The sequence below is a fragment of the Perca fluviatilis genome, chromosome 5 (assembly GCF_010015445.1).
Source record: "Perca fluviatilis chromosome 5, GENO_Pfluv_1.0, whole genome shotgun sequence".
In the NCBI taxonomy this organism is placed as follows: Eukaryota; Metazoa; Chordata; class Actinopteri; order Perciformes; family Percidae; genus Perca; species Perca fluviatilis.
This window is the reverse complement of record NC_053116.1, coordinates 35,666,673-35,915,132: the sequence shown is the minus strand read 5'-3', so window position 1 is coordinate 35,915,132 and position 248,460 is coordinate 35,666,673. Positions and strand designations below refer to the sequence as shown.

At 40.6% G+C, this 248,460-nt stretch overlaps 5 protein-coding genes, 1 long non-coding RNA gene and 2 pseudogenes across 13 annotated transcripts; 1 reads left to right on the top strand and 7 right to left on the bottom strand.

Moving 5' to 3' along the window:
* Positions 1 to 16,396: 16,396 nt before the first annotated feature.
* On the top strand, positions 16,397 to 40,511 carry si:ch73-70k4.1 (Fanconi anemia core complex-associated protein 20). Of its 5 annotated transcripts, none has more exons than XR_005639221.1 (5): positions 16,397 to 16,655; positions 24,564 to 24,687; positions 25,874 to 26,334; positions 27,050 to 27,495; positions 27,647 to 28,032. XR_005639221.1 is itself a non-coding variant. In XM_039800693.1 (5 exons), the coding sequence occupies exons 1-4, from the start codon at positions 16,531 to 16,533 to the stop codon at positions 27,120 to 27,122; spliced, it is 783 nt and encodes a 260-aa protein (XP_039656627.1). In that variant the 5' UTR covers positions 16,397 to 16,530; the 3' UTR covers positions 27,123 to 27,154; positions 40,344 to 40,511. The 5 variants fall into 5 exon arrangements, 4 of the variants coding, with proteins under 4 accessions (XP_039656627.1, XP_039656628.1, XP_039656629.1 ...); XM_039800693.1 differs by lacking the exon at positions 27,647 to 28,032 and adding an exon at positions 40,344 to 40,511 and having other exon boundaries at positions 27,050 to 27,154; XM_039800694.1 differs by lacking the exon at positions 27,647 to 28,032 and adding an exon at positions 28,041 to 28,893 and having other exon boundaries at positions 27,050 to 27,154.
* prkcz (protein kinase C, zeta) lies at positions 36,384 to 173,077 on the bottom strand. 4 transcript variants are annotated; one of them, XR_005639218.1, is made up of 18 exons: positions 172,759 to 173,077; positions 162,631 to 162,752; positions 161,623 to 161,712; positions 160,269 to 160,319; positions 111,094 to 111,179; positions 98,013 to 98,144; positions 92,298 to 92,388; positions 90,407 to 90,462; positions 88,156 to 88,350; positions 82,134 to 82,231; positions 81,409 to 81,495; positions 79,060 to 79,195; positions 78,773 to 78,860; positions 76,594 to 76,713; positions 68,095 to 68,174; positions 63,715 to 63,815; positions 46,138 to 46,253; positions 36,384 to 37,023 (listed from the first exon to the last, which is right to left on the bottom strand). XR_005639218.1 is itself a non-coding variant. In XM_039800650.1 (18 exons), exons 1-18 carry the CDS (start codon positions 172,842 to 172,844, stop codon positions 36,936 to 36,938), a joined length of 1,812 nt encoding a protein of 603 aa, XP_039656584.1. In that variant the 5' UTR covers positions 172,845 to 173,075; the 3' UTR covers positions 36,384 to 36,935. The 4 variants fall into 4 exon arrangements, 3 of the variants coding, with proteins under 3 accessions (XP_039656584.1, XP_039656586.1, XP_039656585.1); XM_039800650.1 differs by having other exon boundaries at positions 63,726 to 63,815; positions 172,759 to 173,075; XM_039800652.1 differs by lacking the exons at positions 160,269 to 160,319; positions 161,623 to 161,712; positions 162,631 to 162,752; positions 172,759 to 173,077 and adding an exon at positions 125,480 to 125,682 and having other exon boundaries at positions 63,726 to 63,815.
* Positions 173,078 to 176,252: 3,175 nt separating this feature from the next.
* LOC120559172 (tumor necrosis factor receptor superfamily member 14-like) lies at positions 176,253 to 182,644 on the bottom strand. The gene is made up of 6 exons (XM_039800708.1): positions 182,382 to 182,644; positions 180,842 to 180,935; positions 180,396 to 180,521; positions 179,423 to 179,578; positions 177,773 to 177,863; positions 176,253 to 177,475 (listed from the first exon to the last, which is right to left on the bottom strand). The coding sequence occupies exons 1-6, from the start codon at positions 182,418 to 182,420 to the stop codon at positions 177,382 to 177,384; spliced, it is 600 nt and encodes a 199-aa protein (XP_039656642.1). The 5' UTR covers positions 182,421 to 182,644; the 3' UTR covers positions 176,253 to 177,381.
* A 7,642-nt stretch (positions 182,645 to 190,286) lies between these two features.
* LOC120559040 lies at positions 190,287 to 199,071 on the bottom strand (annotated as a pseudogene).
* A 6,597-nt stretch (positions 199,072 to 205,668) lies between these two features.
* On the bottom strand, positions 205,669 to 208,737 carry LOC120559179. The gene is made up of 3 exons (XR_005639225.1): positions 208,660 to 208,737; positions 208,516 to 208,547; positions 205,669 to 208,394 (listed from the first exon to the last, which is right to left on the bottom strand). It is a non-coding gene; the product is annotated as an uncharacterized LOC120559179 (long non-coding RNA).
* Positions 208,738 to 208,747: 10 nt separating this feature from the next.
* LOC120559039 (tumor necrosis factor receptor superfamily member 14-like) lies at positions 208,748 to 213,663 on the bottom strand (the record flags this gene model as incomplete). The annotated part of the gene is made up of 7 exons (XM_039800463.1): positions 213,552 to 213,663; positions 212,960 to 213,090; positions 210,279 to 210,372; positions 210,005 to 210,130; positions 209,400 to 209,555; positions 208,947 to 209,037; positions 208,748 to 208,844 (listed from the first exon to the last, which is right to left on the bottom strand). Coding segments are annotated over exons 2-7 (603 nt in total), but the record flags the coding sequence as incomplete, so codon positions are not given.
* Positions 213,664 to 220,069: 6,406 nt separating this feature from the next.
* LOC120559038 lies at positions 220,070 to 229,815 on the bottom strand (annotated as a pseudogene).
* LOC120559177 (deoxyribonuclease-1-like 1) lies at positions 227,154 to 240,364 on the bottom strand. Its single transcript, XM_039800714.1, has 5 exons — positions 240,322 to 240,364; positions 240,145 to 240,239; positions 238,369 to 238,526; positions 237,197 to 237,328; positions 227,154 to 227,171 (listed from the first exon to the last, which is right to left on the bottom strand). Exons 1-4 carry the CDS (start codon positions 240,347 to 240,349, stop codon positions 237,259 to 237,261), a joined length of 351 nt encoding a protein of 116 aa, XP_039656648.1. The 5' UTR covers positions 240,350 to 240,364; the 3' UTR covers positions 227,154 to 227,171; positions 237,197 to 237,258.
* Between the last annotated feature and the right edge of the window lie 8,096 nt (positions 240,365 to 248,460).

Below are 248,460 nucleotides of genomic sequence, written 5' to 3'. Positions count from 1 at the left end.
TATATCATGTTACATTTAACCCTATGTGTATATCATAATGTTACATTTAACCCTATGTGTGTATCATGTTACATTTAACCCCATGTGTATATCATAATGTTACATTTAACCCTATGTGTATATCATAATGTTACATTTAACCCTATGTGTATATCATGTTACATTTAACCCCATGTGTATATCATAATGTTACATTTAACCCTATGTGTGTATATCATAATGTTAAATTTAACCCCATGTGTATATCATAATGTTAAATTTTACCCCGGGGCATGGTACAATTATATATAACCTGTACTATGGGGTAAAAATTGTAACATTTCACTCCTTGTGTTTGAGTTTAAACCATGCATTTTCTGTTTGGGTTGTATAGATTACAGCTACACCATTCAATAGCAGACACGTTTAACTAGTTTGTATCACATTTGGAACCCGCTTGCTTAAAAGAGCTCCAAGACATACAGACAGAAATGTCAAAAATGTTACAACTATCCCCGGTCTCTCCTAGTCTTTTCAAACTGGCCTTATACTCTGTACCTCCACTATATTTATGTTTCCATCCACCTGTCCATGGAATGATCTGAAGTTGGCTAAAAACATTCATGCGAATAAAGCCGGGGAAAGTGTGTTTCCATCCAACGGCTTTAAAGTGAATAACAACCTGTGCCTAATGACGTCACATGGGTAACGTGTCATGGCGGGTTGCAACCATAAAATGACCTAAAACATAATCACAATTCATTATTTATTTGGCAAAAAAAACGCATGAGCTGTTTACCGATTAAAGGTACATTGTGTAGTGTTTTAAGTATTTTATTAACTATCAATGTCTTCATTCAGAAATATGTCCTCATTGGTGTAAAATTACCTCTGCCAATGATCTGACTTATCCTCGTAAGCGAAGAATTTCTTATCTGTATTAGGCTTCCATGTCATTCCGCCATTTTGAATTTCTATAATCGCTAGGAGGGACATAAAGCGCTAGCCGACCTGTCTAGCTAATCCACAACGCGTTTTTGTTCAGAGCCAGCGTCACGTGACTGAAACCAGCTGAAACGGAGAAGGAGATCAGTGAGAGGCGCTTGTCACTGCCCCCGGCAATGCTCATAATGCTCATAATGGAGGATCAGACTTATGCCGAGCCACAGGAGAAGGAATCCTCGTCGCCGAAAAAGCGACATGTTGTCATAGCTTCTTGGTACATAACGGCTACCGTAGTTGCAATTGAAAAAGCGAGGCGCTAGAAAGCACTATTCGTTTGAATGCAAAATACAATTTTACCGCTAGATGGGAGAAATTCCTACACAGTGGACCTTTAAGAGAAAATCCGATGAGATCGAAATGTACAAACTTTGTGTTGATATTCATGAAATTCAGTCGAATTTGACTGTTTCCATAAAAACGTGTGGGTGGAAACATGCCTTATGATAGTTGGCAAGCTATTTCCTCATCATTCATTCGTCATTAGGCCTGTAACATAATTACATAATTGTCTAATTGCAAAATTATTTTGCATAGTCACAGTTTTATTTGTTTAACTGCAATTAATTGCTAACATTGGCTAAAGGTGCTAAGGCGTGTGACTGGTAATTGTTGATTTTGTTTAGATATACCAAATTGTAATTATATAAGTGATTATTGGTCGGACTATATATTTATATTATTATTTCAATTGTTAGTTGTTGGCACTTGACCCTAGGCACGTTCATATTAACAAAAATGACGAGGGGGGGGATACAGTTAGAAATAACTTTTATGATAATAAAGAGGCGTTGTTTACTTCATAGCCTGTGTATTTGAGTTAGTACATTATCTGGGTGACATGACAGTGATATATAACCAAAAGATGCATCCTGGGATTCATTCAACACTTTAATTTGTTTAAAAAAGTAAATTTGACTGAAAGAGACAATGACGTTTGTGACTGCTGGTGTGTGGACCTCGATGTCACAAGTGAGCTCAAACCTGAGGGAAGCGGGATTTTCAAGCAAGAAGCTCACATTTACTATCTTTTTCCGTGGGTCCTGAATGCAGCAGAGGAATAGAGAGCGGTTATGTGAATCATTTGGTTCAAGGCTGTACAGAGAGAGAGAGAGAGAGAGAGAGAGAGAGAGAGAGAGAGAGAGAGGATGGGTGGTGGTGGTGGTGTTTTGGTGGTGCGAGACAGGACAAATTTAGCCTTGGAAGGGGAAACGCAAATTTCACGACTTCTGCTTGAATGTGTTAAAAACTGTTTGGCAAGTAGCGGCAAATAAACACGTTTCATGTGTTGGCGACCTTGACAGACAATCTTGCGAATGAAAAAGACGAGTGAAGATTAATTTTTATCTTTCCACAGATCAGCTATTGAAATGTGTTTAGAGGCTGTCAAATCACTAGCACAGTCAACAAAAATAAATATGCACTTTTAATTCTTCATATACTTTCCATTGCATGTATTTTGACCTTTCCCCCTTAGTAATTATATATCTGCAAATCAGAACATCTTTTACATTCGCTCACATGAAGTGGTGGAATGTATGTTTACTCAAGTACTGTACTCAAAGGCCTAATTTACAGGGAGGAGCGGGGTGTTACAACCCCCCCAATAATCAAAACTGGCCAGTGCAAAAAAAAAAGAAGAAAAAAAACTATTATAATTTCCTTTAAATAAATAAAGACATTTGAACTATAAATTGATGCAGAAAAATTCCGCAGAAAGTGAAGAAAGTGTTTGACGTTCAAAATTTCAATTTTGCTCAAAAGTGGAGATCTCAACCCCCCCCCCACCATGTTGAACCCAAAGTTATGCCCTTGACTGTACCTAAGTACAAATGTTGAGGTACAGTACTTGTACTTTACTTGAGTCTTTTCTTTTCATGCCACTTTCTACTTCTACTCCGCTACATTTCAGAGAGAAATATTCTACTTTTTACTCCACTAACGTTCATCTGACAGCTTTAGTTACTAGTTACTTTACACATTAAGATTTTTGCACACAAAATACATGTAGTTTAAAAAATACAATGTTTTTAATGTAAATTATACTACCCAACAATATACAGGCCTATAAGTCCAGCTGAAATGATTAGACCATTAAACACACAACTGTTTGGATCGTTTCCAGTTTCTAAAATGTGAGGCTTTCATTAAAGGTCCAGTGTGTAACGTGTTTAGTTGTTCATTATCAAAATCTGTGTTGCCCGTTCACAGACTTTTCCTTTTTCATGAATATTTACCACCACCACCATCAATTCCAAGTATTCCTTTTGGCTTGAAATTTTACATTTGCATTCGCATGAACTGGGTTAGATGCTCCATATTCGTGCTCCATCTTGAAATACGTTAGCCGGTAAGGGACATACAGGACATACTGCTCCGCCTTTCGCTGTCACATGATAAACTCACAGGTGCTGCTAACGCTGCTAACGGGTATCGTAGCTTCCCGGCCCCGGCAAGTTTGAAGAAGGAAACATGGAGGACCACACGTATTCAAAATCCAAATTTCAGGAACAGGAGTCGTCTTCTTCATCGCCCAGAAAAAGAGCAAGAGACCGGCTTTTTGAAGCGTGAAGGCTACCGTAGCTGTAAAGGTGTGGACACACTAGGCCGAAAATCGGCCTAGATGGACAGTCTGGCGAGGTCAGTGACTCGAATCTGTTCGGTGTGTCTCGTGCCATCGTCCGTCCGAGGGGCCGTCGGCGTTCATTTTGGCCGACCTGACGTGTTCAGTCGGCGGCAGGGCAGTCGGGACTCACCCGGAAACGGGGAGCGGAACGAGGTGACTAGAGTCTCTCAAAATCTGACGAAAATCTTCTAAACTGACCTTTGTTGATCTGAAATGAAGACAGATTCAGCAACTGCCCGGCCTATTTCTCTCTTAAAATGTTTTCAGAAACACGTCTCAATACAATATGAGATCGTATTCTGAACGAGCCGCCATGACAGTCTGGCTTTGAATTTCCGGAGAAAACAAACCCATGTGACTTGTTCGTCCAATCAGCTGCCGGTTTTCATATCTTGGGCAACAACACAGAGTAGCGCCGCCTGCTGCTATGGAAACGTATTACGTTTCTCAAGTCGGTGTCGCCTCAGTGTGTTCCGAGGCAGTTTTTTGGACCTCGGGGGCGCGACTGATCGTTTCTACTGGATTTTCTGCCGAGAGTCGGCCGTCTGGTTGGTGTGTAAGCACCTTAATACGTACTTTGAACTGCGTGGCGCGAGAGAGTTGATATATGATCTCAACGCTAGATGGGAGAAATTCACACACATTGGACCTTTAAGTAAGTTTACTTTTAATACTTTAAGTACATTTTCCTGATAATACTTTCATACTTTTACTTAAGTAATATTTTATAGTATACTTGAAAAGCAATACTTGAGTAAAAGTAAAGTATCTTACAAAAAAATGACTTTGGTAGAAGTTAAAGTCACCTTTTAGAATATTACTTGAGTAAAAAGTCTTAAAGTATCTGATGTTTACTGTACTTAAGTATCAAAAGTAATTTTGTGATATTAAATGTACTTATTATTATAAGTAAAAGTATTATGCATTTTATTGTGGTTTCTTCTTTCTAAGTACAGTGACAAAGTATTTGTACTTCGTTACATTACACACTGGAACTACAGTGCCTTGCGAAAGTATTCGGCCCCCTTGAACTTTTCGACCTTTTGCCACATTTCAGGCTTCAAACATAAAGATATAAAACTGTAATTTTTTGTGACGAATCAACAACAAGTGGGACACAATAATGAAGTGGAACGAAATTTATTGGATATTTCAAACTTTTTTAAGAAATAAAAAACTGAAAAATTGGGCGTGCAAAATTATTCAGCCCCTTTACTTTCAGTGCAGCAAACTCTCCAGAAGTTCAGTGAGGATCTCTGAATGATCCAATGTTGACCTAAATGACTAATGATGATAAATAGAATCCAGCTGTGTGTAATCAAGTCTCCGTATAAATGCACCTGCTCTGTGATAGTCTCAGAGGTCCGTGTAAAGCGCAGAGAGCATCATGAAGAACAAGGAACACACCAGGCAGGTCCGAGATACTGTTGTGGAGAAGTTTAAAGCCGGATTTGGATACAAAAAGATTTCCCAAGCTTTAAACATCCCAAGGAGCACTGTGCAGCGATAATATTGAAATGGAAGGAGTGTCAGACCATTTGCAAATCTCGCAGACCCGCCCGTCCCCTCTAAACTTTCAGCTCATACAATGAGAAGACTGATCAGAGATGCAGCCAAGAGGCCCACGATCACTCTGGATGAACTGCAGAGATCTACAGCTGAGGTGGGAGACTCTGTCCATAGGACAACAATCAGTCATATACTGCACAAATCTGGCCTTTATGGAAGAGTGGCGGCAAGAAAGCCATTTCTTAAAGATATCCATAAAAGTGTCGTTTAAAAATTTGCCACAAGCCACCTGGGAGACACACCAAACGTGGAAGAAGGTGCTGTGGTCAGATGAAACCAAAATCGAACTTTTTGGCAACAATGCAAAACGTTATGTTTGCGTAAAAGCAACACAGCTCATCACCCTGAACACACCATCCCCACTGTAAACATGGTGGTGGCAGCATCATGGTTTGGGCCTGCTTTTCTTCAGCAGGGACAGGGAAGATGGTTAAAATTGATGGGAAGATGGATGGAGCCAAATACAGGACCATTCTGGAAGAAAACCTGATGGAGTCTGCAAAAGACCTGAGACTGGGACGGAGATTTGTCTTCCAACAAGACAATGATCCAAAACATAAAGCAAAATCTACAATGGAATGGTTCACAAATAAACATATCCAGGTGTTAGAATGGCCAAGTCAAAGTCCAGACCTGAATCCAATCGAGAATCTGTGGAAAGAACTGAAAACTGCTGTTCACAAACGCTCTCCATCCAACCTCACTGAGCTCGAGCTGTTTTGCAAGGAGGAATGGGCAAAAATGTCAGCTCTCGATGTGCAAAACTGATAGAGACATACCCCAAGCGACTTACAGCGTAAAGCGCATCGCGCAAAAGGTGGCGCCACAAAGTATTAACTGAAGGGGGCTGAATAATTTTGCACACCCAATTTTTCAGTTTTTTGATTTGTTAAAAAGGTTTGAAATATCCAATAAATTTCGTTCCACTTCATGATTGTGTCCCACTTGTTGTTGATTCTTCACAAAAAATTACAGTTTTATATCTTTATGTTTGAAGCCTGAAATGTGGCAAAAGGTCGAAAAGTTCAAGGGGGCCGAATACTTTCGCAAGGCACTGTATCCAGAGGACTTGTAGAGTTCTCCCTAAGGTTGACTTACGGTATGTGCAGTAAAACCTTGATAATCTTTGACACAATATCTCTCTAAATCTTATTATAGGGATTAAATGAGTTACAGTAAAGGACTAGTAATATGATCAGAACCTAGTGACTCAGCCTCAGGGGGGGGGTCATGTGTCAACTCCAGTTGTTGAACTGCAGCAGTGGTTCGGCAGTTTGCTGTTCCTGTGGCATCCCCTAGCCAAACACTGCTGAAACTGCAACATGATCTGACTGGGAGGATCCTCCCCTGCAGGCCAGGCCAGCACACAAATCGCAGATTTAAAATTTGTGAATGTGCATATGAAAATTCAGTGCAATTCTATGTAAAAGAAATTCCATGAGAACAGGGTGGTTAATAAGGCTTCTCAAGTGGAGTCAGTAATGATACTAAAAGAAAGGAGAAGAATGCAAAGAAAGTAGGAACTATGGCTGGGTATCCATAGGTGTAATTTACAGGGGGGGGGGGTTACAACCCCCCCAATAATCAGAAATAACCAGTGCACAAACCCAACAAACCCCTAAAAAATAGTTTTATTTAAAAAAAAAAAAAAAAAAAAAAAAGAAACTTTTGAAAAGCAGAAATTGTTGCAGAAGAAATAGAATAGAATGCCTTTTATTGTCATTATACACATGTACAATGAGATTAAAAGCAACTCCTTTCCAGTGTCAACATTAAATAAGTAGTGCAAAAGAAAAAAAGGGGGGGTAAAGTGCACAGAGAGCTATATACATATATAAAAAATATAAACATATGAAGATAGAAATGGTTTCATGTACAGTATGAAATGCAGTGTGAAGTAATGATATTGCAAAAGTAATGAAATTGCACAGAATTGTCAATATTATTATATTAAGTATTAAATATGAAATATTGCAAAGTAGTTGGGTAGAAGAGAGCCCGGGGGTGGGGGGTAAGACTGTGAAGTCAGTGCATGAGTGAGTGGTTATGGCTTTTGGGAAGAAACTGTTCTTGAATCTGTTAGTCCTTGTTCTGATGCACCTGTAGCGCCTCCCTGACAGGGCAGCAGGCCAAGCAGGAAATGAAGTGTCTGATGTGTGGAGATCTCACCCGATACCAGTTTTTAAAAACAAAAATAGATTACACGTTACGGCACAAACCGTTTCATTTATTATTCAGCTCCTACAACGTGTGCCGTAACGGAGAGTTTTTTCTGGGTGCCTCTACGGCGTGTAATGTTAGACAGCCAATCAGCAGCATTATTAAATCTTGGTAGCAGTGATGGAGTCGCTAATCTCTGGACTCGTGACTCGACTTGGACTCCCGCGCTGTTGACTTGGACCCGGACTCGAGGATTTATTAAATCAGACTCAAGCATTCATGAAACGGGACTCGGAATTTGGATGATATTTCTGACTACTTTAATGTGTAATAGAATAGAATAGTCTTTATTTGTCTCTGTACATGTTCAACGAAATTGAATGCAGTCCTCTCAGTGCAAAACATCAGTAAAAAGTGCAAAGCAGGAAAATTAATATCTATATGTATACATAAAAAAAGTCTCTAAAGTCACTATAAAAATGGTTTAAAAAGAAAAAGGAAAGTTAAAAACACAGGCATACCACACAAACATATGAATAGGCAGTGGTGATGGAGTACTCGAGTCGCTAAGCTCCAGACTCGTGACTTGACTCGGACTCTCCTTTGGTACCTCGGACTTGAACTTGGACTCGAACACTGGGGACTCGAGACTTGACTCTGACTCGACAGTTGGTGACTCGACTACAACACTGCTGACTAGATATGTTTTTAAATATGCCCAGTTTATTACTTTACCCCTATGGTGCAGGGATCTTCAACAGGGGGTCCTCAGAGTCAATGCAGTGGGGCCTCCAAATTATTGTTCATTTTTTAAAGTACTTTGAAATGAAAAAAAGTCTTAACATGAATCCAACATATTATCAATAATATAAATCCCCACTGCTTACTGGCCTATAGGTAAGGTTAGTCTCACTTTGCCAGACCCTCCTCCAAAGCGCGCTGAAGGAGGAGGGGCTACTGTCTGGCTACTCCGCATGGCATTCGGGGATGGGAGGAAAACGTGCTCTGGTTAAATGGCATTTCTTTTAACCAATCAGAATCGTCAAGGGCGGCGCTAAACACCGCACAGAGCCGCTGCAAAATAGTCGTGCGAGAGAAAACTCAGATTGGACAGATAGTCTAGTTAGCTGTCTGGATTTACCCTGCAGAGATCTGAGGAGCAGTTAACCCTAGTCCTCACAAATCCAGCGCAGCTTAAAATTTCAACACAAAGAAACAGAAAATACATGCATCCGGCGAAATTTCCTGCAGCACCGGAGCAATCCCGGAAGTGGAACGCGAAGGATATAGACTAAGGTAAGACCATCCACTGATTAATCCTAAGGATTCACTGTGCCACATGTATGTTTAACATTAAAACATGATTTATACAACCATGCCAACAATTATTAGGCTATTTTAATAGCTTAGTATTCTACGCAAAAAAGGTATGGATGAAGACTATAGGCCGCCCACACTTTATTGCAGGCCCAGTTTATCATGCAACTTCATTTTATACAATATATGGAGTAGGGGGTCCCTGCTCCATCTCTCTTTCAGTTAAGGGGTCTTTGGCCCTGCTATGGTGCTCCCAGCACTGACACACAAAACAGTATCTTGCAGTGGTCAGTGTTTCAGGTTTCAGAGAAATGGTGGACCCAAAATTGCAGAGACGACAGGGCAGTGTTGAGTTTGAAGATTTAATAAATAAAAAAGGGTTACAACAAAAAGAGCCCTGAAGTAAGCAGGCAAAAATAGTTCCAAAAAAACGTTGAGGAAGCCAAACGGCCAGGAATCACAATAAACTGGAACACCGAGACAAATGGGGGTAGAAATGCACACGCAGACAATACAGTGATCTAACAACAGACAAAGACAACAGAAGAGACTAAATACACGAGGTAACGTGGGTGAAACAAGGGACAGGTGACACGAGGGCTCAGGAACAGGTGAAACACATCCGGGTGGGGCAGGCAATCACAAAGGCGCAAAAACACAAGGCAGGATGTAAGACAAGACATGACATGGGAGAAAACGGACTACAAAAAAAGACATACACAACCATGACACGGCGATGGTTGCGGTGTTGGAGCCAGGGGACTGGGTTCTCTCCCGTTCAGCTGGCAGACACTGTAAGTGGTCTTTTCTGAGGGGGACCAGAGCCTCTGCTGGGCTTATCAGTGCATGGCAGGAAGCCATTCTTTCAGCCCAGCACTGAGCTCTGGCAGCTGCAGGCTGGATGTGGGCCTACAGTCCTACACTGGCATACTGCATCGCTGTCTGTGTGTGTTTACATTACACGGTAATAGATACAGAGCTTGTGCTTCCATCGGGCTTCTCATCCTATCAAGGCAAAGGCTGCTAGACAGTACGGAGTGTATGCCAAGACTCGTTTTCAATGATTCATAATGATGCCTGCATACAGTGCTTGTCCTCTTGCTCTCCGTTTCCCCCCCCCATGAGTTTGTCTGTTCTCATTATTTACTTGCATACTCTTTTTTTTTTTATATGCGTTGCCCTTCTCTCTCCCTTCATATTTTGTCTGCTGTGCGTGCTGCTTACTTTAAAAATTGCATGGCAATGCAAACTGTGAAAACTCCTCCCCCTGTTGCTGTGTTCAAGGGGAACTCTGACATCCAGGATTCACAGTCAAAGTTGGGACACAAAATCAAGGCACGCTGCCTGCTTTCATACCTCGCCACGCCCAGCTAATCGCTGCAGGAAGTGGGCATGGTTGTCAAATCGTCTGATTTGAAAAAGTAACAAAAATTCTAGGATTCTCTTACGCTAAGCTAAGCTAACCACATCTGGACTCCAGTTTCGTACGCAACACACAGACATGAGATTGGAGTCAATCTTCTCATCTCACTCTTGGAAAAAAATAATCCCCAAAATGTTGATTCATTCCTTTAATTCCCCAATTCAAATGTCTTTCCTTTAACCAATCACATTTTAAAGTGCCCATATTATGAAAAAAAACACTTTTTCTGGGATTTGGGGTGTTCTTTTGTGTCTCTGGTGCTTCCACACACATACAAACTTTGAAAATAATCCATCCATGCTGTTTTGAGTGAGATACGGTTTCTGAATGTGTCCTGCCTTCAGTCTCCTAGTGAGCTGTTCAAATTCAAAATGTGACGTCACAGTCCGAAATGAGCTGGCTAACCACAACCGTTTGCTCGTAGCGTTAGCGTTAGCCGGCTACAACACACACAAGTTCACCATAATCTCCAAAAGAACTACTTACATGTGCTCCCTGGTTTAGAAGAAGTCTCCCAGCTAATCCTGCCTTGTAACTGACCAAAGTTGGAGAAACAGGCTTTCTTTTACTGTCTCTAGAGTTAGCTAGCTGACATGATCTACATCTGAGCTACTGCGCATGTGCGAGTGCAATCAAAGATAGTACAGAAGAAGAAGAAGAAAAGAGGTCTCACTCTGTAGCTAAAACAGAAACCAGGTGAAAAGAGGATCTGCAGCAGTGAGAGAGAGCTGTGCAGTACAACAACAATATGGTGTTTTTTGAAAATTAAACCATGTAAACCTATTCTGGTACAACCTTAAAATACAGTTATGAACCTGAAAATGAGCATAATATGGGCGCTTTAAATTATGCAAATTCCTCTTGCCCAATGTCAGCTGTGATTGGCTATATTAGTTTAGGTTCACAATACATCTAATCTAGTTCTGTGCCAAACCCAAAAAGACAGGAAACTGTTTTTCAAACTGCAATTACGCAAATTTACACAAAATTAATTTGCCGACTTTGAGACTCAGAAATTCCCACACAAGCAGAGATTTTTCATATTCGGGCTGTGAAATAGGTTGCTGTGAGTCGGGTGTGTGGATGCCTGCGTTTAAAAATGTAATCTTTGATTTGCTTGATTTGCTAAACTCTATGACGGATAAGGAACTTTTTAATGAACGCGAGCAGACCCACAGGACTGCGCCCTGCAGGCTCATGGGACTGTGCTCCCGAGTTCCTGTAGCTGTAATAATCGATATACGGCTGTGATTCATCACTATGTACTATCTTATAATACATCTGAGGGCTGTATGCTGTAAAGCCTGTAACATGGATGTAATGTTATTAACGTCTCTGTTCCCAAACTGCCGCCGGCTATCGGCTAGTAGCTAGCGGTAGATACAGCACTACATAACAATTACATCGCCTTGGTTCTCTTAATACAACCTGGTTTGCGCATGTGGGTCACTTTCAGGCCGTGCCCAGGACTTGAGTCTGATGTGGGCCACATTTAAAAAATATATAACGTGAACAATCAGTCAAACAAATCGGATCTAGAAAAAAATGGGAATTGAGCATTAAGGCCTGAAGTCTGAACGTAGCCAGGGGGTTAACACTTTTGCAAGGCCCTGTATCCGTGTCGCATTCTCATTAGGGGCTGAGCCCCCCTAAGGGTCTGATCCTAGAATCGCCCCTGGTCTGGACGGTCAGATCGGAATTCATGCGACTCTGACGTCACTCTTCTAGAGCGACCATCGCCACAATTCTGCAAAAACTGAAGGTTCATAGTTAAGAGGGTGTGCCGCGTGACTTGCCTAGTTCATGCTTGAGTCTGATGCGTGTCACGTTTAATTCAATTCCATTTTATTTATAGTGTCAAATCCCAACAGGAGTTATCTCAGGACACTTTACAGATAGAGTGGGTCTAGACCACACTCTATAATTTACAAAGACCCGACAATTTCCCCCACCCAAGAGCAAGCATTTGTCGCTACAGTGGCGAGGAAAAAAAAAAATCCTTCTTACAGGCAGAAACCTTGGACAGAACCTGGCTCTTCTTGGTGGGCGGCCATCTGCCGCTGCCGGTTGGGACAAACAGAAACCGATACAGGTTTACAGATATGGAGAAATATGCTTCATAATTCCAAAAAAAAATATTGTGAACTAGAGCTGTAATTCGGCCCGAGCCCGACAAGTACATTTTGATTGACAGCTTTTTAAAAGCCCAAACCCGTTTACAGCCCGACATTATTCAAATGTGCGTACGCACACACACACACACAGCTCTTTTACCTTTTGTCAAGAACGAGTCATTTATAATTTTTTAACATCATTTATTCATGACTAACGGAGGCTATAGGCCACTTGGAAGTTGAAACAAAGAAATAAAATAAGTCCTCCAGAGGCCAGCCTCCGTTTCACCTCCTCAGCATCCATTTTCACGCTAATCGGAACGCATCACCTGACCGCTCATTTACCGCGCAACCTGGAGCGCTAGCCCGAGCCCGTGTAAAACGATAGAAATTAAGACTGTCGGGTCCCGTCGGGTTCGGGCAAAGATCTTCAGCTCTACTGTGAACAGTCAGTCAAAAAAGGCCTGCAGTCTAAATGTAGCCTTAGACACAAATGTCTGGGAAAATATAGAGTCCAGGTTGGAAAATACCGAAATTACCCTTTAAGGCTGCTGCTGCTGCCTCACTGTTATTCTCCTCATCATCTTCGCCGTCACCACGGCAGCAGAGCACAACACAGCATCACGTGAGACGGATGACATAACGTTTTCTTTCCAGGCGCCGGATTGCTTTTTCCCAGAGTAGCACTGTGTACCACAGGCCTGGCCCACGGCTCGGCTTTTGTGTTTCCTCCCCTCTGTGGTCGAGGTAGAAAAAAACCTGATTGGCCAATGTCAGCAATTCGGCAGCGGCCCTTCTGCAATACTCATCTTATGTGGCACTGGTCCCCCCCCCCCCCAAAAAAAAATCCTCTCACCTTATTTCAAAGTGGCAGGTTTTCCCATAGTGCTGTTTTCCATTCTGTTAAATAATGCTCTCCCCTCTTTCCTTTCTTTTCTTTCCTTCCGTTCAGTCCAGCTTTCCCTTGTCTTTTTCCATTGCATAATTGTAGCCGCTCTCCGTTGGTCCCTCTCTTCTGGCCAAAAGCTTAAAAGGCTCAGAAAATCCCACCATTATTATGACTTTAACTTTCCACTTTATGTGCGTCCTTGCAGAAGGGAACAAAGTATCATCGTTGCAGTTTGCATTCTTGCATGATGTAACCTTCTTCAGTGTTCCCTGAGTAGAAATCCTTGTGCGCCAGTGACATCATTTATTGTGTATTAACAACGAGAGTTGACGATCAAACTAACGAAACATCAAAAGGCTCTTCCTCGTGTCGTTTCGTCCTTAAAGTCTTGACCAAATCCTATTTTGACAAAGTCATGCACTCCGATGAACTCCACACATCCATCCATTTCCCGCCCTCTCATTTGGAACTGTGCTGCACGTCAGGCTAAGCAAGGTAGTCCAGATGGCCGACAGCAACTTAGAAGAACTTCCTGTTGATATTACTCCCAGGGCCGGCTGTGCGGACATTGCTTAGTTCGTTCCCTATTCTTTTCTTTTCGGGGATTTTCGTCGATGACTCGACTTGTTCTGCACATTGTGTGTTGTTTGTTTTACATGCTAACTAGCCGTTTGCTTCCCTAAACACTGCATTCTGGTTTGTTCACCACATTTTATCACATTCCGTACAGCCTACCGCTATTGTTGTTTTTCAGTATCATTTTTAAATAAACAGTAATTTACCCCTGCTATGTTTTAAGAATGAATTGATTTGTGGGCCAAATTCTGCTGCTTCGGGCCACAAAACAACTTGGTCCAGCCCTGGAAAAATTGCCCAACAGTCATTTTCCAATTGTAAAGAATTGTCATAGAAAAAGTTCTAAATGCACAATAGCTGAACTTACTATGAGAGTATTTTGCAGCTTTCAAATATTGCGTTTTCGAGAGAGTGTAAACTGTGCAAAATCTCAGGGGGCAGGGGCATGCCCCAGCTCCAGCAGCTATACGCAGTATTTTGTTTTCACAAAACCATTTGATAAAAGGAAGCCTAAACATCTGTGCATCATTTGGGAAAAACATGATCGTTTCTGAGGAAAAAAGTCATCCTTTAAGAGCCTCCTATTTCATATCGTATTGTTCTCCAACTGTCTTCATCATTCTGGAACCAGAACACAACAAATGTAGCCTGACAAGCCAGACCCACATCCAGATGTTGGGTCTGGGAACTCACCATTGGCAGGGCTCAATACAAGGGGCGGGATAAACAGTTGTCTGTCAAATTCCCTCTGCACGTAATAGGATAGCGCTGCAACCAGGCAGAGCGACGAAGAAGGAGCTAGTTGATAGATTCAACTTTTGCCGTATCCGGTCGGCAAAACTCCGAACACATCTTCCTTTTTTAAGAATGACTTCAGTGCTGTTCTTTGTTCTTTTCCCAACGAAAAGCTGAACTCCAAGTCTTCCAGAAGACCGCTGTTCCCAGCAGCAGCAGCCATAAGCCCCGCCCACCGACTCTATACACGATGTGATTGGCCTGACCAGAGTTTGGTTTTTCCAGCTCGCAAGCCAACGGAGAGTGAGTGCCTAGACCCCCCGGCTACAAAATAAATTTGCCGCCACTAGGGTGGCCTACATTTCTAGGCTACAACAAATGTTGAGGATCACTCATTTTCACTCCTGCCACCTAAAAAGGGGCAACATTTATAATAATCTACAGTAGGCAGGGTAGGAATTTGGCATAAACAGCATCACTGATCTTGAAACCCATTTTTAGTAGAGTTCACAGAATGAATGATGATATTGCCCCCCAGTATCAGAACTTTTGCTCCAAAACCCTCAAAGATTTGGGGCTTTTGAGTAAACATTCTGGGCTGGAGCCCCAGAACGTGCCGGAAAATCACCTTTGGTCTCCCGCGATGAAAACATCACACTTCTGTGTGACAATAATAATTATTTATACTTTATTAATCCCGCAAGGGAAATTACAATGTTTCACTCTGTTGTTATTATACACATTACACACTGGCCTGAAACACACACACACACACACACACACACATGCTCAGTACCTATACACCAACCTGATCTATAGCAGCCTGGTCTCACAGAATTCCGTGAAATGAACACTGCTCCTTAACTCCAAATCTGTGACAGTTTCACGGAATCACGGGACACGATCCCCTTCCCCCCCTTGTGAAAGTCCTGTGTTTGACCCATGCACCTCCCCGACTAAGCTCCCTACGCGGATTTGACTAGTCGCTCTTAATGCTACGTCATTGACTTTAATTAATAATTCATTTAATAATTTATACTGTTTATTAAATTACAATTTACACTCTGTTAGAAATCACTACACACAGGCCGGATATACACACAGACATGCTCAGGACCTATTCAGGCACAAATGGAGAGATGTCGGAGTGAGCGCCCAGGAGGTGAACTGGCATCTCTCCAGCTACCAATCCACACTCTGTACTTTGGTCCGTAATGGGACTTGATCCAGCGACCGACAGACTGAGCTACTGCCACCCCATACATTGGAACGGTTTACAACGGTGGCCACATTGAATTTTCACACATTCACATTCACGGAATTCTGTGAGACCAGGCTGCTATATACATGCACCAATGGAGATGATGTCTCCGAATTCTCCTATCCTGGAACGTATGTGTGGGGTAGCCAGACCTTACTCCGCAGCGCTGTGGAGATAGAGCTGGCAATGGCGAGACTATAGGGCCACACAGGTTTAATGGCTGTGTGTGTGCAGGGGGAAAGGAACAGTGAAAGTGTGGAAACTGTGGAGTTAAAGCAAATGTTGGACACATTTTACTGCACTGTAACATAGGCTATATGAAGAAGAAGATGATGATGTATTACTATTATTATTATATTATTATTTTAGGCCTTTATTTTACAGGACAGCTGAAGACATTTAAGGGGAGAGAAGGGGGAATGACATGCAGCAAAGGGCCAAGGTCGGAGTCGAACCCGCGGCCCGCTGCGTCGAGGAGTAAACCTCTATGTATGGGCGCCCACTCTACAAACTGAGCTATCTGGGCACCCAGTATTTCATTTTTTTTTTGCATATTCTGCACTCAACCCATTTAGCCTCTTTTTTCTTTTTATGATAAACAGCTATTTTGTAAATATTTGTTTCTGTATATATTTTGTATTCCTTGTTAATGTTTAATATGTCTGTTTGTTTATGTATGCACCAGCCACCAATGCAAATTCCTTGTAAGTACTTATGAATACACCTTCTTCTGGTTCTGATGGACCCACCTGACCCCAGGACGGTAGGTGGCGGTGGCGGTGGCGGTGCGGCAGCGACCCGCCAGCTGAACCGAGACAGAGAAGAAGAAGGAAGTTCCCGTTCGTCACACTAGCGCGAAATGTCGAAGATGCTGAAATCATGGCTGAAACATATTCAAAGTCTAAACTTAAACGAAATAAGCCGTCTGTCAAAGATGTCCAGCCGGGGACGGGTTCGCGGGGAACCCTGAAGAGGAGTCCCACAGAGACAGCAGAGGCTGGGAGGTGGGTGTTCCTCTGGTTAACTTCACCGTGGCAGTGTTCACGGAGCCGTCATAGAGACAGAGCGCATTCAAGTACCGCCCCCACCGTAGGGAAAAAGAACTCTCCGCTCTCCATTGATGTGTGTTGCGTGAAGGTTTTCTGCTCGTCTATAATTTCCGTCTGCTAGTAAACAACAAAAAAAGATCCCTAAAACCTGCTGTGTGGTGATATGAAGTACCAACAATGTAAATAACCCATAACTTAAGTTTTTATAAGCTGCCGACCAGAAAAACTGAGTTTTTTTATGAAGACAAAAGTGGATACAGACTCAGCAGAGAGGATCCTGACGATAGCCTATGTCCAGTATGGCTGCTCGATTATGGAAAAATATATATACATATATTTCGGTCAATATTGAAATCACGATAATTTAACACGATTAGTTGACTTCTGGAAAGATGTTGCAATTATTGAACTTAAATAACAGTGGAAAAAGTTAAATAAATCAACAGTAAAAAAAAAAAAAACACACAGGCCTACAACTGTGAAATTTGTCTCAATACTTTTCCTATTTAAACTTTATTTTTTTATTCAGAACACAAGAGAAAATAAGAGTTTACTCGCAAAACGTAATGAGCTAAATAATTGTATTTCTCGATTTATTCTGTTTTTGTGATCATTGGGAGCTGAAATCATAATCACGATTACATTTCGATTAATTGCACAGCCCTTATGTCCAGTATGTCAGATCAGACTCTAAATAATGGTCGAGCTCGTTTTTAAATGCAACAAAGGAAGGTTTTAAAATGTCTAAAGCTGCATTCATGGATATGAAATTCACGAGGGATTTAATACAACCTGGTTAGGCTGCACCACGGAGCCACAGCATCCAAATCAGGCAACATAACGTACAGATTGAGTTAATAATAGGGGGTGTACAGTCTATGGGTGTCAATCATAAGTTGTATCACTATACGATACATCGATTGCTTGGACAACGATATGATATTTTCTGATATCACAAAGTCTGCCACGATACGATTTTGATTTGCTTCAATTCAAGGGCCTGCAATTCGTATTAAGATGATATCAGTATTGTTCATTTAACACACACGTGTGAAACTCAAGGCCCGCGGGCCAAATCCGGCCCCTCGCAATTTTTGATCCGGCCCTCATATTAATTTATGTTCACAATAAATGCTGGCACGCCTAGTTGTACATTCATACAAAAATTCACACAAAAGTGGCACAACCGGAGAGTTTTCATATTCAGGGCGTGAAACAGGTTGTTCGGCTGTGTGTGGTAGCCTAAAATTTAAAATTTAATCAAAATTTTTTTTTTTTAACTTCATTTGCTGAATTATATGATGGCTAGAGCTTTATGTTGACCTAAACTTTAAATAAAATAAATAAAAGCATGTCAATTAACTTGACATGTCTGGCCCTTAACATGGTTCAACTTTTCCAGTGTGGCCCTTAGTGAAAATGAGTTTGACACCCCTGATTTAACACAATCACTTATATGTTATATACATATACTGTATAGTACGTATATATATTGTGGGGATTATGGGAATTACAATAAATGTGCAACTTTTTTTTTAAAGATTATTTTTTGGGCATTTTAGGACCTTTTATTTGTATAAGACAGCTTAGACTTGAAAGGGGAGAGGGGGGGGATGACATGCAGCAAAGGGCCACAGGTCGGAGTTGAACCCGCGGCCGCTGCGTCGAGGAGTAAACCTCTACATATGGGCGCCTACTCTACCAAGGCGAGCTACTCAGGCGCCCATAAAAGCGCAAGTTAAAGATGATACACAGATATGTATCGATAGTTTCACTTTGCATCGTCGATCATTAAATCGATATCTCAATCCAGATCTCTGTATCGTTACACCCCCTAAGCTGATAATAGCCTCGCTGACACATTGCCAACAAAAATGTAACATAAATAAGTAAAAACAAAAGGTAGGATTTATTGCAGGGCTGTTATATTAGATTGCACAGGCTCACATAATAAAGTTGTAACTTAGTGTAAGGCTAAATCCAAAAAGGCTTGATAGCTTTTAGGAGAATTTCCTCCCAAATGGAAACTAAATGGGAACACGCTGATAAATGTCAAATAAACAGTCCTTCCAGAAAAATGCGGAGTTTTTTTGTGATTGTTGCGGGCAAAAAAATCTTGATTATGCGGCACGTTTTCTTAAAAAATGCGATGGAATATGTGGGATATTTATGCAATTTTCTGCGATGACATTGCGGGAACTTGCAAAAATTGCGGTTTGATGAAAAAGAGAAAACAAAGTGATCCCCCCCCCCCAAACACCCTGCTTCTTGATGATGTTCACGTCGCATAATTACGTCACTTCATAACGTTCCCATGGCAACAGGGGAAAATGGCTGCTCTTGTGTGAAGTAAACGCAACATTTTTCAACTTTCTGCTGAGATATATGTGACTTTTTTGCAACGAAAATGTGGGGATTATGAAATCATGCAAGCACCGCATATTTTGCGCGGAAATCGATAATGTATGCGGTGAAAGTGCGGCGTATTTGAAAAAATGTGGCCCCCGCATAAATATGCAGACTGTGGCTGATTATGCGATCGCATAATCGCGTTTTTCTGGAGGGACTGGATGAAGTGAAAACAGCGGAGAGTAGTTAGATGTGGAGCAGCCATACCATAAATTAATTACACAACATTTGACACAACCTGCATTAGAGGAGAATACACATAAAGTGGACATTGTGTAGCACATAACTTCGTGCAGTTTTGGCCTTGAACTATCTGATAAAACACAGTGTGGATCGACGTTTTCGGTCTCTCCCACTTGTTAGTTACACAAGCAGACACTGTGCACCAGATCAAAGAGCAGTTTCATAAATAATTTCATTGACGGATTTAAAATGCATACAAAATCATTTTGAAAAAGTGGGGGGGGGGGACCCATCATCAAATCCTGCTCTCCCCTATTGGGTATTGGAAAATTAAATCAATTTTTTCTGGAAACTCTTGATAGAAAAAAACCTCTGCAGCCATTCAGCACACGTCTTGGGATAGAGCTACAGGCTGGCTGAGGGGTTGGGTTTTATTTAGAGAAGAGAAAACAGGTGCAGCAGTAGTTGTGTGAAACAGACAGAAAAAAAAAAGATTATATTCGGGTTAAGGCAATAGCCTGATTTCTCAAACGGCGTGTAAAAACATTACCCTTGGGAAAATCAGAGTTGTCATAACCCGGTTAACAGAGCTAGAGAGATCCTTCAGTAACCGGGGCTTTCCTGCATGTATACACCTTAATGGTGCGTTCTTTTTGTCCACCAAAGTCGTTTTACGAGTTGTTTTCCGGAGTTACGACCCGGAAGTTGCAAAAAGAACGCCCCCCGAGGTCGTATTTACGACTCGTCAAGTCGTCTGAACTCAGAGAACCCCGAGCTCACTTTCAAAGATGGCTACGTCGTGCATCACACGTAGTAAACATTGTGGTTTTCTACAATTTTAAGCACTTTTGTCTTTGTTGTAACCAAATGAAGAAGTCGTACACATAGCACTGTATACTGCTACCTATAGGCATGTCTCTACAGTCTTATTAGGAGTTAAACATAGCGCTGTATACTGCTACCTATAGGCATGTCTCTACAGTCTTATTAGGAGTTAAACATAGCGCTGTATACTGCTACCTATAGGCATGTCTCGTGTCTTATTAGGAGTTAAACATAGCGCTGTATACTGCTACCTATAGGCATGTCACTACAGTCTTATTAGGAGTTAAACATAGCCTGTATACTGCTACCTATAGGCATGTCTCTACAGTCTTATTAGGAGTTAAACATAGCGCTGTATACTGCTACCTATAGGCATGTCTCTACAGTCTTATTAGGAGTTAAACATAGGCTGTATACTGCTACCTATAGGCATGTCTCTACAGTCTTATTAGGAGTTAAACATAGCCTGTATACTGCTACCTATAGGCATGTCACTACAGTCTTATTAGGAGTTAAACATAGCGCTGTATACTGCTACCTATAGGCATGTCACTACAGTCTTATTAGGAGTTAAACATAGCGCTGTATACTGCTACCTATAGGCATGTCCCTACAGTCTTATTAGGAGTTAAACATAGCGCTGTATACTGCTACCTATAGGCATGTCCCTACAGTCTTATTAGGAGTTAAACATAGCGCTGTATACTGCTACCTATAGGCATGTCTCTACAGTCTTATTAGGAGTTAAACATAGCGCTGTATACTGCTACCTATAGACATGTCACTACAGTCTTATTAGGAGTTAAACATAGCGCTGTATACTGCTACCTATAGACATGTCACTACAGTCTTATTAGGAGTTAAACATAGCGCTGTATACTGCTACCTATAGGCATGTCACTACAGTCTTATTAGGAGTTAAACATAGCGCTGTATACTGCTACCTATAGGCATGTCTCTACAGTCTTATTAGGAGTTAAACATAGCGCTGTATACTGCTACCTATAGACATGTCACTACAGTCTTATTAGGAGTTAAACATAGCGCTGTATACTGCTACCTATAGGCATGTCACTACAGTCTTATTAGGAGTTAAACATAGCGCTGTATACTGCTACCTATAGGCATGTCTCTACAGTCTTATTAGGAGTTAAACATAGCGCTGTATACTGCTACCTATAGGCATGTCTCTACAGTCTTATTAGGAGTTAAACATAGCGCTGTATACTGCTACCTATAGGCATGTCTCTACAGTCTTATTATGAGTTAAATACCGCCTCATTAGTTATTTTGTAGCTTGTGCAGCTGAAATTGGCTAGAGACACTCGGTTGCTATATGACAACAATGGCTTTAAGCCGAGTCTTGAGCAGAAAGCAGAGCAGTAGCCTAACGTTAACGTTAATCAAAACGTAATTTTCATGTATCAAACTCTGAAATATATGTGTGTAATATGTCAATAACTGGGTGAATAGAATCCTAAATGTTACTAAAAATGTTACAAAAATCCATCTTTTCTCCGACTCGTAGTATTGTGTGACAAAAAGAACGAAACAACCCGCGGTTATTCGTTTTTCGACACGGATGTGACGCTGGAGCTACTAGTCGCGATTACAAGACAAAAAGAACGCACCATAACCCTAGAACGGCCATGACGGTCATTTTGACCATTTGGAAATGTATATGCGTAATACCTACACCATATTTTTCAGGATATGAACGTGTGAAATAATTACGGTTTACTATGCCATGATGTGAATTATTGAAAGCCGTATTACTACTCAGATATATAATTAAACTTAGTACATTTCGCTGTTATTACGTTTTTCTAAAGTTATCCTATCACAATACGTAATACAATATCGCAATAGGTATTTATCATGAGAGATTATAGAGTTTGGAATCTGGCGGTCAAAATGGCTGCTCACGGCAGTTCTGGTAGTAATGGAATTCCGGCACTTCCAGTGTTAACCAGAGTAAAGGCTGAGTTATGGTTCTGCGGAGGCTCCACGCAGAGCTTTCGCCGTAGCCTAGATATGTGGCCTGAAGTTTATACTGGTCGTTGGCGTGTGCGTCGAACTCTTTAAGAGAATAGCAGGGCCGGTGTGTGTGTGTGTGGGGAGTGTGTGGTAGAGCGAGTGAGAAAGTGACGGTGATTGGCTTCGGAGCGAGTACCGACTCTAGAGTCCTAGTGAGAGAAACAAAGTGTCTCCCCTGTTCTTTCTGACCACCGTAGGAAATCTGGAGCAGGAAGAGTTAACCCTCTCCTTGATTTCATGTTGTTTATGGAGAAGGAGAACCAGGAAATGAGTCGTGGGGGCAGAATAAGGACGTTTGGACAGTGGCTGTCAGCGTCGTCTGATGGCAGTTGGGAAAAGGCTTTTGGCGTGTTTGTGTAACGCACCGGGGAGAGCCGCAGTAATATAGGATTTAGCGAGTAGTATGTAACGGAGAATTACTGAGTAGACAGGACTTTCACCCAGGACACCCGGGTTCGCGTCCCGCTTGTCACGCTCGCTGGAGTCGCTTTTTAGAGTCGCTTTTTTCTTTCCTCCCGCGTGTCACGGAACCGTACGCCCACCCACGACCCTTTCCTAAACCCAACCGTCCCGTTCTCCCCGCGTGTCACGGAACCGTACAACCTTTTCATAGTCCCGACCAAGGGCGCCAAAAGGGACGGCAATAGTGCCGACCAAGCGCGTTCACCTGTAGCGCTAAAGGAGACTTTTAGCGTCAATAAGAACGAGAAAGGCTCCTGACCAAAGACGCAGAAGCATAAATCAGCTAGCCTAGAAATCTAGACGCCCCCTAGCGCCAGCAAATGTAATTTGCAGCCAGGGTCGTCCAGCAACTCTCCGTTGGCTTGCGAGCAGGAAAAACCAAACTCTGGTCAGGCCAATCACATCGTGTATAGAGTCGGTGGGCGCAGCTTAACTTAATGACGGCAGAGTTGCGACGGTTCCTCGTGAATTCCCTGCTACTTGAAAACAAAGAAAATGGCTGCTGCTGCTGGCGAACAGCGGTCTTTTGAATCGGCTTTGGCCGCGACTCTGGAAGACTTGGAGTTCAGCTTTTCTTTGAGAAAAGAAGAAAGAACAGCACTGAAGTCATTCTTAAAAAAGGAAGATGTGTTCGGAGTTTTGCCGACAGGATACGGCAAAAGTTGACTCTATCAACTAGCTCCCCTACCTTCTTCGTTGCTCTGATTGGTTGTAGCGCTCTCCTATTACGTGCAGAGGGAATTTGAAAGACAACCGTTTATCCCGCCCCTCGTATTGAGCCCAGCCAATGGTGAGTTCCCAGACCCATCATCTGGATGCACCGTGCTTTCCTACGCTGTGACAAGAGTGTGTGATAAAAAACATTAAGTTGTTAAACCGGCCGGTGTAATTTTGACATAGGTTAGTCTATATCAGGGGTGTCAAACTCATTTTCACTAAGGGCCCCACTGGAAAAGTTGAACCATGTTAAGGGCCAGACATGTCAAGTTTATTGACACGCTTTTATTTATTTTATTTTATTTAAAGTTTAGGTCCACATAAAGCTCTAGCCATCATATAATTCAGCAAATCAAGTAAAAAAAATTTTAAGCTACCACACACAGCCGAACAACCTGTTTCACGCCCTGAATATGAAAACTCTCCGGTTGTGCCACTTGTGTGTGAATTTCTCTGTCTAAAAGTCAGTAAATCTGCCAAATTCTGCTTTAAGCATGGTGTCATTGCGGTTTGAAAACTGTTTCCAGTCGTTTTTGTTTTGACGCACAACTAGGCGTGCCATTGTGAACCTAAATTAATATGGGGGCCGGATCAAAATTTGCGAGGGGCCGGATTTGGCCCGGGTGTGGTTTATATCAACAACGTTTCATTTCCAGGATTGCTCCGGTGCCAACCGGAAATTCCACCGGATGTCTGTCATTTCGGCCGGATTTCCGTCTCTTTCCTCTTCCTTTTGTGTCGGCGTTCTAACCTCCGGTGGATTTGTGAGGACTATGGTTAACTGCTCCTCAGATCTCTGCAGGGTAAATCCAGACAGCTAGCTAGACTATCTGTCCAATCGGAGTTTTCTGTTGCACGACTAAAACAACGTCCACCATGTTCCACCAAAACAAGTTCCTTCCCGAGACTGTTTTGCAGCGGCATGGTGGCTCTGTCCGGCGCTTAGCGCTCCCCAAGACGATTGTGATTGGTTTAAAGAAATGCCAATAAACCAGAGCACGTTTTACTCCCATGCCGGAATGCTGTGTGGACTAGCCAGACCCTCCTCCGCAGCGCTGTGGAGGAAGGTCTGGCAATGCGAGACATAGGTCAACTGGGAAAAAAAAAAAGCCAGTTGTGCGTTGGCAGAGCGCCAACTACTGTGCCGGAGGTAGAGTTACTCCCGTCATTCTTCCCCTGGCATAAGACCGTACCCCGTACCCTGCTGAGTGCGTCCTGTCTGGTTTACAGGGCAGCGTGGTGGACCAGCGAGCCGCTGCCGGCTGTGGAGAGTCTGTGGGCGTTGTGTGCTCTGCCGTGTCTGGAGAATCGGCACCGGGACCTGGTTCCTGATCTTCCACATCCATCTACAGCGGTATGTTACTGCTGAGTGCGCCTCATCATACACATTTCCTCTAGTGAATGTGATGAAACTCCCGACAGGACTCCCATTAGGAGAGACTCCCATCTAGGGCTGCAGCTATCGATTCTTTTTGTAATCGATTAATCTAGCACTTTATCGATCGATTAATCGATTAATCGGATAACATTTCTTTGCTGGTCTGGGAGGTGTAGACTACGGCTACATTTATTTTTCCATCATCACTTAATCTCTCACAGGGAGAAATCTGTGTAGACAAAGTCTTGGAGCAGTGAGCGCTTTACGTTGATGCGTACGTTGCATCTTGTAGATGAGCGGTTCCAAACCTTTTTTTTTTTTTAAAGACATACAGGGTTTATTTAACACTACTCACAATAATTTTTATCACACATTTTACAAAATTGCTACAGTATTTCTTTCATACAATTGAACTGTCAATGTTAGTTTGGTCAAGTTTGCATTTGTTGGACATATAGCCATTACTTTTAGCTATTAGCCAACTTTTAAGTATTTCAGTTGCATATTCCTTACTTTTAGCTACGTTTGTATATATGTTATTATACTGTATGTATTAGGGGTGTGGAAAAATATCGTTATTCGATACACAGACGCCAAGAATGGATCTATTATTATATTGTAATAAATTGCAATATATCTCAAAATATTGCAATATGTTTAAAATCGCAATAATATCATATCATGACAGAAGTATTGTGGTGACTATATATATATAGTCACCACAATATATATATATATATATATATATACCTTCAATCTTTTTTATCCGGCCTTTATTTTTTGGTGCGGGCCACACTCCCTCTAAAGTTGTCTTAACATGACCAGAACATTATTTGTTTTTTTAGGTCAAAATTACATTTTTGGTGCGTGATGCTGCAGTTGTTGGTGACACACACCAAACTTGTCAATGAAAAAAAAAATAAAATAAGAAAGTGGCATTATCGTTCTCACAACATTAACGTCCGGTTATGGATTTGACTTTGTGACTACAGAGCTCATGAATGTAGTGCTTACAACCAGCCCTCTCCAAAACACGACACCACAGTGCAACTCTAGCCATCTGTCCTAAGATGTAAACCCTTTTCCTTTCAATTCCGATGCTGCTGGCGTTGAGTCTTGCATCTGTCCCTCCCCCCCTCCCCTCCCCCCCGCGTCGCTGCAGAGACCCACAGCGCTGAGGTCCGGTGAACAGCGGTGGTGTGACCTCAGCGAAGACGTCGCTCCCTTCCCCGAACCCTCTCCACCCTCTCCGAGGACTCGCTCCAGTCCCAGCCCCTCCCCGCGGGAGCTCTCGGTGCAGACGCAGCCCGTCCCGGACCCGGCGGACAGACAGCTGTCGTCTCGCGGCAGCCAAAGGCCGCGGCCGTCCCTCCACGGCTGGGAGGGGCCGCCGTCGTCAGCCGGACCCTCGAGGGCGGGGGGGGGCGAGGGGAGGAGAGGACGGGAGACCGGACCGCTTCTCACGGGCCAGGCGAAAGTGTCTGACGGCCGAGTTCCTCTGCAGAGGAAGGGGGAGGATAGAGAGGAAGAGGAGGGGCAGAGTCGTGTCGGAGGAGATGGAGGAGCAGCAGGAGGGGCGGGGCTTCAAAGCTGCCCCATGTGCCTGCTGGACTTCCCTGTTGGGTAAGAGATTGGGTTTCTTTTTTTCTATCAAGTTAAATTAGTTAAAACCTAGGCGTAATATATATCATTAGAAACAGGGCTGCACCGTATGACGACAATAACAAATTGAACGTTGAATTGCCACTGAATAAAGAATGATACTTACATTTTGGGGCAGTTCTCTACTGATATTTTTTTGCGATATGTCGCAGCCTTTCGCGATGTTGTTATTGCGCCAGTTGACATTGCGATGACAAAGATGAAGAAAGATTTTTTTCTTTAGTGTGTAGGATAGGATTGGTAGGCTGGGACGTCTCTGCAGCACCTCAGTACTGCATTCAGAACGGTTAGACACATATTTTGCCATTAACAAATATTGCGCTCGCAATTTGGATATTGCACTAGTCCATATTGTGATTTTGATACAATTGAGATTAATTGTGCAGCCCTAGCAAACACCAAACTATACAAATGTCAATATTACATCGACGTTTTTTTCCAATAAGTGCCACTCTACTGTAGTCGGATTTGAAATCAATATCGTGACGCTCCTAGTCCACACGAAAGGATCTGAATTGAGACACGCTTCAGGGCTGAACTCACATGATCAGTTTGGGTATTTGCACCGAAATACTGAATTTGTTTTTACTCTGTGTGAAAGTGTGTGTGTGTGTGTGTGTGTGTGTGTGTTCTCTGTCCGTACCGACAGTATATCTCCTTGCTCCCGTCTCTCCAGGTTCACCCAGATGGACTGTGACGGCCACCTGGCCCAGTGTCTGTCCGAGGTGAACGTGGACATGACCTGGTGAGGCCGACGGGACGCTGGCTGGCTGCTGTCCAGGTGAAGCAGCCACGCGCACACACACACGCACACACACACACACACACACACACACACACACACACACACTCCAGGATTGTATCGTATGAAGGAAACTCCCAGAGAGCAGCTCGCACACAGAACGCTCAGCTTTCACTGGCAGCTTACCCGGGCTGTGCACCGACAGAGAGGCTGCTGGACACGCTGGGCGTAGTCTCGCATTGCCAGACCTTCCTCCACAGCGCTGCGGAGGAAGGTCCATCCACACAACATTCCTGGATAGGAGAAAAAAAAACTGGCTCCTGGTTTATCTTTTAAACCAATGACAATTGCACGGGCAGCGCCGAGCGCACCGGACGCAGGTACGGCGCCTCGGGAAGGAACTTGTTTTGGAGAAACGTGTGCACGTTCAAGAGTTGTTTTAGGCTACGTTTACATTTGCTAACAAAATCTTTTTCTACGTTTACACCTCTGACCCCGTTTTGGTTTGGTGTCCGCGGGGCCGTGTTGCAGTCTCAACGGCCGCAAACGGAGACCTTTGGAAACACCGTCGCTGACGCCAACGTTTCGCCGCCTGATTGAGTCTCATCTGTCACGACTGTCTCGTTCTGGGAGACTGAACTACTGACGTTACCGTGGCAACTACCAGCAACGGGCTGCGTATACACGCTGCCTCCTGTTTACCCCGGCATGCGCATGCCCACTATACGAGAATGTTGATGAGATATTTTGGTTTGGGCGTGTTAGTTTAAACGGAGATAAGTTCTAAGTAAAAAACACTTACACGGAGTTTGCTTTTGGCTCAAAACTCTCACGCAAAAACCAAAATGTAACAATGTAAATGTAGCCTTAGTCATGCAACAGAAAACTCTGAATGGACAGATAGCTGTCTGGATTTACCCTGCAGAGATCTGAGGAGCAGTTAACCATAGTCCTCACAAATCCACCGGAGGTTAGAACGCCAACACAGAGGAAGAGGAAGGTGACGGACATCCGGCCGAAAATGAGAGGACATCCGGCAGAACAATCCCAGAAATTAAACATCATTGATATAGACTACTCTGGGTCATACCTCAAGGGGAGAGAACCAGAACCAGGATGATAACCTCTTTGGAGAAAAAAAAACAACCTTTTTCTGCGTTATGAAAGAGGGTTAGTTTTTTAGCAGGTGCACTTTGGAAGCTCTGGTCACAATGACTGTGATGACTCCCTGCTGTCATGATGTCAGGTTATCCTCTTTAGACACTCGATCCATAATTTGGCTCCACTTGAGCGTGTGCACTTGGCCTCCGATGCCTTTGTTTCCAGCTGGTCAAGACGACCCGCTAAACTGAAATGACAATCCAGCCTGGCCTCATCAGAGACATCGAGAGAGAGACCCAAATGGAACCGGGCCACATCCTCCTTTTCACAAAGCTGCTTTTTCACAGAAATATATCCGACCGTTTACATTTCTGTAGAGCTGGGCGATATGGACAAAAAAAAAAAAAAAATCTAATATCACAATATTTTTGACCAAATACATCGATGTCGATATTGTCGGGTTGACTAAATATTAAAACAATGAGAGTTTGGACAAATAATCGCCAATAATGTGGATACACTGACTAAGTGGGTAAAGGCAATGACGATATCTAGCCTCACGTATCGATGTGTATATAATATCCATATGTTGCTCAGCCCTACATTTCTGTTGAAATGAATGATCGATTTAAAGCTAAAATGATGTCATGATGATCATGTTGTATTTGGAGTGTGATCTGTGGGTTTAGGGTGGGGGGGGGGGGGTGTTTGTGCTGGAACTATTTCTCTGCGAAGAGCAGCTGGGTGCAGCGACTGTGGGCAGCTTCCCGAAGTGTGTCTCACCAGGCCACATCTGGCTGCACTATAGCCAGAGACCCTGCACAGCTGCAGTACTGGGTGGATGGATTACACTGTTGTTCTTCAAGTCATAGTTCCAGAGAGTAACTCCCCCTAAAACCAGTTTTTAGTTTTTTTTAAACATGTGTTAAGATGATTAATAAAACAAGATACATCGTGTTAAAGCTATAGTGCGTAGTTTCTGTCGTATTTAAAATGATACATTTCTGTCTAATTGACTTCCTCCAAATGCTGCGAGATCCGTACAGCGGAGTTATCTCGCACAAGGGACCGCTGATGGACCTGCACTCTCCTCTCTTCATTCACTGAGTAAACACTCCACTGCACACGGTTTAAATATTCATTTCTAGTGAACAGTTCAAGTTTGTTATCCCGGAGTCCGTTTTCAAATCAACACAGGAAATGGTGTTAAAATATGAATATTGGTTAATGCACTTACTAGTCTCCAAGTATGAGTGTACGAAGTGATCAGGGGATGTGGGGATGTGTGAGGCTAACTAAAAACACACACACACACACACACACACACACACACACACACACACACACACACACACACACACACACACACACACACACACACACACACACACACATGCAAAACTGTAGCATCTGCAAAGATTTTTCTGCCGTCATCTGCAAAAAAAAAAGGAAGCACCCAGTTCACGGAAAACCAGTATCATTTTTAATAATTACACATATTTACAAAGATGCGGTGAAGCAAAAATGAAGCATATCCAACCAGCAGTTATTTTCGAACCAAAAATCATGGACCGAGTTCATTTATGTTCAGTTAAAGATTCTCTTTCTTTTTGTTCGCTGTTCGGGTAAAGTGGTTTCATGGACTCTTCAGTTCATCCGTTGGTCCCTCGAGAAAAAACAACAATGGCCCCTCGTGTATCACCTGGTGGGCAAATAGATCAACGGAACACAGCGTTAATAAAAACTTAAAAAAATAACATGGAGTTCGGGGGGGGGGTTGGAGGAGGAAGCTTCCTCCAATGTTGAAGGGATTTCTAGCTTCTTGAAGTGTGTGTGTGTGTGTGTGTGTGTGTGTGTGTGTCGTGGCGGACTAATCAGCGACTGTGGAACGGTTTCACTATCTCTCCTCTCTCTATCGATTTCTCCCCTGCCTGGAAAAAGGCCCCTGTAGCTCATTGAGACCATCTGACTCAGGATCAGCTAATTAATCCTATTATGTGCTTATCAAATTAGCACGGCTCAGATTTCATTAGCTAAACCTCAGCCAATCGAGAGCTCTTCTTTCTCCTCGGAAGCGCACCGACGTAGAGATGAACGCCACGCTTCTACTTCAGAGGCGAGGTCTTACCATAGATCTAAAACTTAAATGGTTTTATATCTATGGCTTTGTCTGTCTGCAACTTTAATCCAGGGCTGGGCAATATATTGATATTATATCGATATATGAGGCTGGATATCGTCCTCAATTTTGGATACTGTAATATCATAAAGTCTTAATAGGATGTGTTGTCTTTTCCTGGTTTTAAAGGCTGCGTTATACTTTTGTTTCGTGAAAGCACCAATAGTCAACCCGACAATATCGCCGCAATATCGATGTTATTTGGTCAAAAATATTAAAAAATTTGACTTTCTCCATATCGCCCAGCCCTACTTTAATCTGTGCTTTGTAGTTGATATTCAGATGTGTAGTGCATGTGTTTGATTAGATCCCAGCCTTTTAACACAACATGGCTCCTGAATTTGGTTACCAATAGGTTAGCCTGCTGTGTATAAAGGTGGCATTACATGACTGAACTTAAAACAGCCTAAAACCTCACTGTATACAAAAAAACTAAAACTTCCTGGCTTGTGCAAACTCTGCACCAGCAGCTGGGGCGGGGGATGAGAAATAGGATTTGATGGATGATGTGATGTTAGAGAGCTGACCGACATGTGTCGGCTTGGCTTTACACCGGGCAACTGTGGTGTGGTCAGCTGCAGGTTACAAAGCCATCCACAGCACCTCTTGATCGGGACAAGTATTAACTGAAATAGTCATAAGTTAATGCAAACACGAAAACTCAAGATTCAGTGCAAATACCAAAACAGTACTTCTTGTCAATACTTTAGTTTGGGGAGGGGGAGGAGAAGTAAAAACAATGCTTCAACTCTTGTTTTCATTTTACAAAAGTGCTCAATGCATCAGTGTTAAATTATAAAAAAACTTTGTAAAAAAAAAAAAAGTCTGAATAAAACAGTCTGGAGTTAGAAACGTTTCCTGATTTAGATCAAGACGTGTGTGACGAAATCATTCAAACAAACGAGACTAAGAACCGGATTGAGCATTTGATGCCAACTTTTGATATTTGACACTTTTCAATAGTCAAAGTTAGGGATATATTTCAGTCGGTACTCAGAAAGCTCGGAGCTTTGTTAACCAGCCCTGTAGCTGACCCTAACAGCTGGAACACACCGCACGTGTTAGTGCCGCGTAGCGCAGCTATTTTCTTTTTTATTTCCGCGCACGTTATCCAATCTGACCAGCTACACCGGGCGGCGAAATTACAAATCCCACTATGGCCACGCCAAGACCCGCCCTACGAAGCAGCTTGATTGGTTGGGGTTAGGCATTTGACCTCGAGCGGCAAAGGTTAGGATAGCTGATTGGTCAGGGGATAGGACCTGTACAAATGGGCTTACGTTACCTTGCGTAAGCATGGACGCCTGGCCAATAAATCAGTCCCTCCAGAAAAATGCGATCGCATAATTCAATGCATAATCGGCCAAAGTCCGCATATTTATGCGAGGGCCACATTTCTTCAAATAGCCGCACTTTTGCCGCATAAATTGCCGATTTCCGCGCAAAATATGCGGGTCTTGCATGATTTCATAATCCCCGCATTTTCGTTGCAAAAAAGTCACATATGCCTTAGCAGAAAGTTGAAAAATGTTGCATTTACTTCAGACAAGAGCAGCCATTTTCCCCTGTTGCCATGGGAACGTTATGAAGTGACGTAATTACGCAACGTGAACATCATCAAAAAGCAGGGTGTTGGGGGAATCACTTTTTTTCTCTTTTTCATCAAACCGCAGTTTTTTCAAGTTCCCACAACTTCATCGCATAAAATTGCATAAATATCCCGCATATTCCATCGCATTTTTTAAGAAAACGTGCCGCAAAATCAAGGATTTTTGCCCGCAACAATCACAAAAAAAACCTCACGCAAAAAACGCATTTTTCTGGAAGGACTGATAAATGCCATGGAAGGGTGGGTCTCGGTGTGGCCATAGTGTGATTTGTAATGTCGCGTCTGCGTAGGCCCGTGCGCTGCAGTGATAGTTCAGCCGTCTCCTCTATTTATTGCGCGATACGCGAGCATATGCCCAGGCAGGTAACCACATACAGGAAGACCACAGTGCAGCCGGATACTTTACCAAAATAAACACATTTCAAAATAACTTCATGCGATCAGGCACACAGAGAGAAAGACCGACAGACGGACAGAGAGAGACACACACACACACACACACACACACACACACACACACACACACACAACACACACACACACAGGGGCTACAATTACTACAGTTTTCTCATCCTGTCTCTTTCTATCGGAGATATAGAGATCAGGCTCGTATCTACGCTACGCTACGTGTGGTGTGTTCCAGCTGTAAGGAGGCAGAGCGGTCCAAATGACGCTCAGCAGATCCACACGTGGTTCTGGTTCTACTACGCTGCTGTCTTTCTTGGCACGTACAGTCCACATGGTCCTACATTTTGGACTGTAGGGATGTTACTGATTAACCCGTGTAACCGTTGACAGATTAATACTATCAGTATCACTAAAAGGGGTTTATGTTGAAATCTTAAACTTACTGTTAGTACCCTACTTGTACCCTTTATGTACATATTTAGTTTGGTGTCAGCACTAGGAAAGTGTTTATTTAAAATGGGTCTGAATAACCCTATAAAGGATGGGCCGTGTAAGCCGCCAGACACGAAAATAAACAATTCATGAATTCATTCATTCACCAGTTAAACACGATATTAAAACAAAAATAAACACGTTAGCCTATTAAAAACGTTTTTTTTTTTTGCATTGTAAAAGAAAAATAGGCTATACAATCTATTTCACATAACTTGTGTTTTAAGCTCTTTTTTTTTTCTGCTAAGTCCGTGGCTCTCTGCTGGATGGCTATATATCGACGAGGACAGGCCGGTTAAATCGGCCGTCCCACACACGGAGTATACCGGGCAGACACACAGCGGACAACCTCGCAGGTGGATGCGGACATGTGCCCCGCGGACAGCTGCAGACTTGTTTTCGGTCGCCCAAGCGGTTCCAGGAAAGTGGCTGCATGTGGCTGCGCGACCCGCACAAGTCTGGGACTGTTCACGAAACGCGGCCGAGCATCCCGGCTGGGTGAACTGGGACTCTGTTGACTGCTTGTCGGTTAACATTTCTTTAAACCGATCACAATGCGTCTTGGGCGGCGGGCGTAAACGCGGACGAATACCGGAGCCGCTGCAAAATAACCTCGGGAAGGAACTTGTTTTGGTGGAACGTGTGTACGTTCAAAAGTTGTTTTAGTCGTGCAACAGAAAACTCAGATTGGACAGATAGTCTAGCTAGCTGTCTGGATTTACCCTGCAGAGATCCGAGGAGCAGCTAACCATAGTCCTCAGAAATCCACCGGAGTTTAGAACGCCAACACAAAGAAAGAGGAAGGTGACAGACATCCGGCCCGAAAAAAGTGACATCCAACAGAATTTCCGGCGGCAATGGAGTGGAACGTCGTGGATATAGACTCATGATCGGTTAACGTGAGTCGGCTATCGATCAGAAAAATAAAAAAAAAATCTAAATTGGCATCCCTAGACTGTACAATAGGTCCGGACGTGGACCGGTATGAAATTAAGTCGTGCAGCCAGGCAGATGTGGAGAGTATAAATTGGCAGGGAGTGTTATTACAGTTTTTCCTGGCGCTTTTTCCATTCGCCTGGTTTGTTCAGTACATGTGGCGCAGCGTGACAGCTGTTTTTAAAAGCCAGGCCCGGTCCGGAGAGGCAGACACGAGTCAACAGTTAAACTCTCGGTTGGGGTTTGGATTGGCCTCCAGCGTGGTAACCTGTCACAACTATGGTGAAAGCTGTCCACTTGACTCAAGTTAGAGGAAGTATTTAGTCGAATGGGTCACACATTTATGGTTCAGGATGAAACATGTCTGGGAGGTGACAGAACTAGGGTTGTTATTTCCAATTATCATAATCGATACATAACATGTCTGTCGGATTACTCAGTTATATCGTTTGAGGACTATGTGGAACGCCTTTTTAGAGAAGCGTTGTATTCCTCTCCGTGTGACGAGAGAATATAATGAAAGGAAACGTACGACTGAAATGGCTTAGCTGCATCACGACCTGTGCTTTAGAGAGAAAATAACGAGTTTTATATTTTCTACCTTTTGGTTTCTTGACACTATTTTTATTCTTCAACACCACTGCTAACAAAATGCAGTCTGTCTGTACCCTACAGCCACCAGTGCAAATTAGTTTACGTTGTCTCTCTGTACTCCTTTCGGTCACCGGCCCGGAGCATTTCTGATGGATCTCTGAACACCTGCTTTTATTCCTTTTAGAAATAACAATATTATATTCAGTATTATATTGGGCTGTCATTCGATTACATATTTTAATCGGGATTAATCGCATGATTGTCCATAGTTTACTCACGATTAATGGCACATTTTTCATCTGTTCTAAATGAACTTTAAAAGAGATATTTTTTCCAGTTTTGAATGCTTAAGTAATATTTGAGACTGGACGTACTCCGGTGGTAACTCAGTTCACATCAACAGTACATGCAAATAACTTCAGTCTTGTGGAGAGAACCATCTGGAAGGGCTTTGAAACTCAATTTGCCATTTAAAAGACTCTTATTTATCCATTTCTGCTCAAGGAGGTTTGTTTCTGCTAGCCATCCAGTCCTGTTTACGGATCTCGTCTCTGATGGTGATGAATTACAACATACATAAGTCGCTAAGAGGGTCTGAAAAGTTGCTAAATCTAGTGAAAAAATTCGCCAAGATGGCACACTGTCCCCAACGTTACTGCTGCAGCTTCCTGATTTCCCAAACGACGGAGCGGAAACACAGAACGTGTGTACGTTAATCGCAAGAAAAAAAAATGAGTGGCGTTACAAGGAATTTGCGTTAACTCTTGATTAACGTGTTAGTTTTGACAGCCCTAAATATTACCAATACATTTGAATATCATTTTAACATGATTTTTGACTGAATACAAGCAAAGAAACAATGGAAGAATTGAAGTTGCACTGAGCTGTAGTTGCACCGTGTAAAGCCAGCCGTAGTGCGGAGATGGAAACACACGATGGGCCCAAAAATGGAAATGGAGACACATTTCCACACAAAAGCACACGCAACCGGTCACATGATATTTTCGCCCGGCTGCAGATGGTCACGCAGTGGCAGCTGGTGTAGAAGAATCTGAGCTCGGCCAGCAAGCCTGTACACACGGCGGAGGCTGAAGCCAATGCACAGCTTTGTGTTTCAGCTCGAGTCCTGATATAATGTGTTTCTACAGCTGCCAGACTGGAATTGGCAGCGAGTATACCGTGGCCTGTATACACCTTTTATACACATATGTAGGACTAGGACTAGCCTCAACTCCACCCCTCAAAGAATTGGAATCGATAAGAACCGGAATCGAAAGGAAGAATCGGACTTGGAATAAGAATTGTTAAAATCTAAACGATGCCCAACCCTACCCAGGACTGTATGGATGCTGCCTGCTGCACGACACCCATCGGTGACATTTCTAAATGATCACTGGGGTCATTTAGTCTCTACCTGCCACCAGTTGTAGTCATATCGGATGTTGGCTTGGAAGCTTCTCCTGTGAATCTACAGACCAGTCATAAATTATCTGTTGTACACTGATTATTTGAATTGATTCATTCAAAATAAAAAAGATTCAGTCAAGTGTCAGGACCGAGGCAGGCTACCGTGCTCCAAAAATATTGGTTCCACAAAAAATATGAATGGTCTGGACCAACGCTGTTAAGAGTCTAGCCGTGGATTCAGTTGGTCTTTACGACTGAAGCCAGGGATGGGTGAAGAAATGTTTCGATAAAAGATAAGTGCAATCAGAGACATGGTAATTAATACGATCTTTGAGGCACTTCTTAAATAAAAACTCGTCTCCCAGTAAGCCCCCCCCCCCCGTTGTTCGCGAAAATCCTAAAAGATAACAAAAAAACGTTTGTTACGATGAAAATGTGCCACTTGCATCAATAAAAAGGCATCTTCAATTCTGGATTCACTACCTACACTATAATACACAATAATAACTTATGTTTTCTTTCTCATTGTACATTCTTGTTTTGTGTGAGGCTTGCCCCCCCCCGCCACAATATAGAAAAAAAAATTAACAAAAAAAGTGCATCTAAAATTTCAAGTTCTTCAGCAGAACTGTCATATTTATCCAGGGATGTGAGACGGGTTGAAATGTGTTTGTGATGGCAGGCACAGAATGAAACCGCTCTCCGTTCAAATCACAAAGCCGACCGTGCTTTGACACGAGGATGGACATTCAGAGAGGAGAACAGAATGAAGCCGAAGGAGGGGGGAAAAGAAAAGAAAAGGGAAGGCAACATAACGTCAGGGAATGTTCTTGAAGTCCAGTGTCTTTGTTTTCCTTGATGCCAAGAAAAGAAGAGTTTGGTATTCCAACAAAACTATCTGAATGGTCCAGGTAGGAAACGTTCCCGTTCTCCAGTTTGCTTTGCTGTGTTGAAAAAGGTCCAGAGGGTGAGTGGGTCCTCCCTTTACTCTTCCCCCTCTTCGCCTTTCAGAGTTGGCCTGCGAGTGTTTTTTTGGCTGAGACGGCAGCTTGGACAGACAGTAGGTGGGCGAAAGGAGGAAGCTGGTCTCCCCTTCATACAGACTCCTCAGTGGATAGCAGCAGGGGGTTGATGTATTCAAATCCCTCGAACTCTGACTGGTCTATTCTCTTGATGACGTCCCTAAGGAGAGGGGGACAGAAATAAGGATGAGAGGAGTTGATTTATCACAAAATCGGAGCAGAAGATCCTCCACGGCAAACCTCACAGCACTGACAGAAAGAGTCTCCTTAGTCCTATTCTCCATGTTTTTGAACTGGTTAGTAGGGGTGTAACCATAAATTGATCTGGATCGATATATCAATTCAATCCTCAACGAATGATGAAATTGTCAAATCATATTTTAGTTGCCTTTTGTAAATATATGTAAATGTAACTGTGTTAAATGGGTTTTACGGTATCGTCTCGTGTCAGTCGCAGACCCCTGGATTCAATCGAAGCGACATTGCATCGTGGCAGACTTTGTGATATCAGTAAACTGTATCGTTATCCAAAGAATCAATATAATAACGTACCGTAATAAAACAGGATTTACACCCCTACTGGTTAGCGATGCGCTCATCTCGATACCTCGACCCTGACCCATGAATTGTTGCGCCTGTAATCAGTGCACCGATTAATGAAGGGTGCACCAGATACAATTTGGAATGAACTTGCAGATGCAGCGTTTCTAACATATTTGCATCAGTAAAACCACATTTATGTATATAAAATTATTAGTAGAGAACCTAGTCCCTTACCAATGACCAATAATTTGATGTTTAGATTGGTTCTCGCAGTTTTGAAGCCTTGAGTTTGGCAACACGGGCGTTGCCATCTTGGTATTTTGCAATCGGAAATGACGAGCTGGGGAGGATGACGCGGCTGAACGAGACATTTTTAGGCAACCAAACTGTTCCAATTAACTTTGATGAAGTAAAAACACAGAGTGAGAGGTTCAAAGTTTAAGACTAAAACACGCCCAACACCCAAAAACTAGTTTGGGTCTACTTTAATGTCCACAGTGTTAACATCGCTAAAGGCCGTTTTACAGTAGCCATCCAAGCTTGCGCGCGCCAATGTGACGTCAAAATGCCGTAGATCTTGCTGGCACGCCAGGATTTTGAGTGCACGAGCAGAGGGCGCGCACCACTCTATTTGTTTTCAGCGCGCGACAAAGCGGAAACAGGAGGCCAGAACGAGTTCGCCGACAACTGGATGCCAAGACTCTCAGAGTGACTGCAAGTCTCTCTTGTAAACTTAAGATAAGGTTAAGATACAGTACAGGCCAAAAGTTTGGACACACCTTATCATTCAATGCGTTTCCTTTATTTTTATTATTTTTTTTTTTTAAATTTTTATAAAAAAAAACATAGAGTGAGTGAATAACTGAAAACATGTCTTATATTTTAGATTCCTCAAAGTAGCCACCCTTTGCTTTTTGATAACTCTGCAAACCCTTGGTGTTCTCTCAATGAGCTTCATGAGGTAGTCACCTGAAATGGTTTTACCTTCACAGGTGTGCTTTGTCAGGGTTAATTAGTGGAATTTTTTCCCTTATTAATAAAAAAAGCAAAGGGTGGCTACTTTGAGGAATCTAAAATATAAGACATGTTTTCAGTTATTTCACACTTTTTTGTTAAGTACATAATTCCATATGTGTTCATTCATAGTTTTGATGACTTCAGTGAGAATCTACAATGTAAATAGTCATGAAAATAAATAAAAAAACACATTGAATGAGAAGTTGTGTCCAAACTTTTGGCCTGTACTGTAAGTTCTTTTATGGTGAATGAAAGGCTTGATCCGACCAAGTAGGTCATAGAATCAAATTGAAGCATTGACGTCAATGCTGCTGCCAGATCTGCCGTTGTTTACCTTTTTCTTCTTCTAGTCTGCAGAAATAGCAAAGTCGCTCATTAGCGCCACCGCTGTTCAGGAGAAGACTGCAACTAGTGTTGCGACCACCACGCGCGAATATAAACAGTTACGGCGATCCCATGACGTCACATTTGCGCGTGTCAGGTTGGGAACGGCCAGTGTACTGAACGTTTGAGCCTCTGTCCTGATTGACAGGTCCTAAAGCATCCCCTGTTTTATCGTCTATTTTAAAATAACCATGGGACCATAATTTACTAAATGAACATCATGCTGTATTGAAGAAGACTTGAGACTAGCGATTGAGACGATAAACTCATTATGAAAATGTTTACTGAGGTAATAAATCAAGTGAGAAGTAGGGCCATTTTCTCATAGACTTCTATAGAAACAGACTTCTTTTGCAACCAGTGGAGTCGCCCCCCTGCTGGAAGTTAGATGGACTGCAGGTTTAAGGCCCTTCAGCGTTGGCTTCACCTGTCAGGGCCGGAAGCTACGTCCATTATTTTTTAACAGTGTATGTCAGAAATCGGTAAGTTACATGGTTTTTACACAGGAAGTGTTCAGGTTAAATAGGTCAAGACTATCAATTCACTCAACTAACCATCATCAAATCTTTTCAAAGAGTAGTTCAAAATGATTGGGACACATTGCTTTTGAAACATGCATTTAACATACATATACATTTAATAACAAAAACACACTGTTTTCTTTGACTTCCACTGTTCTGCAAAATGTCTACAACCTGGAAACCACCTGATGGGTAATGTTTCTTTGTTAGTTCTGCCAGGACAAATCCTTAAAACCCTGTAAAATGGCATCCCCTAAGTACATGATGTCAAGTGGGACAGAAAGAACTCAAACTGCTTCTTTGTTTCCTGAGTATGCTGCTTCCATTAGCAAAGGCATAATCACAGGTAAATGGAGCGGAACCCCATAACTAACTCAAATGGCTGGGTAAAAAATACATGTACTCCCTTAGCAACACCGCTGGCTGCTTCTCCTGCTGGCTGTTTACTCATCTGTGTGTGTGTGTGTGTGTGCGTGGTTGTGTTTTGATTGCGAGGAACTGAAGCCCAAAAAAGGGGCCTCTAGCTGGGAAAGGCTGAGAGGCTTTCTCCCTTCAGACACTGGGCAGGAGGCTTTGAAGTTTAAACAAAAGGTGTGTTCACTGGCCTTCCCCCTGGTGTACCAGGTGGGTGGGGGTCTCACTTTAGGGGCCACTTGCCGGTGTCGAACAGGTTGCGGATCCCACCCACATAGAGCGCAAGGACAAGTGAATGAAATGCTACAGTGTCTCTCTTTCAGTTTGCAGACTAGAATACTGATGAAGCCAATAGTTTTTCCACCATCTGATCTCATGTGAAGTACTCTCGCTGTAGGAGTAGGTCAACCACCAATACAAAAATTAGATTCAGAAAACGGTGTTTTTCTGTTTTGGAGTTTCTCTGAGAGAACAGAGAGGCAGAAAGGGGAAAAAAAAAAACACAAAGACGGACACACAAAAGAGAGAGGAGAGGGTTTGGGAGTTGACCAAAACAAACAGTGTGTTCAACCGACGTAAATGTTGTCTTTTTTTTCTCCAGGCTTGAATGACTTGAAAGCATTACCAGATGCAGAATGAAGAGGAGAGAACGAGGAAGGGACAGAGGAGAGGAGGGAGTGAAGTGGGAGAGACAGAACAAGAGTGAGGCAAAGAAAGCAGCAGGAAATCTAGACAGCATTTGAACTGCTTTTTAAAAACAAATACTTGTATTTTGTACCAATATCAAACCAAGAAATGAACTCTTAAGAGACTTGAACAGCTATTCGCAATTTAAGAAATAATTGTATACCCGTCTAAAACATCAGTGGTACAGTACTTCTAGTGTGACTAAGCTCTTGTAATTATTGGAAATGAAAGAAATTAAGGGAAGAAAGAATAATTAATGACTTAGTTTCCCAAAATACAGCACCTTCAGTGCTACAGTAGGATAAGCAACAGGTTCATTAGACAGGCTAGAGCAGTATTGTGGTCCTAGCCACCACATTCAAGTCCCTAAAAGCAACCACCAAGGACCAAGGCTACAGAAAAAGAAAGTACGTGTTACTGGCTAAGACTGCCATTTTCTAAGACAGGGAGCTGGCATAGAAAAAAAATACTAAAGCCTCTCTCCCCCTCCCATTACCATGCTGGCAAGGGCCCCCAGAAAATCTGGCTTTTAATGTCGCAATGTAAATCTCTAACATGGAGGGTTTACCCTTCTCTCTCCCTACACGGCTCTCACTTCTCTTTCTTCTTGTGCCAAGCCCATCACGAGTGGGAGAGAGGGGAGACTGGAGAGCTTTTTGCATCACCCCCTCTCCCAGAGCAGGAGTGGGCGACATCAGCCCCTCTCCTTGGTAACAGAGGGAAGAGAAAGAGGTGGGGAGATAAAGTGCGAGACGCAGGGAGGGAGGCATGCGTCTCCGTTTGATGTGCCATGGTGTTTGATGCCAGGTTGATATCTCCACTACTGAACTGGCAGTGTGCTCCCCACCCCGTTCTCCCACTCATCTCCCTCGACTCCCTCCCCCCCCCCTGCACTGTACCACCACCAACCGCTTCCACACTTGGCTCCCTAAAAGTCTGTCACGGACCCCCGTTGTCAAACACTATCACAAATGAGCTGGGATTGACTTCAGAGCCGTCTTGTTGCAGCCCTTTAATGAGCTACGAGGCTCCCCCGCTCCGAGACTGGTTTAAAGTCAAGTGTCTAGTGAACAGCAGAGGTGTACACTACAGCACCTTCAAACTGAGGGAGAGCCATGCTAGCTACCCAAAGACATCTGTCATGGGTACAGAGCATGATGGGCATTTAATAAGGCTCCAATTAACACTGGGAGCTCTTGTTGCTCCGTGCCCTGCCATTTCACAATGATGTTGTAATTGCTGTACATGCTCAAAAGTCCCAAGTTGCACAAGCAGGAAATAAGCCACGATACAACCTTGCTGAATTATTTTGAAGATACAATCCCAATTTTGCTTTATTTCACAGTGTAAAGTCAAGAATGATAATGACGTCAATGAAGAATGGTTGTGCACCAGCATGATCTACTGTTCTTGTATGGAGAGAGCAAATATGTTGAACCTTGCAGCAGCACTACCTCATATGCTATGTGCGCCCCCCAGTGCAGTGAATGGTTAATATGCTTTCACGTCCGTTTTGGTGAGCCCAGAGGGAAAATATGCCATTTTAAAAGTAGCCTACATTTACGGTAGCTAGCTAACTGTAGACTACAGAGATATTTTTACGTCCGTTTCGGAGCGTGTACAAAAAGCGGTCTATCAGCAGTGATTGTAGAGCGCATGTCGGAGAATAGCGCGGACACGCGCTTCACACCGCGAGCGGGCACGTGCGTCACTCGGCAGAAAAGGGAGAAAGAAAAAAAAAAAAGAGTCTGCCGCTGTCCGGAGCGACAGAGGGAAAATATTTCAGTCGGAACCGAGGTTTCAGTACCCAACCCTACTGTCCATGGAGAGAGATCATGGAGGTAGTAGGGCTGTGCAATTAATTGAATTTTGATTTCAATTTCGATTTTGGCTCCCAACAATCACCAAAATAGTAGTTGAGAAAAAACGATTATTTTGCCATGTTCTGTTTTGGCGGTCCCTCTGCCTTTGCCCCTCCCCCCCGCTGTAATAGACGTTGTATTCCCCCGAAACGCTGTATTCACTTACTGTTTAAAACTTTTTCCAGCTTAGTGGGAGTGCATAGGCATACTGCTCAAAACCAACATGAAAAAACATAGTAATGTTCCCTCAGCATTTAGTTTGGTTGTTGAACTGTATGTAAATGAGCAGGGACGTTATATCACCTGTTTCACGTAACGTTACTCTAAGGTACCGTCTATGTGCTGGATTTTTCCTAAGGTTAGCTAGCAAATAAGCCCACTGACGGTGACATTACTGTTGATATTTTGGCACAATGTTTAGTAATGACGGTAGTAGTGGTCATAGTGAGTGAACATGTGATGTGAGATGCACATTGTGTTATGTCTGTGGAACTGTTCATTAGCTGTGTAACGTTATGTGTGATATCTGTAACAGTAGTAAAACTGATTTTATTCTGATCCAAAGACTCTTTCTGTGAGATAGGAGGACACTAACAGATTATACCCTGGACACTATCCATTATATCCAAATGTTAATGAGTAATCGTGTTAAATAATCGTGATTTCAATATTGACCAAAATAATCGTGATTATTATTTTTTCCATAATTGAGCAGCCCTAGGAGGTAGTGTTTTTGAAGCCCAAGATGACATCCTGAAATGTCTTGTATTGTCCATAATTCAAAGATATTTAGTTTACTGTCACAGAAGAGTGAAGAAACTAGAACACATTCACATTTAAGAAGCGGGAATCAGAGAATTTAGACTTTTTGTCACTGATGAAAATGCTAATAAGGATCACATTTTGGGCGAGGTGCATGGTGTATTTAATTTTCAGTTCAGCTTCTGCTTTTGATCAGTGCGGTTGTTGAGAAATGGTTGGCTAAAGTCAGTCCAATAAATAATAATAATAAAAATATATATTTTGGAGCCTGAAAAATCTATCCAGCATGATTTCAAATGAAAACGTTGTCTAACATAAGCCCGGTAATATCTATGGGCAGCGCCTGCCAAAGCCTTATGGAATCCATTTTGTGATGGCACAGAGGAAAACTGGCCATGCTGGTGTTTTTGTCTGAAGCAGCACCGTGTGTGTTGTTGTGCCAGATCTCTTCAGCCATTTCTCTCCAAAGTTAAATCTTAAACCAGTGCTCCTGTCGGATCCTGGAGGCTACATGATGGCATTAATCAAAACAATGTCCCTGATGGATAAAGACGGCAATGTTGGGAAGTCAGAGGGGGGGATGTTTTTCTTTATTGGATGCAGAAGTCTTCTGGGAAGATGGCACAACACCCACCCACTGGAAAAAAATACACGTTTTGTAAACCTCTCATTTGACCATGATCGGTTCAACTAATCACTTTTATCTGCACATCTTTACAGCTGGACATCGTCACACCTGCCAGGTACAATTACAGTTTGGTCCTGGTGGCCACTGACCAACAAATTGGCTGCAATATGAGGCTCTATTTAATTAATTCATTGTGATACAATTCAAAAGCAAAAGACACAATTTAATTTTGGTAGAATATAGAAACAATATAGAACAGTGTTTCTCAAATGGGGGTACGTGTACCCCCAGGGGTACTTTGGAGGACTGCAGGGGGTACGTGAGATATTTAACAAGAATGTTTAATAGTTATAAGGCTGTTGTCAAGAACATTATTCCTCTTTATGTAGACTTTTTCTTTTTTTCCTACCAAAACTGACATTTGTGTCACCTTCTTTGGACCTATTCTTGCCATCCTTCTACTGTCCTTCTACCTCACTGTCCTGTCACTGTTTTTGAAGTTTTTCATACTATTTGACCTATTCCTGCCTTACTTCCTTTCTTCTTTCTACCGTCTTTTTCCAAGGTTTTGTCTTTTTTTTATTTTTTTTACAGTTTTTGTCTCCTTTTCTCATTAGCATTTAGATGTTTTTTCAGGTACAAGGCTGTTGTTTAGTAAATCTATCGCTGACAGCGCTGTACTGTTCCTCTTTATATAGACTTTTGTTCTACCAAAAATGATTAGCGCTGGTCAGGGGGTACTTGGCTTAAAGAAACAATTCAATTATTGAAAAAAGTTTGAGAACCACTGATATAGAAGACAGCGTTGAAGCAAGCAAGCAAAGATATATTATGAACACAAGTCCAACTGAAATTGAAATGCAATTTTTTACTAAGAAATCATTATATATCTTCTTGTTATTATGTCCCTGCAGTGGTAGTGCCTTTTATATAGTTTTACTTTGGTCAATTGTAATATGATAGGCGCCATAGCTGTGGCACAAGACCACTTTGATGTCAACAGCCCAGGCAGTTTTAATCCCGCTACTATTGTTTTGATTTAGCTGGGGGCCGACATCGCTGCCAAGTGCTTTGCCTCGTTTATGACCTCAGCACTTCACTTCATGACTCACTGAATCACAGGGTAACGTGTTGAGGTTACCATGTTGAGACTACCCCTTGCTGTGAGTTTTGACTGTCTGTCACCACATCTGGCTGGACCCATGACTCAGAGACGGCTAACACTATCTAGCCCCCTTCCTTCTATACCCTGGAACCAACAACAGCACTGAGTGTGCAGGAGCTGCTGATGACTCAGCAGGTGTTGAAATAACATAAATGAAAAGCAAGATAGGAAAACTAGCTGCAACTTTCTAAATGGAATACATACGTGGTCTTCAAACATGTTTGAATGTTTAAAAAGGCACAGACATCAGCCCAACGCAGAAGTGAACAGTCTCCTAGCAACGCCGGTTTTCAATTCACACTCTATTGATGTCATGGGAAACGCTCAGTCAGAGGCTCAAAGCTTAGACACAGTTTCAACAAAAAAAATTAATAAAAAAAATGCATCCAAAAAACTGAATTATGCACATTAGCTGTAGTCTTATTATGGTTTCACTTCCTTACACAAAAAGTGAGACTAATTCAAATTTGTTTTTAAAGGGCTGTAAAGGTGTATGTCTGATGTTTTTCACATTTCGAAAGTAGTTAGTTTTTCACATTTCACTACGCTATCAACAGCGCAGACCTAAAACCTGCTCGAGGTAATAATTTATTGCTGTCAAAGTTATGTAGTGACTTGAAAAAACTGACATGATGGCAGTCATGACCTGAGGCAAATTCCAAGTCCCTGCAAACCGATCTTCCTACAGAAGTGCAGTTTCACTACACATGTGAAAGAGTGCTCACAATGATTCACATGAGGCTAACTCTAATGGTTTAACTTAAGTTGACTTGAACTTTAACCCTCGTGTTCAAAGTTTCTACATCGGACATTTAGGTTTCTTTCAACCAAATTGCCACAAAATAACATGGATGGTTCCATAAAACGATCTTCACAAGTGAAATTAAGGATCAGATCTCTACTATCAATTGAATTTTGGGTCTTTTATTCAATTTAATAGCATTAGCCTGACTAAACATTGACATATCTGTGATTATCCATTACCTTCATTCCAATGATCTTAACTATTAGTCAAAATCATTCATAACTTTTGCTTTTTTCTACCACAAAAAATGTAGATAATTTCTATTTTTTTAATTTTTATTAACCATGAATTCTAAAAAATAAGTGTAAAACTATTGTTAATAAGTTTTATGCTAGTGGTGAATATACTGGTGGTAATGGAAAAAAGTGCCAAAATCATTGAAAAAAAAAAAAAATAGCAAAAGCAAGAATACAAAAAGTGTTAATTTTGACGTGGGAGGACAACACAAGATTTAACAGTGCTGTGAGTTGAAGAGGCAGTACTTACTCATCATCTGGTGTTAGCTGCACTGGTTCATTAGTAAACTGCGTGTCAAAGTTTTCGAGGCCGTAGTCATCAGTGATTTGAGGTTTGAAGGGCGGCGTCATCTCTTTCTTGTCCAGCTGAGGAAAAACAAAAGATACAAATGTGTTGTGTACAGTAGAACAAAGCTGTCCACCCTTTCCTCCAAGGACACCTCATTTGAAAGGTCATTGAATTACTTTTTTTTTTAAATCCAACAGAATTTGAATAGTCAAACTACAGTGGACTTACTTGATACTTTTCTTGTGCTACAATTTTGTGGCCTGTGCTACAAAACTTCCCACCTCTGTAGCACCAGTGCTATGTGCAAAAAATCTTTATTTAGAACATAATGCTAGTTGTCCTGTTATTTTTAAGAAAACAAAGTGTATTCTCTCGTGTCTGCTCGACAAAACACGTAAATGGGATACAACGGGAACCATTCTTCTGGGATTGGGACAAGACAGGAGTTTTTTTTGTGGGAGTGGGATGGGACAGGAGGGGAAATCCAATCCTGCCTCACCCTCTAGTCCCCCGGCCGCAGTCCCTGCCGCTAGAAGACTATTTGGCCGGGAGGAGATGAACCTTCAGTTAGTGACAGTATGAACTTAAAATTCAGCCAGTGCAAACCCCAGCGCCGGGGCTGGTGGCCAATAGCAGTACTGGGTCAGGAAGTTTGCTGATGCGGAGGGGAGTCAAGGCGGTCCGAGAGCAGAGCCACGGCGCTTGGTCTGGTTGATTATGAGTTACTAGTCGCTAACTGAAGGTCTGTCTACAGGCTGTCGCTGCAAAATCTATATAAAAGCAACACAGCATGGGCAGACTCTGAAAACCGCCTGGTGCTGAAAAAAACTCCTAGAGGAAACACTGACATGTAAAATATATTGTGATAATGTGGTTTTATCATTAATGTCCACTAAAGTTAGCTTGCTTGCTCACATGACGAATAGCTAGCTAGCTAGCTAACATAGCAAAATACTGTGTTGAGTGTATAACATCTAAATCCTCCAGACTCCCAGGGCTGATCCGGCTAATTACTTTATCAGCTAACGTTACGAAGAAACCAACGTAGGATCCATGGAGCGTAGCTAAGTTACAGCTAGCTGGCTCACCTTAGCTTGATTGCTCGCTAACGTTATCGATAGCAAAATACAATCTGACTAAATATCTTAGTTGGCTAGCTTACCAAATTACTTGACCAGCTAATGTGATCCATGATACTCACTTGTGTATTATAAAGGTGTTGATTTTAAGCAACAATAAATGGTTTAACTGAATAAAGAAAAAAATGTATAACTTACGATTGCTTTCTACTAGACAAGAGTGATGCGAGGCAGGGGGGGGGCAGCTGTAACCTAAGCTAAGGTTAGACAGTTGCTGTAACTTAGCTATCTGGATCTGCCATTGGTTGCTTCGCAACGTTCGCTGATTAAGTAATTTGCAAATGGCAAGCTAGTTATTATTATGGAGCCAATGGTCCAAATAAAATATAGGAACATTACAGATGGTAACTTTAATCTAAACATGACTGTAATTTATTTTCCAGGATTCTATTAACATGATGCCAGTCAATCACGTTCAGTCTTATGTCAGTCCCGTCACTGTTTTGGCTGAAGCCCAGGATGCTCGCTCCCCCCTATGGAGTGTGATCACGCGCACAGGCAACAGGACGCTGACAGCAGTTCACTTTATGGCCACCGGTTTCATTAATAACAAGGATTTTGTGAAAAGTTACATATAGAATCTTTTACAGTAGGCTATAGGATGTTTTCATTGATGTTTGACTAATATTGTAATTGACTTGTCAATGCATTTGTTTGTGACATAAGTGTGTCTCAAAAATATAAGGAAAGGATAGAAACCTGCACATTTGAGATGAATGAATGAACAGTTACTGAGCCCATAAAAAATAGTGTGATTTACTGTACATCAGGCATTTTAAACACTGTGGCTCTTTTCCATATGGTCAGATCTGCTACAGTAAAAGATGGGCATCTTGTTGCTACATTTCTCAGTGGAAATGAAGACTGAAAAAGGGAGCGAAAAACAACAGAATGCAGGAGGTTGAAGCAACAGAGTAATTGTGCCAGAGTGATTCAGCCAGTAGAGATTTTGTCTGGTTTGTTTCCATGGTTTCACACCGGTCCCTCATCCTGTTGAAATGTGCACTGAGGACATTTTCTGAGAACACAATAAAGTCAGACCACAGGTACACAGCTTTGCTCCCCACGTTGTTTTTGGATGTTTAATCAATCTAAGAATATACGCATTTAAAAAAAAAAAAACTGCCTACAAGTAGGCTTATAGAAGCTTAAAATAGAGATGAATCCATTTAGTTTTTGAAGGCTGATCCAGGTGATGTCCTACAGTTGATATTCACCTTTCAGTTGCATCATTTTAATGTAAAAAATTATGTGTATAGTCTTTGAGTGTTACCTCCTGAATTTGGAAAAAAAGACAATAGATAAATTTGTAATTATAATAATACAATCAAAGTACAAGAATGAAGATCTGTGCATTCTGAAATTCCATCGAAATTATCCATTACAGTGAAATCCTTTTAAGGCTGCCACTCGTAGTACTTAAAAGGTGAGTGAGAGGAGAGTTATTTTTCCTGTGAGTGTGTATGTGTGTATGTGTGTGTGAGTGTTCAGAGCAATTGGAAATCTGGAGGGGATTTCTCTTAAATACGTTTACCTCATTATTTAAAGTTTTGGCCATGTTTGACATAAAAAACGGCATAACATTAAAGATATGACAGAAAACAAGTAACAGCATAATAGGTCGGGTTGAAGATTGGGGTGTGTTATGTTCAAAGGGGTAAGCCTCTCTCTACAACCCGTACCTCCTATGGCGTCATTTTGATGCTACCTAGCCATCACCCGCCGTTAGCATCCCATTGACTGCCATTCATGTTGGCGTCACTTTGACAGCGAGTAACTTTACATCTGAAGCATTTGAAGACTCTATTTGTCCGTTGTTTATTTCTAAAGCAGAGCTGCCAACTTTTCCCAAAACCTTGGAGTGAGATTTGGTGGGGCGAACCCAAATTTTTAATACGTACAAAGCAGATTTCTTTGGCTCATTCAGCATCATTACTGTCAGGGTTTAAATTGTGATATGTTATGTGGTGGGGTTCTCCCTAGGGGGGTCCGGGGGTATGCCCGCCTGGCATTTTTTTGAAAATAAACCATTAAATGGCACTTTCTGGAGAGTTTTGTGCAAAGAAATAGACTAGAAGTCTTACATGATATGTGCAAAATTTGCATTGTTGTAGTCTCAACAGGTATTAGGGCATTTAGCATTTACATTACTGTTAATCAGTCATCACTTGATTACACATTGTATTACCTTGTTATGATATAAGAAGTGACCCATACAATGTGCCAAACATAATGTGTCACATGAAGAGACAGTGCAGCATATGACAGTAGCAACAGCTGAGAAGATTTGGGTCTATGGTGACAAGTTCCACCTCACACAAACTTCCTTCTCCCATTCTCTCTCTTTACTACAAAACACACACACACACACACACACACACACACACACACACACACACACACACACACACACACACACACACACACACACACACACACACACACACACACACACACACACACACTAGTGGTTCTCAGTGTAGGGACCAGGGTTAAATTAACATTGGTCTACCAAAGGGATCTACTAGGACCACTGCAATTCTAAAGAATGAGAACCACTGATTTACATACATTCTAATCCTTTAAAACTAAATAAATAGAAATAACCATTTTTTGGGCACCTGGGGAACTGGTGGCCAAAGACCAAACCTCATTAGATTAGGCAGTGAGGGAAATTCATTCTTCAAACAAGGCCTCTCCCCACCACAAGGTCCAGCAGAAAATAGACTGAAAAATATCCAGTCACCAAGAGCAAGACAAAAGACACAGCATGGCTCATTTTATTTTACAACTTTGTGCAAATTCAAAATATAACCCATCTGTGTCCTCCGAAATTTGGAGAGTTGTAATATAGTCTGCTGTGCATGTTATTGCTCTGCTGATATGGTAGTGTCTCATTCAGACCGTCTGACAGACACAGAGGCCCATTTGGGTCTCTGGTCTCTGACAAAGTTTACAGGTGGCTGTACGCTGCTCTTCATCGGAGGTAGAGCACGCGTCACTGCCCACAGCAGAGCGAGTCCACTAAAATGAACTGAAGTTGCTACACTTACCAGCCGCGCTGCTCACCTCTATTTTTACAGAGAGAGTGGACACAAAGCGACGGACGGGTCTGTAATACTCAAAGCATAGCCTACCTGAAGCCGGGGATATGCGCCTGGGATGGCTCGTGAAGAAATGTTCTCACATTTGCGACATTTAAAAAATTCAAGACAGGGAGCGCTACTGAACCCCCTCACCGTCTCTGAAAGCATAACTAGTCGATCACGAGCGGCTCGACAGGTAGATCTATAGATAAACATAAACTCATCTTTCAGGCATTTTACCGACCGGGTTGCGATATTTTCTTCCCACTATGGCCACGCCAAGACCCGCCCTTCAGTAGCATTTACACACTACTATTGGCCAGGCGTCCATGCTTACATGTAGGTCCTAGCCCCTGACCAATCCCATAACCCTAACCTCGAGGTCAAATGCCTAACCCCAACCAATCGAGCTTCTTCGTAGGGCGGGTCTTGGCGTGGCCATTGTGGGATTCGTATTTTTCGGACCGGTTTGACACACTTTTTTTTTTTTTTTTGACCGGGTTGACATTTCAGCGTGAGAAATCGGGGGTGTGGCGTGTGTGCGTGTGAAACCAATCAAATGCGTGTGTCTCACGGCCAATGCGTGAGAGTTGGCAGCTCTGCTAAAGGGACACAACAATGTATAAAAGGCTCCATTACCTTGTATCTCATGTCATGGCTCCGTAGCAGACGTTTTTATAAAAATAGGCTAACGATTGTGTCATAACCATGCAACTTCCTGTCGCATAGTAGAGGAATTACCGTATAGTACAGGAGAAGCTCGCAGGCAGTTTGGACTTACGTTAGTTGTTTAAGTTTAATCACTAATGTTAACTAGCATGCTAGTTAGCAATAATTAGCCTGTGCCCATGTTATCTCCTTACATATACCTACGCTCTCCGTCTCTGCAAGATTGGGAATGATTGAGATTTCTCTCTGCACAGCTACCAGAAGACTTCACACTTTCAGACAGGTTGCTCACATCACATCTACGTCGTCAAGCTCAGTTGAAGGCTGCTCAGTAACGCTCAGCCCTCACCGGAAAACTCCTAACTCTACACCTCCAGACTTTTTAAATTTAAAACTTGTAGTCTTCAGAATCAACTGACGCTGACTCAAGTGACATCACTTGAGGACATTTGTCAGACTTCACACGGCTCCCTTCATGGATCCTTTCATCGGCAACAATGTCTGCACTTTGTCAATGCTACGGCGGCGTGGTGTATGGCGTAGTGGAGGTGTGTTAGTTGTGGTCGCTATTGACGATAGACGATCGATGGTTCACGCTGACCAATCAGTGGTCTGCAGTGTTTTTACTCCACCTTCTAGTAGCGGCTCAGCCCACTTTATCGACCGAGGTGGTAACAAAACCAGTACCAGGTACAAGATACTATCCACAACTTTTGCTATTGGAAAAAACTAAAGAAAAAAGAGCGAGTTGAGTAGAGTCGTGCCGTACCATGCAGTGCAAATGCAGCATTAGTTTTAGTTTATTAGACTTGTTGTATAAGTAAGGGTTAATGCTCGACGTGGTGTCCATTGTCAGGTATTAATGGACGACGGTGAGGCGTGAACTGTCCGACGCGCAGCCACCGAAGTCCATTAAAGGAACACGCCGACTTATTGGGAATTTAGCTTATTCACCGTAACCCCCAGAGTTAGACAAGTCCATACATACCCTTCTCATCTCCGTGCGTGCTGTAAGGCTGTCTGACGGCTCCAGCATTAGCTTAGCCCAGCACAGATCCTGCAGGTAACTGGTTCCAACTAGCCTACTGCTCCGAATTGTGACAAAAGTGACAAAATAACGCCAACATGTTCCTATTAACATGTTGTGATTTGTAGAGTCACAGCGTGTACAAAAAACAATGTAACATGAGACACAGCCATCTTTTATCTGTAAACAAACTGGGAACTATATTCTCAGACAGGCTTGCTGCGAGCATATCACTCCGCCCAAGTTCTATATTCTTCCGCCTGAGAATATAGTTCCCGGTTTGTTTATGGTTAGAAGATGGCTGTGTCTCATGTTACGTTGTTATTTGTACACGCTGTGACTCTACAAATCACAACATGTAAATAGGAACATGTTGGCGTTATTTTGTCACTTATTCGGAGCAGTAGGATTACTGGAACCATTCACCTGCATGTTCTGTTATGGGCTGATGCCGCTGGAGCCGTCAGACAGCTTTACAGCACGCAAGGAGATGAGAAGGGTATGTATTCCCATCCTATAAGGTTCTTATGCAATGCAAACGTTCACTCCTCCAGGAAATAGGAAAGACCTTAGATACGACTTGCCACCTTTAGCAACGGGAGATATTTATAGTCCGCTCCACTCGTAGAACCCTTCAGCAAGATCCAAAGTCAATCACATTGTGTACAGTTGGCAATCAGTAAATATATTTGACAGTATTTTGAACAACAAGACAAGCTAGCTATCCAGCCAAACAATATAACGACTTCTATGAACAATGTTATCCGCGATGTGTAACGTTACTGTCGGCAGCAGCCTGAAGTAGCGACATGAACAGCGAACGGGATGTGAGAGAACGTTATTCGCTGTGAAACAAAGTCAGTCCAGAGGGACAGTATAACTTACTTCTTGCAGCTTGTGTGTTAGCGCCATCCTGTGGCGTTCAGAGGCAGCGTTGGAAATAACAGATCCACATTTCCTTTTTGTTTTAATGTAGCGCATTCATTTAGAACAGTAAACAGTCCGCTTCACCAGAACTCGTTTAGTAGGTGTCCTACATCACTTTTTTATGGACACCCTGCAGCCAATCAGAAGCGAGTATTCACCCAGACCACGGTATAATGTGTTTTAACCAGGGACAAGGTCTGTAAATTAACTTTGACTAGAGGTCCTACATACATACATACATACATACATACCGGTTGCACTTATTTAAATGTGACAATGCCTACATGTATTGTCCCTGTCAAGTACATTTATAAAGATAAAAAAAAGTTGTCTTAACTTGAACCAAACCTTAACCATAGAGGTGGCAGATCAGAAAATCATTTTGGAAGGCACTGACAAATAACCTATTTTGTTGTTTAGGTATGAATACGGTTGAGGAATTTATCAAACACTCACAACTTGCTCTCCAGTTCCACTTCTTGTTTGTCAGTTGTTTCCTGAGTGTGTGTGTTTAGTTCCTACAACATTGCGGGATCTCCTGCTGTTTTTTGCAGCGGTTTCTCTGCTTCATTAGTGTTATTGCTTCAAAGTGCTTTGTGGGAAAAGCTTCAAACGCACAAACAACTCACTTTCTCTCTTTTACACCTCTTCCTATCGCTCCCTCTCCATGAAATTGGCCCACCTTCCCCCAATCTCTCGCTCTGTTGCTAATTTTTTATTATTTTGTTTTTGTTTGTTCAGCGCCTACCTACACTTCTCTGTCAGTTTCACCCCCTCACATCCTGTCTCCATCTTTCTCCTCTCAGTTTGTCTATGTCTTACTCATTGTCAATTCTTTCATCTTTTTTCACATCACTCTCCTCCTACTTTCCCTAGTCTCTCTGATGTGTTGTTGGGCAGGCTGAAGCTCTGTGTGGTGGTAATGAACCACACTGAAGGCCAGGAACGAGTCCGGCACCTTCACACACACACACAAACACACACACACGCACGCACGCACGCACGCACGCACGCACACACTCGGGAAGTTCCCCTGAGGCCAGAGGGGTGTATAATAAAGGTAACTGAGTGCCAGGGCTATACAAGCAATCCATGGGTTCTCAGATCACAGCACCTGTCAGAGTGTGTGTGTGTGTACCCGATGGCATTGATGCTTTCAGGACAGGATTGGACGATGTGACAATCCGCCTGATCTGAGGCAGCCGTTAATGTGACTGCAGACTTACCACAGTCAACAGATGCCATGCATCACACACTTACACACGCTCACACTGTTTTACTTAATCACACACTCTGAGTGGAGCTTTCTCTTCGAACCCCTGCCACAGCGGTGTAGAAGCACATCTCCATAAGAACAAGGAGATTACCATCAGAGAGTGCCTTCACTTCACTGTTGGTTTGAGTTTTGGAAATGAAATATTTTTCAAAATATCTTCTTGTACAGATTGGCTGTCAGACAGTGAACATCCCACAAATAAACTGCTGGCTTCAATAGAGAAAGGGACTTTTCTGAAAGAAAGAAAACATGGTGCTGAATAGGATCGCTCTTTTTTATCTTCTTTTGTTTAGATAAGGTTACCACGAGCATTCAGACAGGTTGTAAACAAGCCAACAGGTCAGCCAGGTTACCAGTTCTTTAAAGGATTAGTTTAGGTTTAAGGGTCAGTTTTTTCAACCTGGACCCTATTTTCCTATGTTATTGTGTGTAATGACCGATGTGAACAGTCTTTGAAATTGGTCTAGTATTAAGTGAGAATGCAGCGATCAGCTGCCGCGAACTGCGCTGCAATGTATTATAACCCTATAGGGCAAATGTGCATCGTCAATTTTGCCCACTAAAAGTGCTGTTTCTGCCACTGACAGGCTCAGATTAATATTCTAAGTGTCTGACAACATTATAGAAAGGATTTCTAAAGAGGTCGGCCTGTCTTTTTAAGAGTAAGATCCTTTTTTAACACATAGAAACATTTGCAAAATTGCAACCGCTAAACACTTTTAGTGTATATACAGCCAACATAATATCACATGTAAATCGCTAAACCATGTGTTTATTTCAACCAAACCAGAGTGGTGATGTTGTAAAAGTGCAAAGACGAACCAAAACGGCTTTTCGTAGTTTTACTTTGTCTGTCAACTTTGAATGAAGTATATTTTGATGATAAAATTACTGTTTATTTACATGGAGTCTGGTGGGTTTAGTGAACGCAGTTTCGCAGATGTTTTTATGTTTAAAAATAGGATCTTACTCTTTAACAGAAAAGTCGACCTCCTTAGAAATCCTTTCCATAATGTTGACACTTAGAATAATAATCTGAGCCTGTCAGTAGCAAAACAAGCACTTTTGTGGATATAAATTCAAGATCCACAACTGCCCAATAACATTGTAGCTTGTTTTCGCTGACTGCCGAATGCAGCGATCTTGCTTAATACTGGACCAATGTCAAAGAGTTTTGTTCCCGTTAGTCACTTTGACACAAAAACATGATTGTTGAAAAAAGTTACCCTTTAAGAACAAAACACTGAAAATCAACCTACATATGTAGGCCGAAGATAACTGCTTGATTGGGCTAACTCAACTGCTGCCTCAGATGAGCTTCGGATGGACTTTTTGCACAGAAAAAGGACTGTAAATTGTGAATTATCATCCATGTCTTAACCTTGTTAGCAAGTTAAAATAAACTATGTATGGGTTCAAAGGTGAGACAAAAACATATCCACAGCATGCAGCGCAGGGGATTGATATCTAGTTTCCTGCCTAAATGTGATCTCAGTGTCAATGAAAAGGAACTCAACAACAGTTTCCAAATTATACATTTCTTCACAACGCTCATCAACTTTGACAGTGTTCTGGTAGTAAAGAATGTGTGGATTTGGCGAGGGCATAAAAGAGGACGGCAGGTAAATGATATTCAAATGTGTCATCTCTTCAGAGAGAGAGAGAACTCTGCGCTCCCTCAGGAACTGTCTGATGAATATTAATATGTGTAACAACAGTAGCGGCGTGCCAGGCCTGTCAGGTCTGGAGACAGGTTCCCAGTTTGAGGGCAGAGAGCGTCGCTTCTCCTCCTCTCACAGCTTTGTCAACTTGTTTTCCCTCTGTGCTACACGGGAGCGTTGTCGCTGGGCTCAGGGTTTCTCGCCGCTTTGAAATCTTTCCCCAGTTTGCCTTTGGTGTGTACATCACAGGCACCGTGGCGGCACTCATTAACTCACTCTTGACAATTGTTTTCGTCCTCTTTCATGCCACTATACTACCTGCCACCCCACCTAATTGTCCCATGAGGGACACGGCAACAATGAGGATAGAGAAATGGCCTTAATTCATCTTTAATTAGCATTTGCTCTAATGTCTAATAGAGTAGCATATTAAAGCTGCTTTTATAGTCTCTGTAAAAAAGTGCTCTTGCAACATGTAGAATTCAGAACATAAGGGCTCAAAATACACCTAGCATCACAGCTCTAAATTATGACATTTTTAATATTGATATTTGTCTATACAATGATAAAGACTAATGAGCTACCTGAAGTCAACATAATCTGTGTTTTGATACATTTTATATTGATTCATGGAAATTAGCTAATATAAATGCTATATAAATAGCATTTAATGTTACAATTGCATGAATCATAAGCGTATGATAGTGCTTTCATGACATAAAGTTGAATTTGGCCTCATGCAAGAGCGTTTTATACTAAATCTCGCTTACTTTTTTCCCCTGAGGTTTGCTCATACTGTACTCTGTTCATGAATAAATAATAATAATGCATTGTTTTTTATATAGCGCTTTTTTGCAACACTCAAAGACACTTTACAGTTTTTAAAAAGGAAATACACAAAAAATAATTTCCACACTAGAATACACAGGTGCATGTTTGTGATCTTTTTAATCTTCAGCATTATCAATGCTCCCAAATTGCTACGTATATGAGGCTACCGGTTTCACTCATAGAAATGTTACTTCGGAGTAAAAAAAAAAGAAAAAGGAAGTGTCACATCACACCGACTCAAGTCCTGCTGTCAGAAACCAGCAGATGAAAAGCAAGCGTAGCAGTGGTGTCAGGGGACACAAAAAAAAACTTTACTACAGCTGTCAAATCTGTGACATTTAGCAGCTGTACCGACATAAATAAAGATGCAGTTCAGTTCAGAACAGTTCGACATGAAGTTTGATGCTAAAACCCATGGTAACAAAGATCTCACTTTGATGGGAGACTCGCACAAAGACCCGGAGGCAGCTGTGAGAATTTTCCAAGCAACTACTAAGTTGTATAAGCTGTCATGACAAAATATGGCAAAAACCATTCAGTAAATTGATGAGCCTTGATGCACATCACACAGATACTGTGTTGTTGTTGTTTTAAATATATTTAAACTCCCAAATCATTCAGATTAAGGTATTATGAGTCTTTGCTCAAACAAGTATTTCCCCTCTGTGGATGAAGGTCTGATCATTCATGAATTTAGTTTGTGAAGAGAAAATTCTCTCTCTCTTTATCTGTGTGCCATTAATCCATTAATCCATCTTACTAAGGGACCGTTCGGTATTTATGGAATGGACCACCGGAGGAAAATAGGGGAGGCTAATGTATTTTTATTCTTTGTTGAGGGGAGGGTCACCCAACGTTTTGTATTCATGAAAACAGCAAAGTGGCTTGTTTGGTGCATACTTTTCCATGTAGAGCTCAGTCGCCCCATCGTTGGCTCTGGACAGGAGGTATCCAGGCTGCAGCCATACACTCTTGTGCGCCCTGTGAGCATCCATGGAGGAAAACATAAATCGGCGCCTATGATAGAGGAAGACTGACAGATCTACATGTTATAATTTATTTACAAGACTGTCAAAGGGAGACGGGTATCTTTCTGCCCTGTCAGACGCTGCTCTCCCTCTCCTCTGCCTGCTCCTTGGCCGGTCAACGAGCTAGTTACGCCCGCAATCTCTTGTGGAGCATTATAACTTCGAAAAATCACAGGTTCCAGTAAATCTTACAATGGATATGTGTGTTGAGTTATTTAAACAAACGAACGGGGAAATAAACGCCTCTTGTCCGCGAGTCTCCTGAGAGAGCTCCAGCCAGTTCACAGCGGGGTCTGTGAAGGTGGACAGGTGGCCGGGCGGCAAGCCAGCGACCCCGGTAGGCACCCGCCGGCTGTCACATCAGACTGTGGAGCTTCTGAACTCTGACACAGTCTGACCAAATTTGCAATAGCCATCAATTTTCGTAAAACAGCCCATATTTGAGCTCTACAAAGTTGATTTCTCGCATAAAAAAAGTCTCCGAAGTGAATTTAGTAATGAAATAGCAGACGAGTTTCCAGTTGTAGTTCCAATGAGACAACCTGTAGGGGGACAGAAGCGGGAAAAGTTCTCTAGTGTTGCTTTAACTTTGAATTTCTAATTGGGTGGGCTGTCAATATGGGTTATTACCCAGTGTGCTCTGTTGAATGGTCTCAATGTTTTATTGTTTTATTTCATGTGAATACTTGTTTATTAGATGAGTAACTTAGTATTTGAAGTAATGCAGGAAGTGTGCATTTAGTTTCCATGCTTATTGTGTTTCCACAACAATGTTAGTGAGTAAATTTACTGAAATGGCCACCATAATAGTGGATTGTGATGTGTAAGATGACAAAGCAGAGGTTAAGTCGTGTACAGTATGTCATGGTTGTAAAAAAACAATGGTTATCTGTACATCTTTGCCAAGCGCTAACCAGTACAGAAGGCATCAATAAATTGATGGGGAGGGTCATGCCTTTTATCCCAATCATTTCAGAGGGTCATAGAAAAATGTATTGCTGTTAAAGGGAGGGTCAAGTCTCCAAGATCCCAAAACTCCTCCGGTAGCCCCTTTAATAAAAAACGAACAGTCCCTAACTTAGCTTCTAAGCTTAGCTTTGGCTAGGCCTGCACGATTTGGGGAAAAATATGAATCACAATTTTTTAGCTTAGAATTGATATCACGATTCTCTGCCACAATTCTTTTCTCACGAAGTGTAATGTTTATTGCACACATGAACCATGACAAAACAAATTGGCAGTACCAAACATAGATTTTTTTTGCCACCTATAGCAAATTGCGCATCCCCACAAGTCTGTAAACATGGAGTCTTCAATGAATAAAGAAAATACAGTACAGTAGGCTACCAAAAATAGTGACCTATAACACACTGAACTAAATATGGCCCTGATACAGGCTCTATCTGAACTCCTTGAACATGTCTTTACACAATTAAAACATGTCAATGTGAAATGCTTTCAATAAATTAATTGAAGGAGAAAAAAAGAAAGAATTCAAAGTCATTTAAAAATTAAATCACGAACAGGGGTGACTCGAGATTGCGATTTTATAACGATTTATCGTGCAGGCCTAGCTTCTACCCGGTCGAGACCTAAGGCCGCCCACCAGGAGCCAGGGTCTTCCTGAGGTTTCTGCCTGTTAAAAGGAAATTACTCCTCGCCGCTGTCGCACCAAATGCTTACTTTTGGGGGGAATTGTTGGTCTAGACCTACTCTATCTGTAAAGTGTCCTGAGATAACTTCTGTTAGGATTTGACACTATAAATACAATTAAATTGAAATTAAGTTAAATTAAAAAGGACAAAATAAGTGAATGACCACTTTTCTTAAAACAGTCACATGTTCCATTAAAGAACAAATCTATCTGTATGAGTAAAGCATAGATATACACTCACCTAAAGGATTATTAGGAACACCATACTAATACCGTGTTTGAATCTATCCTTTCAATATGGGCCAACATTTCTAAAGAAAGCTTCCAGCACCTTGTTGAATCAATGACACAAAGAATTATGGCAGTTCTGAAGGTGAAAGGGATCCCCCACACCATTACACCACCACCAGCCTGCCCAATGGTAACAAGGCATGACGGATCCATGTTCTCATTCTTTTTACGCCAAATTCTGACTCTACCATCTGAATGTCTCAACAGAAATCGAGACTCATCAGAACAGGCAACATTTTTCCAGTCTTCAACTGTCCAATTTTGGTGCGCTCGTGCAAATTGTAGCTTCATTTTCCTATTTTTAGTGGAGATGATTGGTACCCGGTGGGGTCTTCTGCTGGTGTAGCCCATCCGCCTCAAGGCCGTGTGTGTTGTGGCTTCAGAAATGCTTTGCTGCATACCTCAGTTGTAACAAGTGGTTATTTGAGTCAACGTTGATCTTATATCAGCTTGAATCAGTTGGCCCATTCTCCTCTGACCTCTAGCATCAACAAGGCATTTTCGCCCCGCAGGACTGCAGCATACTGGATGTTTTTCCTTTGTCTCACCATTCTTTGTAAACCCTAGAAATGGTTGTGCGTTAAAATCCCAGTAATTTAGCAGAATGTGAAATACTCAGACCAGCCCGTCTGGCACCAACAATCATGCCTCGCTCAAAGTTGCTTAGATCACCTTTCTTTCCCATTCTGACATTCAGTTTGGAGTTCAGGAGATTGTCTAGACCTTGACCACACCCCTAAATGCATTTAAGCAGCTGCCATGTGATTGGTTGATTAGATCATTTCATTAAAGTGAAATTTAACAGGTGTTCCTAATAATCCTTTAGGTGAGTGTATATATACATAGATACCACATTCGCTGCTGCTGTTCATTGGAACGATACGTCGATGCGGTCACCATTTTAGGACGGACGTGCTACGCTTCCTAATGCATGCGTGTCTATTGAGGCAGAGGTCTATCCGCAATTGATATCATCATTTCTCACTGTATTTCCAACCGATTTTCAAGCGGTTTGCTTCGCTACAGATGCCAGACGTGTATTTATGATACAGGATACTTGTTTAAATTAAAAATGAGGGTTTTCATATCAAAATACCCCCATACAGTTGTCATGAAGGACGAAATTTTGACCAAAAACTTTTTTTTTTGTACCAGGCTGTAAACATGTTAAATTCTGCTGTGAAGTTTGGATTTTTTAACATGGGGGTCTATGCGGAATGACTCGCCTCAAGCGGCCACTCGAGAAGCTGCAGGTCAGCCACGGAGCTGCCGCTTCAATAACACACACACACACACACACACGACAAACATCATTTTCAGCAACTAACTGATGTATTACTAATTACTTAAATAAAAAATACTTTATAGCATTAGCTTAATTCAGTATCAGGACAGTCACTTAACTTTATGTTAGCTTAAAAGAAGGATTAACGTAGGGCTTCACAATTATGGCCAAAATGATAATCACGATTATTTTGATCAATATTGAGATCACGATTAATTATCACGATTATTTGTTGATTTTAGCCAAAAGTAATTTTATTGTCACATAATTATAACTGCTTTTACATCCATATTGTGCTACATTCCTACTAATACATCCATATTATGCTACATTCCTCCTTTACTGAAGGATACTGTGAAGGAGTATGCCATTTCAGCTGTTGTGCGACCGCTTTCCACGCATGCACGTTTGCCGTGAAAGATACAGGCAATGCAATATTCTTTTCACGTTAACGGCGCATGTGGTGTCTGGTATCTACCAGCTGAAATTGCTACGCGGATTTCTGTGGCTCATTACACTGCCACTTGCATGTCTGCGTTCCGCTCTAATGCTCGAAACCCACGTTAGAGGCAACATAAACATTGCTGAATGTCACACTAGTAAACACTTATAACACGTTACGCAACAGGCAACGTTAGCCTACCGTTAGCCACAGTAGTAACTGGATTAAACACGGCTAAAATGCTGACTGCTAAACAGTGTAGTGTGTCTGTATTTCACTGTAGGATTCCAACAGCGGGACGTTCAACAGTCTGCTGCTAAAGCTATGAGCTAAAAGACACAAACTAGCACTGGTCACTGCTGAAAAACAACACAGACGGGACAAAATGTTGCGTTTACTGGTAAACATTGTGACCGGCTTATGATGACCGACTGCTACCTGTTGTGGAATTTTCCTCACGTTACTCTGTCCTCTGTGACTGTCTACATCTAGAAACTAAGCTGCGCGGTGCAGGCAGGGAACAGCTCTGATTGGCTGATGGAGACATGTGATCAGACAGTGGTTTATGGAGCGCTAGATTGGCTTTGCAAAAACTGTTCTATGAAGGGAATGACTAATTTTAAATATCGCTCGATCGCGCAAATTTTATCGTGGGAAGCCAAAATCGTGATCGTGATTAAAATTTGATTAATTGTGCAGCCCTAGATTAACATGACCTCTTTAATTTTAAATTAAACACGTTTGTAACATCAAAATATGGTAAGACACCCTCTTCATCTGTAAAATGTTATTCCATGTTGCTTAGTTTTGGCATTTCTTTCACACAAAAGTCTCTTTCTCTGAGTCTTTATGATGAAACGGGTCAGTTGTCCATCCCTAAAATGCTGGAGGCACAGACGCATCTCACAAGCCGAAGGCAGTATCTACGTATCTATGTGAGTGAAGGCCCATTGATACAATCCAGTTGCACACAATGTTACTTTGCTCAGCCCTACTGGTGAAAATGGACTTTATGCAGATGTAAAGACCCTGAATATTGTATGGCTTTTATCCTTCTCTCATGTCCGTTTCAAATAGTTGTGTGCGTCAGAGCTAAGCCAATAATCACGCAACTGCAACTGCAATTGCAACTGCAACCTCAACACACACATCCTAATGTTTCAGTTGGTGCAAATATGTGTGTGTGCATACGCGTGTGATTAAGAATTCACTTTTATTTGCCCTGTTACTCCACAGAGGATGAAGGCAGAGCAGCAGTCTACACACACACACACACACACACACAGTTCCATCTCACTGTTCTCTGTGGTATTTAGGCCCTAGATATATACAGTAGACCCATATTATCAAGTCTAAAAAAATGCAAATGTGAAATGCCAGCGGTGCCCTGTTCTCAGAGCTGATTGGCATTACATGTGGGCGTTCAGTGTTTGTTCTCTGTTTGTTGTTACATTAGTTGTGACACACATCAAATCAGCTGTCAGCAGCTGTCTGTCAGGAAGCAACAAGCACCCTGATCCCACCTACCGAATTATATTCTAGGTAGAATATGTATCACACTTCCACCTCATAGTTTATCTGTTTGAAATGAGGGATACTATTCTGGAAGTTGGAACCCCGTTCTTTTCCTCTTTTTTCTTTTAGGGCATTTTCAAGCCTATACTTTGTTTGCTCTGATCCGAATCAGTACATGAGTTGGTAAACTTAATGCGTTTTTAACCTGGTTTGGTTTCTTTTCACACGGGAAAAACTTAAAGTGAATGAAAATGCATCACTAAAAACCGCATGGGAACATTCACTGCTCTCATTGAATAGGAGTTTGTATTTAAACAATTATTAGTTCATTTGTCCCAGTATTATTTTTTCTTTATTGACTAAAAATGGATAACATTTGGTCATGTTTTTGTTTTTCGAAAGTTACTTTTGATTTAGTTTTCATCTCGTTTTTGTCGCGGAACAGGTTTTTTTGCTGTGCAGGCTCTTATTTTGTAGCAAAAGGTTGTTATCATAGCACACCATGTACTATGACCATGTCATCTATATGTTTTGAGAAAGGCGTGGGCAGTATAAGAATGCATTCCCCCCCCCGCTCCTTTTGTGGGCATGGAATGTGTCAATATTTTGTTGGAAGTTTTGTGTTGGAAGTATACACTGAAATAAACTGCAATAAACAATGCTTTAACAAATCATGGCAGGGTATTTTTTTCTCTCTCCTCACTCACTCTGCTCTTACCTGGTCCCAGTCTATATTGCGGAAAAATGTGTGTGCCTTGATATCTGTGAAGCCCGTCTGGACCTGGCAACCCAGCCGCTCCTTGGGATCCTGTTGGGACCAAGACAGCTGGTCAGGAACGTAAACAGGAGCAACTGTATTTCATGCAATGTGAGATTATTATTCATAATTCAGCATCTAGATGTCGACAATGCAGGCGTACAGTCAGGCTCACTCTACTGTATGTGGACACAAATAAGGTCCAGGGGGACTGTATATAGGATAGCATGTCACATTATTTTTCAGATGTTCTACAGTCTTGAGAGAATGGAGCAATGTGGACGGTTAGTAATAATGCTGGCCACATGTTTTCATCATTCCCTGCATGTGTATGTGTACATATCCCCCTCTAACTGCTTAATAATTCACCATTGCCAAGCCTTCACCACTGCAGCCCCCTCCCTCTGGAACTCCCTACCCATACGCATCCGTGACTGTACTGACCTACACTAATCAAAACACACCTCTTCAGATTAGCTTTCCACATCCAATAGTCTTACATTTCTCACCTGATAGTTACTGTTTTTTTTTTTCTTTTTAATTGCTTTTAATATGCTTGTTTTATGTGTTGGTTTTATTGCTTATCTGTTTTTAATGTGCTATCTGTGCTGTAAAGTGTCTTTGAGTACCATGTAAAGCGCTATATAAATAAAAATGTATTATATTATTAATAATTAATTAACAATATAACTTGGACTGTGCTCTTTTTATCACAACAATTATGGTGATAACTTACAGAGGTAATGTGCGTGTGAAAGGCTGTGTGAACGAGCAGAAGCAGCTGCATGCATCGAGCTACACTAAAGCCCAGTTCAGACCAAAGATTTGCGACGAGATGAGTTGAAACTTGCAACTTCTTGCAATGGTGTATCATCTCCATAACAACGCCTCTTTGTACTTCCGTTCTAACTACCGACTTTTACCCTACAGTCACATTAGCTACAAGAGACCGCGACAAAGCGACAGGCTGCCATTCATTTTCAATGGGAGTGGCCGTTTGCCGCGAGCAAGGAAGGGCTGAAATAGACAAGAAGTCTATTTTATGCAAATGCTGAGCGATGCGACAAAGCGACTGCCAATCGGAGTGAGGCAGCGCGAGGGCAGCGTGACGTACGTATGTTGGTTGCTCGAGTCCAAGGGGGTAAGCTTCGCTTCAGAATTCGAACCTCCGATGGCGCCATTTTGTTGCTACAAAGGTATCACTTTTTTTTTTATTAGGTTTAATTACTAATTTTAACTAGCATGTTAGTTAGCAATAATTAGCCTGTGCTTATGTTATCTCCTTACATATACCTACGCTCTCCGTCTCTGTAAGATTGGGAATGATTGAGATTTCTCTCGGCACAGCTACCAGAATACTTACAACTTTCAGACAGGTTGCTCACGTCACATTTACGCTGTCTCTCTCAGTTGGAGGCTGCGCAGTAAAGCAAGAGATCACCGGAAAAGTGCTTCTAATATCCTTCACTGGTCTCTGTCCAGAGCAACGGGGTCTGTTGGTCCATTATATATATGTCAATGCTCGAGTCGAAGAAAATCATTCAAGATGGCGGAAACGCTTCAGGACATCGTATTTCTGTATATATCTGAAATGTTTGGCATTTTATCTCATATTTTGTTACTTCTATCGAGAAATAAATACTTTTAAATCCAAAACATCGTTCTTGTGACCAGGAGCGCCCACAAGCGAGTGTGTGTCGCTCTCTTTTGTAGCTAAATGAGTGACTGTGACTGAAGTGCTTTTTTTGTAGCTGGATATATAATTTGTTCTGTTACCGTGCTTTCGGGCGATTGTTGAGGCTCCGTCTAAAACTCTGCCATTTCGACCAGCTGTTTGTAACATGAAAATAAAATGGATTATGGATAATTTTCTTTCTATAGTTTGTAGCAGACTTCACCAGCTTATTTCTCTATTGGCTGTTGAAACAGGTGACGTCTCTTACGTTGTAAAACCAGCCTCTGGAGACCCGACCAGCTGAGTTGCAGTGGCGCCGGAAGCTGGTTTGAGTCGAGCTGAGACGGGCCGGTTCAGACCGCTGAAACTTTTCCCTGCAAATCTTTGGTCTGAACTGGGCTTTAGACACACGAAACCTTGTTACAAAAAACATAAGACCAAGGGCTGATATGCATAAACCACACCAGTATTATACCAAAATGTGTGTTTTCGCAATTTCGCTTCAGGAAATGGGTTTCCATTTGTTTTTTCTAAACATAGTGAGTGAAATGATGACTGGTGTTATTCTAGATATTTCTTTTTCACTAAATTCCATGTAAGCACCAAAACAACGTGTCCATACATAACGTCCACACTTTCTGACTTCCCTGCCTGTGTGGCGCTCCAACACTACTGGTTCCTAATAAAGACGTAAATCTTAATCTAAAAACAGCTCACAAATAGACACGGAACGCCACATTTTGCGTCATTCGGCGGATATCATCAGACCTCTGTGCAAGGAGGCCACGGACGGAAGCCAATCACCGTTCATCTAAACACACTGCCCACACAAAGATGACACAGAGCTGGATTTAAATCAGCAAAATATCTCTTTAACAAACAGAATGTTGATACTTGATACTGATCATCTTATCTTACTCTTAGATAAAAAGTGAATACGCATATTTCCTAAAAGGTTAAACTCTTCCTTTTCAACGATTCTTCTGGTCTCAACAATTAAAGTTTGGATATTGTCATGTCAGTTTGAGTACAGCATGCTGATGAAACTGGTCTTGTATATAAAGTGTTTAAACATTTCAAACCTAATTTAAATGTATTCATTACAACTATATTTTCATGATCCTGGGTTTAGTTTAGTTCTTGTTTTATCTTGTAGAGTCACTTTCAATGTGTCATGTCTTGTTTGACTTCCTGCCTTGTCTGTTTTCCCGCCTTTGTGATTGTCTGCCCCGCCCTGATGTGTGTTACCTGTTCATCAGCTCTCATGTCACCTGTCTCTTGTTACAGCCCTCATTGACTACGTTTACAAGCTGTCAATTTTCGGGTTATGGTCGGGTTAAGGTCACTATTCGGGTTTCTGAAACATTCGGAATAACCCGTTTACATGCGTGAGCAGAGAGAGTTACTCCTACATGGAATTTGTAATCAATTGGCGATATCCCGACGTAAACGGCGACGCACGGTTAGCGTCTGGACGTAGCCTACGGACAACCTTAAGACGCAATAACGTTTCGGTCACCTTCTTATAAATCTCACTATCTCGGTACTTTCTGCCGTCAACAAAAGACATTATATTCATGGTTTTCACCACACTAATAAAGAAACTGGTTTCCTCCTCGCTCCAAGTGTGGTGCTGTGCTGCATCTCGCCATGTTTACCTCTACTTCTTGTTTACTTCCGGTATACTGCACGCAGGTTTTCTGCATTGACATACATATATATATATATATATATATATATATATATAATATATATATATATATATATATATATATATATAACTATATTATTATAGTATATAATTATTATTATAACTATGTTTTCTGGCGCATACAAGAAGTTCCTCTACTCAAAAGACCAAGATTCCTTGCAAATAGAACATGCGCAGAACACAAATCAATGTTCCTTTTGATGGGGATATGCCGATACGCGTTTACATGACCAAAATTTCGGGTTAGAAAAGGGGTAACCCAGGTAGCATATTCGGGTTTTGAAAAACCCGAATATGAGCATTTTCGGATTTTTGCCGGTGTTTACATGGCCGTGCGCAACCGGGTTATTGCTAATATTCCGGTTTTGAACGGCTTATTGGCTGCATGTAAACGTAGTCATAGTTCTGTGTATTTAGTCTGTGGGCTCACTTTGTCTGGTTTCAGTTCGTCGTACTTTGTGTCAAGCAGTTCTGATCTATTGCCTGCTTGACTTGGACTTTAGTTTATTTTCGTCATTAAACCGTTGAAACTCTCCCTGCTACCTCTTCGTCTCTTCTGCTGTGTTTGGGTCCAAACCTGCAACTCCTGAAAACCGTGACATATACCAAACAAATAGCAATTTAACTTCTTGTTCCTTGACCCGATCTGCATATTTTATGACCACAGTAGGTGAGAAGAAGACACTATGTGCACCATAGACCGTGTGGCTGAAACATGCAATCAATTAATTTACAGTATATTCAATATTTTGCTCACACCCTAACAGAAATGAAGGTATCATTAAAGTTTCACCTTATTGTAACGCAGAAACAAATGAAGAGGCTGTCCCTGGCTGTCCAAAACACAGCCCAAGTTCTTGGCCATGGGGATTTGACTGAGCAGCAACATTGTACACAGACACACAGAGATGGAGAGGGCTGATTGGGGAGTGGACTGCTCTCACCTTGTTTAGAAAGCCTTTGAGCACGCTGGCAGCTTTCACTGACAGAGACCTTGGGATGCGAATGGGCTTCTCAAGAATAACTGTTGGCCAAAAGAAAGAAAGAAAGAAAGAGAGAGAGAGAGAGAGAGAAAGAAAGAGAACGACAATCGTGAGTAGGGAGGAGGATGATTCACAGTCCAACCTGCCTGTGGGTGAACATCTCTGCTGAGTGGGAGTCAAAAGAAAGGAGGAGATGCAGAGGACACGGTTCTGTTCTTTCTCTCACTTTTGATGGTCTGCACACAGCCTTGAGACTCCCACAGCTCAACAATGTCATACTATCGAGAACAAAAAAAACAAAACTCTGAAAAATAGTGTATTCCCTCAAAATCTAAATAGAAGGATGTAGCACTGCCTCACACATAGTGCTCCACGCTGAGGTGGCCAGAGTCTTTATTTTTCTCCAATCACAGCTCAAGGTTGTGTGATCATTGTGTGTTCTCATTGGGATTGGGCATGGAAAACCAGTTCCAACTTGAACTTAAAAATTACGATTCCAATGGAATCGTTTCTTTTTCTTTTATTATTGGAATTGTTTGAAAAATTTGGTTTCAAATCCGATCATCGGTTCCAAATTTAACATGCGCCAGTTTTTTGTTTCCGTAGTGGCCGCCGTACTTCCAGGCGCAGCCACGGAGCACAGTAAGCAGCGCTCTAAAGTGTGGCTTTATTTTACGTTGAAAAAGCCCGGTAAAACTGTAAATCAACATTGAATCAAAATAAAATCTTATCAGTGAAATAAGCATGTGACCCGTTTCAACTCCACCACTGAAAGAATCGGAATCGAGAATCAATAAGAACGCGATCAATCTATTGGACTACCCCCTCTAGACCGTTTAGAATTGGTCTGAAATACACAGGACGGCCAATTACTTCATGTCCTATGGTCCTGTGATAAGGTCCAGGAATTTTGGACCGGGATACAGGATAACCTTCGTCGGATTGCAGGGACCCAGGTTCCATTCAGCCCAAGATTATTTGTTCTGGGAGATGGGTCAATCCTAAATGGGATGAATGAGCACAAAAGAAGCTGGGTCCAGACTAGTTTGATGATAGCCAGACAGATTATTTTAAGAGGATGGAGGAATGAAGGGGTCCCGTCAATCCAGAAGTGGGTTCGTGAGATGGCTAGAGTGGCGGTGTTTGAAAAAAATGTCACATAAACAGTTTGCCAGATTGGATGTCTAGACTATTAAATGGGGAAATCAGTACCTGAGCTTTCTGGAGGCTCGTACGAAGCTTTGTGCTGGGGAGAGACGTGTATGATGGGCTTATGGTGTTGTCAGTTATACATATGTTTATCTGGTTTATGTTGCAAATTGTATGTTTTGTATGTAGTTAAAAAAGAAATTTAAAAACATTGTTAATCACAAAAAAAAGAACCGGAATCGAAAGGAAGAATCGGAATTATAAACAGAATTGTTAACATCAAAACAATGCCCAACCCTAGTTCTCATACAGATGTGATAACTCCCCATCAAAGTCTAATGTTTCAGAATACGATAAGTGGATGAAAGGCATCATAATAGACGTGTAGTTGTAAAAATGTAGATGAGGTATGCTCTCTTTAAAGTTCAATATGTGATTCACTGCTGAATTGACTAAGAAAATAGGATTTGCCAGTTCAGCTGGTAAAGAACTATTCTTATGATTCATATTTTTCACAGTTCAAGGTTTTTTTCCACTGTTGATTTGTTTAATGGTTTCACAGTTTTTTTTAGGTTCAATAAATGCAACATCTTTCCAAAAGTCAATGAGTAATCGTGCTGAAAAATCGTGATTTCAATATTGACCAAAATAATTGTGATTAAGATTTTGTTTCCATAATCAAGCAGCCTTAGTTTGAAAGCTCTGGAGAAAGCGGACTTAAATTATCCTAGTTATACCATTAAGATGTTTGTTTTTCAGTCATATTCCTTTTTTCTAGAATTACCTTTCATTTTTTATATATTTCAGTGATTAAAATTGTATGTTTTTACGTGAATACCACCTTGACGCTGGTTCCCCCACTGAATCAAATGTTGGCCAGCTGTCTGTCTGTCTGTCTGTCTAAAGCTCTGGGGTTGGCATGTGGAGCACTGATACCCAAAGCAGGGCCTGGCACAGGGTCTAGCTAGGTGGCATATGGCCGGGTGGCTCCTATAGTGAAAGGGTTGGTTTCCGTTGGCAGGAATTCATCTAGGAACCTGCTGCTCTACCAGTAAGACCGCCAGGAGGATGGTACTGGTGGCAGATGCTAGCCGCGGTGCCACGCTATGCTCCTGACGGTCACAGCAGAGACATAACGCGTCACACGAGGCGTATGTAGTATGGAGGAATTTCTGTTATAGAGGACTGTGTGGGAGGCTGTGTGAGAGAGGGAGGGAGGTGGAGGTAAAGGGGTGTGCTATGTAAAGGTACCATATGGCTCGAGGAACACAAATGCAAATAGGACAGATATTATAGAGGCTCCTCGGCTCTACCCTGAGGGTGTGATCACACCCACAGTTTGTTTCCTTTTGGTCCAAAACATAAAGTTGACTTTATTGCAATTTTGAATTTATGTTTAGTAGCTTGGCACGGCTACATTACTTACTTATAAGAAAGCACCTTCTGGTTTTTTAACTAGCCACCCCACTAAGTTGAAGATTTTAAATTGGTGACTGTACTTAGCTAATTACCATAACGTTGGAGCCATTGCATGAAAGCCTTGAAGGTAATGCGTGACAGTCCATTGCAAAGCCGTCTGCATGTGAGGTTGAAATTATGGTTTTCCAAAGATACACATAAATGTCTCAGGAGGCAGCTTTGAAACACACACAAAAGGAAGAATAAAAAGATTATACTCAAAATCTGTACAAGTATAAAAGAAACATCCCTCTAATGCCACCAAATGACCTTTGTTCATGTTTGCTTGCACCCAGCCTGGAGAGGTACAGGATGTTCCAACAGGCATGTGTGCTTGCACTAATTTGATTGGCCAGCCCAGTGCATTGCTGGATGATGACACAGTCTAGTTTTATCAACCAGAGCCTTTTGCTTTTTTTCACACAGTGTTCATGTCTGGACATGGCCCGATTAGGAAAATCAATACAAAGTTTATTTCCAGAAATTTGAAATCAGTATTTAATTTCACATATCCTGTGTGTGTTGGGGATATAGTTAAAAAGATGTTTACATTAAGAAGTTATTAAAGCATAGATATTAAAGCATACGCTGAAATTAGCTTTTTTTGATTGAAGATTTAATATTGAAGCTTCAACACAATCCTCTTTAGAAACATATAGGTGATGTCAGGCATGCTACATAATTCTATATAACAGTCTATGCTTCACAAAAAGGGTAGCAGCACATTACTGAAACTCAAATGTAAGCTTTAGTCCGGACTGTCCTTTTCCCTCGACTCATTTTGTTATGGGATGCTTTCCAAATACATGTACAAGTAAATGCTGGCAATCGGATTTCTACATCTGTCTCTTTAAAATCATAATTATGAAACAATGTTCCAACCAGGGGTTAAAGTGGGACGGAACTGTCTGAGCTAGACGGAGAATATTTGGTTTGCAGTATCTTTTTTACCACACAACTGTTCCTTGGATAAAACCAAGACAGAGACAGAGGTGAGAAGGGATCTGAATCCGCTAATCAGGATTCACTTTGGCTTTCATTGAAAAGAGATTACCAGTTTCATATTTTTGCCCGACTCAAGTCACATGCTGTAATAATGTTTTTCTTGAATACAATACACATATTACATATTTATTAATTAATAATAAGTAATAATTTGGAAAGCATTGCTACTTGATAATTCTTCTACCACCAAAACATAACAAAGTAAAAACATTCAAACTAAAATGCTAACCCACATGTTTATACTTTGTCATTCATGCCAAAGAGATTCAGAGTTTCCATATTTTTGCTCTTATAGTTTGTAAAATAAGTTCCTTTCTTTTGAATGCAGTCACAAGCTGTAATAATGTATTTTTTTAATACAATACACATATTACATATTTGGCACAGGAAACAAATATTTTTTCTTCAAGGTCCCGTGACATGAAAATGTATGAGTTTTTCTCCCCCCAGTTCCCCCAGCCTGCCTATGGTCCCCCAGTGGCTAGAAATGGCGATAGGTGTAAACCGAGCCCTGGGTATCCTGCTCTGCCTTTGAGAAAATGAAAGCTCAGATGGGCCGATCTGGAATCTTCTCCTTATGAGGTCATAAGGAGCAAGGTTACCTCCCCTTTTTCTGCTTTGCCCACCCAGAGAATTTGGTCCACCCATGAGAGAGAGAGAGACATCATGGCTTTCAAACGAGAAAAGTGGCAGTTGGTCAAGGCCACACCCCCACCCTCCACCTTGCCCCCCCCCTCTCTCCTCCTCCGTAGCTACAGATGCAGAAATGGCACATCCTAAGGAAAGCTCATTGTGGGACTGGCTCTAGTGGCTGTAATTCTGCACCAAGGCTGAATTTCGGGAAAGAGACTTCAGATACAGTATTAGGGGACCACTAAGGCCTATATAAAAGAGACTTCAGATACAGTATTAGGGGACCACTAAGGCCTATATAAAAGAGACTTCAGATACAGTATTAGGGGACTACTAAGGTCTATATAAAAGAGACTTCAGATACAGTATTAGGGGACTACTAAGGCCTATATAAAAGAGACTTCAGATACAGTATTAGGGGACCACTAAGGCCTATATAAAAGAGACTTCAGATACAGTATTAGGGGACTACTAAGGCCTATATAAAAGAGACTTCAGATACAGTATTAGGGGACCACTAAGGTCTATATAAAAGAGACTTCAGATACAGTATTAGGGGACCACTAAGGCCTATATAAAAGAGACTTCAGATACAGTATTAGGGGACCACTAAGGCCTATATAAAAGAGACTTCAGATACAGTATTACGGGACCACTAAGGCCTATATAAAAGAGACTTCAGATACAGTATTAGGGGACCACTAAGGTCTATATAAAAGAGACTTCAGATACAGTATTAGGGGACTACTAAGGTCTATATAAAAGAGACTTCAGATACAGTATTAGGGGACTACTAAGGCCTATAAAAAAAGACTTCAGATACAGTATTAGGGGACCACTAAGGCCTATATAAAAGAGACTTCAGATACAGTATTAGGGGACCACTAAGGCCTATATAAAATAGACTTCAGATACAGTATTAGGGGACCACTAAGGTCTATATAAAAGAGACTTCAGATACAGTATTAGGGGACCACTAAGGCCTATATAAAAGAGACTTCAGATACAGTATTAGGGGACTACTAAGGTCTATATAAAAGAGACTTCAGATACAGTATTAGGGGACCACTAAGGCCTATATAAAAGAGACTTCAGATACAGTATTAGGGGACCACTAAGGCCTATATAAAAGAGACTTCAGATACAGTATTAGGGGACCACTAAGGTCTATGTAAAACAGACTTCAGATACAGTATTAGGGGACCACTAAAGCCTATATAAAAGAGACTTCAGATACAGTATTAGGGGACCACCAAAGGCCTATATAAAAGAGACTTCAGATACAGTATTAGGGGACCACTAAGGTCTATATAAAAGAGACTTCAGATACAGTATTAGGGGACCACTAAGGCCTATATAAAAGAGACTTCAGATACAGTATTAGGGGACCACTAAGGCCTATATAAAAGAGACTTCAGATACAGTATTAGGGGACTACTAAGGTCTATATAAAAGCATCCAAAGAGCACCATGTCATGGGACCTTTAAAAAAAAAATAGCCTTTTAAATGCTACATTTGTCAGCATCCGGTGACATGGTAACTTAGGAGGCAATTAGGCCTTGTGTGCTCTGATTAATTTTCACATGCAGTTAACATACCAGTCATAATTTTGTTTAAATAAAAATTACTCCTGGTGTTCTTCACCACTGTTTTGGAAGAGGACAGGAGAACCCCCCCTCCCCCTGGTTCCAACAACAGAAAACATGCTTATATAACTGTATGTGTTCTAACTTCCTGACTGACAGCTAACTAAGGCTATATTTACATTGCTACGTTTTGGTTTTTAAGTGGAGTTTTGAGCCAAAAGTGCTCTCCGGCATCGGTGTTGGTGCTGCCAAAGGTCTCCGTTTGCGGCCGTTGAGACTGCAACCCAAACCCAGAGATTCCAAACCAAAACGGGGGCAGAAGTGTTTTCAAATTTCTCAGGTTTAGGGGCTCTGAAGCGCCAGAGCAGTGTGAATGTGAGGTTTAGATGTAGCAAAAGATATTTGTTTTCAACCCAAAACGTAGCAATGCAAATGTAGCCTGACTAACGCTGAACTGTTCCACACATGCACCCTAAATCTCATCTGTAATAGAGGCCAGGATGTACTGCCAGATTCTCCACAGTTCATGAGGGGTGGGGGAGCATGCATCACCGCATGTGCATGCAGCAGTACATCGTTACATAAATTCTCAAATATTAACCCATTTCTTACTCACACACGCATACTCTAACAGCATTTTTGGGTTGTACGATCCACGTACAGTAGATAAAAAGTGAATTGTTACAGTCTTGTTATCATTTAAGACATTAATAAAACCAGCTTATTTTTTAGGCGCGATTACCATGGCGGGGGGGGGGGGTCATATCGTATTGGGTGGTCTGGGTGTCCTCCCCCAGGGAACTTTTGAGTATCAACAACTTCATTTCCTGTATTTGGATACACTTTTATGCACCAATTGACAGTGGAAATACCTTTATTTAGCCTATGTGAAGAAGAAAAACACAAATGGCAATTCAAAATATATCAAAATTGTAATGGAAAGTATGTTGTTACGTGTCATTTTTAAATGGGTATATGGAAATCCTGGATCTTTCTTAGTAGGTATACTGCGTATACCTGCGTAGACTACACCACTGGAGCCAATGGGGTTTAAAGAGTTTAGTCAGCCTGAGGGTGGATTTTACTCAACATATAAAGGACCATGTAACCTGTCAACTGAATTTGAAACACAAATCACTGAAATAATTTGATTTCCAAGGTGGAAATAGACACAGAGGAAGGACATTTTTATAACAAAACAGCAGTATGAATGTATGTTCTGGAACTTTTATTTCCCTTGGCCTCATCAGGCTACGTGAATAAAACAATAAGTTTACTCAAATGCCAAGAGATGTCACAGACTAAAACAAAATCAACAAATTCACATTTGAGAGAAATAAAGTTAGCCCTGTTTCTGAGATCCCTCCATTTTAATGAAGCAAACCAGAAGCATCTAAGCCTGGATTTACACAGACATAAATCCATTTCAGCCCAGAGCTGATTGTTATTCCATTACATGGAATCTGTTTTTCCTCTCACAATATCAGTTATGCGTCACAAAGGGTTAAATTAACATGTCTTTGTTTAAATGGCATCAAACAGCCTGCCATGTGCTCTCAATGTTCATATTTGATTTCCCACAATTCCTCTATCCTAATCCCTTAAACCATAGAGGATGTAGTTAGAAGCTGGGACAAATATAGTTCACTATGCATGGAGGATAAAAAGTACTTGTGAAAATATCCTTTTGTAAAATATGTATTTAGTTATCATACCTAACCTGTTATTATACCTTATTTACTCAGGCCTCCTATCTGTCGAACAGCTCAACTTCAATTTGGTTTAAAATTACAGAGGTTCAGTGATATGGAAAGCTTTGCCATTGGATTTTTGCCAAAGCTAACACTTGGACAATTTAAGAAAGCTGTTACAGGTTTGTTTCTGTCTGTGCAATGTTATCCCTATGGACTGTGTAAACATCACCATGTTAACATTTCCATTGTTAGCATGTGAGCTCTATATTGTTAGCATTTAGCCCAGTACAGCCTCACAGAGCCACTAGCATGGCTGGCAAGGATAGAAAAGCCCGCCAGTCCATTTGTCTGTCCTGTCCAAGACTGGTTCAGAGCAAGGTTGCCATGGATACCCTCTAATATTCCCTCCAGCACCAGTTCACCTTCAGGCCAACATTTTCTTTGACTGACACTTTTGTATTTTGTGAACTAACGGCCAGATTTCCATGCACTCTCGGGGTAATTAAAACTTTTCATTTCCACTAAGCAGATGCCACCAAAATGTTAAATGCATATTTATGCTACCCCACAGATGAACCCTTTCAATATGGGCACTTGTTTCAGACCCAGCCATTGTTTGAGAATATAAGATAGCTTTTTGAAAAGTATATTTGTTGGTATTGTTGCTTTTACAAGGCAGAATAAAGCTTCATAACTTAAAAACAAAAATAAAAAAACTATTAGTACAAACTCGTGTTGGTAAACCACATCTGCAAATGTTCACTAAAAAGAAAAACTAAAAAGTGTTCTAGGCTAGCAAAGGGTTTTAAAATGACAACTGCTCTATCCCAGTTCAAAGCCCTTCTCCCGGTACAGTGGTGCCATGAAAACTCCTCTTGCAGAGTGAGCTCTTACAGGTATAAACCCTATGTGATGTTAAATTCCTCTGCCTCACCTTGAAAAAGGTACTCCTCTGTGTTCATGTCAGGATTGTCGGTGATAATGTCAAACGGTGACCGCCCAGCCATCATCTCAAACATCAGCACGCCCAGAGCCCACCAGTCCACACTAAAGCCTGTGAGGGCACACAACGATAAGACATATGATATAAGACAGATATATGTGTGGCATGAAAAGACTCAAAGACTCACATTCCTCCCATTGCATCAGAACATTAGCCTAGAAATCTAGATGCACCCTAGCGGCAGCAAACGTAATTTGCAGCCAGGGTCATCCAGCAACTCTCCGTTGGCTTGCTAGCAGGAAAAACCAAACTCTAGTCAGGCCAATCACATCGTGTATAGAGTCGGTGGGCGGAGCTTAACATAATGACGGCAGAGTTGCGACGGTTCCTCGTGAATTCCCTGCTACTTGAAAACAAAGAAAACCGCTGCTGCTGCTGGCGAACAGCGGTCTTTTGAATCGGCATTGGGCGCGACTCTGGAAGACTTGGAGTTCAGCTTTTCGTTGAGAAAAGAAGAAAGAACGGCACTGAAGTCATTCTTAAAAAAGGAAGATGTGTTCGGAGTTTTGCCGACCAGATACGGCAAAAGTTGACTCTATCAACTAGCTCCCCTACCTTCTTCGTTGCTCTGCCTGGTTGTAGCACTATCCTATTACGTGCAGAGGGAATTTGAAAGACAACCGTTTATCCCGCCCCTCGGATTGGGCCCTGCCAATGGTGAGTTCCCAGACCCAATATCTAGATGTGGGTCTGGCTTGTCAGGCTATCAGAACATCCGTATGAATCACAAACTAAGGCTGGTTTGGTCACTAGTGAAAAATGTTCTCTGTGTACATAATGTGCCACTTAAGCCCAGTTTAGACCAAAGATTTGCGACGAGACGAGTTAAAACTTGCAAACTACTTGCAAAGCCTGCCAGTTTACACCAATGCAATTTGACGAGGCAGTGTATCATCTCCATAGCAACGACTCTCTGTACCTTCGTTCTGGCTTTTCAGGCTTCATTGTAGCTGGATATCATTTGTAGAGTCTTAAAAATATGAAGTGATAGTGAGATACCTGCTACAATAGGATTTCTAGCAGTGATGAAACAGCAACACATTTTGTATTTCTCTGATGTCACTGCTTTGTACTAATGCCACTCCCTCACTTCAGTCACTCTCTAGCTCGCTCGACCATATTTTGTGCTCGCGGGTGCTCTTTGAGCCTCCATCCAAAACTCTGCCATATCGACCAGTTGAGTTCTAACTCACTACAAGCAGGCTTCTCTATTAGAGCTGAAGATCTTTGCCCAGGTTCGATCTTAATTTCTATAATTTTTCATGGGCTCGGGCTTGGTAAATGAGCGGTCAGGTGATGCGTTTCAATTAGCGTGAAAATGGATGCTGAGGAGGTGAAACGGAGGCTGGCCTCTGGAGGACTTATTTTATTTCTTTGTTCCAACTTCCAAGTGGCCTTTATAAATGACTCGTTCTTGACAAAAGGTAAAAGAGCTGTGTGTGCGTGCGCACATTTGAATAACGTCGGGCTGTAAACAGGTTGGTAAACCATCAGCCGGCTTGAGTCGAGCTGAGACGGGCCGGTTCAGACCGCGGCAATTTGTCCTTGCAACGTCCTGAAACGATTTTGTCTCATCGAAGGTTTTTCCTACCATTATAAGGCTTGGGTGCAGCACCCAAGTCGTTTTAGGGACCAACTAAGCCGAATTAATGTAAAATCAAAGCATCAAAACTAACTTGATGACTTTTCTCAGCTCTAATGATTGAAGTGGGCCCCCTAGTTTTATTACTTATTTATTTATTTATTTATTATCTGCTCTAGCTTTTCCATTGTTTTAGACACAGATATGGTAATTATAAATTATGTGAAATTGCTTTTTCTTTTTTATATTGAAAAACATGACATTTTCTTGAGGGAGGACTCCTAACCCCCCCCCACTAAATAAGTGCACCTAAGTCTTCCGCAAGTCTTTGGTCTGAACTGGGCTTTAGGCTACACAGGTTGCCTGGTGCAGATATGGTTGTGTGGGGGATGATTTTAGTCCATCCTCCATTGCCTTTCCATTTAAGTGTAAAGATTCACCATCAGCAGCTTAGAAACCAAAATGTTATTTGTTGGGACGAGCGTTTGGACATGAACTGATCCAACCCAGTCTGACTCCGGTACTCACCGTAGTCCTCTCCTCGGAGGATCTCAGGTGCAATGTAGTTGGGCGTTCCACAGAAGGTACTCGTGGTGTCACCTGGTCTGATCCCCTCCTGTGGGAGGTGGAGGAAGAAGAAGTGGTTGCGGTGATAAAAGATAAGGGATATGATACGCAAGAACATATATGATGGACGAATAAACAAAGGCAGGGGCCCCGTTAGTCCTTCCAGTCAATACAGATCTGCTGCATTATTGATAACCCTACGCCAGCCGTCCACAAAATCGACTGGAATAAATCAATGTGTGTCTTGCCTTGCACATGCCGTAGTCTGTGAGCTTGATGTGTCCCTCGTGATCCAGGAGAACGTTGTCCAACTTCAGATCTCGGTAGATGATGCCCTTTTCATGCAGGAAGTTCAGAGCGATACAGATTTCAGCAGCATAAAATCTGTGGAGGAGAAGAGAGAAATGCAGAGAATGATGTGTCTGACCTGTCCTCTAGTGCCACCGTCAGGCCAAAAATGTCCCTCTTGTACACAAGAAAACACCAACATGTATAGACCTTTGTAGTTGTACATTGTTGTGTTGGTCTCTTATGACCATCACACTCACAATGGTCATTAATTAAGCCACAGAGATAAACACTGAACTGTAAAATCTGTTTTAAAATCCACAAGTTAATATTTTTATTTTCCAATTTACTGCTATTCTCCAGTAGTGCTCTGACTGTGATTAGAAGAAAAAAAGGGGCTTTGCAATCTCTTACAGCTTTCATGTTTGAATAAAGCCAATGCACAGCATTTATTTAATGGAGACCTGTCTGAATGCAAAAAAAAACATTACTTTAACAGATGAAAAGGCCAGCAATTTTACAGATTCCATGTCTGGAAAGGGCTTATTAAGAAGATTTCATATCCCCAGAGGATGACCGCTTTCCATTCTGAACCCTAGAGCTTTCCTCTATTGCCACCCTCAAGACGAAATTAGATATCGTATGATCAGACAGACGGATCACCAAGTAATCTGCTGAGCACATACTGTACATGCTACTAAAGTAATGAAACCACTTGACTTTATTAACGCCGACAAACCTATCAGCCCCACTGCTGGCTACAGCTGCTAGGGCGCTTATGTGGCTTAGGCTTCTTTAAATGATGGGAAATGTTTAGTACTCTGCTACACGAAAACATATATAATACAGGTGCAGCACATTTGGTTAGTTGAGTTTTAATGTATAAAGGGCTTTCATAAGCAGATTTATGTTACTAAAAGGATTCTCCTAAACACCTTTAAAACCCTTTAGTTTTGACCATGATTGGATGTACTTGGTGTGCGTCTTTGGTGAGTCAGTAGCGTTTCCTCTCCATGTGTAGGTAGTGTGTATTCTGTCTCTAGGAGATAAGCCTTCATTAACAGTGACGAGCCTCTCTCTGTCTGCCTGCTGTAAATCCAAGATTGTCAAACACTGAGGGAAAGACTGGAGTGGGGAGATGTTTGACAGAGAAATCACAAATCCCACATCGCTCACCCACATTTTTTTTTCTTTTTTTTTTTACTGTGACAGCCTCCATTGTGCACTGTTGTTTCATTGTGACATCAGACTGATAGAAGCTGCGTCCTATCGGCAGCACCATCCATCGCCCACCGGCCCGCCTCCCCCACTGCGCGGGGGAATGCGGCAGGGCTCTCTCTTAGAGCTCTCTTAGAGCACTGCTCATGAATATGTACAATCATTATGAGTGATTAACATGCTGCTTTGCATATGTACAGCCACTGTCTCCAGAATACAGATTGCAGGGGCCGATAGGGGCCCAACGGTGCCTCTCTAAATTACCCAGCCTTTGATCCAGCATTTATCAGAGCCGCAGTTGGAATGCCCCGCAAGTCGACAGGCACAATGAATTATGGGTGCTCATTATATTTTGCAGAGGTGGAAAAATAAGTGTTAAGTTAGATTTTGGTAGCGTTCCATGAAGAGCTTCAAAAGCATCCCATTAAGCATGCGTTTGTAAGGAGTTCTTAGAAGAAGAATGCTGTTGAGGAACATTTTAGACGTGCGTATGAAAGCATCTTCAATCAAACACAGACTCTCCAGCTGCCCTTCACCTCAAAACGCAAGACGCTACATAACATTATGTGAAATACAAAAGAGGTTCAGTCAGTGCAACACAAAATATTTGCCATTTACACAGATGTATTTCCTGTGTAGCTAACCAAAATCCAATTATAAATCCACCCACTTCTATATTACCCTATGATCCCGCAGCATATTCCTGGAGGCCTCACTGCAATAACTCCACTTGGTCCTGATAATTTATACATTACAGCATTTGAGAAAAGGCCAAAAGATAAAGCCACTTCACTTCATATGTGTTTAAAAATGTTTGCTTCCTGGACTTGTAACATCTCTGATATGAGATATGATCAGGGCCACACGCAATCTGCGGCCGCAGAAATCCGCAGAATTTTCTGCAGAATTTTAAACTAAACCTGTCCGCTAAATCCTGCAGATTTTCATTCAGGATCACCGCTGAAAACTGTAAAAAAAAAAATGCTGTTTTGGATCTGGTCATGATCGTAACAAACATATAATTTGCCATGTAAAACTAACACACTAAGGTAGACAAGCTGGTAGTATCTATAGACAGGATTGCACTTTACCTTGCATGTTCTTCAGGGAGCTTCCTTTGTCGTTGCATATGAAACATCAAGTCCCCGCCGTTAACATATTCAATCACCAGAAATAACCTGGAAACCAGAACAACATGGGAAATCCATCAGTACACCACTGATGTTGTTTTAACAGAGGCTCTTTGAGAAATGTTAAGACTGGATCGCAAACCAATCAAGTGGTAGTGTTTCCTCTGTGCCACAGAGCTCCAATGACATCGAGACAGTTATTTAAATTGTATGTATTAACACATACAAATGTATCCTGTGCATTTAGGTGGCACGTACCTTTTGTTTCATTTAGATGAAAAAAATGGCTTCACTGAGCATGGTCAGGTTTAGTGTTTATATCGTTCTCCTAGTTTGACAAGCTGAGAGGAATAACCTACAATTGCTATGTCCACTGTATGCCTATTGTTCATTGTATGGTATGACTCGTTTATAAATTTGAATAGTTTCTAGACATACTTTTGAGAAGATCACCATATAGGAGGGGATCTCCACAGATGTCTTGTGTCTGTGGAGCTTTCTAAGTATTTGGACAGAGGGAACCACAATTGTGAACTTGCATGAAATGATTAATGAAGAACAGACCCATCATCAGAAAGTAATAATTCATATTATTGAAAAGTGCTGTCAGGTACTATGAGCTGCCTGCAACTGAAATGTATTGGCTTTGAATACAGTCTAAGTGTCAGCCTTATTATGCTTCTTACCGACTTTCTGTCTGGAAACAGGAGTGGAGGCCTACTAAGAATGGATTGGTGGACGCCTGCTCAAACACATGCTTCTCTGTCTGCACCCAGTCGATATCCTGGAGAGAGGAGGGGAGACAGACGGAGACAGAGATGCCAAGAAGGAAAGAGAATGTATTAACAAGGAATTGGTCTGATCAATAGACTTGCTCTGTGGTTAAACAGACAGAGGGAGATACACCATGCCATAGATAAAAATGTAGTCAGTCTTAAGAACAATCCTCACACTCAGGATTTTTCTCAGACTGTTAAGTTCCTGTTAAAAGGACAGACCTTGCAAGGTATGCCAAATGATAACTGGTCCAGCAGTTAGTCATTGACACGAATAAAGGCTCAACATAACCTTTTAAAAATGACACCCAGACATAACTATATATATATACACATATACATATACATACATACATACACACACACACACACACACACACACACACACACACACACACACACACACACACACACACACACACACACACACACACACACACACACACACACACACACACACACACACACACACACACACACACACACACACAACCGGTCAAAAGTTTTAGAACACCCCAATTTCTTTAGTTTTTTATTGAAATTTTAGCAGTTCAAGTCCAATGAATAGCTTGAAATGGTACAAAGGTAAGTGGTGAACTGCCAATTTCAATTTAAAATTGAAATTGTGACACCCCTAATATAAGCCAAACCCACATTGTTCAATCCAAATTTGTCAAGGCATTTGACAATCCAAATGTTCGGACAAATAACATTGGGACAGTTAAATAGATTTGTTACCTAATTCAGTATTAGAAGCAACATTTTAATAAACAATAAAAGACATTGAGTAGAGGCACTGATACTGAAAGGAAACTTTGACATAGACGGATCTGAAAGGCTATAGTAACACCAAGAATCTTTCAAGAATGGATCAGTAAAAAGAAAGAGCCATATACAGTACAGGCCAAAAGTTTGGACACACCTTCTCATTCAATGCGTTTCCTTTTTATTTTCATGACTATTGACATTGTAGATTCTCACTGAAGGCATCAAAACTATGAATGAACACATATGGAATTATGTACTTAACAAAAAAGTGTGAAATAACTGAAAACATGTCTTATATTTTAGATTCCTCAAAGTAGCCACCCTTTGTTTTTTATTAATAAGGGAACAAATTCCACTAATTAACCCTGACAAAGCACACCTGTGAAGTGAAAACCATTCCAGGTGACTACCTCATGAAGCTCATTGAGAGAACACCAAGGGTTTGCAGAGTTATCAAAAAGCAAAGGGTGGCTACTTTGAGGAATCTAAAATATAAGACATGTTTTCAGTTATTTCACATTTTTTTGTTAAGTACATAATTCCATATGTGTTCATTCATAGTTTTGATGCCTTCAGTGAGAATCTACAATGTAAATTGTCATGAAAATAAAGAAACACATTGAATGAGAAGGTGTGTCCAAACTTTTGGCCTGTACTGTATACATTACAAACTGTCTCAAGTGCCTCAGCATTCTGTATTAATAGTCTGTGGAAATTAGTCTGGATCAATGGAAATATGGTTCTCAAAATCCCTTTGCTTCGGGAAACGACGACAAACTTTGAGCTAGCAAGCCACACATTGAAAATGGCAAGCTCTGAAGAAAGTTGTAGTTGTGTAAATATGCAAATATAATTAGTGATCTATTCATTTATATTAATGATGCCGATTTTGTACTTAATGTCCCAAAAGTGTGTACTTTAATCTTTATTTTATTGTATATATTACTGCAATCATTTGGTGGACTGAGTCAGCTGTGGTTTTAATTTGCTAATACTTCTGTTATAGAGAGCGGTGAGTGTTTATCCTGAGGCGGGAATGTTTCATGCTGATTTAAAGTGTCATTAAGTTGATGATGGTTAATGTTTTATGTGATCTACAACAGAATGTGTCTTAATCTTGAGTTCCCAACGGTGTGCTCCAACACCTTATGGTTAATTTATGACATCACAATAGAGACCCTATTCTGTGCACTTGATTTCAAATTGCTTGTAGTCAACTCATTATGAGTTGAGGAATTTATAATTATGCAGAAAGCACATCTCATATTGGTCATTTCAGCTCCTTTAGTTTTCTGTAGGAGCTCTCACAAGCTTCCTTTGATGTCAGGCAATTAAAAAAGTACTAAGAGATGAATTATTAAACTAATGTGCATTATTAGAGCCATGAATAAATTCATGTCCAATCACAACATTAGGAAGACTCTGTAGTTTCCTTAAATCCTTGTTACTAGGGCAAAATTGCATCCGTCTTAGAGTCAAATTTGTTTTGTTTTTCAGCTGACCAAAAGGGATTTGAACATTGGATTTGAATATAGTGTTATACAGTGTAATATGTGGAAAAGAAAATCATATTATAAGTTGATGAAGGAAGTGACATGATTTCTGTTGTTCTGGATTAGTTGTGCAGATGTTGGATGATGCAGTAGCTCTGGACAGTGATCCAGTGGTTTGGGCTTTTTCAGGAGTTATATGTTGAGCAATACCGCCATCTAGTGAGTTTAAACAACACAAACGCTGCAAAGTCAACAGGACACAGCACTTCTCTCTCTCTCTCAATGTTGTCTTTGATTCTTTTGTTTTTAAATCCTTTTAACCCTTGTGTTGTCCTCGGGTCAAATTTGATCCGTTTTCAATTTTTTTTTATATCAGAAATATGGGTTTCTTTCAACCAAGTTGCCCAAAGTTAACTTGGATGTATGGATGAACATTGTATGGAAACCATACAACATTCTCAGACATAAACTGTGATTTCCTCAACACCCTCTGATCTTAACTAGTTTAATTTTTAAACTAAATATAGTTATTAGTCTAAATAATAAACAAAACAAATGTGGTAAAATGTAATTTAAATTAGGTTTATTGACCAGGAATTTAAAAAAGCATTGAAAAAAATGACAAAAACGTTTAAAAAAAAGCATCAAAAGCATAGAAAAAAGCGTCAAAATCTTCAGAAAAAGCGGCAAAAGAATTTCACTTACATGGTCGACAACACTAGGGTTAAAGATACAGTCTATGCAAAACACATAGCCTAGTAACTGAACTTGCTTAGTCTTTATATTCCAATAGTGAACTCGGCAGAGGTGCAGCGGCCTGCAGGATCATTTTGTAAAGACTGTATGCTTTACAAGAGACACCAGCCATGTCGGAGATCACACTCCAGTTTTGCTTTTTTATTTAACAACTATTTTGTTGTTGCTCTTCTTCAGCTATGCTAACCACCAACTGAATCCCGCGCTGTACTTCACACACAGACATGAGACTGATATCCATATTTTCAAATGACAAAAAACACAAAACACTGAATTCTGCACTCAAGCAGGCATACAAAGCACTTTATCAAACAACAAATAAAAAAGTATTCATACAGTATACACTTGCGTTAAAGGTCCCATTGCATGAAAATTTCACTTTATGAGGTTTTTTAACATTAATATGCGTTCCCCCAGCCTGCCTATGGTCCCCCAGTGGCTAGAAATGGTGATAGGTGTAAACCGAGCCCTGGGTATCCTGCTCTGCCTTTGAGAAAATGAAAGCTCAGATGGGCCAATCTGGAATCTTCTCCTTATGAGGTCATAAGGAGCAAGGTTACCTTCCCTTTCTCTGCTTTGCCCGCCCAGAGAATTTGGCCCACCCATGAGAGAGAGAGAGACATCATGGCTTTCAAACGAGCAAAGTGGCAGTTGGTCAAGGCCACACCCCCACCCTCCACCTTGCCCCCCCTCTCTCCTCCTCAATAGCTACAGACACAGAAATGGCACATCCTAAGGAAAGCTCATTGTGGGACTGGCTCTAGTGGCTGTAATTCTGTACCAAGGCTGAATTTCGGGAAAGAGACTTCAGATACAGTATTAGGGGACCACTAAGGTCTATATAAAAGAGACTTCAGATACAGTATTAGGGGACCACTAAGGTCTATGTAAAAGCATCCAAAGAGCACCATGTCATGGGACCTTTAATAGGTTTCAAAGATTTTGTGATGAGATGTTGGGTAGCTACAGCGTAATTTAACATTTAGCATGCACATGAATAAAGAGCGCATCTGACGTTAAGCTGCTGATGATATGAAACAAAGCACACAAAGTGGAAATTGAGTGAAGTGGCTTCCACTTTCCCTTGTTGTAGTTTAGCGGATGACTTATGATTACACACAGTGGCCACGTGCATTCAGTGCATTCTGTATTGAAACCACATCAAATGAAGGCTTATTTAAATAAAGACGAAACCAACTGCTATTCTGAGACAACAGCAGAGAAGTAATGCCCCTTTGTTCACTTTGCTATCTACTGTACACTGTTGTTTGGTTTAATAACAAGTGTACCAAACTGTGGACATTCAGACTGTCTTGTACAGTATCAACCAACTCTAAGAAAGTACCTTGGACGTGTTTATGTACCTGTCCTCCCTGCTCCTGTCTCACATCCTTGACATTCCAGTAGGGCTGGATCCGAAAATTTGACTTTTTTATTTCCGGATATTTCTTTGTTGGGTAGGTATTCCATTTTCAATGTTGGGATTTGAATATTCATTATTTGTTTTGTTTTTCCTTTTTAATACTGTAATAAAGTTGAGACAGAACCAACTTTTGGAGAAACGCAACCCGACGTCACGCTGCGCTGGCCAATCGTGTCACCGGCGATCAGACTTGTCTGTCTGTTTTGTGGCGGTGTGAGAGTCCCGTACAAGGAAACAGGAAACATCACTGCCTCTACCGCTGCCACGAGAAGCACAAAAAAAACGGCATTCGGGACAGCCCTACATCACAGTTGTACTAAGTGTCTCATAGGGTTGGGGGAAGAAAAATAAATAAATCGGAAATCGTATGTATCGTGATTTTTTTAACGATTTTTATAACCGATTCTTTTCCCTAGAATATATATTTTTCATTTATTTTTATTTACCAATGATTCACCTTCAAATGTTCTGTTTATACGGTACTGCTGACAGCGACTACATTATATCGGTTTCCAGCAAAACAGACAGAAAGCAGAAAATGCAGAAAATACATGTTACGTTCTTCTTTACAGATTAAGTAAACGTCAGACTGACGTCACTGATGTGATGTGCATTCTTCTTAGAAAACAATTAGTTTTTAGAAATGTCTCATGATATATTGTCTCTAGAAGTGTATTATTCAACTTTTTTTCCAAAACTAGTTTTGGTTAAAGAAGGAAAAGAAAATCGCAATACTCATTACCAGGGACGGACTGGGACCAAAAATCGGCCCTGGCATTTTGGCCTAGACCGGCCTACCACGTAAGGTCACAAATACCACCCGTCCTTGCGCTCCCCTGAATATGTATACCAACTCCTACTCCTTAAAACTACTAACGCCATGTAAGGAGTAAGCAAGAATCAGTGAGAGTTGACACATTCAATATTTCAAAAAAGTGCCATTTATTAATACAATAAAACGGTATACTCCTCCATATATTGTTATAATTTCACAACTGCAGAGGCCCTGTGCTTTAATTTGAAGAGATACCAGTGCACTTATCCAAACTAATGCAATCATACAGTAGCACGCCTACTTCTTTTATTATTGTAGTGTTATCATCAACAGTTTGTTCACCACTTGTTTTTGGCTCACTTTTATCAAGGGGCAAAGTAGGGGGTGTTTGTGTAGGGACAGAAAACCGAGCCTATGTGATATTTCTGACTAAAGTGTTTTGGGCCAGCCCATTGTCAATTGAAAAAACAATGGCCCGCCGATCTAGGCCTACCACTTTTTGTTTAAAAAACAAAGTGGTCCGCCCAAAAAGCACGTCGGCCCACCGGGAAAGTGCCCAGTATGCCAGATGGCCAGTCCGCACTTGCTCATTACTGCCGAGCCGCAATACTCCTAGAATCCCAACAAATGAAAATCGCAATACAAATCAAATCGGCACCTATGTATCGTGAAAGAATCGAAATCGGGACAAAAGCATATTGTCCCAGCCCGTCTCACCTCATCGTCGTGGACCAGCTCCTTCTTCACCACCTTCATGGCGTACACCTGCTTGTTCTTCTTTAGCCGAACCAGCAGCACCTTGGCGTAGCTGCCGCGCCCGATCACTCGGATCAGGTCAAAGTCCCCCAGGCCCAGAGCCAGGTCCTGGGACAGCTTAATGCCGTCGATGCCATCCACCACTGCTTTAATGTCCTGGAGGGGGCCAGAGGGCTGTCAGTGGATCGATACATTCACAACACATATGTAGGCTAGAGTTTAATGATCAAGTAGCAATGCTTACCAAATTATTATTTACTATAATTAAGAAGATTTGTTTTCCTTTTCCCAAATATGTAATATGTGTATTGTATTAAAAAATACATTATTACAGCTTGTGACTGCAGTCAAAAGAAACCTACTTGACAAACTATAGGAGCAAAAGAAATGAAACTCTGAATCTCTTTTACATGAATGACAAAGTAAAAATATGTAGGTTAGCGTTTTTGTATGAATGTCTTTATGTTTATGTTTTAGGTAGAAGAACTATCAAGTAGCAATGCTTTCCAAATTATGACTTATTATTAATTAAAGGTCCTATGACATGCTGCTTTTTGGATGCTTTTATATAGGCCTTAGTGGTCCCCTAATCCTGTATCTGAAGTCTCTTTTATATAGGCCTTAGTGGTCCCCTAATACTGTATCTGAAGTCTCTTTTATGTAGACCTTAGTGGTCCCCTAATACTGTATCTGAAGTCTCTTTTATATAGACCTTAGTGGTCCCCTAATACTGTATCTGAAGTCTCTTTTATATAGACCTTAGTGGTCACCTAATACTGTATCTGAAGTCTCTTTTATGTAGACCTTAGTGGTCCCCTAATACTGTATCTGAAGTCTCTTTTATATAGGCCTTAGTGGTCCCCTAATACTGTATCTGAAGTCTCTTTTATATAGACCTTAGTGGTCCCCTAATACTGTATCTGAAGTCTCTTTTATATAGGCCTTTAGTGGTCCCCTAATACTGTATCTGAAGTCTCTTTTATGTAGACCTTAGTGGTCCCCTAATACTGTATCTGAAGTCTCTTTTATGTAGACCTTAGTGGTCCCCTAATACTGTATCTGAAGTCTCTTTTATATAGACCTTAGTGGTCCCCTAATACTGTATCTGAAGTCTCTTTTATATAGGCCTTAGTGGTCCCCTAATACTGTATCTGAAGTCTCTTATGTAGACCTTAGTGGTCCCCTAATACTGTATCTGGAGTCTCTTATGTAGACCTTAGTGGTCCCCTAATACTGTATCTGAAGTCTCTTTTATATAGACCTTAGTGGTCCCCTAATACTGTATCTGAAGTCTCTTTTATATAGACCTTAGTGGTCACCTAATACTGTATCTGAAGTCTCTTTTATATAGACCTTAGTGGTCCCCTAATACTGTATCTGAAGTCTCTTTCCCGAAATTCAGCCTTGGTGCAGAATTACAGCCACTAGAGCCAGTCCCACATTGAGCTTTCCTTAGGATGTACCACTTCTGTGTCTGTAGCCTTAAATGCAATTGAGGAGGAGAGAGGGGGTGGGGGCTTCGCTCTTTCCAAGCCATGATGTCTCTCTCTCTCATGGGTGGGCCAAATTCTCTGGGCGGGCAAAACAGAGAAAGGGGAGGTAACCTTTCCCCTTATGACCTCATAAGGAGAAGATTCTAGATCGGCCCATCTGAGCTTTCATTTTCTCAAAGGCAGAGCAGGATACCCAGGGCTCGGTTTACACCTATCACCATTTCTAGCCACTGGGGGACCATAGGCAGGCTGGGGGAACTGGGGAAAAAAACCTCATACATTTTCATGTCACGGGACCTTGAAGAAAAAAATATTTGTTTCCTTTGCCAAATATGTAATATGTGTATTGTATTAAAAAAAATACATTATTACAGATTGTGACTGCATTCAAAAGAAAGGAACTTATTTTACAAACTATAAGAGCAAAAAATATGAAACTCTGAATCTCTTTTGCATGAATGACAAAGTATAAATATGTGGGTTAGCATTTTAGTTTGAATGTTTTTACGTTTGTTATGTTTTTGGTAGAAGAATTATCAAGTAGCAATGCTTTCCAAATTATTACTTATTATTAATTAATAAATATGTAATATGTGTATTGTATTCAAGAAAAACATTATTACAGCATGTGACTTGAGTCGGGCAAAAAATATGAAACTGGTAATCTCTTTTCAATGAAAGCCAAAGTGAATCCTGTAGCGAATCAGATCCCTTCTCACCTCTGTCTCTGCGTCTTCGGTTTTATCCAAGGAACAGTTGTGTGGTAAAAAAGATACTGCAAACGACAGACACAGAGAAAGCCACTGAATTAGGACCGTTTGGAGACATTCGTAATGTGACAGAATCGAATCAGCACTGAAAGGTTTAACGTGTTGCTCCTTTCTTTGGCCAGTAGAGGGAGGCAGAGGACACCGAATTGAGTCCAGCCATCAACGGGGAATAGCAAACTAGGTCAAACCCACAGAGCATGTCATATCAGGGATCCCCACACCGACCCCCACATCAGCCCAGGCTCCTTTTAATAGGATTTAGGACTGTTGTTTAATGGGATCCCATCAGAGAGGCGTAATGTGGTTAGATAACAGCTGAGAGTTACACAAGTGAAGATAGTGAATGTGAGGTGAAGCTACCAAAGTCTAAAGTATCCATTCATTACATCATGTGTATCGGCTGTACTTTACATGTAATATACAGTACAAATAGTGTCCACTGGAAACACTGAGGACACATTTTAATGTCATACCCCTTTTGTAGATAAATGTACAGCTCTTTATCGTTGCTAATTTAAACTCACGGGAGCTGTGTTGCATTACATTACATTACATTACATGCTTTTATCCAAAGCGACTCCCAATGAAGTGCTTTCAACCCTGAAATTACAAACTCCAGACAACAAGTAGTAAGTGCAAGTAAATTAGCTTCAAATAAGCCAAATGTTAAGTCATCTATGTTGTTTGCATGTATTTTTGAAGCTGTTGCTGTCATTTGGGTTCCGCTGCCACACTGCTTGAAATGTGAGGAGCAGGTTTGGGATTTGACAAAGTTTACATGACAGAAAGCTAATAAAAATTGCATGCCAAATCAGGGCTCAGTTCCATAAAGAGATCTTAGAGTGGTCTGTAAAAAATAGAGACCTACCGGACTGACCTAAACGTTTAGCCACCCCACCCATGGTAACAATCAGTGAGAAAAAAAAAGAAATAACAAAAATACATGACTCAATTAGTGGTTGTAACAACCCGCATGGTTACCTGTTACGGTATGTATATATATATATATATATATATAAATAATATAATATATATATATATATATATATATATATATATATATATATATATATCACATACAGTAACAAGCCAAAAGTTTGGACACACCTTCTCATTCAATGTGTTTCTTTATTTTCATGACTATTTACTTTGTAGATTCTCACTGAAGGCATCAAAACTATGAATGAACACATATGGAATTATGTACTTAACAAAAAGTGTGAAATAACTGAAAACATGTCTTATATTTTAGATTCTTCCAAAGTAGCCACCCTTTGCTTTTTTGATAACTCTGCAAACCCTTGGTGTTCTCTCAATGAGCTTCATGAGGTAGTCACCTGAAATGGTTTTACCTTCACATGTGTGCTTTGTCAGGGTTAATTAGTGGAATTTTTTCCCTTATTAATAAAAAAGCAAAGGGTGGCTACTTTAAAAAAATATAACACAGTTTTCATTCATACTTTTGATACATAATACAATATGATGTTCATGAATAATCAACTTTTAACCTAGACTACTAATGTAAATATAAAAAAATAAAAATATAAATATATATATATATATATATATATATATATATATATATATATATATATATATATATATATATACACACACACAGACATATATTACAGCGAAAAACTATCCTGAGCCATACTAAGTGCTAGTGACAGCTGAGTGACAACTAATTGATTAGTCAATTATGTTTTCAAGCTCTAGTCTGAAGATGTAAGGCAAATATTGAGCGTGTATAGTACGTACCTTCGACATAACAAAACACTGGAGCCAATAACACGGCAGCATTCTACTTGTTTAAAAAAAAAGAAGAAGACAGTCTTACTTCCGTCGGTGTCCTCTGTGTCATCTGGTGGAAGGTCCACTTCTTCACTCTTGGCATCTGAAGGGGGCTCCTGTGATGGCATGACTGGATCCTGAACAAAGAGATTAAAAACTTCAACAAATTCTTTCGCGAGACACCCCCCCAAAAATCCACTCAAATATCCACTCATGGTTTTAGGCTCCTGGTCGAGTGTATGATGAATCATGTTTGCAAGGAAAGCTCTGTTTGGAGAGACGCTCTCAGCTAATGTCCAGACATGCTGCTGCTCCCAGACTCTAATGACAATGTGGAGGTTTCACAGGGGGTGGCGGGGGGTGGGGTCATCTTATCAAGTCACTCATCTGATACTGAAGATGTCGGGTTGACGCTTTGATCAGTGGTGGAATGCAACTAAGTACATTTACTTGTACTGTCCTTAAGTACAAACTTGAGGTACTTTCCTTGATTCTTTTCTTTTCATGCCACTTTCTACTTCTCCACTACATTTCAGAGAGAAATATTCTACTTTTATCTCCACTACATTCATCTGAGAGCTTTAATTACTAGTTCATTCAGAAATTAAGATGTTTGCACCCAAAACACATGTAGTTTATAAAATATGAGGTTTTATTATAAATTAAACTACTCAGCAATATACAGGCCTACAAGTCCAGCTGACATGATTAGCAAATGTATCACTTAGTTGATTGACAGAACTGTTTCCAGTTTCTAAAATGGGGGGATTTTTCTGCATTGAGTACTTTTCCTTTTAAGACTTTAAGTACCTTTTCCTGATGATACTTACATACTTTGACTTAAGTAACATTTTCAATACAGGACTTTGACTTGTAACAGAGTATTTTTGTGGTATTAGTACTTTACTTAAGTAAAGGCTCTGACTACTTCTTCCACCGCTGGCTGTGATCAAAGTAAGCTAAGTACCAGAGCTACATTGATCTGAGTCTGGATTTGGGATCTTTGTGCCTGGTCAGATGCTTTGTGGTTGAATGGATTGATTACATGGAGCACACCGGTTTGCTGTCACTAAACTTAGTGCATCATTTCAAAAGAATGTGAGGAGGAGCTGCAGAAAGACCAACAGGAAGTGTACCAATAGCTTTATCTGTGTTGTGCTCGAATGCATTGATTGCTCATCAATATGTCTGTGCTACCATGGCCGCACCATACATTTCTTACACATTCATTCAAACTAATGAATGCTGACTGTGACTGGGAGATGGGGATCACAGGGCTACTGAGGAAAATTATTTAAGTGCTAACTATTTTTCTGTCCAAAATAAAAACAGAAAAACTTTGCGCGAGCGTGGCGTTTCTGTTGCGTCTCAGCTGCGTGGCGGTTGCGTGGATTTTTCTGTGTCCTACACACCAGAAGCGTGTCTGACGCGGCGCTGCTCCTGCTGCCAGGTACAGGGAGGGCTGACCTCGGGACGTAGCGCCGACAGATTCAAACTCTGAAAAATGGGTAAATGAGCTGTCTGTTTACAACAACTTTGTGTAGCTGTAAAGAGCCTATATAGCCTATCTGATGTTGGACCGTCACTCAGAACACACACTACGTTGTTACTGTAGCCTATCCTACCCTTTATATATAGCCTACTGATTTGATTAAAGCAAGACAACGTCAGCAGTATTGACTGCAAAATATGTTACAGAATATTTTGTTCTGTATGACAGGTGCAATATTTGAAAATCTTTTCTCTGAGATTTTTTATTACATTTATATCGACATTGATGTCCAAACCTCGAGACTTTCAAACATCAAGATGTCATTTATTAATATGCATTTGTGTCTAAATGAAATATAAACATATTTTCCTATTCTATTTTCCATTTCTCAGCCGCGCCTGAGACATGGGAGCCGAAATAGAAACGGACATGCCACACGGCTGACACGCTCATGCGACACGTCCAGTGTGTAACCGGCCTTAGTGTTCCTTGCACAGAAGATGATTTCAAAAGGTCAGCCTGGCATTTAAAGAGTAAGATCAGAGCTGTGATTCTATTTCTACTGATGAAAAGAAGCTTTCCACTGTTATTTCCACATTATTTAACCATGGCGAAAAAAACTGCAACAACCCTAGACTTGACGGTAGTTTATCACAACATAAGAATAAAAAATAATAAAATATACATCAATCTACAGTATTATCTGTAACCGCTTATCCTATTCAGGGGGCAGCTGACATTGCGGGATGGCGGGGTACACCCTGGACAGATCACCAGACTATCACAGGGCTGACGCACATGGAGCCAGACAACCATTCACACTACGGGGCAATTTAGAGTCAACGGATAACCTAATAACACCTGCATGTCTTTGGAACTGTGGGAGGAAGCGGGAGAACACGAAATAAAAACCCACGCTAACGCCGTGAGAACATGCGACTCCACACAGAAGGGCCCAAACCTCTTGCTGTGAGGCGACAGTGTTAACCAGGGCGTGATTTTCCGGGGAGGGTGCGTGGGATTTCCCCCTTTCTGGTCTACATGTCCCTGCCTATGCTGAATCATTTTTATCCCCAGTGGGGACAAAATGTACCCTTTTTTTTTTAGCAAAAGTGGATATGGACACGCCCTACACGCACCTGCGCCAGGTGCTTCACGGCGTGCGCTTAGATCGTTAAAATAGGGCCCATAGTGCCACAGAACGATAAAATCGTAGTGGCAGTTGTTTAGGTGACTGTGAGCCGGCTACAGGCACCGCCAGATGACGGTCCTTTCAGTTAAGTTTAGGCACCAAAACGACTAGTTAAATTTAGGAAAAATATCGTGGTTACAACACTCCGGAGGAACGAATGAGTGTTTCCTCGGTAAAAGTAATTCTTTTTTTTCACCGCAAAGTGAACTCTGTTTTATGTTGACACCACGTTGTGCTATTTTATTTTGAGATTATTTTCCATTCAATATTGAAGTGCATATTGAAGTGTTTGGCATGCCTGGCCGAAGTGGCACTATATCCGTGGTATTGGAAGGGGGATTTAATTCTTGCATTTTGTCTTGTTGTGCATGATCAAAAAACATCCCCTCCTCTGCTTTTTTCCTAAATCGCACCCTGGTGTTAAAGTGATGGTTCGGAGTAATTCACCCTAGGGTCCTTTGCACCATGACCTCGAGCCAAACACCCCCCCCAGAAGCTTTTTTCACCTGGGTCTAACATTGGGAGAGTTAGCTAGAGTAGCGTTATCAGCTGAATAGCTTAGCGCAGGGGCTAATGGACCCACGTTTGTATCTTGTAAGTTACCCCACTAATAATGCCCGAAATGATATCAAACGTCTACAAGTAGTACAAATAGGTTATGCTCTCATAAAACGATGGATTGGAAAGTTTGTAAGTACACCAGAAGTTTATGTAAATAACACTTGCCTGCTGGCTTCTGCTCTCTGCTGTTGTTGTTGCTGCTGTGAGACGAGTGCTTAGGGCCGTCTACAAATTAAAACACCGAAAAGAGATGCAACAAAAATATTTTTTAATTTAACTTTTTTTTAAAGTAAGTGCTGTAGTATAACTAGCAGAAGACAAGTAATAATTGAGGTAAGTTTGGAGACATTACCTTATTTAATCATTAAATTAATAAATATTTTTGTTCTCTCTCTTTTCGGTGTTGTAATTTGTAGACGTCCCTAAGCACTCGTCTAACTGCAGGTAGCAGCAGCAGCAGCAGCAGCAGCAACAGAGAGCAGAAGAGAGCAGGCAAGTGTTCATAAACTTCTGGTGTACTTACAAACTTTCCAATCCATCGTTTTATGAGTACATAACCTATTTGTACTACTTGTAGACGTTTGGTATCATTTCGGGCATTATTAGTGGGGTAACTTACGAGATACAAACGTGGGTCCATTAGCCCCTGCGCTAAGCTATTCAGCTGATAACGCTACTCTAGCTAACTCTCCCAATGTTTGACCCAGGTGAAAAAAGCTTCTGGGGGGGGTGTTTGGCTCGAGGTCATGGTGCAAAGGACCTTGGGTGAATTACTCCGAACCATCACTTTAACCACCGCACACCTCTGGGCCGCCCTTATAATAAATATACAGTATAAAAAAGAAAACCGATGAGGCAAGGAACACGAGCAGTCAGGTGTTCAGACAAGCTGAGAACAGACCCCCAGGTTAGACTAACATATTTGGAAAAGAAAAAAAGGCTGAAGAGTAAAATGATCACCTAAACTGTGATAAGCAGACCCACTTCCTACTTTAACCTTGATCTACTTTATGGTAGTTTTCCTGTGCAATGAGGGATTATTACCAACCGGTTCACACTTTGTATTTTATTATTTTAGGTGGTATTGAATCTGGCTAAACTGTTAGCTTCTTTACAGGAGAGTACGTTGGTGATAGTAATGAAAGCTATGAAAATGAGACCCACGTTGTAATAAACCAGAATTATGTTTTAAAACATAAAAAAAGACTTGTCTACAGTTTAGCATAAAGCAGCCTTTGCAGGTCATGAACGTGTACAGTATAAGCAGCGGTGGAAGAAGTATTCAGGTCCTTTACTTAAGAAAAAGTACTAATACCACACCGTAAAATACTCCGTTACAAGTTAAAGGTCCAGTGTGTAACGTGTTTAGTTGTTCATTCTCAAAATCTGTGTTGCCTGTTCACAGACTTGTCCTTTTTCATGAATATTTACCACCACCACCATCAATTCCAAGTATTCCTTTTGGCTTGAAATTTTACATTTGCATTCGCATGAACTGGGTTAGACGCTCCATATTCGTGCTCCATCTTGAAATACGTTAGCCGGTAAGGGACATACAGGACATACTGCTCCGCCTTTCGCTGTCACATGATAAACTCACAGGTGCTGCTAATGGGTCATCAAAAAAAAGCGTGAAGGCTACCGTAGCTGTAATACGCTCTTTGAACTGCGTGGTGTGAGAGAGTTGATTGCGATATATGATCTCAACGCTAGATGGGAGAAATTCCCACACATTGGACCTTTAATGTCCTGCACTGAAAATGTTACTTAAGTAAAAGTGTGTAAGTATCATCAGGAAAATGTACTTAAAGTATAAAAAGTAAAAGTACTCAATGCAGAAAAATCCTCACATTTTAGAAACTGGAAAAGACCCAAACAGTTCTGTCAATCAAGTAAGTGTTTAATGGTCTAATCATTTCAGCTGGACTTGTAGGCCTGTATATTGTTGGGTAGTATAATTTATAATAAAACATAGTATTTTATAAACTACGTGTGTTTTGTGTGCAAAAATCTTTATTTGTAAAGTAACTAGTAACTAAAGCTGTCAGATTAATTTCAGCGGAGTAATAAGTACAATATTTCTCTCTGAAATGTAGAAGTACAAAGTGTCATGAAAAGAAAAGACTCAAGTACAAGTACCTCAACATTTGTACTTAAGTACAGTACCTGAGTAAAAATACTTTGTTACATTCCACCACTGACAATACGTACTGTATACAATATGTGTAGAACTTGTGCTATTGTCACATAATACTGTTACAAGCAGGGACTGTAATATGCATCATTCATGTCGACACGTAAGCGTGATTCCCAATTGTGCTGAGAGACTGTGTTGCTGTCGGATATGACAGGCTGGTAGGTAGATGGAAACTTTGTACTATTTTCCGTCACAAAGTAAAAAAAAAAAAAAATCTCCCTTTGACACACAGCTCTACAACAAACACATACTGTAAATAAAAAAAATAAAAAAAACCTGTACAGATTGCTGACCGGGTGGGACATGATGAAATACTCACCATAAGCCTTTGGCAGGTCTGAGGGATGAGTCTGTGACAGCGCTTATGGACCAGCAGTTTGCAGTTGATACACTTGTAGCCCTGCCTGCCCAGCCCCCATATCCTTTCACTACAGTGGCCACAGTAGGCTTTCTGTAAGACACACACAGCACAGGACAGGACACACTCACAGGTTAGTCTTTAACTCACACACTTACTGATACAATCACTAAAAAAATCACAGGCTTAATGCAATAACGGACTCGGACTCTGTGCAATAATTGTGTGTATATATACTTTTAAGTATTTATTGGGCATGAGTGAGGTGTGTGGGTGTGAGTGTGCATATATTTTATCTTGTATTTTCTAGTGCAAACTTGATTGCTCCAAAAAGAGTTTTGTTGTGTAAATCTATGCAATGACAATAAAGGATTATGAAAATTTTTGTAACTGAGTTTTCATCAAGGATTTATGAACACACTAACCGCTCACAAATATACGAATGTGATAGGCGTACATGGCAGGCGACAGGGGAACCCTTTTCCAGATGAGGTCAAACATCAGATTTATTGCACATTTGTACTTGCATTATTGTATTGTTTAATGCAGGGCTATTTTTGTTCTGAACGCCACTGAGTCAAATATACACACTCCTTTCAGCTTTGTTTTTGGTCTCTACCAACTCCAGAGGGAAATATCTGTCTCTTTAGCTGCTACATGATCCATTGTGTTCACCAGCTAGTTGCTGCCTGTGTCTGTCTGCTGTTTGCTGCTGAGCAGGTAGTGCAAGTGGCTTTATCAGAGCTTTTTCCAACCTCAATTTTCACACAATACCCAGTACCTTTGACACATATTATATATGCATTGTATTTACAGTATGTTTTTCATAATGTTTCTTTCTTTTTAGATTTTAGATTAATAGGGTACCTGCAGAACCAGGGTGTCTGTGAATGCATCAATGAATTCACACGTTTTTGAGTAATACGTGATACAGATTAGTAGTACCACATATAAATTAAATTCCAAAAACCCATACTGGTAATGCTTTATGTGTGTGCATTATGTGTATAATAATTTCTTGAAGGTGTCCATGAAACAAGTATGTGATCTGGTACAATTATTTTGTGAAAATAGAGACAAAGTGGTGGATTTCTTTCATTCTCTGATAAAAAAAAAAAACTGCTCCCCTTAAACCCAAGCAAAACTGAGTTCCTCATCCATTTGTCATTGGAAACTATTAATTATTGAAAATGATTTTGTCCATATGTTAAAGGAACACGCCGACTTATTGGGACTTTAGCTTATTCACCATATCCTCCAGAGTTAGGTAAGTCCATACACACCCTTCTCATCTCCGTGTGTGTCGTAACTCTGTCTGACGCACTCACACCAGTTTATCATTTAATTTGAGTCATCCATTGGAAGTGTACCTATTGCCTATACTTATTTCAAAGTGAAATGGTTCTTTTGAGAGTAAACATAGCAATTCAAATCCTCTCTAAATGTGTTTAAGAGCAATTTACCAAACAGCCTGAATAACTAATGAACTTGAATATGAGAGCTAATCTCAGTTTTATCTCAAGAGTCAGGCTGTAACTGAAACTGCCGCCTCTGCCTTTGCTCTGTCGAAGCCTGCCTTTGACTTGCAGCTTCTGTGACGTCTGTCTCCGTTGTTCTGATTGGTTGTAGATCTGAGCATAACGGATGTCAGGCTATTGAGCCAGCAAAAGACACTATGCTCTATAAACTATTATTCTGTATACAGTATATTATTATGTCTGGTCACATACTGTATGTCTACTGTAAAGCTGTAAAGAGACTTAGGTTCACTCTCTGTTACATAACAAAGACTCTAGAGTGTTTGTTCTTTGACTGGTTCTTTCTTTTAGCTCGTCTCTTAACGTTGCTATATTAGTACCAAAGGGTGGACAGAGTCCCTCGGACATCAATACATCTGTCACCCAAATGTCTCACTGGAGACTAAACACATGCAGTGTTCACTGTGTGTGTGTGTGTGTGTGTGTGTGTGTGCTGACAGTGTAAAGAACAAAGAGTCCCAGTCAGTGCTCTGTTGCCATGGAAATGCTTCAGCAAGACTTTAAAGGCTTCCTTCAGTCTCTCTAGTCTAACTTTACATAGAGGTTAAGGCGTACATTTATAAATTAATCACACGCTTTCGTCCTGTTACTTTTCCACACACCACCTGAGAGTAATCAGTCACTGCGTCAGGCTTTGGACAGGCTAGAAAACACCAGCACTGGGTTGTACCAGTTCTGCGTTAAGTTCAAACATAGACTATTTTGAACGTAAGTTCTAACTTACTGTAGGTCAAACACTTTGAGGGTTGCACCAGCTGAAATAGTTTTAACGTAGACATAAGTTACAACCTAAATTGTACACCTTGGCCTTAGTAGGTGCAAAGTCCTCCATAAAATCGGTTGACATGGCGCACCCATTTGAAAGGTGGGAAAACTTGGAGGATGAGGAGGACCGACTGCCCGTTTTGCATCGGCAATGCGTTCTTCGGCATAGATTACACCCAATGTATGATGATGTTGATTTGTATTCACGGTTACGTTTTCATCGAGAGGAGATACAGAGGATTTCTGACGTCACATGAGTCATCCTCTCGGGACCTTTAATATCTGTTCAATATTTCATGCTAATCCCTCCAACAAACTCTGGACCAAAGTGGTAGACTAACCAACCAATCAACCAACCAACCAACCAACCAACCAACCCAACCATAAGACATTACCATCCCAGAGCCACGACATAAGCATGTCTAAAAGTCTAGGAACCACATTTGGAGCCACAGGGGTCTTCTGTAGAATTGGCTTGAATATAATAGATGAAACATAACTAAAATTGGATCTATCTATATTTACTTATATTTATCTATATTTACAACAGAATGATAATGTAAATTTGATGAGATGTAGATTGAAAACAGTTGACTTAGTTAACCAACACATTTTTGTTTCTTTAGTTAACTACTCAACCAGCTATCATGTTAATGATAACTGGTTAAAGGTCCAATATGTAATATTTGTACTGTAATAAATCCAAAAATGACACTAATGCCTCATCAGATATTAAGGAAACATGTTAAGCTGAAATACTATCTTTTCTGACAACAATGCTAATGTCAGTATTTTTTCTTTTTGAAATTTACATTCCGTGACGGAATTTCTGTTTATGTTTTGATCTGTGTGTTGTTATCAACGGCCCAGTTTGACAGCCAGGCCGGGTTGCCAGATATACCTGTAAAAACATAAACCCAGCACGCTACAGCTGTAACGGTAGTACAGCCATGAAAGCAGCACACAAACGAACAGGATAAATGGAGATAGATTCTACCCGACCTAAAAAAAACAGTTGCGTGACCAGAGACGTAACAACCCCCTGGTAAATATTGGAGATGTATTTGAAAGATGGAGACAGCTTAGATCCCGAAAGGACGCAGAATTGGCTTATTTCCTCCTGAAAAGGTAAGCATAGCTTCAGGCTAATTTATCACAGCCACTAGGGACGGGCATTTTATGTCATTTAACATTTGTGTACTCACATTGAATTATATAGCTAGAGTACCCGAGTTGGTTACTCGCAAAAACAATTGAGACATAGCCAGTAAAGTGATCCCGACTGGTCCTGGCTAACGCCGCCATGCTAACCCTGCTAACGTTACCGGGAGGACCAGGCAAGCGGGCCATGGCTGTTTACAACGTGTAGTTCCAACCCGGTCTCACGGCAGTTCGTGTAAATATCAACGTTATTCTTAATCTATTGATACGTGTTCATGGAGACGTTTTTCGTTTTTTACGATAATTATAAATCTCCGCGTTATTTTTCTTCGGGGAAAGGACGCGAATGTAACGTTATTTTCGTCGGGAAAGGACGCGGGAGGCGCGAAAGGAAGCTCGATAAGCCGGAGGACCACGGCCCGGCCGCGGGGATGTGCTGGATGAGGCGGCCGGGAGGCGGCCGATTCGTGTTGTCCGCCACGTAAAAACCGACAAAAACGTCTCCGTGAACACGTATCAATGGATTAAAATAACGTCACATTTACACGAACTGCCATGAGACCGGGCTGTTCAGTCGGCATGGTGGTGGTATTTTTAGCGGTTCCTATTGTAATTCTAAGCCGAGGAAGTGTGCCTGACTGGCGTGTGGAGAGGACGGTGAGGCTGTTGTGTTTTTAGCGGTTCATACTGTAATTTTAAGCCGAAAAGTGTGTCTGTCAGTTGCTTACAGAGCTCCGCGTGAGCACGGGCTTTATGACTGTCAATATAGCCAGCATCTAACGTTAGCTACTCCGCTGTGCTGTGGAGTAATGTCAGGCTATGTGAGACTAGCATCTAACGTTAGCTACTCCGCTGTGCTGTGGAGTAATGTCTGGCTATGTGAGACTAGCATCTAACGTTAGCTACTCTGCTGTGCTGTGGAGTAATGTCTGGCTATGTGAGAAAAGCGTCTAGCAACATTGTTGTGAATGCTGCGGTCTCAGCCTGGCAACCCCCGTGAACTTCGAGTCTGGGCAGGAGGGGGCGGGGGAAACGACTCTCCAGTATTTAGAATTGGTAGTGCAGTAACTATTTTAACCGCTAGCTGCCAGTATTACATACAATATTACATATTGCACCTTTAATACTAGACACTGATATCTTCTACTAGATACTATCTGTTGGTTGCTGTTACACAGCTAGATACAATTATACATGTACTGCTTCTTTCAGAAAATAACCAATTTTAATGAGCTCTTTGAGGACAGCCAAGTTGTACATTTGTTCCATCGCCACAAAGATTTTTTTTTTTATATACTTGAAAGGCTAAACTGTGTGTTGAAACTGCTCTTATTAATAACGCAGATTTAAAGTTCAGCTAGCGAAATCACACTGTTTTCTAGCTTATTTAAAGCCTATTATTCCGTAGGAGGAGACCAGGAAGCACCAGGGGTTCTAAGTTACTGGGAGACTGTTTACTTAATATGCATCCAAACTCTTGGGGAAATCTTGCTTGCTTACAATGAAAGAATGCAGAGCTTGAACAGCTTGAGTGAATAAAACACTCAAGTTGCAGTTTACATCTGTCTGTCCAGACTCCAATAATACATGTTGTGAAAAATTCAAGAAATGTAATAAAAGTGATTAAGTGTTTATTGTCATAGTAGCATATTAATTCTTGAGGTATTACCAAAAAAAACGTGTTCTTCTAATCAGTTAATCCGTGAGTCGAAGTGGACGTTTGTGCCAAATTTGCCCTCAAGGCGATTCCTGAGATATCCCGCCACAGCTGTCGCCTGGGTGGAGGCGTAAAAATGATGATAGGCCATCAGGAATTGTTGTACTATCTGAAGTCTATTCTAATGAATATTGAAACTGCAGTTGGGGAAGGTAACTCCCGTTTCCACAGAAAAAAAAGAAAGAAAAAACCTTCAACTGTACAAGAAACATGAACAGTGGAAGTACAATTCAATTGATGCACTGGCTGGCCTTGCATCAGAGTGAGTTACGCCAGTGACGTCTTTGGCCTAGCTGGACATCTGCCCGCTGCTCAGTGCTGCAAGAGATGCAAATGTAATCCCAGAGTCTGCTCCACTCTGGGATTACATTAACTCCAGGATTTATATTCGTACTACATATTCTTATTCATAGATCTACATATTCATATCAAGAGTTGTCTACAATACATGACATGTAATGCAGCAATAGTCCAGTCTGACCAGTGCCAGATTTTGCCACAAAAAAATGTCACCACATCTTTTAAGGACATAAAACAATATGAACAGCTTAAAAAGGATAAACAGAAATAACATAATCAAGTCATTATATTTTGGGGCAAAGTGTCAAACGTTACTACACAGCAGCCACCAGACTGAAACTAGCACAGATAAGGAGTGCATCCTGCTTCTACGTGTGTCTGTCATCGGAAAGCGCTGATTGTGGACGTCCAGAGTCCTGCAGCTGCCTGCAGCTTGGAAATAAAAGGGATGAGTAGATGAGAAAAGCTTTTATCGATTGACAGTCCTCCCTTCAGCCCAGCAGACAGCAATACACATCATATGGGTGCCTGGAAACTGAGTGGCCTAATATGCTGGGAAATGATTTGCTGTCTGATTTACCTCTGACAAGGAAAACTCATCAGAACAAACTGACCAACTGCAATCAATGTGTGCAGTGAAATCAGGCCATTACAGCAGCAGAGGAGAACTGGATAACAGAACTGAAATATCAACCATATTTATTTCCATCACAACCCAATGCAGCTTCCATACAATCAGAGACCAGATAGGCAGCCGGGTGTAAAGGTTAGAGGGCTCCAGGGCTCTGATTTTAAGGTAATGTGACTTGTTTTTAAGGCATTACATGGATTGGCCCCTTTATATTTTGCTGATCTCCTTACCCTACATCACTCCTCCAGGAACCTAAGATGGTCTAATCAGCTCCTTTTAGCTGTTCCACAGTCTCGGATGAAAACAAAGGGTGATCGTGCCTTCTCCGTTGTGGCCCCGAGACTCTGGAACAAACTTCCCATTCATATTAGGTCCTCCTCTACTGCCGAGATCTTTAAGTCTTGTCTTAAAACACATTTTTATTCTTTGGCGTATGATTTAGTTTAGGGAAATTTGTGTGGGGAAAGTGTGTTGTTTGTATAATGTTCATTGTGTCTACATTTTTATTATTCTTCCTTTGTTTTTATAAAATAATATAACTTTGTACAGCACTTTGTTCATCTTAAGTTGGTTTTACATGTGCTCTATAAATAAATTGACTTTTAATCATTTTGGTGGTGGGCCAGATTTGGCCCTCACCAGGGGAGAAATCAGTGTAAGGGCTTAGATCACCAACATGCAGCCAAGTTTCCATAACAAATAAAAAGTCTAGATCACGTGATAGAAAGAAGTCATTTAAAATGTTTTGTTCGAAAGTGATTGCACATTCAACAATGGCAATTTAATAGGGATTGTATCCACAGCCCGCGCTGATCCTATTCAATCATTTGAACAGCCAAGGCGACAGAGATTACCATAGTTGACTCCTCGTCTTCTGCGGCCAGGGGAGTGATGATGTCCTCGGATGTCTGTAACTCTTGTGGGAATGATAATGGAGGTGGGGGTATAAAAATGTATTGCCCTGTTGGACTGAGGTCCAGTTCCCTGACTTGTGTAGGGTTTGTTCTTAAGTGAGTCATGCTCTAACATTAGAAAAGCTCTGTGATGATGGGTGTTTATAGAAGGCGACAAGGGAGAGTAGGTAGTAACTGACAAGGGGGGCTTGCAGGGGGAGCTCTCAAGGGTAACGTATGCTTCTACTGCTGTAGAGGAAGAGGGGTGTGACTGGGGCATGTGCTTGTGCACGTATGCGCAAGATGTAAACAGTCAGTCACGTGTCTGAGTCTGGAGCCCGTGCTGAAGATTACCGCAGGGCATCTGGCTGCCCCGTTTATTGGGGTGAATTCCATCTCTGCTAAAAAGAGAATGGCGTTCCCAAAACAAATTAAAATTGTCAATAAAACCTATGTTGTGGAGACTGCAGGCAGACTGAAGCCAAGTGCTAAGGCTGAGGAGTCGGCTAAAACGTCCCGCTCTGCGACCAACAGACGAAAGCGGACCAGAAATAAAAACACACTTTCCAGTGCTCTTCAACGCATCAATAAGAAGGTTCAAATCATGTTTTGGAAGTTCACTTTCATGAAAGCGGGTATAACTCTGCAATGGACCACAAAAGGCTAGACTAGAAAGCACCAAGACAACATACCTCGGCCAAGGGTGCACAATGCTCCTAATTTGTTATTTTAATGGTTCTTTAACTTTTTTAAACCTAATTTGGATCCAGATTAGCAACTTCTGTGATATTCTACTGTCTAACAAACAGAAAAAAGACCAATGGGACTGAAAATATATTATCTAAGGGTAAATATGTGGCCTAAACTAGGGATAGTGTGATTATTGGCCCTTTCCGATTATCAGGCTGTTTTTTTTTTGCCAGTTTGCAGATGATCTGTATCGGCGTTTTATTTGCCTGATAACCGATAAAGTTAATGAATTAAAAAGTTTTCTACTTTGGCTCGGCTACAGCTCTGCGTCTGTCCCTCTGCTTCGGTTTCTCTCCCCACTGAGTCTGACTTAATGTCCCCCCCCCACAACACTGTCTGACTATCTCTTACTGGGTATTATGTTGAAAGTTTCTAATTCTTTAAATAATTTCTTAAAGCATTTAAACAAAGTTTTGTGTTGGAGTTTGTAACATTACAACATCTGAATTTTGACTTAAAGATTTTAATTTTCACTGTAAATACATATCGGTTCCAAATATCGGTTATCGGTTTCATTAACTGCTAATAATTGGTATCGGCATCGGCCTTGAAAAAACAGTATGGGTCGATCCCTAGCCTGAGCATCACTGGGTATTGTTTTTGTGCGTCAGCTCATTTCATTTATCATTCTGATAATCTCTTGTCAGTTGTAGAATTTAACACATTTCCCCTCAGCAGCCTGCTTGGACCAGCATGACTTTTTTGTTTTTTCTATCTTGAAGCATGAGAGGGCTGTGGAGGCAAACGGCCAGCATTGATGACAGAATTCTGCTTCGTCCCGTGGGAAACAGGAGCTAAAGAGACCCCATTATGTCTAATGAGAGAGAGCCATTTCTCCACTGCAACATCAGGGGGAGACGGAGAGGAGGGAGGAGAGAGATGGAGACAGACGTGTAGAGACGGAGAGGAAGGACAGGGATGGGAGGAGAAACCTGACCTACTTCTCTTTTGGCTTATTTATATGCTGAGGACAACATTGTGAACCAACCAGAAGCCTGGAAGCTGTCATAGCAACAACAGTCAGATAAATCCCAGTCTGAAAACCCAACTGCTTACACTTACTAAGTTAAGAATCTACAATAAAACAATATCCATAGATATCATAGATAACATTACCACTCAGTCTTCTTAAATGTACACATGCATTAGCAAATCTGTTTTGTAATGTTGGTACATTCATATGGAACAAATCTGCAAAATGTTCACTGTCAACCCATTTCTTTTAATTCCCTATAATCTCTGAGAGCTGCTAAAGCATGATTAGTGTTTTTGTGGTTCTGTTTCAGAAACTCAAAGCACTCAGTTAAAGCTATAGTGCGTAGTTTCTGTCTCCTCCATGAGGAATTCTAAGTAAGGACAACAACACTGTCCACGTCCACATGATACGAGCCTTCCGTGATCGTGCACGTGCCCCCACCCCTCCTCCACACAGTTGCTAGTAGCCAAGGAGGTCTTAATTAGCTTTGTAGCAACTCATTTGGCAATGGCTTGAATGTAACAGACATTCATTAATATCAAAAAGTTATGCATTAAAGCTTTAAAGTCAGGGAAAAACAGTCGTATTCATTTAATATTGAAAAAGTCAATTCTGACTTTTTCAATATTAAATTAAAAAAGGAAGCATTGACTTTATCAATTCTTTTTTTTTTAAGATTTTTTTTGTGCTTTTACGCCTTTAATTTTTGACAGGACAGCTAGGTGAGAAAGGGGAGAGAGAGTGGGGAAGACATGCAGGAAATTGTCACAGGTCGGATTCGAACGCTGGACCTCTGCATCGGGGCATAAACCTCTCAGTATACGTATGTGCACCTGCTCTACCCACGGACTCAACCCAGCCACCTTTAATCAATTCTTAAAGCCTTTGCAATCTAGTTTCAAAATAAAGCTTAGCTTAGCTTAAACATGCCCCCAAATTCAATTCTTTGTCAATATTTAACCAAACCACCGTATTTCCTTTAAATAAACACACGTTCATCATTTGGGTGAGATGAGAAGATAGATGTCATTCTCATGTCATGTCTCACACGTCCTGAATTGGAAGAAGAAATAAAATACATTGCCAGAGAATGTCATCAAGGCTGGAACTAAGTTTCCTCCATAATAGTTGCTCTTTGGAAAAGCAAATTGGTTGTTTAAGATGTATTTTGGGTTGAAAATGATGAGTTAAACTGGAGTTAGGACTTCTAAACAGCATAAAGTAACAGAGCAGCAGTCCAGTCATTAGGATTGTCAGTTTAGCTGAAAGTACTAATGTACAATGTACCTACAGTATGTCTTTTATTGAGTAAGCCATGCATCCACAGTGCATCAATAGTAATGACCCCATGAAGGTGTAGATGTTGGCTGTGTGTGTGTGTGTGTGTGTGTGTGTGTGTGTGTGTGTGTGTGTGTGTGTGTGTGTGTGTGTGTGTGTGTGTGTGTGTGTGTGTGTGTGTGCTGAGTCAGCAAGATGCCGAGCACTGAGCTCATCCACTTTCTGGTCTAGACATTAGGGCAGATGTTTCAGCCTAAGAGCTGTTTCACTAACCGGGGAAATGGTAACAGTGAAGATGAAAGCCATTACATTTATCTTTGAACTGTCTTTAAACCTTGTATCTTACATTTGTGCTGTCTTATTAAAAAGTATTATGGCACTAACTGACAGGAATTATTATTGTAATTGTTGAGCTAGAGTGAACTAAATGCTGAGCTACACACCTTCTAGAAGACAAACAACAAAAACATATCCTTTTCACAATATGATATGATCTGGCTAAAGCCAATATAATTTATGAAAAGAGAGGCCACAACACAAAGGTAGAGCAGTAGAACCTGATCTTTTTTCCTCCCTTTCAGAGAAAATACATTAGGTACTTAAGGCCTGATTGAAATAGCATTCATCTTCAGCATCAGCATCTTCTGCCTTCCAGAGTGGCCACCGTGCATTACACAATAAGAACACTTTAAACTTTAAAGTCCTGTTTCAGGCAAGCAGGGTGAGCAGCTGGAGCTCTTCATCTTCATCATGGAAATTATGAAAACCCACATGTGTATTCAGATGTGTGTGTGTGTGTGTGTGTGTGTGTGTGTGTGTGTGTGTGTGTGTGTGTGTGTGTGTGCGCGTGCGTGCGTGTGTAGCATGGACCTGAGAGATGAGATGAGACACCTGCTAAACAAGGCAGAACTAGGACACCATGAATTATGCACCAATACATTATGCACCTATCAAAGGCAGCATGTTTATGACATACTGTACTTTATAATCCACAGAAGCACACAGATTTAAAACCACACTCATAATTAGTAAGGGGAAAATTATGATTATGAGTAGTTTATCTAATCAAAGTAGTGTTTCCTGAACCGGAAATAATCACCATCAACAGATGCTACTTAAACACAGTGCAGAAGGACCTGGCGAACAAGATCTACAATAGAAGTCTTATTTTCTTTTCTTAAATTACATATCACATGTCCAACCCATCAACAGAAAAGTAACAACGATATTGGACTATTCTGCAAAACCAGGGGTTATGCGCACATGGAAACAACTAGTATGGGTTATGTTAAGGAAAAGATCCTGGTTTTGGCAAATAAGTTATGGTTTAGGTGTCTTCAGGGTAAGCCAACTTACATACTTGGTTAAGGTTATGGTCAATAAAAAGGGGGAGCATTAAGTGTATGGGTTTTGATTGTGTTCTGCATGGCACTGAAAATTGGCATTGGACACTAAACTGTGAGGTGCAGAAAAGTCCAATATGTAATTCCTAGGACCATTGTAAATACAAAATAAACCACATTTTTATCGTTTTTGAAAGATCTTTACTGAAGGGCCAATTACTATCTTCATGTTTCCTGTTTTTTAGCAGTGGGGTCCGAAAACCCCCCCCCTTTTTTTTCTGCAGAGTGACCGCGCTATTCTCCGACATGCACTCTAACAATGTAGCCCTATTTCTGATACCATGGGGGGCAGAATTGTTACCGTGGGGGGCCGCCACGGTGAAATCAACATAGAGGAAACACTGATCTTTTTACATCCCCGTCTCATGACCTTAATCAGTGGTAGACGTTTATGATGAAGACCATAAGATTAAAAAATACTGGATCCTCAGTTAAGTTTTTTTTAAATCTTTTCCAAAGTCACAAACAAACTTTCATGCTCTGACCCTATTTTCTTTCAGATGCTTTAACAAACACACAGAAGCCTGGTTTCAGACTATGAATAGCTGCCAAAATCTGATTTTTATCCAAATGATTCAACTAGGTCTGGTGTTGTGCTTATTGATGGTTTATAAGCCCACCAGAGCTTGGTAGACTGGATTAAGAATGGGGATATCTTCCTTTGTCAAAGCTAGAATCAATTCCAAACATAGGCGTGTATGGATGAGATCAATGCCGGTTGATTTAATTCTTACAGATGTAACAACCCTTGAATCAACTGCTCCTAGCAAATGCTACCTTATTCTGTGCTGACTGCAGAAGACGCTGATGGCACCGATACGTCACTAAAAACACAAGAGAAACTTCCTATTGCTTTGCTCATTCATTCTACATCGTTTAGCAATTTAGTCGGGAGAAAGACAAATTGTTCATATCCATTCTAAAACGCATTGAATTCCAGTAAGCATTTAAACACCTCGAAACAAGTCTTTAGAATTCTGAACATACACCAAAGCCAGGATGGATGAACCCCTTTTCAGCAATGGCTTAGAGAGTTAGGCAATGTACTACACATGGAAAGATTCCGCTATAAGATGTCTAACAAAGAAAGAATTTTCCAAAAGAATATGGCATCCTCTGCTGGTCAAATGGACAGAAGCGTGTGAGACAAATAACGGCCAGGGTGACACCCCTAGCACTTGAGTGTGCGGCTTTTCTCTTTCTTTTTACCTGAACTTGTCTTGTGCGCTATGTTGTCATTATTTAATTTTTTCTCTCTTGCTGGCTTTTCATTTTTATTTTATTTATTTTTCCTTTGAGGGGTGGGGTGGCATAGGCTTTGCAGGCTTTTGTTCTTTTGTTGCTGAAATTTTCAGAAAGCCCAGAGGGAAAACTCTTGTATTGTTATCCTGTATAACCCCTGTATAAACGATTCCTTCAATAAATATATAAAAAAAAATAAAAAAAAAACTTTTTTAAACCCATTTTAAAACATCCTGTGTCTTCCAGCGAATAATTGTATATTCGACAATTGTATCGTCATAATCCTTGTATTTTCAATTAGCCGAACTGACGGAAGCATTGTCCAGGCATTAGTGCATGAACTCCCCAGTTGGGAGCGTGTGTATCAGCGAGAGTTAAAGACACTCACCCTGTTAAAGCGCTTGGCCTGGAAGAGGTGTCCGTTGACTCGGTAGAGTTTCCTCCATCTTCTGGCCCCGCGGCGATAGATCGATTCTAGGAGAGAGAGGAACCAGTTATAGAGTAACAGCATGGCGACGGAATAATGGGGATGGATGTGTGCTAAACTAGAGGAGGAAAGGATGGAGAGGAGGGGATGAGATGGAGTGGCAGCTCAGGGAACGGTCCTGCAGCCTCTTCCTTCGCCAGAAGTCTGAGTTCAAGTGAGGGGAAGGCACACATCAGGTTTCTCTACGATGTATGCGCATGCTCACACACAAATACACACACAAACACAAAGCGCCGGCCTCCCTCTCTCCCTCACTCACCAGTCTACTCTCTTCTTTCACCCTCTCCCTTTGTCTTATCTCCTTCTTTCCCTGCTTCTTCCTTCCCTCAAGTCCTCCATCCCTCCTTTTCTTGAATGGAAGCATTAACTTATTAGTGCTCCATAATGCCTTTTATTCAGATGAGACCGTGAAGGTGTTGCTATTTATAATAGCAGCATGTAGCCAGCTATTAATAAACTGCAGGGCATTTGCCAAGCAGTGAGCTGAAACTTCTCTCGTCATATCAAACGATGATTTAAAAAAGATTCTACACTCTTACAAAAGGTGTGCTGGGATTCATCAATATTATGACCTGCTGAAACAAACCTATCAGACACATTATTATTCTACATCAGGGATGGGATTGTGCTCATTCGTTATGGTATTGGTTTCATTTTATCATTCTTCTGATCTAAAATATTGATTAAGAAAAAATAGGAAGAATTGTTGCCTGCCTTTTTATAATTTAAACCTAATTATCATCAGTGATAAGAAAAATAGCTATGTTCTGTATGTAAAGTATTAGGGCTGATATAACATCATTAGTGGTTGGGGGAGTGGGGGAGTTTGTGACCCTCTGCCCACGGGGACGGGCCCAGAACTCCGCTGAATTCCAGAGCCGCACCGAACGTGCTGAAGGCCGGCATCCAGCAAACTCGGAGAAAAAGAAGTCTGAATTCGACCGACTGAAAACGCTGTCAGCACGTTTCCATTTCCCCAGCCAAGTGGGGATGAACAAAGACGTCATCGCCCTGCTGCCTGCTAAAAGGCACGCCCTGTGGGACCGATCGCAACCTTGAAAACCTGAGAATGCCCGAGAGTTCCAGGAAGTTCATAAATTTACCCCGTCTGTGTTTGCGAGTAGGGACAACAACACTGCTCAAATTTGAAATTAACAAATGTGAATCACTAAAGTAGCTAGATATATGAAACGAAAGCAAATTTAAACTAGACTCTTTCAGTGATTTGGTAAGCCTGCCCCCGAAGCTATGCCGCCGCTTCGGATGACACTGCAACAGACGTTAACGTTAGCCTACAGAAACTACAGAAAATGAGCCAGATGAGGCTGATGCTATAAGTAACATTACCAAAAACCTATGGGGTTGTCACTCTGGGACGGGCGAGTCTAATGCTGGGAGGATATTCACTACAAAAAACTACAGTAGACTACACCACTGTGGCCATCTAAACCACCAGGTGAAACCTGACTTCTTCCTGTGATAGGGGGTTGATGCTACAGATTATTGCTGCCAAAATTTGCCACAGTCACCAAATTACAAATTATTTTATGTCATTTCTAAGATCATTTGAATGCATTATTTAGCATTATTACTGTTGGCATAGTTCACTTTAGTGATTTGGCCTCTTTTAGGTTCTGTCTCATGTTCAAAAACATAGTACTACTAACAAAGTACTGATGTATGAACAGGTAACAGTAGTTTTGGCTATTATCAAAAGTAGGGCCGGACAAAATTACCATGACACAAAAGTATGACTGGCTTACGGTCCCAAATGTACTCTGAACACAACTTCAATACATAGTGTCTGAATGCCATATAACTCAAATAAGTATAGCTAAAAACAACCATAACCAAAAAACGGTTCAGCCAAACATGGCAGCCCATAGTATAATCCGCCCATGTCAAAGGGCATGATTATAAGTTGTATAACCATCATGCATCACGTCCGTTATGTTGTTCATATTACTTAGTCATCGTGGTCCATTCCTCTTACAGTGTGCAGGTGATCACTCAACAAGGAAATCATTATAGGCAACCATTATATTTCTATTAGCAGCAGGACATTCTGATTTCAGGGTGTTAAATTAGATGCGGCTTAAAAAAGAAAATAATTTAATTTGACGCACTATCACACAGCAAGCAGCAGTGGACATCAAGAGGAGTTGAGTAACTCGCTATGACTAACAAGGTTACCCGCATAAAAGGATTTGTCGATGTGTGACCAATTTGTTAACATATGATAATTGTCCACTGACATGATGCATGGAAGAAATTCACTATAGAACTGCTGAACACTACTAAATTTCTATGGGAAGATCTTAAACTAAACTGACTCACATGAGACATTTGTCCACAGACACTAGCTTTATTTTAATTTACTGTTATTAGAGTGTGTCGCAAAGAAAAGTTAGCTATCAATTTCAGGCTAATATGGGAAACATTCATCCCTACAGCTCAAATCACAAAAGATCCACATCTGCCTCTAAAACTAGCATAAAGCGGTACACCATATTTGTTATTACTGGATGTCAATCCCAGCTGAAGTGAGTTTTGCTAGACATGAATCCTAAAGCAATGATGAAATAAGCTAACCTGCTTTGCTGAAAAGCTGATTGGTCGGTCGTTTGGCGAACGGCTCCAAATTTTCTCTATCTCAAGATGCCAGACCTATCTGCGAGTGGAAAACTGGAGCTCGCGAGATCAGGACGGTCTCACGAGGCAAGAAATAAGCTACCATAAAGAATACATCCGGTGATTTTCTTGCAGCGTTGGCCACAGGTATTCGACGAAGAAGGACCTGCTCGTTGTTTTTAATGACATCGTATCTTGAAAAATATTTTGGCCGGTCAGTTTTGTTTCAGTTTACCAGCCATTGGCAGATGGACCAAAAAGTTAATTTTGGACCCTGTACACCATGAAACTCGATAGCATCTTTAATTAAAACCTTCCCTGTCTGCTAAACGCCCACTTGTTTAAAACTTCACACCCCCAGCTTGTACCACAGACTGTCTTTCTTTTTTCAGTGACAAGTAAACTTCAAGTGTAAACTCGAGGGCATAGGAGAAGTGTAGTCCATATGCATAAGCAGCAAACCATTACGCAGCTCCCAGTGCTGACTGATAAAACGGCTGCCATACAAATCAATAAATAATCAGTTTTCATGTGTTGCCTTTTGCTGTTGGCCACAAAAACCCACCACAGCATGAAGTGAACTGGTTGGCTGAACCACATCAGGCGGTGCCCTCCTGACTCCCACTAACTATTCACTAGCTGCTCGCCCAGTGCCTCCCCCTGTACTGTCTGTACTGGTTTTCCAGTCTAGTTGGTTGCTGCAGGGATGGGTGCGGCTGTGATATCCTCCTCCACTCACTCATTTTTTTGCCTCTGTTGCTATGGTTGCCACAGCCCATCATACACAAGCTATTGTTAGTTTGCACAGAGGATGTTAAGATGACATTGTCTGCAAGTAAAAGTGCATCTTAACAACAAATTGTGCAGAACATACTGTGTAACACATTCGCTGTCTATCTCTTGGGCAATGGGTGCAGAGCTGTGTTTAGATTGTCAGGCCATGGGGTGAACCCTTGTTCCGGATGGTTTTAACAGGGGGACTCACGTCGCTCTTCAATGTTTAACCTAATAATCTGTTCTTCTTTCTCTATCACCAACCACCCTCGGCTATTATCTGCAATGTACTACACACTGCAGACAGACTCCAGACAGAAAATGTACAAGTCGCCTTATTTTGGCAAGCAATATTGGCGAGCACATCTCGCCAGGTCTTGTCCCAGCCAAAATTTAAGTTGCGCTCATCTCTGTATGCAAATAGGCCGTCACAGAGAGGGATTTAAACACAGTATCAGACACTTGGTACGTGAGGTGTTGACTGAGGATTAACGGGAAAAACTGTAGCAAAACTGCTGTTAGAATTGTAGCGTATGGCCACAGAGGGTCTAACAGCAGAAGTGGCATTGCTATAGAGACCTCTGTTGTCTTGAATGTACACTTTACAGCTACATTCTGTTCTTTTTTGCATCATGAGGAATGTTTCTGTGATCCTAGTATCTTTCCATATGTCTCTGAGTCAGGGCAATGGAGATCAGAGTGAAAGCGAGCAGAGGAGAGACACAAAGGGGCTGTGCTCTTTGGGGTCTCCTCTGTGAATTCCCTCTAATCCTGTTAACTCAAGGCCTCTAAAGGAAAGTGCCGCCTGCCTTGGAGACTCACTGTGGTGTGTTTCCATAGTTACCCAGCATTTCTTCCCCTGTGCCTGCATTAGTGGGTAACGACACAATGTGCCACTGAGGCATTGTGTGCGAGGAAGGTAAGCCTACACTTCACACTTCCTCAATGCCCAAATCAGATGCTAAATACAGCTGATGTGATTCAATAATTAATTGAAACAGATGTTGTGACTACATAAGTGGTAACTTGCAGCACGTAGCTTTGTGTCTTTAATCAGTGTTGATGAATATATAAGTGTTTACACAGACAACGTTTAAACACATGAGTGAATGTTTCCATCCTAAATGTGTATTTGGCTGCCATACAGACCGCATTCATCAATCTCTGGGTTTAAATGGTGAATATTACATGAATTATCTTGGCTAGGGATGGGAATCACAGGAGATACTCGAGATACTATACACGATACATGGCTCACAATACTGATAATATCACGATACAGCAATTCTGCGATGAGCAATAAATTGCTAGACAATCCTATGATGATACATCACGATATCGGTCTGAATATGAATACAAAATGTCCGTGAGTAGTAGAGTTTTTCTCGCTTTATTCACTGCAGAGTCCAAACAGTTGGAAAACAGCACAATTCTGCAGCACAACTTTTTTTTCAGTCTGTAAATTAAAATGACACAACTATAGAGCAACTATGGGTCCAGACTTTGACTTAAACGTGGAAGAGGCATCCCGTTAAAAACCTCTTCCTCTTTGCCTCGTTAACTTGTGTTCAAGTTTCCCTCATTCATGTGTTGAGCGCCACCTCGAGGAGCCATGATGTAGCAAACACAAAGAGTGACTAAACTCTATATCCACTTTTTGGAATGACATAATTACATCTATCGTCACTTTACTACACATTTTCTCTCGGTCCCTGTCTTTTGTTTTCATTCCAATAGAAATTATTTGTCCACAGAAAATCCAGTGTTCTCTTACCTAGACACCTCATATCTATAAAAAAAAATATATATATAAAAAAAAAGGTTATGACTGTTCCTAGGGCAGGTGTCAGGATTTGAATGGGTTTTTGAATTTGTGAAGGGGGGTATGTTTAAGCTAAGCTAAGCTTTATTTTGAAACTAGATTGCAAAGGCTTTAAGAATTAATTAAAAGGTGGCCGAGTTGGCTCAGTGGGTAGAGCAGGCTCACATATACTGAGAGGCTTATGCCTCGACGCAGAGGTCCAGGGTTCGAGTCCGACCTGTGACGATTTCCTGCATGTCTTCCCCTCTCGCTCCCCTTTCTCACCTAGCTGTCCTGTCAATTAAAAGGTGGAAAAGCCCAAAAAACAATAAAAAAGAAAAAAATCTTTGTCTGGCCGGGTCCAAGTTATATTGAGTCTAATCGGGCTTTGTGTTGTCCTGCTTTACTGCTACAGCTCTTGTGTCCCGCGTGTCAATGCTGGATGTAAAATACCCATGTGAAGGGCAGGAAACGTGACATGTATCGCTACTCTTTTGGACTGCGGCGATTTATTAATTGGTGGATCATCAGCTCCTGCTACTAGTGCTGCTGTGTAAAGTAGACCGGATTGACCCTGGGTCGATTCGATGAGCTACGGCTACTTTGATCCCATTTAGATCTAGTCTCTATGGAGAAAAGAAATTCTCTATTGGATCTCTATTAGTAAGGGTAGTGAAAAACAGGATACATTTTACATAGGGAGGATTATTAAAAATCAAACATCTTTTACTGGTCACATGCTGTGAAATTCTGTGTTTTGATGAATAAAAATGTTAATGCAGAAGCTGGGGTCTTCCATTGAAAGTAAAGTATACTGAATAATTCAATATTCAGATTTAGACTGATGTCAATGAATTTCTGCAGGCCAATGTGCATTCTTTGAAGCTTGAGCTAAAGAAGGCTTCACATTTACGGTAAAAAAAAAGTGTAACTTCAAAGAACAAACCGAGTTTGAAAATACAAAAACAGCCCGACTGCACTCACAGCCTCGGGTGTACCGGGAGCACATCTTTAGATGAGTTTGGTGAATTCACACACAAGTGAGGAAGAGTGCTGCTGTAGTGAAGTAACAGCAAAGGGCATGCAGGAGAGTGCAGTAGTGTTAAATTAGAACAGTTAGAAATACGAGCACAAATGAACCAAGAGTGATTTCATGATTACCGGTAATTTCTCTTCAAAGTCACTTCCTGCTTTCCCGCTGTGACTCATCATCAGGGTGTTCCCCGCCACTATAAGGTTTAGGTGCAGCACCTGAGCCGTTTTGGGCACCACCGACTGTAAGCCAAATGAATGTGACTAAAGGCCCAGACACACCGACCAGACGGCCGACCCTCGGCAGAAAAGGCAGTTGGACTGATCGGTCTCCCCCAGTTGGTCAAAAAAGTGCCACAGAACACACCGGAGAGACGAGACGGTCTGGTTTCTCCGGAAATTCGAAGACAGACTGTCATGCCGGCTCGTTCAGAATACAATCTCATATTGTACTAAAATAGTTCACCGAAATGTGTTTCTGAAAACATTTTAAGCAAGAAATAGGCCGTGCAGTTGCTGAATCTGTCTTCATTTCAGATCGTCAGTTTACAAGATTTTTGTCAGATTTTGAGAGACTCTAGTCACGCTCATTCCGCTCCCCGTTTCTGGGTTAGCGCTCCACCAATCAGATGGGTCATTTGAGTCTGACTGCCGGCAGTGACCGCCCCGCCGATTATACATGTCAAATCGGCACGGGACACACCGAACAGACTCGAGTCGCTGACCTCGCCAGACTGTCCGATGGCCGATTATCGGCTTGGTGTGTCTCGGGCTTAAAAGACTTTTCTCAGATCTAATGATTGTAGTTGGACTTCTTTAGCAAGTTTTGTCTTTTAGCGTTTTGAGTGTTATTCATTTATTGTCTGCCCTATCTTTTCCAATGTTTTAGACACAGATATGGTGATAATAACAGTCCAAAATGATGTGAAAAAGAGATGCAAAACTACCACAAAGGGACACAAACCGACTCCAGAGAGACGCCAAATGACCACAGAGAGACAAAACAACCCCAAAGGACAACAAACTGTCCAAAAACTACGACTACAAAAACCCACAAAGACACAAAAGGAGGAAATTGCATTTATTTTTATTTTATTTTTTAAACGTAACATTGTCTTGAGGATGTATTGCATAACCCCCCGACAGGTCGGGAACGGCGACTGTAAGGAGGCCTTAAGTCTTCCACAAACCGAGGGAAAACACTACAGACTAGAGGTGTGACGAGATCTCGTCCCCACGAGATCTTGCGAGATTTCTCGTCAAGGTAAAAAGTGTCTCGCGATATCAGTACACGAGTGCAGAGCAGCAGCCTTGAAATTAGCATAAAAGATCCCCCGCCCGTTCCCCAAAGTTGACTCAGAGTTTACTTTTGCAGAGCGATAGCGGAAGAAAAAAGCTTCCTGTAAAACCCAGCGTTAGAACTCCCTCTCCCTCTCTCTCTCCCTCTTTCTCTCTGTGTCTCTCTCCCTCTCTCTCTCTCCTCTCTCTCTCTCCCTCTCTCTCTCGTGGCCGAGACACATGCGTCCGCAGCGTGCAGTTCACTGTGGCGCTGTCTCGCGTACACAACTCTCTTTCTCTGTTAAAATGGGTGGGGAAGCGGACAGCAAAACCCAACTTTACTTTTAATGATAATAAACAAACAGAAATGTTCTCCGTTCATCCTATAATGGGCATTAATTGATACTAGAGTAGCCTACTTCCTTGTTTATTGCTGCAATTAATAAAATGCAGAGGAGGAGAAAACCGCATCTGTCTTCACAAAAATCATCTGTTGAGTAATGTATTTGTGCTTTAGAACGTAATCAATGTGAAACAGTAGTAAAATAAGCTTTATTTCTCTCTGTCTACTGTACAATGACAAATGTAAGTACAAAACATTTGGTCTTGAACTACTGCCAGAAAACGCTATTTATGTTGTATAACGCTGTTATGTTGTAACCTTGGTTCTCTGAGACTATCTCTCCACCATACACATGGAATAAGTAACAGTGTAACTGTTAGTTATACAGGAGACAAGCCAGTTATCGGAGTTTGTGGCAAAACCTTTCAGTGCTCGGTTTTCATTTTTTTCTTTTCATGTCTTATTTCTTCATTGTAATTTTCTGTAAAATAGTGTTAAAGGTCCCATGACATGGTGCTCTTTGGATGCTTTATATAGGCCTTAGTGGTCCCCTAATACTGTATCTGAAGTCTCTTTTATATAGGCCTTAGTAGTACCCTAATACTGTATCTGAAGTCTCTTTTATATAGGCCTTAGTGGTCCCCTAATACTGTATCTGAAGTCTCTTTTATATAGACCTTAGTGGTCCCCTAATACTGTATCTGAAGTCTCTTTTATATAGGCCTTAGTGGTCCCCTAATACTGTATCTGAAGTTCTCTTTTATATAGACCTTAGTGGTCCCCTAATACTGTATCTGAAGTCTCTTTTATATAGACCTTAGTGGTCCCCTAATACTGTATCTGAAGTCTCTTTTATATAGGCCTTAGTAGTACCCTAATACTGTATCTGAAGTCTCTTTTATATAGACCTTAGTGGTCCCCGTAATACTGTATCTGAAGTCTCTTTTATATAAACCTTAGTGGTCCCCTAATACTGTATCTGAAGTCTCTTTTATATAGACCTTAGTGGTCCCCTAATACTGTATCTGAAGTCTCTTTTATATAGACCTTAGTGGTCCCTAATACTGTATCTGAAGTCTCTTTTATATAGACCTTAGTGGTCCCCTAATACTGTATCTGAAGTCTCTTTATATAGACCTTAGTGGTCCTCTAATACTGTATCTGAAGTCTCTTTTATATAGACCTTAGTGGTCCCCTAATACTGTATCTGAAGTCTCTTTTATATAGGCCTTAGTGGTCCCCTAATACTGTATCTGAAGTCTCTTTATATAGACTTAGTGGTCCCCTAATACTGTACTGAAGTCCTTTATATAGGCCTTAGTGGTCCCTAATACTGTATCTGAAGTCTCTTTATATAGGCCTTAGTGGTCCCCTAATACTGGATCTGAAGTTCTTTAAAGGCCTTGTGCCTAATACTGTACTGAAGTCTCTTTATATAGGCCTGTGGTCCCTAATACTGTATCTGAAGTCTCTTTTATGACCTTAGTGGTCCCCTAATACTGTATCTGAAGTCTCTTTTATATAGACCTTAGTGGTCCCCTGATAATGTATCTGAAGTCTCTTTCCCGAAATTCAGCCTTGGTGCAGAATTACAGCCACTAGAGCCAGTCCCACAATGAGCTTTCCTTAGGATGTCCCATTTCTGTGTCTGTAGCTATTGAGGAGGAGAGAGGGGGGGCGTGGGGAGGGTGGGGTGTGGCCTTGACCAACTGCCACTTTGCTCGTTTGAAAGCCATGATGTCTCTCTCTCTCTCATGGGTGGGCCAAATTCTCTGGGCGGGCAAAGCAGAGAAAGGGGAGGTAACCTGGCTCCTTATGACCTCATAAGGAGAAGATTCCAGAACAGCTCATCTGAGCTTTCATTTTCTCAAGGCAGAGCAGGATACCCAGGGCTCGGTTTACACCTATCACCATTTCTAGCCACTGGGGGACCATAGGCAGGCTGGGGGAACACATATTAATGTTAAAAAACCTCATAAAGTAAAATGTTCATGCCATGGGACCTTTAAAATCTTGTCTCGTGAGCTGGGTGTCTCGTCACACCCCTACTGCAGACCCAATCACAATGTTTGCTTACAATAACTTCCGGGTAGGAAACTTCTGCGTCCCGTACATACAATTTAGCGGCGCTGAGCACACTGGGACGAGGAACAGCTGGATATACTCTCATCTCATTCATCCAAAAATCATGTTTGGTGCGTTCATATGTCAACACTTTCACTAATGTTAGGTTGGAGACCTAATGTACCTGTTGAGCCACAGACTGCAGAAAGTGACACCACCCAAACTAGCAGTCAGTCCAACCGGCTGTGACATGTTGCTGTTTGTAACACTAGATATTTTTTTTTTTCAAAGACGCTAGCAAAGCAACACAGGACAGAAAATAAGCACAGCAGAAAGGTCAGATGGGTCAAACCACTGTGTTCAACCTTTATGTCTTTAAACAGAAAATGACAACAGAAATAAACAAGTTTGGTGATTTTCACATGCCTCCGCGATTCAAATTAACTGTGACTTGTCTAACCCCAAGTGTTTGTTGTTGTTGTTGTTTAAATATTGTCACAATACTGACCCAAAAAAACCAGTCAATGTCAACCACGGCTAGAGATAAATATACCAGTGAGATTTTCCAGCCTCATCTATTGTTTCATGTTTTGCCCGGAACAATCAGATTATCCATCCCAATACAGATAAGCACACCCTCTTGGATCCCCCTCTGGTTATAGCAGTTATTGCTTACTGCATAAAATAAAAACAAACAATTTCTGCATCCGGGGTTCAGATCAGTTTGTGTTTACAACTTGCTAGGATCGTCCTCCCGGCCTGAAAGCGATGCGAACCAGAAACATCGCTGCCTCGGACAAGTGTTTGCAACACCACCACTTGCCCTTGACTAGCAGGCCTTCAAAGAGCTGACCTATTACAACAACTCCCTCTGGAGAACGATGAGTGTTGCAATGCCCCATTTTTCTGCCAAGGTACCGGAATGAGAGTAAGAGAGAGACGCAGAGTGACAGAGCCACGGCAGACATGCCGTACGGTTTCTCAAGAGGATGAATCAAAACACAATACTGTACCTCCGGATGCAAAGGCCAACGCACACAGTCCTGCCATATTGTCCGTGGAAGGTATAAAGAGGAGTAGACGGCCTGCTGGTGTTGTACTGTGGCTTATGTGGGCAGTCGTATCGAAGCAGGACAGGGTGGTACTACCAAATCTTTCTAGGGCAGGACATTTACGAGGGCTTGACTCATTTCCAGACATTGTTCCTCTCACTCGCAGGAAAGTAGCAGCATACAAGTTGCTACCAACAACACCCGCCCCCTCCTTGAAATACCCTTCAAAAAAAGAAAAAAGAAGGCACAGGGCTTCAAGGCTGGGAATAACATGTTTTTGTTTCAGTGAGTTCCTTAAGAATCAATGCAAATCATGACTGAAATTATTGGTCAATAGAGGGGTCTACCCATGTTCCTATCAAGAGTTTATGGAACTTGTCGACTTTTGCAAAGTGCCAGGTTATTTTCAGGAGACTTTCAAAGAAGCTGAGAGGGATCAATGAAACAGCCCTGCGGCATTTTTAGACACAATCCGACCTCTGTGATAGGGGATGCTCAATAATGGCATGACTAACTTTCTTAATTTGACTTCTAATTAAAGCGCTTATTCAATTGTCCTTTTAATCAGCGTGTTCCAGATAAAGAGGGAGAGAACGGACATTGGGAAGTGCAAGAAATTATAAAAGACATCCAATTTCAAAGTTGGGATCACTATAATTTGAGCCGGATTCGGGAGTTATGTAAAGCCTTAAAAAGGGCCGTAGGGGTTCATACAATGAGAGTGTGTGGGATCCCTGGGACTGTACACAAGTCAGTGTCACATGATGAGTCAGCCGCTCTAGGTGACACCATGGCAACAGATATATCAACGTGTTGCCCCCGCATCCATGTCAGACCACTGAAAGCCGAGGTGTGGATGAGAACACAAACTGTACAGTAACGAGCTTGGCCGCGTATGGAATAATTTCTTTCTCTAAAGTCAGCATCAAGGCCAATTTCAACTGATACAGACGGGTAAAATGCTAACTTGTTTTCATTGTAGCGTTTGGATACTGGACCCCGTCACATTCCTTCTGACCAGCACACCACAATGTCTCTACTATGATGTATTTTATATTTCTGTTTACCGATAAAAGTGGATGCTGAACCCTTTTATCTGTGAACTAACAAAGAGTAGAGGACAACATTTGAAGTTAAGATAGAAAATCACTCATGGAGAGACAATAAACCACTGACTGAAGACTAATCACTTCATTATGAGTACTGGGATGATTAATACTCCATGGTTTTTGCTTCATTTGGGGGCATGTTGTATTCATGTTCGTGGGAATTTTGTTTTAATGAGAAATGGTCACTCTCTATCACCATCACCGTTAGAGTAGTCCATATCGACGACGTTTCATTTCCGAGATTGTTCAAATACCGCCAGATTTCCCTAATTTTCGATATCATCGTCCATCGTGATGGCTGGCCGACATCCCGATGGAGAGCCACCATCGTGATGCCACGCCCCCCACCCTGTCAGACACACACTAATATCCTAGTCACGGGCGCTGGACGAGAAATAGCAAAGACACTTGCGTCGGGCTTTGCACTGCGCAGGGTGCAAGATAGGGCCCCTTAAGTGGAAGCTACTTTTTTCCCCCTTACGTGCAACCGATTTGTGAAAAAGACCATCGTTTGAGCAGACTGGAATGACTGTAGTGATACATTTGCTCTCTCTCTCCCTGTCAGTTGTAGCTCGCTCTACCTTATAGTATCGATGGACACAGCGCTCTCGAGCGAGAGAGAAAAAAACGTTAACGTGGAACGCTATCACACTTTCCTTTCTCCCCATTGGACTAAGTTTGTGGACACTACTCTGTGCGTGCATCAATACGTAAGTCTGATGTCCTGTAGGTACGGGACGATGTTATGCAGGATTTATGAATGTACATTAGCAACAGTAGGCTAATTTAAGAGGGTGCTATTTTATGTGTGAGCTAATATTGCGCATCTGTTGTTCCGTGCAAACATAACTAAGAATGTAGTTTAATATCAGTAATGATGGTATATTAGGTTATTACGGTCGCTCTGTTGAAGGCAAAAGTCCCACTGTACTGTCGTTACGCAGATCACGGACATCTGATTGACGTTACTGCGCACCGTAGTTAAGTGAAAGTAGGTCAAGTTGTAAAAAACTGCCCCTACCAGCAGGGCAGCATTTACAGAGGGCATTTAAATGTATGTCTAATCATTTCTATGTTAACTGTTAGCCTATAGTAGTAGAAAAAAATTATTTATGTAAAGAGTTATGAGATATAGTCAGTCCCCCGACGATGATATCATCATCGTCTATTGCCATGTTTACTGTAAACATCGTCAAATGCCAATTTAGGGGACATCGCCCAACCCTAGACTATGGTTAACTGCTCCTCAGATCTCTGCAGGGTAAGTCCAGACAGCTAGCTAGACTATCTGTCCAATCCTTCCCGAGGCTATTTTGCAGCGGCATCGTTGCTCCGCCGCCCAAAACGATTGTGATTGGGTTTAAAGTAATGCCAATAAACCAGAGGATGTTTTTTCTCCCATCCCAGAATGTTGTGTGGACTAGCCAGACCCTCCTCCGCAGCGCTGTGGAGGAAGGTCTGGCAACGCGAGACAACATGGACACAGCTCAGCAGCTCCTGTGGTACTGAGAAGAACCAAGTGGCACAAGTTGCCAGGGCTGACAGTATGCAGCTGACAGAGGAGAGCCTCACATGCCCCCAGCGAGAAAATCAGGAGATATTCAATTTGGATGCAGCTGCTGCTGTGAGGATGAAAGACACTTTGTTTAAGTCTAACTGACCTTGCTAAAAATGGAACTAGCTCATGCTCTGACGGCATTTTATCCATGGGATGCACACATTTTATCGTTAGCGCAATATCAACTGGTGCAATAAACACATCGCTAAAGGCTGCAACATATCAAAGACACTCATTACATTTTTTGTGTTAGTTGAACGAACATATCAGTAGAAAACTGCACTTTAAAATGTAACTCATTCTTTTTTTAGTGGTGCCTTTTACAATGTTCAGATTGTTCAATAAAAGAATGTTGGAAATTATTTCCTTTCATTTGTTTTAAATTCAACAAGCTATTTGTTGTATTTTAGCAGAACACTAGTAATATCGTTATCGCGATATTCAGCAACGTTATCGCATATCGCATATCGTTTCCTCATATCATGCATCAGCCTTTGGCTTTAACCAGTTCACCTCAACTCAACTCTGTTCCCGGGGCAACCTTTCTAGTGAGCCCGCCATGCTCTCTGGCTGTCTGCGCAGACCTCAGGTGACCTAACGTTCAAATCCCAGAGACAGACCCTGACCCCAGATCAGATGCCCTACCTTTGACGCGAAGGTAGAAAAGCAACGTGAGCAGCATCCCTCCTGCTGAATGGTAACGCTGGCTCGCCTTCACACCCTGGATCTCATGGTGGACTCCTGCACCTCCATCGCTACTCCTCTCCTCATCCTGCCTTCCTCCCCCTCCTCCTGCTCTCAACAAACAGCTTAGCTCGCGTCTCTGTGTCGCTCTCTCTTCCCCTCCCCTGCCTTCTTATTTGCTTTCATCCCTCTTAAGGCTGCCGCTTTTCATCTTCTTGTCACACCACACCACACACACACACACACACACACACACACACACACACACATCAAGTAGTACACTTCAGAGGAGGTAAATATGCAAACATGCACACATTCTTTGCGCGCTTGTGCATCAAATGTCCCTCACTTCCTCAACAGGGATCGTACCACACGATAGGAACCTGCTGTCTGCTCCACGTTGCAATTGCAACGTTTCACCCACAAGATGGCAGACGTAGGCCTGAAACCAACAGCAGCATCCTCTGCACACAGCACATTTTAACCTACATTTAAACATTGTGGACTATTTTTAGTGGCTGTGCTGTGCCTATTGGAGCCCATCCTGGGCAACAGCAACACTTTCCTAGAGACCTGTCTCTGGGTGCATTTATAGCACTTCTTTTTCATAGGACTACTGAGAGCTCTGTGTGCTACTGTACATCACCTTCACACAGTCTCTATGTATAATGTTATGCTGTCCTATAAAAGCCGGAGGGATTGTACTGTATATGTTGAATTTATTTGGGTTCCAATTTATAGTGTATGAGCACGAGCAGAGTGTCTACAGTACTACAGGTCTAGAGGAAACAGTGCCAAAAACCTCCACCTTAACAAAGTCATTCTGTCCAATTTGAATTCCAAAACCTTCTGAAAAAGTCAGTGGTGGGTTATACATCCAGTTGTTTCCAGAGTAGTTTCCTTTCTTTCTGATACTGTGGATCTGAATCTTGATGCAGGACATATTATTGCAAATTACTGGATTAGAACCAGGGGTTAAATTGGGATTTGCTTTGTGTGTGTGGGTGTGTGTGTGTGTGTGTGTGGAGGGGGATTTGTGGTTTCAGGGTTGCCATGGGTGCACGTGTGTGCATATAGACTACTAAATGTGATTGATATTTTGTAAGAGCGAAACATTGTTTAAGCAGAATGTCAGATTAATTTAATTTCTGTTTTTACACCTGTCAGTTTCTGACCTATTTTTCTTACCATCCACCCATCCCTCTCCGCCATCTGTGCTGTCTGACTGACTGTTATCGGATATTTTCTTTGAAACTCTCAAATATCCACATCAATTCAATTTAATTGAATTTTGTCAAATCATAACAGAAGTTATCAGCATTGGCGTCAAAGATCCAGTGTCGGCCGGGCTACATTTATACAAAAAAAAGCACATAACTGATACCAGAAGATTGTCCAAAAGAAATGTTCGTGTCTTAGATGATGGGATGATTAAACCCCATAAATTTCACCATAAAAACTTTGATTATTTTAGGACAGGCACGCCCAGAGCTCGCCTTCTCCCAGCAAAACACAGACTTTAAATCATGAATGTCTATCTTTGCCTGCCAATGTTGCAACATGGAGGAGGTTGTGCAAACATTTTCTGCATTCCTTCACGGGAAGGGAGGAAGGCTATTCTCTAGGCTGGCCCTTTAGCTTTATCAAAGCAACCTTCAAGACATTTTTACTTATCAGCAGTGCCAGGAGCAGGCCGAGTACTATAGCCATTCACTCTGAATCAACACTGTGTAGTGCATTAGAAAACACAAGTATACTGATTATAAAGAGGTTCTCCACTGGGAGGAACTGAATGATTGGAAAAAGAAAGAGATTGCAGCATGTATTTAAATGTGTGATTCTATTTTCATGTTTTGCGTAGGTTTTAAATAATAGGCTTTTCATATTTTTCATATTGATAATTTGTAGGTTTATACTGTATGTAACCCTCACTTTGTAGTATCGCTACTCTTAGTCGATTAGTCAACTAATCTGTCGCTTTGGTCTTAGTCGACTAAGGTTTCTTTAGTTGATTAGTCATTTTTTAATCCTTTTTCATGCCGACTGACTTATTTCCAAGAAACCTATTAGCACATATGTGTAGTAAAAACAAGATTTAAAGTGGCTTTTGCATGATTGTTTGTGGAAAAACATTTTTTACAGATCTGTCGTTTGAATCAACTAATGGATTAGTTGACAAAATCATATTGAGTATTAACGCCGACTTATTTTTAAGCTTATTCACCGTAAGAACACCCATAACTCTTCTCATCTCCGTGCGCGGCTGTATGGCTGTCTGACGGCTCGCGGCATCAGGCCAGAACAGAACAAAAATGCATGTGAATGGTTCCAGTAATCCTACTGCTCGACTGAAGTGACAAGATTGGCGCAACATGTTCCTATTTACATGTTGTGATTTGTAGAGTCACAGTGTGTACAAATAACAACGTAACATGAGACACAGCCATCTTCTAACCGTAAACAAACCGGGAACTATATTCTCAGGCGGAAGAATATAGTACTTGGGCAGAGTGATATGCTCACAGCAAGCCTGTCTGAGAATATAGTTCCCGGTTTGTTTACGGATAGAAGACGGCTGTGTCTCATGTTACGTTGTTTATTGTACACGCTGTGACTCTACAAATCACAACATGTAAATAGGAACATGTTGGCGTTATTTTGTCACTTTTGTCACAATTGGGAGCAGTAGGATTACTGGAACCATTCACTTGCAGGATCTGTGCTGGGCTAAGCTAATGCTGGAGCCGTCAGACAGCTTTACAGCGCGCACGGAGATGAGAAGGGTATGTATGGACTTGTCTAACTCTGGGGGTTACGGTGAATAAGCTAAATTCCCAATAAGTCGGCGTGTTCCTTTAAGTCGACTAAGAATTTCTTTAGTCGAGTACAGCCCTGATCCCTACCCCCATCAAATACTTTTTAATCTTCAATAGGTGTGTTTCAAAGCATCTAGGGACAGCCAATAATGTGTTTTGCTTTTTTCCCCGCAGGATTCCATGCCATTTTGTCATAGTTGGTGAACTATTAGCTGGCGAGCTAAATGCTACCCACTAGCCAGTGGTGATCATACCAGCACTAGTCAGTCACAATAGCTCTTTGACTTAGCGGGCTGCTAGCTCTGTCACTAACCCCATAGTCTGGCTTTGCCAGACCTTCCTCCACCCTGTGGAGGAAGGTCTGGCTAGTCCACGCAGCATTCCGGGATGGAAGAAAAACGTGCTCTGGTTTATTGCCATTTCTTTAAACCAATCACAATGGTCATGGGCGGCGCTAAGCTCCAGACAGAGCCATGGTGCCTCTGCAAAATAGCCTTGGGAAGGAACTTGTTTTGGTGGAACGTGTACGTTCAAAAATTGTTTTAGTCGTGCAAAGAAAAACTCAGATTGACCTGAGTTTAAAATTCCAACACAAAGAGAGTGGAAGGTAACGGCCAAAAAGAAGGACATCAGGCAGAATTTCCAGCGGCACCGTAACAATCATGGAAGTGGAACATCGTGGATAGACTACTTACCCCATTATAAGTTAACCCAGTTTTACTAAAAGACATTTGTACCATGGACTCCTGGCTCATGACTGTCTGCAGACCAAGCCTCTTTTTGTGCAGCTTATACTTCAGTACAGCAGGGTCATTCACCACACAGCTTCTTCCATTTTTGATTTTCCAGGACTGCCACGAATTATACTAGTGATATCGATCAACTGCACACATTTGCATTTCAAAGTTCATTAAAGTTCCATGTCTCGCCATTTTCTCACTTGGCCACAAATTATGGAGCCCATCAATCAACCAACATCACTTTGACAGGAATGGCCTCTCAGCACAACCTTTTATGTATAACAACTAATCTTGAAGTGCTGTGTGAAATCTAGTAGGAATCGCCATAAGAAGATGCTGCCCTTTAAATATCAAATGTTCAAAATAAACTGATGTCAAAAACATGGGTGTCAACAAAGGTCTTGTTATGATCATCCTAGGGATGGGCAATAAATCGATGTTATATTGATATTGTGATATGAGACTAGAGATCGTCTTAGATTTTGGATATCATAATATCGTGATATGACATATGTGTTGTCTTTTTCTGGTTTTAAAGGCTGCATTACAGTAAAGTGAGGGGATTTTCTGAACTTACCAGACTGTTCTAGCTGATCTATTATTTGCCTTTACCCACTAAATCGTTATATCCAAATGACTGTATTTGGTCAAAAATATCAATAATAATATTGATTGTCTTCAAAACGCCTGGCCCTATATCATCCACAACTTGAACATTAGCTGCACGCAGTGCACATTTTCCCCAAAATATGCCCTCTTGAATGGGAGCTATGATTGCTTATGTGGGAAGCAAACCAACTGTACATATACACAATCTACTATATGAATACCTTAAATCGCTGAAACTTTAACCTATACACATACCTTCACTGGATCTCAACTGTTCACTGGAACTGAACTGAAATGTAACAATGGTGTAAACTTCACGCTCAGCCAGAACAAGGCCGCGCACACACAACCCACAGTACTGCACAGAATATATTAATGTTTGGCTAAATCCTAATGACCTGACCTAATCTCAGCTTTCCTGCTCATTATAAATAGCGTTTCAGCCCCTTTTGTTTATGATGGTCTTAACCTTGACAGGCCATTGTACTTCCAGTCTATCGGCCGCTGTGTTATGTAATATAGCAGGGCTTTCTGCAACATGCTTTCACTTCAGAATATCAAAAAACAACAAAGAATAACAAGGTGACCTGTCAGAGACTAATAGTAATGAGTGGGCGAAAGGAAAGGGTGATTGAAAAGAAAGAAGGAGACTGACAGATGGGGTGGGGGGAGGTGGGGGGGGGGTTAAAATAAGAAAGAGGAGAGAATAAGATAAAGGGAAAAAGCCATCGGGAAGCTTCTGAAATGAGGCCAACAGCTCTATCTGCCACAGACAGTTAGAAGCCCTCGAATACAAGTAGTCGGCTCGATTTAGCAACTTAGCAGAGCTCTCTCTCTGCTCGGCACATAGCCTCACTGAGGCTAGCTTCAGCGACACCATTGTTGTAGGGCTTGTTTGTGCCAGCTGAAGTGGTTGCCCAGTGGGAGCATTATGCGAGGGACGAGCCTTTTGTGGATTAGCCTTCTGAACAGATGTGCTCCAGGCTAACGCTATTCATTGCAGAGGTTCAACAGTAGGACATGACATCCACTCCCAATCCAGCCACACAACAGAATGACATCAGCAGGGGAGCTAAAAAAGAAAGAAAAGTGGCTTCAAGGTTGTGCTGAATACAACACTTTAAGCCGTTTTATGGAAATAATAACCACTCAATTATTTCTTGTTACAATTATGCTTGAAGTGAGGATGTGCGGGCTTCTGATTAGTAGTATTTATATCTGTCAGCAACTAATGCTGAATATCACCCACAAACATAAAAACACAAAGTACTTTTGTGTTGCTTGCTTATTCTTTGTGTATTTACTGTATAGACCCCCAAGGGACAACAATTACCCAACAATTTTATTACAGATTTTTCAGAGGTTAACTTTACAATTAACTTCACTTAACTCCTTTTCCACACTGATGAAAGAAATATATTGATATAGCGGTTTTTATTTCTGTAAATCAACTTACATAACCTGTACAGCTGTGCCAATCTGGTTTCTGGTTCTGGTATAGGGAAATGACATCGTCATTCATAGTGCCTAACCCTACAAAACTCAGAGCTCAGATTAGTTAATTGTTGCTTGGGGGGGGGGGGGGGGGGGTTGGGTGGGATGGGGATGAACACAACACCAGACCTATTAAAAAGTTTTTATTTTTGCTTCATTTATCTTGCTTCTATTGCCCTATAAAGCACATTGTAACATTTGTTTTTAAAAGTGCTATATAAATAAGATGTATTAAAATTAAAATTGGAGATGGTGATTCCCTAGCTGGTTAACCGGAGGATAATAATTTGTTTGCTAATGCCAATGCTGTAACAGCGAGTGGAAATTGGCTTGTGATTGTAAATGTAAATGGACTGTATTTATATAGCACTTTTCTAGTCTTAACGACTACTCAAAGCGCTTTTACGTAGTAGAGGAACCATTCACCATTCACACACATTCATACACTGTGGCCGAGGCTGCCGTACAAGGTGCCACCTGCTCATCAGATTAACACTCACACCCATTTACAACTCGGGGTTCAGTGTCTTGCCCAAGAAGACTTCCGACATGGGACTGCAGGGATCGAACCACCAACCTTCCGATTGGCAGGCGCTACCTGAGCCACAGCCGCCACTTGTTGTCATTTTTTTGTTTTGCTTGGGATTGAATTATGCAATTCTCACTTCTTTGGCGCTTTGCCCCGATCATGTCCCTCTGGTGCGGAAACATGACTGTCTTCCTCACAGCCACGCAGCGAGCCACTCAGACCTATTTAAGTAGGTAACATGTTTCCATTCTATCTCTGAGTCACTCTATTCATTGCAAGGAGAAAAACATTCCTCTTTTCAATTTTGCATGAAACATTCAACACACTATAATCTCATAAGCTCTTCCCTGAGAGACTGCCGCAGCACGGGCAACCCCATAAGAGCCTATATAAATGTAAATATAGATATAAATTAACTGCAATCCATAAAGCCGACCACAATTGAGGGCTGCAGTAGAGGGGATTTCCTATATAGAAAATGTACCAGTCCTTAAAGCTTTAATCATTTCATTCCTGCTGATTTGGGAGAAAGGGATTGGTCAAAGAGGCACAGGTTAAAGAGAGTTTCAATCGTCTGTTCTCTGGTAAAACATTTCTTCATCTGGAGGGCGATATGACCCAAATTCAAGTCGGATGAGACAACTGCCATGTTACTTAAAGGTTTAGTTCCAACCCAGTTAGTAAAAATAGGCAGAGAGGAAAAAGCATTGCTCCCAAAAGACTGTTGACTTTGTTAAGGCTGGGCTCGCCAGAAACCAAGTCACTCTCACAAAAGAAGAAAAGAAATAGCTCAGGTCAGATTGTAATGTGATGTGAAGTCATCTCAAGTGTCGAGGAATTAAAAAAATCAAACAAGCACCTTGTCATCACCTTGTGTTCCAGTGGTGAGTAGTGCGCGTTGGGCGGTTCATGCCTCGCTGTCCAATAATACCCGACAATGGACACCTCGTCGGGCATTAAGCCTTACTTCTACTATTAAAGAACAGCCACAGAATGATTAGAAAGGCCCAGGAGTGTTATTTGTGCAGGAACCTGCCAGAACGCAGTCTGGCATCTCTTAGTTTAGAGTCCAACACGTCCTGTGGGCACTTAGTAATGTTTTCACTGGCCACAACACAAAACTGCTACAGTATTTAGTTGTTAAGCTGATATGGTTTCAGATGATAATGAATATCCATCACCCGGCAATTATTTAGATAGATTCTGACAATATCAACTTTGTGGCCTCTACTTCTGTTTGGAGCAAACTCTCCAGCCACTAGAATCAACACAATTTTCCCGACATACTTGGCCCATTCTTTTCTATTTAGAAATGATGACCGAGCTGTAGAGCCACTTTTATCTCATTGTGTCGGTTTGAGTCTAATACCCTCTCATCAACCCACAGAAGAAAAATAAGGCACTGATAAACCCACTGTATGCTACCTGCCCAGCACCAAATAACTACATACCTATTGGCTGACAGACATAGTTGAGCATCTGGGGCACCTGGATAGCTCACCTGGTTGAGCGTGCACCCCATGTACGAAGGCTCAGTCCTTACCACAGCGGCTGCGGGTTCAGTTCTGACCCGTGGCCCTTTGCTGCATGTCATTCCCCCTCTCTTGTTTCACGTCTCAAGCTGTCCTGTCTAATAAAGGCCTGAAATGTCAAAAAAATAATCTTAAAAAAAAGACATACCTGAGCATCTGTCAGTTAAAGACCAAGACATATTTCTCAAGAGTTGTTAGGGACAGATCCAGAGCTAAAATGAGAGTGAATATCTATCTAGTTGGTAGAGCAGGCGCACATATATAGAGGTTTACTCTTCGACGCAGTGGCCGCGGGTTCAACTCCGACCTGTGGCCCTTTGCTGCATGTCATTCCCCCCTCTCTGTCCCCTTTCATGTCTTCATCTGTCCTGTGAAAATAAAGGCCTAAAAATGCCCCAAAAAATTATCTTAAAAAAAATGAGAGTGAATATTGGCCTTAGATTTGTCAGGTGGACACAAACACCACTCTAAAAGAATGCTAACACAGCTTTGCGTCTGCTGGATGTTTAAGTAGTTAGTTGTTTGCTGACATGACAGGAATACCAAATTTATAAGTTAGGGATATAATGCTGATTATGGATCTGTCAGCTTGTTTTAATTGTTTTGCCCCCTAGTGGCCAAAATCTGTCTTTGCATACACTGTAGTCATACACTGACTTTTGTAGAACTATTCACTGGATAAGTTTTAGATATGAGTCTTATTATTGTTGTATTAGGGTTAGGATTTTGACTGCTTAAATGTAGCTACTTATGGCCGTTATGCTGTATAGCTCACACAAGACTAACTGATCAAAATCAGCGCTGCTTGGGGAAGCAGCATCACAGCGTTCCTTCCCTTTTAGGTGTTTATTGTGACTCAGTTCTGCTCTGTGCTTACTGCACTGTGAAGCAGCAGTACTCATTGCTGATATGAGTTGGCTGACACTAAAGCCCCTTTCACACATGCACTGCAAACCTGAAATTCTCTAGACATTTCCCGTAGGAGCTATATGTGAGAATGCAAATGTCAGAATCAGTTGGATCGGACATCAAACGGATTTTATCCTGCCAGCCCCCTAGTACAAAGTTTGCGTAATCTTGGATTGAACACGTGTGTGTAGAGCTGCACATTGTGCGGAGAATTTACAGCAAGCGTGGGCATGTTGATGACAAAACCGGAAGAAAACAAACAACCGAGGGGGAGGAGGAAGGGTAATTTACACAAAAGGCAGCAACGGAAATGTCTAAATGGAGAGGCAACAAGATTTGGGAACTTCTGTTGGTAAGGGCTGATGCTGAAATCATCAAACACAATTCAAGGAACAGTTGTTTATGACCAAATTATGAACCGGCAACATGACTGTGTAATCCATGCCTTGTCCAGCCAGTTGCACGCTCTACCCAGGCTCCACCCCTCATGTAAACCCAACGGAGTATTTCCAGTAGTGCTGTCAAACGATTAAAATATTTAAATCGCAATTAATCACATTAATGTCATAATTAACTCGCAATTAATCACATATTTTTATCTATTCTAAATGTTTTTCTAATTTTTTATGCTCTTATCAACATGGAAAAGTGGATCGGCTTGCTTTGTGCTTTTGTCGCCTGGCTTTTGTCGAGGGGGCCATTCAGAATCTGCCATTCAGAATCTTATTGGCATCCATTTTGGGCGCCTCGCGCTCGCCATCCACTCAAACATAACGTTAGCCTACTACTCTTTGGCCGGCTCACAAGCCCAAACAAGTGTGTGTGACGTGCCTGTTGTTTTGTTTCCGGTCTAGCTAGATCCGGTGTGGTGTTGTAGTTTTTCTGACGTTACTAGTTGTTGCAACAGCATGTGAAAAAAACTACAAAGTTTGCTAGGCGAAAAAGAAAGTTAATCTTGGGATAAAAAAACTGGACGCCGTTAAAATGGGTTTGCGTTAACGCCGTTAATAACGCGTTTAACTGACAGCACTAATTTCGAGTAAGTGAGAAAGTGTCTGACACGGACAATCTCCTGTTGTGAATGGGAAACTCTGGATTCTACTGACATTGTCCATATGTGAAAACGACTTAAGACATTCATTTGTCTCCATCATATGGAACATTTGTAATGAGTGAGTTTATCAAAGCACAATACTACTTCCAATGCCTTTTGGGTGATAACTCATCTATGATATTGGTCAACTTCCTGGCTTTACAAAACAGAACGTCATAATCCCTTGAAGGTCAACATCTTCAAAATGGTCCAAATTAGCTTTCAGGGACATTCTCTAAGCAAGAACACAGTAGCGGACTTGAGGATTTATTGACCCTTTTTTTTCAGCTTGTCAGACTTTACGTCAGAGGAGGAAGCTCACAGGGAGAGACAGAGAGAACTAGAATGAGACTTGATGAAGTAGACTCAGAGTCATAGGCCTGTCAGCGGAGGGAAACCCAGCAGATGAAAAGTTGGAGAGCTCAGAGGATGAGGTGGCACCGCAAGCTGTCCCTGTTCCGCATTCATTATTGGCAATGAGGGGCATGTTTTCTTTTAATTTGGCAGCCAGCCATTTGTGCTGATGATGTGATGTGAGAGGCACAGCCATTCCTCCCACTCTAACTGTCCATAAAAGTATCATTTTATGTTGATTAATCCTTACTAAAAATCCTGATAAAAGCTGCAATGACCATACCAATGCACAATATGAATATATGGGACAGAATCAACAATGTTCACATTGTTTTAGTAACTAATAGGCTTAGAGAAGTTTTTTTCAACAGGGTGGCACTAGAGGAAAGGTCATGGTTAATCAACAAAGGTTTATCTCCCGGGAGCCTGAATGTGCAAAGCATATTTCGGGTGATATGGCTTTAAAATAATAACTTGATTTTTGCAAGGTATTTCTGTGATAACGATATTTATAGCAATGTTAATATATCCATCAAAACACAGAAACCAACCTGCTGTACTGACATTAGTCAGATTCTAACTACTAATATTCAAATTTAAGGAAGCCTTAACTCAATGAAACCCATCAAGTGGGTACACTGTGTCCTACTAATGATTATCAAACCTATTTCAGCCGCCTGGGAGTAGGAAGCAGTGAATATGTGGGTGGGACAAACTTTTTAACAGAGCATGCCCATGCCTTTTGGTGATAACTCATCTTGATATGGGTCAACTTCCAGGCTTTCCATGTTGAGAGGGCTGTATGAGTCAGAGTGACAGTGAGTCAGAATAACCAGAATATGAGGCCTATGTCTAGAAGCTAGATTATGGTGTGGCGGCGCCGTGGCCAGGGTCGGCTCTGTACATATGGGGGCCCTAAGCAGGATCATTTTGGGGCCCTGCCTTGCAGTGAATACAGCCTACCTATTTTAACAAGATTTGCTGCAATTCTTACACTCTTATACTTCTTATTAAGTACACTGACTGAAACATTCAAAGTAAAGCATACAGACTTGCCACATTTCTACTTCTACTTCATTACTGTCTGAATGCTTTGTACGTTTTAAAACGGCACTGTTTTTGTACACTAAAGGTGGCTGGAAACCTTTAGTTTTAAAACATCTTCAATAAAGTTGATGCATATAAACATCATACGTGGTATGGACTTTCTGTAAGCAAGCCAAATGGATTTGATGATCACAGACAGCACTTTGAAAAGAACGCCGAGTGGATGGCCGATGCACTGATTTTCGACATGTTTCAAACATGGTACAAGTGGGGGAGTCTAAATTAATAATTAAAAAAAAGTATATATAAAAGCATAATATACAGTATGTCTATGCTCTGATAAACACCATATTCTCCTCGCCAGACAACATCTTAACTGTAGCAATGACAAGGCGATGAAAACAAGTTACATGATTGTCTGATGCTCGTATACAGCGTCAGACATTCACACTGTGATCCTGTTTATATATCAGGATGCTAACATTCTTTCCTGAGCCTGCTCAACAACAACACCCTATTCTGTTTACGCTAATCCAGATAAAGTAAAGTCTCACTCTAGTTATGAGAAACCCAAATCATCTCAGGTATGCTAATATTAGCTGGGATACTGAGGAATGCAGTGTTTGCCCAAGGTTAGTCCCCAATGGTGAGCAGTGGTAAAAAGTACAGTAAGTCAAATTATTTAAAGCTACACTGCGTAGTTTCTGTCTCCCCCATGAGAAATTCTAAGTAATGACAACAACACTGTCGGCGCGTCAACATGATACAAGCCTTCTGTGATCGCACACGCGCCCCCACCCCTCCTCCACACAGTTGCTAGTAGCCAAAGACGACACGGAGGATTAAAGAAACATGATGGACTCTTCAGAAAAGGTAATTAGTTTCACAGAAACTTCTGTGCGGGAAAGTCGCCGGACAACACAATCTTCTGAACGTAGCCATACTGAGAAATACAGAGAGAGTTGTGTGGAGCTGATAGTCTTAATTAACTTTGTAACAACTCATTTGGCAAGGGCTTGAATATAACGGATGTTCAATAATGTTAAAAAGTTACAGCAGTATTCTGCAGTAACTGCAGTATTCTTATATCAAAAATGGATCAAAAGGCTATGTCTGATGTGTAATGTCAAAGGTTTAACTCGTAGTGACAAACCCATAGATAATTATTACTAATAACTAATCTCTGCAGTTTTGTAGCCTCTTTGAGCTCATTGTTTAGCTCTTATCAGCCTTGTTTCCAGCAGCAGCAGGCAGCTGTTTTAAGTGAAAATGCTCTGATAATGCCTACCTGCTCAGCACCAAACAGCAGATAGACACAGTTAGAGACTAGCTTGTGAACACATTAACAGCTAACGAGCCAGATATTTTTCTCAGGAGTTGGTGGAGACCAAACCAGAGCTAAAAAGAGTGAATATTTAACTTACATTTATCACCTTACCTATACAATGTCAGGGTCAATGTTTATATAAAGAAGCAGGTGCACTGATCCTACTGTTTCTCCTCCGATACAGACTGAAGCAACTTTCCCACATGTACTGCAAACCTTAAATTATCTAGACATTACCCAGAGGAGCTCTATGTGAGAACGCAAATGTCTGAATCACTTGTATCGGACCCTGCCAGCTCCTGAGTACACAATCTGCGTAATGTCTGATTGAGCCCATGTGTGAATAGTGCAACTCATTGTCATTGATGAGGGTTAGCTAAGCCTCATCTAAATCAAACGGTGCATTCACAGTAGGTGAGAACCGGTCCGACCCGGGCAATCTCCTGTTGTGAGCTACGTGTGGGAATCATATGAGAAACCGGCTTGATACTCAGACTCAGGGTATCAGCTGATATCAATTCCTGTTCCAATACCAGCGTTTTCTTTTTCCCAAATCTGTACCAGTACCATGCAGTCCTACGTATAAAGAAAGTAGGAAAGTGTTGAACTATTCCTTTGCATTGCCCATGCTTGTACAAGCAGTGTTGTTCAGCTGTACACTAAAGTAAAATAATCATTATCATCTAATCAATAAGCACTAATAGTAAGAGAATATTAGAAAAAAATTAAAGTGAGACATTATACTATATATTTATATATTTTATCTCTGCCAGTGTTAGCATTCCTACACATGCAAACCAACCTAATACAATCCCATTAGATTTGACAGAATTTCGAGAGAAATTATGAATGGGAGAATAAACAGGATTGGATTTCTAGAGACTGAAAGCTCAAGGTAGTATTTCAGCCCAGAGAGCAGGTGTCAGGGGGTGCCTCATGATCAAAGGTAGATTATCTCACTGGGAGTACACGCCGCATCTGCCATCAGCCATCATGCTCTGCTGTGGTTTCATCCGATTTATAACTGAGGCACGTCAGCACTTTAAACATCAGACACCGCTGTTTTATACAATACTCCTCTCTCTCTCTCTCCCTCTCTCTCTCTACACACATGAACACACTGTAGTCACCAAAGTATCCTACTCATCTACATTGCAATTGGATAATCCAAGCCATTACAGTCTAAGAGGAAAGCCAATTGAGTGGCATGGCATCAGAGAAGTGATAAACAGTGTGTAAGAGACTGGGAGTCGGTGTTGGGCTGGGCTGATGGGGTGGCGGGCAAAAGCTCCGTGCGTGTCAATGGCTAAAACTGTGACAACTGACAAGAAATGGGTTGCATTTCGACGCCAGCGCCTGCAATGCCAGATGTACAAAATGTAAACAATGTGTGGTCTTTATGGCATGCAGTAATGGAATGTAATTAAATGGCCAATCAGCATAAGCTTTCTACAACAGGAAGCAGCAAATTTTTAAATAAAATGTAAAAAATAAATAATTTAAATGTCAAATTCACATTTTCCCGTTCTACAATGTCGATGTTAGCTTCGTGTTTTTCTATGACTGTTTAACAAGAAGTTAAGGTAAGGAATGCACAATTCTGGCATACAATGCAGCCAATGTGCATTTACACAGATTGAAAAAAAATATCTTGTCAGTAGTTTTACAGTGGATCCCCAATGGCATATGTACCCCCCCATATAATAATATATACTGTGCATCATATATTAGTTGCATTTTTGTACTTTGTGATACTTTATAACGATACTTTACAATACTATAGCCGTGCTAGCCACTTAGCTCCAAAACCCATCATACTTTGACACTGAAAAAGCGTAAATCTTTACTCAAGATTTACTTGCTAGCTTTTTACGGAAAATCTTGGCGTGAATATTTTGGTTGTTGTGTTTCAGTGAAATGGCCCATTAAAAGACAGCTTTTAGTCAGACATATAGTCTTCACACAAACCTAGTGCTGTCTCAGGAGAGTGGTTCTGTCATCCACAATGCATCATTCGGGTCAGTATAGAAACCACAGTGTGTTAAAGCTCGAACAATGGCGCTCTGTTGTGCCACGGTCAACAATCCACCGACAAGAGTCCCATTTAGAGCTTCAGAGCTACGTTAGCTCTGTGTTGGAAGCCATGCCGCTGCAGAAATAGACCTACCCAAGTCCAGATGATTTCACAAGAATGAACCATAGGGGTAGAGGAAAGGGTGTGACCAGCTTTTTAAGGCTGCTACTGATATTCTTTCAGATGCTAAACCTGTAATGCCAAGGTTTCCATATCTTCTTAATGTGTTATTTTGCAAGCAACAAATGTTGTGAGCCAGATCAGTCTATGATGCTAATTTAGAATTTTTTTTTTTTTAGACTGTAGCCTATTTTTCTTTTACCATGCATCAAACCTTTTTTAATAAATTCTTTAATGTACTAATATTGTTTAAACTGTTTAACTGAGTATCAATCAGTCAAAATTCTTATTGTCGGTTAAACGGTTGTTACCATCCCTAGATCGGTCCTATTCAAGATTTGTACATGTTTCGTGCCCTATACACGCCACACGAGTTCCAGATGGCTAATGCAGCTAACAATTGATGGCAGATTACATCAGTTGTCTGCAAATCAAATACATCCTAGCAGAGTCTGCTAACTTCCGTATTCAGATCAATGCCAGAAAGCTTCCCAGCTGCTCGGTTAACAGCAGCAGTGAGAGCATGTGGGTGTGCTGCAGTGCAGCAGGGAGGCCTGACACATTACAAAACCACTGTTGCTATTTCTGGTGCTAGAGATGCTTATAAGTCAAGAGGTGTGTTGAGTATTATGGCCGTGAAGCCTGGATGCATGTCTGGCCGCTCTCATTAGTGGTAACCAAAAAGGACATTTGACATATGACATTCTCATTCCCACTAAATGAGCAGCCGACTTGCTGGAGGCAATTAGGCAAGGTGAGGGAAATAACGTGTGACATATCTGCTAAGCTCTGAAAGGTATCTGCTGCTGCTGACACAGTATGTCGCCGTGGGCAGAACATGGAAGACTATTGTTTACAGTTGACCAGAATCTTTTTTGCTGAATCCGATGATTTTAAATTGAAGCAAAACAATTAATTTCTGTGAACTGAATCTCACAGCTATGCTTTCTAATATTCCCCGAGGGCTACTTATGTCAATATAATGATTTAATCGTAACATTATCTGGAGAAAACAGAGGCAGAACAAGGTAATTTATATACACATCACATACAAGCCGCAAGTCTTGGCTATAGGGCTGTGTTTCATTTAAACAATCATGGTAGGAGTGCCAATATCAGCACCCTTAAAATAATAGCAAATAGAATACTTTGTGTTACCTTTTATTCTACTTCATTCGATATCCATCATGTGAATGGAAGCTTTCAGTTGAGTAAAATGCCACTACCGCTCCTCCACTAGCTGCTGCGGTAGTGAGCCAATCACACGTTGCATTAAATCGCTGAACGCTGGCAGTAATTGGTTGCAAGCAAAACCATCCAAATAGTCATTTTCTTTTTTTAAATCTGGGTACAAAAAGAATCAAATGCAGGTATTGTTTGACTGGAGAAGTTTTGATACTACTTGGTACTGGGTTATTTCGATGGATACCTTAAAAAGGTATATACCCCAGCCCTTGTGATTTCTGAGTTAAATGTTTTGCATGTCATTTTTTGTTGTTGTTGTTGACGACAGGAGAGTGTTTACAGTGCATGTGATCATCTGTTACATGTCTGCTGGTCTGTACCGACAAACGCAGCTTTACCTCCTGCTTGCACATTGTGATCAGCATCTGTCAAACTGATTCTGAAGTATCAGCTGTCAAAAAAGTTGATTGATTGATTGATTGATTGATTCACTACTTTTTATATTTGGTCTTGTAGAAAATATCGAGTTGTTCCTTCAAGAGCTTTTAGATTTTGTCCAATCTAAAGTCACCAGTCGAGGTCACACCGCCCAGTGATACAGTATTTTCTGGTGTTAATGACTAATACATGTCTTTATTTTGGGATAATGAGCTTCCAAACCTCATGGTCTCTCCAAGTCAGTGTCACCATGGACTCCATCAGCCTCTGAGCTGCTGCTCATATTGCAGATATTTTTGGCACAAAAGCTACGTAGTGGAGTGAAAACAACATGGCAATTCAGTCTGACGAGCAGTCTATCTCCGCCTTGAGAGAGGAAGTGGATAAAGAAACTAAGCCCACACATAATCACAAGATAATGATGTAATACCTTGCAAGGAAAATAGTTAGATAATGAAATCATTATTGCAACATAAGAAATAAAGCATACATCGTTATATAATAAAAATGACATAATTTAGTCATTAACTCAGGATAAATGATGGCCGCTCTCTTCTCCTGTAGGTAAGCCTCTACAGTATTAAAGGGGTAATAGAATGCAAAACCGATTTTACCTTGTCATAGTTGAATAACGACAGTTTAGTGGGTAACTAGGACATACATAGAACCTCAAAATCCCATTGATACCTCTTTCCTCTGTAAATCTCACAATTTGAAACTGCCTCTGAAAACGGGCGAATCTCAACAAAGCTGGAAGTTGACGTTAACCTCCCAAATCCTCCTCATTTGGCTCAACCTTCTATCTTTGTAACACCCCAAAATTTACATAATAGGCCACTAACTGATCTGAGGTCAGTTAGTCTTCTAAATCTAGGTTGTGCACATCTCTGCTATTCCATTACAAAATTCACTTCTGAGACTTTTTTATGCGAGAAATCAACTATGTAAAACTCCAATATTGGCCGTTTTATGAAAATTTATGGCTAATTGCAAATTTGGTAAGTCAGTGTCGGACTTCACAAGCTCCACAATCTGCCGAGACAGGCGGCGGCCGGGTTTGCTGCCTTCCCTGTCGGCCTCTCCCCCTCCACAGACACCCTGATCTGGAGCTGTGTCAGGATCTCACACACGAGCTGCACAGTGTACTTTAGAAAAGAAGAAAGTTTGGAGGTTTTGCAAGGATACTGAAAAAGAACCACGGTCGTAAATGCAGTGTTCCAGACTGTACAACGGAAGAGCCTACAGGCCCAGAGAAAAGGTTTTAGAACGAGTATATCGGACAATGGAGCAGGAGTTGTGGATCTAACGCAGCGCTGCAGAGGCACTGGCAGAGGACAGGCTTGCGGGGGTTCACTCTCCTCTCCCCGCCTTACTAGCTACGAGGTGAGTTCTTTGGTGGAGGTTTTTTTTATGTTGCAAGAGTAACGGTAGAACAACACTATAGTTATAATGAAAGTGTCAAAACTTTTTTATTTTGTCTCGGCTGTTTTAGCCGCTGCGGCTCACGCCTGGGCATGTAACAGACAGTGAGTCTGTGTTTGTGTGTGTGCGCTGTGCAGCGGTGTGTGTGTGTGTGTGTGTCTGTGTTTGTGTGTGTGCGCTGTGCGCAGGGCAGCAGTGTGTGTGTGTGTTTTGAAATACGAGACCTGCTGTAACGTCTCCAATGCATTGTATTGTATTGTATTGTATTGTCGTGTATGTGGTTCCTCATCAGCCAGCGCGCAGCTCATCTAAATATTCATGAGCATACCATATCTGGAAGAAAAGCTGTCGTTCCAAATAGAGCCAAAACACAGGGATGCATAAGGGCCAAAAAAAATATCAACCAGGCCATTTTCAGCCCAACCAATGTTAAATACAAAATACAAAACTTTCACAGACGCCTCTGTCTTTGTAAAAAGAAAAGCTGTGTTTTAAGGAAACTGACCTGACACGAACCACCGCCAGAGCATGAGTTACACTTACTGTGTTGGCGTGACATACAGATGATACAAACCTAATTTCATCAGGAGTAACTTATTCTATTCCAGTTGTTTGAGGCTATTATAAAACGCCAGAGCTTAACAGCTGTACTGTTTAAACTAATGTAGTGACACATAACATGCACTGCATTTATACCTAAGAGACAACATGCACATGGGTCTTGGGCTGGGCAATATATCGATAAATTCGATATTATATAGACATTGATATTTAAGATGTCATCCTAAATTTGGGATATCTTAATATCGTGATATGACACAAGTGTTGTCTTTTCCTGGTTTTAAAGGCTTCATCACAGTAAAGTGATGTAATTCTCTGAACTTACCAGACTTACTAGATGTTTTATTTACCTTTACCCACTTAGTCATTGTATCCACATTATTGGGGATTATTTATCAAAACATTGTGTTAATATTTTGTGAATTTTGTATAGTCAATATATCGCCGCAACATCAATGTATTCGGTCAAAACTATCGCAATGTTTGATTTTCTCCATATCGCCCAGCTCTACGTGGGTCAAACTTATTCCAACCAACATAGAAGCCTAAATAAAGATACATTCTGCAAGCTAAAAAATACAACTGGTCCTTTTCACGTCTTTTATTGAAACTACAAAACTTACCAGCATTATTTGTGAACCTCTGCACTGGATCTGCCCCTATGTCTTGACATACCACATCTTAAGAGCATTTCTAAGTATGTGAAAAACCTGAATTAGACACTGAGGGCTAGATTTATCAAGCCGTTTGCGCCTGTTTCCAGGCGCTAATTGGTCGCAAAGACGGATGTAACCTTGCGGGCTATTTACAAACAGGGCGCACTTGGGTAAAATCGCAGATTGTCTGCCACATGAGCGAGAAGAGACAAGTTGCGCTTTCAATATGCGTTCGTGGGAGGGTCGTCGGGAAAGTGGGAGTTCCACCCGAAAAGGTGGGAGGATAAGCGCAAAGTGCACCTAATTATATATTCCGTGGTATTTACAAAGACTGTCAGTAAGAGCGCGCCTCTATTCTGCGGGGGAAATTCTCCGCCTCTTAAAAGCAGGTCTAAACCAGCCGCAGTCGAGTTTCCTCGTAGACCTTTATATGCCGCTGGTGAAATGGCAACAGTAATTTGAGCAAGACGAAGACATAAGCTGAAAATATTTTTTACACAAGAATCACACTTTGTCAGTGAACACAACATCATTTAGCGTTACAGATCAAGCAGCCATGCAATATTAGAGTTACTGGAAGAAATCAAAGATGAAATTGAATCTCCCACTCAGCGTTCACATCCCATTCCAGCAGTTGTTAAACTCCTCGCTACATTACAAATACTGGCATCAGGATCATTTCAAACAGTCATAGCATCAGCAGTGGGAATATCGCAGTCTGCACTCAGCCATATCATAGCACAAGTACCGCTTTGCTACAGCGCAATTTACGGTATAGTGGGCGGAGAAAGACGCTGATTGCCTGATGGGTGTCAGGGTTGATAAATACTACGCAAAATGTGGAAGCATAGCGTGCGCTATTACCGAACTCGCATAAACAGACGCAGCGCAAACTGCGCTAGTGTTAGTAAATTAGGCCCTGAATATCACCATCACTGAGGGTCATTTCAGAATAGCTGGTTCAAATAGTGGTATTTCATCACATCACAAAGTTGATGAAACATTAGTCTAGCATTGCCAGACCTATCTCGACAGAGCTGTGTCAGTGCTGGAGTATGGTCTGGCTACACCGCCTAATTATTCTGGGATAGGGAAAAAAAAAACGTTCTGCCTTGATTGTATTTCTTTCAACCAATCACAACCGCCCTGGGCAACGCTAAGCCCTGATATCTGAGATAGCGAGAGGGGAGGGGCATCCGGTTACACAGTAATGTACATCCGTTGAGTCAGACTAATGAAACATAGACAAGTACCAGCTTCATCCTCCAACAGCACTTTTGGAGAAATCTCATTGGACAAAGGATAAATAGCTAACTGGTTTGATCCAGTCTATTTACATTCTCCCTCTTTGTCTCTTCAGTCGTGTCCAACGGGTCCCAGACTACAGTAACTCATCATTGGCTTCCACTCTTTGACAGTTGAATCTTGTGATGCATGAAGGACCTGCATGCTGAATCTTTTCTCTCTCATTCTCACTCACTCATTCACTCACTCACTCACTCACACACCACGGTACGCAGACTAGTTTCTTCCATTCTCCCTAAAGGGCTTAACAGTGCACCATGCCGTCATCAACACCAATCTAATTACCTAGCTATGCAAAATACACACATACACACACTGCAAATACTTTACGGCTACTAGGAATATTTCCTAAATACCTCAGGATGCATTCTGTCACATACATTCTCTCTGTGAAAATGTACAGTTAAAGTATCTAATTTGCATATAATATCAAATGCATGACAACTGTTGCCAGGTAAAGACTGTGAGCATGTAAAGGTGGGAGCAGTGAGCGAGGAGAAGTACAGATAGTAGAAGAGAGAAACAGCACCCCAGAACCGGGGGACCAGGTGTTCTGTAGCCCATGTTCTCACCTTGTTAACAAGCATGCATCTGTTTACACCAAAGAATGATGTAAGTACTGTATAAGCTGCAATGTAACCAACTTCTCATCAGCCTCATGTGTGTCTTCCCTGCGCGTACTGTATATGGAGGCTAAACTATAGACCATCTTGCTATGGGATTACACCAACATGTTCTGATTTTTGGGTACTTTTATGAACATAAAAATAAGTTATTGTCTACCTGCGGTCCCCTGGGGACCTCTGCGCCGCCAACACCGTACAGGGCTTCAGAGAGCCGTGCATGAGAGCATGTGGGCGGGTGTCAGATCTGTACAGAGCACCGGAACAAAAACACAGACACATCACCGACAGTATGATAATACCATCCAAAACACACCATTCACTCTCAGTAGTTTCTGTGACATGAGAAATACTTTTAAAATACAAATGTTTTAAAATACAAAGATGGCCAAAATTCACAGCTACCTAAATCTCAGTCATGGACAATGCCAGTGAACATAGTTCCGCTTACAGCTGAACAGTAGTGTTGGAAAGACAGACAGACCGACCGCCAGACAGACAGTGGGACATCAACTCAGTCTCAAATTAAATGGGCCCAAAGGTGCAAGGTACACAAGCAATAGCTCTTAAGTGTTTTAGGATAGATTTCTTTCAGTTGTCACACTTGTTGCTTCGGTGTCTTGATGTTGACAGCTGTGATCAATATCCTACCATATACAACAAATAACAGACTTTAACCTCACAGAGATAATGATTGGTCTCTGGCTCAGCCCTGCCTGTGGCACCGCATATCATACTATAGCTGTAGCTGCTGAATAATGGACCGAGAACCATTAAAAAGACCAGAGGTGTTAAGCTAGGAAGCTGTGTAACATCATTCCCCTAAACATGGCAGCTGTTCTTGCCTGGAAGCTGCTATACTTTGCACTGTGTTGTCGTTTGGAAGCCTGTTGTATTTTCATCCTCAGGCGGTTGGCCACAGTTTCAGTGCAGTGATTAATTCCTGATACATGAGTGCATTACATAACACTTTTGTTACAGTTGCAGCTGATGTACCGGTCCCACTTTATGTGCTGCATGCAACAGTAAATTAATGTTGCACTGCTGCCGTGATGTGATGCAGCTTGTTGGATGTTTTCTGTAAGACACCATTAACCTCAATCGATTTTGTTGCATTTTAGTGTCCCGTTGTTTAAAGACGGTTTCAGCGCCAACAATTCTGAGACTGTAATCGAAAATGATGAAATCTTTAATTAAATAATCAGAAAAAAACAGCAATCGGTGAAATCCAAAAATCATGATCTGTATCCTGTTGGCGCCATTTCATTGGCAACCAGTGTTTTTTTAAATGTGGACTAATTGCTACAGCTGTGTTGCCACAGCGAGGTCACAGTTTTTTGTCCGTGGTTACGTGGTATGGTGGTAACCTGGTAACGTGGTAAGATGGAAAGGAGAACGGTTATTTTGTTTGATTAGTTATTTTTTTATTGAATAGGTTGTTTTGAAGCATCTCATCTACACCGGACCCACACGTACATTACCGACCAAAGAACAAATGTGCGTCAACATATCCTGTATCCATATTATTACAGGTTTTTAGGATTCTTGGGCACAGCACATAACCACCACCTTGGCTCCCTGTCTGCAGGTTACCCAGTATGCAGTGAATTTGTTTAACTTGGTTACAAACTGTAGAAAAAGACACATATAGTGACATTTCAAAACCTGGAGCTTGGGTTTCATTTTGACCCAAGGTTGGGAATTGTCGTGAAGCCTGAGATATGTTAAGGTGGGACGAGCACGCAGCAAGTTGAGTGTCTTGTTGTATTGGACTATGGAACATTTGCTGGCTGGTTCAATTATTTAGATTACAAAGAGATTACAAGGAGAAGGTTACATTTTTTGGTAATTGTCTGGTATAAACCCCTAATTTAAAAGAGGCAACCTACCCCCAGCTAGTGCGTCCCCAATTGCAGGAGGCAGCTAAATAAGCACAGCTACTTGTTGGCCGTCTCTCTTGATTTCTAAGAAACTAGTGTACGCTGTTGGCTCTCGCACCATAGATCCCATACTGGATCTGTGTGGGTGTCAGACAACCAAGACAAGAAAAGGCAAAGTCAAAATGAACCGCATGAGTGTGTAACTGCCAACTAAGACCGCATCAAAAAGCCACCTGTCTGCTTGAACAAAGAGAGAGAGTAGATAAGTGCAGGGACTATGAAAGGAGGAAGATTTATTCATTATCACGGGGGTCAGGGGTGTTTTTATGTTACTCCTTTGAGCCTCCTCTGAATCCTCTGCGTTTACTGCTTTTCTTATACGATTGAAAAAAGGAGCATTGTCTGACTTTAGATTCCACTGACAGAATTATTTGATTATCTTTCTTCTGAAGCCATGTACTCACCTGAAGGCTATTTCAATACGGTCATCTGCTATGCCAAATAAAAAGAAAATCGTAGTTGTCACCATCATTTCTATAGGTTATGATAACACTGAAATTACCAAAGTCATTGCTGAGATCTGGGAACAGGAGGACATCTCTACAACAAAGTGTAATGGGGCAATTAGAAAATCAGACCGGTTGTAAACAAACAGTTTATCCTAATTATCTAGACCACTTTCTTTGGAAGTCAAACTGAAAGTAAGTGCTCCTGAAATGTTGCTTATAATTCCAACAACTACAGTACATCAAAGTTGATGCAGGAAATGGGTCTGTCATGGATGGTTTGGGCAGTTATTCTACTCTTCGTCTTGGTTCTCATCCACGTTTAGTTTATTTTTAAAGCCTGCATGATCATCTGACTGCTCGTGGATGGTACAATGTAATGATTACCAATTGAAAAGATGGCTAAAACTACAAAAATAAGACCCGAGATGTATAAAACTGAAATTTCCTTTTAACAGGGTACTCAACAATTTAGTATTGCACTTCTGCTAGGTGAGAAGACTAGCGAGATACACATTAAAAAAAGAATGTTCAAAATTGATGCAGCAAAGGCTTAGACTTTCAAACTCCACAGCCCCAGTTTGTAACGCAGGCTTTTCTTTAAAAATGTGTATTTCCCAAGCTGAGATAACAATAACCCAGATGACAACATCAGGTTTGTTTTTTGAGACATGAAAAAGCTCCTCAAGAGCCACAGAATTCATAAAACAACAGTTTACAGGCTAAAGTAAAGTGATCTTAAAAAATGAGTGAGGTGCCCATTCAACATTGCCGTGATGTGTGTTTTGAAGATACCGCTACATAAAAGTGTTTATTAAAGTGCTCATTTTATGCTCATTTTCAGGTTCATAACTGTATTTAGAGGTTATATCAGAATGAGTTTACATGGTTTAATTTTCAAAACACAAAATTTTTGTTGTACTGCACATTGCTGCAGCTCCTCTTTTCACCCTGTGTGTTGAGCTCTGTTTTAGCTACAGAGTGAGTCATCTCACTTCTGTTCCATCTTTGTTGGGAGTCGCAGATGTGCAGTAGCTAGGTAAGGACTACTAGCCAGTCAGAAGCAGAGTATGAGGGCGTGCCACGCTAGCAGCTAGGCGAGCATTATAACGTGTGTTACAAAGTGACCCACGTTTGTCTCTGAAGTAAAGACTGGACTACAATAGAGCTGTTTGGAGCAGTTGGTGAACAGTGTTTTCTGTTGGAGATGGTAAGTCCCTTTGGGGTGGACTTTGGGCTTTTTCACTTCGTAAACCTTTGTAAAACTTTGTAACATGCACAAAAAAGATATATAACAAAATAAAGGAAAGGGAAAAAGCCAAAAAGCCAAAAAGCATAATATGAGCACTTTATTTATTTTTCTTATTAAACAAAGGAGATGTGATTTAGGGTACTTATCTTGTTTTATATTTAATGACCCCGTGGACATGTGGAGAAACCTGCCATTGCACAAAAATACCTTAATAATAATGTTATTAACTGTCAGACTTATTAATTCTATTCAGTGACTGACAAGGGGCATACTGAAGTAAAAAATACTTTGACTAGAAAAATAAATTAATGATTGAACATTATGTCTCTTGTAACTAAAAGTTCAACTGTTAAAAATATGTAAAAGAATGTGTGTGTGATATCTGGCAAGACCTTGGTGAAATTCAAATAATAATGGTAAAGAAATATTTTGAACATATCAATTGTCTGTCAAAGCTTAAGTGAGTCAACTGTTTTGTCAATTTGTGAGTGAAAATCCTGGTTAGAGAAAGCCACTCCCAGTGAACTTTAAAGCACTGCAGTGACTACACAAGTATATTACTAATCACTAGTAGGACAAAAATATCCTATTACATGAAAATTAGGACTGATAATTTGAAATAAGAAGACTGGGACAGAAATACACCCTAGAAAGTGAAAAAAAAAGTCATTTCAGTGCACATTCTATGTTGTGGCATTGTGGAGGTAAATGAATCCACAACTGACAGAAGCAATCAGATTATATCTCGGAGTTGAGGCATAGCAGAGGATCACTTCAGCAGCTACAACGTGAAGGAAGTAATGAGCACGCTGACATTAGATTTTGAATGTAGCTTCCCTATCTCTGGTTTCAAGCCAATCATTGCATATTTGTGCCTTGGTTTCTAAAACTTACAGCACAGAAGCAGTCAAACAAGCAACCACCCTCATCACACATCGCACTGTCGTTTGATGTGATCAGGGATTCTAGGATGGAAAACCCTCTCTCTTGCTTGTCTCTCTAGCTGATGTGAATGCTTTGTCTTTCAGGCCACTCTGAACAACCAAGGTTGAGTATTAAGTAGCAAAAGCCAACCATGATAAATACAGAGCCACGATGGCCCTTGCGATATCCTTTACACCCATGTGTACATGCTGTGATGATGGGAGTTGATGTATGTGGTGTCTAATGGTATTGGGCAGGTACTAAGAGCAGCGTGGCGTTACAATAATCAAATGTGAGGAAAACAGATGCAGCTCCATCCTTAGTTTAGTGACTCATGCCGGCACACATATCATGAGAGGCTTCCTGTGCCAAAGGCTACATCTACACTAGTACACTTTGGTTTTTAAGCAGCATTTTGAGAAAAAAACGATCTCTGTCTACACAAGAGTTTTAGCTCCAGTAGCAGAACTAATCTCCGTCCTTACTAACACAACATTTTTAACAAAAAACATTTTACATGACCATTCACGTATACTGGGCATGCATGTGTCTGTTTAAACAGGAAGCAGCATGGATACTCTGCCCGGTTGGTGGCAGTTGCTTAGTTGCAGAAAAGACTACGGAGGAAGAGCAGCAATGACAAATTTGGCCAGAATCACCTGTATTTCGTTATCAATGTTGAAATAACCACCGATAGTCACCGATAGGCAGTCTAGGATAGGGACGGGCATTTGATTAAATTTTCTTCGTCGATCGTCGGGAGAATTAACGATCGACTATCGATTAATCATTAATATTTTTATATTCAAATTCATGATTTATTTAACTTTTTATAAATTAAAAATGCAATGAAAATACAAAAATACAGCGTGTTTTTCCTCGATGAGATCTTAATTACAAGAAGAACAACTTGTGGCAGTTAAACTGGAGGTTATAGATATATATTATAGATTATAGATATAGATTATAGATGTGCTGCGGTGCGAAGCAGCAGAACCTGCAGCTGCGAGCCGGCGTTCTTAAACAGAATGTAACTCAAAGCTATCCAAGGCACGGGACAAAGCCTAATAAAAAATAACCAGTAGGCTAACTCACATACAACTTCTGCACCAGTCTACTGATCTTTGTTGAGAAAGATAAGCATGTTGACATGATCTGGGGTCAGACGCGACCGCTACCTGGTGACCGTCAGTCCAGCCCCCGAAAACACCCGCGTTGTGGGATGCACAGGTCGCCTACCTCCGCGCTAACTTGGCCAGCCCGAGGAACCTTATTTTCGTTCTTCGTAGTGAGTTTCTACCAGCCTGGTGATGGTACGTCGTGACGAAATGTGATATGCTGGTTCCAATATCCATGTCAAGGAACTTGCAGGTCCCTTGGGTAATTTTCTCTGCTCATTGTGCATCGCAGCTCCTCCGTGCTAATGCCAAGTTTATGCTAGGTTGAGACTGAGAGCAGGATGCACCGTGGCCGGTTGCACTTTGTTTAGTGGTATGCTACATCATGTGAGTCGTGGCCGTGTTGTACTTATACATGGCATCTCAGTGTTTGCAGTGAACTAAGTTGTTTAAAAAAAAATAATAATCTAAATGGTCACACGCCACACTTTGCCGTGTCCTCTTCAGGATTACTTTTGAAATCAAAACGGAAACTCGCAGCCAGGTAACTGAGTATGGAGTCAAATATTGCCCCCGAGTGGTAAAATGTTGAATTGCTGCCACACTGTGAAATTAATTTAAACAGTATTAGTTTAATCGATAACAAATTAACATCATCAATGAAATTCTTAATAATGAATTATCGATCGTCAAGTAATCATGCCCATCCCTAGTCTAGGATGTTGTTTGTTTTATACCCGGGAAAGGGTCACGTGATAAGTGCATGACGAATCAGGGAAGGACACGTCATGACTGTAAGAAGACCCAATCAGGAGGCGAAAGCTGGCGTCAGCGTCATCATTTCCAAAAGTCTCCGCTTGTGCCTGTCCAGACAAAGCAACCCCACGAGATTTTTTAAACCAAAACGGGGCTAGGCAATCCCGGCGTAGCAAAAAATATTCTTTTTTAAACCAAAACGTAGTAGTGTAGACAGTGTAGTCAGCCAGACATTGCAGGCAGCAGTCCAATGAGTCTAATGGTCTCCAACTACCCAGTTACACAGGCTGACTGAGCATAATGCAGTCTCAACGGGCCCTCTAACCCCTACAATAGATAACCTAGAAGAGAGCTTCAGCTGCTGATATGCAGTGATACACATCCACTAACAAGAGGAAATGGGAGCAGATATATCATTGTGTAGCATTACATATCAAGGACTGCATTGCAGACTGAGCTGTTCAACCGAGCGTTATCCATAAAGTGCTATTAATAGGTCAGTGTCTAGTCAGCAAAACGGACACACGCGAAAGTATCTTCGAACCAATCACACACACAGCCACAGTCCTACACAGGCTCATAAATAGTTGGAAACATTGTAGGGATCAATACACAGGATGACTCAGATTGCACAGAGCGTGGCCACTACAGCTCAAAACAGCCCCTAATGCCCCCAAACCACATATAGATTCTGAGATGTAATACTCCAGCTCTGTATTCACCTACCAGCGCTGCAAAGAGCAAGCCAAGGACAGAGGCTGAATGTTAAAATGCCTAGTCATTTTAGGAAACAAAAAAAAACATTCAAGCAAAAGGGGCTGAGCCATTAACCCCAGCCCAGAATCAGAGGCATGCACTGTAGCAATTAGCGGTGTCGATTCACTTTGACTTTCGATTTTAAGTTCCCGATGTAATTTAATTAAAGGTCCCATGACATGAACATTTTACTTATGAGGTTTTTAACATTAATATGAGTTCCCCCAGCCTGCCTATGGTCCCCCTGTGGCTAGAAATGGCGATAGGTGTAAACTGAGCCCTGGGTATCCTGCTCTGCCTTTGAGAAAATCAGATCAAAAGATCAGATGGGCCGATCTGGAATCTTCCCTTTATGAGGTCATAAGGGGAAAGGTTACCTCCCATTTCTCTGCTTTGCCCGCCCAGAGAATTTGGCCCGCCCATGAGAGAGAGAGAGACATCATGGCTTTCAAACGAGTGAAACATGGCAGTTGGTCAAGGCCACACCCCCACCCTCCACCTTGCCCCGCCTCTCTCTTCCTCAATAGCATTTAAAGCTACAGACACAGAAATGGCACATACTTAGGAAAGCTCATTGTGGGACTGGCTCATAGTGGCTGTAATTCTGCACCAAGGCTGAATTTCGGGAAAAAGATACTACAGATACAGTATCAGGGGACCACTAAGGTCTATATAAAAGCATCCAAAAAGCAGCATGTCATAGGACCTTTAAAAACAAATAAAAAAACAGGGATGGCAATGCCACAATAAGAGCCATGGCAGAAGGGTACTTTGCAACAACAGTTTTAGTTTCTCTGAGTTTTTTTTTAGTGGGGCAATTGAATTCACCATTAGTTTAAGGGCGTGTAACTGAAGGCACCGTGGAGTCTCGTCGGAGCCCACACGCTTTACATTCGTTGTTTGTTTACATAAGTCACGGAGAAGGCAAAATGTTGCCACATCGGTGACTTCAGGAAAGCAGATGGATTTTCCAGTTCAGTTGTTTCTCCGTCATCTCCGACTCCGACAGTGGCCATTGTGTCTGAAATAGTCAAGCTGCATGCTACTGGTAAGCTAACGTTACCCTGTGTCTTTAGCTGCATGCTACCAGCCTGTAAGCTTCGGATGTGCGCAAGCAGGCGGGTATGGAGAGAGAAAAAAAAATACTGGGGGAATCGCCGATCCTGCTCCTCATTTTAAAAGTCGAAATCCACCCCACACACACACTAATGTAAAAATCTGAGAATGAAGAAAGAAAGTTTGAACATTTCGTCCATTCATTTGAATGCAGAATATTTCCTGGAAAACATGGAATATTTCAGAAAGTATGAAAGGTACAACATGAAATTGAGCTGAATGTTTTGATGTTTGAATGAAGTTTCCATTTGGAACTAGGAAAGTGCTTCTAGCATTCACACCCAATAACCCCGCCCTCCACACAGAAATCAGCTAACATATTCCAATGTAAGACTACGTAAATGAAATGAAACGCAATGACAATTCAGACCGATTATCAGGCTACAATGCAACTTCATAGTGTCTTGATAAACCCTTCCTGCCCGGTAAACACCCAGGTCTTTCAAACGTCCTGCCCGGAGTTCGTAACACAAGCTCTCTGTTAAAAATGTGTTGTTGCCAAGCCCAAGATGAAATTATCCTGACAAAGCTCCTCCAGAACAGAAGACAGTTTGTTAACACTAAGTGGTACTAACCATGAAAAGTAAATGTTGGTTTTGGTTTGTCTGCCGTGTGTGCAATTTAGGGTTCATCAAGAGGTTTTTGAAGGTCAATATTTACATTGTCATTTTTGGATTTAAACTGCCATCGCCAATTTTTTTAACTTTAAACCAGCCTCATAGTACAAACAAGTTATTTGACAGAATGCATTCTTGTCATGAAGGATAAGCTTCTGAAACAGCAACAGACCATTAGAGTCAATTCAGGTTAAAGGATTCCAATACAACCAGTGTACAGCGTGCCAATGTGCAATCAACCTGCATCATAGCCATTATATCAGAGGATGTCACTCAATGCAACACGTCTAAATTTACGACCAGTGCTAGCCTGATATAATGGTTAAATCATACACTGCCATAACAATGCAACCTTTACACGCGGATATGCACACAAACACCATGTCTCACTCGTTAGCAGGTGCAGCCCGAGTGGATTGCCAAACAGACAGCCTTCCAGGGTTACATACAGTACAGTGAAGGAAGCCAGCCAACAGGCACCAGCCAGGCTAACACAGCTAGCAGGATGCATGCACACAATACCTGCCTGCAATGCGTGACACGACAAGAATCAATCACACATTCTAATCATGAAAGCAGACAGATCTCCCACACACACACACACACACACACTCAAATAAATATTCAGGCAAGGACACACTCGTCCAAATCCATTGTCTCGGAGTTTGCCGTGGAAACACAGAGAGATTGATGAAAGGATGGGTGGATGTATAGATGGATAAATGGATAGACGGATGGATGGATATAGATAGATGGATGGATGGATGGATGGATGGATGGATGCAGAGGTAGATAGCTCACCGGTTTGCCTTCTTCCTTTCTCTCCACCTCTTTCAGCACATTATCCAGGCTAAGTGTGAGTGTGTGTGTGTGTGTACATGTCTGTGTGTGTATGTGTGTATGTGTGATGAGCCGGCAAGGATACACACTGCTACATCCCCTCCTCTTCCTCTCTCTGACGATCCCTCCCTCTTTCTCTCTCCTCCCTGGGATTTATTTAATTATTTCCTCGCTCACTCTCTCGCCCTTAATTGTTCTCTCTCTCTCTCTCTCTCTCTCTTCTCTCTCCTCACAGCTGATAGAGACGCCTTGCTTTTGTCGAGGCTGTTTAATTCTTTCTGTGTGCTTCTCCCTTCTCCTAGGACGTGTTATCCTCGATGAAGTCGTATCACAGATTTTTTGGTGAGGCAGGCAGAGCCAAAAACAGCAGAGTAAAGAAAAAATGGAGTGCCTGCCTTGTATATTAAGAGCTGATATCTGGACCGTATAATGCTCCCCCCCTTCTCTCTCTTTCTCTCTCTCTCTCTCTCCCCCCCCTGTCTTTCACTACCACAGTGTCCCTTGCCCGCCTCTGTGTCTCGTGTGATGCAGCAGCACTGTAGGCTCCTCCCTGGAGAGACAGCGGTGCCACACAGCTGAGAGAAAGAGAGGGGGATGCTGGGAAAAGAGTGGTGGCAGTGGGAGGGGGAAGAGGAGGGTGGGGTTGTGGGTGGATGGGCGGTGCTTGGCGGTGGTGGGGGGCTGGGTGTTCAGCCGGAGAATCCGGTGCAAGGCAGGGCAGCCAGCACTGAGCGCATCATCCAGGATTTTAAACACACACACACACACACACACACACACACACACACACACACACACACACACACACACACACACACACACACACACACACACACACACACACACACACACACACACACAAAATGCAGAAACAAGCTGCTGCCAGAGGTAGCCTTGTCTATTGTTGACAGCTCTACCTTTTGATCAGGCCTTTACGGACCACTGTCTCAGTTTAAACCATACACTTTACAGCAATTAAAATGTTATCTATTTTATTTTGGTAACATAAATTCACCATAAACATATGGAACAATCAGCAAGGCCAGAATAGGGCCCTGGCCCTGTAGGTGTAAGGAACCTATTGTATTTGTTAGGGGTGTCCCCAACTAAGAATTGATTTAGTCATATCTACCTCGGGTCAAATTATTTTTGCGTGTGAGGACGACATGTGGGAGACATGCCCCGCAAACATGCGCAAAAGCGGCAAGCATGCGTGAAAGTGTCACACTCAGCAGGCCTGTTGTATGGATGCATGCGCATGCTTAAAAGACGTCACATGCAGCACACTGTTGTAAGGATATAAACAGTCCTAAAGAAAGGAATCTAATAAAGTAAACAGGCCAAGTTAGCCCTCTGAGCTAATGCGTGCTAACTACTTTAGTAAAACAAAAACACGGAGGCTCTGTAATCTCAACCAGCGTGAACCAACGGCCCACACACTTAAACTCCCATAGTAAAAACCTCTTAAGATACATCTATGGTGACAGCAGCACATAACACTAGCTTCACTTTTTCTACCCTTCACAATAAAAGCCCAACCAAAAGAACAGCCACTGAAGTCAGTAGCAAGCTGTTGCAACTCATACAGTACTAATAACATTACCTCCGCTAATTATATCCATGCCTTTAAGCAATCATGTAACAATTTTACCTTAAAATAACTTTATAACCAGCGGTGGTCAAAGCAAGCGACTAATGCAGCTGTTTAGTCACTGCTGTAGCAAGACTCGCTGCCACCATGAGTCCTCTCTGCACAAACACAGACAGGACAGCGCACTCACGTCTGCTCACACACCCATTTTCAACATAAATGCGCAACTTCACCGTGCGCCTCTGGTCGCCCCGGCTTTTCTGGCACGTCATGCTGCTCCAAAACTCCCGGCACACTTTGCCAAACATTTCAATAGTAAACAGAATCCAGCAGCCAGCGTGTCTGTCTGTCTCTGGTGTGTGCCAGACATCGAGGTTCCAGCACACTACTGCATAGTATAACTGTCAATGAGCACCAGCTGTGTGAATCAACTCACCTTGCACTACTCACGAGACATGGCCTCACCTCTCTCCCCTGCCGCTGAATGCAAACCACGAACATCCAACAATAAGTAAATTAATCTAAATCATACATCAGTGTTTCAATCGCACACCGCCGTTGGTCCATGATCAAGGCAAATGTCTGTGCGTAGTTCACGTCTGTAATAACAGCGGGACAGTCGAGTGTCTTTTACTACACTGCTAAAGTCAGTCAGTTGAACAGGTGAAGTGCCTGTGGTTTTTATCAGATAATGATGAGATATCAGATAGAATCAGATTTAAAATCAGTTTGACTAAAATGACAAAATTATTGGTTTTGGCGGGACTAAATTAATTGAAATCCTAAATAAAATCGAATAGAATATTTGACACAGGAATCAATCTAAATTAAAATTCAGGGAGAAACCTTTTTTGTAACTGTTAATAGTAGGCTAAAACTACTGTGAACGCACAGTACAAGTCCTGCATTCAAAGTCTCAATGGAGGACAATTCAAGACCACACCAACATAAGGCAAAATATCTGCACAGCAAGATCCCACAAATAGAAATCAGAAATTATGTTAATATGTTTTGTTTTTTTGGTGATTTGGGGGAAGTGGCCCATTAATGTTTCAATAGCTTCACAAAGCATTAGCGACTGCATATTTCATCAGGAGATACCAGTACAGAGTTAGCCTTGACAAAACAGACACACAATGTGTCCCTCCCTCCTCCACTCATTCTCATTCTTTCTTCTCTTCTCCTCCTCTCTAAAAACAGCTCTATCTTTCCTCCAAAAAGGATTCAATTGGAGAAAAGCCACAGCAGGAAGCCACCGTTGTTACGGTTACATATACAATATTGTACAGTATATCACCCACAGAGCACAACTAGCAAAGCTTTACACAACACAACACATAGATGCTAACTTGGTGTGTGTGTGTGTTTGTGTGTGTGTGTGTGTGTGTGTGTGTGTTATGCGTGCGCGTGTGTGAGAGAAATACTGTACATGTGTGTATCCTTCATTACCTACCTACAAAATAACACGCTGCGCTTCACACAGTAAACCAGTAGTCTGCCTCAGCACAAAACAGCAGGGCTCTCGTCCCACCAAACACACACACACACACACACACACACACACACACACACACACACACACACACACACACACACACACACACACACACACACACACACACACACACACACACACACACACACACACAGGAGTGCAGTCCACAAGCTCCTGAAACATGCTGTCACAGCAAATAGATAGCGAGGGAGTGCGGCAAACAACATGGGAGTACATGAGAGACACAGGGCAGAGCAGCAGTGACTAATCACTTTTACACAACAATAACTGAACTGATATCCAAGTTAAAGAACAATCTTCAGGCTTGTTTACATAGAGCTCACCATGTACAAACGGCAAAAAGTTTCTGTGGTAGGAACGGCCTTTATATGCATTAGCCCGGTGATGGACTGGTGGCCTGTTCAGCGTGTTGCAAGCCTCCTGTCCAGTGTGCTGGGATGGATGGATGAATAGTTTTACAAGCTAAAGGGGGTGAGGCTAACTGACTATCATGCAAAAGCATTTGTTAAAATTTGTGTTTTAGCTTTAGCCCCCCTGGCCTGGGGGGTTAAAACATAAAAAAGTAGTCAATGTTTTAATGGCAAAAAAGAAATTGTGTGTCTAGGTTTGAACAAGCAGATTGGAAGACAGTCTGCAATGGTGCTGACTGTCATCAAAGCTCTCGGTTACCAGTTGGAAAAGTGTAAACTCTCAATTTTACAGACTTTGCTTGGCTGGAATACACCTGTGGCTGCAAAACTACATGACGTAACTGTGTTTCGGTGACCGGTGTTAACTCTGAATCTTGGCTGACTCTGGTTTGGTGCTGAGACAACATTTACAATTGAGTTCTCTAGAGCTGCACAGGGTTTAACACCGATCCGATGGGTCCAAGGAGATCCAAAGAGCTCTCACCCATCTCCACTTTGTACTTACATCAAAGCTAGGCACCAGGTACAGAGATGCTTAACCTAGTTTAACAGTGCTGGTTACACAGCATGGGCTCTCACTGTCAATGGGAGTCTTAGAGGGGGATGGAGAATGAAATGGAACTGATTTACTCACTGTCCTCTCCAGGGCAGGGCATGCCAGGCCGCTCTGGGATACTGGGGAAGACTGCAAAAGACAGAAAATAAAGGAAACTGACCATTTCAATCTGCTGTTTTTCTGTTTAAAATGTGACAGAAATATGCAAAGGTCATGGAAATTAAAACCCCAACCCTCCAGTTGATGGACACCCTGAAGTGATTTTATTAATTGAAAATGTGTACAAGAAAAATCATGAATAAATGGTTGCATTAAGTTTGCGTGACTTGTCATTCCATAAAAGTGTAACTCTCGCCAAAACACAACCTAGGGTCTTTTTGTGAATCTACCCGAGTCAAACTTTCATTTAAAAGCATAATTAGGACGGAAACGCCACTTTTAAGATTTACCATAATTTGGTTTTTCGGTCAAATGGCTTTTTGAATAGGAGAGCTAGGGGCACTACTATGATCACATCAAAATCACAATTTTTAAAACACAAGGCTCAACACAACATGAGTCTTTGCTTGAAGTATCACCAGGGGGTCTACACATGAACTCCAGCATTGAGAACATTGTTTATGGACACAGAGTTTACTAAAAAGAAAGGTTTTGAACAACTCACTTTAGCTGTTTGTTTTTCCGCTCGCAGCCATCTTTGCTAGTCAAAAAGAGTCGATCTCCGAATGCAACGTTAACAGGGAGGAGAGTAAAGATGGAAAGCTCCTAAAGCTTAGTTCCATATAAATGCACGGATAATTTGTTGTTTTGTCGTTAGTGAAAAACAATATTGACCTTGTAGTTGAAAAAGGGGCCTCATATAAGAATGACATTTCCTCCTATGGAGTCCGTTAATTCGCATTCGGAGATCGACTCTTTTGGACTGGCAAAGATAGCAGCGAGCGGAAACAACAGCAGCTAAAGTGAGTTGTTCATAACCTTTCTTTTCAGTAAACTCTATGTCCACAAACAATGTTGTCAATGCTGAGTTCATGTGTAGAGCCCCTGGTGACACCTGGAGCAAAGTCTCATGTTATGTCGAGACTTCTTAGTGGTTTAAAAATAGTGATTTTGATGTGATCATAGTAGTGACCCCTAGCTCTCCCATTCAAAAGGCCATTTGACCGAAAAACCAAATTACGGTCACTCTTAAAAATGGCGTTTCCATCCTAATTATGCTTTTATACGAAAGTTTGACTCGGGTACATTCACAAAAAGACCTAGGTTGCATTTTGGCGAGAGTTACGCTTTAAATGTTGCAATGCTTGCTAAGGTAAATACCTTTCTGTGGTGTTTTAGCTCTCCTAAAGTTGTCCGTTGTGGCAACTAGTTAAATAATTAGGATCGTATAATAATAACCAAGAAATTAAATTAAAATTATGAGCTGACTCACCATGCAGCAGTAGTCCAGACCTCTTGGTTCGATTGTAAATACGAAAAGCCTCCTCCAGCTCCATCTGGGACGAGATGGTACAAGGGTCCCCTAAACACACACAAACACACACTCTCAATACATTTAATCATACATGTCAGAAAGCAGGTAACCTACACTCAATACTGTGCATGGCCGTATCCTGTGTAAAGTGTTTTCCCGTGGTTTGTGGAAAACTTAAATAAATAAAAAATGCATTTTCCTTATACACTTTGTGTCTCTGTGTGGGATTTTGTCTCTTTGTGGGGTTATGCATCTCTTTGTAGTCGTGTTGTGTCTCTTATTGGTCATTATTGTTTTCTTTGGGGAGGTTTTGGGTCTCTGTGGTCATTCGGCATCGGTTTGCGTCCCTTTGTGGTAGTTTTGCGTCTCTTTTTCACATCATTTTGGACCGTTATTACCATATCTGTGTCTAAAACGTTGGAAAAGCTAGAGCAGATAACAAATAAAAAACACTCAAAACGCTTATAAACAAAACTTGCTAAAGAAGTCCAACAACAATTATTAGATCTGAGAAAAGTCTTTTCATTCGGCTTAGGGGCTGCCCCAACGGCCCGGGTGCTGCATCTAAACCTTATAATGGCGGGGAAGTGGTGTAGACACACACAGAGGACTACAGCTGCTGCTGCTGCTGCTAACGTGCTTCTCTCCCTAACCTCCTGAGTAGACACAGTGTTCGAGATTATAACTTTTAAGGTCTTTCTTTAAGCTGTGTGGCAGTCACTTAAACTTCCAGCGCATTAGACATTGTTGGTCATGGAAGCACATTTGTAGAGTGTGGACAGCTAGATGTGAGCATTTTAAGGTATCCCGCTGTGTGATGTGGCAGTGATGACTTTTGGACTGCATTGATTGCTGCATTTTTAAGCCAGAGTTTAGCATAAAAATAAAAAGAACACAGCAGGTGCATTCAGGACAAGACAGAGCGCGCAGACTGATGTAGAGTATTTGACCGTGAGGCACACCCACCTTCATCATCGATCCATTTGAGCGTGATGGGCTGCTGCTTGGCAACGCTGCACATCTTTCTCACCTCCTCACGCAACTCCACAAAGTTTACCGTGGCTGCCAAGTCTGCGATTAACATGTCCCTGAAAAAACACACACATGCACGCACACGCACACACACACACACACACACACACACACACACACACACACACACACACACACACACACACACACACACACACACACACACACACACACACACACACACACACACACACACACACACACACACAGAGAAAATGTCAAGATTGAGTTACTTTGTCTGAGTGGGCCAGAGATCAAGATCCCTCAGGGCCTTCCAAGCAGTCAACAACAGAATGAGGAATTCATTCACTATTCCTGAATTTAAAGTAAACTTTCCCTATGGTCTAATGCAGGGGTGTCCAAACGTTTTTTTTAAAGAGTGCCAGATTTGATAATGTGAAGATGGCCGGGGCCAATGGTCCCTTCTGACATTTTTTTTTTAACAATACAAGTTACATACAAATGGGCTGATCTATAACAATTTTTATTTCCATTGTCACAATTATTATTATTATTTTTTTTTTAAATGGCAATGTAAACAAATTAACGCCACTTAGACGTGAACAAATCAAAAAAAAGAATTTGAAGTTGATAAATATCTTAACCTCATTGTCATTTTATTTTTAACATGACTTATTATGAGTAATGCAAAGTTTGTTAACATTTAAGCTTACAACATATGACTCTTGCTCTCATCCTTCACAAACCGAGGCTGCGGGCCATATGAAATCTGGCTGTGGTCCGTGATGGGCCACCGGGCCAGACTTTGGACATGTCTGGTCGAATGGTATTTAAACCGGGTAATGCGATAGTATTTGAGGTATCCATAAGCAGGAATTCATGGACTCTGTGGAGGCAACTCCACTGGGCGTCGGACGGTTCTGGCCTCCCCGTCATCTATTAATTCTCTGGTTATCAAAGGAATCACTAATCATAGGCAAACACTGGAAACACGAATTTCAAAACAAGTCAGGCGGCGTTGCTAGTAAATACCACTAATTTGAATACTGAAGCTGTAAACCAGACAGTTGGGACATGCACTGGTTTAAACCATAGACAGTATATAATGGACCAGCAGACCCCGTTGCTCTGGACGGAGACCAGTGAAGGATATTAGAAGCACTTTTCCGGTGATCCCTAGCTTTACTGCGCAGCCTCCAACTGAGAGAGACAACGTAAATGTGACGTGAGCAACCTGTCTGAAAGTTGTGAAGTCTTCTGGTAGCTGTGCCAAGAGAAATCTCAATCATTCCCAATCTTACAGAGACGGAGAGCGTAGGTATATGTAAGGAGATAACATGGGCCCAGGCTAATTATTGATAACTAAAATGCTAGTTAATATTAGTAATTAAACCTAAACAGCTAATGTAAGTCGAAACTGCCTACAAGCTTATCCTGTACTATACGGTAATTCTAATTTTTACAAAAACGTCTGCTACGGAGCCATAACGTGAGGTACAAGGTAATGGAGCCTTTTATACATTGTTGTGTTTCTTTAGAACTAAACAATGGACAGATAGAGTCTTTAAATGCTTCAGATGTAAAGTTATTCACTGTCAAGTGACGTCAAAATGAATGCTAGTCAGTGGAATGCTAACGGGAGGTGATGGCCAGGTAGCATCAAAATGGCGCCATAGGAGGTTCGAGTTCTGAAGCGAAGCTTACCCCCTTGGTTTAAACCAACGGCCATATATGAATTGTTTACTATAGATTTTTGAATGCTGAAATGAAACAGAAAGCACAAAGTCACTGGCCTTCAGGTACCCTTATCAGTGGTTTTAAAGGTCCCAAGGCATGAAAATGTCACTCTATGAGGTTTTTTAACATTAATATGAGTTCCCCCAGCCTGCTTATGGTCCCCCAGTGGCTAGAAATGGTGATAGGTATAAACTGAGCCCTGGGTATCCTGCTCTGCCTTTGAGAAAATGAAAGCTCAGATGGGCCGATCTGGAATCTTCCCTTTATGACGTCATAAGGGGAAAGGTTACCCCCCCTTTCTCTGCTTTGCCCGCCCAGATAATTTCGCCCGCTCATGAGAAAGAGACAACATGGCTTTCAAACGAGCAAAGTGGCAGTTGGTCAAGGCCACACCCCCACCCTCCACCTTGCCCCCCCCTCTCTCCTCCTCAATAGCTACAGACACAGAAATGGCACATCCTAAGGAAAGCTCATTGTGGGACTGGCTCTAGTGGCTGTAATTCTGCACCAAGGCTGAATTTCGGGAAAGAGACTTCAGATACAGTATTAGGGGACCACTAAGGCCTATATAAAAGAGACTTCAGATACAGTATTAGGGGACCACTAAGGTCTATATAAAAGAGACTTCAGATACAGTATTAGGGGACCACTAAGGTCTATATAAAAGAGACTTCAGATACAGTATTAGGGGACCACTAAGGCTATATATAAAAGAGACTTCAGATACAGTATTAGGGGACCACTAAGGCCTATATAAAAGAGACTTCAGATACAGTATTAGGGGACCACTAAGGTCTATATAAAAGAGACTTCAGATACAGTATTAGGGGACCACTAAGGTCTATATAAAAGAGACTTCAGATACAGTATTAGGGGACCACTAAGGTCTATATAAAAGAGACTTCAGATACAGTATTAGGGGACCACTAAGGTCTATATAAAAGATACTTCAGATACAGTATTAGGGGACCACTAAGGCCTATATAAAAGAGACTTCAGATACAGTATTAGGGGCCACTAAGGCCTATATAAAAGAGACTTCAGATACAGTATTAGGGGACCACTAAGGTCTATATAAAAGAGACTTCAGATACAGTATTAGGGGACCACTAAGGTCTATATAAAAGAGACTTCAGATACAGTATTAGGGGACCACTAAGGTCTATATAAAAGAGACTTCGGATACAGTATTAGAGGGACCACTAAGGCCTATATAAAAGAGACTTCAGATACAGTATAAGGGGACCACTAAGGCCTATATAAAAGAGACTTCAGATACAGTATATTATAGGGACCACTAAGGTCTATATAAAAGAGACTTCAGATACAGTATCAGGGGACCACTAAGGTCTATATAAAAGAGACTTCAGATACAGTATTAGAGGACCACTAAGGCCTATATAAAAGAGACTTCAGATACAGTATTAGGGGACCACTAAGGCCTATATAAAAGAGACTTCAGATACAGTATTAGGGGACCACTAAGAGCCTCACTGCTCTGCCGCTGGCTGAATATGATACTGTGGTATATATTCACGCAGCAGTGCAGCTGCTGAGAATCAAGGTTTGAAAGGAGACCGGGCCACACATGCTGCCAGGTACGTGTGTGTTTTACACTGTTAACATACATCACCACCTGATACATGCTTCTGGAAGAATAAGTGCAGGAGCTAGTGACTGGGCCCGTGTGAGTGAGTCTGAGTGTTTATGGCGAGTGTTTGTTGGACTCTGACAAGGTGGAGCAGAGACAGCTTGCTTCCCAGCAGGCATTGCTCCACACGGCCAACACCCACACAAGTCATTGTGGAATGATGTCACACGCACACACACGCACGCGCACACACACACACACACACACACACACACACACACACACACACACACACACACACACACACACACACACACACACACACACACACACACACACACACACACGCACACACACACACACACACACACACACACACGGCACTATCTTTGTGGGGACCCATCATTTACATAATGAGCCCCTTACCCTAACCTTAACCAAGACAACTAAATGCCTAACCTTAACCCTTACCCTCACCCTAACCATAACCTAATTCTATCCGTAATCCTAAAACCAAGTCTTAACCCTCAAACAGCCCTTTAAACTTATGTGGTCCAGCATTTTGGCCCCACAAAGCTGTCAGGACGCCACAAGTATACTGAACTCCCGGTTTTTCGACCCCACGAATGTAGTTAAACAAGCCCACACACACACACACACACACACACACACACACACAAAAAAAAAAAAAAAAAAAAAAAAAAAAAAAAAAAAAAAAAAAAAAAAAAAAAAAAAAAAAAAAAAAAAAAAAAAAAAAAAAAAACTTTGGCTGACCCTTGCACTATTTGCTGAGTGCATGAACTCCAGATTGCTCGGCACACTAAGGGATTGGTCATGTACTACAAGCGCATAAAGCTAACTATCAACATGTCGATCTTTGAACCCTCTAATCAAAACATTTATGTCACCTCTAGCTCAAGTACTGTACAATGGTTAGTAAGCCTGACATTGATGTCCGTCCCCTCTCGCTATCTCTCCGCCATCGGGGCTTAGCGCCGCCCAGGACAGTTGATTGGTTTAAGAAAATAAATATCGATTCAGCCAAATTTTATGACGTACTCCTTGCGGATACCTGTAAGCATACTGATGCAGATGCTACTGTATCGATACAGACGGCAATTTTAAAAACACTAGATAAATAGATAGATAGCTAAATAGATACTTTATTCATCCCGAGGGAAATTTTAGGCATCCAGTAGCTTAACCATAACACAACAAATACACACATATATCTCACATACATAAAAATCACTCAGAAATCTAAAGAGTTAACTACTACCTATTACAACAAATTCCAGTTTCCATTTTTAGCCTTATTCTGAAAGAAAAAAAAAAAAAAAGAAGAAAATCCCTTAAACTGAATGGTGGTAATTACCGGTAACCAGCAGAAGTTTGCCTAAGACATCTATGTGCATGAAATAAACCCAGGCATTTGTCTGCTCCCACCAGTCTGTGGGTAAACAGCTCTCTTAAAGGCTCTAACAGCTTATCAGGGTGTCTGAGATTTGATGAGGGATGATTGTGGGGCAGCCTCTCCTGATATTGATCCACTAACCTATTGATCTGGGACGGTGGGGAATGATTACACTGCCCTCAGAAGACATAGACTTAAGGAGTATTTTTTCGATTGTTTACGTAAGCACGAACGGTAAGCTCTGTGTTTAACATGCTGGACTCGATAGACAACATACTATACAGACTCCTACACTTCATGTATCAACAGATCATTTGTAAATAGTATGTAGTTACACTAGATGCCAGGTTTCATACTGGCTCTTGAGTGTATCTGATGTGGAGAAAACCATGGTACCCTTTAGGGATTGATAGTAAGCTCTGCGTTCAATGGTGCATAACGACTAGGCACAATACCTTTACAATAACGGTTTCATTGGCAATATCTTGTTTGGATTTTTCCTAAAAGCTATTCTTTGTTTAGAAGGAAAGAAAAAAGGAAAAGCAAACAAACAAATCAAACTAAAATTATACCAAAATGAAGATGAATACAAATTGATAAATGAATACATTTGCAAGGGCCCAGAAAGACTTTTTCCCATAGAGCTACATGAAGAAAAGAGCCATCTGTAAATCAGTGGATCATACATTTTTGAGCATCACAACCCCCCGCAAAAATACCATTTTTCACTATCAGAATTTGATCCAGTCGGTCCGATAACATTAAATAAAAAAAATCTCTATTCAAGCGCTAGAGCGGAAGTAGCCGTCTCTAGTGCGCCTGCTATCTGGGCCGCACAGTACGGAAGCAGCGCTGATCATCATCAGCGGCTATTTTTACACAATGCACAGTTTTTGGCTTCATGCGTCACTGATAGAGCTGGGCGATATGGAGAAAATCATATTTTTGACCAAATATGTCAATGTCGATATTGTAGGGTTGACTATTGGTGCTTACACAAAACAGTAACATGATGAGAGTTTTGATAAATAATCACCAATAATGTGGATACAATGACTAAGTGGGTAAATGCAAATAATAAAACAGCTAGAACAGTCTGGTAAGTTCAGGACAATACATCACTTTATTGTAATGCTGGCTTTAAAACCAGAAACAGACAACTCTTGATATTACGATATCTAAAATTGAAGACGATATCTAGCCTCATAAATCGATATAATATCGATATATTGCCCAGCCCTAGTCACTGAGCAACTCTCATAGGAATAAATGGTCTTATTAGACATCGATGGCCCCATGCACTAAGGCTCAGTCCTTACTGCAGTGGCCAGGTTCGATTATGACCTGCGGCCATTCTGACCCCCCCTCTCTCCCCCTCCTTTCCTGTCACAAACACAAATGACAAAAAAGGCCCAAAAAATACTCTCGATCTAAAAAAAACGGGTGAAAAGATTTTAAAAGTACCTTGTGGTGTGGAAACACTGAAGTCTTAGGTAGTCTGTTTATTGTTCTTTTATCTTTACTCTGGCCAGTGATCGGAAGCGCTTTCAATTTCTCTCCATAGTTCTGTTCACTCTAGATTAGTGGAAGCATGTTGAGCTGTGTTTGTAACAGGAGGAACTTTTTCACTCTAGCACAGCAACTCATTTTTTGAAAGAGTAAATCAGTTTAAACCAATCTGCTAGATTGGTGAACAAAAAAAAAAAAAAAGAAATGATACTTTTTGTTGGCAGGCTGCTTCCAACTTGAGTATAAAGTGGGTCCGACGCTGCAATAAAACACTACATACGGTATAACAGTACAAACTCTTAAGAAGATAGTGATGGCAACTTCTAACCTCCTCAGCCATAAACTCCTCTTCTCTCATTAAGGCTCGGTGTTAAATCTCTATACTTTTTTGGCAGCCGCTGAAATGTGTCAGTGTCGACAAACGCCAGATGTCAGATTCACAATCTTGTTCACTTTGATCAGATACTTTCTGATTTAAATCACGATACAAAGTTATTGTACGGCTCTTTGTGTTTGGACAACATTTGACGTTTGAGAATTTTGTCTCCTTTTGTTTCGTCTGCTCAGAATGTGGAACTACAGTCCCAAAAAGAGCAACATGTGATGAATAGTAAAAAAGGGTAGAATGCATTCAAGTTACCATGTCATTCAGAATCAGGAGGGTTGTGTTTTAAGATTATATAAATCCTAACTGGATTAGCCTGAGTTTAATGGGGTCATGTTACCCCCCAACCCACCCCCCCCTGCATACACACACTCCCCTCTAAAAATACATTTGAGTATATTACCGAGCTGAGAGTCGAAAAGCATTTCTGACCCAATTCAGAGTTTGGAGCAAGTCACCAAAAAAGGACAGATAACAGTTAACAACAGTTAATGTTGTGTGTCTATCAGTAACCATTGTGTCTTGACCATTAGCCCCTAACTATTAGGGGTAGGGGGGTGGGGGGGAAATCGATACAGGATAGTACCGCAATATTTTCCGTGGCAATACTGTATCGATACACAGACGTCAAGTATCAATCTATTATTATCTATGCGTTGGTCAGTTTGTCTGCTTGACAATCCCATTTTGCATAGGGCTGGGCGATAGGGAGAAAATCAGATATCGCGATATTCTTGACCAAATACCTCGATATCGATATTGCAGCGATATTCTAGGGTTGACAATTGGTGCTCTAACAAAATATCTTCACACTTAGATTTTAGATAAATAATCATCAGTAATGTGGACATAATGTCTAAGTGGGTTAAAGCAAATAATAGAACAGTTACAACAGTCTGGTAAGTTCAGAAAAGTACATCACTTTACTGTAATGCAGCCTTTAAAACCAGGAAAAGAATTGAAACTGGGAAAAATTTGAAGTTGGAAAAAAAAGGTAATAAATTGCAATATATCGCAGAATATTGAAATCGCAATAATATCGTATCGTGACATAAGTATCGTGATGATATCGTATCGTGAGGCCTGTGGTGATTCCCACCCCTACTAACTACATGCTCATTGTTAATCAACCTGAATAAACTACATTCCCATTGAAACTATTTCTCTCTGCCATTTAAAACCTCCCCCCCCCCCTCAAGTATAAAAGAGCACAACACAACTCAACACAATGTTACTTGGAGCTATGAGTTCCTTCAAGCACGCTAACTGGATTAATAAACAATCAAACAAGGCGGCTTTTCATTCTCGGGATTCAATATTTTAGTCTGTTTAACCTTTTCTGATCTCTTAATCATTAGATGCCAGAGTATTCCAGGCTCAGTATACTGTGGACTGAAAAGTGTTCCACAACATCAATCATTCATTCATTCAATCATGCACTTAGTGGCATGGCAATCTCAGCTATTTGTTTCTTTGTAGGACACTTTAACAGACCAGAAATTTATTTTGGTTACAGAAGAGAAAGAAACGCTTATACTGATAATCGTGAGAGAACCCCGATCTGAATTTTAACTAAAAACATTGTGATTGTCATTTATCAGGAATGGTGCAGCCCTATCATTTTCCACTGCAGTTTTAGTATACTGTATAATTGACAGATTATTGATACTATAGTACAGGGGTTTTCAAGCTTTTTTCAACAATGTACCCCCTTTGAACAGTTTTTTAAGCCATGTACCTAACCAGCGCAAATCATTTTTGGTAGAAAAAGAAATATAAAAAAAAGGAAAAATACAGCGATGTCAGCGATAGATTTACTAAACAACAGCTTTGTTCCCCGGAAAACAAAGCTAATGCTGATAATAAGGCGACAAAACTTGGAAAAAGACAGTAAGAAAGGTAAGAATATAGGTCGAAAATAGTAACAAAAACTTTGAAAAAAAGAGACACAAACTTCCGAAAAGCAATAAAAACACAGTAGAAAGAAGGAAGGCAACTCTAGGGCGACAAAAGGGACCAAAAATTCCAAAAAGCAACAAACTTCGAAAAAAAAAAGTGACAAAAAAAGACAGTAGAAGTAACTACAGCCTTGTAACATTTGATAGAAATATCCAAAATGACATGGTGATGGGTGACGCCTGCAGAGCCAGTTAACCTTTATGTTCAGGATACACTGAGGCTGAGGAAGAAACCATGGAAGGAGTAATTCAAAATATAAAATAGTGCCATTATGAAGGACCTTCAATAACGTCACGTGACTACTTTTCATAACCTTTTGTGGCATTTTTGTCAGTGTTTAGAGCAATGGCATTAGGTAGCCTCGATCACAACAAGAAAAGGTACTTTTCATCAATAAAAGTGAACATTTACATAACAAACACTTGGCATTGAGCGTTAAAGATTATGTAAATATAGGGGTTGGCACTCCTTCAAAGACAACAGTAAAAGTAACATTTCTAAAAAAAGAAAGAAAAGAGAAACACGTACTGAATGATTCTTTAAGTACGTATAGGTATTGTATACGAGCTCTAATACATACAATACCTTACATAGAATTTAATATTTGATAAAGCAGTGACATGATTGTCATATTTAACCCACCGCGAGACATTAACAACAATAAATTGCCACTGATCCTGCTGTAATCTCAGTTAGATCCCTTTTTGTCAAATTCTAAAATTATACTGGCCTGAGATGTGCCTTCTGTGATTCACATACTGAAACTATCGCCCATCTGTGATGGAAATGTACACATAAGTTACCTACAAACTGTGACAAGATATTTACAGGCTACAAAAAAAAGCCATTAGAAATGTAATATTGTGCTCCCCATTTCATGTTTTTAAATCATTTTTTTAATTATTCTTTGCTGACCCCTGGCATGTTTTATGTTATATTTGAAAATAAGTGACGCATTACCTTTTTTCACATATTTGTAATGCATACTGGATTTAAATAAAAAAAGAAAGAAAGAAAAGACAAATATAGGCCTAGAGTACTAAAATCACATTATACAGCTAAATAAAAAGTCCTCACTGGTATGCAATTTAGTGTCCCAAATTATTTTCCAAAAACGGAGTGTCCCAAATGATGAGGGTCTTATTTGAGACAGGTTAGGGTTAGGGTTAGTATTAGGGTAGCACAGGTGGTTTAGCAGGTTCATAGTTAATTAAGGACATTGTAAGGGGAATGTGGGACACTAAACTGCACGTATACCGTACTAACTGTATTTATTATGGTGGGAAGCTTCTCGAAACATTCAACAGGCATTATTTTGATTATGCCCAGGTGAGTTGACCGAGTGCAGCGTCACTCTCACTGACCTAGCTTGATTTCAGGAACGACCCTAACGTAACTTCCATAAACCACCAGATATGTGGAAGTCTCCACGCCACAGGTGTTTCCCCTTGTCACCGTATCCCCAGCCAGCTACTGTCTCCCTATTCCCCACGACAAGCTACTTACCCACGGTAGTGTGCTTTTATTTTCACCAACTCCGAGTCCAAGTCCATTATTGATCCGTTTGACGCTAGCATACCGGCGGTATGCATTGTACAGTTTGGTGTAACGTTAACGTTAACGATGTTACCTCCCAACTAGCCCAACGTTAACTGGACAGGCCCAAACTAGCTGTGTCACCCGGTCACGTCGGAAGATAAAAAAAAAAAATTAAAACTACCGTTACATAACACAAAAAGTAGCGTTTTGTCCAATACTCTCGGAAGAAAACTTGTCGTGCTACTATGAAGTTTTCTTTCGTTAAGTCAACGGTAGAGGCTTCTCTGGCGGAGGAGTTGTCAAAGTATCTCGTATAACATTACCACTTCCGGCTTGACGTCTCAAAATAAAACACATGCTAACATAGGTATGCTTTAGTGCTTTTATTTTGAAAGTAAAACCTTTGTTACCTTTTATCACGTAAGATCAAACTGTGGCTAATTTGACACATGTGGTTTATGGCTCACTATGGTAACCGGAATCCAAATTCACCTGTCCCATAACGGGGCATGTCAACAAAAACGTCAAACGTTATAATATTGATGTAGTCCAGAGTTAATTTATAACGAAATTATTGACAGTTACATAATTATTTTCCTCTCATCATACAGGCGGTCTGTCTACTCACGATTAATAGGCTACTTAATGAAACCTTCTTCATGGCATATTTTATCTTTACTATTGTAATGACATTGTCATATTCCAGCATAAGAGGGCGTTTCTTTTCATTCCCTGACATAATTCATTGATAATGTCAATCAGTTTTTGTGAATGTTTTTGAACGATGTGTGTTTGTTTTTTAATTAAAGCCATAATGGAGAAAAGTTTTTCATGTGTGCTGCAAGAAATGTCTTACAAGAAGACCCACCAAGGACAACTCAGCTACACAATTAACATATTTCATGGATACGCTGTGGCTGAGCTGAGGCCCACCACTACAATAATGCAGTGTCAGGCGCCACCTGCTGGTTGATTAATGAACCACTTTAGGAAGACATTAAAGGTCCCATGTGGTGCTCTTTGGATGCTTTTATATATACCTTAGTGGTCCCCTAATACTGTATCTGAAGTCTCTTTTATATAGACCTTAGTGGTCCCCTAATACTGTATCTGAAGTCTCTTTTATATAGACCTTAGTGGTCCCCTAATACTGTATCTGAAGTCACTTTTATATAGGCCTTAGTGGTCCCCTAATACTGTATCTGAAGTCTCTTTTATATAGACCTTAGTGGCCCCCTAATACTGTATCTGAAGTCCCTTTTATATAGACCTTAGTGGTCCCCTAATACTGTATCTGAAGTCTCTTTTATATAGACCTTAGTGGTCCCCTAATACTGTATCTGAAGTCTCTTTTATATAGGCCTTAGTGGTCCCCTAATACTGTATCTGAAGTATCTTTTATATAGACCTTAGTGGTCCCCTAATACTGTATCTGAAGTCTCTTTTATATAGACCTTAGTGGTCCCCTAATACTGTATCTGAAGTCTCTTTTATATAGACCTTAGTGGTCCCCTAATACTGTATCTGAAGTCTCTTTTATATAGACCTTAGTGGTCCCCTAATACTGTATCTGAAGTATCTTTTATATAGGCCTTAGTGGTCCCCTAATACTGTATCTGAAGTCTCTTTTATATAGACCTTAGTGGTCCCCTAATACTGTATCTGAAGTCTCTTTCCCAAAATTCAGCCTTGGTGCAGAATTACAGCCACTAGAGCCAGTCCCACAATGAGCTTTCCTTAGGATGTGCCATTTCTGTGTCTGCAGCTATTGAGGAGGAGAGAGGGGGGGCAAAGTGGAGGGTGGGGGTGTGGCCTTGACCAACTGCCACTTTGCTCGTTTGAAAGCCATGATGTCTCTCTCTCTCTCTCATGGGTGGGCCAAATTCTCTGGGCGGGCAAAGCAGAGAAAGGGGAGGTAACATTTCCCCTTCGGATCATAAGGAGAAGATTCCAGATCGGCCCATCTGAGCTTTCATTTTCTCAAAGGCAGAGCAGGATACCCAGGGCTCGGTTTACACCTATCACCATTTCTAGCCACTGGGGGACCATAGGCAGGCTGGGGGAACTCATATTAATGTTAAAAACCTCATAAAGTTAAATTTTCATGCTATGGGACCTTTAATTGTGAGTGAATATAATTTACCATTCAAACAGGCTTTATCCTTGGTACTTTTACCTTGGAAATAGCTGTAGTTTATTGCATGAAGTGTGGATATTTCATTTCGAATGAAATGTATCTTACCCAAATCCAAGGCATCATCATTATTTATTGGCTGCAAACAGGAGACATTTGAAGGTGTGGTGGAGAGGAGGTCATCTATCATGGATAACCCCGACCACCCTCTTCTCCCCCCCCACCACACTGGTCCAACAGAGGAGCACCTTCTCTACCTTAAGAGGCTCCGACAGCTTCAATGTCACACGGACCGCTACAGGAAATCATTCCGACCACAGGCTATTCAACTTTTTAACACCTCATCACTGGGTGCTAGATAAGACTCTTAGACAGCACATCTGCACAAGTGCAACTTGCACAATAGGTTTATCTACATCTTTATCATTACTAGTTAAGCAGTTGTACATTTAGTATTCCCAACTTGTATATATTTTGAATATTTGTTCTTGTATTCTATCCTATTATTATTTAATGTATATTGTATGAAAGTATATTGTATCCTGGTATTTCATGTATATTCTGTGCTGTGTGACTGATATTTTGCTGCTGTAACACTTTAATTTCCCATTTTTGGGATCAACAAATATCTATCTATCTATCTATCTATGTATTATTCATCTTGATTGTAAAACAAATGTAAATAAAATGTTGCTTCATTTTTCACACGCGGTGAGAATATATTCATAAAACAGCTGGCTCGCTGAAAAATACGTAGGAAGAAAAAAATGTCTCATGTGAACCAAATTCCTTGTAAGTACTTGTTAACAAACCTTTTCCCCAAATCTAATTCTGACAATTCATTTTGGAATGAAATGTATCTTAAACAACTCCAAAAGAATCATTATTATTCATTGGTATGAAAAAAAAATAATGCAAATCAGATGTTGCTAATATTGCACTACAATACACTGTAATTTAAAATTCAGATTAATAAGCCAAAGAGCAATCGTGTGCACATGTAGTTAAAAAATATTTTTTATTAAACATGTAAGGCTGGCTCAACGAACTCTCGCACTGAAAAATATGTAGGAAGAAAAAGAAAATCTCATGTGAACCTTGTGTTTGTATGACGCAACTCAGAAAGAAGGTAAAGTCTGCACAACAGCTCAATGCTCCGAAAATCTTATCTTTCCATGCACCTTGCCGCAGTACAATCTTGAATATTTGTGGCTGCATGCATAAAATAACTTATCAAAGTTAACCAAAGACAAATTATCAGTGGTGGTCCATGGGGGGGGGGGGCGTTCTGGCATTTGCCCAAATTCCAAATGGCCAGTCCGTCACTGGTCAGAGGTCATGTGATATGTGAAAAAATTAACATACATAGAGATACTATTCAGTCAAAGATGTACATACTAATACTGTCCAGATTGGGCAATTAAGATGACAAAATGATGACCTCAGTGATTTACTTTACAGATGAAGCATGTAGTCTGAAACAGACTCAAGTGGGTGTGACTCTCAAATGTAGACTCTCTTTCTACATTTACTGTTTTATCCTGCAACAGCAACTACATGGATGTGCACTATTGTCTCTTTCTGAACAGCATGAAGAAACTCAGACACAGATGGGCCTGGCTCCACCCGAGGACACTTTCCTTAAGACGCCACTCCGTTCAACCAGGGATAAAATGCCGTTCTGCTTCAGTAACACAGCAGATTGTGGATGATATTATGTGTTATATGTGTTATATAGATCATATATATTCAGTCAATGACCAAAGCATGTCATGCACAAGCACAAATTACATACATTAAGTACAACAGCAGTATCCTGACTGAAGAAAAGCAAGGGATAACCAATCCTATATCAACCAGAACACTTGATACATGTCTCAACGTAAACTCCTTCGACCAAAACACTGGCAACAACTCTCACTCAGAAAGCTGCACTGTCAGTCTGCAGAAAGCATGCAACATTGTCACTCATAACCAGACTCACACAGAATCTTCTTTTCTTTCTTTTTTCTTCTTTTTATTAAAGTTTTCAGCAGTGATCTAGAATGACATTTTGTTTGAAATCTGCAAAAAATCAAATTGACTTAATTTTATTGTAAATATTCTAAGATTGTCTATGTATTTCAATATGGCTACCGCAGAATGTTCCATCATTCTGTTTTGAATGTGTCTTTAACAGTTTTGAAAACAGTGTTAAAACATGTGCTGCAAGATATATATACTGTATATCTGCAGCACATGTTTATATATGTAATAAAACATTAACAATGAAAAACATCTTAATCAACCGCTTAATGATTTGACATACAATATTATGTAATAAGAACATTATTATTTATTTTATATTCATACTATAATTATTTTGTCTAAATGTCCATCATACCTGTGTTTTTACATCCTCTCTTTTTGCTGAGATTTACGCACAACAAGAGATATTCCGGGAACCACTAAACATATCACAAGCCCCCCAACGATGAACTACGTTCTCCACATTCAGCATCCGTTGAAGCATTTCCTGGTTTTATCAGCTGAAGATCCAATGATTCACATCTGGAATGATAGAGGGACATTTTTTTTTAAAGATAATTCTTTGGACATTTTAGATCTTTTAGCTTAGAAAGGGGAGCGAGAGGAGGGAATGACATGCAGCAAAGGGCCGCAGGTCGGAGTCCAACCCGCAGCCGCTGTGTCGAGTAAAAAAAAACTCTATATATGGGCGCCCGCTCTACCAGGAGAGCTACCCAGGCGCCCAGATAGAGGGACATTTTGACAGGACCATGTGTAGGGAACCATGCTGCTGTTGGAAGAGTTCAGGTGTGTCCATGTCTGATCTGAAGCTTCACTTACTGTGTGTGTGGCTGACACGATGTCAATAATGTCCCATCAGAAAATGTTCCATCGCTGCAGTCAGAGCACTCAGTGTCCCTTAATGCTGTTCCTGCAAATACAAATCCATATCAATATACAGTATGACATCATTTCATTAGACCTGTCTGATTTTCTTTCATTGGATTTAAATTAGTATTATTATTTGTTTTTTATTCTGAAGCAGACAGTTTAAAATACATCCACAACCACTTCTCTGTTTCAAGTCCCAAAAAATAATCTTCCCCAAGCTTTTATGTTTCAGGAAAAATGACTCATGGCATTCTTTGAGGTATTAGGTATTAGGTATTATTTATGTTTGTAAAGCGTCTTTGAGTTCCATGTAAAGCGCTATATAAAACTTATGTATTATTATTATTATTAGGAGATGTTCTACTACAGCGCAAGATGGGATTTGTAATAACTGTAAAGGAGAAATCATACCAGATTTCTAAACAAACTATTGTTTAATATGTAATATTTCCCTGAATTATGTATATATATATATAGCATACTATATTAAAAGCATATAGCATACTATGAAAGTATAATATGCAACTTTTTCCAGCTTCGGTCCCCTACAGGTTGACTCATTGAACTGACCGAAGCTGGAAAAGTTGCATAGTATGCCTTTTAATATATATATATATATATATATATATATTCGGTCCCCCTACAGGTTGACTCATTGGAACTGACTGAAGCCGGAAAAGTTGCATAGTATGCCTTTAATATATATATTATATATATATATATATATATATATATATATATATATATATATATATATATATATATATTCGGTCCCCCTACAGGTTGACTCATTGGAACTGACTGAAGCTGGAAAAGTTGCATAGTATGCCTTTAAATGGCATGGCTTTCCAGAAATGATTACATACAGTATATAAAATGTAGAGTCTGGATATATGGAATATAAGACTGAATCTTCATTAAAACTTCAAATATATGTAGATAATATATGTATATGTCCATCTCCCTGCCCTTGGTCTGTGCGCTCGTGGTTTTCGGCCAAGTTTCGGCTTTTAGTTGTTGGGCTGGTTATTATTACTGGGAGCTCTGAAATCTAAAGAGAAACACGCCACACAATTTCTTTGCTGCTGTAAGAGAGGATGTTCTCGTATGTTAACCCTCTTGTTGTCCTCGGTTCAAATTTGACCCATTTTCAAAAACTTTGTATTTCAGATATTTGGGTTTCTTTCAACCAAATTTAAAAAAAAAGTAAGGTGGATGGTTCCCTACAACGCTCTTCGCAAGTAAAATAAATGATCAGTTCAATACTTTTATTGAATTTGGGTGTTTTATTCAATTTTATAGCACTTTGAAAAAAGAATTGATAAAAGAACGTTGAAAAAAAATGACAAAAATATTGGAAAAAAGCTTCTTAAACGTGGGGGGAAAAAACTCAAAAACATAAAAAAAATAAAATAAAACTTGATAAATAAACTTGGATAACAAAAAGGTGCACAGTTGACGGGAAGACAACACAAGGGTTAAAATAACAGTTTATTTGTTTTTAATTTGTAGCTTCCAACGTGAAAGTTTGGAATTTGGTGTTCTCATTTCAAATGTAAACTATACCTATAATCTCAAAGTCAACACTAATAAACTAACCATTTTGGAGGATATATTGTCCTGGTTGACAGCTGCTGTGGTTCTGTGCTTTCACACAGTTGTCCTCTATAGCGTTAGTACAGTAGAATCCCTCCAGTGCTTCACAAACTGTATCTGAGGTAGTCGTACATGGCCTCTTCAGCTTTAAACCAGAACCTGTCAACAGATATAGAGGGAACATAGATACATAACTTTATTTTGTCTAATCTACTAGAGATCTACATGCTTAAAAAAGTCCCACTGATAAAACAGAGGAAAATACAGAGCACACCAAAATCTGATGTTATTAACAGCTAATAACTGTCTTCACTGGTCTCACAGTATTTCATAACACATGAGGTCTTTGTTTCTGCATGCAGTCTGTAATTCTGCAGTGCAGTAAACAGGACTCAAGCCCCCCTAAATTTCATCTCACCCCCCCCTAAAAATTGTAATAATCTTTTTTATATTATATTATATATATATATATATATATAAAAAAATCAATTTAAGTTCTTCAAGTTAGAGTTTGCGAATGTGTCTGTTAGTGACAGAAGACAAACAATTACAGGTTCAAAGGGCTTGAAACAGGTTTAATATCCTGTGTGTCGTTGTCCCTGATGCTATGGACCTGTAACCCAGTCAAAGAAAAGGTTAACAGAAACGTAGTGTTGGCCAATCAGAGGAGGTTATGGTGCCAGACTCCCGCCTTTGGCTGAGTCTCTATCTGATCTGTCAGAGGGAGAGCAGGAGACGGTTGGGAAGTTTAACGTTGGTAGTCCCCAGAGAAGAAGTTGGTTATTTCATGGCGCAGATTAGAACCCAAATTTTATCCATGTCACATTCTCATTAGGGGCTGAGCCCCCCAAAGGTCTGATCCTAGAATCGCCCCTGTTACATAGCATTAACAGGACTTAAGCCTACTTACTGCCTTTAAATCTAGGCTTAGTCATACATTTTAAGTAATAATTAGGAAATATTAACAGAAGTCTACCTGAATCACAGGGTGCACAGGGAAAACATTCTGTACGCCCTGTAGGACGATCCATGAATGTTCCCTCGTCGCAATTCAAACAGGTAGTACTTCGGAACTCTGTGCAATGTTTCCTAACTCGACTTCCTGTTGAAAAGAAAACCAATTTAATTTCATGCAATATGTTCCTTTTACTCGTGTCATTCTTATTACTTGTTATTGTTAACGAAATTATTACAAATATACGGTATATACATTCATGCTTGCTCTTTTACTGTTGGAATAAAATTTCAGTCAGATGCTAGTCCGTCACTGATACATTTAGCCTAAGTGAACGCAAACAGCACCAACCATGGGAGTAAAATGGACTCCACTGGTCTGCACACAAGTTGTGGATTCTGGTCACCTGGCAGTAAAACAAAAGACTCCACATAGAAATATTTCTTTAACATTTAATCAGATCTTACCTACAGAACACTTAGGACAGCATTGATCCCCGATCAGATACTCTGTTGGATGACATGTGAGGGTATGTCCTCTGAAGACACTCAGAACAAGTATCTGTGGGGAGTAATATGTTTGTCTCAGTGAAGCCTCGTTAAAACATATAGAACATTCTGCAAATAAAATAAGATATAAGATATAGTTTCTTGTTACCAAAGGAAATTTTGTTTTGGACTCTGTCTGTTCTGCAGCTTTACACAAAACACAGAAAATAAGCATCTCTCAACACATACTCTCATGCAACACAGAACATGCTCTCATATACATTAGACAGGAACATTTATACATAGTAAGCACATTAACTCCTCCTTTCAGAGGCAGTTTTTAATTGAACAACCCTGTCGGATGCATTCTCTGCAATTAGTGTATCACAGCCCTTGCACAATGAGGTATTGCACAACTAACATATAGCCTCATATAGCCCCAATTGCCTACGTATTGCACAAATGCATGGATAGAAGCTGTTGAAATGAACGCTGACAGAAATCTGACAGCACTTTGTGTAGTCTTAGAAAATGATGATTACTTTTCTCTTTTCTGTTAATATTACACTGTTTGCATGGGACAAGCCAAAATACTGCTTGCTCTCACGACATAATCATGGGAGCCACTGACTGACCTTGTGAAAAGCACAGAATGCTCCTGAGGGCATGCTGCCTGACCGGAGATAAGAGGACAGACAGGACATCGCCTTTTAATTATGACTTCATTTTCTTCATAAAAAAGCTGCTGTTGGGAGGCTATAGTCGGTCGTTTTCTGTACTTATTCTGTGAGGGCTGTACAACTGACTCTACTTGCAAGTAAACAAACTTTGAGACAATTTCAGTGATTCTGTCACTAAATAATTATCGTAACATCTAGGCATCATTAAATGTACAAAAGTATACAAAATTTAATAAAAAAACGTTGTCCACTTAGGGCTGCAACTAACGATTATTTTCATAGTCGATTAATCGGTTGATTATTTTCTCGATTAATCGATTAGTTGTTTGATCTATAAAATGTCAAAACATGGTGAAAAATGTGGATCTGTGTTTCCCAAAGCCCAATATGACGTCCTCAAACGCCTTGTTTTGTCAACAACTCAAAGATATTCAGTTTACTGTCACAGAGGAGAGAAGAAACTAGAAAATATTTACATTTAACAAGCTGGAATCAGAGGAATCTTACTTTTTTTTTATATAAAAAATTACTCAAACTGATCGAATTATCAAAATAGTTGGCGATTAATTTAATAGTTGACAACTAATCAATTCATCTTTGCACCTCTATATCCACTACAACTGAAATTGAAGGTCTGCCGGTCAATTGTACTTTAAAAGTTTCCATCATTTAACCTTAAAAGAAAAGGAAATGGAAAGGAACTTTCCACTTATTTTACACTTTTATATTACTGAATAGGCTACAGCTCCATCTTTCCTTTGCCACAGCTAGACAAAGATTGACGAAGATAATCATAAAGTAAAAGGGGTTACAAAGAAATAAATATAAGATTATTTTACCAGCAATGGTGCAACTGTCAAAGGTTTTCTAGACGCCATTGTGTACGGCAGGATCAGAGTTTCCACGGGCTGTCAGATTTGGGAGGAAGCGAGATGTAAAAATCCAAAACAAGGATACCTTCTGGGACCAAAAAGATACCATCCATGCAGAGATCAGATGAGAAACCTGTTAACACAGCTAGATTTGTGTTGCAGAGACCTGCTTTAATGCAGCTTGAGCTGTTGATTTTTTGTTTTTTTTAGCAAGCAACAACACTGGACTTTGATACCATAGACCCAGTGGCAGATCTCGAAAATTTGACATAGGGTGGCAAAGGGGCGGCGAAAAGGTCTTGGCAGGGTGGCACGAGTTACGCAATCTGTGAGCGTGCGCCATTTCGTGCTGTCACGTTTATATTTGCACTGCCGGGAAAAAGCATCTGTAACAGATAACTGTCTGGAAGACCCCTCTCCACCTCCAGCTGTGGTTATTGTTCCCAGGTTAAAAAACTGGGTGGGGTGGTTATGTTTTAAGTGAGGTTTTAGGTCAGTTGTGTTGTCAGTTGCCTCTTTTCGCCGCCGCTGTTTTTAAACAAAGTCGACATACCGGCTCGTCCGCGTTAATTGGCTCTCCTCTCATTCGGCTTAATATCACTGACAAATGTTAGCCGAGTGTCTGTGGCCCTGTTCAGACCTGGTATTAACATAACATTATTACAGTAACATGTGTCATGGGTGATCCGATCACAAGTGAACAGCTCTGAGTGCGTCAGTTAACAGCTTTCATTAGAATGCTTCTCCACGTGCGTCTTGAGTGGCCACGTGTGATCGGATCTCGCTTCCACACTCTAAATGCAAATAAACACGGACGTCATTTCCGTTTGCATATACAGAAATAGATATTTTAATTAAAAGTAGTTTTTGTTGTTTGTATACATTTCAGTTGTTACTCTCACATAAATCCTACATTATTTAGCCTACTACGGAAATGTGCGATGACTAATGAACCGTGCCAGGGATAACAGCAGGTGGCCGGGTGTCTGAACTGTGCAGAGCACTTGAACAAAAACACAGACATATCACCAACAATAGCATCCATAACACAAGATTCACTCTCAGTGGTTTCTGTGACATGAGAAATACTAACAGACTAATACTAACGTGGCCCAAACTCCCTTCAAATGTGGTCTGAGTGATCGAATCTCAATGCGTCTTCGGCCTGGCTTTGTTTTGCGCTTGGGTGTTTCGCAATATTTGTCATTTTAACCACTTTTGCAGTAAAATATTTTTATACAAGAATCCATTTCAAATGTGGGAGACCTAAGAGAATATGAAAAATGTTGTGCTTTGTTCTACCTCCAGTACGGGTATCTGAAACTAAAGCACTTTTAGGGGTCTTCCTAGCGCCTATGAGGTCTTATTGTCTGCCTGAATATCATTTCAAAAAGTGACTCTAAATCCGAGACCTTTCTCTAACAGTTAGAGGGTTGCATAGAAATTGAATCTCAGAGGCCACTGTTATGGAAACTTTCTGCCCTCTCCAGTGATGTACTTTAGGACTCAATATACAACAAACACCAAAGCACAGACAACACAGAGATGGTTAAAGTGATATATTGCAAGAGTTTTATGAAATTAATTACAGGGAAGTTACAGAGAAAAAGTATCAAGTTCTCACCAGTTCAGTTTTAATTGGCAACTTCCAAAGGACACAGGGATACATAGTGAGAATATATATGTGACAAAAAGAAGAAGGCTATGCTTATTGGAAAGCAGCCAAATTAATATTTTTACAAACCAATGAAATGGTTTTTCAACATTTGCCAGTAGCTAATGACAAGCTCTTAAATGTATTTAGCTTTTCCTCTTTAATGGTCACACAGACCTACTGTCTCCTCCAAAGACAGGCTGTCATCACTTTAAAAGGTGCTTACAGAGCATGAAGCAACAGTTAAAGCTCGACCCCCTGAGACTAGTGCAACTCGTGAAAAAAGACCAAATATTTGGCTGCTGCTGTTTGTTAGCTTTTTCTGTCACAGTGTTTGCTTTTAGGCAACTGAGTCCTGTTGTAGATTCATGAACCAATAGGCACACTGTATGCAGCTTTGCTGTTGAAATCTCTGTGCTAGGTTGCTGAAAACAAAATTCAAGATAAAGGTTTCTACTTTGTGTAGCCCTGGTCAGATGAAGAAGAAAAAAATAGAAATGGAAAGGAACTTTCCCTCTATTTTTCACTTTTCTTAATATTCAATACAGCTCCATCTTTTCTTTACCCCATACATGGAGGAAGATCAAATTAAAGTAAAAACAATTACATAAAGAAATGTTGGAGAGGAGCAATATGATGAATTATAATAAAAGCTTGCTGTAATAAGATTATTTTACCAGCAATGGTGCAACTGTCAAATGTTTTCTTAACATCATTGTATACGGCAGGATCTAAGTATCTATGGGCTGAAGACATCTCTCTCAGATTTGGGAGGAAGAGAGACGTCAAATCCAAAACAGGAACACCATCTGGAAACAAAAAGAAGACAACCATGTAGAGATTACACTACACACTAAGCAACAATTAATTCTCTTAAAAGTCATGTAGATGAGAAACCTGTTAACACAGCTAGAGTTGTGTTACAGAGGCTTGATTTTTAGCCAGCTTCAAACTGTCCATGAGGTTTGTGACCTCTTACAAACAGAAGCGGCTGGTTGGGGCTCTTCTTCAGCCACCAGAGGTCAGTAGTGCACCGTTTTATAAATGGTCTGATGATGATCATTGAAAAATCTCACATTGTGGTACTTTAATAATAGAACAGTTTTTAAGTCATGGTATTGCAATATGAAGAATATCTGGATGGAACACTGGCAAAGGGTTAGAGAGGGGGGAGACTGTCCTGGTCCCAGTCTCTGTGTCTCTTCAGCCTCATGCCCTGTTCCCTACAGACTTTCTCCCTCCATCCCCCAGATGTCCTCAGACTTTCCCTCCATCACCTGACTGCCTGCCCCCAACCCCCGTTCTCCTGCATTACCATCTTTACATTAACAATGGCTCAACCCAGGTGAACTGGTTATAACACAACATACAATAAATACATTACATTTCTTTGCAGCTTCACTGTGGGTTATTATTGCATATTAACATCCAATGTCCACAATACTCTGCTGCGGTGCATTCTGGATGTGTTCCGGCTCGATCCAACATGTCCATGATAGGTTCAGTGCCCACAGGAAACATTTCAGAAGGGGAGTTTGTTCTTCAGCCTGATTTACACAGGTTATATACACTCACCTTAAAGAGTATTAGGAACACCTATAAGATTTCTCGTTAATGCAATTATCTAATCAACCAATCACATGGCAGCTGTTTCAATGCATTTAGGGGTGTCGTCCAGGTCTAGACAATCTCCTGAACTCCAAACTGAATGTCAGAATGGGAAAGAAAGGTGATCTAAGCATCTGAGCGTGGCATGGTTGTTGGTGCCAGACGGGCTGGTTTGAGTATTTCCCAATCTGCTCAGTTACTGGGATTTTTACACACAACCATTTCTAGAGTTTACAAAGAATGGTCTGAAAAAAGAAAAACATCCAGGATGCTGCATTCCTGGGGGGCGAAAATGCCTTGTTGATGCTGGAGGTCAGAGGAGAATGGGCCGAGTGATTCCAGATGATAGGAGATCAACTTTGACTCAAATAACCACTCGTTACAACCGAGGTATGCAGCAAAGCATTTGTGAAGCCACAACACGCACAACCTTGAGGCGGATGGGCTACACCAGCCGAAGACCCCACCGGTTACCACTCATCTCCACTAAAAATAGGAAAATGAGGCTACAATTTGCACGAGCTCACCAAAATTGGACAGTTGAAGACTGTAAAAATGTTGCCTGGTCTGATGAGTCTCGATTTCTGTTGAGACATTCAGATGGTAGAGTCAGAATTTGGCGTAAACAGAATGAGAACATGGATCCGTCATGCCTTGTTACCACTGGGCAGGCTGGTGGTGGTGGTGTAATGGTGTGGGGGATGTTTTCTTGGCACACTTTAGGCCCCTTAGTACCAATTGGACATCGTTTAAATGCCACAGCCTACCTGAGCCTTGTTTTTGACCATGTCCATCCTTTTATGACCTCCATGTACCCATCCTCTGATGGCTACTTCCAGCAGGATAATGCACCATGTCACAAAGCTTGAATCATTTCAAATTGGTTTCTTGAACATGACAATGAGTTCACTGTACTAAAATGGCCCCCACTGTCACCAGATCTCAACCCAATAGAACATATTTGGGATGTGGTGGAACGAGAGCTTCGTACCCTGAATGTGCATCCCTCAAATCTCCATCAACTGCAAGATGCTATCCTCTCAATATGGACCAACATTTCAAAAGAATGCTTTCAGCACCTTGTTGAATCAATGCCACGAAGAATTAGGGCAGTTCTGAAGGTGAAAGGGGGTCAAACACGGTATTACTGGGGTGTTCCTAATAATCCTTTAGGTGAGTGTATTTCTAAAACCTGCTTTGTGCCGACTTGTGACGATAACAGTTTGGACACAAGAGCTAGCTAAGATATGAGCCTGTAATTCACTGGAAGGGTGAGGTCTAACAAAGGCTGGACTATAGCATGTTTAACATGACTGGGGACAGAGCCAGTTAGAAGAGAGAGATTGATCATGGATATATAGTGGAAGCAATGGGATTCAAAACATTTAAAAACCACTATGAAGGAAGAATGTCAAAGGATCCAGATGGTTTGTTTGTTTGTTTATGGGTGTGCACACATTCATAAAAAAAACTAATACAACATATATCACAACATACTGTATGTTTTTTACATAGAAAGAGAGAGTGTGCTGGAGAGGTCAGAAACCTGTAGGGGGGGTTTCTGACCTCTCCAGGTCACTAGAACATAATTTACAATAAAGAATAAAAATAAAAAATAGGACATGAAATTAACTCAATATGGCAAAAATAGAATAACAAAAATAATTTCATAATCACAGGCTTAAACTCAATAGAGTAATAAAGGAATGAAATAGCAAGACTTTTTACATTTTACAGACAAAGGCAGGAGATTTAGGTAATAAAAGCTGAAGAAGAGTTCAAAATGCTGGTAAATCATTTCACACATCTTAAATTCACCGTTTTAGGGTATTTGCATAAAACGGCTCCCAATGTGTTTAACATCAAAATGTTCTTTCAGCACAGTAAGACCCAAATCTGTCCCAGAGCGATGTGTAAAGAGATTATTTGGCGCTGAAGCTGAAACGTTGATGTTGGCTTTTTGAAAGTCCTCAAATCTCTTTAGAAAACCAACCTTAACTTATGATTTGTTGTACGAATTGTTTGGGTGCTTGAAATGAGTTTACAAAAGTCTTAGGTTCACAAAGTAGTGTTTATATAGGACAAAAATAGTGAATAAATGTCTGAAATGAAATTTTGTAATATTGCTTTTTGAGTAGGAGTTTTGTCAAATATCGTTTGGACGCGTCAGTGCATCTTTCATCCTCTGATGGTTAAACTATAATATCATGTTAATAAACAGGATCTATTAAGTAGTGGACTAATTTTCCTAATGATTCCTACAGACTTTGAGATATATATATTGTTTTATAAATAATCTATTTGTTCTCTCCAACCGCATTTTCATTAACAATTACATTTGGAGATGTCCTATAATCAAACAGGAGAAAGCAGTCCAAATTGTAAATTGAATCATTTATCTAATCACTACAGTTTGACAACTCAGGGACAAATAAGGCAGTGGAATTTTCAACTGTACTCTGATTAAAGATGCGCCTGCAAAAAAATATGTTTATGGGGCATTAGATCTATAAAACAAGACAAATTATAAAGAACACACTTATGATCAGACATCATGAATAGTAAGAAAATGTGGAAAAACTAAGTTCAGAGTATCCCCGCACACTGAAACCTAGTTTTTAAGCTGGGAAGACAAAAAAATATGTTTATGGGACATTAGATCTATAAAACAAGAAAAATTATAAAGAACACACTTATGATCGCTGACAAGAACATCATCTATACAGACAGAGCATGTCCCGCACACTGAAACCACTTGAATATAAAAACAAGCCATACAAATTGTAGATTGTTTACAATTTAAAAAATAAAAAGTACCAGATTTTAAGCTGGGAAGACCTAATGAAATATCTAAACGTGTGCTTGGTATATAAAGTCACTTACAACCTAGCTCCATCACCACTTGTTCAATTCAATTTTATTTATAGTATCAAATCATAACAAGCGTTATCTCAAGACACTTTACAGATAGAGTAGGTCTAGACCACACTCTATTATTTACAAAGACCCAACAATTCCAGTAATTCCCCCAATAGCAAGAATTTAGTGTGACAGTGGCGAGGAACTAGACCCAGACTCTTGGTAGGTGGTGTCTGACGGTGCCGGTTGGGGGTGTGAGGAACAGTGGCAATAACAATCACAATAAAGATAATGGAACTATGACTAGAAATAGTTCGGGGAATAAGCTCCCCGGAGCTAGGTTAGTAACGACTATTTCTGGGACAAGGATGCACACAGATGGAAAGAGAGAGGAGAGAGGAGCTCAGTTTGTCAAAGGAAGTTCCCCGGCAGTCTAAAACTATAACAGCATAATTAAGAGCTGGTGCAAGGCAAACCTGAGCCAGCTCTGTAAGGGTTGGTAGACGAATCTGACGACTACGAAGAGATGCAGAGAAGACATAAACAGAAGAAAAGATACTGATCATGTCACAAGGAGAGAGAGAGGGAAGGTTGTGTTATTTCATTGCAGAAAAGTTCTTTCAGTCAGTCAGCTTGGTCCATCAGAGGGTCAAGAGAGTGGAACTCAATCCCACACCATATTAGACAATTAAACATATTAATCTTTTACTAAGCAGATAAAACAATGGATGGTCAATACATATACATGTCAGGACTAAAACTATTAGTGCCAAGTTCTGCTCTGCTTGTGTTGTCCTTTTGTTTTTTCTTATTTTAAAAAGCTTTTTTAACATCGAGGCCAGGGAACTACAGAAGATAAATAGCCTTTTAGCCAATTCTGGCATTTTTAACCCATGTACTGTATTATCATGCCTTTTATTTATTGACTTCTTATATAAAATGAATTAAATGTGAGGGTCCAGAAACATGTTGTATAAAGTTAAAAAGCTCAGTAATATCAAGAAATTCAGATGTAACCTTAGAAGCATCATCAACATGAAAATCATTAATAATAAAAACTATGCCCAACTTTATAACTCAAGATAAAAACATAGTAAAACCAGACAGGAAAGGGTCAGATGGGCAGTGAGGTTGGTCAATTAAAATAGCCTAAAAAGGGCTTTGACTTACCAATTTTAGTCACATTGAGATTATTTGAAAACCAAATTTGCACATCCAACAATTGTTCTGTGCAGGTGCCCTTGAAAATACCACAGACTAGGAAAAAAGGAAAATCCCGCACTCTGCTCTTGCTACAGCATCACCATTTATTAAAGAAAACGTTTTGGTCCCTCTGGACCTTCGTCAAGATCTTGACGAAGGTCCAGAGGGCCAAACGCTATAACAGCAAGGCAGAATGCGGGATTTTCCTTTTTTCTGAGTCATATTGGGTTCAAATGAGGGGACAGTCTCAGTGCCAACCAACAGATAGTTAAAGCTATTTCTAAAAATCACTGCCAGACCACCATCACGCCCTGACAGCCTCTGTGTCCTGATGAAGCTACAGTCTGCAGGACAAAGTTCAATGATGGACCAACACTCTGGTTTCAGTAAGGATCCAAAAATCTAAATTTTCCCTAAAAAATCCATCTTTGAGAAGAAATGTCTTGTTGGTAAGGGAGCGAGCGTTGAGCAGAGCCGTCCTGACAGAAGCTTGGTCAGGAGGGGCTTCAGTAGAGGCAAGAGGCCGCGGGGGCAGGGGGGCCAGGTGTTAGCTCTCTGATGATACCTGCCTTCAGACACATGATGTCTGGGTGATCTGTGGCTTGGAATGACAGGGATGGGAACATGTTGGTCTTTAAGGTGTTCCACACAAGGAGAGCTCACTGTACAAGCAGCAAAATGTCCAGGTGAGAGAGATGGAGCAGAAGTTCTGAGTGAAGAGCCTGGAGCCGTTACATACTTAGTCCGGGACTTGCTCCAAGCTGTTATTCCAGACTGACTAGTCTCTGTCCAGTAACATCTCTGGAAGATAGTGATGCAGGCTGCAGACCAGCAGCTGTTCACTTTGGAGCACAGTGCCCAAAATTCACCTTGGACTGATTCCTTTCTGTACAACTTACAATGTGTCAGCATCCAACTGGGTTTCATTGAACAGTGTCCGATGAACTGTCTCTGTGTTTAATTTTCAGCCACTCACTGAGGAGAGAAATAAATTGAGTTTAAAGAGAAACATATTATACATTAGTAAAGACATGAACATTTAAATGAAGAATTCACTACTGTCTTACCTGCAGCTGTTCTTCTTCTCCATTCATATTTCCATTCTTTGTGAAGTAATGATAAACCAGAGACATCATTTAATAAAATAATTCCTTCTTTCTACTGTACATACAGTAACATGTGCTGAGTAATAACAGTAAAGAATACTTACCGGTTGGGGATTGTCTGCATATCCTCTTTTTCCTGTAATAAAACATTACCATTGAAAAACATCTTAATCAGCAAATTAATGATTTGACAGACATAATCATGTATTCAAAACAAATGTTTTTATTGTCTAAATACCAATCATACATGGGTTTTTTCATCCTCCCTTCTTTCTGAGAATCCACATGACAGGCAAAGATATTCCGGCCACCACTAAAAGTATCCCAAGCCCCCCCACAACGGCGCCTATCACAGCTCCTGAACCTTGTTCTCCACATTCAGCATCCGTTGAAGCAGTTCCTGGTTTTATCAGCTGAAGATCCAATGATTGACATCTGGAATGATAGAGGGACATTTTGACAGGACCATGTGTAGGGAACCATGCTGCTGTTGGAAGAGTTCAGGTGTGTCCATGTCTGATCTGAAGCTTCACTTACTGTGTGTGTGGCTGACACGATGTCAATAATGTCCCATCAGAAAATGTTCCATCTCTGCAGTCAGAGCACTCAGTGTCCCTTAATGCTGTTCCTGTACAAATGATCCAGTTCAGTTTACATATTGTGAAGAGAACAACGTGTTCTATGACATCTTTACATTTCATCAGATCTGTCTGATCTCCTTTCAGTGGATTTAAAAAAACTATTTGATTGTTGACATTTTTGAAGCAGACTGTTAAAATACATTATTATTATATACAATACAACATTTCTTTGTTTCAAGTCCCAAAATATAAGCTTTCACAAGTTTTTCATATTTCAGGAAAAATGACTCATTCCAATCTCTTCTCAGACTCTTCTTAAGTTCATTAAGGTTATTTCCCCTCAACTTTGGTGTTCTCATTTCAAATTAAAGCTATACCTATAATCTCAAAGTCAACACAACAAACTAACCTTTTTGGCTGATATATTGTCCTGGTTGACAGCTGCTGTGTTTCTGTGCTTTCATACAGCTGTTTTCTGAAGATAACAGACAGTAGAATCCCTCCAGTGGTTCACAAACTGTATCTGAGGTAGTTGTACATGGCGTCTTTATCTTTAAACCAGAACCTGTCAACACATAAAGATGTTACATATATGTATTGTGTCTCTTCTACTATAGAGCTACATGCTAAAATAGTCCCATTTATAAAAACAGAAAATAAAAGTCTAAGCTGATACCAACAGCTAATATCTTAACAGCAAAAAGACTTTTGATCATGTCGACCGCTATTTATTACTTGTGGAAAAAGGATTTTATGACACAAAATAGTCTTCACTGGTCTCACAGTATTTCATAACACATGAGGTCTTTGTTTCTCGGTGCAGTCTGTAATTCTGCAGTCCAGTAAACTCTTCTAAATGACTCTCTGCATCTTCACAATGACACTGTTAAACCAGTCTTTAGTTTTCTCAGTTCTTACACAGCATTAACAGTGGGACGAGGCAGTGATAAGCCTACTAAATCTAGGCTTAGTCATACATTTTAACTAATAATTAGAAAATATATACAGAAGTCTACCTGAATCACAGTCGCAACAGGGAAAACATTCTGTAAACCCTCTAGGACGCTCCATGAATGTTCCCTCATCGCCAATCCAGACAGGAAGTTGTTCTGAACTCTGTGCAATGTTTTCTAACTCGACTTCCTGTTGAAAAGAAAACCAACAACTTCATGCAATGTTTCTAATAAAAAGGATATTTTGCCAAAATAAATGCAGCTCTGTGTCATGGCAGTGTGGGGGCAGGTGTTTGGCTTCCCTCCATGGTGCTAGTGCACATTCAATCAGATCTTACCTACAGAACACGTAGGACAGCATTGATCCCCGTTCAGATACTCTGTTGGATTACATGTGAGGGTATGTCCTCTGAAGACACTCAGCACAAGTATCTGTAGGAGAAGCCTGGTTAGAACATACAACACATACAGTACAGGCCAAAAGTTTGCACACACCTTCTCATTCAATGCGTTTCCTTTTATTTTCATGACAATTTACATTGTAGATTCTCACTGAAGGCATCACAACTACGAATGAACACATATGGAATTATGTACTTAACAAAAAGTGTGAAATAACTGAAAACATGTATTTATATTTTAGATTCTTCAAAGTAGCCACCCTTTGCTTTTTTATTAATAAGGGAAAAACTTCCACTAATTAACCGTAACAAAGCACACCTGAGAAGTGAAAACCATTTCAGGTGACTACCTCATGAAGCTCATTGAGAGAATGTTGTGGAAGTTTCCTTTGCAGCAGGGGTAAATTTTTCAAAGTTTAGTAAATTGAAACAAATAAGTCTGAGACTAAAACCAAGTTGGGTTTTTGTATTTTATTAAACATATATATTTGCAAATAGGAGCAACATGATTTCATAAAAGGCTGCAGCCCAGTGTGGAGTCAGTTTCTCAAATGAGTGAACAAGAACACCAGGCTTATATGCATCTTCAGAGTGACAGCACACACACACTTGGCTTAGTATGACGCTAGAGCCATCTTGGAGCCATCTCACCTCCTCCTCCCTGTATGACTGTCATCCCCCCAGTTACAGCTAAACTGGCATGAGAAAACTAGAGATAGTTTTAGGGTGACCTTGTAGCTTTATCGGTTCAGGCAAACAGTGCTCACATAATGTTCCAGACTGGGTGTCTCACAAAGTTAGAATCAAAATCTGCATGTGGGAAATGAGATAAACTCTTTCAGCATTTGTGAGAGAAGTACAAATAAAACATAAAAATATAAGGAATTATGCTTAAATGCAATTTCGCCATTACAAGAACACCAAGGGTTTGCATTGCTATCAAAAAAGCAAAGGGTGGCTACTTTGAGGAATCTAAAATATAAGACATGTTTTCAGTTATTTCACACGATTTTGTTAAGTACATAATTCCATATGTGTTCATTCATAGTTTTGATGCCTTCAGTGAGAATCTACAATGTAAATAGTCATGAAAATAAAGAAACACATTGAATGAGAAGGTGTGTCCAAACCTTTGGTCTGTACTGTACTGCAAATTAAATTCATTGATAGAAGCCGTTGAAATGAACTCTGATAGAAATCTGTCTAAATTTCCGACAGCACGTGAAGGCAGCACGGAAAGCAGCGGAGAAAAAGAAAAGAGATGAAGCAAGAGTTGAAGGGACTTTCCTTTGTTGTTGCAGGACACAGTCGCCTATTGTTACACAAACTCATGGGCAGTTAAGTGCTTGGGTTTAGTTTTTTACGGGCTGCAATGTAATGCTCTCCTCAGCAGGACTCCTAGCAAGAGCCTTCAAAAATTACAACACATCTAAAACAGTGCAGCTAGGATCCTAATGAAGATGAGAAAGTACGACCATATCACACCCATCCTTCACTTACTCCACTGGCTTCCTGTCTCATACAGAACTGAGTTCAAAATCTCCCTACTCCCCCATCAGTGCATCCATGGTAATGCCCCTCCCTACTTAAAGAGCTACTCACACCACAAACCTCCTCACGTAACCTCAACAAAGTCCTTCTTCACCCCCACAGGACCAAACTTCGGCACCATGGGGATCAGGCTTTCTGCTCAGCCACTCCTTGCCCGAGTTCCCTCCCAGACCACCTGAGAGCTCCACAAACCACGGACTCTTTCAACAAGGGCCTAAAAATCTTTCTTTTAGCAAGCTTTCTCGTAAATCTCTATTTGTGTTATTGTTTGTCTTTATTTCTTTGCTTTGCTTTTTACTTTGGGTTAGTTAGTTAGCACTTTGGGATTGATATGTCAATGAAAAGTGTTCTACAAATAAAATGTATCAATATTATTATTTTTATTACCTTCAGAGCAGTGGTGATTTCTTTAAGACATTGTAGGGGAAGCTCGGCTTCCCCTACAATGTCAATAAATTATTGGTCAAATTATTTGGACTAAAAATGTGTTAGAACACTCCAAGACAAGTTTGTTTGAATCAACTACATATAGCAGGTCTACTGACTCGATTTCCTTCTCATACATTTTTATAAAGAGAATTATAAAGAACAAAGAGTGTAGGAGCCACATGTTGTATGTTGTTTATGGTCTCATTTATATTATTTATTGATTATTATATTGTGCACTTATATTGTAGGTGGTGGGCGTTTTCATCACGGTTTGAGCGGAAGTGATAACATATTTGTTTGCTTCACCTGTTCACCTGTTGGTTTTTGGGGCTTTGACAGAGAGGGGGTGAGACACTTTCTGTTGACTGTAACTTTACATTTGGTAACTGCAGTACTAGTTGTATTTTAGTGTGGAAGAAGAGGAATAAATCATGTCACAGTGTGTTTAATAATACATCTCTCAATGTTTAGTCCCTCGCGGCAGCACTTTGTTGGACTGCTTACTGCCGCAACAAAAGGGTTAAAAAGAAAGAAAGAAAGAAAATGTTGGAGAGGAGAAATATGATCTATGAATTATAATAAAAGCTTGCTGTAATAAGATTATTTTACCAGCAATGGTGCAACTGTCAAATGTTTTCTTAACATCATTGTATACGGCAGGATCTCAGTTTCTATGGACTGAAGACATCTCCCTCAGATTTGGGAGGAAGAGAGACGTCAAATCCCAAAACAGGAACACCATCTGGAAACAAAAAGAAGACAACCATGTAGAGATTACACTACACACAGCAGAGACCTGCTCTAATGCAGCTGGAGATGTTGGTGGACTTTGGTCACTGCAAATTAAACCAGGGGTTTAAACTGTTTGGTTTGTGATGAAAAAGATGAGACGAGCATCTAGCAACATTGTTGTGGAAGCTGTGTTCTCAACCTGGCAACCTCCGTGAACTTCCGAGTCTGGGGAGGAGGGGCTGGGGAGACGACTCTCTCCAGTATTTAATACAGTAATCCAGAGAGAGTTGTGTGGAGCTGATAGTCTTAATTAGCTTTGTAGCAACTCATTTGGCAATGGCTTGAATGTAACGGACGTTCATTAATATCAAAAAGTTATGCACTAAAGCTTTAAATGCATGTAAATGTAGTTACTGAAAAACTTATAGCTCACCCAGAGTGATGGGTCTGATGGGGGCCAAGCCTTAAGGAGTGTGAGTTTACCTGTCATAGGTGCAGGAGGTGGACAATCATCGCGCAGTGGTGTCAGAATCTTCCGGAATGAGCCAAGTGAGGTTCTTCTCCGTAAAATCAGACGCACATTCTTCTTGTTCTTCTTAGCAAGGTAGCCGCGATCGGCGTTGAAGTCCCCCCCGGAAGCATCACATTCTGCTCATATACACACACACAGTACACAACAACACTGATGGTAAGGCTACACACTCTTACACTTCAAAGCTTTAAACAGTCATTTTACAATTATCCGGCTTTTAACTGATCATAGTATTATTATTATTATTGGAAATGTATTATTTCTGTAATATGTTTTAATATTTTTTTCCATTTTTCTTTAAAATAGGCTATATAAGTGATTGCCCCCAGTAACACTAGGGGGGCGCTTGACCAGCAGTGGTACTTGCACACTGGTTATTTAATATTTAATAATATAATATATATATATATATATATATATATATATATATATATATATATATGTATTATTAGTGTGTGTGTAGTTTGTACATTTTATTCTACACTTGTATATACATAAGGTTTTTTTTCAGCTGTTCTGGCATTTTTTATCTTTGCTATCTTATTTTATTGTATCTGATTTATTATTTCTAGTATAGTTCTTGTTTTTTCTGTATGTGTGTGAGTGAGTATGTGTGTATGTCCTTGTACCTCGCTGCTTGTAACAGAGTCATTTCCTAATTTGGGATTCATAAAATCCATCTACAGTACCAATCTATCTACTTGTGCCACAGTTTGAGAACCTGTGGGCTACAGCACAGCTACAATGGTTATCAAAAGTAAATGTTTTCTCATTGGATTCTGATCTCAAAACGCTCCAAAAGGCTTAATATGTCTATTAAAATAATCAATTTATTCTGGGGATGCCATGTCCATGGAACGCCTTAATTAATTGAGTTATCTGGCACGTGGTTAATTCCCTCTGTGGGCTCAACTCCCCCCCCGTAACAAGTTGACCACAATTAATCCCACTGACCTAGGATCCAGCACTGCGGTGATCCAGCCATATAGACTGATATTAAACAATACTTTGCCTTCATTACAGTATGGCGGGTTTCTCTTTAGATGTGCGCGCTCCGTACGAGGGCGACGCGTCACCAGCCTTATTTGTGTAACCTACCATACGGACTACATTTTTACCTAATGTTTATTAATTCAAGATTTCTGCAGTTGAAGCGAATTCATTCTGCTGGTTTTAGTTCCAGGTGTATCTTTCCATTTAATATAAAGAGACTAGAGCCGCTCCTAAAGGACTTCTACTTTTACTTTTACTTTTGGTAGTCTGGCCGATAAATCAGAACATATCTAGCATTAACCATAACAACAACTAGTATCAGAAGTGATCTAACGCGTTATAATCTTTATAGAAAATATCGTGACTCACCTGTGTTTCATTAGTGGTTCAATATGTTCTCGTTTATTGTTTGTTCGTTGTTGTTTTTCAAATACGCCGTCCTCCTTAAGCTTCACTTGCCTCAATCTTATTCTTCCCCCTCACCTCCCTCTCGTTTAACCGGTCTAACCCGTCTCTAAAAAGGAGCACACGCTCCAACAACATTCTCTGGCAGTTGTTGGTGTTTGTCACTGCTTGAGGTGTTGCTGTTGAGTCAATGATTTCTGTTCATTAAACATACCAATATTCAATTGCATATAGTGTGTTTTCACATCATTTCACATTTGCTATTGTAATTACACATTTTGCTGTGATTTAAAGCAGTAGGCTACCGCCTACTTAGACCCAGCCTATATGAGATAATGGTAATATTTTAAAAAGGCATACCTTGAGATACTTTTCACAGAGAACTTGATGAATAGCAACACAGGTTTCAGGAATAATAGCACGGATTGTTGAAGAAAGGCTCTGGAAGGTTTCACCAGTAAAACAACACAGGTTAAGCAATAATTTTTATTCTAATTCTTAATCTAAAATGTATTACAAATTAATAGAGAAGACATTGACGATAGTAGCACCTCACCTGTTGCCAAGAATCTTAATGTCACCATGAGGCGTCCTGCCAGGAGAAATGCTGTCTCTAAAATTAGTGTTTTTCTGGCAATTAGTGGAGTAACCATAGTGACTCAAAAGCTTGAGGAACAAAACAGGCAAAATTCGCAAAAGCTGGAGCATCTTCAGAGCCGAAGTTCTTGACACAAGTTAGGATAGACAGCCTGTTTTGCATGTTGCAATATCCAAGGTTTACACCACAGTCTCCTCCTGGCTCGTCTTGATTGCCGGCTCTCCTGTAGGCTACACGGCTAGCAGCTTTACAGGCCAGGTAGACCAGAACTACTTTGGCCACATTCAACAAGGTCTCCACAGTGGAAAGAGGATTTTATGACACAAAATAGTCTTCACTGGTCTCACAGTATTTCATAACATATGAGGTCTTTGTTTCTGGGTGCAGTCTGTAATTCTGCAGTGCAGTAAACTCTTCTAAATGACACTGTCAAATCTTTTTTCAGTTCTTACACAGCATTAACAGGACTTGCAGTAATAAGCCTACTGCTTTTAAATCTGGGCTTAGTCATACATTTTAACTAATAATTAGGAAATAATAACAGAAGTCTACCTGAATCACAGGGTGCACAGGGAAAACACTCAATTAAAAGGAGTTCCTCTTTCACAACCCAGACAGGAAGTACTTCTCAGCTCTGTACAATCGTTGTCAACTCGACTTCCTGTTGAAAAGAAAACCAATAATTCAATGTCATGCAATAAAATATTTCTATTAAATGAAAATGCATAATCTTGAGGGTAGAGTACATGTTGTTAGGCAAAGTGACATGCACTGCTGTCTACATTATTATTATTATTATTATTATTATTAACAATAATAATTCCTGCTTCTTGCTTACTGTTGGAATAAAAAATCTCCACACTTTTACTTGTGAACATAAACAGCACCAACCATGGCAGTAAAACTGACTCCACTGGTCTGCACTCAAGTGGTTTATTCTGGTCAGTATTGTTGCCATCTGGCAGAATAACAAAATACTCCACATAGAAATATGTCTTTAACATTTAATCAGATCTTACCAGCAGGACACTTAGGACAGCATTGATCCCCATTAGATATTCTGTTCGACATGTGAGTGTATGTCCTCTGAAGACACTCATCACAAGTATCTGTGAAGAGTAATAAGTTTGTCTCAGTGAAGCCTGGTTGAAATTTGAAAGTAATGCAAATGAAATACATGGACAAGAATGTGATTGCACTTTGTGTAGACGTAGTTATATGTACAAAAACAGACATTTAAAGCTGCAAGCAGCGACGGACCGCCATTGCACCTCCCCACAGGTCTGTGTTAGCGCGGCTGTGCATTTGCACAACCGTCAACACTGCGTACACAAATTAGACGTCATTTCCTGTGTGCAGTGTCTGGCATTGGCAATTATGTATTGCAAATGTTGTGCCACTTCTATTTTCCACAAATGTCTCCGCAAGTTCTGTTCAGGTGTTATGAAATTTGCGGCGTCTCGATTGCAACAATTCACGCCAATTCAACCAATCTCAGTGAATTCAGTGTGACTCGCATTTTTGTCCAATCACCGCAACTTTACAGAAAGTTGACCAATAACCAGAGTTTCCCACGACTTCAACCAATCACAGCAGTCCCCGTGCCAGACTTTTGTGTCAGTATGTGACGCTAAGAACACATGTACGCCTCCTCGAATTCATTTCCTTGTTTCTGGTATGAAGAATGAAAATAAGTTGAATGTGACTCAAACATCTCACATTTACCAACAAACCTGTACACATTTTAACATCAATGTAACGCTGTAACGATTTTTCATTCCAAAGTCGCTAAAAGCGGCTGCTGTTACAATCGGTTGGCTCTCTGCAGCGGGCGACAGACACACACAAAGTTATTCACACACATGCATATGGATGCAGGAGAAACCAGAGATGAGACATAACACATGATGACCTAAATTGAGGAGCGCTTTGCTGGTTATTTAAAGTGCAGTAACAGGTTAAAGGCCAATAGTAGTAAAAAAGCTGCCGCTAAAACATACATTTTGGCGCGAACAATCTACTAGTCTACGCGCAAAGGTAAAGGAGGAGACTTCAAATTTGAATATTTGTAAGGGGCTATTGAGCAATTTTGTCACACACAAACAAGAAACCCATTCTCTATATTTGTATTTGTGTCCCAGCCGGCAGCGGCAGATGGCTGCCCACCAACAGCCTGGGTCTGTCTGAGGTTTCTGCCCAAAGGAAGTTTTTCCTCGCCACTGTTGCACCAAATGCTTACTCTTGGGGGAATTGTTGGGTCTTTGTAAATGATAGAGTGTGGTCTAGACCTACTCTATCTGTAAAGTGTCTTGAGAAGAGTGAACTGTTGTTACGATTTGATAAATAAAATTGAATTTAGCTGAAGTTGAATTAAATGGCTTGATCATATTTATTGATACAGACAAATAGAACAGAATGTGTCTTATTTTATCAGTAATTATGATCAAACAAAAGGTCAAACAAATGCTATGATAGAAAAACTGTAAAACATCATTAGATAATCTATGTATATATGTAAGTCTTTATATATCTAACCCTATAACATATACAACAGAATGGAAATAGCCATAAACTGTACTGCAATTTATATGGAAGGAGAATATAAACATACCATATGGTCCAGGAGTAACTGCAGGCCTCTTCCTCCCTGTCATCTTCATCTGCCTCCTCCTGATCACTCTCTGCCTCTGTCCCTCTCTCTGAATCTGCAGCCTCCTCTTCATCACTCACAGTCAATTCTTCCTTTTCATCTTCTCTTTCACTTATTTCTGCATCTCCTTCTGTGGTCTTCTCCTGCTCTGACCCATCTGGTCTCTCCAGTTTACTGCCTTCTCCTTCTTCATTTCCCTCATTCTCTTCATCTTGTGCACTACTCTGAATTTTCTTGGCTAGCAATATCTCCACTTTTAGGCTCCAGCTAATATCTCCAGCTACTCTGGCCTGCAAAAGTCAAGATGTGAAAAGCTCTGGTTATCCTTGTATTACATTACACTGTAGGGCCCTGTAGCTAATAAGTCGCCTAAAGGTCTTTTTACAGTCGCCGCAGCTGACCTGTTGTGCGCCAATGTGACGTCAAAATGACATAGATCTCGCTGGCGTGCCAGGATTTTGAGTGTGTGACCAGAGGTCGTGCACCACTCTATTTTATTCAGCGGCGCGCAACAAAGCTGAAACAGGAAGCGTGAATGAGCTGGAGGGCAAGTCTCTCAGAGTGACTGCAAGTCTCTCTTGTAAACTTACCAGGTTAAGATGAGCTCTTTTATGGTGAATGAAAGGCTTGATCCGACGAAGTAGGTCATCAAATTAAATCGAAACATTGACGTCAATGCTGCTGCCAGTTCTGCCGTTGTTTACCTTTTTCTTCTTCTTATAGTCCGTAGAAATAGCAAAGTCGGCAGCCTTTCCTCATTAGCGCCACCTCTGTTCAGGAGAAGACTGCAACTAGTGACCAACACGCGCGAGTATAAACAGTTACGGCGCTCGCATGACGTCACATTTGCGCACGCCAGGGTCGGCTGTGGCGAGTATACCGGACGCCTCACAAACATAACATCAAGGCTTGAGCCCCCCTAAAAAGGGTCTAAAATTCTAATTCTAAAATTGCAAGGCCCTACAGTGGTGGGTCAGCTGACCCCCTGTAGATGGCGCAACATCAGTCTGAAAAGACTAGAACTGGACTAGTTGGACCGGCGTGTAGCTTTCTGTCCATCGGTCCAACTGGAGCCAGTAGCAACAGTGTTAAAACTGTGATATTAAAGTTTTTTATTGTTTCTTTTTTTGTTCTTTTTTTTAGATGTAAATGGTCTTTTCTGTAAAAAAAAAAAATAAAGGTTTAAAATTAAATGTGTTTCACACCTTTTTTCTTCTTACTTTAAAAAATTAATAAAAAATAATCCTCTCCTGCATGAATACATATTTATGTGTAGACAAGTTATGTAAGCCTTTCAGCTATTTGGTACTTTCACTTTCTTTAAAAAAAACATTGCCTACTTATCTTTGAAGGAGTATTTTTTATAAATAGTAATGGAAACATTCACTGCCCAACTCTACAATTCAAACTTTTATTTCCGTTTTACGTTTTGCTTAAAAAAGAAAGCAAAAAAACAGAAACACAATGATTTTCTCAATATAAAAATGTATACAATACTTGTGTATTTTAAGAAAAAAAAACAGGAGAAACTGAGAGCAGTATTTCAGTTTCACCTGTTTTATTTACCTTAAATATAATGTTCAAAATGCAAATATTACATCCTTGGTAACCTATCCAAAGTATTCATAAAAATGCATTCAGCATTAGTTTTTTTTTACGATTGCAAAAAGAATGTCAATACTAAAGCCACTTTTTTTAAAAACTCTTCATACAGTCGGCATTACCAAAAATGTGTCGGGACAGACAATGAATCGCTCCTCCAAAACTCTGCAGAAAAATCTAATTAATGACTTCATTTTATTGTAAATATTCTACACTGTAAAACTTTTCACTGTAAATTGACAGTAATTTACTGGCTGCAGCTTCACCAGTAAAGTACTGTTTATTTGCACCAAGCATACTGTTTTTAAATTTTAAGGTATTTGACTGTAAATATATAGTTTCTTACTGTATTATTTGAACTTACAGTAATATAATGGCTGCAGTGTCATTCCCAAGGGGGTAAGGGAACATCCGAAAAGTGTACCTCCTATGGGGAGATTCTTAGGCTAACAAGCCTAAGAATTAGAGAATTTGGTCATTGTAAACATTTTAGGTGAAAGCAGTGGTCTACACAGACTTCTGTTTCACTGACTGAATGAAGTTTAAACTTTCCTCTGCAGTGTCCGATGAACTTTAACTGTCTGCATTGATCACAGCCACACCCTGAGGAGAGAAATCAATTGAGTTTAAGCAGAAAAATATTATACATAGGGTTGGGTACAGTTTGGATTTTTACGATTCCGATGCCGAACCGGTACTTTTAAAACGATTCTGATTCCTAAACAGATTCTTGAAAAACTGAAAAATGACATAAAAGAAAATTATTTAAATTTAACAATATATTAACGTTTTAAAGTACTTAAATATATAATAAGTAAACCTAAGTCACCTAACACACAACTACAATAATTTAACAAATAACAGTTACACTATTAACAAGTAACAACAAAATAAATGTTGTTGAGTTGGTATGCCAACCAGCTTCAAACTTTAGCAGTTCTTTTGCAGAAAAATGACCATATTTGCCTTCTCTGGCAAGATACTACACCTCTCCTGACTTATGGCATGTAGGCCTACTGCACAGGAGAAAACTCTCTCAGACGGTGTCCAAGAGGTCTGTACACACACAGGTAGGAGTTTGAAAGGGCAGACAATTTGGGGAGGCTGTCTTGCCTCCCCCACCACCAGGCTACAGGGTTTTGTTCTGAACGATAGACTAGCAGAGCAAGTGTAATATGTTTACTAGCGATCACGTGCTGTCAGTGAATGGTTAATATGCTTTCACGTCCGTTTTGGTGAGCCCAGAGGGAAAATATTCCATTTTATAAGTAGCCTACATATACGGTAGCTAGCTAACTGGAGACTACAGAGAAAGTGTGATACTTTTACGTCCGTTTCAGAGCGTGTACTAAAAGCCGTCTGTCAGCAGTGATTGCAGAGTGCATGTCGGGGGAATAGCGCGGACACGCGCTTCACACCGCGAGCGGGCACGTGCGTCACGGTGCAGATCCACTTGTCCGTGCGACGCTTCTGTCGCGTCGCGCCCATTGACATATATATTAATGGACCAACAGAGCCCGTTGCTCTGGACGGAGACCAGTGAAGGATATTAGAAGCACTTTTCTGGTGATGGCCAGCTTTACTGCGCAGCCTCCAACTGACAGAGACAGCGTAAATGTGACGTGAGCAACCTGTCTGAAAGTTGTAAGTCTTCTGGTAGCTGTGCCAAGAGAAATCTCAATCATTCCCAATCTTACAGAGACGGAGAGTGTAGGTATATAAAAAAAAAAAAAAAAAACACACCAATTATTGCTAACTAACGTGCTAGTTAACATTAGTAATTAAACCTAAACAGCTAACGTAAGTCGAAACTGCCTGCGAGCTTCTCCTGTACTATACGGTAATTCCTCCACTGTGCGACAGTAAGTCACGTGGTTATGACACAATCGTTAGCCTATTTTTACAAAAGCGTCTGCTACGGAGCCATAACGTGAGGTACAAGGTAATGGAGCCTTTTATACGTTGTTGTGTTTCTTTCGAACTAAACAATGGACAAATCGAGTCTTTAAACGCTTCGGATGTAAAGTTATTCTCAGTCAAGTGACGTAAAAAAAAAATGGCGGTAAGCGGAATGCTAACAGGAGGTGATGGCCAGTTAGCAACAAAATGGCGCCATGATGGCTCAACTTCTGAAGCGAAGCTTACCCCCTTGGTCGCGCCCCGCTCTATTCCTATGGGTGATGTAACGGTACGGATCCACTTTTGCGACACGACTGTCGCGTGGTGTCGCGACGTCATATAGCCATGGTTGATGCTCCACGCCCCTAACCAGCAGCTGATTGAATGAACGCGTGACGTGGGTGTGGCTACTCAAGAATTTCAACAGAGTGTCATGGCGGCTCGTTGAGAATACGATCTTGTATTTTACAAAAATAGTTCACCGAAATGTGTTTCTGAAAACATTTTAAGCGAGAAATAGGCCATACAGTTGCTGAATCGGTCTTCATTTCAGATCAAGAAAGGTCAGTTTGAAAGATTTTCGTCTACTTCTACTGGATAGTCGCGTCGCGTTCAACGCGATTCATTTGCATAAAGCTGGGCATCGGCAAGCTTTTTTACGCGCAGCATTTTTTCAAATGTAGCGCCGCCTTCCCGGAATGCTTTGCAGGAGCGTTGAAGTCACTTGACATCACCCATAGGAATAGAGCGGGGCGCGACGCGAAAGAAGCGTCGCACGGACAAGTGGATCTGCACCGTCAAGCGACTTCAACGCTGTGTTTCTGTGCTTCCACACAGCCGTCCTCTATAAAGAACAGACAGTAGAATCCCTCCAGTGGTTCACAAACTGTATCTGATGTAGTCGTACATGGACTCTTCATCTTTAAACCAAAATCTGTCAACACATATAGAGGGTACATACACACTAAACTTTTATTTTGTCTAATCTACTAGAGAGCTACACGCTAAAAAGTGATTAAAATGATAAAAACAGAGGAAAATACAGAGTACACCAAAATCTAAGCTGTTATTAACAGCTAATATCTTAACTGCAAAAGATAGAACTTCTAGAATGTTTTTACTGATGTGGAGAAAGGGTTTTTATGACACAAAATAGTCTTCACTGGTCTCACAGTATTCTATAACACATGAGGTCTTTGTTTCTGGGTGCAGTCTGTAATTCTGCAGTACAGTAAACTCTTCTAAATGACTTTCTGCATCTTCACAATGACACTGTTAAACCAGTCTTTAGTTTTCTCAGTTCTTACACAGCATTAACAGTGGGACCAGCAGTGATAAGCCTATAAGAGCTAGCTAAGATATGGGCCTGTAATTCACTGGAAGGGTGAGGTCTATGGCCAGTTAAAAGAGAGATTGATCATGGATATATAGTGGAAACAATTGGATTCAAAACATTTAAAAACCACTATGAAGGAAGAATGTCAAAGGATCCAGATGATTTGTTTGATTGTTTATGGGTTTGCACACATTCATAAAAAAATAATACAACATAAATCACAACATACTGTATGTTTTTTACATAGCAAGAGAAAGTGTGTGCTGGAGAGGTCAGAAACCCGTAGGGGGGGTTCTGACCTCCCCCCCCACTACATGTTTCTGACCTCACAAGGTCATTAGAACATAATAAAAAATAATAATAAAAAAAGGACATGAAATTAACTCAATATGGCAAAAGTAGAATAACAAACATAATTAGAGAGAGTAACAGGTTTAAACTCAATTTGGTGAAAATAAAAAAATGATGACAATAAAGGAATGAAATTTATGATTACAGTCAAAAGCAGGAGATTTAGATAATAAAAGCCGAAGAAGAGTTCAAAAAGCTGGTACATAATTTCAATAGCTGCCCGTCAGGAGGCTAGATATCCACTGAGTACAATGTTTCTTTTAGTTTTCTTTTGTATACAGGTAGGGAGGAGGAGTTGCATGTCCGCTGTAGATATTAAACTCCTCCGTATTTTATAAAGTGGTCTGCTGGTGGTACGAGGAGGAGGAAGGTACAGCAGGCTGGTTTGTCTCGTTGACATAGAATGAATATTTGTGCTATTATGGAAACATTGTTGGAAATGGTCTGGTATAGTGTGGCCTTGGTATTTGACCTTTTAGATAAAGATACATGTTTGCAGAATGTTTGTGTTATTAATAGGTAGTATTTTAAGCTTAAAGAATAAGAGAAAGGATGGATCCCTGAGCTTTAAATTTATAGCAATCCTAACAAATCATTTCTGGATTAAATTAAGTTTGTGTAAGTATGTGGAATATGTACTGGCCCATACAACATTACAATACGTAAGATATGGATAAATTAAACTATAATATGTCAATAAACAGGATCTATCAAGAAGTGGACTAATTTTCCTAATGATTCCTACAGACTTTGAGATTATTATTATTTTTTTTACACATAATCCATTTGTTCTCTCCAACCGCATTTTTCATTAACAATTACATTTGGAGATGTCCTCTAATCAAACAGGAGAAAGGGAGTCCAAATTGTGAATTGAGTCATTTATCTAAGGTGAAGACTTAACAGATATTAGTCTAGACTGAAACAGAGATACTGAATCCAAAACTGAGGAACAATGTTGATTAAATAACTGGACCAGGGTCTCCACATCACTACAGTCTGACAACTCAGGGACTGTAATTAATGATGTGTCTGGAAAAATTTTTTTTATGGGGCATTAGATCTATAAAATATGACAAATTATAAAGAACACACTTATGATCAGACTTATGTGTGACAAAACTAAGTCCAGAGTATCCCCGCACACTGAAACCTAGATTTTAGGAATACCTAATGAAATATGTAAATGTGTGCTTGGTAAATAAAGTCACTTATAACCTAGCTCCATCACCACTTGTTGCCGACATAAACAGAAGAAAAGATACTGATCGTGTCACAAGGGGAGAGAGAGGGAAGGTTGGGTTATTTTGTTGCAGAAAAGTTCTTTTAGTCAGTCAGCTTGGTCCATCAGAGGGTCAAGAGAGTGGAACTCAATCCCACACCTTATTAGACAATTAAACATATTGGTCTTTTACTAAGCAGATAAAACAATGTAAGGTCAATACATATACATGTCAGGACTGAAACTATTTGTGCCAAGTTCTGCTTGTGTTGTCCTTGTTTTTTCTTATTTTATTTATTCCTTTTTAACATCGAGGCCAGGGGACTACAGAAGAAAAATAGCCTTTTAGCCAATTCTGGCATTTTTAACCCATGTATAATCATGTGTTTTATTAATTTGCATTGTCCCCTTCTTATATAAAATAAATTAAATGTGTGGGTCCAGAAACATCTATAAAGTTAAAAAGCTCAGTAATATCAAGAAATTCAGATGCAGCCTTAGAAGCATCATCAACATGAAAATCACTAATGATTAAAACTATGTCCAACTTTATAACTCAAGATAAAAACTAAGTAACATCAGACAGGATAGGGTCAGATGGGCCGAGGTTGGTAAATTAAAATAGCCTAAAAACTTGACTTACCAATTTTAGTCATATTGAGATTATTTGAAAAAACAATTTGCACATCCAACAATTCATTTGTGCAGGTGCACTTAAAAACATCACAAAATTGGAAAAAAGGAAAAGGTCCAGAGGGACAGAAACGTTAGCAGCAAGAGCAGAATATGGGATTTTCCTTTTTTCCCCGAGTCATATTGAGTTTAAATGAGGGGACAGTCTCGGTGCTAACCAACCGATAGTTAAAGCTATTTCTAAAAATCACTGACAGACCACCATCACGGCCTGACAGCCTCGGTGTCCTGATGTAGCTAGGGGCCAGGTGTTAGCTCTCTGATGATACCTGCCTTCAGACACATGATGTCTGGGTGATCTGTGGCTTGGAATGACAGGGATGGGAACATGTTGGCCTTTAAGGTGTTCCACACAAGGAGAGCTCACTGTACAAGCAGCAAAATGTCCAGGTGAGAGAGATGGAGCAGAAGTTCTGAGTGAAGAGCCTGGAGCCGTTACATACTTAGTCCGGGACTTGCTCCAAGCTGTTATTTCAGACTGACTAGTCTCTGTCCAGTAACATCTCTGGAAGATAGTGATGCAGGCTGCAGACCAGCAGCTGTTCACTTTGGAGCACAGTGCCCAAAATTCACCTTATTTCTGTACAACTTTCTCAACGAGTTTATTTATCAAATCTATACCCTGAGGAGAGAAATAAATTGAGTTTAAGCAGAAACATATTGTACATTTGTAAAGACATGAAATTAAGAATTTCGTATACTATTCACTATACTATACGGAGTAATAACAGTAAAGAACATACCTGTTGGGGATTGTCTGCATTCCTTTTTCTTTCTGTAATAAAACATTACCAATGAAAAACACCTCAATCAACAACATAATTATCTGACAATTATATTATGTATTAAAAACATAAATGTTTTAATTGTCTAAATGCCAATCATACCTGTGTCTTTCTTCTTTTTGAGATGCAGCACGAACAACAGAGCTATTGCAAGTCCGACCACTAAACAGGTCACAAGCCCCCCCAAAAAAACCACGCCAATTACAGCTCCTGAACCTTGTTCTCCACATTCAGCATCTGTTGAAGCAGTTCCTGGTTTTATCAGCTGAAGATCCAATGATTGACATCTGGAATGATAGAGGGACATTTTGACAGGACCATGTGTAGGGAACCATGCTGCTGTTGGAAGAGTTCAGGTGTGTCCATGTCTGATCTGAAGCTTCACTTACTGTGTGTGTGGCTGACACGATGTCAATAATGTCCCATTGGAAAATGTTCCATCTCTGCAGTCAGAGCACTCAGTGTCCCTTAATGCTGTTCCTGTACAAATGATCCAGTTCAGTTTACATATTGTGAAGAGAACAACGTGTTCTATGACATCTTTACATTTCATCAGATCTGTCTGATCTCCTTTCAGTGGATTTAAAAAACTATTTGATTGTTGACATTTTGAAAGCAGACTGTTAAAATACATTATTATTATATACAATACAACATTTCTTTGTTTCAAGTCCCAAAATATAAGCTTTCACAAGTTTTTCATATTTCAGGAAAAATGACTCATTCCAATCTCTTCTCAGACTCTTCTTAAGTTCATTAAGGTTATTTCCTGAACTTTGGTGTTCTCATTTCAAATTAAAGCTATACCTATAATCTCAAAGTCAACACAACAAACTAACTAACTTTTTGGCTGATATATTGTCCTGGTTGACAGCTGCTGTGTTTCTGTGCTTTCATACAGCTGTTTTCTGAAGATAACATACAGTAGAATCCCTCCAGTGGTTCACAAACTGTATCTGAGGTAGTCGTACATGGCGTCTTTATCTTTAAACCAGAACCTGTCAACACATAAAGATGTTACATATATGTATTGTGTCTCTTCTACTATAGAGCTACATGCTAAAATAGTCCCATTTATAAAAACAGAAAATAAAAGTCTAAGCTGATACCAACAGCTAATATCTTAACAGCAAAAAGACTTTTGATCATGTCGACTGCTATTTACTTATGTGAAAAGAGGATTTTATGACACAAAATAGTCTTCACTGGTCTCACAGTATTTCATAACACATGAGGTCTTTGTTTCTGCGTGCAGTCTGTAATTCTGCAGTGCAGTAAACTCTTCTAAATGACTCTCTGCATCTTCACAATGACACTGTTAAACCAGTCTTTAGTTTTCTCAGTTCTTACACAGCATTAACAGTGGGACCAGCAGTGATAAGCCTACTAAATCTAGGCTTAGTCATACATTTTAACTAATAATTAGAAAATATAAACAGAAGTCTACCTGAATCACAGCGTGCACAGGGAAAACATTCTGTAAACCCTCTAGGACGCTCCATGAATGTTCCCTCATCGCAATCCAGACAGGAAGTTGTTCTGAACTCTGTGCAATGTTTTCTAACTCGACTTCCTGTTGAAAAGAAAACCAACAACTTCATGCAATGTTTGTAATGAAAAGGATATTTTGCCAAAATAAATGCAGCTCTGTGTCATGGCAGTGTGGGGGCAGGTGTTTGGCTTCCCTCCATGGTGCTAGTGCACATTCAATCAGATCTTACCTACAGAACACGTAGGACAGCATTGATCCCCGTTCTCATACTCTGTTGGATTACATGTGAGGGTATGTCCTCTGAAGACACTCAGCACAAGTATCTGTGAGGAGAAGCCTGGTTAGAACATACAACACATACAGTACAGGCCAAAAGTGTTTCTTTATTTTCATGACAATTTACATTGTAGATTCTCACTGAAGGCATCACAACTACGAATGAACACATATGGAATTATGTACTTAACAAAAAAGTGTGAAATAACTGAAAACATGTCTTATATTTTAGATTCTTCAAAGTAGCCACCCTTTGCTTTTTTATTAATAAAGGGAAAAACTTCCACTAATTAACCCTGACAAAGCACAGCTGTGAAGTGAAAACCATTTCAGGTGACTACCTCATGAAGCTCATTGAGAGAATGTTGTGGAAGTTTCCTTTGCAGCAGGGGTAAAGTTTTCAAAGTTTAGTAAATTGAAACAAATAAGTCTGAGACTAAAACCAAGTTGGGTTTTTGTATTTTATTAAACATATATATTTGCAAATAGGAGCAACATGATTTCACAAAAGGCCGCAGCCCAGTGTGGAGTCAGTTTCTCAAATGAGTGAACAGAACACCAGGCTTATATGCATCTTCAGAGTGACAGCACACACACACTTGGCTTAGTATGACGCTAGAGCCATCTTGGAGCCATCTCACCTCCTCCTCCCTGTATGACTGTCATCCCCCAGTTACAGCTAAACTGGCATGAGAAAACTAGAGATAGTTTTAGGGTGACCTTGTAGCTTTATCGGTTCAGGCAAACAGTGCTCACATAATGTTCCAGACTGGGTGTCTCACAAAGTTAGAATCAAAATCTGCATGTGGGAAATGAGATAAACTCTTTCAGCATTTGTGAGAGAAGTACAAATAAAACATAAAAATATAAGGAATTATGCTTAAATGCAATTTCGCCATTACAAGAACACCAAGGGTTTGCAGTGCTATCAAAAAGGCAAAGGGTGGCTACTTTGAGGAATCTAAAATATAAGACATGTTTTCAGTTATTTCACACTTTTTGTTAAGTACATAATTCCATATGTGTTCATTCATAGTTTTGATGCCTTCAGTGAGAATCTACAATGTAAATAGTCATGAAAATAAAGAAACACATTGAATGAGAAGGTGTGTCCAAACTTTTGGTCTGTACTGTACTGCAAATCAAATTCATTGATAGAAGCTGTTGAAATGAACTCTGATAGAAATCTGTCTAAATTTCCGACAGCACGTGAAGGCAGCACGGAAAGCAGCGGAGAAAAAGAAAAGAGATGAAGCAAGAGTTGAAGGGACTTTCCTTTGTTGTTGCAGGACACAGTCGCCTATTGTTACACAAACTCATGGGCTGTCAAGTTGTGTTTTTTTTTTTACGGGCTGCAATGTAATATTCTCCTCAGCAGGACTCCTAGCAAGAACCTTCAAAGATTACAACACATCTAAAACAGTGCAGCTAGGATCCTAATGAAGATGAGAAAGTACGACCATATCACACCCATCCTTCACTTACTCCACTGGCTTCCTGTCTCATACAGAACTGAGTTCAAAATCTCCCTACTCCCCCATCAGTGCATCCATGGTAATGCCCCTCCCTACTTAAAGAGCTACTCACACCACAAACCTCCTCACGTAACCTCAACAAAGTCCTTCTTCACCCCCACAGGACCAAACTTCGGCACCATGGGGGATCAGGCTTTCTCCTCAGCTGCTCCTTGCCTGTGGAGTTCCCTCCCAGACCACCTGAGAGCTCCACAAACCACGGACTCTTTCAACAAGGGCCTAAAACCTTTTTTTTAGCAACCTTTCTGTAAATCTCTATTTGTGTTATTGTTTGTCTTTATTTCTTTGCTTTGCTTTTTACTTTGGGTTAGTTAGTTAGCACATTGGGATTGATTTGTCAATGAAAAGTGTTCTACAAATAAAATGTATCAATATTATTATTATTATTACCTTCAGAGCAGTGGTGATTTCTTTAAGACTGCAAGGGAAGCTCGGCTTCCCCTACAATGTCAATAAATTATTGGTCAAATTATTTGGACTAAAATATGTGTTAGAACACTCCAAGACAAGTTTGTTCAGAATCAACTACATATTGCAGGTCTACTGACTCGATTTCCTTCTCATACATTTTTATAAAGAGAATTATAAAGAACAAAAAGTGTAGGAGCCACATGTATGTTGTTTATGGTCTCATTTATATTAATAATTGATTATTATATTGTGCACTTATATTGTAGCTGGTGGGCGTTTTCATCACGGTTTGGCGGTAGTGATAACATATTTGTTTGCTTCACCTGTTCACCTGTTGGTTTTGGGGCTTTGACAGAGGGGGGTCAGTCTGGGAGCGACACACTTTCTGTTGACTGCTGCACCAACACAATTATTTCTACTCACAAAGTGTAACTTTATTTGGTAACTGCAGTACTAGTTGTATTTTAGTGTGGAAGAAGAGGAATAAATCATTGTACAATCTTGGAGCGTGTCACGGTGTGTTTAATAATACATCTCTCAGTGTTTAGTCACTTTGCAGCACTTTGTTGGACTGCTTACAGCCGAAACAAAGGCGTTATAAAAAAAAAAAAGAAAGAAAGAAATGTTGGAGAGGAGAAATATGATGTATGAATTTTAATAAAAGCTTGCTGTAATAAGATTATTTTACCAGCAATGGTGCAACTGTCAAATGTTTTCTTAACATCATTGTATACGGCAGGATCACAGTTTCTATGGACTGAAGACATCTCCCTCAGATTTGGGAGGAAGAGAGACGTCAAATCCAAACAGGAACACCATCTGGAAACAAAAAGAAGACAACCATGTAGAGATTACACTACACACAGCAGAGATCTGCTCTAATGCAGCTGGAGATGTTGGTGGACTTTGGTCACTGCAAATTAAACCAGGGGTTTAAACTGTTTGGTTTGTGATGAAAAAGATGAGACGAGCATCTAGCAACATTGTTGTGGAAGCTGTGTTCTCAACCTGGCAACCTCCGTGAAAACCGAGTCTGGGGAGGAGGGGCTGGGGGAGACGACTCTCTCCAGTATTTAATACAGTAATCCAGAGAGAGTTGTGTGGAGCTGATAGTCTTAATTAGCTCTGTAACTCATTTGGCAATGGCTTGAATGTAACGGACGTTCATTAATATCAAAAAGTTACGCACTAAAGCTTTAAGTGCATGTAAATGTAGTTACTGAAAACGCATAGCCCACCCAGGTCTGATGGGGGCCAAGCCTTAAGGAGTGTGAGTTTACCTGTCATAGGTGCAGGAGGTGGACAATCATCGCACAGTGGTGTCAGAATCTTCCGGAATGAGCCAAGTGAGGTTCTTCTCCGTAATCAGGCGCACATTCTTCTTGTTCTTCTTAGCAAGGTAGCCGCGCGGTCGTTGAAGTCCCCGAAGCATCACATTCTGCTCATATACACACACACACAACGCACACAACAACACTGATGGTAAGGCTACACACTCTTACACTTCAAAGCTTTAAACAGTCATTTTACAATTATCCGGCTTTTAACTGATCATAGTATTATTATTATTATTGGAAATGTATTATTTCTGTAATATGTTTTAATATTTTTTTCCATTTTTTCTTTTAAATAGGCTATATAAGAGATTGCCCCCATGTAAAGCGGGAGCGCTTGACCAGCAGTGGTACACTGCACACTGGTTATTTCATATTTAATAATAATAATATATATATATATATATATATATATATATATATATATATATATATATATTATATGTATGTGTGTGTTGGTGGGTTGTACATTTTATTCTACACTTGTATATACATAATTTTTTTTCAGCTGTTCTGGCATTTTTTATCTTTGCTATCTTATTTTATTGTATCTGATTTATTATTTCTAGTATAGTTCTTGTTTTTTCTGTATGTGTGTGAGTGAGTATGTGTGTATGTCCTTGTACCTCGCTGCTTGTAACAGAGTCATTTCCTAATTTGGGATTCATAAAATCCATCTACAGTATCAATCTATCTACTTGTGCCACAGCTTGAGAACCTGTGGGCTACAGCAAAGCTACAATGGTTATCAAAAGTAAATGTTTTCTCATTGGATTCTGATCTCCAAAACGCTCCAAAAGGCTTAATATGTCTATTAAAATAATCAATTTATTCTGGGGATGCCATGTCCATGGACACCTGTAATTAATTGAGTTATCTGGCGTGGTTAATTCCCTCTATGGGCTCAACTTCCCCTCCCGTAACAAGTTGACCACAATTAATCCCACTGACCTAGGATCCAGCACTGCGGTGATCCAGCCATATAGACTGATATTAAACAATACTTTGCCTTCATTACAGTATGGCGGGTTTCTCTTTAGATGTGCGCCGCTCCCGCCACGAGGGACGACGTCACCAGCCTTATTTGTGTAACCTACCATACGGACTACATTTTTACCTAATGTTTATTAATTCAAGATTTCTGCAGTTAGAGCGGATTCATTCTGCTGGTTTTAGTTCCAGGTGTATCTTTCCATTTAATATAAAGAGACTAGAGCCGCTCCTAAAGGACTTCTACTTTTACTTTTACTTTTGGTAGTCTGGCCGATAAATCAGAACATATCTAGCATTAACCATAACAACAACTAGTATCAGAAGTGATCTAACGCGTTATAATCTTTATAGAAAATATCGTGACTCACCTGTGTTTCATTAGTGGTTCAATATGTTCTCGTTTATTGTTTGTTCGTTGTTGTTTTTCAAATACGTCCTCCTTAAGCTTCACTTGCCTCAATCTTATTCTTTCCTCACCCTCTCGTTTAACCTGTCTAACCCGTCTCTAAAGGAGCACACTGCTCCAACAACATTCTCTGGCAGTTGTTGGTGTTTGTCACTGCTTGAGGTGTTGCTGTTGAGTCAATGATTTCTGTTCATTAAACATACCAATATTCAATTGCATATAGTGTGTTTTCACATCATTTCACATTTGCTATTGTAATTACACATTTTGCTGTGATTTAAAGCGGTAGGTACTGCCTACTTAGACCAAGCCTATATGAGATAATGGTAATATTTTAAAAAGGCATACCTTGAGATACTTTTCACAGAGAACTTGATGAATAGCAACACAGGTTTCAGGAATAATAGCACGGATTGTTGAAGAAAGGCTCTGGAAGGTTTCACCAGTAAAACAACACAGGTTAAGCAATAATTCTTATTCTAATTCTTAATCTAAAATGTATTACAAATTAATAGAGAAGACACAGCGTTGGTAGCACCTCACCTGTTGCCAAGAATCTTAATGTCACCATGGGCGTTCGCCAGGAGAAATGCTGTCTCTAAAATTTGTGTTTTTTCTGGCAATTAGTGGAGTAACCATAGTGACTCAAAAGCTTGAGGAACAAAACAGGCAAAATTCGCAAAAAGCTGGAGTATCTTCTGGCGAAGTTCTTGACACAAGTTAGGATAGACAGCCTGTTTTGCATGTTGCAATATCCAAGGTTTACACCACAGTCTCCTCCTGGCTCGTCTTGATTGCCGTCTCTCCTGTAGGCTACACGGCTAGCAGCTTTACAGGCCAGGTAGACCAGAACTACTTTGGCCACATTCAACAAGGTCTCCACAGTGGAAAAAGGATTTTATGACACAAAATAGTCTTCACTGGTCTCACAGTATTTCATAACATATGAGGTCTTTGTTTCTGGGTGCAGTCTGTAATTCTGCAGTGCAGTAGACTCTTCTAAATGACATTGTCAAATTTTTTCAGTTCTTACACAGCATTAACAGGACTTGCAGTAATAAGCCTACTGCTTTTAAATCTGGGCTTAGTCATACATTTTAACTAATAATTAGGAAATAATAACAGAAGTCTACCTGAATCACAGGGTGCACAGGGAAAACACTCAATTAAAAGGAGTTCCCTTTTCAAAACCCAGACAGGAAGTACTTCTCAGCTCTGTACAATCGTTGTCAACTCGACTTCCTGTTGAAAAGAAAACCAATAATTCAATGTCATGCAATAAAATATTTCTATTAAATGAAAATGCATAATCTTGAGGGTAGAGTACATGTTGTTAGGCAAAGTGACATGCACTGCTGTCTACATTATTATTATTATTATTATTATTATTATTAACAATAATAATTCCTGCTTGTTTGCTTACTGTTGGAATAAAACTTCAGCACATTTTACTTGTGAACATAAACAGCACCAACCATGGCAGTAAAACTGACTCCACTGGTCTGCACTCAAGTGGTTTATTCTGGTTAGTATCGTTGCCATCTGGCAGAATAACAAAATACTCCACATAGAAATATGTCTTTAACATTTAATCAGATCTTACCAGCAGGACACTTAGGACAGCATTGATCCCCCATTAGATATTCTGTTCGACATGTGAGGGTATGTCCTCTGAAGACACTCAGCACAAGTATCTGTGAAGAGTAATAAGTTTGTCTCAGTGAAGCCTGGTTGAAATTTGAAAGTAATGCAAATGAAATACATGGACAAGAATGTGATTGCACTTTTTGTGTAGACGTAGTTATATGTACAAAAACAGACATTTAAAGCTGCAAGCAGCGATGGACCGGCCATGCGTACCTCCCCACACAGGGGTGTTGGCGCGGCTGTGCATTTGCACAACCGTCAACACTGCGTACACAAATTAGACGTCATTTCCTGTGTGCAGTGTGTGGCATTGGCAATTATGTATTGCAAATGTTGTGTCACTTCTATTTTCCACAAATGTCTCCGTCAAATGGTTCGCGGCGCATTTGGCAAATGTCTCGATTGGAACAATTCACACCAATTCAACCAATCTCAGTGAATTCAGTGTGACTCCGCAATTTTGTCCAATCCCGCAACTTTACAGAAAGTTGACCAATAACCAGAGTTTCCCACGACTTCAACCAATCACAGCAGTCCCCCGTACCAGACTTTTTGTGTCAGTATGTGACGCTAAGAACACGTATCTCTCCGAATTCATTTCCTTGTTTCTGGTATGAAGAATGAAAATAAGTTGAATGTGACTCAAACATCTCACATTTACCAACAAACCTGTACACATTTTAACATCAATGTACGCTGTAACGATTTTTCATTCCAAAGTCGCTAAAAGCGGCTGCTGTTACAATCCGGTTGGCTCTCTGCAGCGGGCGACTGACACACACAAAGTTATTCACACACATGCATGTGGATGCAGGAGAAACCAGAGATGAGACATAACACATGATGACCTAAATTGAGGAGCGCTTTGCTGGTTATTTAAAGTGCAGTAACAGGTTAAAGGCCAATAAGTAGAAAAAAGCTGCCGCTAAAACATACATTTTGGCCGCAACAATCTACTAGTCTACGTCAAAGGTAAAGGAGGAGACTTCAAATTTGAATATTTGTAAGGCGCTATTGAGCAATTTTGTCACACACAAACAAGAAACCCATTCTCTATATTTGTATCTGTGTCCCAGCCGGCAGCGGCAGATGGCTGCCCACCAACAGCCTGGGTCTGTCTGAGGTTTCTGCCCAAAGGAAGTTTTTCCTACGCCACTGTCACACCAAATGCTTGCTCTTGGGGAATTGTTGGGTCTTTGTAAATGATAGAGTGTGGTCTAGACCTACTCTATCTGCAAAATGTCTTGAGAAGAGTGAATCATTGTTAAGAATTGATACTATAAATACAATTTAGCTGAAATTGAATTAAATGGCTTGATCATATTTACTGATACCGACAAATAGAACAGAATGTGTCTTATTTTATCAGTAATTATGATCAAACAAAGGGTCAAACAAATGCTATGATAGAAAAACTGTAAAACATCATTAGATAATCTATGTATATATGTAAATATTTAAATATCTAACCCTATAACCTATACAACAGAATGGAAATAGCCATAAACTGTACTGCAATTTATATGGAAGGAGAATATAAACATATACCATATGGTCCAGGAGTAACTGCAGCCTCTTCCTCCCTGTCATCTTCATCTGCCTCCTCCTGATCACTCTCTGCCTCTGTCCCTCTCTCTGAATCTGCAGCCTCCTCTTCATCACTCACAGTCAATCCTTCCTTTTCGTCTTCTCTTTCACATTTCTGCATCACCTTCTGTGGTCTTCTCCTGCTCTGACCCATCTGGTCTCTCCAGTTTACTGCCTTCTCCTTCTTCATTTCCCTCATTCTCTTCATCTTGTGCACTACTCTGAATTTTCTTGGCTTGCAATATCTCCACTTTCAGGCTCCAGCTAATCTCTCCAGCTACTCTGGCCTGCAAAAGTCAAGATGTGAAAAGCTCTGGTTATCCTTATATTACATTACACTGTAGGGCCCTGTAGCTAATAAGTAGCCTAAAGGTCTTTTTCCGTCGCCGCCAGGTGACCTGTCATGCGCCAATGTGACGTCAAAATGACGTAGATCTCCCTGGCGTGCCAGGATTTTGAGTGTGTGACCAGAGGTCGTGCACCACTCTATTTTATTCAACGACGCGACAAAGCTGAAACAGGAAGCGAACGGGCGCCGAGGGCAAGTCTCTCAGAGTGACTGCAAGTCTCTCTTGTAAACTTACCGGGTTAAGATGAGCTCTTTTATGGTGAATGAAAGCGCTTGATCCGGCAAGTAGGTCATCGAATTAAAATCGAAACATTGACGCGTAATGCAGTGCTGCGCTGTTTAGCGTTCTTTTTCTTCTTCTTATAGTCCGTAGAAATAGCAAAGTCGGCAGCCTTTCCTCATTAGCCGCCACCTCTGTTCAGGAGAAGACTGCAACTAGGACCAACACGCGGAGTATAAACAGTTACGGGCGTCCGTGATGACGTCACATTTGCGCACGCCAGGGTCGGCTGTTGCGAGTATACCGGACGCCTCACAAACATAACATCAAGGCTTGAGCCCCCCTAAAAAGGGTCTAAAATTCTAATTCTAAAATTGCAAGGCCCTACAGTGGTGGGTCAGCTGACCCCCTGTAGATGGCGCAACATCAGTCTGAAAAGACTAGAACTGGACTAGTTGGACCCATGTAGCTTTTTTGTCCATCGGTCCAACTGGAGCCAGTAGCTGTAACAGTGTTAAAACTGTGATATTAAAGTTTTTTTATTGTTTCTTTTTTTGTTCTCTTTTGTACATGTTCTGTACTTGCAAGATCTGTAGAGAGATGTAAATGGTCCTTTCTGTAAAAAAAGAAATAAAGGTTTAAAAATAAATGTGTTTCACACCTTTTTTCTTCTTACTTTAAAAAATAAATAAAAAATAATATTCTCCTGCATCAATACATATTTGTGTGTAGACAAGTTATGTAAGCCTTTCAGCTATTTGGTACTTTCACTTTCTTTAAAAAACATTGCCTACTTATCTTTTAAGGAGTATTTTTTATAAACAGTAATGGAAACATTCACTGCCCAACTCTACAATTCAAACTTTTATTTCCTTTTACAGTTTGCTTAAAAAAAGAAAGCATAAAAAAACAGAAACACAATGATTTTCTCAATATAAAAATATATACAATACTTGTGTATTTTAAGAATAAAAAAACAGGAGAAACTGAGTATTTGTATTTACTGATAGCAGTATTTCAGTTTCTCCTGTTTTATTTACCTTAATATAATGTTCAAACTGCAAATATTACATCCTTGGTAACCCATAACCTATCCAAAGTATTCATAAAAATGCATTCAGCATTAGTTTTTTTTTTACGATTGCTAAAAAGAATGTCAATACTAAAGCCACTTTTTAAAAAACTCTTCATACAGTCGGCAGCATTACCAAAAATGTGTCGGGACAGACAATGAATCGCTCCTCCAAAACTCTGCAGAAAAATCTAATTAATGACTTCATTTTATTGTAAATATTCTACACTGTAAAACTTTTCACTGTAAATTGACAGTAATTTACTGGCTGCAGCTTCACCAGTAAACTACTGTTTATTTGCACCAAGCATACTGTTTTTACATTTTAAGGTATTTGACTGTAAATATACAGTTTCTTACTGTATTATTTGAACTTACAGTAATATAATGGCTGCAGTGTCATTCCCAAGGGGGTAAGGGAACATCCGAAAAGTGTACCTCCTATGGGGAGATTCTTAGGCTAACAAGCCTAAGAATTAGAGAATTTGGTCATTGTAAACATTTTAGGTGAAAGCAGTGGTCTACACAGACTTCTGTTTCACTGACTGAATGAAGTTTAAACTTTCCTCTGCAGTGTCCGATGAACTGTAACTGGCTTCATTTATCACAGCCACGCCCTGAGGAGAGAAATCAATTGAGTTTAAGCAGAAACATATTATACATAGGGTTGGGTACAGTTTGGATTTTTACGATTCCGATGCCGAACCGGTACTTTTAAACGATTCTGATTCCTAAACGATTCCTAAACCGATTCTTGAAAAACTGAAAAATGACAAAAGAAAGGCTTTTTATGGAGTTTTTTTAAATTGAAAATTATTTAAATTTAACAATATATTAACGTTTTAAAGTACTTAAATATATAATAAGTAGAAACCTGTCACCTAACACACAACTACAATAATTTAACAAATAACAGTTACACTATTAACAAGTAACAACAAAATAAATGTTGTTGAGTTGGTATGCCAACCAGCTTCAAACTTTAGCAGTTCTTTTGCAGAAAAATGACCATATTTGCCTTCTCTGGCAAGATACTACACCTCTCCTGACTTATGGCATGTAGGCCTACTGCACAGGAGAAAACTCTCTCAGACGGTGTCCAAGAGGTCTGTACACACACAGGTAGGAGTTTGAAAAGGGCAGACAATTTGGGAGGCTGTCTTGCCCTCCCCACCACCAGGCTACAGGGTCTTGTCTTGAACGATAGACTAGCAGAGTAAGTGTAATATGTTTACTAGCGATCACGTGCAGTCAGTGAATGGTTAATATGCTTTTACGTCCGTTTTGGTGAGCCCAGAGGGAAAATATGCCATTTTAAAAGTAGCCTACATCTACGGTAGCTAGCTAACGGTAGACTACAGAGAAAGTGTGATATTTTTACGTCCGTTTCAGAGCGTGTACAAAAAGCCGTCTATCAGCAGTGATTGTAGAGTGCATGTCGGGGGAATAGCGCGGACACGCGCTTCACACCGCGAGCGGGCACGTGCGCCACTCCGGGAAAAGGGAGAAAGAAAAAGAGTCTTCCCCTGTCCGGAGCGACAGAGGGAAAATATTTCAGTCGGAAAAGGAACCGAAATTCGCGTTCTAATCCGGTCCGAATACTACCGTTTGCGTAGGAACCGGTACCATAGTGGAACGGGTTTCGCTCTTTGACGCAAGTGACCCCCAAAAAATATAATTGTGGGGGTTGGACAAGTCGAGGAATAGGGTGTTTCATAATATTATTATTAGTGTTTTGTTGTTATTATATAATGTCAGATTTACACAAAAAAATTTTAAACATTGGCACTGACAATTCACAAATAAAGTAAAATTTTTTTGAGCATAAACCACATTCCTGCATCTGTGATTGTAATATTTATACTTGACATTTATGTTTTTATAAAGGTAAACATAATAAAACAAATATAAAACATAATGGATGGCAGTTAGGCTCAGGACTGTATTCACTATACTCCTTATACTTTCTAATTAACTGAGTCAGCACACATGTAGCCTTTAGGCATCATTTACTCTTCCCTTTGCATCTTTTGTTAGATAACTCCTTAAATGCATATACAATTATTCACGTAGTAACATTAATCTTTTAAAATTAATAAAACCCTGACTGTAATATAACATTTTTAGAGCAGATTCTGCTCATGTTCAAAACGTTTCACATCAAATATCTCTTTATCGAGTTTTGAGAAACTTTGAGAAAAAAGTTAATAGTCAATATATTCGAAAATAATTACCTGCACCATAGTCTGTGTGCATTACGTGATTGCTCTTGATACGGTAGATCTCAGACTGTGACAGACTCAGACCCGTTTGGGTCTCTGGCTTGAATGAGCGAATTTTAGGAATTCTGTATGCTTAGCTTTTTCATTGGTTGCTGCATAAATCTTACCCAGATAAAATAGTGCTATTTTCTGATTGGCTATTGTGTGTAGCCCCTCTTTTTGTTTGGCTGATAAGTGGCAGGCTCGACTTAGACATTAAAATGTAAGCTACAGTGGCTTGGTCACGGTCTATGGGCTTGGTAGCGTTGCATTTCCCCTGACTCGTTTCCTCGTTCTATTTCTCCATAAACAACATGAAGTCAAGGAGAGGATTAACTTTTCCTGCTACACATTTCCCACCGTGGTCAGAAAGAACAGAGGAGACACTTTGTTTCTCTCACTAGGACTCTAGAGTCGCTACTTGCTCCAAGATAATCGCCGTCACTCTCTCACTTCTCCCTCTACCACACACTCCCACACACACACACACACGTGGCTCGACGCACACACCAGCGCACAAGCATAAACTCAGGGCCACTTATGTAGACTACTGCAAGAGCTCTGCGTGGAGCCTCCACAACTGTAAAACGGCCAGACGCGTTTGATTCCTGCCGGTTCCGTAGTGAGAGCGGCGCAGCCAGAGAAATTTTGGGCGCTGCGGCATATTGAATTTATTATAAATAATTTTTACGCGTGAGAAATACAATGTGTGGCGGAGTGCGTGACAAAGACCGAAATGAGTGTACGTCACGCTCAATGCGTGACACTTGAGAGCCCTGGGTACCCAACCCTAAATATACATTTGTAAAGATATGAACATTTCAATGAAGAATTCACTACTATCTTACCTGCAGCTGTTCTTCTTCTTCATGTGGATGTTTATTATTTTTGAAGTACTGATAAAAGAGTGATATTATTTAATTACTACTACTACTAAAATCATTTCTACGTTCTACTGTACATACAGTAACATGGAGTGAGTAATAACATTAAAGAACATACCTGTTGGGGATTGTCTGCATTCCTTTTTCTTCCTGTAATAAAACATTACCAATGAAAAACACTTTAATCAGCAACTTAATGATTTGAAAGACAATTATATCATGTATTAAAACATAAATGTTTTAATTGTCTAAATACCAATCATACCTGTGGTTTTACATCCTCCCTTCTTTCTGAGAATCAACACGACAAGCAGAGATATTACTGCCACCACAAGCACCCCCAAAACTATGCTGATCCCAGCTCCTGAACTTTGTTCTTCTCCACATTCAGCATCTGTTGGAAGCAGTTCCTGGTTTTATCAGCTGAAGATCCAATGATTGACATCTGGAATGATAGAGGGACATTTTGACAGGACCATGTGTAGGGAACCATGCTGCTGTTGGAAGAGTTCAGGTGTGTCCATGTCTGATCTGAAGCTTCACTTACTGTGTGTGTGGCTGACACGATGTCAATAATGTCCCATCAGAAAATGTTCCATCGCTGCAGTTAGAGCACTCAGTGTCCCTTAATGCTGTTCCTACAAATACAAATTCATATCATTATACAGTATGACATCATTACATTTCATCAGACTTTCAGTGGATTTAAAAACTTTTTTTCATTGTTGAGGTTTCTGAAGCAGACAGTAAAATACATCCAAACATTTCTTTATATTTCAGGAAAAATGACTTACGGCATTCTTTGAGGTATTATGAGATGTTCTACTACAGCGCAAAATGGGATGTGAATTCACTGTAAAGGAGAAATCATACCAGATTTCTAAACAAACTACTGTTAATACACTACTGTTATATATACTGCTGCCGTTCAGGAAGTTACCACACATATAAAATGCAGAGTCTGAATATATGGAATAGTCTGAATCTAATATTCATTCCATATATTCAAACTTCATATATAACGTATATAATATATGTCCATCTCCCTGCCCTTGGTCTGTGCACTTGGTTTTTGATTGCAACATTGTCGCAGTAGGCCAAATTTAGGGTTGTAGTTGTTACAATCTGGGCCCGTTGGTACATTGTCCCTGGGCCCTCAGATATTTAAGAGAAACACACCACAAAAGGTTTTGCTCCTATAAGATAGGATGTTCTTGTATGTTTAAATAACAGTTTAGTTGTTCATTTGTAGCTTCCGAGTGAAAGTTTGAATTTTGGTGTTCTCATTTAAAACTTTATACCTATTACAGTATATCAAAGTTAGCACAAGAAAACTAACCTTTTAGGCTGATATATTGTCCTGGTTGACAGCTGCTGTGTTTCTGTGCTTCCACACAGCCGTCCTCTATAAAGAACAGACAGTAGAATCCCTCCAGTGGTTCACAAACTGTATCTGAGGTAGTCGTACATGGCGTCTTCAGCTTAAACCAAAATCTGTCAACAACAGATATAGAGGGTACATACATATTAAACTTTTATGTTGTCTAATCTACTAGAGAGCTACATGCTAAAAAGTGGCAATGATAAAAACTGAGGAAAATACAGAGTACACCAAAATCTAAGCTGTTATTAACAGCTAATATCTTAACTGCTGAAAAGAACTTGTCACAATGTAGAATGTCTTCACTTATGTGGAGAAAGGGTTTTATGACACAAAATAGTCTTAAGTGATCTTGCAGTATTCTATAACACATGAGGTCTTTGTTTCTGGGTGCAGTCTGTAATTCTGCAGTACAGTAAACTCTTCACAATGACTCTCTGCATCTTCAGAATAACACAGTTAAACCAGGCTCTAGTTTTCTCAGTTCTTACACAGCATTAACAGTGGGACCAGCAGTGATAAGCCTTTACATTTCATAGATTTACTAATGATTAGAAAATATTAACAGAATTCTACCTACATAGCCGCGTAAACAGGACAAACAACTCATCAAATGTGTAGGATGAGTCATAAATGTTCCCTCCGTGCAAGGCAGACAGGAGTCTGTCTGGACTCTGTGCAGTCTTTTTCAACTCGACTACCTGTTGAAAAGAAACCAACAATTTAATTTCATGCAATATAATGTTTCTATTAAACTAAAATGTATAATCTTGAGGTTAAAGTACATGTTGGTATGCAAAGTGACGTACTACTGTCTACTACAGTGTCATTTACTTGGTATTTTTAAAGAAAAAAAAAAAAAAATCTATATATTTTGACTTGTTCTTTTACTGTTGGAATAAAACTTCAGTCAGATGCTGGTCCTTCACTGATACATTACATGCTGCTTGACCATGGGAGTAAGACTGACTCCACTGGTCTGCACCTAGTGGAAGAAATAGTCCTTTAACATTCAATCAGATCTTACCAGCAGGACACATTTGACAGCATTGATTCCCAATCTCATACTCTGTTGGACATGTGAGGGTATGTCCTCTGAAGACACTCAGCACAAGTATCTGTGATGTAAGAAAGTTTGGAACATTCTGCAAATTAAATACAGGATAGAAACTGTTGAAATGAACTCTGATAGAAACCTGACTGCACTTTGTGTAGCTGTAGTTAGATGTACAAAAACATAAATTGTTTTAATTAAAACTATATCCACTACAGCTGAAATGAGTAAGATTCTTTGCCTTTCATTTCTTCTATAAACATTTCCATCATTTAACCCAAAAAAGGAACTTTCCACCTACTTTTTTGTTTAAATTTTAAATACAGCTCTATATTTCCTTTACCACAGCTACATTGACAAAGATAATCATGAAGTGAAAAGGGTTACAAAGAAAGAAATGTTGCAGAGGAGCAATATGACCAATTAATTATAAAAACAGCTTGTTGTAATAACATTATTTTACCAGCAATGGTGCAACTGTCAAAGGTTTTCTCACGCGCCATTGTATGAGGTAGGATCACAGTTTCCACGGGCTGAAGACATCTCTCTCAGATTTGGGAGGAAGAGAGACGCAAAATCCAAAACAGGAACACCATCTGGAAACAAAAAGATACCATCCATGCAGAGATCAGATGAGAAACCTGTTAACACAGATATATTTGTGTTGCAGAGACCTGCTCTAATGCAGCTTGAGCTGTTGATTTTCTGGACTTTGATACCTGGACTTTGATACCTTGAGTGTTACTAAATGCATTTTACACCTCACTGCTGTACAAAGATCAAACAAAAGGGAAAATAAACTGAAACAGGCCCACGACGGAAATCAACTGAGGTCGGCCATAACTGTGAGGGGGGGGATGTCACAGAGGAGCCAAGGTGTGAGGAAATAGGAGGCTTTCAGAAGAGCTTGAAATGAAGAGCCAAAAGGTAGGGTCTGCTTTTTTTTTGTCTTTGTTTCATGTTTCAGACTTTTCTATCAACTATGAAGGTAATAACTCAGAACAGCATGAATCACATAGAAGTACATTAGCTTCAAACTTGTAGGCAAACTACAAAGAGATACATGTTAGAGCATTTTATATTTATCTTTTAACCATCATCTTCTTAGCCAAGGTGCAGTCAAAATGCTTTCCTTTAAATAACTGTACCACGCCCAAAGAGGTCCAATGATCCAATATCTCACCAAAGAAATAAAAAGTAACATGGTAACAAGTAACATTTCATACATTTAATAATGTGTATGTCAAATAATACACTTAGCCCTTAACACTCAGGGAGGACACTTCAAACCAAACTGTAAAAAGAATCAAATGGTGTAATCAGGAAGTAGGCTACTGTGTTTTTACTTAACATTCATTTTTTCCACATTTAAAACCTCATAAGTGTACCTGTCTGAAATGCTTGAAAACACATTGATAAAGAGTTCGCCCTCAGAAATATTTAGAGAATACTCAAGGAAAATTAGATCAACCAATCAATGACATGCTGTTATCTGAGTCTAAAACACTGATGACCAAGAGCATAACAGACTGACTCCACTGGTCTGCACTCAAGTGGTTGATTAGAGTCAGTAAAACAAAATACTCCACATAGAAATATTCCTTAAACATTCAATCAGATCTTACCAGCAGGAAGTAGGACAGCATTGATCCCCATCTGATACTCTGATGGATGACATGTGTATGTCCTCTGAAGACACTCATCATAAGTATCTGTGGAGAGAAATAAGTTTGTCTCAGTGAAGCCTGGTTGAAATTTGAACCTACTGTAAATCAAATGCATGGATAGAAGCTGTTGAAATTAAATCTGATAGAAGTCTCACTGCACTTTGTGTGGCCATGGTCAGATGAAAACGAAAAAATAGAAATGGAAAGGAACTTTCATGTTACACTATCTTCAGCCACCAGAGGTCAGGAGTGCACCGTTTTATAAATGGTATAATGCAATATAAACCATATCTAGATGGAACACTGGCAAATGGAGAGGTTGAGACTGTCCTGGTCCCAGTCTGTGTCTCTTCAGTCTCATACCCTGTTCCATACAGACTTTCTCCCTCCATCCACCAGATGTGCTCAGACTTTCCCTCCATCACCTGACTGCCCCCCCACCCCACACACCTGTTCCCACTTCAATAATCAGCTGTACCTGGTCTTCCCTGCCCACCTCCTCACCTGCATCTCATTTCCTCATCAGCCACTCACCACATGTACCGATCCACTCAATAAGTTCTGTCTGTTCATCATAATTAGTTGCAGTGCTGTGTTCTGTCTACCAGTTACCCGTCTACCATTTGAACTGTCCGTAAGCCATTCTCAATAAATCTCTGAATTGATCCTAAGGCCTCCAGCTGTCTGCATTTGTGATCAACCCCCATTCTCCTGCATTACCATCTTTATATTAAAAAGGGCTCAACACAGGTCAACTGGTTATAACACACGTACAATGAATACATTACATTTCTTTGCAGCTTCACTGTGGGTTATTATTGCATATTAACATCCAATGTCCACAATACTCTGCTGCGGTGCATTCTAGTTGTGTTCTGGCTCTATCCAACATGTCCATGATAGGTTCAGTGCCCACAGGAAACATTTCACAAGTGGAGTTTGTTCTTCAGCCTGATTTACACACGTTATACATCTCTAAAATCGGCTTTGTGCGAAACCTGCATTTCTTTTTAGTAGTTTGGACATAAGAGCTATCTAAGATATGGGCCTGTAATTCACTGGAAGGGTGAGGTCTATAGCCAGTTAAAAGGGGAGAGATTGATCATGGATATATAATGGAAGCAAATGGATTCAAAACATTTAAAAACCACTATGAAGGATCCAGATGGTTTGTTTGATTGTTTATTGGGATTGCACACATTCATAAAAACAAAATTAATACAACATAAATCACAACATATGTTTATTACATAGAAAGAGAAAGTGTATGCTGGGTTATGGGTTTCTGACTTCACCAGGTCATTAGAACATAATAAAAATAAAAATACAAAATGGACATGAAATTAACTCAATGTGGCAAAAGTAAAATAACAAACATAATTAGAGAGTAACAGGTTTAAACTCAATTTGGTGAAAATTAAAAATGATGACAATAAAGGAATGAAATAACAAGTTATGATTACAGTCAAAGGCAGGAGATTTAGAGAATAAAAGCCGAAGAAGAGTTCAAAAAGCTGGTAAAGCGAGTTGCATGTCCGGTGTAGGTATTAAACACCTCTGTATTTTATAGAACACACTTATGATCAGACATAATGAATAATAAGACAGTGTGAAAAAACTAAGTCCAGAGTATCCCGCACACTGAAACCTAGATTTTAAGCTGGAAAGACCTAATGAAATATGTAAATGTGTGCGTGGTATATAAAGTCACTTACAACCTAGTTCCATCGCCACTTGTTGCCGACATAAACAGAAGAAAAGATATTGATCGTGTCACAAGGGGAGAGAGAGGGAAGGTTGGGTTATTCCGTTGCAGAAAAGTTCTTTTAGTCAGTCAGCTTGGTCCATCAGAGGGTCAAGAGAGTGGAACTCAATCCCACACCATATTAGACAATTAAACATATTGGTCTTTTACTAAGCAGATAAAACAATGGATGGTCAATACATATACATGTCAGGACTAAAACTATTTGTGCCAAGTTCTGCTCTGCTTGTGTTGTCCTTCTTTCTTGTTTATTTGTATTTTAAAAAGCCCTTTTAACATCGAGGCCGGGGGACTACAGAAGATAAATAGCCTTTAAGCCAATTCTGGCATTTTTAACCCATGTACGTATAATCATGCCTTTTATTAATTTGCATTATCCCCTTCTTATGAGTGAATTAAATGTGTTGGTCCAGAAACATGTTGTATAAAGTTAAAAAGCTCAGTAATATCAAGAAATTCCTCCCTCTGTATGTGGGGCAGTATCCTGGTCGTGTCCCTCCTATATTATTGTTCCTCCACTAGAAAGGTGAGTTTTTTCTGATTGAGTCCACCTAGTTTCACTGAGTCCTGTTAGGGACAGGTTGGACTGATTCATTTCCGCTGCTATCTGAGATGCTTTTACCGCTCGGTACATCGTTCTAACGTTCCATGAGCCTATCTTTGGATTTTTGGTTGTAAGAGGGGGTCAGCTGAGCAACCTCCTTCCAGCTTGAGTTGTCCAGCTTCATATTTGTCTGGGGGAGACACCTTCTAACTCCAAACGCTTGCGAATGTTATCCATGAATGTTTCTGTAATCATGTTTATCCACTAGGCGGGTGATTGGCCCACCTAGCTTCACCGGAGCCCCGTTTACCAGTGTGTTTCCGGGTGGGTCCAGGCAGGCCTTCATGGCTACCGTAATGGCCCAGGTGGCCTCTCTCCATACTTCACCCTGCCTGGCAATCCCATACTTACAGCTGTTACCGCCTCTCACGACGTGGACGTGGGGTTGGACTTTGAGAGGCAATCCGATTTCACGCTATTTCTAAAAATCACTGCCAGACCACCATCAGGGCCTGACAGCCTCGGTGTCCTGATGAAGTTAAAGTCTGCAGGACAAAGTTCAATGATGGACCAATACCTCGGTTTCAGTAAAGATCCGAAAATCCAAATTTTTCCTAAAAAATCCATCTTTGAGAAGAAATGTCTTGTTGGTAAGGGAGCGGCGTTGAGCAGAGCCGTCCTGACAGAAGCTTGGTCAGGAGGGGCTTCAGTAGAGGCAAGAGGCCCGCGGGCAGGGGGGCCAGGTGTTAGCTCTCTGATGATACCTGCCTTCAGACACATGATGTCTGGGTGATCTGTGGCTTGGTGAAGACAGGGATGGGAACATGTGGTTCTCTTAAGGTGTTCCACAACAAGGAGAGCTCACTGTACAAGCAGCAAAATGTCCAGGTGAGAGAGATGGAGCAGAAGTTCTGAGTGAAGAGCCTGGCCGTTACATACTTAGTCCGGGACTTGCTCCAAGCTGTTATTCCAGACTGACTAGTCTCTGTCCAGTAACATCTCTGGAAGATAGTGATGCAGGCTGCAGACCAGCAGGTGTTCACTTTGGAGCACAGTGCCCAAAATTCACCAACTAATAATGTGCCAGAATCGGACTGGATTTCATTGAACCTGGAACTTTCCTCTGATGTGTCCTATGAACTGTCTCTGTGTTCATTTATCACAGCCACTTCCTGAGGAGAGAAATAAATTGAGTTTAAAGAGAAACATATTATACATTTGTAAAGACATGAACAATTAAATGAAGAATTCACTACTGTCTTACCTATAGCTGTTCTTCTCCATTCAGCCTTCAATTCTTTGTGAATTAATGATAAACCAGAGACATCATTTAATGACTACTACTAAAATTATTCCTACTGTACATACAGTAACATGTGCTGAGTAATAACAGTAAAGAATACATACCTGTTGGGGAGTTTCTGCATATCCTCTTTTCCTCCTGTAATAAAACATTACCATTGAAAAACACCTTAATCAGCAACTTAATGATTTGACAGACATTATCATGTGTTAAAAACAAATGTTTTGATTGTCTAAATACCAATCATACCTGTGTTTTTACATCCTCCCTTCTTTCTGAGAATTAACACGACAGGCAGAGATTGCACGCCACCACTAAAAGTATCACAAGCACCAACAACGAACCGATCCCAGCTCCTGAACTTTGTTCTTTACATTGAGCATCCGTCGAAGCAGTTCCTGGTTTTATCAGCAGAAGATCCAATGATTGACATCTGGAATGATAGAGGGACATTTTGACAGGACCATGTGTAGGGAACCATGCTGCTGTTGGAAGAGTTCAGGTGTGTCCATGTCTGATCTGAAGCTTCACTTACTGTGTGTGTGGCTGACACGATGTCAATAATGTCCCATCAGAAAATGTTCCATCGCTGCAGTCAGAGCACTCAGTGTCCCTTGATGCTGTTCCTACAAATACAAATTATATAGATATATACAAATTACTGTCTGATTTCTCTTCAGTGGATTTAAAAAACATACAGTTTAAAATACATTCACAGACAATTCTTTGTTTCAAGTCCCAAAATATAATCTTTCACAAGCTTTTATATTTCAGTAAAAACAACTCATTCCCATGAAGGCCTGATTCACAGCTGCATAAATACTATTCTATGTTTGGGCCTGCTTCATCACTGAACATGAAACAAAAGGTCCCACCACACATCTCATGACCTTCATCAGCTGATGGAGTTTGCTAAGTTGTCATGAGGCGGGTCAGATGTTGACAAAGGAATCTAAGTACTGGAGGAAGCTCAATATCATACTGTCTGTCTGAATATACCTGCATTTATTGCAGCCGGGGAATGACTGTAACAGCACTGTAGCAGCACTTCCTTTCGACAGAGAGGCAAAGTCCCTCCCGTTCTGGTGGAAAGCAAAATTGTCTTTTGATTACAAATCTTTGTAATTTTAAGCAAATTAGAGGATCTCTCGTCAGATACGGCAGCTCCGATGTTCTTGCACTCGATATTTTCACATCTAAACTACTGCATCAGCAGCTGGTCTATGTCGGGTTCTACTATCCTAAAACCAGTTGAGCTTTTGTGCACAAAAGGCACTCAAAACTCTAGATAAAAAACTTTTCTTTTACCATCATTGCAAAATCTTAGAGAAATATAACTTGCTAACTTTTGACAATTTTTGTAAATTTTCCTCAATATGCTTAGTTTATAAAATACTGCATGGCTTGGCACCACCGCCATTGCAAGAATTTATTAAATACAGACAGACTCGGATTACTAGAGCTGTTGTAAACAGGGACTGTGAGCTTCCTTTTAGAAAAACTTCTTTTAGCCATAATGCACTATCTATTAAAGGTAGTGCATTGTGGAACACACTACCCCCAACTATAAGGGAATGTCCCACTTTGGCCACCTTTAAGAGCCAGGTAAAGGAGTGGCTCATAGCTAACCAAACGCGTGCAATCACCTCTGACTGCATGTTGTACCGATAGCCCAGGGAGTGTGCTGGTGAATTCGCGTCTTCGTCTTAACACTTACTAATGAATTGTCTTGTTTGCTTTTTATTTTTGTATTGTCTTTTTTTTTTTTTCCTTGTTTCATATAACAGATGTTATTACTGTATATATTTTGTCTTAAAACTAACCAATGTATGGCACACCCTTACTTATGTTGTACAATAATCGTATTAGTTTAGTGAAACATATGTATGTTGAGCCTCTGTTTTAACATTTATTAATAATTTTTTTTTTTTTGGTTTTGTTTTTTCATCCTGTTTTATCCTGTTTTATATAGCAGATGTTAATAGTGTTTATCTTATGTCCTGTTATTGTAATTTATATCTGCCAAATGGGACTACAGATGGAAATTAGCCTTTGGGCTATAATCTGGCACTTTTACGTGTACTGCTGTACATGTTCATTAAATGTGCATTGTCCTTAAATAAATAAATAAATAAAAAAAATTGACAAACCAGAAAGGGAGGGACTTTGCCTCTACTAGTAATAGTTGTGACATCACAATACGGAAGTCCTGACTGCTGGTTTAAAGGATCAGTTTCTGAATACGGGCTGTGTGCATTTCTCTGTGGATTGAGTGGTTTTTTTATGCTTTACTCATATTTATACACCACCTCGAACCTGCTTAATAATTAAAAAAGACATGGTATCTCACTTGTTTTACAATATGGGACCTTTAAGTTCATAAGGTCATTTTCACTGAAGTTTGGTGTTCTCATTTAAATCTTAAATTATACCTATACTCCTAAATTCAGCACGAGGAACTAACCTTTTGGCTGATATATTGTCCTGGTTGACAGCTGCTGTGTTTCTGTGCTTCCCCACAGACGTTTTCTGAAGGAACCGACAGTAGAATCCCTCCCCGTGGTTCACAAACTGTATCTGAGGTAGTCGTACATGCTGTCTTTATCTTTAAACCAGAACCTGTCAACACACAAAGAGGTTACATATGAAGATACTAAACTTGTATATGAAGATACTTAACTTTTATTTTGTCTAATCTACTAGAGAGCTACATGCTCAAAAATCAATCTTTAGTTTAATATGTTTCTACTAATAATTAGGAAACATAAACAGAAGTCTACCTGAATCACAGCGTGCACAGGGAAAACATTCTGTAAGCCCTGTAGGACGATTCATAAATGTTCCTTCATCGCAATCCAGACAGGAAGTACTTCTGAACTCTGTGCAATGTTTTCTAACTCGACTTCCTGTTGAAAAGAAAACCAACAATTTCATGCAATATAATGTTTCTAATAAAAGGGATACTTTGCCAATGTAAATGCAGCTCTGTGTCATGGCAGTATGGGGGCAGGTGTTTGGCTTCCCTTCGTGGCGCTAGTGCACATTCAATCAGATCTTACCAATAGGACACCTAGGACAGCATAGATCCCCGATCCGATACTCTGTGGATTACATGTGAGGGTATGTCCTCTGAAGACACTCAGCACAAGTATCTGTGGAGAGAAGCCTGGTTAGAACATACAACACATACTGCAAATGAAATTCTGATAGAAGCTGTTGAAATGAACTCTGATAGAAATCTGTCTCAATTTCCGACTGCACGTGAAGGCAGCACGAAAAGCAGCGGAGAAAAAAGAAAATAGATGAAGCAAGAGTTGAAGGGACTTTCCTTTGTTGTTGCAGGACACAGTCGCCTATTGTTACACAAACTCATGGCCAGTCGTGCGCTTGCGACTTACAAAGATAGATAACAGCTACAAGTGTATGCACGACAGGATTTACCCTATTATACTTTATCGACAGGAATTGATAGGTCAAACTGCAAACAGCCAGCCACAAATAGTCTATAAACAAAGCATCAGGCTGTCTTTGAGATTTCACATGAACAACGGTTAAAGTTACTCAGGCTACCGAAGAATACCATAATTCCTCCGTTCAATTAGACCTTATAGCGACGCACCCCAAGCTTCCATCCTTAACAAACAGCCATGTATATCGGCTCTTCCAGTCTCTCCACTGCTGGCTGTTCCAATTTAACGGGAGAGAGAGGCAAGAGGGATAAGGATCATCTTCAGCCAGAGAGGACATTATTTCTTCAGCTTCTCCTTGCATTGTCACCCCGGGGAGGTGTGCTAACTAACAGGGCTTGCAGCAGGTGAATCAGTCGTGCTATTAACGTCATCGCTACACTATTTCTTAGTAAAACCAAAATTAATTAAACTGCCTTGTTTTCTTTTTGCCATGGCTATATAATGCTAACTGCAGAATGGATTTTGAGGACTTTGCGCCCGATTAATGGCCTCCAACGTTTATATTTTTTCTACGAATCTTTAAGTTAACATGTACTAAACATGAGTTAAATTTGCACCGCAGCACCACCACGCCTTGATGCTCATAACAAGAATAGCTTGTATAGTATAGTATATAGCATGTATAGTATAGTATATAGTATAGTATAGTATATAGTATGTATACTATAGTATAGTTATCTTTATTGAAGTGAATTAGGTTCAAATCGCCGACATGCATGAATGATATTTTTGCAGTTTTACACATAATAATCCACGATGATCACATTACAAAAAACTGAAATTGCACGTCAAAATGACACATTGTCTTATTTATGATACCAAAATAAAAAATCACTCAATTTGTTGAGAATATTTTGACTTTCTGTTCATTGCCTGGTATTTGTCTTTGTCAGTAAAAAAAAAAAAAGATAATAAAAATGGCAAAATTAAAAAAAAAAAAAAAAAAAAAAAAAAAAATGGTGATGGGCTACATCCCTTTTTTTTTTAAAATTGCTTTATTCAATGAGCTGCTGCCATCAGGCAGAAGATATAGAGTGCTGTCCTTACAAACCAACCGGGCTCGCAAATCATTTATTCCTACCAGCATTACACTACTAAGTAAATTACGGAAAATAACTTGATCCTTTCTGGGTAATAATACTGCACGTTGGTATAATATTAAAACGCCACTGACAATGTTGCACCTTATGTTGATAGCCCATTGGGGCTAATGATACTGCACTTTGCTATATTTTATTTATGATGTGGAGATATTCGGGATTGTGTATTGTGGTTGTGCGGGGGAAGGGAGGGGTTGGTGGTCTTGTTGTTGTCCGTTGTCTATGGTCTGTTGTCTGTCTATTTGATGAGCTGTATGGTGCAAGATGAATTCCGAAAAGGATCAATAAATGTCTATCTATGTCTATCTGGTAATGCCCCTCCCTACTTAAAGAGCTACTTACACCACAAACCTCTCTTTTAGCAAACTTCCTGCGGAAATCTCTATTTGTGTTATTGTTTGTCTTTATCTTTGCTTTGCTTTTACCCTGTTTTTCTCCTGTAGCACTTTGGGATTGTACATATTGGGATTGTCTTGTATTGTCTTGTTTTACTTCCTGCCTTGTGTTTCACCAGTTTCCCAGTCCTTGTGTCACCTGTCTCGTCGTTACCTCGTTACCCTGTGTATTTAGTCTTTTGTGTTCCCCTTGTCTTGTGTCAGATCATTGTATTGTATTTCTGTTTGGGGTGTCTGTTTGTTAGTCTACCCGTTTAGTCTTGGTGTTTTGGTTCCTGTTATTCCCGTTTCTGACTTTCACGTATTTTGGATTTTCTTTGCCTGCTGTTTTGCTGGACACCTTTTGTTTGTAAGGATTTTTATTTTTAAATATTCAAGCCCTACTCAAGCTGCAGCTTCTCCGTTAGCTGCACTAATTCGGTCGGGTTTTTTCTATCGAAAGTACTCGCAGCTATAGCGATTAAGATTAACGTAAAAATTGTCGGAATTCTCCTTTAATACATCCATGGGTGTGACAAAGGTACAGGTTTTGAGATGCTTACGTAAGCTTCCAGCTTTGTTGAGATTCGCCGTTTTTTTAGTGGCAGTTTCAAAATATGAGATTTTCATAGTAAAGGGGTGTCAATGGGATTTTGAGCTTCTATGTATGTCCTATTTACCCACCGAACTGTCGTTATTCAACTATGACAAGGGAAAATCAATTTTGCATTCAATCACCCCTTTAAAACTTTTTGTAGCCGATAGAGACAGTGATGTTTCGTTTTTCTAGTAATGTTAACGGGACTCTCACGCCGAAATACGGACAGACAAGTCTGATCTCTGGTTACATGATCGTCCACCGCAGGGTGATGTCTGGTTGCTTTTCTCCAAAAGTTGAATCAGACTTAAAGCTAGTGCGTGGTTTCTGCGGCCTAATGAGGAATTCTAAGTAATGACAACAAAACTGTTGACGCGTCCACATGATACAATCCTTCTGTGACCGGTTCAGTTTATTTTTGTATTTTTTCCTTTACTTGTGTTGTGTGTGTGTGTGTGTGTGTGTGTAAGAGAGAGAGAGAGAGACAGAGAGTCAGAGAGAATTATAAAGAACAAAAGGGTGTAGGAGCCACATATTGTATGTTGTTTATGGTCTCATTTATATTATTTATTGATTATTATATTGTGCACTTATATTGGAGGTGGTGGGCGTTTTCATCACGGTTTGAGCGGAAGTGATAACATATTTGTTTGCTTCACCTGTTCACCTGTTGGTTTTTGGGGCTTTGACAGAGAGGGGGTCAGTCTGGGGAGCCGAACACTTTCTGTTGACCACCGCACTAACGCAATTATTTCTACTACAAGGCACTTTGTTGGAGTGCTTACAGCCGCAACAAAGGGGTTATAAAGAAAGAAAGAAAGAAAAAGAAAGAAAGAAAGAAAGAAAGAAAATGTTGGAGAGGAGCAATATGATGAATGAATTATAATAAAAGCTTGTTGTAATAAGATTATTTTACCAGCAATGGTGCAACTGTCAAATGTTTTCTTAACATCATTGTATACGGCAGGATCTCAGTTTCTATGGGCTGAAGACATCTCTCTCAGATTTGGGAGGAAGAGAGACGTCAAATCCAAAACAGGAACACCATCTGGAAACAAAAAGAAGACAACCATGTAGAGATTACACTACACACAGCAGAGACCTGCTCTAATGCAGCTGGAGCTGTTGGTGGACTTTGGTCACTGCAAATTAAACCAGAGGTTTAAACTGTTTGGTTTGTGACCTCTTCCAAAAAGAAGTGGCTTGTTGTTGTTGGTTAGTCCAATGCCTCAGATTTCTATGAGTTGTTTTCAGTCCACTAAGGAGACATTTCCTCTAAACCTCTCACATGGTTTCTTTTAAAGTTGCAATATGTAATATATTTCCTGTATCAAATCCAAAAATGACTACAATATGATCAGATATTAAGGAAACATGCAAAATTTAAATACTATGTTTTTTGACAACAATGCTAAAGCCAGTATTTTCTCCTTTGAAATGTCTGTCTGTGTTTTATCCTGTGTGTTGGTATCAAATGCCTATTTTGACAGCCGGGCCAGGTTGCCAGATATATCTGTAAAAATTTAAACCCAGGGTGCTAGCTGTAGTACAGCCATGGAAGCAGCAAACAAACCAACGGTATCAACAGAGATAGATTCTACCTGACCTAAAAAAACCTTGGCATGATTTGCACGACCAGAGACGTTACAAAACCAGGGTGAATATTGGAGACTAGAACTCTGTGTGAGCATATGGGATTTTATGACTGTCAATATAGCCAGCATCTAACATTAGCTACAATGCTGTGAGGTGGAGTAATGTCTGGCTATGTGAGACGAGCATCTAGCAACATTGTTGTGGAAGCTGTGTTCTCAACCTGGCAACCTCCATGAACTTCGAGTCTGGGGAGGAAGGGCTGGGGGAGACGACTCTCTCCAGTATTTAATACAGTAATCCAGAGAGAGTTGTGTGGAGCTGATAGTCTTAATTAGCTCTGTAACTCATTTGGCAATGGCTTGAATGTAACGGACGTTCATTAATATCAAAAAGTTACGCACTAAAGCTTTAAGTGCATGTAAATGTAGTTACTGAAAAATGTATAGCCCACCCAGGTCTGATGGGACCAAGCCTTAAGGAGTGTGAGTTTACCTGTCATAGGTGCAGGAGGTGGACAATCGCACAGTGGTGTCAGAATCTTCCGGAATGAGCCAAGTGAGGTTCTTCTCCGTAATCAGACGCACATTCTTCTTGTTCTTCTTAGCAAGGTAGCCGCAGTCGGCGTTGAAGTCCCCGAGAAGCATCACATTCTGCTCATATACACACACACACACACACGTACACAACAACACTGATGGTAAGGCTACACACTTCAAAGCTTTAAACAGTCATTTTACAATTATCCGGCTTTTAACTGATCATAGTATTATTATTATTATTGGAAAAGTATTATTTCTGTAATATGTTTTAATATTTTTTTCCATTTTTTCTTTAAAATAGGCTATATAGGAGATTGCCCCCCAGTAACACTAGGGGGAGCGCTTGACCAGCAGTGGTACTTGCACACTGGTTATTTAATATTTAATAATATAATATATATATATATATATATATATATATATATATGTGTGTGTGTGTGTAGTTTGTACATTTTATTCTACACTTGTATATACATAAGGTTTTTTTTCAGCTGTTCTGGCATTTTTTATCTTTGCTATCTTATTTTATTGTATCTGATTTATTATTTCTAGTATAGTTCTTGTTTTTTCTGTATGTGTGTGAGTGAGTATGTGTGTATGTCCTTGTACCTCGCTGCTTGTAACAGAGTCATTTCCTAATTTGGGATTCATAAAATCCATCTACAGTATCAATCTATCTACTTGTGCCACAGTTTGAGAACCTGTGGGCTACAGCACAGCTACAATGGTTATCAAAAGTAAATGTTTTCTCATTGGATTCTGATCTCAAAACGCTCCAAAAGGCTTAATATGTCTATTAAAATAAATCAATTTATTCTGGGGATGCCATGTCCATGGAACGCCTTAATTAATTGAGTTATCTGGCACGTGGTTAATTCCCTCTGTGGGCTCAACTCCCCCCCCGTAACAAGTTGACCACAATTAATCCCACTGACCTAGGATCCAGCACTGCGGTGATCCAGCCATATAGACTGATATTAAACAATACTTTGCCTTCATTACAGTATGGCGGGTTTCTCTTTAGATGTGCGCGCTCCCGCACGAGGACAACGTCACCAGCCTTATTTGTGTAACCTACCATACGGACTACATTTCGACCTAATGTTTATTAATTCAAGATTTCTGCAGTTGAAGCGGATTCATTCTGCTGGTTTTAGTTCCAGGTGTATCTTTCCATTTAATATAAAGAGACTAGAGCCGCTCCTAAAGGACTTCTACTTTTACTTTTACTTTTGGTAGTCTGGCCGATAAATCAGAACATATCTAGCATTAACCATAACAACAACTAGTATCAGAAGTGATCTAACGCGTTATAATCTTTATAGAAAATATCGTGACTCACCTGTGTTTCATTAGTGGTTCAATATGTTCTCGTTTATTGTTTGTTCGTTGTTGTTTTTCAAATACGTCCTCCTTAAGCTTCACTTGCCTCAATCTTATTCTTTCCTCACCCTCTCGTTTAACCTGTCTAACCCGTCTCTAAAGGAGCACACTGCTCCAACAACATTCTCTGGCAGTTGTTGGTGTTTGTCACTGCTTGAGGTGTTGCTGTTGAGTCAATGATTTCTGTTCATTAAACATACCAATATTCAATTGCATATAGTGTGTTTTCACATCATTTCACATTTGCTATTGTAATTACACATTTTGCTGTGATTTAAAGCAGTAGGCTACTGCCTACTTAGACCCAGCCTATATGAGATAATGGTAATATTTTAAAAAGGCATACCTTGAGATACTTTTCACAGAGAACTTGATGAATAGCAACACAGGTTTCAGGAATAATAGCACGGATTGTTGAATAAAGGCTCTGGAAGGTTTCACCTGTAAAACAACACAGGTTAAGCAATAATCTAAAATGTATTACAAATTAATAGAGAAGACAGTGATGATTGTAGCACCTCACCTGTTGCCAAGAATCTTAATGTCACCATGAGGCGTCCGCCACATTCAACAAGGTCTCCACAGTGGAAAGAGGATTTTATGACACAAAATAGTCTTCACTGGTCTCACAGTATTTCATAACATATGAGGTCTTTGTTTCTGCGTGCAGTCTGTAATTCTGCAGTGCAGTAAACTCTTCTAAATGACACTGTCAAATCTTTTTTTCAGTTCTTACACAGCATTAACAGGACTTGCAGTAATAAGCCTACTGCTTTTAAATCTGGGCTTAGTCATACAGTTTAACTAATAATTAGGAAATAATAACAGAAGTCTACCTGAATCACAGGGTGCACAGGGAAAACACTCAATTAAAAGGAGTTCCCTTTTCACAACCCAGACAGGAAGTACTTCTCAGCTCTGTACAATGGATGTCAACTCGACTTCCTGTTATAAAGAAAACCAATAACTCAATTTCATGCAATAAAATATTTCTATTAAATGAAAATGCATAATCTTGAGGGTAGAGTACATGTTGTTAGGCAAAGTGACATACACTGCTGTCTACATTATTAATATTATTTTATTATTATTATTATTAATAATAATAATAACAATAATTCCTGCTTGTTGCTTACTGTTGGGATAAAACTTCAGCACATTTGACTTGTGAACATAAACAGCACCAACCATGGGAGTAAAACTGACTCCACTGGTCTGCACTCAAGTGGTTTATTCTGGTCAGTATTGTTGCCATCTGTATAACAAAATACTCCACATAGAAATATGTCTTTAACATCCAATCAGATCTTACCAGCAGGACACTTAGGACAGCATTGATCCCCCATTAGATATTCTGTTGGACGACATGTGAGTGTATGTCCTCTGAAGACACTCAGCACAAGTATCTGTGAAGAGTAATAAGTTTGTCTCAGTGAAGCCTGGTTGAAATTTGAAAGTAATGCAAATGAAATACATGGATAAAAATGTGACGTAGTTATATGTACAAAAACAGACATTTAAAGCTGCAAGCAGCAATGGACCGGCCATCACACCTCCCCACAGGTCGGTGTTAGCGCGGCTGTGCACAACCGTCAACACTGCGTACACAAATTAGACGTCATTTCCTGTGTGCAGTGTGTGACATTGGCAATTATGTATTGCAAATGTTGTGCCACTTCTATTTTCCACAAATGTCTACGTCAAATGGTTCAGGCGTTATGAAATTTGCGATGTCTCGATTGCAACAATTCACACCAATTCAACCAATCTCAGTGAATTCAGTGTGACTCGCAATTTTGTCCAATCACCGCAACTTTACAGAAAGTTGACCAATAACCAGAGTTTCCCACGACTTCAACCAATCACAGCAGTCCCCCGTGCCAGACTTTTGTGTCAGTATGTGACGCTAAGAACACATGTACGTCTCCGAATTCATTTCCTTGTTTCTGGTATGAAGAATGAAAATAAGTCGAGTGTGACTCAAACATCTCACATTTACCAACAAACCTGTACACATTTTAACATCAAAGTACGCTGTAACGATTTTTCATTCCAAAGTCGCTAAGAGCGACTGCTGTTACAATCCGGTCGGCTCTCTGCAGCGGGCGACTGACACACACAAAGTTATTCACACACATGCATGTGGATGCAGGAGAAACAAGAGATGAGACATAAAACATGATGACCTAAATTGAGGAGCGCTTTCTTGTTATTTAAAGTGCAGTAACAGGTTAAAGGCCAATAAGTAGAAAAAAAGCTGCCGCTAAAACATAAATTTTGGCCGCAACAATCTACTAGTCTACCTAAAAGGTAAAGGAGGAGACTTCAAATTTAAATATTTGTAAGGGGCGCTATTGAGCAATTTTGTCACACACAAACAAGAAACCCATGAAATATGAGACTTATCACCAGTCCTGATGCGTGTGCAACGTATATTGAGTTTTCGTGCACCTTAAAGGGTAATTTCAAGTTTTTTCAAACCTGAACCCCATTTTCCTATGTTTTTGTGTGTAAGTGACTGATAGGAACAACAACCTTTGGAACTGGTCCAGTATTAAGCGTGAACGCTGTAACCGGCAGCCACAGACCAGGCTGCAATGTAACCCTATGGGGCAAATGTGCATCATCAATTTTGTCCACTAAAAGTGCTGTTTTACCACTGACAGGCTCAGATTGTTATTCTAATTGTCTGACATCATTATAGAAAGAATCCCTACAAAGATAGGCCTTTTTAAAACCTCTTTGAGACCTTTCCGTTTAACCAGAAACAGCTCTGAAGTCGCTAGTGCTAAACCCACCAGACTCCATTTAAAAAAACAATACTTTTAGCATGTATAGAGCCAACATATTTTCACATGTAAATCGGTGTAAACTATGTGTTTATTTCAACCAAAACTAAAGTTGTGATGGTTGGAAAAGTGGAAGCACCCAAGAAGTGTATTTTATGATGCTAAAATTACTGTTTATTTACATGGAGTCTGGTGGCTTTAGCGAATGCAATTTCACGGATCTTTTTGTTTTAAAAAAGGATCTTAATCTTTAACAGAAAGGTCGACCTTTCCATAATGTTGTCAGAGAAGGGCCCTATCTTGCACCCGCCGCAGCGCGGCACAAAGCCTGACGCAAGTGTCTTTGCTATTTTCAGACCGTCCAGCGCCCACGTTGTTTAAATAGCAAATGCACCTGCGCCCATCTTTGCGCCCATGGGCTTGTGCACAGCGCGCACACACTATGCTTGTTACACACACAGGGAAGCACAGCAGCACACAAACATGCAAAAGATTACAAATAAAAATATTACGACGCAAATTTCCATCATAATATCAATGCACCAAGGTACAAACACGCCCGGCTTTTAAAGGGAATGACAGATGATGCTCTGATTGGTTTATTGCATGTTACGCCCCAAAACACACCTATAATTAATGAAGACACTAAGTACAACCCTTTTGAACCATGCGCCCGGTGCACGGACCCTTTTTTCCACCGTCAAACTAGAAAAGGGAATTTGGACACGCCCTAAACTTACCTGCGCCGACCCTCTGTAAATGTTATGAATTTAAACATGCCAGTTTGTAATATTTAGTATTATGCTGTTCTTGTCTTTACTAAAATCCAAAGCAAACCAAAAGGCAGAATGCTCTTACAAATCACAAGGGAGCAATTTGACTTTTGGCTAACATAATAGACCCGCTGTTGTTGATGCTGACTCGCCTTTAGCATACATTACATTTATTACAACGTTTGATTCAGGGGACGTAGCTAAGTATTTGAGGAGGCAGGGAACTAAGATTATATCTACAATTATTATTTATTATTAACTAATATAAATTAATTGTTTGTTTCAATGTTTTAAGAAGCTTGTGGACACAGTGGCAGTTTGTTTTTACAAGTACAGTTTTTTAACACCAAAGTTAGGGGGGCAGCTGGGGGGGGGGCCCACTTGTTTATAGTTTATAAGTTTAAATACAGTCCTATTGTAGCCCTCACTAACACCTGCTGATCAGCGGAGTTTTAGTGTTTGATGGCCTCAACAGTACACACTCATTAAATACTTGGCATTATCTGTGTGAAACCCCCTCAAAGCTCCGTGTTGATTGTTTTCATTTTGATGATGTAACAAAGGTGGTCTTTGATTAAGATGAGGTGGCCCACCACCTCCATAAAACACTGTGGGAAACCTTACAGCTCTTAAATGTCCACCAGGTTGTACTGATTAGTTAGTTAGGTAATTATGGGATATGCTGCGGTGGCTGTTGCTAGGAGAATAATTACAAATAGCTGAGACCCGACCTTAGGAATCCCCCATGATGCCCGTTTTTAATTTCTTCTATACTTAGTTAACATTAACGTCCCATCCAATTTAATGTGAAACATTAACTGCTGTTTTTTTTTCTTCATTTGAACAGTGTCAAATAATTACAGCACAAGTAATGCAGAGTATTTGTAACTTAAATGTAACTTACAATTTTTTCCCATTAAAAAAAGAAGAGGCCCCTGGGGAAAAAGAAAAACCCCCCCCCCCCCCCCCCCCCCAAACTTAAAATTTTTTTTTTTTTTAAGGAAAAAGTCGTTTCTGGTAAGTGTGATATGGAGTAACTGTAAAATTTGGCTGTCAGGTCTGGATGGGTCTGGGATTAGGCACTGGTTAAGGTTATGGTTAAAGTTATGGTTAGGGTTAGGGTTAAGGTTAGGGTTAGGTGCCTTGAAGTCAACGGTTAGGGTTAGATGCCTTGGAGGCAGCGGTCGCAGCGTTGCCTGGAAGGAGCTGTTGGGGGCAAAAAACACCATTGAGCGGTAATTGGCTGAAGTTATCTTCAATTCACGATTAGTTGTCAACTACTAAATTAATCTCTACTATAAACGATTAACCGGTTTGAGTATTTTAAGTTCTCTAATTCCAGCTTCTTAAATTGATGGTTTCTAGTTTCTTCTCTCCTCTGTGACAGTAAACTGAATATCTTTCATGATGTCATCTTGGGCTTTGGGAAACACTTTTCACCATTTTCTGACATTTTATAAAAAGTCAAAATGCCTCCCAGGCTCCCAGGCTCCCAGGCGTTAAATGAGGGCATGTTTCAACCACCAAAGCATTTCTTTTGCTTAGTCAAGATATTGCCTCATAAATATCTTAGCAACTGGCAGGGGCAGATCTACCGGGCACCCCAGTTGGCAGCAATGAATTACGGTAAAAGTTATGGCCAATTTGACAATTTATGAGCGTGCGTCTCCAATGTCCGACTGCAGTGAACGCAGCATAAGATGACGCCAGAGCGGAGAGAGACGGTTTTGTTTGGAAAACTGAGTGGCGCGAAGCGAGGGAGCCAGGAGTCGCGATGAATAGAGACACAAAAGGTACACAAAACGGATTAACATTTATCAAGAAATTAAATTATAACGAAAGCACAGTGCTAGCATAGTGGCGATGCTGATTTTGAGATGATAAAAATCAGGTTGAAGAACGTTATTTCGCCAACTATACAATGTTACTTAGGGTCTGACGTTTGCTCTGTGTAAAGTAGGCTACAAAAGCTAATATTGATTCAACGTCTGTCAAGGAAAACATCGTTACTTTGAATCTTACAGAAATGAAGAGGAAAGGTAGCATATTCAGTTTTTGTCCCTAAAGAGAAAGGCGAGAGAAATAGAAAATGAACAAGTGAGCAAGGTAGACGGAGAAGATGAGGTGGAAGCGAGAAAAGAGGTGGAAGGAGAGAGAAAAGGGCAACAGAAACGTGACAGAGACAGAATACAAGGCCAAGGCGACCAGGGACAGGAGGAGGTGGGAGAAGACCACAGCGGTGAAGATATGGAGGGAGAGCATCACCGAGGAGGGAGAAAGCGAGAGACAAGAGAAGGTGCAGGGCTCAGACAGTGAAAGCAGAGGAAGCGTGGCCCATCACCAACCATCTCCAGTCAAGCTGGTCCACACGGTATGGAAATTGTTGATGCATAGTATACTAAGTTAGATATGAATAAGAACAACAAATGACAAAGCTTAAATATGAATAATTAGGGAAAGTTGTCAGCGTGAAAGTGTGATGAGATGGGGAGATGAGTTTTTATATTTTGTGTAGAATGTATTTTAGATCTATTGCTCAGATTAAATATAAAAAATAAAATGTATATATAAATAAAACAAAAAATAAACAAATGAACCTAAAAATACTTTCCCAGGCTAAAATGTTAGTGTGTGTTAACACAGTCTGATGGTTAGAACTAATCAATGACAGTTCCTAATCTTGTACAAATGCTGCCTGCAACGCTTCCTCTCTGACACAGTCCAAAACAGTTTGCTTCCCCTCTCACACTGACACATCTGCCACTCATCACCTGTGTCTTACCTTAATGCCTGTCCTGTGATAATGCCCCTTACTTCTATCATACTTCTATATATCCTATTAAGTGAGATCACATTGTACGGTCACTTATTCCTAATATGAACTGTTTCAAATGAAACCTCAAATTCAGGACACTGATTGCATGAGATGAAGTTTGTCTGTATGAGTTTGTAAATGGCAGCCTGTGCCCTTTTGTAGTGTGTATATACTATTTCTCATCAAACTGTGATAACTGATTAAATTCAGTAAATATACGTCTGACATATGTTGCCACCCCTCAAAAATTCCTGCCCCCCTCTCGCCACCCCAGAAATATTTTTCTAGATCCGCCCCTGGCAACTGGCAACATCCAGCATGTGCTCTCCTTCTCTCTACCATGTACTGCTGTAGTCCTGGACCTGGACCCAGCTGGTTTGTACATACACAATGCACACTATCCAGTGGTTTGCTTCACTTACATTGTATTCATCCTCTGGTCCAGCTGTTTACGCTTATGACAAATAAAGTCCAGTTTAAGTCCGTCGAGTTGTGTTGGGAACCCAGAAAGCACCAATAATGTTGCTGTCAAAGCATTAAAATGGCTATTATCAAATTAATATAATAAGTATATTGAATGATTTGATTTCATTTGAATTAAATCCCCTCTTGTTGGGCACCACCCAATAAGATCAGGGAGAAGATAATATAAAGTATTTTACTAAAAACAATGTATATCGACTAATACAAAAGTGTGACCCACTAGAATTGTGTGGTGGTGTCAATGACAACACCACAAGTTATTTCAAAAGGTTATTACATTTTTTGTGTTCATGTCCAGGATAAAGCCTGATATTTCAGGCCCCTTCATCTCTGGGTGTGTTGCTGTTATTAAAATCACTTCTCTACAGGAAACTACAACAAACTTCAAGCTAGCAAGCTACACACTTTAAGATTTGGATCATACAAAGAATATGTTTACGGTATTTCCTCACTAACTGGTACGTTTGGGGACCGATTGGTGGGATAGCTGTGGATGAAGTACACACGGAAACACACTGGTAAGAGCAAATTACGTTTAACCATGTAACAAGCTAATTTAAATAGCTCATGTTACTGTATTGTGTTAACTGTTAACTTTATTTAATATTTTATGTGGCGTTCCTTCCCGAGATTATTTAGCAGAGCCACCCTCGCTGCGTCCGGAGCTTAGCACCCCAAGACGATTGTGATCGGTTTAAAGAAATGCAAACAAACCAGAGCATTTTTTTCTCCTATCCCAGAATGCATCTGTGGTGTATGTGAGACTAGATGGGAGCTGACGATGTGACTGAAACAAGATGGCCCAAATCCAAGTCGGCAGCTTTTCTGTTCTCTAAGAGATGGTTCTGATCTCCTAGTAGTTTCCTGCAAAGTGGACTACACAGGGTATTTAGCCATTTTAAATATGCTTTTAAACTGAACTGTGTAGTAAGAACTGAACGGTTCATTACTTCCCTGGAAGTTGACAAGCAAGATTACCCATCAGTCATTGCACCTCACTGGAATGACGCCGCACATCTTGTAAATAAATCAATTCCCATTTATTCACAAGTTACATACATTTCAATAGACTTCATTATATTTTATAGTTCAGTGTTTGTTTCAATATTTTAGTTCAGTAATGCAACATTTTCACACAAGCAGCAAAAGTTTCTGTGTATGGCTACTTTGTGAGCAGACCATACTTGAGAGCGAAGAGTTGAGCAGCTGATCAGAAGGGAAGTGAGGAGCCGTCACATACTAAGTCCGTGCTCCAAGCGGTTATTCCAGGAGGAATTTTGTCTCCGTCCAGTATCATCTCTCTTAGACCAGCAGGTGTTTACTTTGGGGCAGTCCAGGCTAAATGTCCTGCACTGGAAGATTCATTTCTGTACACTGCAAAGACAACGTACCAGGATCCACCTGGTGTTCTAAAAATGTCGCTGTGTTTATTTATCGGTGGTTAAACCCTGAGGAGAGAACTGTGTGACTTGGTCCATTAGAGGGTCAAGAGAGTGGAAAATAGTCCCACACCATATCAGATAAATAAACACGTATTGATCTTTTACCAATCAGATAAAACAATGGATGGTCAATACATATACATGTCAGGACTAAAACTAGTTGTGCCAAGTTCTGCTTGTGTTGTCCTTTGTTTTTTTCTTATTTAAAAAGCCTTTTAACATTGAGGCCAGGGGACTACAGAAAAAAATAGCCTGTTGGCCAATTCTGGCATTTTTAACCCACGTACTGTATAATCATGTGTTTTACTAATAATCAACATGAAAATGACTAGTAATTAAAACTATGTCCAACTTTATAAC

Bases quoted from the DNA above. Each gene is read 5' to 3' on its own strand.
- LOC120559172 (XM_039800708.1), bottom strand. From the start codon at position 182,420: ATGGCGTCTAGAAAACCTTTGACAGTTGCACCATTGCTG. The intron at 180,936-182,381 runs GTAAAATAATCT...TACTCCCCACAG, and splicing joins TGACAGTTGCACCATTGCTG to ATACTTGTTCTGAGTGTCTT. The intron at 177,476-177,772 runs GTAAGTGAAGCT...CTATCATTCCAG, and splicing joins TCGTGTCAGCCACACACACA to ATGTGAATCATTGGATCTTC.
- prkcz (XM_039800650.1), bottom strand. From the start codon at position 172,844: ATGCATACCGCCGGTATGCTAGCGTCAAACGGATCAATAATGGACTTG. The intron at 92,389-98,012 runs GTGAGTATTTCA...CTCTTTGTTCAG, and splicing joins AGACCTGCCAAAGGCTTATG to GATCCAGTCATGCCATCACA. The intron at 82,232-88,155 runs GTGAGACGGGCT...TCCTCTCTCCAG, and splicing joins AGCTGGTCCACGACGATGAG to GATATCGACTGGGTGCAGAC.
- si:ch73-70k4.1 (XM_039800693.1), top strand. From the start codon at position 16,531: ATGGCTGAAACATATTCAAAGTCTAAACTTAAACGAAATAAGCCGTCT. The intron at 24,688-25,873 runs GTATGTTACTGC...GCGTCGCTGCAG, and splicing joins TTCCACATCCATCTACAGCG to AGACCCACAGCGCTGAGGTC. The intron at 26,335-27,049 runs GTAAGAGATTGG...CCGTCTCTCCAG, and splicing joins CTGCTGGACTTCCCTGTTGG to GTTCACCCAGATGGACTGTG.
- LOC120559177 (XM_039800714.1), bottom strand. From the start codon at position 240,349: ATGGTGACATTAAGATTCTTGGCAACAG. The intron at 240,240-240,321 runs GTGAGGTGCTAC...GTTGTTTTACAG, and splicing joins ATTAAGATTCTTGGCAACAG to GTGAAACCTTCCAGAGCCTT. The intron at 237,329-238,368 runs GTAAACTCACAC...TTTTGTTTCCAG, and splicing joins ACCTCCTGCACCTATGACAG to ATGGTGTTCCTGTTTTGGAT.